At 34.4% G+C, this 206,505-nt stretch overlaps 6 protein-coding genes and 2 long non-coding RNA genes across 46 annotated transcripts; 6 read left to right on the forward strand and 2 right to left on the reverse strand.

Moving 5' to 3' along the window:
• The first annotated feature begins 2,305 nt into the window (after positions 1-2,305).
• On the forward strand, positions 2,306-7,502 carry pimr172 (Pim proto-oncogene, serine/threonine kinase, related 172). Of its 4 annotated transcripts, XM_073947108.1 has the most exons (9): positions 2,770-3,173; positions 3,339-3,552; positions 4,322-4,384; positions 4,486-4,580; positions 4,671-4,721; positions 5,031-5,409; positions 5,501-5,677; positions 6,045-6,133; positions 7,226-7,502. In XM_073947108.1, exons 1-9 carry the CDS (start codon positions 2,907-2,909, stop codon positions 7,235-7,237), a joined length of 1,347 nt encoding a protein of 448 aa, XP_073803209.1. In that variant the 5' UTR covers positions 2,770-2,906; the 3' UTR covers positions 7,238-7,502. The 4 variants fall into 4 exon arrangements, 3 of the variants coding, with proteins under 3 accessions (XP_073803208.1, XP_021330851.3, XP_073803209.1); XR_012401973.1 differs by having other exon boundaries at positions 2,306-3,552; positions 5,059-5,409; positions 7,226-7,497; XM_073947107.1 differs by having other exon boundaries at positions 2,306-3,552; positions 7,226-7,501.
• Positions 7,503-9,091: 1,589 nt separating this feature from the next.
• Positions 9,092-15,612, forward strand: LOC137487254 (serine/threonine-protein kinase pim-2-like). Of its 3 annotated transcripts, XM_073947111.1 has the most exons (9): positions 9,478-11,170; positions 11,336-11,465; positions 12,225-12,287; positions 12,387-12,481; positions 12,572-12,622; positions 13,135-13,513; positions 13,606-13,782; positions 14,150-14,238; positions 15,336-15,607. In XM_073947111.1, exons 1-9 carry the CDS (start codon positions 10,820-10,822, stop codon positions 15,345-15,347), a joined length of 1,347 nt encoding a protein of 448 aa, XP_073803212.1. In that variant the 5' UTR covers positions 9,478-10,819; the 3' UTR covers positions 15,348-15,607. The 3 variants fall into 3 exon arrangements, with proteins under 3 accessions (XP_073803210.1, XP_068076679.2, XP_073803212.1); XM_073947109.1 differs by having other exon boundaries at positions 9,092-11,465; positions 15,336-15,612; XM_068220578.2 differs by lacking the exon at positions 15,336-15,607 and having other exon boundaries at positions 9,092-11,465; positions 14,150-14,244.
• Positions 15,613-18,465: 2,853 nt separating this feature from the next.
• On the forward strand, positions 18,466-24,647 carry pimr214 (Pim proto-oncogene, serine/threonine kinase, related 214). 2 transcript variants are annotated; one of them, XM_021475245.3, is made up of 8 exons: positions 18,969-20,713; positions 21,471-21,533; positions 21,632-21,726; positions 21,817-21,867; positions 22,177-22,555; positions 22,647-22,823; positions 23,191-23,279; positions 24,371-24,647. In XM_021475245.3, the coding sequence occupies exons 1-8, from the start codon at positions 20,233-20,235 to the stop codon at positions 24,380-24,382; spliced, it is 1,347 nt and encodes a 448-aa protein (XP_021330920.2). In that variant the 5' UTR covers positions 18,969-20,232; the 3' UTR covers positions 24,383-24,647. The 2 variants fall into 2 exon arrangements, with proteins under 2 accessions (XP_068076680.2, XP_021330920.2); XM_068220579.2 differs by lacking the exon at positions 24,371-24,647 and having other exon boundaries at positions 18,466-20,713; positions 23,191-23,285.
• A 334-nt stretch (positions 24,648-24,981) lies between these two features.
• On the forward strand, positions 24,982-32,525 carry pimr169 (Pim proto-oncogene, serine/threonine kinase, related 169). Of its 7 annotated transcripts, XM_073947104.1 has the most exons (9): positions 25,276-28,293; positions 28,459-28,672; positions 29,434-29,496; positions 29,600-29,694; positions 29,785-29,835; positions 30,145-30,523; positions 30,615-30,791; positions 31,065-31,153; positions 32,247-32,525. In XM_073947104.1, exons 1-9 carry the CDS (start codon positions 28,027-28,029, stop codon positions 32,256-32,258), a joined length of 1,347 nt encoding a protein of 448 aa, XP_073803205.1. In that variant the 5' UTR covers positions 25,276-28,026; the 3' UTR covers positions 32,259-32,525. The 7 variants fall into 7 exon arrangements, 5 of the variants coding, with proteins under 5 accessions (XP_073803204.1, XP_073803206.1, XP_068076681.2 ...); XR_012401970.1 differs by having other exon boundaries at positions 24,982-28,672; positions 30,173-30,523; positions 32,247-32,507; XM_073947103.1 differs by having other exon boundaries at positions 24,982-28,672.
• A 1,746-nt stretch (positions 32,526-34,271) lies between these two features.
• arhgef39 (Rho guanine nucleotide exchange factor (GEF) 39) lies at positions 34,272-140,162 on the reverse strand. Of its 27 annotated transcripts, none has more exons than XR_012401545.1 (15): positions 140,101-140,162; positions 132,216-132,389; positions 129,025-129,119; positions 117,198-117,318; positions 111,854-111,972; positions 95,885-95,955; positions 91,500-91,628; positions 87,799-88,028; positions 83,351-83,439; positions 80,117-80,243; positions 78,788-78,897; positions 76,714-76,788; positions 64,133-64,211; positions 36,897-36,972; positions 34,272-34,405 (listed from the first exon to the last, which is right to left on the reverse strand). XR_012401545.1 is itself a non-coding variant. In XM_073945963.1 (13 exons), exons 2-12 carry the CDS (start codon positions 132,363-132,365, stop codon positions 76,749-76,751), a joined length of 1,281 nt encoding a protein of 426 aa, XP_073802064.1. In that variant the 5' UTR covers positions 132,366-132,389; positions 140,101-140,162; the 3' UTR covers positions 61,772-64,211; positions 76,714-76,748. The 27 variants fall into 27 exon arrangements, 4 of the variants coding, with proteins under 4 accessions (XP_073802064.1, XP_073802063.1, NP_001315518.1 ...); XR_012401543.1 differs by having other exon boundaries at positions 36,897-37,012; XR_012401546.1 differs by having other exon boundaries at positions 34,272-34,514; positions 36,897-37,012.
• On the reverse strand, positions 45,128-51,440 carry rergla (RERG/RAS-like a). Its single transcript, NM_001002494.1, is given in 5 exon segments — positions 45,128-46,036; positions 47,673-47,821; positions 50,298-50,371; positions 50,730-50,786; positions 51,243-51,440. Coding segments are annotated over 5 exon segments (618 nt in total). The 5' UTR covers positions 51,295-51,440; the 3' UTR covers positions 45,128-45,750.
• Positions 83,288-117,922, forward strand: LOC141381603 (uncharacterized). Its single transcript, XR_012401994.1, has 4 exons — positions 83,288-83,484; positions 98,691-99,046; positions 116,428-116,617; positions 116,736-117,922. It is a non-coding gene; the product is annotated as an uncharacterized lncRNA (long non-coding RNA).
• A 5,291-nt stretch (positions 140,163-145,453) lies between the features above and the next one.
• LOC103910417 (uncharacterized) lies at positions 145,454-146,626 on the forward strand. The gene is made up of 4 exons (XR_002456990.3): positions 145,454-145,714; positions 145,880-146,071; positions 146,145-146,297; positions 146,492-146,626. It is a non-coding gene; the product is annotated as an uncharacterized lncRNA (long non-coding RNA).
• Positions 146,627-206,505: the final 59,879 nt, after the last annotated feature.

Raw genomic sequence — 206,505 nt, forward strand, 5'->3', positions numbered from 1 at the left:
GTCATTGTAAGGAAAATAATTAAACCATTATGATAAATAGAGTTAAACATTACCTTTTTAAATAAAAAGTTTAAAGTTTCATTGAGGTGGATTGTTGGTGATTGTATGAGTTTTGCACAGATTGTATAGCAATTCATGAACAAAGGAAAATTAAAACCTGTTTAAAAAGATTTAAGAGCAATAACACAGTATTACAGTAAATCTAGAACTTTTTAAGGCCTAAGATTTGGGTTTTGAGATTTAATACTTTTTAAGACCCCACAGAAACCCTCTACATAACAGTATTACATAAATTATTTGTCTTTCTGTGAATTCCCAAGGAAACATTTAAAATATATATATTTTGGCTTTCTTGACTTCCAGTCTCCAGATTTCTTACCATTATGCTACCAGACATATTTCGCATATCTGTTTAATCCAACACCAAACAAGTATATTGCTCTTTAAAAAACAAAACAAAACGGTTAAGATACAATATAAAATTGTCATTATTTTTTCCTGCATGAACAATAACTTCCTAAAAAAAAATCTTTAACACTCCTAAGTAGATTATAACACTTATAATCTCCAGATAAAGAAAAAGCTGTCGTGTGCGATATACCACATGACGAATGTTAGGAGGAGCTGATTTATAACGTAAAGCATAGATTATATATATATGAGTCTGTTTGATAGCACAGAAAGAGAAGAGCATGAACAGACAATGACCTAAATAAACATGCAGCAAGTCTAACAGACTACAGGTTATAACTACACTGTTTTTAACTTTTCTATTCAAACTTATATTAATCAAACTGACTAAAATATTAAGTTAAACTCTGAAAAACTAAAAAAATATGTAGTTGGAGCATGATTAACCTATTTAAATAAGTTAAAGTAACATAAAAAAGTTGTAGTCATGATTTTTGTCAAATAAGCTTTTAAAGTGCTCTTATTTCAGCATAAGGTTTTCAGGCAAACGTCATTTTGTTGTCTAATGTGATGACAATCAAATATTAAGTATATAAGTGCTTGTGTGTCCATAATATTTGTAATATTTTGATCTTTTGAGTCACAATATACAGCTCTAAAAATAAAATTACATAAAATTGCTGCTGATTTTGCTACCAAATGTGAGGTTGACGTAGCAGGAAGACTCGCACTGGGTTCTCAATGTATGGTAAAGCGAGAAAACCTTAGGAATTTATAAATTTATTTACAGTGTGCGAGAGTAAAAATCAAAACAACCTAAAAACCCAGCAAAGTGACAAAATAACCAAAAATAAAAGAACAAATACACAGCAAACAAACAAATGATATATGTACAACCTCACTAGTATACGCAGGTCACAAATTACTTACGCCACCACAGTTACTTGCTCACTCGCCAGGTTAATTGACAGTGAATTGGCGTTTGGGCTGCCTTTTAAAGGCGAAGCCCCGCCCCTTTGACATAAACCAACATACACTTATTAAAAGGTATAAGTATAAACATCTGTAGATGTTCATAAGTTCATTGTTTAAAACACATTAGACACCAAACAGTCATAATTAATCAAAGTAAACACTTATAAGTATAAACACATCCCTCCAGCCAAAAGACAGCTTAAGTAAAATGAGCTGAAGCAACACAATTCTTGAGATTTTTTTGGGCATAACTCAATTGTTTTATGTTCAATCTACTTAAATTAGTTTCATTAACTTAGTCTATTTGTGTTGGGATAGCCTGAATAAATTGTGTGGAACCCTGCATTTGGGAATTAGAGATTCTCCATTTCTCTGGGTTTGCTAGTTATGGGTTTGAGGAAGCTGTTATTATTAGTTTCATTCTATAAAGGACTGATACAATTTCTTCCAAATTTCAAATAAAAACATTCTCATTTAGAGCATTTTTAATTTTCATACAATAAAAGTTGGTCAAAACAAAAAAAATTTGATGAGCTTAATGTGCCCTAAGCTATTGATTTCTTAACTTTTAATAAACTAAACTTTTATAAACTTGTCTAAAACTTACTTCTACTTACATTTTAAAATGATTTATGCTAAAATGGCAATATATTTATAATAAATTGGGAATAAATTTGATCAGAATTGTGTAGAATGAAACAAAAACGTATGTTTTACTCAAACTGAGAATGTTTTTCCATGTCTGTACATCACAGAATTTATAAAATACACTTAGCAGTCAACGCAAGACAAAGCCATACACATTTTCTTGGATATTTCCTTACAAAATGTCATATTTTGCAAGAATATTACAGAGATTTGTAACAAAATTTGTGGTAAATCATAGAATTAAAGTATATCCACTGCTTCTTTGCTGAATTTAATTATTCATAATGTCATTAAAAATTGATAGCCAAGAAATAAGAGTATGAAAATAAAGACACTCTGTTGGTTCACCTTGATAATTTGGACCTCATTAAAAATGTATATACAAATTAAGGGACGTATACATTCATATTTATGTATATGTATAATTTTTATCCTTACAAGTCACAAAAAGTGAGTAATTTTCTTCTTTTAACATTAATAACAACACAGATAGCAGCATGTGTATGAGGCTGCCATCAAATATTGACCCAATACAATACAATTGGCACAATATAGACATCTGATGTACTCCTCCATGCAGGTTTCTTAATAATTTTAGCCTGTAAGCAACCCTGTGCTGCATTTACAAACCACTATAAACACAAAACAGCAAAGGATCCCATTGATTTTAAACTTGCACAAATTAAAATATTTGAAAAATAACAACAGCCCAAAGCCTTCCATATTAAAATTCTTAGAATGCGCCTGGATGACATCATCGCCTGACATTCTACTACTTGCTTTTGTCGGTTGTAGTTTTGGCATTTCGAGTTGCAGATTGATCGGTTTACTATTACAGTTTATCAGAAAGTTATCAGAAAACATTTTTCATCATGCAGTTTGATCACAGTCCCTGTGTACTACTCAAGTACACCCCCAACATGCCGGAGAACCATCTTCATCTTTCTGATGAGCCGCATGTTGAGGTTGGAAAGATAGGGAGAAAGGAGAAAAAGAGAAGCTTCTGGAAGTGGCCAGTTCTTCGTCGCAAAACTGGAAAATACGACCTTGTCCAGGCTGCGAAGAAATACCAGTATGAGGCTGAGGTATATCAGAAAGTTTCTTGTCAGCCCATTGAAACACCTGTTGGGCCTGAAGAGGTTCCAGAAGTAAGAAATGTAAAAAAAGGCTTCTGGAAGTGGCCAGTCTTCCGTCGCAAAACTGGAAAATTCAACCTGGTCCAGGCCACGAAGAACTACCATGAAGCCATGTTAGAGCAAAAAGTTTCTTGTCGGCCCATTGAAACACCCGTTGGGCCTGATGAGGTTGCTAAAGCGAGAAAGGAGAAAAAGGGCTTCTGGAAGTGGCCAGACTTCCTTTACAAAACTAGAACATACGACCTTGTCCAGGCCACGAAAGACTACCATGAAGCCATGTTAAATCAAAAAGTTTCTAGTCAGCCCATTGAAACACCCATTGGGCCTGATGAGGTTCCTGAAGCGAGTAAAGAAGAAAAGGACGTCTGGAAGTCTAGTAGAGGTAAAATCACACTCACAAGTGATTATGATACAAGTATTGTTTAATGGCCAAATCTCTAATCAAGTAATATTTTTATAACTGGTCTTGAATATACAATTTTAATGTATTAATATCATTGGCCCATAAACAATTTCTGCTTGATGTCAAACTATTTCGAAACCTTAATAAAAGGCAAATCCAATCATAATTTAATGTTAAAACAGCTATCATAGCAATATTTATCAATATGTGGAAATTTCTGTATTCTCGGAAGCTGTGGAAATGAAAAATGTAAAACAGGATATATGTTAGAACCACTGTTAATGTTTACATCCCTCAAATGTTCTATAGAAATGTGATATATGAAAATATATGCAAATTACAAATATGACATACAAGTTCATTTTTGGATTTTGCATGTAAAATGTGTCATATATGTTAAATGATTGCAAAAAATGGCCGTTTATATTTGTTTTTTCAACCATTTGCATTATAAATATGTACATATATGCAAAAATAAGTAGTAAAAAATAAGCAAATATGTAATATGTACAAATATATTAGCTATAATAATATATGTATATGTTTATTTGTGGCAACACACACACACACACACACACACACACAGTACATACAGTATATCAAATTGACATATATCAGATTTCTGTGTGGGATGAAATTAAAATAAGTCTAAATATGTGACTTTACATTCATAGACTAATTAAAAAACATGATAATCTGTATTATATAAAGTGCTATTTACACAACGGTGACTTGATTCGTATTACAGCTTCTGCTTCAGAAGACCATGTCCCTGCTGCTGAGCAGCTAGAGGAGGACGACACAGAAAATGGTAAGATAGGAATTGTTATTAGTATTACAAACGTGAATACAAAATATATATATATCTAAAATTGTACATCATACTGACTGCAGTTGTTTATTTTTTGACAGACACCATTTTAAGGCATTATGAAATGGGTGACAAGCTGGGCAAAGGTGGATTCGGCTCTGTCTACAAAGCCACACGCCGCAGGGATGGACTTGAGGTGCTTTCACTAACAAAACATTGCTTTATCATTGCTTTATTCAAAACTTCTACCACATGCTAACTGCTAATTCTTTGCTTTGTTGATCAGGTTGCTGTGAAATGTACTGTCAAGTCACCGAAGATGAAGGAAATGACAGTGGTGAGTAGTCCAGATACAATTCAATGTCATGATTTGATTTGATTCTAGATTTGATTTTCTTAGGATGGGACAAAATGGGATTGAAGACGTTATATAGTAAATGAAAACATGTCCTTTTAGTAAGTACGTAAGCAAGTAAAGTAAGGCTTTTGTTTTGCTTTGTGCTTTCCATTTAGATAAGTATTTAGATAAATCCACTTGATTAGATTGTTTCAGAGCCTTATATGTATGTTAATGTCCCATTACAATTGAGTTTTTATTAAGAGAGCTTCAGGAAACTGTCTAACTGTCATCATTTCTCTCCTTTAGCCTGGTTATGACAAACCCCTCCCTACAGAAATTGCCCTGACAATCATGGCCAACAATGGTCCCTACGTCCCCGAGATAATCCAACTCCTAGACTGGGAGGACAATGATGGCCACTACATTATAATCATGGAGCGACCCATACCTTGTATGGACTTGCTTGGCTTCTTACGCCACAAGGATGGACCTCTTGATGAGAAGACGGGACGCCATATAATGCGGCAGGCCATTTATGCTGTGAGCGTTTGCTTTGATCGCGGTGTCTTCCATCGGGACATAAAGCTTGAAAACCTCCTAGTTAATCCTGACACTTTGGAGGTAAAGCTAATAGACTTCGGCTGTGGTGCGATCGTAAAGAAATCAGGCTACAAAGTCTTCTGTGGTAAGTGTTATGAACTTTGTTGTCATAAAAACCACACACTGAAGATTCTGTTTAAACATATAAACCATTGGATGATATCTTTTTTTTCTAGGAACAAGAACATATTTCCCTCCGGAGTACGAATTGCATGGCAGGTACCATGCACAGCCGGCGACTGTTTGGTCTCTAGGGATCGTCCTGTTCGCAATGATGTGTGGGGCTTTACCCACTGTCTCCGACCACTCCTTGATCAGGGACTATCTTTGGTCTAGCCCTGGCCTGTCAATAGGTAAGAGCTTCATCAAAGTGTGAAGAGAGCAGGTCTTATAACTATTTTTGACGTACGAGCGTGTGCAACCATTGTAATCTTTTTGGTTCGAGACTTCCAATCTTATTCACTTCCATTGATTTTAAAATGTTAAAAACTGCTTGCTATGCTGGTTAATGTTGCACACCGACATTGTCTTATTATATCATTCTACTTTTTATGCACAGTCATGAACACACTTGTTTGTAGAGCGAGCAGTTTGACCGTTTATTATTCCAAGTAATTTGTCCCATAGGCAACTGAATCGGAAGTACTAACGCACTTCGGCATTGTAGAATAAGATCTATAAACTATTAAACTTAAACACCCCATTCTTCTTTCTGCACAGAATGCTGCCAGATGATCTGCGGTTGTCTACAGCCAAACCCAGATGAGAGACTCGCTCTGCAGGAGATGCATCTCCATAACTGGTTTAAGGTATGAAGCCTAAAGCTGAATGGCTTTCATTTTTGTTGATCATCTTAAGCAGAGGTGTCCAAACCAGAGTCTGCAGGCCAAAGTTAGCCTTTGATAACTTGATTTGCCCTTTGATTTGGCCCACCATCCCATCTAAATAGAGAGTGAGAATGACAACAAAAACACAAACTAAAAGTAAAAGTTTCGATTAAATGTTATATTAAATATAAATAGTCACTCAATAAATAGAGGAACACATCAGTGATGCACATCAAGGCAAAAAACAGGTGCAGCTTGACTAGTGTAACTCCACTGTTATAAATAGGATTGTTTTTACTGAACGAATAAATACAGCATTAGTTAATATAAATCAATGCTCTCTAGTTTTGTTTAAATGTTGAATAACTTAGGAAATCACCAATGGCAACTTTAATGTAATGAGTTTGGTATACTTTGGTCCAACACGCTCAGTCAAGATTGGTTTTCGGCCCTTCATAAAAAAAAGTTTGGACACAGCTGATCTTATGTCTTAAAGCATTACTTAACCCCCCAAAAAAGAAAATTCTGTTATTAATTACTCACCCTCATGTCGTTCCAACCCACTGAGACTTTCATCTTCAGAACACAAATTAAGATATCAGGAGTGCTCAACCCCGTTCCTGGAGATCCACCTTCCTGAAGATTTCAGTTGCAACTCATGTCAAACACACCTGCCTGTAATTATCAAGTGCTGTTCAGGCTAATTAATTGCTTCAGGTGTGCTTAATCAGAGTTGGAGCTGAACTCTGTAGGAAGGTAGATCTCCAGGAACAGGGTTGAGCACCTCTGTCTTAGATCAAATCCAGGAGTTCTCATCCTTCTTAGACAGGAACAGTCCTGAGGTGTTCAAAATCCAGAAAAGGTTAAAACATTGCATGTGACATTAACTGTAATCATACCAAGGTCCAGGAACATATTTGTGCACCTAAAAAAAAGCTACTGAAGATGAGCAAAAGTCTTAGGGGATTGGAATGAGTGATTAAAAACGGGATTTTCATTTATGTGTGAACTAATCCTTTAAACTCTGTCCAAAATGTAATGTATTTAGACGAATAACACTGATTTATGTTTCAGGTCATGGAGTAAGACAGGAAAAACAACTCAGCAACCCTAGCACATCTGAGGACTGCTGCATTGGATTGCTCTTTGTATTATATTGTTGCCTTGTCATCTTCTTTAATAGTGCAGGGCAACTTACATATGATTACCTTTGTTGATTAATTAATATGTCATGAATGTTTTGAATGTATTGTCATTATATTATTATTATACACATATGCAAATGCACTATATATGTCATGTGTGTTTCTTATATACTGGTGAATTATTAAAGCATCATAAAATCAACATCATGTCTTGTTTTTATTTATTATGTGACCAGTTACTGATTGTACACTGACTTCTTACTTTTTTCCTACAGGTTTCAACTTTTAAAGACATTTTAAGACCATTTTGAATTAAATATTAGACTCATAAAGCGCTAAAGACTAAGGATTTTTTTTAATTACCCAGATGAAAAAGAAATTTATTTGACCTATCAAAAAATATATATATATAATTTAATACTAATAATACATTAATAATAAACAATTCAAATATTTTAGATTTTATTCTTAGCTAAATGTTTTAAATATTGTGTAAAAACAAGAAAGATCTACTTGTATCCATACGGTTTTTTCTCAACATAAACTTCTTTAAAATAATAATAAAATGAACATGTTTTAAAAGATTTAAAAACTATAATAAACTAAATCTATGGACAACAATCTGTCCAGGTCAGTGTCCTCAGCAGTACATGGAGAAACAAATGTCATTGTAAGGAAAATAATTAAACCATTATGATAAATAGAGTTAAACATTACCTTTTTAAATAAAAAGTTTAAAGTTTCATTGAGGTGGATTGTTGGTGATTGTATGAGTTTTGCACAGATTGTATAGCAATTCATGAACAAAGGAAAATTAAAACCTGTTTAAAAAGATTTAAGAGCAATAACACAGTATTACAGTAAATCTAGAACTTTTTAAGGCCTAAGATTTGGGTTTTGAGATTTAATACTTTTTAAGACCCCACAGAAACCCTCTACATAACAGTATTACATAAATTATTTGTCTTTCTGTGAATTCCCAAGGAAACATTTAAAATATATATATTTTGGCTTTCTTGAGCCAAAACATTCCAGTCTCCAGATTTCTTACCATTATGCAACCAGACATATTTCGCATATCTGTTTAATCCAACACCAAACAAGTATATTGCTCTTTAAAAAACAAAACAAAACGGTTAAGATACAATATAAAATTGTCATTATTTTTTCCTGCATGAACAATAACTTCCTAAAAAAAAATCTTTAACACTCCTAAGTAGATTATAACACTTATAATCTCCAGATAAAGAAAAAGCTATCGTGTGCGATATACCACATGACGAATGTTAGGAGGAGCTGATTTATAACGTAAAGCATAGATTATATATATATGAGTCTGTTTGATAGCACAGAAAGAGAAGAGCATGAACAGACATTGACCTAAATAAACATGCAGCAAGTCTAACAGACTACAGGTTATAACTACACTGTTTTTAACTTTTCTATTCAAACTTATATTAATCAAACTGACTAAAATATTAAGTTAAACTTTGAAAAATGGAAAAAAATGTAGTTGGAGCATGATTAACTTATTTAAATAAGTTAAAGTAACATAAAAAAGTTGTAGTCATGATTTTTGTCAAATAAGCTTTTAAAGTGCTCTTATTTCAGCATAAGGTTTTCAGGCAAACGTCATTTTGTTGTCTAATGTGATGACAATCAAATATTAAGTATATAAGTGCTTGTGTGTCCATAATATTTGTAATATTTTGATCTTTTGAGTCACAATATACAGCTCTAAAAATAAAATTACTGGGTTCTCAATGTATGGTAAAGCGAGAAAACCTTAGGAATTTATAAATTTATTTACAGTTTGCGAGAGTGAAAATCAAAACAACCTAAAAACCCAGCAAAGTGACAAAATAACCAAAAATAAAAGAACAAATACACAGCAAACAAACAAATGATATATGTACAACCTCACTAGTATACGCAGGTCACAAATTGCTTACGCCACCACAGTTACTTGCTCACTCGCCAGGTTAATTGACAGTGAATTGGTGTTTGGGCTGCCTTTTAAAGGCGAAGCCCCGCCCCTTTGACATAAACCAACATACACTTATTAAAAGGTATAAGTATAAACATCTGTAGATGTTCATAAGTTCAATGTTTAAAACACATTAGACACCAAACAGTCATAATTGATCAAAGTAAACACTTATAAGTATAAACACATCCCCCCAGCCAAAAGACAGCTTAAGTAAAATGAGCTGAAGCAACACAATTCTTGAGATTTTTTTGGAGATAACTCAATTGTTTTATGTTCAATCTACTTAAATTAGTTTCATTAACTTAGTCTATTTGTGTTGGGATAGCCTGAATAAATTGTGTGGAACCCTGCATTTGGGAATTAGAGATTCTCCATTTCTCTGGGTTTGCTAGTTATGGGTTTGAGGAAGCTGCTATTATTAGTTTTATTCTATGAAGGACTGATACAATTTCTTCCAAACTTTAAATAAAAACATTGTCATTTAGAGCATTTTTAATTTTCATACAATAAAAGTTGGTCAAAACAACAAAAGTTTTTATTTGATGAGCTTAATGTGCCCTAAGCTATTGATTTCTTAACTTTTAATAAACTAAACTTTTATAAACTTGTCTAAAACTTACTTCTACTTACATTTTAAAATGATTTATGCTAAAATGGCAATATATTTATAAAAAATTGGGAATACATTTGATTAGAATTGTGTAGAATGAAACAAAAACGTATGTTTTAGTCAAACTGAGAATGTTTTTCCATGTCTGTACATCACAGAATTTATAAAATACACTTAGCAGTCAACGCAAGACAAAGCCATACACATTTTCTTGGATATTTCCTTACAAAATGTCATATTTTGCAAGAATATTTCAGAGATTTGTAACAAAATTTGTGGTAAATCATAGAATTAAAGTATATCCACTGCTTCTTTGCTGAATTTAATTATTCATAATGTCATTAAAAATTGATAGCCAAGAAATAAGAGTATGAAAATAAAGACACTCTGTTGGTTCACCTTGATAATTTGGACCTCATTAAAAATGTATATACAAATTAAGGGACGTATACATTCATATTTATGTATATGTATAATTTTTATCCTTACAAGTCACAAAAAGTGAGTCATTTTCCTCTTTTAACATTAATAACAACACAGATAGCAGCATGTGTATGAGGCTGCCATCAAATATTGACCCAATACAATACAATTGGCACAATACAGACATCTGATGTACTCCTCCATGCGGGTTTCTTAATAATTTTAGCCTGTAAGCAACCCTGTGCTGCATTTACAAACCACTATAAACACAAAACAGCAAAGGATCCCATTCATTTCAAACTTGCACAAATTAAAACATTTGAAAAATAACAACAGCCCAAAGCCTTCCATATTAAAATTCTTAGAATGCGCCTGGATGACATCATCGCCTGACATTCTACTACTTGCTTTTGTTGGTTGTAGTTTTGGCATTTCGAGTTGCAGATTGATCGGTTTACTATTACAGTTTATCAGAAAGTTATCAGAAAACATTTTTCATCATGCAGTTTGATCACAGTCCCTGTGTACTACTCAAGTACACCCCCAACATGCCGGAGAACCATCTTCATCTTTCTGATGAGCCGCATGTTGAGGTTGGAGAGATAGGGAGAAAGGAGAAAAAGAGAAGCTTCTGGAAGTGGCCAGTTCTTCGTCGCAAAACTGGAAAATACGACCTTGTCCAGGCTGCGAAGAAATACCAGTATGAGGCTGAGGTATATCAGAAAGTTTCTTGTCAGCCCATTGAAACACCTGTTGGGCCTGAAGAGGTTCCAGAAGTAAGAAAGGTAAAAAAAGGCTTCTGGAAGTGGCCAGTCTTCCGTCGCAAAACTGGAAAATTCAACCTGGTCCAGGCCACGAAGAACTACCATGAAGCCATGTTAGAGCAAAAAGTTTCTTGTCAGCCCATTGAAACACCTGTTGGGCCTGATGAGGTTGCTAAAGAGAGAAAGGAGAAAAAGGGCTTCTGGAAGTGGCCAGACTTCCTTTACAAAACTAGAACATACGACCTTGTCCAGGCCACGAAAGACTACCATGAAGCCATGTTAGAGCAAAAAGTTTCTAGTCAGCCCATTGAAACACCCATTGGGCCTGATGAGGTTCCTGAAGCGAGTAAAGAAGAAAAGGACGTCTGGAAGTCTAGTAGAGGTAAAATCACACTCACAAGTGATTATGATACAAGTATTGTTTAATGGCCAAATCTCTAATCAAGTAATATTTTTATAACTGGTCTTGTATATACAATTTTAATGTATTAATATCATTGGCCCATAAACAAATCCTGCTTGATGTCAAACTATTTCGAAACCTTAATAAAAGGCAAATCCAATCATAATTTAACGTTAAAACAGCTATCATAGCAATATTTATCAATATGTGGAAATTTCTGTATTCTCGGAAGCTGTGGAAATGAAAAATGTAAAACAGGATATATGTTAGAACCACTGTTAATGTTTACATCCCTCAAATGTTCTATAGAAATGTGATATATGAAAATATATGCAAATTACAAATATGACATACAAGTTCATTTTTGGATTTTGCATGTAAAATGTGTCATATATGTTAAATGATTGCAAAAAATGGCCGTTTATATTTGTTTTTTCAACCATTTGCATTATAAATACGTACATATATACAAAAATAAGTAGTAAAAAATAAGCAAATATGTAATATGTACAAATATAATAGCTATAATAATATATGTATATGTTTATTTGTGGCTACACACACACACACACACAGTACATACAGTATATCAAATTGACATATATCAGATTTCTGTGTGGGATGAAATTAAAATAAGTCTAAATATGTGACTTTACATTCATAGACTAATTAAAAAACATGATAATCTGTATTATATAAAGTGCTATTTACACAACGGTGACTTGATTCGTATTACAGCTTCTGCTTCAGAAGACCATGTCCCTGCTGCTGAGCAGCTAGAGGAGGACGACACAGAAAATGGTAAGATAGGAATTGTTATTAGTATTACAAACGTGAATACAAAATATATATATCTAAAATTGTACATCATACTGACTGCAGTTGTTTATTTTTTGACAGACACCATTTTAAGGCATTATGAAATGGGTGACAAGCTGGGCAAAGGTGGATTCGGCTCTGTCTACAAAGCCACACGCCGCAGGGATGGACTTGAGGTGCTTTCACTAACAAAACATTGCTTTATCATTGCTTTATTCAAAACTTCTACCACATGCTAACTGCTAATTCTTTGCTTTGTTGATCAGGTTGCTGTGAAATGTACTGTCAAGTCACCGAAGATGAAGGAAATGACAGTGGTGAGTAGTCCAGATACAGTTCAATGTCATGATTTGATTTGATTCTAGATTTGATTTTCTTAGGATGGGACAAAATGGGATTGAAGACGTTATATAGTAAATGAAAACATGTCCTTTTAGTAAGTACGTAAGCAAGTAAAGTAAGGCTTTTGTTTTGCTTTGTGCTTTCCATTTAAAATTAGAGGTAACCACTGTAATTGAATCATGATCTAAACAAAGATGACAGCACACATGAAGAACGAGCAGCTTACATCTAAACTAGACTTTATCATGTAGAAATTAAAACAGAATTGAAAACAAAATGGTTTTGTGAAACTATTGGCCTACTACATAAAACATCTGAAGAAAAATAAGTAGATAAGCTAAAGACTCCATTTACAACAGTATTTAGATAAATCCACTTGATTAGATTGTTTCAGAGCCTTATATGTATGTTAATGTCCGATTACAATTGAGTTTTTAATAAGAGAGCTTCAGGAAACTGTCTAACTGTCATCATTTCTCTCCTTTAGCCTGGTTATGACAAACCCCTCCCTACAGAAATTGCCCTGACAATCATGGCCAACAATGGTCCCTACGTCCCCGAGATAATCCAACTCCTAGACTGGGAGGACAACGATGCCCACTACATTATAATCATGGAGCGACCCATACCTTGTATGGACTTGCTTCACTTCTTACGCCACAAGGATGGACCTCTTGATGAGAAGACGGGACGCCATATAATGCGGCAGGCCATTCATGCTGTGAGCGTTTGCTTTGATCGCGGTGTCTTCCATCGGGACATAAAACTTGAAAACCTCCTGGTGAATCCAGACACTTTGGAGGTAAAGCTAATAGACTTCGGCTGTGGTGCGATCGTAAAGGATTCCGGCTACAAAGTCTTCTGTGGTAAGTGTTATGAACTTTGTTTTCATAAAAACCACACACTGAAGATTCTGTTTAAACATATAAACCATTGGATGATATCTTTTTTTTTCTAGGCACAAGAAAATATTTCCCTCCGGAGTACGAATTGCATGGCAGGTACCATGCACAGCCGGCGACTGTTTGGTCTCTAGGGATCGTCCTGTTCGCAATGATGTGTGGGGCTTTACCCACTGTCTCCGACCACTCCTTGATCAGGGACTATCTTTGGTCTAGCCCTGGCCTGTCAATAGGTGAGAGCTTCATCAAAGTGTGAAGAGAGCAGGTCTTTTAACTATTTTTGACGTACGAGCGTGTGCAACCATTGTAATCTTTTCGATTCGAGACTTCCAATCTTATTCACTTCCATTGATTTTAAGACGTTAAAAACTGCTTGCTATGCTGGTTAATGTTGCACACCAACATTGTCTTATTATATCATTCTACTTTTTATGTACAGTCATGAACACACTTGTGTGTAGAGCGAGCAGTTTGACCGTTTATTATTCCAAGTCATTTCTCCCATAGGCAACTGAATCGGAAGTACAAACGCACTTCAGCATTGTAGAATAAGATCTATAAACTATTAAACTTAAACACCCCATTCTTCTTTCTGCACAGAATGCTGCCAGATGATCTGCGGTTGTCTACAGCCAAACCCAGATGAGAGACTCGCTCTGCAGGAGATGCATCTCCATAACTGGTTTAAGGTATGAAGCCTAAAGCTAAATGGCTTTCATTTTTGTTGATCATCTTAAGCAGAGGTGTCCAAACCAGAGTCTGCAGGCCAAAGTTAGCCTTTAATAGCTTGATTTGCCCTTTGATTTGGCCCACCATCCCATCTAAAAAGAGAGTGAGAATGACAACAGAAACACGAACTGAAAGTAAAAGATTCGATTAAATGTTATATTAAATATAAATAGTCACTCAATAAATAGAGGAACACATCAGTGATGCACATCAAGGCAAAAAACAGGTGCAGCTTGACTAGTGTAACTCCACTGTTATAAATAGGATTGTTTTTACTGAACGAATAAATACTGCATTAGTTAATATAAATCAATGCTCTCTAGTTTTGTTTAAATGTTGAATAACTTAGGAAATCACCAATGGCAACTTCAATGTAATGAGTTTGGTATACTTTGGTCCAACACGCTCAGTCAAGATTGGTTTTTAGCCCTTCATAAAAAAAAGTTTGGACACAGCTGATCTTATGTCTTAAAGCATTACTTAACCCCCCAAAAAAGAAAATTCTGTTATTAATTACTCACCCTCATGTCGTTCCAACCCACTGAGACTTTCATCTTCAGAACACAAATTAAGATATCAGGAGTGCTCAACCCCGTTCCTGGAGATCCACCTTCCTGAAGATTTCAGTTGCAACTCATGTCAAACACACCTGCCTGTAATTATCAAGTGCTGTTCAGGTCCTAAATAATTGCTTCAGGTGTGCTTAATCAGAGTTGGAGCTGAACTCTGTAGGAAGGTAGATCTCCAGGAACAGGGTTGAGCACCTCTGTCTTAGGTCAAATCCAGGAGTTCTCTCATCCTTCTTAGACAGGAACAGTCCTGAGGTGTTCAAAGTCTAGAAAAGGTTAAAACATTGCATGTGACATTAACTGTAATCATACCAAGGTCCAAGAACTTATTTGTGCACCTAAAAAAAAAAGCTAGCGAAGATGAGCAGAAGTCTTAGGGAATTGGAATGAGTGATTAAAACGTAATTTTCAGTTGTGGGTGAACTAATCCTTTAAATTCTGTCCAAAATGTAATGTATTTAGACGAATAACACTGATTTATGTTTCAGGTCATGGAGTAAGACAGGAGAAACAACTCAGCAACCCTAGCACACCTGAGGACTGCTGCATTGGATTGCTCTTTGTATTATATTGTTGCCTTGTCATCTTCTTTAATAGTGCAGGGCAACTTACATATGAGTGCTTTTGTTGATTAATTAATATGTCATGAATGTTTTGAATGTATTGTTATTATATTATTATTATACACATATGCAAATGCACTATATATGTCATGTGTGTTTCTTATATACTGGTGAATTAATAAAGCATCATAAAATCAACATCATGTCTTGTTTTTATTTATTATGTGACCAGTTACTGATTGTACACTGACTTCTTACTTTTTTCTTACAGATTTCACCTTTTTAAGACATTTTAAGACCATTTTGAATGAAATTTTAGACTCATAAAGCGCTAAAGACTAAGGATTTTTCAAATTACCCAGATGAAAAAGAAATTTATTTGACCTATCAAAATTTTTTTATAATAATAATAATTTAATGCTTATAATACATTATTAATAAACAATTAAATTATTTTAGAATTTTTTTCTTAACTAAATGTTTTAAATATTGTGTAAAAACAAGCAAGCTCTGCTCATATCCATACAGTTTTCCCCAACCTAAACTTCTTTAAAATAATACTAAAGTGAACAAATGTTTTAAAAGATTTAAAAACTATAATAAACTAAATCTATGGACAACAATCTGTCCAGGTCAGTGTCCTCAGCAGTACATGGAGAAACAAATGTCATTGTAAGGAAAATAATTAAACCATTATGATAAATAGAGTAAAACTTTACCTTTTTAAATAAAAAAGTTTACAGTTTGATTGAGATGGACTGTTGGTGATTGTATGGGGTTTTGGTCAGATTGGACAGCAATGCATGAACAAAGGAAAATTAAAACCTGTTTAAAAATATTTAAGACCAAGCACTGGGGTTACCCTAGCCTGCTTAAATGAAGTGGGGAATAAACCAGAGTCAAGAGATGTGTTAATTATGTGAGTCAGTGTTGGTATGACTGCAGGAGAGATGGCTTGCAAGAGATGAGAGGGAATGGGATCGAGTGGACAGGTGGTTGCATGGCTAGATAGCACGAGTTTGGACACCTCAGACTCAGAGAGCTGAGAAAAAGAGGTGAGTGTGTGTGGTGTTGGTGGTGTATCTTGCGTGTTTGTTGTAGGTGCAGCAAATTGAGCACTGATTTTTGCAGTTTTGGTGCAAAAGAATGTAGCAAAGTCATCAGTAGTAAGTGTGGAGGATGCGAGTGGAGGAGGAGGATAGAGGAGGGAGGAAAATGTTTTAAAAAGTAGGCGAGGATTAGTGGCATTGTTGATTTTCTGACGGAAATATGTCTGCTTTGCAGAAGTAACTTCAGCCGAGAAAGAAGACAGGAGAGTTTGGTATGTTAAGAGCTGTGCAGGATTTTTAGTTTTCCGCCAAATTCTCTCTGCAACCCGAAGTTTTGAGCGATGCTCACGGAGAGCATCCGAGAGCCAGGGTGCAGGAGGACTGGCACGGGCTGGCCTGGATGCAAGAGGACATAATCGGTCTAGACATGATGCTAGTGTGGAGCAGAGTGTATCAGTGGCACTGTTCATATCAAGTGCAGAGAGTTTGCAAGATGGAGGAAGAGAGTCTGAAACAATGGTGGATAGTCTATTGGGTGAGAGAGATCGGAGGTTTCTGCGAAAGGTAACCAGTGTTGGAGTGTGTGGCGGCGCAAGAGTAATGTGGACGTTGAGAGACAGAAGGAAATGATCCGATATTTGTAGTGGAGTTACTATTGTTTGATCAGCGAAGCATTGTTGTGTGTAAATAAGGTCTAGCTGATTTCCTGATTTGTGGGTAGCAGAAGTAGGTGCTCTTTTTAGGTCAAAAGAGGCAAGCAGAGTCTGAAAGTCAGCAGCTTGCGGTTTCTCAATGTAAATGTTGAAGTCACCTAGCACCAACAAGGGAGTGTCAAAATTAGAAAAAGATGAGAGAAGAACATCCAGTTCATCTAAGAAGTGACGTAATTTACCCGGTGGGCGGTAGATGACAACCACATTTATGTAGAAGAGGTGGATAATGGTGACTGCATCGAATTCAAAGGAGCTGATTGTTGGCAGGGACGGACTCAGAGTAAATTTCCATTCTTTGGAAATCAGTAATCCAGTCCCACCCCCTCTCCCTGTCTGACGAGGAGTGTGGGAAAAAGAGAAATTAGCAGAAAGAGTAGCATGTGTTGCAGTGTCCTCCGGCCTCAACCAGGTCTCAGTTAGAGCCATAAGATTATAGTCAAAATATGTAGCTATGTAGGTAATAAAATCTGCCTTGTTAACAGCTGATTGACAATTCCAGAGGCCCACGGAGAGAGAGAGTTGTGAAATAGCAGATACATGTACTGAACGAAGGTTGTGAGGATTACGCCTGCAGCGTACCTCCCGTGTTTTGCGAGTGTTAGTAACAACAGAAATTAGAAAACACATAACAAAAGTGCAATGACAACAAAAAATAAGTGTAAACATAAAGTAAAACAAGAAAGTAAAGTACTCAAGTGCTTTGTCATTGTCTTTGCTCGGTGGAGTCGCGCAGGTAGAGTCGATGGCGAAGGTAGAGTCGATGGTCTTTACACTCGTCGGTCTTCACACGAGGCTGCCGCGGTGAAACTAGTTGCTTATATAACCCCAAAGCACTAGCTGATTGAATTCAGCTGGACATGCCTCGAGAGTCAAAACAAGGGCCGAAACTGCGGCGGACGACGCGAAACCGTCTGCGTTCGCCACACAAGCTCTTATAGTAACCAAGGAAACAGTGGCTAAACACTTCTAGTATTATACACAACTGAAAGCAAGTTTAAATGTCCTACAACCTTACACAAACAGCTGAAAACAAGACCTCAAACCATACACAACAACTGAAACAAGTCTTAAATGTACTTACAGGCTGCTGGTCTCGTTGGTAAAGTGCTTCTCCTGTCAACTAAAGCTAGCGTGCTAATGAGATGACAATAAAATATTAAGTATATAAGTGCTTGTGTGTCCTAAACATTTGTAATATTTTGATCTTTTGAGTCACAATATACAGCTATAAAAATAAAATTACATAAAATTGCTGCTGATCTTGCTACCAAATGTGAGGTTGACGTAGCAGGAAGACTCGCACTGGGTTCTCAATGTATGGTAAAGCGAGAAAACCTTAGGAATTTATAAATTTATTTACAGTGTGCAAGAGTGAAAATCAAAATAACCTAAAAACCCAGCAAAGTGACAAAATAACCAAAAATAAAAGAACAAATACACAGCAAACAAACAAATGATATATGTACAACCTCACTAGTATACGCAGGTCACAAATTGCTTACGCCACCACAGTTACTTGCTCACTCGCCAGGTTAATTGACAGTGAATTGGCGTTTGGGCTGCCTTTTAAAGGCGAAGCCCCGCCCCTTTGACATAAACCAACATACACTTATTAAAAGGTATAAGTATAAACATCTGTAGATGTTCATAAGTTCATTGTTTAAAACACATTAGACACCAAACAGTCATAATTAATCAAAGTAAACACTTATAAGTATAATCACATCCCCCCAGCCAAAAGACAACTTAAGTAAAATGAGCTGAAGCAACACAATTCTTGATATTTTTTTGGAGATAACTCAATTGTTTTATGTTCAATCCACTTAAATTAGTTTCATTAACTTAGTCTATTTGTGTTGGGATAGCCTGAATAAATTGTGTGGAACCCTGCATTTGGGAATTAGAGATTCTCCATTTCTCTGGGTTTGCTAGTTATGGGTTTGAGGAAGCTGCTATTATTAGTTTTATTCTATAAAGGACTGATACAATTTCTTCCAAACTTTAAATAAAAACATTGTCATTTAGAGCATTTTTAATTTTCATACAATAAAAGTTGGTCAAAACAACAAAAGTTTTTATTTGATGAGCTTAATGTGCCCTAAGCTATTGATTTCTTAACTTTTAATAAACTAAACTTTTATAAACTTGTCTAAAACTTACTTCTACTTACATTTTAATATGATTTATGCTAAAATGGCAATATATTTATAATAAATTGGGAATAAATTTGTAAAATGAAACAAAAACGTATGTTTTAGTCAAACTGAGAATGTTTTTCCATGTCTGTACATCACAGAATTTATAAAATACACTTAGCAGTCAACGCAAGACAAAGCCATACACATTTTCTTGGATATTTCTTTACAAAATGTCATATTTTGCAAGAATATTTCAGAGATTTGTAACAAAATTTGTGGTAAATTATAGAATTAAAGTATATCCACTGCTTCTTTGCTGAATTTAATTATTCTTAATGTCATTAAAAATGGATAGCCAAGAAATAAGAGTATGAAAATAAAGACACTCTGTTGGTTCACCTTGATAATTTGGACCTCATTAAAAATGTATATACAAATTAAGGGACGTATACATTCATATTTATGTATATGTATAATTTTTATCCTTACAAGTCACAAAAAGTGAGTCATTTTCTTCTTTTAACATTAATAACAACACAGATAGCAGCATGTGTATGAGGCTGCCATCAAATATTGACCCAATACAATACAATTGGCACAATATAGACATCTGATGTACTCCTCCATAAAGTTTCGTAATAATTTTAGCCTGTAAGCAACCCTGTGCTGCATTTACAAACCACTATAAACACAAAACAGCAAAGGATCCCATTCATTTCAAACTTGCACAAATTAAAACATTTGAAAAATAACAACAGCCCAAAGCCTTCCATATTAAAATTCTTAGAATGCGCCTGGATGACATCATCGCCTGACATTCTACTACTTGCTTTTGTCGGTTGTAGTTTTGGCATTTCGAGTTGCAGATTGATCGGTTTACTATTACAGTTTATCAGAAAGTTATCAGAAAACATTTGTCATCATGCAGTTTGATCACAGTCCCTGTGTACTACTCAAGTACACCCCCAACATGCCGGAGAACCATCTTCATCTTTCTGATGAGCCGCATGTTGAGGTTGGAGAGATAGGGAGAAAGGAGAAAAAGAGAAGCTTCTGGAAGTGGCCAGTTCTTCGTCGCAAAACTGGAAAATACGACCTTGTCCAGGCTGCGAAGAAATACCAGTATGAGGCTGAGGTATATCAGAAAGTTTCTTGTCAGCCCATTGAAACACCTGTTGGGCCTGAAGAGGTTCCAGAAGTGAGAAAGGTAAAGAAAGGCTTCTGGAAGTGGCCAGTCTTCCGTCGCAAAACTAGAACATCCGACCCCGTCCAGGGCACGAAGGACTACCATGAAGCCATGTTAGAGCAAAAAGTTTCTAGTCAGCCCATTGTAACACCCGTTGGGCCTGATGAGGTTCCTGAAGCCAGTAAAGAAGAAAAGGACGTCTGGAAGTCTAGTAGAGGTAAAATCACACTCACAAGTGATTATGATACAAGTATTGTTTAATGGCCAAATCTCTAATCAAGTAATATTTTTATAACTGGTCTTGTATATACCGTTTTAATGTATTAATATCATTGGCCCGTGAACAATTCCTGCTTGATGTCAAACTATTTCATAACCTTAATAAAAGGCAAATCCAATCATAATTTAACGTTAAAACAGTTATCATAGCAATATTTATCAATATGTGGAAATTTCTGTATTCTCGGAAGCTGTGGAAATGAAAAATGTAAAACAGGATATATGTTAGAACCACTGTTAATGTTTACATCCCTCAAATGTTCTATAGAAATGTGATATATGAAAATATATGCAAATTACAAATATGACATACAAGTTCATTTTTGGATTTTGCATGTAAAATGTGTCATATATGTTAAATGATTGCAAAAAATGGCCGTTTATATTTGTTTTTTCAACCACTTGCATTATGAATATGTACATATATACAAAAATAAGAAGTAAAAAATAAGCAAATATGTAATATGTACAAATATAATAGCTATAATAATATATGTATATGTTTATTTGTGGCTACACACACACACACACACAGTACATACAGTATATCAAATTGACATATCAGATTTCTGTGTGGGATGAAATTAAAATAAGTCTAAATATGTGACTTTACATTCATAGACTAATTAAAAAACATGATAATCTGTATTATATAAAGTGCTATTTACACAACGGTGACTTGATTCGTATTACAGCTTCTGCTTCAGAAGACCATGTCCCTGCTGCTGAGCAGCTAGAGGAGGACGACACAGAAAATGGTAAGATAGGAATTGTTATTAGCATTACAAACGTGAATAAAAAAATTTATATCTAAAATTGTACATCATACTGACTGCAGTTGTTTATTTTTTGACAGAAACCATTTTAAGGTATTACGAAATGGGTGACAAGCTGGGCAAAGGTGGATTCGGCTCTGTCTACAAAGCCACACGCCGCAGGGATAGACTTGAGGTGCTTTCACTAACAAAACATTGCTTTATCATTGCTTTATTCAAAACTTCTACCACATGCTAACTGCTAATTCTTTGCTTTGTTAATCAGGTTGCTGTGAAATGTACTGTCAAGTCACCGAAGATGAAGGAACTCACAGTGGTGAGTAGTCCAGATACAATTCAATGTCATGATTTGATTTGATTCTAGATTTGATTTTCTTAGGATGGGACAAAATGGGATTGAAGACGTTATATAGTAAATGAAAACATGTCCTTTTAGTAAGTACGTAAGCAAGTAAAGTAAGGCTTTTGTTTTGCTTTGTGCTTTCCATTTAGATAAGTATTTAGATAAATCCACTTGATTAGATTGTTTCAGAGCCTTATATGTATGTTAATGTCTGATTACAATTGAGTTTTGATTAAGAGAGCTTCAGGAAACTGTCTAACTGTCATCATTTCTCTCCTTTAGCCTGGTTATGACAAACCCCTCCCTACAGAAATTGCCCTGACAATCATGGCCAACAATGGTCCCTACGTCCCCGAGATAATCCAACTCCTAGACTGGGAGGACAATGATGGCCACTACATTATAATCATGGAGCGACCCATACCTTGTATGGACTTGCTTGGCTTCTTACGCCACAAGAATGGACCTCTTGATGAGAAGACGGGACGCCATATAATGCGGCAGGCCATTCATGCTGTGAGCGTTTGCTTTGATCGCGGTGTCTTCCATCGGGACATAAAGCTTGAAAACCTCCTGGTGAATCCAGACACTTTGGAGGTAAAGCTAATAGACTTCGGCTGTGGTGCGATCGTAAAGAAATCAGGCTACAAAGTCTTCTGTGGTAAGTGTTATGAACTTTGTTGTCATAAAAACCACACACTGAAGATTCTGTTTAAACATATAAACCATTGGATGATATCTTTTTTTTCTAGGAACAAGAACATATTTCCCTCCGGAGTACGAATTGCATGGCAGGTACCATGCACAGCCGGCGACTGTTTGGTCTCTAGGGATCGTCCTGTTCGCAATGATGTGTGGGGCTTTACCCACTGTCTCCGACCACTCCTTGATCAGGGACTATCTTTGGTCTAGCCCTGGCCTGTCAATAGGTAAGAGCTTCATCAAAGTGTGAAGAGAGCAGGTCTTATAACTATTTTTGACGTACGAGCGTGTGCAACCATTGTAATCTTTTTGGTTCGAGACTTCCAATCTTATTCACTTCCATTGATTTTAAAATGTTAAAAACTGCTTGCTATGCTGGTTAATGTTGCACACCGACATTGTCTTATTATATCATTCTACTTTTTATGTACAGTCATGAACACACTTGTTTGTAGAGCGAGCAGTTTGACCGTTTATTATTCCAAGTAATTTGTCCCATAGGCAACTGAATCGGAAGTACTAACGCACTTCGGCATTGTAGAATAAGATCTATAAACTATTAAACTTAAACACCCCATTCTTCTTTCTGCACAGAATGCTGCCAGATGATCTGCGGTTGTCTACAGCCAAACCCAGATGAGAGACTCGCTCTGCAGGAGATGCATCTCCATAACTGGTTTAAGGTATGAAGCCTAAAGCTGAATGGCTTTCATTTTTGTTGATCATCTTAAGCAGAGGTGTCCAAACCAGAGTCTGCAGGCCAAAGTTAGCCTTTGATAACTTGATTTGCCCTTTGATTTGGCCCACCATCCCATCTAAATAGAGAGTGAGAATGACAACAAAAACACAAACTAAAAGTAAAAGTTTCGATTAAATGTTATATTAAATATAAATAGTCACTCAATAAATAGAGGAACACATCAGTGATGCACATCAAGGCAAAAAACAGGTGCAGCTTGACTAGTGTAACTCCACTGTTATAAATAGGATTGTTTTTACTGAATGAATAAATACAGCATTAGTTAATATAAATCAATGCTCTCTAGTTTTGTTTAAATGTTGAATAACTTAGGAAATCACCAATGGCAACTTTAATGTAATGAGTTTGGTATACTTTGGTCCAACACGCTCAGTCAAGATTGGTTTTCGGCCCTTCATAAAAAAAGTTTGGACACAGCTGATCTTATGTCTTAAAGCATTACTTAACCCCCCAAAAAAGAAAATTCTGTTATTAATTACTCACCCTCATGTCGTTCCAACCCACTGAGACTTTCATCTTCAGAACACAAATTAAGATATCAGGAGTGCTCAACCCCGTTCCTGGAGATCCACCTTCCTGAAGATTTCAGTTGCAACTCATGTCAAACACACCTGCCTGTAATTATCAAGTGCTGTTCAGGCTAATTAATTGCTTCAGGTGTGCTTAATCAGAGTTGGAGCTGAACTCTGTAGGAAGGTAGATCTCCAGGAACAGGGTTGAGCACCTCTGTCTTAGATCAAATCCAGGAGTTCTCATCCTTCTTAGACAGGAACAGTCCTGAGGTGTTCAAAGTCCAGAAAAGGTTAAAACATTGCATGTGACATTAACTGTAATCATACCAAGGTCCAGGAACATATTTGTGCACCTAAAAAAAAGCTACTGAAGATGAGCAAAAGTCTTAGGGGATTGGAATGAGTGATTAAAAACGGGATTTTCATTTATGGGTGAACTAATCCTTTAAACTCTGTCCAAAATGTAATGTATTTAGACGAATAACACTGATTTATGTTTCAGGTCATGGAGTAAGACAGGAAAAACAACTCAGCAACCCTAGCACACCTGAGGACTGCTGCATTGGATTGCTCTTTGTATTATATTGTTGCCTTGTCATCTTCTTTAATAGTGCAGGGCAACTTACATATGATTACCTTTGTTGATTAATTAATTTGTCATGAATGTTTTGAATGTATTGTCATTATATTATTATTATTCACATATGCAAATGCACTATATATGTCATGTGTGTTTCTTATATACTGGTGAATTATTAAAGCATCATAAAATCAACATCATGTCTTGTTTTTATTTATTATGTGATCAGTTACTGATTGTACACTGACTTCTTACTTTTTTCCTACAGGTTTCAACTTTTAAAGACATTTTAAGACCATTTTGAATTAAATATTAGACTCATAAAGCGCTAAAGACTAAGGATTTTTTTTAATTACCCAGATGAAAAAGAAATTTATTTGACCTATCAAAAAAAAATATATATATAATTTAATACTAATAATACATTAATAATAAACAATTCAAATATTTTAGATTTTATTCTTAGCTAAATGTTTTAAATATTGTGTAAAAACAAGAAAGATCTACTTGTATCCATACGGTTTTTTCTCAACATAAACTTCTTTAAAATAATAATAAAATGAACATGTTTTAAAAGATTTAAAAACTATAATAAACTAAATCTATGGACAACAATCTGTCCAGGTCAGTGTCCTCAGCAGTACATGGAGAAACAAATGTCATTGTAAGGAAAATAATTAAACCATTATAATAAATAGAGTTAAACATTACCTTTTTAAATAAAAAGTTTAAAGTTTCATTGAGGTGGATTGTTGGTGATTGTATGAGTTTTGCACAGATTGTATAGCAATTCATGAACAAAGGAAAATTAAAACCTGTTTAAAAAGATTTAAGAGCAATAACACAGTATTACAGTAAATCTAGAACTTTTTAAGGCCTAAGATTTGGGTTTTGAGATTTAATACTTTTTAAGACCCCACAGAAACCCTCTACATAACAGTATTACATAAATTATTTGTCTTTCTGTGAATTCCCAAGGAAACATTTAAAATATATATATTTTGGCTTTCTTGAGCCAAAACATTCCAGTCTCCAGATTTCTTACCATTATGCAACCAGACATATTTCGCATATCTGTTTAATCCAACACCAAACAAGTATATTGCTCTTTAAAAAACAAAACAAAACGGTTAAGATACAATATAAAATTGTCATTATTTTTTCCTGCATGAACAATAACTTCCTAAAAAAAAATCTTTAACACTCCTAAGTAGATTATAACACTTATAATCTCCAGATAAAGAAAAAGCTATCGTGTGCGATATACCACATGACGAATGCTAGGAGGAGCTGATTTATAACGTAAAGCATAGATTATATATATATGAGTCTGTTTGATAGCACAGAAAGAGAAGAGCATGAACAGACATTGACCTAAATAAACATGCAGCAAGTCTAACAGACTACAGGTTATAACTACACTGTTTTTAACTTTTCTATTCAAACTTATATTAATCAAACTGACTAAAATATTAAGTTAAACTTTGAAAAACTGAAAAAATATGTAGTTGGAGCATGATTACCCTATTTAAATAAGTTAAAGTAACATAAAAAAGTTGTAGTCATGATTTTTGTCAAATAAGCTTTTAAAGTGCTCTTATTTCAGCATAAGGTTTTCAGGCAAACGTCATTTTGTTGTCTAATGTGATGACAATCAAATATTAAGTATATAAGTGCTTGTGTGTCCATAATATTTGTAATATTTTGATCTTTTGAGTCACAATATACAGCTATAAAAATAAAATTACATAAAATTGCTGCTGATTTTGCTACCAAATGTGAGGTTGACGTAGCAGGAAGACTCGCACTGGGTTCTCAATGTATGGTAAAGCGAGAAAACCTTAGGAATTTATACATTTATTTACAGTGTGCGAGAGTAAAAATCAAAACAACCTAAAAACCCAGCAAAGTGACAAAATAACCAAAAATAAAAGAACAAATACACAGCAAACAAACAAATGATATATGTACAACCTCACTAGTATACGCAGGTCACAAATTGCTTACGCCACCACAGTTACTTGCTCACTCGCCAGGTTAATTGACAGTGAATTGGCGTTTGGGCTGCCTTTTAAAGGCGAAGCCCCGCCCCTTTGACATAAACCAACATACACTTATTAAAAGGTATAAGTATAAACATCTGTAGATGTTCATAAGTTCATTGTTTAAAACACATTAGACACCAAACAGTCATAATTAATCAAAGTAAACACTTATAAGTATAAACACATCCCCCCAGCCAAAAGACAGCTTAAGTAAAATGAGCTGAAGCAACACAATTCTTGAGATTTTTTTGGAGATAACTCAATTGTTTTATGTTCAATCTACTTAAATTTATTTTATTAACTTAGTCTATTTGTGTTGGGATAGCCTGAATAAATTGTGTGGAACCCTGCATTTGGGAATTAGAGATTCTCCATTTCTCTGGGTTTGCTAGTTATGGGTTTGAGGAAGCTGTTATTATTAGTTTTATTCTATAAAGGACTGATACAATTTCTTCCAAACTTTAAATAAAAACATTGTCATTTAGAGCATTTTTAATTTTCATACAATAAAAGTTGGTCAAAGTAACAAAAGTTTTTATTTGATGAGCTTAATGTGCCCTAAGCTATTGATTTCTTAACTTTTAATAAACTAAACTTTTATAAACTTGTCTAAAACTTACTTCTACTTACATTTTAAAATGATTTATGCTAAAATGGCAATATATTTATAATAAATTGGGAATACATTTGATTAGAATTGTGTAGAATGAAACAAAAACTTATGTTTTAGTCAAACTGAGAATGTTTTTCCATGTCTGTACATCACAGAATTTATAAAATACACTTAGCAGTCAACGCAAGACAAAGCCTTACACATTTTCTTGGATATTTCCTTACAAAATGTCATATTTTGCAAGAATATTTCAGAGATTTGTAACAAAATTTGTGGTAAATCATAGAATTAAAGTATATCCACTGCTTCTTTGCTGAATTTAATTATTCATAATGTCATTAAAAATTGATAGCCAAGAAATAAGAGTATGAAAATAAAGACACTCTGTTGGTTCACCTTGATAACTTGGACCTCATTAAAAATGTATATACAAATTAAGGGACGTATACATTCATATTTATGTATATGTATAATTTTTATCCTTACAAGTCACAAAAAGTGAGTCATTTTCTTCTTTTAACATTAATAACAACACAGATAGCAGCATGTGTATGAGGCTGCCATCAAATATTGACCCAATACAATACAATTGGCACAATATAGACATCTGATGTACTCCTCCATGCAGGTTTCTTAATAATTTTAGCCTGTAAGCAACCCTGTGCTGCATTTACAAACCACTATAAACACAAAACAGCAAAGGATCCCATTGATTTTAAACTTGCACAAATTAAAATATTTGAAAAATAACAACAGCCCAAAGCCTTCCATATTAAAATTCTTAGAATGCGCCTGGATGACATCATCGCCTGACATTCTACTACTTGCTTTTGTCGGTTGTAGTTTTGGCATTTCGAGTTGCAGATTGATCGGTTTACTATTACAGTTTATCAGAAAGTTATCAGAAAACATTTGTCATCATGCAGTTTGATCACAGTCCCTGTGTACTACTCAAGTACACCCCCAACATGCCGGAGAACCATCTTCATCTTTCTGATGAGCCGCATGTTGAGGTTGGAAAGATAGGGAGAAAGGAGAAAAAGAGAAGCTTCTGGAAGTGGCCAGTTCTTCGTCGCAAAACTGGAAAATACGACCTTGTCCAGGCTGCGAAGAAATACCAGTATGAGGCTGAGGTATATCAGAAAGTTTCTTGTCAGCCCATTGAAACACCTGTTGGGCCTGAAGAGGTTCCAGAAGTAAGAAATGTAAAAAAAGGCTTCTGGAAGTGGCCAGTCTTCCGTCGCAAAACTGGAAAATTCAACCTGGTCCAGGCCACGAAGAACTACCATGAAGCCATGTTAGAGCAAAAAGTTTCTAGTCGGCCCATTGAAACACCCGTTGGGCCTGATGAGGTTGCTAAAGCGAGAAAGGAGAAAAAGGGCTTCTGGAAGTGGCCAGACTTCCTTTACAAAACTAGAACATACGACCTTGTCCAGGCCACGAAAGACTACCATGAAGCCATGTTAAATCAAAAAGTTTCTAGTCAGCCCATTGAAACACCCATTGGGCCTGATGAGGTTCCTGAAGCGAGTAAAGAAGAAAAGGACGTCTGGAAGTCTAGTAGAGGTAAAATCACACTCACAAGTGATTATGATACAAGTATTGTTTCATGGCCAAATCTCTAATCAAGTAATATTTTTATAACTGGTCTTGTATATACAATTTTAATGTATTAATATCATTGGCCCATAAACAATTTCTGCTTGATGTCAAACTATTTCGAAACCTTAATAAAAGGCAAATCCAATCATAATTTAACGTTAAAAAAGCTATCATAGCAATATTTATCAATATGTGGAAATTTCTGTATTCTCGGAAGCTGTGGAAATGAAAAATGTAAAACAGGATATATGTTAGAACCACTGTTAATGTTTACATCCCTCAAATGTTCTATAGAAATGTGATATATGAAAATATATGCAAATTACAAATATGACATACAAGTTCATATTTGGATTTTGCATGTAAAATGTGTCATATATGTTAAATGATTGCAAAAAATGGCCGTTTATATTTGTTTTTTCAACCATTTGCATTATAAATATGTACATATATGCAAAAATAAGTAGTAAAAAATAAGCAAATATGTAATATGTACAAATATATTAGCTATAATAATATATGTATATGTTTATTTGTGGCTACACACACACACACACACACAGTACATACAGTATATCAAATTGACATATATCAGATTTCTGTGTGGGATGAAATTAAAATAAGTCTAAATATGTGACTTTACATTCATAGACTAATTAAAAAACATGATAATCTGTATTATATAAAGTGCTATTTACACAACGGTGACTTGATTCGTATTACAGCTTCTGCTTCAGAAGACCATGTCCCTGCTGCTGAGCAGCTAGAGGAGGACGACACAGAAAATGGTAAGATAGGAATTGTTATTAGTATTACAAACGTGAATACAAAATATATATATATATCTAAAATTGTACATCATACTGACTGCAGTTGTTTATTTTTTGACAGACACCATTTTAAGGCATTATGAAATGGGTGACAAGCTGGGCAAAGGTGGATTCGGCTCTGTCTACAAAGCCACACGCCGCAGGGATGGACTTGAGGTGCTTTCACTAACAAAACATTGCTTTATCATTGCTTTATTCAAAACTTCTACCACATGCTAACTGCTAATTCTTTGCTTTGTTGATCAGGTTGCTGTGAAATGTACTGTCAAGTCACCGAAGATGAAGGAAATGACAGTGGTGAGTAGTCCAGATACAATTCAATGTCATGATTTGATTTGATTCTAGATTTGATTTTCTTAGGATGGGACAAAATGGGATTGAAGACATTATATAGTAAATGAAAACATGTCCTTTTAGTAAGTACGTAAGCAAGTAAAGTAAGGCTTTTGTTTTGCTTTGTGCTTTCCATTTACAACAGTATTTAGATAAATCCACTTGATTAGATTGTTTCAGAGCCTTATATGTATGTTAATGTCCGATTACAATTGAGTTTTTAGTAAGAGAGCTTCAGGAAACTGTCTAACTGTCATCATTTCTCTCCTTTAGCCTGGTTATGACAAACCCCTCCCTACAGAAATTGCCCTGACAATCATGGCCAACAATGGTCCCTACGTCCCCGAGATAATCCAACTCCTAGACTGGGAGGACAACGATGCCCACTACATTATAATCATGGAGCGACCCATACCTTGTATGGACTTGCTTCACTTCTTACGCCACAAGGATGGACCTCTTGATGAGAAGACGGGACGCCATATAATGCGGCAGGCCATTCATGCTGTGAGCGTTTGCTTTGATCGCGGTGTCTTCCATCGGGACATAAAGCTTGAAAACCTCCTGGTGAATCCAGACACTTTGGAGGTAAAGCTAATAGACTTCGGCTGTGGTGCGATCGTAAAGAAATCTGGCTACAAAGTCTTCTGTGGTAAGTGTTATGAACTTTGTTGTCATAAAAACCACACGCTGAAGATTCTGTTTAAACATATAAACCATTGGATGATATCTTTTTTTTCTAGGAACAAGAACATATTTCCCTCCGGAGTACGAATTGCATGGCAGGTACCATGCACAGCCAGCGACTGTTTGGTCTCTAGGGATCGTCCTGTTCGCATTGATGTGTGGGGCTTTACCCACTGTCTCCGACCACTCCTTGATCAGGGACTATCTTTGGTCTAGCCCTGGCCTGTCAATAGGTGAGAGCTTCATCAAAGTGTGAAGAGAGCAGGTCTTATAACTATTTTTGACGTACGAGCGTGTGCAACCATTGTAATCTTTTTGGTTCGAGACTTCCAATCTTATTCACACAAGTGAACACACTTGTTTGTAGAGCGAGCAGTTTGACTGTTTATTATTCCTAGTCATTTCTCCCATAGGCAACTGAATCGGAAGTACTAACGCACTTCGGCATTGTAAAATAAGATCTATAAACTATTAAACTTAAACACCCCATTCTTCTTTCTGCACAGAATGCTGCCAGATGATCTGCGGTTGTCTACAGCCAAACCCAGATGAGAGACTCGCTCTGCAGGAGATGCATCTCCATAACTGGTTTAAGGTATGAAGCCTAAAGCTAAATGGCTTTCATTTTTGTTGATCATCTTAAGCAGAGGTGTCCAAACCAGAGTCTGAAGGCCAAAGTTAGCCTTTGATAACTTGATTTGCCCTTTGATTTGGCCCACCATCCCATCTAAATAGAGAGTGAGAATGACAACAAAAACACAAACTGAAAGTAAAAGATTCGATTAAATGTTATATTAAATATAAATAGTCACTCAATAAATAGAGGAACACATCAGTGATGCACATCAAGGCAAAAAACAGGTGCAGCTTGACTAGTGTAACTCCACTGTTATAAATAGGATTGTTTTTACTGAACGAATAAATACTGCATTAGTTAATATAAATCAATGCTCTCTAGTTTTGTTTAAATGTTGAATAACTTAGGAAATCACCAATGGCAACTTTAATGTAATGAGTTTGGTATACTTTGGTCCAACACGCTCAGTCAAGACTGGTTTTTAGCCCTTCATAAAAAAAGTTTGGACACAGCTGATCTTAAGTCTTGAAGCATTACTTAACCCCCCAAAAAAGAAAATTCTGTTATTAATTACTCACCCTCATGTCGTTCCAACCCACTGAGACTTTCATCTTCAGAACACAAATTAAGATATCAGGAGAGCTCAACCCCGTTCCTGGAGATCCACCTTCCTGAAGATTTCAGTTGCAACTCATGTCAAACACACCTGCCTGTAATTATCAAGTGCTGTTCAGGTCCTAAATAATTGCTTCAGGTGTGCTTAATCAGAGTTGGAGCTGAACTCTGTAGGAAGGTAGATCTCCAGGAACAGGGTTGAGCACCTCTGTCTTAGGTCAAATCCAGGAGTTCTCATCCTTCTTAGACAGGAACAGTCCTGAGGTGTTCAAAGTCCAGAAAAGGTTAAAACATTGCATGTGACATTAACTGTAATCAAACCAAGGTCCAGGAACATATTTGTGCACCTAAAAAAAAGCTACTGAAGATGAGCAGAAGTCTTAGGGGATTGGAATGAGTGATTAAAAACGGGATTTTCATTTATGGGTGAACTAATCCTTTAAACTCTGTGCAAAATGTAATGTATTTAGACGAATAACACTGATTTATGTTTCAGGTCATGGAGTAAGACAGGACTAACAACTCAGCAACCCTAGCACATCTGAGGACTGCTGCATTGGATTGCTCTTTGTATTATATTGTTGCCTTGTCATCTTCTTTAATAGTGCAGGGCAACTTACATATGAGTGCTTTTGTTGATTAATTAATATGTCATGAATGTTTTGAATGTATTGTCATTATATTATTATTATACACATATGCAAATGCACTATATATGTCATGTGTGTGTTTCTTATATACTGGTGAATTATTAAAGGATTATAAAATCAACATCATGTCTTGTTTTTCTTTATTATGTGACCAGTTACTGATTGTACACTGACTTCTTACTTTTTTCTTACAGGTTTCACCTTTTAAAGACATTTTAAGACCATTTTGAATTAAATATTAGACTCATAAAGCGCTAAAGACTAAGGATTTTTTTTAATTACCCAGATGAAAAAGAAATTTATTTGACCTATCAAAAAAATATATATATAATTTAATACTAATAATACATTAATAATAAACAATTCAAATATTTTAGATTTTATTCTTAGCTAAATGTTTTAAATATTGTGTAAAAACAAGAAAGATCTACTTGTATCCATATGTTTTTTTCTCAACATAAACTTCTTTAAAATAATAATAAAATGAACAAATGTTTTAAAGATTTAAAAACTATAATAAACTAAATCTATGGACAACAATCTGTCCAGGTCAGTGTCCTCAGCAGTACATGGAGAAACAAATGTCATTGTAAGGAAAATAATTAAACCATTATGATAAATAGAGTTAAACATTACCTTTTTAAATAAAAAGTTTAAAGTTTCATTGAGGTGGATTGTTGGTGATTGTATGAGTCTTGCACAGATTGTATAGCAATGCATGAACAAAGGAAAATTAAAACCTGTTTAAAAAGATTTAAGAGCAATAACACAGTATTACAGTAAATATAGAACTTTTTAAGGTCTAAGATTTGGATTTTGAGATTTAAGACTTTTTAAGACCCCACAGAAACCCTCTACATAACAGTATTACATAAATTATTTGTCTTTCTGTGAATTCCCAAGGAAACATTTAAAATATATATATTTAGGCTTTCTTGAGCCAAAACATTCCAGTCTCCAGATTTCTTACCATTATGCAACCAGACATATTTCGCATATCTGTTTAATCCAACACCAAACAAGTATATTGCTCTTTAAAAAACAAAACAAAACGGTTAAGATACAATATAAAATTGTCATTATTTTTTCCTGCATGAACAATAACTTCCTAAAAAAAATCTTTAACACTCCCAGGTGGATTATAACACTTATAATCTTCATCCTTCCTAATTTTTGCCAAAAAAAGATGGCTGTCTCTATAATTTCTGTACTGTTGCCTCTTCCCGCTGAGCCCTTTCACAGGCCTGGAGGAGTGCCTCAAGATCTCCTGAAAATAAACTTTGTGTCCTGAAGGAGTCTTGGCAGGGACAGTTGAACTGGATTGCAGCTCATACTTTAAATCCCATAACTTTTCTTTCACTCTTCAACAGATATCCATAACACAACTTTAATGATTACTTTATCTATATAGTACCATCCGCAGACACTGGCACACTTGGTAAATACAGGCAAAACAGGTAAACATCTATTCTGCTCTCTTCGAGGACAAGCAATTGCAAAAACAAGCCAAAATTTGATCAAATAAACAAATGAGCAATATCACATGAGTAATGCAATATTACTAAACATCACACTTGAGGGGCGATCATCAGATCTAAGAGTGTGATTTTAATAAAGTAAATATAAAAAACCCCAAAGTGTAACAACCAGGCCAGGTTCTCCTCACTTACATTCACCACAGTCACTCCGATCACCCTCACTTGTATTCTGATATTCTGATTAGCCCCGCACTAAATCACATCAGCCCCAGCACATCACTCCACTCAGTGTACAGCCTTGTCGATAAACAGAGGGACAAACTCTCCCACGGTCAGTGTTATCTACAGTAGCTATTTCTAATAGTATCCTTACCTGTCTTTTGCTTTGTCTTGTTTTCTTGTTATTCCTCATCTCTCCTTCCTAGTTTGATTCTCTCATGGTCTTGTCCGGTTGTCTGCTTCCCGATCCCTCCGTGCTCCATCTCATCTTCCGGTCCCTCCAAATCATATGGTCCACATCTACATCTCTGCAGCAAATAGATTCTCGTTGGTCATACTATTCATCTGCCATCAGACATTTCACAAACCAATTGCGAGAGGACCATGTGATATGATTGATCGCATCTGGTCTCTCATCTGTAATCATTAGTAAGCCAATCAGATCATTCCAAACCCACTATAAATAGCCCGACTAGCACTACTCCCTCATTTTTGTTTTTTGAAGAATCCCCCCATCCACCCCATTTCCTCATCACAACTTCTTGATCTCGCACCCCCTCACATGCTAATTGACCAGGCGGGAGCCCTGGGCTCAATTATATCCGAGCTCAGGTCTGTCTCTCGGGACAGCATGCCAAACCTGCTATTATTATCAAGCAATACATAAAGATAAAATAACACTCTCTGTGTTAGAAGCTGATTTGTCATACAGAGTTACATGTATTTAACACTAATACAGTGTTGACTACTACATCCGGGAATTTATGCAGCAATATCCCTGTAGGATTTTTCCAGATGCCATTTTCTTTTGCCACAAGGAGCAATGAGAAGAAGCAACTAGTGAGTAAAAGTACTTAAAATGTTTGTATATAGACATTTGACATCCAAATCATATATATACGTTAAATATCTCACAAAAAAGCATAAATTTTCATTTTTATTTTGTTCTGTACTAGCTAAGTTACATTAAGAATAAAGGAGAAAAAGCTGTTTTAAAACTGCTCTTTTTGGTTCCAATACGAGAATATACGGTTGTGACGGTGTACGGTTGTTGTTTTCTTTAAACATTTATCAAATAGTTTATAAAGTGTTGCTGATATTAAACAAGTTCTATTTTTGTTTTTGTACGGTGTTGAAAATTTGACCGACGAGTGTTAACACATAACACTTGTTGTTTATGATCCTTTATGGTGTTTATATTTTACAATATAGGAGTGTTGATAATGTTAACTTTTTTTAAAAGTTTTTTTTTTTAAACACTTTTATAGTGGTTCCCATATAAACTCAGAGGGAGTGTTAATTTTAACATCTACTATCAAAAATGTGCAGTGTAAGTGTGAACTCTTGAAATTGTCTTTATACTTACAGCTCTGGTCTCTGTCCTCCTTCTGTGACAGAGTGTCGTAAAAACCATTCTGTCTTTAATGTTTAATGTAGTAAAAGCTAAAGATGAGACTAATAATTCACACTAATAACTACTGGCTTATTATCTGCCTTTTTCTACATCTCTCATTCTACCCAATACCAATACTACTACCTACAACTACTAACTAGTTTATTGAGCTAAAGTTTTAGTTAATGCTTTCATGATAGCGATTGTACCGCAAAATACTAAATGCTAAAGTACAGCGTTTATTAGTTCATAATAGTTGATACTATAGTATTCAGTATCATTCATTAACAAAGAATATAATAAACTTTTTGTTTCCCTTTATTATAAATTATTAAATACATTTTTTGTGTAAAACAACTGGTTATATTATTGTGTATTAGATTGTTAGTATTAGTGGCAACACTTTACAATACGATTGTATTAGTTAATGTAATGTAATGTATAATTTAATGCAGTGCATTTATTACAATATTTTATTCATTTATGTTAACGTTAATTTAAAAAAGTTCACGGTTAATGGTGCAATAACTATGTTAAGAAGCATAAATTTGGATTTTAATAATTAGTAAATGCTGAACTATAATTAATAAATGCTGTGGAAGATTTTCATTGTCAGTATATGTTATTAAATACAATATCTAACATCAACTAATAGGACCTCATTGTAAAGTGTGACTGCTTTTGTTGTCATATTTGGTATAATTTATTTCTACTGTTTGGAATGGCTGTTAAATACATTAAGCTACAATTATACCTCCTGTTACGATAGAAGTGACTTAGATTAAAGTTAGTTTAATTCAATTATATATATATATATATATATATATATATATATATATATATATATATATATATATATATATATATATATATATATATATATATATATATATATAAAAAGCTTAGATATAGCGAAGCAACTTTAGCCACGTAGCTCTTATCTTAGCTTGCTACATTTCCCAGTGGGCAGTTTCATTGTAGTTAAGCTACATTTTAGGTAGAGCAACTGATAGCTTAGCTCATTCAATTTTGGAGCTTGTGCAAAAAACAAACAAACAAGACCATCAGCAGTCTCCAAAACTACAATTACACATCACCTGCATCACCACAGATTACTGGAAGGGTTTTAAGTGAGCAAAGTCTCTACTCAACCTTAAATCTTCAGTCATTTGGTAAATATTCTGAGCAAAAAATATTGAAAGGTTAAACAACAAAGACATTTTCCCAGGTTTCTTTGCTCATATCAAATATTGGATAAGAATGGAGGGCACTGTAAATCCAAAATGTACCCCAAGAAAGCCCACCAGTGGCATTCAGCTCAGATCTACAGTTTCTCTGCATTCCCATCATACCTGAGCAGTGTTAAACAGCCCGGATAGAGACATTGCTTCTTATCTAACACATACCTGCGGTCTGAATGTGTGGCGGTGCTGGTTGGCTGATCTGCGCGGTATCTGTGCCATCTCAGCTCTCACTTCCCGTCTGTGTGGTACAGTATATGCAGATGGTGCTGAAGCCTTATCTTTAAATACGAGTGGCATCAAATGTAAGAGTTTCATGGTTTCTGTAAATAGAATCAGGTTTGTTAGTCTTTCAATGGACTGCTGTGAAAACGAGTCAAAATGAAGATGTTTTGTAGAGCTATGTTGGAACAAATCTATTTAGAAACAACAACAAGGTATGCTCTACAGATATACACACTAGGCATGGGCCGGTATACATTTCTGACAGTAAAATAACCTTGGATAAAAATATTACGTTTTCATGGTATCACGATATTGTGATTACTGCTCTAAAATAAGATCTTTTTAAACGCCTGAGTAAAAAAAAAAACAATGAAACCCAGCATCTGGCGATGTCTTTGCATTCCAGACTGCTGTAATTGACTGCAAATGATTTGCAACCAAGTATTAAAAAGTGAAAGTTTGATTTATGATTATTATTCTGTCCTGTTACTTTTGGTCCCTTAACAAGTAGGAGGCACATATGCAAACTGTTGTAATTCCTACAGCATTCAACTGATTTGGATGTAAATACCCTCTAATTAAAGCTGACAGTCTGCAGTTAATCTTGTTCATTTCATTTCAAATCCACCAAAAATGTTAGAATTGTGTCTATTCCCAAATTCATGGACCTAACTGTACCTTAGCAACAGCATAAAAGAAAAGTTTTTGCAGTTTTAAAACCGGTTATCGTCCCATGCCTAATACAAACACATGCATACTCTTCATATATACCTATTAGGCCTACATGATGTGATAGTAACATAGGTAAAATTGATTCATAATTGTTTTTTAGTTCATCATTTTATGGAACAAATTACATAAATCATGTTATGAAATTTATTAAAAATGTATTTTAGAAATGTAAACGATGCAAATCTTAAATTAATTAAAAATTAAATAGTGTATTAAATTTTTTTTTTCTTCCGCTCCTGAATGGACTGCACAAATCTATAGTCTTTTGTGTGTACTGTAATGAAAATACAGTAACAAATACATCAGAATACACTGCTAATTTACTAGTTTGTTCAAACTATTTCTTTAAAATGAGCTGAAACAACACAATTGTTTTGTTTTTGGGACAACCTAATTGTTTTATGTTATACTTAAATGTGTACAAACTAATAAGTTAACGTAATTCCTTCATGTTGTTCCAACACAAATTGATTGTGTGGAACCAAGCATTTTTTTTACAGTGCAAGTAGGCCTAGTGACTAGCCAAGCCTTGACCTCCTGGGTCTAACAACCCAATTTTCAGGTAGTTCAAATCCTAAATGATCATTTACAAGCAACTATAATCTCTGTAAAGCCAGAAAAGCCCTAAAAAACATGTAAAGCCTTTGAAGTATATTAGCGTTAACATGTTACCGCTATAAATTCACCAGCACTACACAGCTACAGTATCTGTAATCTCCCACCATGCTCTCCATCTTCCTATTGTCATCCGAGCGTGCAGGAAACGCATATTTGTGTCTCCACTTCACGTTCCATACATGTGCGCTAATGTGATAATGTGTCAAAAACAAATCAGCCTCCCACTATCCAAACATATATCAGCTTCCACTCCGCAAATACAACATATATGAATGCGGCCCATGTGTATAAATGCATTAAACGTGGGTCAATAAAAGTTTACGGTCTTTTTGATGTGGAGGCCAAAATCTGTTGCCCCATTTATCCACACTTAGGTGATAGACAGAATGAGACGCATTCAAAAACACGAACACCATAACATCAGTATCGCAAAACGGCAAACTTGAGCCTACAGAAATGAATCAAAGAATCATTTTCGCCTGTGCTAATCATGTCCATATGCTGCATACGGGCCTCATCAAAGAGATTCCAGCACGACAATCTTTTGGCCTGGCTATGAATTAGCTTTCAGCTATTATGGTTTATGGTGTGCATGGCACTTTCTTTCCATCTCCTTCGCAGGCAACGTGTTATTTTTGTAAGAACACACGCAAGAGGTGGAAATGAAAACAGTTTCACGTCTCTCTTCACATTAGCAATAAGGCAGTGTACAAACTCCCACTGTCGGCTAGCAAAACCAGTGGATATGCTAATTGTAGCTAATTATGGCTAATTAATCTTAGCTTTTATTTATACACGTATGAAAACCGAACACAGAAAGTATTTAACATCATACAGTATGACAACATATTTTTAATTAGCATTAGCATAATTATATCTAGCATAATTTGCTAGATGGAAATAAAACAGTAAAGTAAATCTGTTGAAAAAAACAGCATATGTTGGTAAGGTACGTTTGGTAGGCAGGTCCTGCTAGTTTCAATGCTGGTTTTACTAGTCTCGATGCTGGTCTTGCTGGTTTCAGTGCTGGTCTTGCTAGTCTGAGTGGTCCTGACCAGCAATGAGACCAGCATTAAGACTAGCAAGACCAGCATCGAGACCTGCAAAACCAGCAATGAGACCAGCAAGACCAGAATTAAAACCAGCAAGACTAGCATCGAGCCCTGCAAAACCAGCATCGAGAATTGCAAAACTAGCAATGAAACCAGCAAGATCAGCATTAAAACCAGCAAGACCAGCACCAAGACCTGAAAAACCAGCATCAAGACCAGGAAAACCAGCACTGAAACCAGCAAGAACAGCAATAAAACTAGCAAGACCAGCATCGAGACCTGCAAAACCAGCATTGAGACCAGAATTAAAACCAGCAAGACCAACATTGAGACCTGCAAAACCAGCATCGAGACCTGCAAAACTAGCATTGAAACCAGCAAAATCAGCATTAACCAGCAAGAAAAGCAGAGACCTGCAAAACCAGCATCAAGACCTGGAAAACCAGCATTGAAACCAGCAAGAACAGCAATAAAACTAGCAAGACCACCATCGAGACCAGAAAAAAAAAACAGCAAGACCAACATTGAGACCTGCAAAACCAGCATTGAAACCAGCAAGACTAGCATTGAAACCAGCAAGACTAGCATTAAAACCAGCAAGAACCACAATAAAACAAGCAAGACCAGCATTGAGACCTGCAAAACCAGCACTGAAACCAGCAAGACCAGCATTAAAACCAGTAAGTTCAGCATCGAGACCTGCAAGACCAGTATTAAAACCAGCAAGACCAGCATCGAGACCTGCAAGACCAGCATTAAAACCAGCAAGACCCGTTTTATAACCAGCAAGAAAAGCATTGAGACCTGCAAAACCAGCATTAAAACCAGTAAGATCATCACTGAGACCAGCAAAACCAGCATTAAAACCAGCAAGACTAACATTAAAACATACCTTAGTTTTTTCAGCAGGGAAACTTTAGAAAGTACTGTTTATACCCCTCTCTTTACATTAGTTTCACGTCTCGCTTCACTTTAAACTATTAAAAATGTTCATAAAAGTCATTTTTTCGAACTTTTCAAGGTTAAAATTTGTCGGAGGAAAGATCAAGGTCACATAATGTAATCCAAAAGCAGAAATAAATGGGGAAAAATTTAAACATGAATCACAAAGTATGGAAAACAGCTAAATTACATATATTTTACAGTGTAGGTATATAAACAGGCACTTTTTTAAGAGGTGAAAATATAAGTTTTGTAGGACATAACAGCAGTAAAGTTTATTGCACTTGAATAAACCCCATCCTGAAGAATCTGATAGAGATTTAACACTGTACTCTGATGATTCATTTAGACGCATGCAGTGAGAGGGAAATGTGAGAATCGCTCTCATATCAGCACACCTGCTCTGCCAGAGACTCGTCCTCTGTGGAGGTCAAAGACAGTGCTTCCATCTGTGATGATACACGCTCTGTTGCGGTTAGCTAATTTTGCGTGCCGTCCCGGCCTGTGCTTTGCTTTGGTCAGGTGTTAAAATCGCTAAAAATGCAGCGTTTGCCAAGAACACCTGAAGAGGGGTCACGCGCTAGTTCACATCTGTGGTTTGGACAGCAAATGTCTCATAACCGATTGCTTGCTTTCCAGAAACACCTCTCTCCTTTGATTTTTATTATTTTTTTTTTTGTGCTGCTTGTCCTTCCACGTGTTTGCACATGTAAACACACACCTCCCATACTGCACACGCACTAAAACCATATGCTTTCAATGCCTCTTTACTGGTTGAATGATGATACAAGAACATTGCACGGTAAACAACATGTATGTCATTCTTTACTGTATTTAAAACGACCTGTTAAACACTGAGCATTATTATTATTTACTGAGTAAATAACTGTAAAGCTAAATTTAATCCTTATAGCTAGGACTGCCTGGCATGAAAGAAACAAAGAAAACAAAGAAACATGTCAGTAGATGCCACTATTATTAAACAGTGATGCTTGCCAAACATAGTCCTGTTCCTCAATTCGAAGATTAAATAAGTCGTTTTTTCTGCTAAACCCCCCCCCCCCCACAACTAAAACCAGCTCAAGCCAGTTGGCAGGTATTAACTGATTTAAACTGGAAGCAACTTGTTTTACCTGTTCTCTTAGCCTGATCAAGCTAGTTTTAAATGATCTGAGCAGCCAAAGAAGTGGCCAAAACCTCTTTAAAACCAGCCATACAGCTTAGACTGGTTTAAGCTGTTGTTGTTGTTTTTTTTCCAATCAGAATTTATGATAACAACAATTAAATAATCAAAATTGCAGCTAAGTTGTGGAGCAGATAAATTAAAAATAAGTTATTTATCAACCACAGTTGGTGAAACAGAGGCCAAAGTTTTGTAATTTTTCATCAACACTTGCTTGGACAGTTACCTTCAATGCGGGAGACATGTATTTAAATACCATTTGAACTGTTGCAAGCTGAACCAGATGGGTAATATTGGTGCCCTGATCAGGAAATGAAACGTTTAGTGCAGGGAAAACAAATGCATTAACACTCATGTAAAAGTGTTCCTAATACACCGGTTGAGGAGTCGAAATTAAATATTCAGTCTCTTTCTTCTCTCTTCTAATTGCTGTAATTAAGCTCTCTATATTATCCCCAACTACACCATCTGCATCTGAGAAAGAATGTGAAATTGATCTTCTCAAACAAACAGGCTGCAGTTTTATTTAGTACCACCAGAGGTGCTAAAATGACACTTGAACAATGAACAATCAGTCATTCATCTGGCTTCAGTATATTTTTACTGTAATCACTGTATAAATTGCAAATCACCTATCCGGGTCACGGCACCAATATTGCCCTTTTGGTTTAGCTCATCACAATGCCAAAAATAAATAGTTCTTGTATTGGAACACTACAGTAGTTACAATGTGCCCAAGATGACAGGAAACTAGTATTGAGGAGTGCTTTTGTAAAGGGATTAAACTATTTTATACAAATTTAAAAGCACGGATACTGGCACACATGCCTGAGTTTTGTCTTGGTAATATAAATCCCACATTGTTCCACTCTCAATGAAATGCAGACGGAAGTGAATTAGTGGTGCTTAATACTTTATATTAGGTGTCGCTTATACCTATGAACTTACATGGTAACTAGATGTGTAAGTAGTATGTAACTACAGTGTTTGTACACACTGGTACACAGTATTTACTCGTGTAATACTGGTGTAAATAGACACATGTAACAACACACTGAATAATATGTGTAAGTTCAAATGTGTAACAGGACTTTGGTAACAACAACACTCAAAATGTACACATCTGTAACAAGAGTTACATATTGTGTAACAACAATATGTGCAGGTGTTTTCCCACTTCCACACCTGTTTGCATACCATGTACTTCTGTACACTGTATTAGAATAAGTTTGGCAGAATTAACGCTGCATTAGTGTCACTTTGTGATACCAGTGTAATTACAAGGTAAATCCTAAGGAACTGTCCACTCAATATAAAGTGTACACACACACACACATATATATATATATATACACACACACACACACACACACATACATATATATATATATATATATATATATATATATATATATATATATATATATATATATATATATATATATATATATATATATATATATATATATATATATATAAATAACCTAAGCCTTTGTGCAACTGTTTAACAACAGCAAACTTCAGCCAAAAAAGTATAAGTGTATAAAGAAATATACAAGAAAGAAATATACAAATGGCTTATGTTTATGTACTGTAAGGTTAATTGTAGAATCACATCAGTAATTCACATTAAAGGGGCAGTTTACCATAGCTTGTGTTATTAATGTCCTGTTACACATTTAAACTTACACATACAATTAAGTGTTTTTACATGTATGTAGTTGCACCAGTATTACACAAGTAAATACTATGTGCCAGTGTGGACACACGCTGTGGTTACATACTACTAACACATCTAGTTATCGTGTTCACAGGTATAAGCGACACTTAAAATAAAGTGGGACCGAATTAGTTGATGCCCAACAAATATCCACTTTTTGAAAACTTTAGTTGTTTTTGCAGAAAGTATCATGTTTCTTCTCCCCGGACAGAGAATTCACAAAGCATTACTTAAAAGTGAATTTCCCAACAGGTTTAGCTGTTTTGAGAGTGTTTATCCAGCAATCAATACGTGATGACAGGACCCTTATAAGCAAAAGCCCCGTGTTTCATATCTCTTACAGAATCAGTGCTGTACAAACAGCCATCTGCTCCTCTCCCCTATGTTGATGGAGGGGGTTCCCACCTTCACTTAAGCTTCTGCAGGCATGAGAACTAGAGGGACTCAATCCCTGGCTCTCAAATTGTATGCAGTGTAACTTGCTGTTGTTGGAAACGGTCATGCCAGACATCCAAAGGATCAATTTACTCAACAAGGGTCAATATCTTGTTTTAAGTCTTGCCGTTCACTAAAATGATGAGAGGACAACATATCTGATGTTTTGTCTCTACTGTGCATAAGCCAAGCAGGCTTCTATATTACAAAGACAAAACACAGGCATGTGTGCCAGTATCCTTGCTTTTAAAATTGTATGAAATATTTTAATCCCTTCACAAAAGCACTCCTAGATAATATTTTCTTGTCAACTTTAGTAACTGTGCACATGGTAGCTACTAGTGTTACAAAACAAGAACTATTTATTTTTGGCATTGTGGTGAGCCGAACCAGAAGGGGCAATATTGGTGCCGTGACCCTGATAGGCGATTTGCTATTTATACAGCAGTTACTATGAATTTATTAATTGTAATAACAATATACTGGGCTGCATGGTGGCACAGTAGGTAGCACGCTCTCTCCATGTTGGTGCGGGTTTCCTCTGGGTGCTCCGGTTTCCCCCACAAGTCCAAACACATGTGGTAAAGTTAACCTGTATAAGCTTAATTGTCCGTAGTATTTGTGTGAATGAGTGTGTATGAATGTTTCCCAGTGACGGGTTGCAGCAGGAAGGACATCCGCTGCATAAAACATATGCTGGATAAGTTGGCGGTTCATTCCGCTGTGGCTACCCCAGCTTAATAAAAGGACTAAGCCAAAAAGAAAATGAATGAATGAATGAATGAATGAAAAATATACTGCAGCCAGATGAATGACTGAATGTTCATTGACTCCTGATGCCTTTCCAAAATGTCATTGAATGAAATACATCAGCTTCCTACCTGAGGAAGTCATGCTGATCAGGAAGATAAATCATTCAATACTGCATTCTTACCATTGTGTTCTGGACATAGGTCAGGCTTTTCCCAAATCTGTGAGGAAATGTTGATGTGAATTCCTAAAAAAGATGGAAAGATGCTTGGTCCATATTATCGCATTTTAATGCAGATGTTTTTGCTTTACATGAATTTTCAGAATCCATAAACTACCTTAATCATTCATCACTTGCAACTTACATGTAGAAAGTGATTAAATTACATCAAACAGTGAAGAAACAGTATCTTATACTGCACAATCCATTTTAAGTGAACGATAAGACATTTCATCTGTGGCTACATAGTAAGCCTACCAATATTTTACAGCTACTGAGTTGACCTTGAGTTTGGCGGTCTCTCCTTTAAATGTGTTGTTTAAAACATCCTAAGTGAGCAAACAGACATTTAAGGCAAAGAGTGGAGATGTGAGGCTGTGCACAGATAAAAACATAAAAAAATTGTTCACCCATAAATGAAAATGGTGTCATCATTTGCTCTCCTTTCGTTAATTTTCTAAATTTTTTTGAGGTTATTTATTTTGTAAATATTTAAAAAGAATTCTGAGAACCAGAAGCTTTTTTTTTTTTTTTTTGTAAACCATTCTTCACAATACCTTCTTTTGTGTCCAATAGATGAAAGAAACTCCTGAAGATTTTTAACTACTTGAGAGTGGGTACATTTTCATTATAGGGTGAACTATCTAATTACATGTCATTACATTAAAAATATTATATTTTTTATAAATAAAAAGAAGCCCATTTGAATTGTGTTGCATTGTTACACTATTATTAACAACAACAACAGACAGCATGTTCCTATTGCAATGCAAAAAACAGAACACACAAAACAAAACAAGACTCTAGATATTTGAATTGAGTCAATTCTACATCATCATACTATGATGAAACATTAAACAAAATATAATATGTATATAATTTTTTTTTATCACAGTATCAAGCTTTTATGAGGTAAATGTACTTAACTGTAAATAAAATATTGTTGCAATGCAAAATATCCTAAAAACAGGCTTCATTTTATTTAGTCGATGCACATTTTGTTGGACTTTTGGGTGAAATATGTCCAAATATGTGAGTTTCACCCAGTAGTGACCAAGACATTAACAAGCAGTGAGGAAACATAAACAAATGTGACACATCTCATACGTCAGTCCAACAACAATTGTCCAAGTATTCTTTCCTCAAACAGATTTCCGTCGTTTTCCGAAGACGTTGTTGATGAGTTTGGCCATGGATTTTGAGCCGCTGGGTCGACGGCGGCGCTCCTTGGCTTTGCTTCCCAGACTGGCATTGCGCACAATCTTTGAGAACATGAGCAGCACTTCCTGGTAATGTTCGGCAGCGGAGAGCTCGTAAAACTGACAGCGGCCCTCAGATGCCAGCTTCTGGCCCTCTTCCCTGTCCACCTCACGCATGTGGCACAAGTCTTGCTTATTGCCCACCAGGAAAATCACAGAGTCTGAATCCCTGCAGTCAGAACAGAAAAAAAACAGGCTGAAGCTTTGATCCAAAGCTTGCATTTAAGGCAAACGTGATCAGGAAAATTGACCTAAACAATCTACTACAGTATTAATTTAGGATACATTATTTGATGATCACTAAAGTAAATGTTTTGGCATTGCTATCACTGCATGCTACAGTTTTAGCTACAGGAAAGCTATCTTAAGATGCTTTACTATTTTCTAGCTTAAATTCAATGTTAAAATTGCTATCCCTATGTGCTACAGTTTGAGCTACAGGAAGGCTAACTTAAGATGCTTTACTATTTTCTAGCTTAAATTCAATGTTAAAATTGCTATCCCTATGTGCTACAGTTTGAGCTACAGGAAGCTAACTTAAGATGCTTAACTATTTGCTTGTCGCTTAAGTTTTAATGTTAATGTTATCAGCATGTGCTAGAGTTAGAGCTACAGGATGGCTAATTTGAGATGTTTTGTTATTTTCTAGCTTAAATAAAAAATGTTTTATTATTTGTTGGTATAGCTTAAGTTTAAATCTTAGCATTGTTAGCAGAAGATGCTACAGTTTGAGCTTAGGCTACATTAAGATGTTTTATTATTTGCTAGAAGTTTACGTTTGGATGTTAGCATTGCTATCAGCATGTGCTACAGTTTGAGCTACAGGAAATCTAACTTAAGTTGTTTTATTATTTGTTAGTAGCATGTGTTTGAATGGTAGCATGTGCTACAGTTTGAGCTACAGGAAAGCTAACTTAAGATGTTTTATTATTTGTTAGTAGCTTAGGTTTGAATGTTAGCATTGTTAACAGCATGTGCTACAGTTTGAACAACAGGAATGGTAACTTAAGATATTTTAATATTTGCTAGTATAGCTTTAATTTGAATGTTAGTGTTGCTAGCAGCATGTGACGCAGTTCTAGCTGCAGGAATGCAAACTAAAAATGTTTTATTATTTGCTAGTATAGCTTTAGTTTAAATTTTATTGTTGTTAGCAGCATGAGCTACAGTTTAAGCTACAGGAAGCCTACTGTAATTTAGGATGGACATTATTTACTACTTGCTACAAAATAACATTATGAACTTTTAAGCACTAGCTTAAGTGATTTCTACATTTCCCTAAAATTTTTTTAGAATTTATCAAACTAACTTGTTTGAGTTGGGTCTTTTTGCTTTTGACGTTTGTTTTCTATTTAATTTAATTTAATGGTAATGTTTTAGTAATTTAGTTGTAGTTTTAAAAATGAAACTTTTAAGTGATCTAGATAAAATTAAATTATTTTATATGAAATAAATATAACATAACAAATATAACATTAATAAATAAATCATGAATTAATAACAGAAGCGCGTGCAATATTTGACAGATTTCTCCAATAAGCTGAATTGATCTCCAGTTCACCTACAGAATACACATTTCTCAATAGCCAAGGCTAAACTAAAAATAGCTGTTTTTTCCATTGAAATTTGAAGTCCCTGAGTCACCAGCTCATCCGCATCACCCACATACTCAATTCAGCAGTCTTCAATGCGGAGGAAAACCAGTGAATAGTGGACTCCCACATATAACAGCACTCTTATAAATGGTATATACAGAAACAGGCCATGTCCTGCTGCCTGAGGGTGTTGTTGTGAACAGCATGTACCTTTTAGTGGCTCCCAGGTGAAGCTCACGGATCAGGTGAACGATAGCTTTGGCCGTGAGGAAGGAGGAACGATCGCTGATGTCATAAACAACCACAAAGCCATCGGCCCAGTGGATCTGCTCATTAAGAGTCGACTTTCCATCGCATGGCTGCAGAAATAATATAATCACAGAGAAAACAAATTGAATAATATATGGATTAACACGATTCATGTAACTGTCTGTCAATCATTCAATCAATCAATCAATCATGATCACCAGAGATCTAACTCTCATCGATCGCTGGGAAACCTTCCCTTTCCCGTAGACTACAGTTCTGCCACTATAAAGAACTACAAATCCCGTCAAGCACTACACACGCACACCTGTTCCTGTGTTCTGTTGATTACACACACACGACTGGGAGCTGCTCACGAACTGATTAGATAGACTATTTATACAGCACACAAACCCATAGACTTTGCTGAGTCTTGTTTACTGTATTTGTGAGATTACAAAGCGTTTTCTTTTGTTTTGCCTTTTTGAATTAGTCCCTTGCTTTGTTTTAGTGTTTATTCCTGTCTGCTGCATGCCTTCCGACCACTCTCCAGTTATTTGAATACGACTATAGATTCTTTGTTTGTACATAATTTACCGTGTTGACCGTAGCTTGACTGACCATCCTATTAATAAACCTGCATTTGGATCCGCACCTCCGTTGTCAGCATCCCATTCACATTACACAATCAATCAACCAATCAGACAACCAATATATCTGTCAATCAATCAACATAATCAATCTTTCTTCAATTAATAAATATATCCTTCAATCAATTTATCTGTCAATGTATCCATTATTTAATCAATCAATAAAAAAAAACAATCAATCTATTTATCCCTCTGTTTAAAGTGTTATTTTTATATGCCTCAGTGCATTTGGTATGTTTTATGATTGATTAATAATAATAATACGATGCGTAAACAGAACAAATATTAAAAGTCACTGTTTCATAAACAAATCTGTTAACATAATCTTAGCATCCCTTTAAGTAAAATGGATTCCTTTTGTGGAAAAATGTTCTAATAAATAATAAAATGCAAGAGCTTTTTAAAACTTGCATAAATCCGGCATAAATGGGCACTACTACTCTTTATTTTAAGGTGCTTTACTGTCGTTAAAGTAGATTTTTTACTCTATAGATTTAGGCACTTGAAATTTCAGATAAAAAACTGTTTAGTATTCATCACTGTACTATTATATAAACCCATAGTCTGCTTAGTTGGGAAAACTTCATTAAGTTTAAAAATGGTTGTGTAGTTTACTATATTATCCCCTTCTATGTGACTTTTTCCAGTTTAAATCTGTAGAAAACATAGTGACTAGAGCTGATTGTATTATTCCACTTAGAAAAACTTCTTTAGGTTAAGTTTATTTTTTTAAAGCATCACATCAGTGGAATCTGATACCACAATCTGTTAGAGAATGTGAATCTTTTAAGTCATTTAAGTATAATTTTAAGAAATGGCTTCTTATTAATAAACATTGTGAACACTAGGCTTTTTGATAGTGTTGTTGTGGTGGTTATTTATTCGAGTATTGTTTTCAGCTTGAATTTGTATTTTTATTGGCATGGCCTTTTACATCTGGGGACTATCAATGAAAACTAGTCTAATTTGAGTACATTTGTATTCTTAGCTCCAACCACCTCCAACTCATACCTGCTTAATAGTCTCTAGTAGACTTGAACAACTTGATTAGTTAGATCAGCTGTGTTTTATTGGGATTGGAGGAATACTGTACGGCCCACCAGGAATCCAGTTTAAGACCTATGCTCTTGGTAAATGTTGATTACACTGTCCTTTGTTGTGAATAATAAATAAACTTAAACTTATAGATAATCAGGAACCAATCTAAATTAATTTTACCACTAATAATCCACATTTATAAATAAAAATACTTCAGATTGAGCTTTAACTTCTTATAATGAACCACAGAGATTCCTTTAACTGGCTAAACATCCCCGATTACACAAGATGGGATTGAGGGGAAAATCAGGATAATCAACTGGACCCCCAAGAGGCACAGATGGTCCCCAATCACATAATGACCAACAGATTGATTAAATAACTGGATTTTATCCAAGAGGAAAGCATGGTGATCCTCCTTAGACTGTATTTTGCACCATGTTATTAATATAAATAAAGCTTAGGCAGGAGAAAGCATTTTAATATACTAATTTACTGTGTGGTTACATTTCCAAAAAACATAATAGGCTGAATATAGTCTGATCTGTGAATTATATGCCGGCTTATGGAAAGATTATAGAAGGAAAGCTCTGCAATACTCATTAATGCCAGGAAAGACAGATGATACTTGCTTTCTACTGGATATGCACTAATAGTTAGGGTAACTGTTTTTGCTTTTTATGCCAGGGAGTCTGGAAAATGTCTAGCCAACGGTGAAACACACATGCAATACATTTCATTCAGTGCTTGCAGTATACCTGTACAAACAAGCAAAGGGTATGCAATTAAAAAAAAAAAAAAGTGATCTGTTATGCCACTGGAATATAGTTAAGCTTAAGTTAAACCATAAGGTGGTTGTGCTATGCTTATGGCATATAATTACAGTTGCATATGGACATACCTGAGAACAGGGGTCATGCAGTTCTAGATTAAGCTGTCTTGCATCAATGGACATGCGCTTTCTGTAAATGCACTCTGCGGAGGAAAGAACAGATCGCATTAGGCACAAAAGATTCCTGTATGTGATTCATTGGCACTGTTTTTAGCCTATTTGGCACTGCATCTAATAGTGGCATCGCTACAGTACAGCAAGTCGGTCATTCAGATATAGAAACTGGGATTATTTACATTTACAAAACAGAAGGCGTGTATGTTATAGAGTTTTATAGTTACTGATTTTGTTATGTATATTGTATGCATTAGGTGTTTCATACACTTTTACGGTGTTTCGTTTTAGCAAGCAATTTAAATGCAACCCTGAAATGACAGTAAAAAGCAATGAAATAAATGTAAAATGAAATGCGATGCAATGAAAATTTATGGTCATAAATACCTGATGATGATGCATATTCACCAATGAAGCGCCTGGTTAGAAATCTCACAATAAGTGCTGTGGATTCAAGGAAGAACACAATAGAAGACATTTTATTCAGGCTGCGTTACATAAAAATAAATGTATACTCATAATAATAAAACAAATATGTTGTTTTTTTTGGCATTATTGATTATATTGACATTACTAGTCACTTATTTGCATTGAAAATAACATAAGCAGGCCATTTTAGTAGATATGCATATTTTTGGGCACAGTGTAAAATCGTTTTCTAAAAATATCCACATTACAAATATGCTGCCATGACAACATGACATCTACAACACTAAAACGACAGGCTAAACATCAATAGAAAAACAATAAAATATTGTTAAAAAACAAAAGCCAAAGCAAATATTGTTTTTAAACGTATTTCACATTTCTTTTGGAACCATTTTAAATATATATAATGCTATAGAAATTTGAAAGTGAAACAAAAACAAACTAAATATACAGTTTGTAGACTATACATACCTGATTTTCCGACACCCTCGGATCCCAGAACTGCAACTTTAATGTCATTCATTGCGATCTTGAAGCGTTACCCCGAATGATAAAGGAATGAAACTGAAACGCGTCTCTTCAGTTTAGCGCAAGCTCCACATTTTATTTACTGTGTGTTCTGCACGGACTGTCAGTGAATCCTCATCCTCTGCTCTCTCAGAGCCGTGTGTTGATCTCCACAGACTCGCGCTGAGACTCCACTGCTCGGCTATTCACAGCATCCTGACGTCACGCTGACGCAAAGCTCACACAGCTGGAGCCAAAACAACGCAGGACCGGAGAGTGTGAAACCGGTTGATCTTTACTTGTGCCAATCTGCACTAATATTTCATGCTTTGTATTTGATCAAACACTCACCGATATTTAGAACAAAAAGGTTCTTGTTTTGAATCCAGGACACTCTTGCAAAAGAGAACAAATTTAAGAGGTTTTATGGTTCACTGAAAAATATGAATAATTGGATTTACTTATGTTTTTTTTAGGTAAGTGGTTGCAAACAATTTGTCTGGGCTGAATATAAACAAACAAATTAAGTTTCAATTTTATGAAATATATATATATATATATATATATATATATATATATATATATATATATATATATATATATATATTTAACTTTTACCAAAGTGGTCATTCTGAATATTCATACAAAATTAAGATTTGTTATTTCATATTTATATTCAAAGTTTCTATTGAGATATAAGAGTTAAGCTTTGCGCGCATGCTTTTAAAAATATTTTTTGTTATTGTAATTGCCCTCAATACACAATATTTCTAGTGATATAGCCTTTAATTGTACACAAGTTATTAGACAACCCCAGAAGGTGCTTATACTGTAGCAAACAGGAAAGCAACGTATTTTTTCATCACAGTTAAAATGTCTATTTTTAAGGTATGAAATACCAATGCAATCTCACAGCAATTCGTACCTTTTTGATTTAGTGGCTAATTCGAATGAATTTGTTAGATTTAATTCATACTATTTAGTACAATTTGCTCATCAACCATTGACGGTTGGGGTTAGGGGTTAGGTTGGGTTCAACGCCTCCTTTTTAAAATCTTACATTTTTGTACGACTGAGTCAAATTAGAGACTAAACTGACTAAACGTGAAATACTTTCTTATGAGATCTGGCTGGAAGTACATATCTGAAGTAAATTATTTTATTGCTTTTAGAAAGTTATGTTTTTGTTGTCAAATTCATGGTTAAGTCTAAATATGATACAGCTGTGGATACGCAAATCAATATAGCATTATTTTTTTATGACACTGTATAATAATAATTCTTATTTTTACAGTACTGTGACAGTTTGGGTTAGGGGTAGACGTTAAAAATACAATTTATTGGGTAATTTAATAAATAACATAAATAATACTTGGTAGAACTACTGTTTTCACGATAATGTGACAGTTTGGGTTAGGGGTAGATGTTAAAAATGACAATTTATTTAGTAATGTAATAAATAACATTCTAATACTTGATACAACTACTGTTTTCACAATACTGTGACAGTTGGTTTAGGGCTGGGGTAGGGGTAAAACACAATTAAAGGGAAATTTAATAAATAATATAAATCCTTTTCGTTTACTTTCGGCTGCAACCGTATCTGATCAAGCAACAACCCAAATTCATAGGCACAGGAAAAATAGCGGACACTGAAGTGTATGTTGTCAACTCTTTTGTAATTTTTTTGTCATTATTTTTTAGAGGTTTTCACCTTTATTTGGATAGGAAAGTGGAGATTTTACAGACAGGAAATGTGGGGAGCAGAGATAGGGGAAGGATCAGCAAAGGACCTCAAGCCAGGACTCGAACTCGGGTCGCCGTGAGCACCTTGGTGTCGACGCACTAACCACTAGACTATTGGCGCCGACAACTCTTTTGTAATTTTATTTAAATCTCAGTGTTAGAATGAAATATACACACATTTAGGAAAGGTCACAGTTCTACCGTTATATAGATTTTATTTAAAGTAGGCTAAATAATATACAAAATTTAAAAACAAACAAAATTTCCGCCTGCAGTGATGTAAGCAAAACGCTATTGGCTATTTTGGAAAAGAGGAGGTACTGGTATCCCCCACCTTGTCTTCAGCAGAAATGACCTCACATATTAAACAAGGAACTTCAGTAAACCTTTAGAATACCTTTTTTTTTGACTCTCTGTTTGCAGACCTTGATCACATCTAAATGTCTAAATGCATTGAGTCACTGCCGCATGATAATATAAAAAGCTAAATGTTGTTCTGAAGCAAACAGCTTGTCTAATAATAAGGTGGGTTCAGTCTGTGGGTGTTGTTTGGCCCTTCACTGATGGATCTGTTACATAAGCCGATCCTCCACACAATGACTCACACTCATAATAAACAACATTTACCAGCTCAATGGCGTTTCAAGACACATGAGCTCATACAGAAGTTTGCTTATCAACAAGTCTGCATATTAATAGTGTTTGAGATTTGATGTTGGCACAGCAGTCCGAAAGAGAGTCGATCACTTATCAAGAGTCATTATAATCAGAGATAGCAGAGGCTGAATGTGATTAGAGGCGGTCATGATGGAACTGCAGATAAATCTCAAATGCTTCTTGTGTTTGATGGATCAGGAAACGAGATGTTGAACTCATTGTAGTACATGTGGCTGAAATGTGCCCATGAGGTCCCATTCATTATTGAGGAATAAACAGAAAATTGGGGATTTAAATCAAATCAAGCTTGAACCTCAATAAACCCATAAAAATGTAAACAAATATGTAATTACACGTGATGGAAAAATGAACATAATACAAGAAAGCTTAAAAATTGAGCTCAATGTAAATAGTTTGAAATAAAAATGGGTAACAGCTTACATGAAGATCTAATTTATAACATTACTAAATGCTAGATCAGATTATTCATTCATTCATTTTCTTTTCGGCTTAGTCCCTTTATTAATCTGGGATCGCCACAGCAGAATGAACCGCCAACTTATCCAGCATATGTTTTACGCAGCGGATGCCCTTCCAGCTGCAACCCATCTCTGGGAAACATCCATGCATTCTCATTCACACTCGTACACTACAAACAATTTAGCTTACACAATTCACCTGTACTGCATGTCTTTGGACTTGGGAAAACGGAGCACCCGGAGGAAACCCAAGCGAACGCGGGGAGAACATGCTAGATCAGATTATGCAAGTTAAAAAAATATTTTATATTCATTGTTAGAAATATTGGCAACAAAAATAAAGAGATGTATCTATAATATATACATTAACAAATGAAATCAATTGTTTTGTTTATTTTTGTGATCCATAAATCTTTGTTCTTTGTTTGAACAGAACTTCTTTTTGATGCTGTTTTCATAGATGAGCTGTGAAATACAGCAGATATTGAGCTAACTTATTAAAAATTATATTATATTAAACACTTGATTAATATTTCATTAACATTACCTGTATAATCTATTGAGTTGAGCTTAAGAATGCTCACAGATCAAGATAAAGGTAATGCACTAGAACAGGGGTTGTCAAACTTTTCAGCCCGTGACCGCTGAAATGACAACACCAGTGACTCGCGACCCCCTCTATGCTCGAAGGTGGTTATAAGCATACAAATATTGCATACATTGGTGCATATACACTAATAGGAACTGTATAAACAAAATTTGTGACAGCACAAAAAAGTGCAAAAGTATATATTTTTTATAATCATTATTCACTTGTTTATTTAATATTAATCTCACTTAATGAGAATATTGAGCACAATGTTTAAAGCACAAGACTATTCTTGGTTTAATTTTGGAGACTTGGAGCCACTTGAAGATCCTCTTCCTTGCTCAGTCATGGCCTTTTATTTTTTGAGTATTAAAGTTTAACATCGTACCGTAATATCAATCAGCTGCAACTGACTCTATTGCTGTGGGTCTATCCCAGGGGTCGCAATCCAGTGGGGAAAAAAAAAAAATTAAAGGCTGATGACTTTTTATTGGCATGTTTTTTTTTTTTTTTTTTAAATGTAACTATTAAAAATTAAGTACATATTGAGTATATTATAAGCTAAAATAATTAGCCCTAGTGCAGGTTATGGATAAAATATGATAACTTAATAAAAAATATGAGAATTTTGGAAATCACCAAGTGACCCCCCCTCATTGTCTTGTGACCCCCACTTTGAAAACCACTGCTCTAGAAAATTGTGCATATTCATGCAATGATTTTATTATTACCTTAATTCAAAGTCTATAAGTATCTCTTATGTATGGTACATAGTTACGATATTTAAAAAAAATCAAGTTGAGGTCACTGAATAAATTTTCTCTATAGTTTAAAGCATAATTAGCAAATGTAACGTCATTGTGTATATTGCATACATATAATTTTGCACCATGGCATACTTGAAAAATTAGCATACAACTGCAGCATGCTAATTACACCTTGTTTTTTATTTTAACGATTATATATATATATATATATATATATATATATATATATATATATATAACATCATTATTTTTAGGGGATGCTAAACAAACAGTTTGAAAATTAATATCATAGTGGTTTTCAAATTGCTTAAAATGTTGCTGTAAATTACAAAGATGTTAATTTGTGTAAACACTGACAACATGTAAACTCAGTCTAACGACAAACAACAACAACAGGGTATATGCACAAGGACTTTTTTCAGTAACTTAAAAGTAAATTACAAATCAGTAACCCAGCTCAAGCGCTTCCAGTAAACTATCACGGCGTTACAAAATCGGCACGTTTAAAGTCTGTTTTCTTCAAAAACGAATGACTCAATGATTGCTATCTGATATAAAGTGGATCTCAGGTGGTACAAAAAGCACTGCATTAAATTCCTCCCGCTTCATTTCTTTAAAATATGAAAATGAATTTACCACAGAATTGGAGTTTCTGTGATTGCCTGCTGCTCCTGACGGTGCTTGCGTTTAGACGGCTTTTCATCTTGTTTTATGCTTGAACAACTAAATGAATGCTTAAGTCTATTTAACTGTCTATTTAGACTTTAATTACATTAAAACATCATGGCTGTAAAAAAAACATATGAAACTGAAAATAGTCACATTAACCTTTCACCGGAAGTGTATCTGTGGGTGAAAAAACACTAGGTGTGCATATACCCTATAGTACAGGGTAGGCCATTTATATGGATACACCCTAATAAAATGGAAATGGCTGGTGATATTAACATCTGTTTGTGGCACATTAGTATATGTGAGGGGGCTTCAAACTATTTCATAAAGTTACGTTTAAAACCAAGCATTGTTTTTCTTGTGAAATTCCCAATACGTTTATTAAGGTGTATCCATTTAAATGGCCCACCCTGTAGACTACAGGGCAGTATTTGCACACACATAGTATTTATTTATTTATTTATTTACAAAATAACATTGGCCTGGCATGCAGAATACAGCATGTTTAGTGGTTTTCATATGCGTGATTTAGTATCATCTTGACATTGTCTTCCGTGCACAAAACTATACATCCACAGACCCAAACAGAAAATCTGCAGTATTTCTCCATGAGGAAACTCTCTGAGAGCGTCTGAGGCTTTCGCTTGCTTTGGCCAGAACTTGAAAGCACATCTAAATTGAAAATATCTGCGAGGAAAAAAAGAAGAAGAGGACAATTCATAGTAGCAGAAGCATTTTAAGTCTGCAGACATTTATCAAACTAATCCAAGTAGACAGGGAAGCTCAGGAAGCCAGAAATACTGCGTGAAAGTGAAGGAAAGCGAATTTCTAGTCCTCATCGAAACCCTCCGACTGATCTATGGCTTCATTTTCATCTAGCCGGCCGCTTCAATTATTATTCCCTCTGAAAATCAATATTTCAACTAGTTTTCCACGTTTTTGCTTCCCATTGTGTCTTATGGTGATATATGAGCGGGGTTTGATTCTGACTAGATCCTGCACATTTCTAATGGACTGAGATTGGATAGCAAATGGTGGATTGTGATCATCAAAATAAGCAAAATGATCTGAGAGGGAGAGAATGAGGGAAATTCTTGAACAGCAAAACCGACGACAATCAACTATGAACATTATATGTCAATTAAAAAAAAGCAATTCACCATTACAAATGAAATGCAAATGCTAAGTGGGAGGTTAAAAGGTTGTGTTTTTCGGAACAAGTTAAGTGCTTATTCCATGTTAATGTTGTTTAAGAATGCAGATGATTAATTTGCACACATTTCTAGCTCAACATTGAATGAATGAGTTTAAAATTATTTCTTTTTTTTGGACATATTAGAGTCAAAGGCGTTCACAGGGGGTTTTGGAAATCTCCAATTCAGATAAAATGATATTAAAATGTATAGTTTGGCAAATAATGTATTAATATATCACTCTGTAAAGATCTTAAGAATACAGATATGAAAAAACAACATGTTTGCTGTATGTAAGTGATGCTGAAGTGGAATTTTTGTTGTTTTTTTCATGTGAATGTTGTTTAAATAGGCAGATGGTTAATTTGCATATACAGCTGAAGTCAGATTTATTAGCCCCTCTGAATTATTAGCCCAGTGATTATTTTCCCCCAATTTCTGTTTAACGGAGAGAAGATTTTTTTCAACACATTTCTAAACATAATAGTTTTAAGAACTCATTTCTAATAACTGATTTATTTCATCTTTGCCAGGATGACAGTAAATTATATTTTACTAAATATTTACAAGATATTTCTATACAGCTTAAATTGACATTTAAAGGCTTAACTATGTTAATTAGGGTAATTAGGCAGGTTAGGGTAATTAGGCAAGTTATTGTATAATGATGGTTTGTTCTGTAGACTATTGAAAACAAAAATAGCTAAAAGGGGCTAATAATTTTGTCCTTAAAATGGTGTTTAAAAAATTAAAAACTGCTTTTATTCTAGACAAAATAAAAAAATAAGACTTTCTCCAGAAGAAAAAAATATTTTCAGACATATTTAAAATTTAAAATATTAAAAAAAAATATATAATAATTCTGACTTCAACTGTGCATTTCTAGCTAAACATTGAATTAATGAGTTTAAAAATATTATTATTATTTTTTGACATATTAAGAGTCAAAAGCTTTCACAGGGGGTGTTGGGAATCTCCAATTCAGATAAAATGTATAATTAGGTAAATTATGTATGAATATATTATGGTGTAAAAATCTTTAGAGTACAGATATGGAAAAAAAAACATGTAAGTGCAGTGAAGTGGAAATTTTTGGTTCAGTGCTGAAAAACAAAACTAATTTTGAGAAAACTGCCTTTAAAAATATAAAATTTCAAAGAAAGAAACTGATTAAGTGTGACTAAAACACAAAGTGTATTTTGGACATTTTTGTAAACTAAAAAATGAAAAACAATAAAAATAAAATTGTGGAAATGTAATTATCATAATTCAAAAATGATCATCAAAAATGATTTTAGAGGGAGAGAATGAGTGAAATGTCCAAACCACCAAACCAACGGCAATCAACTATGAACATTATATGCCAATTAAAAAGCAATTAACCATTAGAAATGAAAGGCAAATGCAAGTGCTTTCGGAACAACTGTGTTTTTATTTGCAAATGTTGTTTAAACATGCAATTTATTAAATATGTGTTAATTTGCATACACTACTTGCACAAAAATCTAACCATTGAATGGAGTCGGGTATAAAAGCACAAAATTAACAGGTGCAAAAAAAAAAAAAAAAAAAAAAAAAAAAAAAAAAGATACAACTTTTGGTCTGCAAATTCTCCACACAGAAAAAACATGCTTTGAATCTCCACTGATACTGGCTTATTTTCCATAGAAGGAATCACTCTGGCCCAAAGAGAAGCAATATCTGTGACATTTTCCAGTCCCAACAGCTCAATTTCATATCTCCACTGGCTACTGTCAAGGGCATAAATATTTAGGCTCAGCAGATCCATCTTATTTCTGTTTTATTTCGTTAGCAATTGTGAATCATCTAAAGAGAGTCTGCATTTAAACTGTTATCAGTGACCAGTGATATCTTAATATACTGCAGAATACAGAAGGAAAATATTATTTATAGCAAAGCTTGGATTTTAAAGGTCAGAAAATTGACAGTGAAAGCATTGATGCAATAGAACAAGATTACAATAAAACTGATAATAAAAGATGCACACTTAAAATGAAGCATGGTCATACTACAGATTACAGAGTTACGATGTTGCGTATGACACATTTTAACGGCAAAATTAACTACACTTTTACATACAGTATCATGAAATTATAGGTCATTTCTGCCAGATAATTCTTGCAATTATTTTAACAAATGCTGTGTTTTTTAACTGCAAAAGTCATTTTTTTTGCAGAATGTGAAGAAAAAGTTGACTAAGTACTAATATTTTTAATGTTTTTACTTGTTTCCCACAAACTGTAGTCATATAAAATATAATTAAGTGAAAAACTATAATTAAAATAGATTGCTTTATCCTATTAATCATCTTTCAATTCCTTTAACATACCATTTGACCTTTAAGATATAGTTTGTGGATTACTTTTAGATATAGATTACTAAATGTGCATACCTTGGATTACTTTTAGATATAGTTTATAGATTACATTTAGACTTGGATTACTAAATGTGCATACTTAAGATTACTTTTCAGTTTAGTTAATGGATTACTTTTAGACTTAGATTACTAAACGTGCATGTCTTAGATTACTTTTAGATATAGTTTGTGGATTACTTTTAGATATAGATTAGTAAATGTGCATACCTTAAATTACTTTTAGATTTAGACTACATTTAGATATAGTTTATAGATTAAATTTAGACTTGGATTACTAAATGTGCATCCTTAAGATTACTTTTCAATTTAGTTTATGGATTACTTTTAGATTTAGATTATTATTAGAGCATATCTTAGATTACTTTTAGATATAGTTTGTAGATTACTTTTAGATATAGATTACTAAATGTGCAAACCTTAGATTACTTTTAGATTTAGATTACTTTTAGATATAGTTTAGAGATTACATTTAGACTTGGATTACTAAATGTGCATACTTAAGATTACTTTTCAATTTAGTTTATGGATTACTTTTGTTATAGTTTGTGGATTACTTTTAGATTTAGATTATTATTTGTGCATACCCTAAATTACTTTTCAATTATTTTATGGATTACTTTTAGATTTAGATTACTAAATGTGCATACCTTAGATTACTTTTACATTTAGTTTGTGGATTACGTTTAGATAGTTTGTGGATTACTTTTAGATTTAATTATTATATGTGCATACATTTGATTACTTTTAGATATAGCTTGTGGATTACTTTTATATTTAGATTACTAAATGTGCATACTTTAGATTACTTTTAGATATAGTTTGTGGATTGCTTTAGAATTTAGATTACTTTTTTAATGCCTTTAGTATACCATTTTGACCTTTTTATTGTCTAACAAGCTGCATGATAAAACATAGGCTACAGTATAAATGCTATTATTTTGCAATTTATGTGTGCGAATATATGCATATTGTTGCTGTAATTATTATTAGCTGGTTGCTTAAGAATACATTATCCAACACATAACACTAATGTACCCACTTTGTGTACATTAGTGTACCCACAAACTAAATCAACAAATGCCACTTCATGACACAGATAGCAAGGCATCTGAATTTTTTTGTTACACACAGTTCCATTCTGACCAAATGTTAAATCTCTTTTCCACTCTCAGCATAAGGAATCACAAATGTTACTGCCTCAAAAAGACAAAACATTATACTGACTGAGGTAAATTAGTCTCATAATGGCTTCATAGCGGCTTAAACAGTTTTATAACGGCTTTTATCTCATTTAAATCATTACAGAACAATTTTTCTAAGACAAAAACAAAACCAACTGCCATTTGTTATTCGCTCCTTTCTGTCACGCCCAAATAATGACATGAGCCATCTTTGCAAAATCCCTCAATGAAGCCTGTATTTGTACAGAAGCCACAAAAACCAACTCGTACCCAAACAATACACCCAGCCGGCCTACACAAACAAACCAGGAGCGTAATCTTGCTCGCTTAATCGGGGGAAAAACAGACCGAGCGCCATCACAAACATTTGTAAAAATAGCATGAGGGGTTACGACTGAAAGTGAGACGTCTGTTTATGCTTGTTGATTTCGATGTTATATAACCGTTTTTCTCACAGAACACTTCAATGGTTGGTCAAAGAAACATTAGAGAGGGATTTTTGGATGAAAAGAAGCGCTTTTGATGAAATTATTAAATCTAAGAAATGGGTTAGCATCCTAATAATTCATAATACCTGACAGTAAACAAGAATAAAATGCTAGAAATATCCATTTTGTTTAGTCCAGGCATTTGTTCAGAACTTATTTATAGTCTTTCCACACTATGTCCTGTAAAAAAGACATCATACTAATAATGCAAAGCACTAGACTGTCATTACCACAAAATTACCACACTCAAGACAAAAATACAAGGGAGTTTAACCAGTCAACACAGCTTTACAAACCACACATGACTCATTTCATGTTGTTTTAGAAATCCAATAACAAATAGGGGAGCGACAGGTCCTGTGGCTTGGATGAGATTTATTTGGCATTCTACAGATTCTATTATGTTTGAAATCTTGGTGTATGTTTTGCAAATTGGGTTCAATAAAATTCACCAAAATACACTATGAAAAAAGAATACAGTAACAAGTAAATCAGTAAACCTTTAACATAACAACAAAAATTTAAGACTGCATTTATTTATTAGTTTTATTTATATTTAAGCTTTTTGTTTTTTCTTTTTCAAAAAAAAATAATAAAAAAAATGTATTTTGTGCAAATTTCTAATTAAAAATCATAGTTTTGTCACTGAGGCAAATTACCACATCAGTTAAAATGTGGCAAAAAAACAAAACAAAAAAAACTGTTTCATCAAAATGCTAAATAAAAAAACAAATACTTATATAAAAATGGCTACAAAAACAATATTAAATAAAAAAAGTTTACTTAAGATGTATTGTTCAGCTTTTTAAAATGTTTTCAGTGCGTAAAAATATAATTATTGTTAGCTAGAATACTACTTTTAGGTAACACATTTGAACTACCTTTGGATTACTTTTATATTGAGATTACTTGGATTACATGTATTACTTTTTGTTTGTGGATTACTTTCTGATTTATATTGGTTTTATTTAGTTAGTGGATTACTTTAAGATTACTAAATGTGAAAACCTTAGATTACTTTTTGATATAGTTTGGAGATTAATTTTATATTTAGATTACAAAATGTGCGTACCTTAGATTACTTTTCGATTTACTTTGTGGATTACTTTTAGACTACTAAATGTGCATACCTTAGATTACTTTTCGATTTACTTTGTGGACTACTTTTAGATTTATATTACTAAATGTGCATACACTAGATTACATTTAGATTTATTTTGTGGATTGTTTAGATTTACTTTGATGCGTAGATGCAGAGGCACTGGTTCAAAACTATTATTTCTATAAAAGAAGTAGTTCACATAGTGTCTTTTTTTCCTTCAATCACAAACAACACTGAAAGCCAAGCCATGATCGTAGCAATTCCGGTAGAATAGAACTGTAGAATTTCTACTTTTTTTTTTTTTTGCTTAAACAAGAGCAATACAGTAAATGTCCAACACATAGACACCAAATCTAACTAAAGTAAACCTGAACAACACAGCGTGCATTGTGCTCTCAGTGAGAACTAAAGTAAGAAAAGAGCTTGCCTCTGAGGAAAAAAAGAGAAAATTATCTGACAACTTAATTCTCTTTCCGTTCAAATTTACAAATCGTACAAAAAAAGACAAGGCCAGAATTACTCTTCATTGGCTCCATTTCAAAAGATTCCCAGCCTTCAGCATCAGTAGCATTGCAGCAGCCCAAATTATCCGCAGTATCACAAGATCATTCAAAAAAGCAGGACATGTTGCCATCATAACCTATTTTTGAAAGCTATTCATCAAAACTGTCTGCAAACTGAACTCCCTACAGACTGAAGCTGAGAACAATCCTCCCTCGCTGATGATATGTGGCACACTGGATGAAGGCAATGGCCTTTTCAATGGGAAAAGATACTTTAGGAAGTCTTTGTTAAAGTTTTGCTGCACACATTGTTCGTTCTCCGAGCATTAAAGTGATAAAAAGTACATTAAATATTTTGTTTTTTTGTAAATAAAGAGCTAAAAAGGTTACTTTATGATATTGATAAATTTAGCATTTGGCAAAATGCTTCGGTTAAAAATGCAAAAAGTTAATAAATGTGACTGTTGCATTTGTTAAAGTAACTCCTGCCATTAAATTCAATCCAAAACATACATTTTATTATCCCACTGTATGAATTTGCATTGAATTTAATGGCAGGAGTTACTTCAAAAAATACAACAGTCAAATGTATTAACTTTTTTTTTTATAAAATGTATTAAATTAACATCACAAAAGTATTTTAAGTTTATTGTGTAACTGTTTATAAGGAGGAACGGTGATATTCAGAGCAAAAGAGCTCAAGATACTGATAGAAACGTTTCTGTACACATTCGGCAGAGCAATGACGCAAAATGTAGGCCATATTAAACTACAAGTTTAGACTTGGAAACATAAATGTTACTATTACAGAAATAAATATTAGTTTTAGATATCAAATGGGTCAAGGCCTACATATACAGTGCTCATATTCCCTGCTCATGCTTAAACGAAGTATTTCCAGCAATCATAACCACGTATTGAAAGTCTAACGTCAAGATTATGCAAGTTTTGGCATTATGAATAGACTGGAGTTGAACGTTCAAGATAAAAATGCACAAGAGCATTCGGGTGAACAAAACTTTGAAGAGATGACCTCAATAAACTCACAGTTGCATTGATCAAACCTTGTCTTGACCTACTTATTGAGGCTTTGATGTTCCAGCGACGCATTGTGGGATATCTATATCTCTGTGTGTACGCACTTCTGTCGCTGGGTTTCTGTAAAGGTCAAACAATATAAAGGTCAGTCATCTGCAATATGGCTAGACACTGTTCAAGCATGATTATAAAACTGCAAGATTAATAGAGACAAAAACAGTGAATATGCATTTAATGTGAAAGTTACCAAAAAAAAAAAAAATTTGCTCAATAAATATAAACATTTAAAGAGACAGTACTCTTTAAAATAAAAAAAATTGCTCACCCTTAAATTTATTCACTCTCAGAGTATCCAAGATGCAAGTGACTTTTTTTCTTTGTTGAAATAGCAAAGATGATTTGATTTGAAATCAAGTCAATTACTTTCTCCACTTTGACAGTCAAAAAGCACTTACTGTATACTTTATAAGTATACTTTACTTCAAGTGTTTCTCAGTTATCTTTATGTGTGGCCATTATGGATATAGGCAGATGTAAAATTTTGCATGGAGTAATTTACTACTGAATATGTCATTGTGCTTATTTATGCTGCCTAAACCACAGAATAAATGTGCATAAGCTGATCAATTAGATGGAGAAAGTCTCTAGTAAGCTGGTAAGGTATAATATTATTAAACTGAATTTAGGCTCTATTCATCTGATTTCACGATCATCCATTGTTTTGGTGTAGGAATGCAAACTTGTTGCCATTTATTCATATAGCTCATAAATATATTCTTATAAAATCACATGTCGGTCTAAATAGCCCATCAGAGGTTATTATCTGCGTATTATGCCTCAAAACACTGAAAACCAATGAGATATAATTGCATTTGGTTCATTGAAGCATGCATTACACAAACTACTGAATAAAAAACAACAACTAGTCAATGAGTCCATTCTACTTGATTTTTTTTTACTTTTAGCACTTTTTGTAATGTAAATGTTGTTGTTTCTATCATTCTAATTAGTACAGGTAAAACATGACAATAATTGACCATTTGAACAGCTGTAATCTGCGATATATGCAAGTTCTACCGACTGATGAGGTGTTGTGAAAACATACGAGGAAAAAAAATTATGAACAATTTTTTTTTTTTAGCAATGATAGAATTTTCATTGTTCAAAATTTGGAGGCTATGTTATGCTAGAACAGGGCGATGCAGTGGCGCAGTAGGTAGTGCTGTCGCCTTACAGCAAGAAGGTTGCTGGGCCGCTGGTGTGAGCCTAAGCTCAGTTGGCATTTCTTTGAGGAGTTTGCATTTTCTCCCTGCGTTCGCGTGGGTTTCCCCCGGGTGCTCCGGTTTCCCCCACAGTCCAAAGACATGCAGTACAGGTGAATTAGGTAGGCTAAATTGTCCATAGTGTATGAGTGTGCGTGTATGTGTGTGTGTGTGTGTGTGTGAATGTGTGTGGATGTTTCTCAGAGATGGGTTGCGGCTGGAAGGGGATCCGTAGTGTAAAAACTTGCTGGATAAGTTGGCGGTTCATTCCGCTGTGGCGACCCCAAATTAATAAAGGGACTAAGCCGACAAGAAAATGAATGAATGAATTATGCTAGAACAACAGTGTTTTGCAAAATAACTAGTGCACTTTCACAAAGACCCTTATGGTTTCCACAAGGAAGGGATCAAAATTAGAGAAGCAGCACTTATTGCAGCATGATAAAAATAAAAAGATTGTAATAAAAACTCTGAATGTTACGTATGTAGCATAATCAAGCTGCAGAGTTGAAGTGATTGGCTTGTTTTCTTCTGCATTTGTCTTTAGTGGACGACTGGCCTTTTGGGAGACTTGAATGAGACATGTGACATTATGAAGCTGCAATATTCTAAAATCAGTGCTTTTTTTTTTTTTTACAAATGACTCACAATATATGTAAATAATTATAATTGGACTAAAACCACCTCAGAAATTAGGAAATAATGGGTTGTTTTGTAATAGTGATCACTTCAGTAACAAAACAACATTAATACTTGCTGTCTGTTGATGTTATGAAGCTTAATGATAGATAAACCGCACATGCTCTTGTTTTGAAGCATAAAAGAATCATCTTTATGCATTGTCATGCATACAGTAACTTTGGACCAAAGGGGCACTTGGGTCAAATCTCAAATCACGAACACGAGCATACATAAAGTCAATTAACTTTGCTGTTGCTATGACAACATAGCACTCCCAAAAAGGGTCAGTATGAGGGTATAAGACAAATGGCATTGCTGTTGGCTGCAGATCTGATAGGATTGATGGTTGCTTTGCTTAAGACAAAGTTATTAAAAGAGATTTAAAAAATTGTGATGGAGACACAATGTTCCTTTGACATGAATAAAAAAAAGCTGGTAGCGAGTAAGGAAGTGGCCTGTCCAAGTAGATTACATAAGACGGTAGATTTACAGCATGATAGTGTCAAATAAAATAAAAATACAGCCAGTATTATATGACACTTCTGGATTAGAGGAGTTATTGTACTCTGAAAAAATTAGGACAAACATACAAAGACAGTGGTCATTGCATAATGTGAAGATGTGCTCTGAGCTTTTAGTCTTCATAAAAACATAGCATGGGATGAGGGTGTAGGCGGGACCGCTTTTATTAAATGGCAAAAAGATATAAAATATGGTAACAGAAAATGCACTTATTATTCATGTTTTCTACATGCCATGCAGAACAAAATGAAAACAAATCAAAACATTTTTTGTGCAAAGAAAACAAAATACAAAAATGCAGAGCAAAAAAGAAACAAAGAAATAAAACCAAAACAAAATTCCAAATAAATGCAAACAAAATACACAAATAAGCAAAACCTAGTACCAACTAAACAAAAGCAAAAAAAGAAAAAAGAACAAAACCCACAACAAAACATGGTAAAACAGACAAAAGTTCAAAAGTGCAAAAAAATAAAAAAATAAATACAAAACAAACAAAACTAAATACAGAACTAAAAAACAAAACAAAACAAGCACAAACAAATGACAACTAAACAAAACCAAAAGCAGATTCCAAATAAAAAAGGAAATAAAGAGAAAAGAACAAAACATCCCAAATCAATGCAAAAAAAATAAAATAAAAATACACAACTAAACAAAACCAAAGCACATCAAAACACAAATACAAACAAAACAAAAACAGAACAAAAACTAAAACGAAACTAGGAAAAACTAAACAAATTTGAAAAGTGCAAAGAAAAAAAATACAGAACTACAGTACAGACAAAACATGCTCAAACAAACTATAAACTAACTAAACAAAAAAAAAATAAAAACAAAAGGAAATAAAAGAGAAAAAAATAAAAAAAATAAATATAAACTAACAAAACATCCCAATTCAATGCAAACAAAATACATAACTAAACAAAAATCAAATGTTAAAAAACATACAAAGAAAATCAAATCCAAGCAAACAAAACAGGAAAACACATAAAAATAAAGGAATGTAAGAAATTAAACCAGAACAAAACAAAATAAAATAAAGTGTTAAAACAAAACAATAAAAAACTAAACAAAATCGATTAATTCAAACGAAAACAGAACAAAAACAAAATAAACAGAAAACAAAAACAAACAAAAGCAAAGCAAGGCTAATCAAAACCGGCAAAGCAATAATAACACTTACAATACAAACTGGATTAATAAAAACAGCATGAACAAAATAAAGACTGTTTTCGAACAGATAAAACATATGGCTTTCACGTCAAGACAAATACAACTTTCCTTGTACGCAACAGGTAAACAGCGCCAGAAAGTCTGTCACTTGTTTCTTCAAGTGTTTCTCCAACACTGTAATGCAAGATCGGTCTGAAAAGCCAAACATCTCCCAAAGACGATACTAAATAGTCTTAAAATCACCAGCGGGCTCCTCAGACACATTTCACAGGAAAAGAATGGTAAGAACGTCAGTGTTTAATGCATCAGTCCTCGCGCATGAAATGCTCCAAAAGCAGAGGGATTGTCAGGGTCAACAGCGCACGTTGTTCTGCCAAGGCCTCGAGTTTTAGTCCGTTAATGCACCATTTCCAAAACAGAAACAAGAGGCCAATGGCAGCACTCGAAAAAAGATGTACACCATAATGAAACCGCAAATCATTCAGCCGCCCTTTCAGATGGTGTTGATTTAAGGTACATCGTAAATTAAAACCAAATAACTTCTATCGGGTGGTCATGCAGTGTACAAACAGCATGAACAGGACAAATGATTCACCGGTGGCAAGATTGAAGGCAGCTTTCAAGTGGAGGCACGTGTAAATACAGACTGAATTTGTGAGTGTACGTGCAAAGGAAACATTCTGTGGATATTTTGTGCGATATTGTGAGCCAAAAAGGTAAATGTGTAACAACAAAATCTCAACTAACTAAACGGATAACTAAACAAAACAGAGTAGAATAAAAAAAATCAAAGCAAATCAAAACAAACAAAGCACAAAAACACAGAACTAAACAAAAACAGAGCAGCATAAAATAAAAAAAAATAAAATAAAAACTAAGTTCAAGTAGAAGTGTATTTAGATAAAGCTCTAATTTGTTAAGTTACACACACACAAGGCAAACGTTTATTATATTTTGTGCAATATTGCAATAAAACTAAATATAAGACAGAAACTCAGAACTAAAAATAATATTCAGAAAGAAACAAGGCAAAAGAACACAAAAATGAACCAAGCACATTAAATCATTACAATAAGCACAAATACAAAACACATTTCAAGTGGAAGCGCATTTAAATGAAGCCATAACTTGTAGTAAAACAAAGTAAACAAATTTTGTGCATTAAATAAAAAAATGCATTACAAAGTCAAATGTAATTGATTTTTTAAGGTGTTCTCGTTCAATGTTACGACTAACGTTTATTTATTTATCTTTGTTTAGCATTGCATGTGTTTTTTTTTCCTTTTCCTTTGTCCCACCTTCTTGTGTTGTTTTTTCTTATCCCATAGCCTCCCATGTGAATGTGGTCCAGATTTTGATTAGCTGCTGTTCCTCAGAGAGCTATAAAAATTAAACTTCCGGCAGAGTTCGAGGAGTACCAACCAAAACAAAACATAACACAACTCAGAAATAAACAAACACAGAGTAGAACAATACAATATAAAACAAAAACAGAACAAAAGAAATTAAAAAAATTGGAAAAACACTGCAAAGCAAATCAAGCACATAAACAAAAACAAAACAAACTAAGCAAAAAACAGAATAGAATAAATAAATAAACATTTCAAGTGAAAATGCATTTTAAATAAGCTCTAATTTGTAAAGCAAGATACACACAAGTAAAAAATTTTTTTGATTTTTTTGTGCAATATTATTACCAAAACCAAATACAGCACAACAACTTAGAAATAAACAAAAACAGAGTGAAAAAAACAATATAAAAACACAAAAAGAACAAAAGAAAAGAAAGTAAAAACTGAAATGAAACTGACATTGCAAAACAAATAACGCAAACAAACTATGCAAAAACAGAATAGAATAAAAGAACAACAGTAAAAGGCAAAACAGATTTCAAGTGGAAGTGTTTTTAAGCTCTAATTTGTAAAGTTACACACCAAGGAAATATTTTGAACAGATTCTCAGCCGCTGAAACTTTTCCAAACACATTTGTCTTCCTGCATTTCTCAAAGGCTTCATGGAAACTCTGGAGTGCTCGGGTTTTAAACATTTATGCTTAAATTTGCTTAAGTGCAGTGTACATGAGCCAGAGCAACATCACAAGCTAAAACAAGATCTTTATTATAAGAATCACTCAAATTGTGGAACACTTTGTCACATTTGTTTCAGAAACAGACAGACAGACCGACCTCGTTCTCCATTAAAAACATGGTTCACATCAGGCCAGTAAAATTACACGCCTGAACTAAGATGACCCGGCCTGCTTTTCAAAACAATTAACACTAAAGTAAATAACAACTAATAGATTTTCAGAGTTCTTTAAAAAGGGGATGTTTTCTCACTGATCTGATTTAAAACATAACATTAAAATGGGTAACACTTTAGTTTAGGTCATGATTCACAGTATTAACCTTTAACTAACACTACTAGCTTAACAATCTACTAATCAGCTGTTTGTTAATAGTCAGTAATGTAGAAGTTAGCTTTAGGTTTTGGGTAGGATTAGGGAAGCAGGATAAGATCATACTATATAACCACTAATGAACAGTTAATATCTTGATGGGTAATGAGAGAATTATAGCATGAATTGTGAGAACGTGTTACCTTAAAATGTAGTTTATGACACATTTGAGTGTTAAGATATAGTAAACAGACGTCTGTTTGTTATTTACCAACAAATGAATGCCAAAGATTAATAGAAAATAGCCATTTGTGAAGATTAAAAAACACAATATGCATCCCATTTGAAATGTTCGGGTAAGTCGTGCTACTATTGCAGGACACCTGGCTATAGAAATGAATTTTGATAACATTTACATCAATGTTTCCAAAAACTTGTTGAGTATTGTATCAGTTTTTTTTAATCATTATTTGTACGGGGTTTTTACTTTTATTAGATAGGACAGTAGTGAGAATTGACAGGAAAGTATAGGGAGGAGAGAGAGGGGAAGGATCGGCATAGGACCGCGAGGCGGAATCGAACTCGGGTCGCCGTGAACCCCAGAGTGCATGTGAAGATGCACTAAACACTACACCACTGGCACCGACGTAGCATTTTATTAGTTAATTAAACTCTAAATTTAATACATAAGAACTAACCCAAATAGAAATCTGATAATATATGCAAATTAAATAATTGACATGCAATTTCACATAGATGTTTATAGTAATGTAAACCGAGGCTAAATTTGGGCTGTCTATTGAAAACCTACTAGATGTCTAAAAACAGCCCAAAACTAGACAAAAATCAAAATACATAGATTAGACAGAATTCACTTTATTTCTGGCTAAGTAATGACTATAATTTAGTTTTGGGCTGTTAGATTTTCATTAACAGCTCAAATCTAGCCTTGTTTTAGCAAAGACATCTTTTAGACATCTATTAGATGTCATTCAAACCAGCCTGATCTCACGAGGAAACCTATTTTACATTTTGTCAGTTTAGTGGTTAATTCATACAAATTCAGACGAGTTCAGTAGTACGAAAATGTACGATTTTAAAAAGGAAGGCGTGGCACCTAAACCCACACCTAAACCCAACTGTCATTGGGTGATTAGCAAATCGCACTAAATATACGAATTAGATCTTACGAATTCATATGAATTAGCCACTAAATCAAAAAGCGTTGTTTTTGTGTTGTTGTTCAAACACAAAAAAAAATGTTTGCTAAATATGCACATATGTTCAAATATATTATTAGTTTCTATATGTATTTATATGTGGTCATAAAACATGCTCGTTCCAATCGATTTGATGAAGGAATTAAGTTAACTTATTACACTCAAAAAAAAAAGAGAAAAAAAAAGAAAAGAAAAGTTCAAACGACTTATTTAAAAGGAGTTGAAACAACACAATTCTTGAGATTTTTTTGGGAACTTAATTCTTTTATGTGTTATATTCTTTTAATCAATAAACTTGAATGAATAATGTGAAACCATGCATTTAATTACAGTGAATTTAAGTGGATTGGACAATAAACGATTAAGTTGCCCCCCCAAAAAAACCTCAAGAATAGTGTTGTTTCAGCTTAATTCAAATAAGTAGCTTGATCTAACAGCAAAGGTAATTCTCTGAGTGTACATGAACTTGTAAATCACATGTAATTTACTATTTTTAGATATTTTGAAAAGTGCATCTATAATCTGAGCAGGCACAGACATGCAGTGACAAACTCCAAATTGTGTTACTGATAGTAATTGAGGACAGCGAGCACCCACTGGCCTCATAATCCTCCTTGTCTCCTTTCAACTGCAGTTAGGAAGCAATTAACCAAGTCAGGCGTCCAGCATGAGAACACCAAAAACTGATTTACAGCCCAGGAGTTAAAAAGTAAGCCAGGGAACCAAAAACTAATATTGCATTATTTTGTACTGCTTCTGTTTTGCTTGGGAAATGTAATACATGGTGTTTTTTCTGGAAATGTTTTTGCTGTGACCATAAACAATTCATCATCATCAACCCAATAAAGTCAAATGGCTGCAGAGTAACATAATGTATTGTCACTCACAAAAATATCCTTCTTAAAAATGCAGGAAAGAATAGAAGCATAACTGATAACATCTCGGACAAACTACAGCAAGTCAAAGTCTGTGAACTCTAGTGGAGAGACAGCAAATATGGATTGTATATATACTGTACACAGAACCGGTCAAAAGTTTGTGGTCAGTACATTTTTTAAATGTTTTAAAATAAGCTTCTCTTGCTCACCAAAGCTGCATTTATTTCATCAAAAATACAGGTTAAACTGCAAAATTGTGAAATGTTGTTGCTCTATAAAATAACTGTTCAAAAGTAGATTATAATCTAATTTATTCCAGTGATTTTAATGATGAATTTTCAGCTTCATTACTCCAGACTTCAGAGTCACATGATCCTTTAGAAATCCCTATAATATTAATAATCATTATATATTATCAATATTATTATTTATTATTATTAGTATCATTATCATTATAATGGTAATAGTAATAAAAGCAATAATGACTGAAGTAATAATTTCATTTGAAACTACATACAATTAGTAATAAATAAATATTTATTAAATATGTATTGAACAATTTAACATTTTTTTTTACATTTAATAAATGCCACCTTGATGAATAGAATAACTTTATTTAAATTATTATATAAAATTAATAATAAAATAAATAAATAAATAAATAACTGACCCCAAACTTTTGACCGATAGCGTATATATGGATACCTAGATTGAAAGATTAAATATCTACCACAAAGTTACATTACAAAGCAACAATTAGTAGTTTCAGTATATACTGTAAAAAACAAAATTATTAGCCCTGCTGCGATTATTATTTTTTGTATTTCCCCAATTAATATGAGTTTCAAAACATTTTGAAAAAATAGTTAAAATTATTTTGATCTTTCCAATAGTGACAGTACTCAACATTTAACTAGTTATTTTGCATAAACTATTCAGCTTATAAAGTGCAATTTAAAGATTTTACTATATTTATTTGGCTAACTATTCAAGTTTATTTAATTTAACTACAGAACAAACCACTGTTGTCTAATGACGTCCCTATTGAAAAAAAAAACGTATCTTAACAGGGCTAATAATATTAACCTTAGCAGTTTTGACTTCTTTTTTAATTCCAGTCAAACTGAAATAAATGAGACTTTATGCAGAAAATATAATGAATAATATAACAGGAACTACTGGGCAAGATGTCCTTGTTCTGTTAAATATCACTTGGGAAATATTTTAAAACGAATGGAAACTTCACAGAAGGGCTAATAGTTTTATTAAAAAAAATAATAATAATTTAAACAATTATATATATATATATATATATATATATATATATATATATATATATATATATATATATATATATATAATTTGAGAAAAGGGTGATTTCCTCAATAACTTTAAAAAGTACTTCACAAATTTTTCTCATTTAATTAATTACCAAGAAATCAGCACAGATTTCTTTTTAAAAATATCTGAAATTTGAAGCATTTAAAATATTTTTATGCATTTATCAATATTTAAAAAGTTTAATTCGCATTTAACTTTTATTTAATAAACAAATTATTATATTAGATCAGATTTAAATAAGATTTTGAATTTCCAGATTATAACTGTGGTCTCAATCTTTTTGCAATCTGCCACATTCTGTTGGAGCCCCTCAGAAACGCACTGACCATGAATGGTATTTGAATCCAACACAATGTAAGGCAGGAGAGAGAGAGAACAATCAGCCGAGAGTCTGGCATCAGCATTGAGCAAACGTGAAAAGATGAGGTGCAAATTGCTAAAACGGAGCCAAGCATGCAAGCGGGTAATTGCTGGCAGTTTCAGAAATTAGATGTTGTTGCATCAGCCTCGACTGAGTGATCCAAATGTCTGTTTCCAAACCGTAAATGGACTCCAACTCGCAACCTGTTCGGTGTGCAGTGATGATTAAGGCCAAAATGAGGGAGAAAACAATAATAGATGAATTTGTTTTCCAATACGAGTAATATCATAGGAGCCTGAACACAGAAAGGGTCACAGTACTTCTCATTTATCATCCGCATTCGGTGGCCTAGTTTATAAAAAGACAAAAGAAGTCTGCTGCCATCATGTGGCCATCTGAACATTCATTTCATTATGAAAACTGAGCAAAACAAAAACAAAGCAAAAACAAAAACAAGGAAAGGTGAGAAGCAACATGCAATATAGAAAAACAATAAATAAATACGCAAATATATAAATAAAAAAGTAAATAAATCCATAAATAAAATAATAAATAAATATGTAAATAAATGAATGAATAAATAAAAAAAGTACTTTTCCTCAGCTCAACATACTAATAAACATACTAAAAAAGGGTGTCTTTTAATCATCAGAAGGTGGTCAATATGCCATCATTGGTTGATCGCTAGAAAAATATTGCATTCGATTTTTTTGACTGGCTTCTGATGATTGATAGACACTTGATGCAACTTCATTTAGGAATAAATAAAAGTTTGAAAAGGGGGAGAAAATAAACTTTCAGTTCAGCATGTTCTTATTCTCCCAACATCCGTGTAATTTATTTCATTATTGACCTGCCCGCACTTAATTATCATTACCTATTATTATTAATTAATTATTTATATATTTATTTATGCAATATTGTTTGATATTTTATTATATACATTTATTTATTTGCATATTTATTTATTTATTGTTTTATTTATGCATGAATTTAAGGATTTATTTACTCATTTATTTATTTAAAGCAGACCGCAACAAAAACAAAACAAAGCAAAACAAAAGAGAGAGCAAAAAGCAAACAAAGCAAATCGGTGAACTGTAGCAAAGCAAATTAAAAGCAAAGCAGAACAACAACAACAAAGTTGTCCTCAAAAGAAAAACTAAGCAAATCATATCACCGCAAATCACAAGCAAAGTAAATCAAAGCAAAAACAAACAATAAAAATACAGCAAAAAGGCAAGCATCTAAACAAAGCATTAGCAAATAAAAGCAAACAATAAAAAAGCCTAAAAGGAAAAAAAAGGAAGGAAAAGAAGGAAATAAATAAATAAAGCAAATGCAGAGCAAAGCAAAAAACAAAAACAAAAAAGTAAATGATAACAAAGCAAATCAAACCAAATCTAAAAATAGCAACTAAAAACTGCAACTAAAAAAGATTACAGAACAGCAATATTAACTATAGTAAAAATATATCTATATAAATAAAGATAAAAGCAAATAAATGAAAAAAATAAAATAAAAAAACAACAAAAATAAAAATAAATAAAGCACATCAACTAAAAAAGCATATAAATAATGATAAAAATTAATAAAAATAAACTGATTAAAATGTAAGCATATCAAAAGAAGTATATAATTCATAGCATATAATATAGCATAAGGATATTAAGTATAAGACACACTAATAACCCTCTTTTAATGTTACACTTGAATAGGTTTGAACTCAACTTAGCATGAATAAACAATTAACCTTTTAGGTTTTTTGACCAGCGTTGTTGATTAACTTGTGTCCCTGACACCATCTGAAGCAAATTTTGAGTCTTTTGTTTTAATGACAAACTATGGACAAAACGTCAATGATGGCAATGATGGTTTGCTGTGACTTGTAGAGCTGTGCATCGATGGATTTGCTCTTCAGTGTTTGGACTTTCAGCAGTGAAAATTAAACCACAATGAACTGAACTTCAACACTGAAAACTGGACTGACACAGTTTAAATTTCAATTTACAAGAATGTCTCTGTTAAACTGCTTTGACACAATCTACATTGTAAAACTACTATTGAAATAAAGATGAAATGAATTGAATTCCTCTCAAAGGGTTAAATGCATGCTGGAATCAGCAGTTCTCCAGTAGAGGGCAGTGCTGGCCAGCTAAAATTGCTGCAGTTTTTGGTTCATTAAATCGCTTGTCAACACGTAGAGCAAATCACTGAGCTTTTATTGTTCATTCACAAGCAAAATATAATAATGACCAGTGTAACAGAGTTCAGTAAGAAATTAAACAGATCCGACAGTAAATGCTTGATTAAGACAAGCCAACACAAGCAAATGTATACGTTTTGCATTAGAGTATGATCAAAATTAATGCGATATTCAACACACACCGCTTAAAAGCAGCTTCTCCCTTTTTCTCCAGTGTGTAAGCGATTAAAATCACATGCATATCAAATAGTCTTATTGCACCACATTATTTCATATTAAAAATGGGATAATAAACATTAATGGCATAAAATATACTCATAAAAATATGTAAGAGTAGTGACTGGATACATATTCAGTTACTATAGCCTACATGATGCATTCTTGTTAGGTTTTTGCTATTGTGCATCAGACTACGCTTAAAATAAAGACATCTCAGTATACAGGTTTTTAAAACGTCAACAGTAAATATGCTTAAAAGCAATAACCCTGCATTGTGGAATCTTTTTTTTTGGCATACAGAGCACAACTCAGCAGTGTGTAGGTAGATGTGCATTGCTTTACATTCAGCCTAAATCACCTTCAATCCTCCGTCTTCAGCAGATCTTCAGCTCTTCACAGTATCACACAGCTCGATCCTGATGACTCCTGCGATCTGCTGAAACAACATTATTAGTTTTATTATTAATTCAATTCAATTTAATTTAATTCACTTTTATTTGTATAGCGCTTTTACAATGTAGATTGTATCAAAGCAGCTTCACATAAAAGATCATAGTAAATTGAAACAGTGTAGTTCAGTATTTAGAGTTTAAGTTCAGTTCAGCTCAGTTCAGTGTGGTTTATTATTCACTATTGAGGGCCTAAACACTGACAGCAAATCCATTGATGCGTAGCTCTATTATTATTATTATTATTATTATATATTCTCATTTTAGCCTTCATACAATACCTTCATTCATTTTGGGATACATTTTTTAAACGTCTTGTTCTGTTCACCAAGGTTGCATTTATTTGATAAAAAATACAGTAAAAACTGTAAAATTTTGTATTATTGAAACTTAAAATAATTTGAGTTTTTTTAAATTGAATGAAGTTTAAAATGTTAATTTGCTCCTGGGATTTACAGCTGAATTTTCAGCATCACTACTTCAGTCTTAAGAGTCACACGATCCTTCAGAAATCATTGTAATACTGTATGATGATCTGCTATCTGAGATGCATTTATTATTATTATTATTATTATTATCAGTGTTGAAAACTGTTGGCCTGCTTCCTATATTTGTCAAAACTGTAATAGAGTTCGTTTCAAAAATGCCATTAATTTTTAGATGAAACAAAAATAATATTAAAAAAATTGTAATAAAGAAACTATATAAACATATTTATAATGTAAACTAAAGAAACTGATTTCAAATAAATCCTATGACCGAAAATACATCAGTTTAAACAAAACTATGAAGCAAAAATAATATTCATAAGAATTGATATGGGCGATGCGGTGGCGCAGTAGGTAGTGCTGTCGCCTTACAGCAAGAAGGTCACTGGTTCGAGTCTCAGCTGGGGCAGTTAGCGTTTCTGTTTCTGTATGTGGAGTTTGCATGTTCTCCCCTCGTTTGCTTGGGTTTCCTCCGGGTGCTCCAGTTTCTCCTACAGTCCAAAGACATGCGGTACATGGAAAATTGGGTAGGCTAAATTGGTGTATGAATGTGAATGAGTGTGTATGGATGTTTCCCAGAGTTGGGTTGCAGCAGGAAGGGCATCCACTGCTTAAAAGATGGACTGGATAAGTTGGCAGTTCATTCCGTTATGGCGACCCCGGATTAATAAAGGGACTAAGCCGAAAAGAAAATTAATGAATGAAGAATTGATATTTATAAGAATTTTTATTAATATATAGTCCTGATAATAATTGATCAAATAGTTTGTTTTATTATGCTTTAAAAGACATACAAAATGCCAACTAACAATAGTAAGAAAAATCCATTCCAAATTTCCAAAAAGTCCAATTAATAACAACAACAAAAGATATAAGCAACAAACCTTGATTAATAAATAAGAATTTTAAATACAGAACAAATCATAATATTAATTAAACAAATAATTATATTATTACAAAGTCCAAAGCAAAATACAAAAAGATCACTCTTCAAAAAACCTTCAAAACATTATATAGTATTTTTTTATGATACCTAATCTTTAGAAATTTCAGAAAGACCATCAACATTTTTTTAAATCAAAAAGTAAGATAGTGTTTGTTTTTTTATCAGCAATATTAGACCATTTCTGAAGAATCATGTCACACTGAAGACTGGAGTAATGATGCATAAATAAACTACGATTAAAAAGAAATAAGCTGCTTTGGCACAATCTACATTGTAAAAGCACAATAGAAATAAAGATGAACTGAACTGAATAAAAAAATGGGAAGGAAAACCAGTTATCTGAAACTAATAATATTGAATAATTTGAGTTTTTACCGTATTTGTAATCAAATTAATGGAGCTTTGTTGAGCAGAACATTTGAAAAACCTTACTGATCCCAAACTTTTGTCCGCTAGTGTTTATAAAGACACAAAATGAAATGTCTTGAAGGTGACAGATGTAGGACAGGACGATGCTGGTTATAATGTGAAATGATGCAGTAAATGTACCCGTCAGCAGGAGTTTGATCAGGTTTTCTCCTCTTGGTGGCGCTGCGGCTGCTCTCCTCTGTTGAAGACAGTGATCTGCTGCTCTCCTCCCTCACTTCATCATCCAACATCTGCAGGAGGAAAAATAACTCCCATCTTTCACTCAGTCTGATGCAGGATTGAAGTCAAACTAACTAAAGTGCAAAGAATAAGGAATTATCTAAACAGCATCATTTGAAATGTTTACAGAAATATAAGAAACAGATTTGACAGTTTGTTTATTTGATCAAGGGCACAGAAAGAATACATATTTTAACATTAAAATAAGGACACTATATATGAATATATGAACTGTAGGGTAAATGGCTAAGTACAACTAAAATAATAATAATAATATTTTTATATTGATATTACTAACTTTCAAATGTTTGCTTATTAGAAGTGAATTAGAATTATTATTAATGTTGTTGTTGTTATAATAATTATTATTATTATTATACCATTTCTGTTTTAAAAAAACTGTTGTTGACTCTTTGATTCTTATTCTAGTCCATTGGTTCTAATTATTTATTGGTTTATTATAATTTACTGTTATTATTGATACTTTTTCTAGTGCAAGAATATTAATGCCTTTTCATTTCAAATTATAAACAGAATAGATTAAAAGATCATTAATCACAAAGGATGTGATCACCTTAAATAGATTTATTTCCATTTTTAATTAACACTAATTTAAATGTGGTGGGAAAAAGTCTGACTACTAGGGTGAATAGCAATTAAAATAAAATGAATACACAATTTAAACACATAAAATCTTTTGAAAAAAAAATGTGAAAATCATTCAAAATAATAATTGAGAAATTATTTTAGGAAAGCATTTAATATATTTGCTTATTTGATTATGCCAAATAAATTATTTATAACAGTGATAATAATGATATAAACAATATTAATAATAACAATAATAATTGAATTATATAGAATTAACAACAATAACAATTTAATTTGTTATTATTATTATTAATTCAACAATTATACAACTTATTGTTTCCTATTTCTTTTAACCTAAACATTTATTTTTCCTTCTTTCCTCAAGCATTTTTTGTCTATAATTTAGTTTATGAAACAGTAAGGAAATCTGAAAACTAGTTCTATATTTTGAAATCAAAATCGTATAAAAGCTCCCTCACATGCTCAACTCTTCTTCCACATATTCAATTCTTCATCAGGGGTATTAAACTACATTAGCTAAATAAATAAACAAATAAAAGTCTCAAACTTTAGGACACACTAACATAGTTACTAATATGACACTTTATGAGTTCAGACGTTAATTGTGAAAGAGCTGACCATGGCTCTTTTAGTTCCTCGTGTGTTCTGGCTCTCTGTTGAGCTCTGGTCATCTGCGTCTGATCTGATGGGTGTCCTGCACAGCTCATCTCTCCTGTGAACCACTGTATTCCTGGACTTCAACTGCCTGAAAGACAAAAGCAGAGCCCCTGTCATCAACTCAACCAGCAAACATCATCTATATCCCTTCTCCCTTTAAAATACACATGAGGCTGGCTAAATTTTCACATGCATATTCTTTACATTAATGCCACTTCCATTTATATAATTTTAAATATTAATTTTTATCATTGAAAAACTTAGTAAAGTATGTGAAAAGCAGAATAAGAAAAACAAAACCAAAAGCAAGAGAATGAGAATAAAATGTAGGCATGTTACAGTTAAATTCAATGCAGTAGATAGATAATATTTGCTCATGGATAGATTGAATGAATGAACAATGTCATGTAAGGGAATTCTTTGCTATGTACGGGAATGAGTCTATGTGAGGATGAGAGACGCTCAGTTTTGTCATACGGCTCCAGCCTCCTTCACCTCATGTCATCCAAAACCATCGATCGGCCAACTGATATACTCATATTTTATCAATAATCAATAGTCTCCCACACTATTACAATTAAAACCACCCCTAAAGAAGATGCATCAAACTCTGACTTATTTTTATGAACAAGCAATGTTGATTTCTGCGATTACTGCCAATGAAATGATGCGATCTTAACTTTCAGATGGTTTTAGGGGCCAGGATACTTTATGTTTGTGGTCTTGCTGCGAGTCGATAATCAGTGGCATTAACATTACTGGTATGCAACAGCTGAAAATAAGCTCAAGGATTGTATTACTCAACCACAAGCAATAACAATAACATACTGCCGTATCGATAGCTGGAATCTGATAGCCTTTTGTGAAAGGAAACGATTATATTTGCGTTACAGATAATCATGGAGGGGAACGAAAACAGAATCAGAAAGGCAATTGGAAGTCACGTGATGGGGATCGGTGACATGGCTTGTGTCGAATATGAGTAAATTAAGTAGGAGTTACATGATTTAAAGCAGTCAAATGCTTTTACGTTTGATTCGATTTCCTCAGTTACTCAGTTCTCTAATCGATGTAGTATCACAACTCAAACAGATTTAAACTTTCAAGAGTCAAAAATAAAATTGATAGACACTAAACTGCAATAAAAATATTTTTTTTGTTCTGTTTTTGGCCTTGTATACTACCTTACTCTATAGACCCTGAATAAATTAGATTTTTTTTTCTTAATCAGCAAATTCAAATCAATCAAATATAATATTTCCATGCTTTTCAGACAAGCTTTTGAATGACTAAAATTTAAATGAATATAATGAAAACAATAATCATAAAATAATTAAATCCAGGCAAATATCAACTAAAATTAATACAATCCATCAATCATAACGAAAAAAGGGTATTTACATCTAATGTATAGTCTATTTCTGTCCGTTCGCATCCCATCTCTTTGTGCCACCTGGCGGCATAGTCGCAAACTGCGGTCATACCTAAAACAACACGTTCTTTTTCGTTTAAAGCGGCGGCGGTAATGGTCACATTGAACTTTCACCAACTGTATATAAACTGGATTCCACAGGCCACTGTACAATACATGATGCTCAGTTTATCCATTTATTCAGAACTGTATAAAAATGCTATTCGTGCCTGAAATTACTTGAATTTGTCTTGTCAGATAAAAAAAAGCACAACCTAAATAAATCAATTAATTAATTAACAAAATGAATAATGTGAATAATATAGGGGAAAATGTTATGGTGTACAAGACAAATTTTACATTCTCATTTAGAAATCATGTCAAGTTGGCTACCAGTATCGCTTAATAAAGCAAAAATCTTTAAAAGCATTATATAAATATACAGTTGAAGTCAGAATTATTACCAATTTATTTTATTTTTTAAAAATGTTTCATAATTATGTTGAACAGAGCAAGAAAATTTCCACAGTATGTCTAATATTATTTTTTCTTCTGGAGAAAGTCTTATTTGTTTTATTTCAGCTAGAAAAAAGGCAGTTTTACATTTTTAAAAACCATTTTAAGGTCAAAATTATTATCCCCTTTAAGCTATATTTTTTTCGATAGTCTACAGAACAAACCATCATTATACAATAACTTGCCTAATTGCCCGAACCTGCCTAGTTAACCTTTATTAATCTAGTTAAGCCTTTTAATGTCACTCTAAGCTGTATAGAAGTGTCTTGAAAAGTATCTAGTCAAATATTATTTACTGTCATCATGGCACAGATAAAATAATTCAGTTATTAGAGATGAGTTATTAAAACTATTATGTTTAGAAAGGTGTTGAATAAAATCTCTGTTAAACAAAAATTGGGGGGGGGGGTAATTGGGGGGGTAAACGGTGGGCTAATAATTCAGGGGGGCTATATTTCTGATTTCAACTATATATTAGTTCGCCTCACTCCACAACAACTGCCTTATATTTGATATGCAAAAACAGATTTTTTTTTTTTTTTAAGCTGGGAAATATATGTTGGACGGTAAAAAAATGAAACGTTCCAGAAAATATGGCAAACCATTTAATTAAAATTTTAGAATGTTTTCACATTTTTAAACCTAATATTAATTGCAATAAGTTAAATTCAACGTTAGTTTTTTGGCACAAATATATGTAAACATCAGAACACTGATGCAAGATGATGTTATAAAAACAGCATTTTCAAGACCCACATTGGTTGCACAAGCAGGACAGTGGCTGCACGGTGTCTCTCCTTTTCTAACAAACAAACAAAAAGCGTCCCACTCATACCGCTGACCTTTGACCTGAGCCAACACAACCTGTCCAGCTCGGTCTCTAATTGTGCTCCCTTGGGTTTGTATGTTGTGCAGAGAGAAAGCCACATATGAGTCTCTCCCCACTATAAAGAAAGCACAAGGTGACAGTTCCTCCCTCCCAATCACTCGGACAAGAGTGCTAAGCTAATTACTCCAGATTTGGGCTAGTCCCGTGTGAGAAGTTGGGCCTATGTCAACCCTTATGCCCCTGCGAGAGTAAAGGCAACTGATGTGATGCTAGCATTAACAGCAATGTCTAAATGGCTTGATTATGAGATGTTTTCAAGCTTTAACTTTTATACCCGCAAGGAGTCGACAAAAACAAAAAGACATGAGATTTTAGCATAGGGAGTGTTGGTTGTTAGGAGTTTTGGGCACACTGGTGGGGAGAGACGTACTGTACTCACCCAATCGTCAAGCAGAGACTACGATACCAATCGTTAATGTCCACTTGATCGTCAGACATTAAGAGCAGCTTGGCCCTGGCGAAGGTCAACTAGAAGAGAGAAAACAAGGGAAACGTTGAAGGAAGTTTACAAAAGTAAGAAACATTTTATGATATATCAGAAATTAGTTTAATGTACTGAAAAATGCATAATGAATGTGTTCATACCAGGCATAGGATGTTTTAAAACCACCAGAACTTTCTGTTTATACCGTTCCTCTGGTAGATATAAAGTTTTTTTTGTATGACTATTTTATTTGGGTTTTTTTTAGGACAGCAGTATCTCCAGCAAAAAAAGGACCCTCCACATCAAAAGCTACTGTTCTAAAAATGTTTAAATGTTTCTTAAAATAAAATATATAGTGATGCATCGGGGGAAAATGTGTTTATTTAACCCAGACTTTTAAAATTTCATATTTTAGAGCAGTAATCTCAATTTTGTGATGCTGTGATTTTTTTTATGCAAGGTTATTATACTGTTACAATCTTATACCGGCCCATGCCTAGTTCACACAGATGCCTCTTCTATGACGAACATGTTAACAAAAAATAAATAAATAAAATAATATTACTAATAATGCATTAAAATTACTTTGGAATTTAATATAGTATTATTATTAGTGAAATATTTTGTGCATACAACATATTTCTTGGGGTCTGATGCAGAGTAAAAAGCCTCCTCAAAAGAAAATTTGCTCAATGGATGGATAGTCAGACAGAAAGACAGACTAAATTAATATGCAACAAGGTTGATAACCACACAATGACTCACAATGACATACAAATGCATTTTTGCTTTTTTGAATTTATTTGTTCATCAGTTATTACATTTTCCTTTAAAATAATGATTTAATTATACACTCACAAAAATTTTAAGTGCAAGAAAAATACCTTATAATCTTTTTACTGAATAGAGACTCTTCTTAATCTTTAACATGATATGCTGTTATGCACATAATTCCAAGGGATCACTAGAGGGCGTCCATGAACTAGTATGTTGTGGTTTTCACCTGTGTTAATTGTGTCCGCAGTCTCAAAATCTCAAACATTTGTACTCTTATGATTCACAGTAACAAACTTTATAGTTTCAGACACGTAACCTACAAAAAAAAATCAGAAGAAACGGCCATACTATTGGCATTTTGGCACTAACTGCATTTTAAGGCCATGATTGCCCTGATGAAGACATTATGAGGAAGTCAAAATGCAAAGCATTAAGGATGATTTCATTTAATCCACCACAACAACATTGCCAATAACATTCAAGTAGATAATTTGTGATCAATCTAATGTAAAATAGGTCATCCACTCAACATAGAGACTCGGTAAGGAGATTCAGAGCAAGCAAGCCGCTCTCCACTCCAACCCAAAGATGCACAGATGTGCCAGTTGATGCTCTCAGCTGCTAATTTGGCAATGATCTGCACTTCGAGGACAAGTTTTTCGAGCTCTGCCCACGTTCTCCACCTCCCGTCAGATGGCTCATCCTTGAGTCAACAGCAATTACCATCACTCATCCGCACTGAGGAGACTTTACTGCTAGATTACACATGTCAAACAAGACAACGGGAACCGTCCAACTCCAAACAAAGGCTGAGGCTTTATCCTCGGAATAATTACAACGGGGACCCATTAGAGTGGATTATAATTGGGGCCTTGGAAATATTAAATGACCTTTCGCATTTACCTGAGGCCGCCGGAGTGGAGGAAACGGCAGCAGTTACCGACAGCATATCAATAATCAGGCCTAATCTTTATTACGGCTGGGGACGCAATCATAATGATGAGCGGGAGCCGGGTCTTTAATGGACACCTGGTAAAAAGTAATGACGCTCCAGTTGTTTTTTAGGGGTGGGGGGGTGGGGGTTCTTGTGCTTGTTTCTCATTAGGTATTAAATAGATTAAGATTTCAAATGTACCATCATCAAAAGTATTATCTAATTACCGAGTTCAGTGAGCAAGGCAAAGCGGAGCGCGATATTAGGGGTCCGCCGCATGGGGCGGGGGGGAGACGGGTGGCCTGATTTATGCACAAATAGATTCCACTTCTATTGCGATGCGGTAATTAGGGATTTGTCAGGAAATCTGACCCTCTTAGGTAGAAATTACTTTGTATAATATGAACGGCGGAGCACGGAGGCTCTTCGACGCACATAATTTCACTTGATTATTTATACATCAAAGGGAATCGGTCATGGATGCAGAATAATATTCAAGGAGGTGGAGGAAGAAAGACGGGGAGCCGGGAGAGGAAGACGGAGAGAGGCGAAAAGGGAGGGGGACGCGAAGATGGGAAAAGAGAAAAGGAGGGAAGAAATTATCCGTATACAAACACTCTCTCATCTAGACAAATGGATAGGGGAGCGGGAGCCAAAAATTTTCATAGCACATTTTCCTCTACTACTACTACTACTTTCAAACTTTGCATATAGATTGCCATGGCATTTCCAGCTGTCAAATTTAATTTTGCTTTAATTCTTCACGGCCCCGCTGGGGAGGGGCTAGAGAGTGCTGACAGCCTCTTTCCCCTTCGGTCCAGGTGGGAGGCGGGTGGAACTGGGATCAATAATGTGTCCTTATGAGAAATTACACCTAATGCTATTGAGTATGCATTCGAGGCCTCAGTGGGATAACAGGCTAATGAAATGCCATTTCTAGCCATTAGATAATATGGAGCCGTGGCCCCGGCGAAGGAGAAGAGAGAAGCGCGGAGCAATGACAGGGTTTCAGCAAGATGCATTCAGCGGCCGAGCGGAAGAGATGGATCTGTGATCTAATCTGATGGAGTGATGCGAGCGCCTTCCCACAGTTCCTCCGAGCGGGTGGCTCAGACAATCCTTTTTATGTCTATTCCGGGTGCGAAAACAGCACCTGTGACATGATAGCGTAGTAGATCTGGAACCACTAGTGCCATCGCCCTCAAGTCTTACAAAATGTCAAAATACCCTGTTGTAATGCATCTTGGTGTTGTATTGCTTCTGATTACTTCAGGCACTTAAACTACACCGTGTTAAATAAATGCCTTGGTGGAGTGCGATACATTCGTCTGAATGTTTCATGGGAGTGCGGAGTTCGTTTAGACATAATTTGTCACACAGCGGCAGCACAGAGACCTGGAAAGAGATCAAGCCATGTGGAGACATTAAAACTTGAAGCCTTATGAGGAACCCGAGTAATTAGTGCAAGAAGAGGAATGATAAATTGATAATTTGTGCTAACTTGCAGATCAAGATATTTCTCAGAACAATAATAGTGGAATAAATACAACCAAATGTTAAGATTTCCCAATAAAGAAAGAGCAGGGGTTGCAAAAATGATTCATCAATTGATGAAAATGAAAACTGAATCCATCGATTAAAGAAAATCTATAGAATTTAACAACACCCTGCAGGCACAGGATTGACATATTGACGTCGTACCTCAACATACCCCAACGTCGTGGGACATCGGATTTTGTTTGAAAATAAAAAAATTGGGTTGACATTAGAACCCAACGTCAGGCTGACGTCAACGTCCAATGTTCAACCTAAAATCAACGTTAAATCATGTTACACCTTGGCGTTGTGTGGACGCTACCACCCACTATGACATCTATCAGATGATGGATTTTGGCCACTTTCGAACACAACCTAAAATCAACCAAATATCAACGTAAATCTACGTCATTATTGGACATCAAGGGCGAAGCAGTGGCGCAGGTAGTGCTGTCGCCTCACAGCAAGAAGGTCGCTGGCCTCGGCTCAGTTGGCGTTTCTGTGTGGAGTTTGCATGTTCTCCCTGCGTTCGTGTGGGTTTCCTCCGGGTGCTCCGGTTTCCCCCACAGTCCAAACACATGTGGTACAGGTGAACTGGGTAGGCTAAATTGTCCGTAGTGTATGAGTGTGTGTGTGTGAATGTGTGTATGGATGCTTCCCAGAGATGGGTTGCGGCTGGAAGGGCATCCGCTGCGTAAAAACTTGCTGGATAAGTTGGCGGTTCATTCCGCTGTGGTGACCCCGGATTAATAAAAGAACTAAGACGACAAGAAAATGAATGAATTAATATTGGACATCAAAATAACGATGGCATCAAATTAGACGCTGGCTAGACATTGAATTTTGGTCACCTGATGTCATGAACTTAATCTAACCTTATATTAACGTCTTATGATGTTGTGTGCCTGCTGGGCAACAACAACAACAATAATAATAATAATAATAATAATAGTAATAATAATAATAGGGAAACTATTAGAATTACCATAGTGTGGTGCCTTTATTTTCAGTTCACCTTCAGTTGTTGTGGACCAAATTAATAAGTAAGCGTGTACTTTTTTGTATGCTTTAAGACTTTTCCCATCCCTCAATATGCAAAAACAATCCAAACTGATCGTAAACGAACACAAAAAATCCAAATAAACTTTTAACTTACACTAATAAGGCCTCCCTGGCTCTTGGTGTGTCCAAAAACTTTGTCCACTGTGCACTCCTTCAAAGGGTAGACTCGCTGGCAGGTAAACTTATCCCCATTGGTAGGATGCATAGGACTGCATGGTTTGGCCTGAAGCAGGATGTCAGAGAAGAGGTAAAACATCTTGGGCTTTGCCTCCGTGCCTTTAGGGGGCACTGTCTTAAGCCAGCCTTCCCGAATGTACCACCTCCCTGCGACGAGAAGAGATAACAGAGAAATTGATGAAGGACTTACCTATTGTCTACCTAAAAAGTCAATTTCAAGCGGAGAATAAGAAAGCAGAGAGCTTACATGACTTGAGACGGAAAAGAGACCACCAATCTCCCTTCTCAGTGATTGGCAGTTGCATGATGGAAACTAAATTAGATGCTGACATTTGGATAGATAAGATGAAATTTCATTCCTGCTACTGATTCCTTAATTGCCCCAGTGAACCTTGTGATTGCCGCTCGGGCGATAGTAAGCGGGGAAGCTCAAAATGGATGCTCTGAGCGACAGACAAGCACTCTATGATTAGCAGAGGGGTCAAGTAGGGGTCAGACCGCTTTTTAAAAATGCCACAGGTTTAATACGAGGCAACAACGAGGACACATCCTGTGATACTGCAGGGCGACATGTGCAGATTGGATTTAATAGTTTCTTTGGCTTCTTTAAAATTGGTTACATGCATTTACATGGTCAGGCTCTGTGTGGATCACATAGGATAGTCATGCCTGATGATTTCCCTGCCGCATACACAATGCTTACAAGTGTACTGCGCAGAAGCATGAAGTTTTGAACCCCGACTTCTGTTTAATGTGAATTTGTACAGCTCACATTCCCGGCCCTGGTTTGGACTGACATATCCAAGGAAGGCTTCATCGGCTCAGTTCAAAGAGCAGGAACTTGGAGATCCCCCTCTTCATGTTGAACGCTTTCAACTTTCCCTGTCAAAGAGCACCTCTGCCCGGCTACAAAGGACCTAGTGGTTTGCAGGGTGCTAAAGGTTGCACTACAAAGCAGCTGGGGTCCTCCTGATGTGACCAAGTCAAAGACCAGGAGACACATAAAAGCACGTCTCGATTTGAAAGTGATGAAATGGCAAGTCAGATCATTGTTAATTTTGAGAAGGCTTTGTTCGATAGGTTACTCTTTCATGTCTGTTAAAAAGGAAATTCAGGTGTTCATCTACAGTATACAAAGCCCTGGAGCCCTCTTCAAAGTTTTTTTCGGATTTAGATTGCTCAACTGTACAAAGAATTGTGACTTTAAGGGTTGAAATAAAACTTGTAGGTACCTGAATGCAGACACTTCTACCAATGCAAGCTCGATAATCACGCTTTCCAGGATTGATTGTCGCAAGCGGGTGCATTCGTGTCATGCTAGAATGTCATGCAAGCTTGAGACAACAAGTTGTAATTTTCTAATAGGATGCGATCCCCCTTATGGAGTTGAAATATCAGATGGATTGCAACAACAATGCATTAGACTAACTATATTGCTGCCTTGAGTAGGTTTATCACTTTCAGAGTTCAGCATGCAAAGCTGGACAATGCACTTCACAACTTTGTTTATTAGAATAAAATAATTGAACTTGACAAAAATGAGGGTAGGTGAGGATCTGCAACATCAAGTGGGCATGGAATGGTCTCATCTATGACTCTTCGTCTATCTATTTCACTCGGTAGGCCAGACAGTTTCGGCTTGGGCTTTGGAAAGCTGTTTTCAGGCTTGAAATAAAACTCGCAGGTACACGAATGCAGATACTTCTACCAATGCAAGCTCAGTAATCACCCTTTCCAGGATTCATTGTCGCAAGCAGGTGCATTCATGTCATGCGAGCTTAAGACCACAAGTTGTAATTTTAAATTCTAATAGGATGTGATCCCCCTTTTGGAGTTGAAATATAATAATTCTGGTTATTTTAAATTCTAATAGGATGTGATCCCCCTTTTGGAGTTGAAATATAATAATTCTGGTTATTTAGAAATGGCTGGAATGCAACAACAATGCATTAGATGAATCACTCTATTGCTCCCTTGAGTAGGTTTTTCACTTCCAGAGCTCAGCATGCAAAGCTGGACAATGCACTTTACAGATTTGTTTATTAGAAAAAAAGATTTGCACTGGACAAAAATGAGGGAAGGTGAGGATCTTCAACATCAAGTGGGCATGGAATGGTCTCATCTTTCACTCTTCATCTATCCATTTCACTCGGTGGGCCAGAAAGTTTCGGCTTGGGCCTTGGAAAGCTGTTTTCAGGCTTGAAATAAAACTCGTAGGTACACGAATGCAGACACTTCTACCAATGCAAGCTCAGTAATCACCCTTTCCAGGATTCATTGTCGCAAGCGAGTGCATTCATGCCATGCCAGAATCTCATGTGAGCTTGAGACCACAAGTTGTAATTTTGAGTTCTATTAGGATGTGATCCACCTTTTGGAGTTGAAATATAATAATTCTGGTTATTTAGAAATGGCTGGAATGCAACAACAATGCATTAGATGAATCACTCTATTGCTCCCTTGAGTAGGTTTTTCACTTCCAGAGTTCGGCATGCAAAGCTGGACAATGCACTTTACAGATTTGTTTAATAGAAAAAAGACCAAGTGGGTATGAATTGGTCTCATCTTTCACTCTTCGTCTTTCTATTTCACTCTGTAGGCTAGAGAGTTTCAGCTTGGGCCTTGGAAAGCTGTGGTGGCGGCAACGTCCTACTGAGGACTCCAAGGAAACAGACAGACTGTCTGCCGTATCAATGTCCCATTGATTCAAGCTTTGCGTCTGAGAATTACACTGCCCTTATCTCCAAGCCGGCCACTTAATATTGTTCAGGGGCTCCGAAGCCTCTCATCTGTCAAGCATCACTTTCGTTAGGGCACATCTGAGGAAACGGAGGGGTTTGGGTGAGATAAGCTGGGATGGCCTGGTTCGGTTCGGCCTTCTGAAGTCTAAAAAAAGTGAGAGTGGAAAAAAAGAAGCCTTATTGGACAAGAGAAAGGACCTCGGTAGAATTCTAGAGTCCTGGAAAAACAGGATGAGAGGGGTTTTTTACACTCTTCCTACATCCGGCTCTGTGTGAAATGAGCCCAGTGCTCGTTGGGTATTCATCGCCAGCCTCCCAACCACCTTTGTGCACACACACACACACACACGCGCTCACTCCCTTTCTCCCAGCTTCCTTTTTATCTGCCGGCCCACAAGATGAGGAGAGGCGCTAATTGGTCCTGGGGGAGATTGGCAGGCCAAGGCATTCACGACAAGGCCCTCTCTGTCTTTTTCTATCTCTCTCCTTTCCTTCTCCATCTCCTTCTCTTTTGTTTCACACGTGGGCATTTTCCCTTGGGATAAATAAGAAGGAAGAAAGGACCTCCACTCCACAAGTAGCACAAGAGAAGAAAGATGGAAAAAACTGACTTAAGGCACACTTCCCCTCCATTACCAATTAGCGGCAAGAACCTGTCGATAGATTCAGTTAATTCTCTCGTCAGAGACTCCGATTGTGCCTGGCAAAAACAAAACCGCCTGCTATCGCCTCTATTGATTATGGGCAAACAGCTGGGTCTCTTTTAAACAAGACTACTTTTCCACACTCTTCCACCTGACCTCCTTCATCCGCTTAACTCTCAGGCTCTCCACGGTGCTCTGGGAGATGAAAAGAATGGAAGATCACAGACACTAACCTGGAGTCAGGATTCTGGTCTTTCGGCCCTTCAGCTGTTTCTGGACTCTGCGCAGCTGCAGGTGGTTCTCATGGCTGCGAGCGTTGTCCTGGATCCGCTGGGCGACCTCTGAGATGGCCTTCACTGCCTCTGCAGCAAGAGGTTATGCAGAATTAAGCAGCAGAGGGGACTGAATGGACACACAACCAAACTTCGACAACACAACAAACTTCGACAACCCACTACAAGACTGACGCTTGCTGGACTGCACATCTTTAAAGATACAGTTTCACATTTTCCGCTGTGATACATTGTAATGTACTGTACAAGTTCAATACATAAATTCACCACCAAAATCACATTTAAATAATGCTAATTTTATGATTTATATTTGCAATAATTTGTTGTAGTAATCTAATTAATCAATGTAACTATTCCATCATTTGAAATACTCCCCTAAAATAATTCTAAAACACAGTAGCATGAACACAAGTGTGACCTATTTATGCAATTTCTAACTTATTATGAGTGTCAACCAAGCAATACAACAGCATGACGCACTAATAAGTGCACACCCATAGGCGTTCATGCATTATGCAGCCTGCATTATTGCATATGATAATAACAAGTTTGTTTTTGGCCTCCACACAATGTTTGATTTCACCATCAACCCCCTGGAGAAACTTGAGGGTGCATTTACACATCCAAACACCACTGATTGGATGAAGACCTTGCCATAGGATGTTATGCCAGCCATCAAAAGCACAAGGCCTGCAAACTACATCTAAAACTTTTGTATTCTTGTCTGTCTGGGCTCTCTACAAAACAGATTTCAGTGGTTCATTGGTTTATTGGAAGCAAGCTGTGCAACATAAAAGCATCAAAACGTGATGTAAATAATGTAGAGCGAACTCGTTTTCAGAGTTGCAGATTGTACTTTCGGAGTCTGCAACGAAAACATTTCGCCAATTAGCGTGCCTTGAATTCATTAACTAATGTAGACATCATCAACTCATTAAAGAGGAAAAAAAAAGAAACACAAACAAGCAGATGGATACTAATTTTAAACCCAGCTTTGGTCTTATTGACTCGAACAATTCAGACAATGAACGCAGTGCTCGGGGCGTTTGCCTCATAGTCAAATAATCACAGCCTAATTGAGTCGCTTATCTTTAGAACAATTACAAGCAAAACCAAACAAAGTGACTGTTTAGAGATGACTGGGCCGCTCTCTGTACATCTCTCAGTCCTTCCCTTTTAAGAAAACCCTCTCTATAATTGTGTGTTCAACAGAGCTACGGCTGATGCATTATTAATACGATCTCATTCCACATTCTACGAACACTTTCTCTCTGTCTTTTTATTTTAGACATTCAGTATGTTTAAACAGAACTCGGTCCGAGGAGTTCTCGAGTGTTAACTTTTTTAATTAACCTTTGACAGTCTTCAAGAGGGAGTCTGGGAGATACTTGGCTGTAAAGATATAAATCTAAAAATGCATGCATGCATGTCGCAATTGCTACAATGTGTGCCTTGTATTCTTATTTTCTCATTTTATCAGGCTTAACTAAATTGCTATTGGTCTATGCGCCCTTCCATTAACATGTTAAGTGAATGCAAGTAATTCCTTATGGTTAACAGTTTAAGCAGTGTCATCTTGCGTTTGATGTATTTGCATTGTTTTTATTTTCTAATGACAATCTCTCTATTTCCAGGGGGATAGAGAGGGGATGGTTAGATGGGGTTTGATTGCACAACATACATACACTTTGTTGTTTAAATGAAATTAGCAAGAAGTTAGCTATTTGACAATTTTTTTTTTTACATAATTCGGCATGCATTTTGACTGTTTGGACTTGCTAAACAGAGTTTTAAATGGAGTGAATTGTCAAACACATGCTGTCTGATGCTCTTTTAGCATTTCAGGTGTGTGTCAATCAGCATAAGATTTCTAAGGGTACCATGGTTAATAACTCGCTTGAATTTCATGGACATCCAGCTGATTATTTTATACTCATGTTATATACTATAGTTTTTTTGTGCGTCTATACCGTTTATTTATTTTATTTTATTAGTTTATTTGATATAGACAATTACACTGGACAACCAAATGCATTTGTTTAAGTGTTTTAGCAAACTTGCTAATTCTCAACATCTTTCCAGAGGAGGCTTGAGAAAATTGACAAAATGGAAATAATTAAAAAAAAAAAAACATATACACAACATTACAATTCTTTACATAAAATTACTGAAGCAAAAGCAAAGGCGACATAATCCAAAACTAACAGTAGACTATTTGTGCAAACACTGTTTTGCTTTTAACCACTTTTTAAGAACACTACTAAAAATATTTAGATTACTTTCTGATTTTAGGCTAACAGGTAAATCATTCCACAGTTTGGCTCCCTTTACAGAGAAGACAGATTGACCATAAGAGGTCTTACACTTTGCACTAGACAGTCACCATTAGCAGTTGCTCGTGTGACTCTGAGAGGTTTGATGCCTACTGATTAGATCAGATAACAGGATTGTAACATGATTATTTAAACATTTAAAAATCAATTTAAGATAATCAAATTGAATACAACTATCAAAACTAAAAAGGTTATGTTTACATAAAACTTCACAAAGATCCCATCGCAGGTTTTAAGACCATAATTTGAACTGCTTGTTTTTATATTGAGTCTTCAATGCAGTTAAAGAGGCTTGTGACCAAGATGTAATGCAATACGTCAAGTAAGAGAATATCATTGTGTGCATGTATAATTTTGCAGTATGATATGTTAAAAACCTAATAAAACGAAAACAGTTTAGATTTGGCTTAACTTTCTTACTCATATTTTTAACATGACTATGAAATTTTAAATTAATGTCTAGACTTCTGCCAAGATACTTAATACTTATCGTGTTAGTATTTAAAAGCAGTCGTGTGCTGCATGGATATATGTGCACAACAACTTAGCAAACAGTTTTCTTATTAAATTGCAGTGACTTTACTAATAATAGAAGTTATACAAATAAAACAAGTTATAGCATGATATTTTATAATATTGCAATACTTTTGTAATATCAGTATATATTGTGAGACACTCCCTTATAAAACAAATGCCATCATTTGTCATGTTTTCAGTTGGCACTTTGTCTATTGTCATCATCACACTAAAAATCAGTCCCAATCTCAGGGTTACATTGGCCAAAATCGCAAGTTCTATCATTTCGTATCCCGGACGAGCCCCCAATTAATGGTTATGACTTCAAAATGCACATGCTAAAAAATTCATTGGAATGACGAAAGCTGCAATTACGATAATTAAAACAGCATTTCACAGCATATGTGGAGAAAAAAATCCAGAGAAAAAAAAAATCAACACACAAAAAGTGAAGTGGAAAACAACAACAACAATGCCTCTTGCGAGTTTCACTGCTAGTTTGCTTAATCAGATACAATATAATTTGTCTGGGTTGTTTTTAAATAATTCCCTTTACAATATGCCCAGGCCAATGGAGAAAACTTTTCCATCTACCGCCCTCCCTCCACCAAAAAAAAAAAAAATAGTAAGCTTAAAAAGCAGCTCTAATGAGAAGAGGAAGAGGCAATGGAGGGGCAAATCTAGATATGTACCTTCATCTTAGAATCAGGGGCTGTTTTAATTTGTAAGCAAAAGCAGCAAGCAACCAATGAGATTTTAATTGATACACATAAATAATTCCTTGTGTACACTGGCTCTTAAGTCGGATATGCTGTTTATTTGACGATAGAAATGAGTCATTATCGGGGCTTCTGTTGATGCCGGAGAGTTTTATTTATTTATATTTCGCATGCTTGATATCCTCTGATCTGGTCCCTATTAATTATGTCAAAATCCACATCGAGAGTTTAGACTCACGTTAAGCTTTGCCGTACTTTCATCCTCGGCGAGCAAAGCCACCCGGTGACAATAACAACACGCGAGCGCTACAACAGGGGCCCCAGAGTTGTTCTTTGTCACCCTAACAAAGACAACGGAGGCTGTCTTATCGGCTGCCAGCTTAAAAAACTTTCTTCCCTTTAAGACGCGGGTTTGTTTTGGCACCTTCTTCAACAGGCCATGGTCTCCTCCGCAATGCTTATCTCCGCAAAGCACCTCATCATCACAAATACATTGAGTGATCTCTTTTTAGGTTGCTCTGTAAGTGACAAACTAGAGTGGAAAGCAAATTTGACAAGCATAACAAGTGTGACTTTGGGTGAATGCGATTCCGCAGCTTGATACAGATCCTGACAATAAACAGATAATAAGAGAGAAAGAAGAAGAAGAAGAAAAAAAAACATCTAGACAGGCTAAACCCATCAACATTTTTGTCACAGAGAGCGCTAACAGGATAAGAGAGTGTTTGTCGATTTGCGAGACGGCGGTGCCGCTTACTTGAAAGCTGCTGAAACTCCGGGTTGTCTGGACCGGTGTTCTCTGTCAAGTCCCTCAAGAAATGCTTGTACCTAAAAAAGCAACAAATAAACAGGCTTATTGTGAGGTTTCTATAAATACAACAAGAAAAGGCCCATCTCAAGGTAACGAGGTCGGACAAGAGCTGTCATCGCAACACCCGCATTAAGAATGCTTTTTGAGAAGGAATAAAGAGCCATTCAGCATGCAAAATTACACTAATGTGCCATATTTCTGGGTTGTTTCTTTTAAGATAATGCAACAGAATGGATTTTGAGCTATTTCTGTGCTATGGTGTAAAAATGTACAGTAAAAAAAAATCTGAATGTATTTCCTTCACATAAACAAGCACAAAAGGTCAAACTTTACACTCTGAAAAAATTCAATATTGATTATTGCGCTATTGTTCCCTAATGACACAAAAATGGCTGGGTGAATTAAGGAAATGACCCCTCGATTGCAATGAAAGGGCCAAATTGAGAAAGGAAGAAAATTTAGTGGTAATTAATTTCAGGGGATGGAGATAAAGATAGAGCGAGTCTTAATGCTAGAGATTACAGTTCACTTAAGCAGAACTCCAGCGACTGGAGACATCAAAGGCCTCTTTCAAATGAGAAGCTCTCAGAAAAAAAAAAAAAAAAAAGTTCGACTCTGCGGTATCGTCACAATTGGGAATACGATTCTCTACAGTTTTCTGTGCTTTGATTGTGGTGGAACTTGAAAAAGTTTCGGAGGGAGCGCATTAGCATTACACAGGTGTGTGCAGGCAATTAATGTAGCAATTAAATATGCATTACGGCAAATACCATGAAATGAAAAATCATACGCATTCGTTAACCTGAATGAGAGAGACTGGCTCTTTACATTTTAGGAGCTTGATCAGCAATTTTTAAATAAAACATACAATGTGTGACATTTTACTTCTATAAAGTGATTAAAATGTAATAAACTGAATTAAAATATGGTTAACATAAACTCGCAGTTGCCTTCATGTTATGGACTGATATTAAAATTATATTTGATAAATAACATGCATTTTCCCAGTGTTGGGTATTGGCTGGAAGGGCATGCGTGGCATAAAACATATGCTGCAAAAGTTGACAGTTCATTCTGCTGTGGCGACCCCTGATTAATAAAGGGACTAAGCCCAAAAGTAAATGAATGAATGAATGAATGTATAACATGCATAAACAAAGAAACAAAACTGTTATTTGTAAAATATATTTTAAAAATAGGAAATTGAAAAGCAGGAAATACTGAAAAAAAGAGGATTAATATAAATATTAATCTGAATATAATATACAATATACAGTATACTTTATATTATATACAGATTGAAATACTAAAATATTGATAATATAAAAAGGTATATTATGGAAATACTGTGAAAAGACAAACATATATAAAAACTTTTATGATACATAACAGTATGGAAACATTAATTATGAAATGAAGAAAAATAAGAGCATATTATATAACATTTGGAAAACAACATTTTAAATGATTTACTGAATTTAGGAATATTATGTACCTTATTCTGCTTGTACGAACAGATGCAGCTATTTGAAACATTTTGGCTCCATTCATATTTACAGCTTAAAACAATTGTTACACTACTTGATGTTGCAAACTGATACTTTCTTATTATATTATTCTACTTTGTCTGTATAATCATGCAAACACGTCTTAGTAGAGCTAGTAGTTTGACCGTTTTCTGCCGTTTATTAGTCATTTCTCTCATAGGGAGCTGAATGTGAAATTTTAAAACAATCGCAAAAACAAGCGCACTTCTGCATTGAAAAATAAGGTCAATAAAAGGCAAAATTATGAGTAAAATTTAATTAATTCTGATACTTCAATTCAATTCAATAGTGCTTTTTTACAATGTAGATCGTGTCAATGCAGCTCAACACTGAAGTTCTAGTAAATTGCAACTGTGTCCAGTTTAGTTCAGTTCAGTCTTTAATTTTCACTGCTGAAAGTCCAAACACTGAAAAGCAAATCCATCAATGCACAACTCCACAAGTCCCAAACCAAGCAAGCCAGTGGTGTCTGGCAAGGAACAAACCTCACCAATTGACAAAAGTGAAGGAAAACACCAAAAACAACCAGGCTCAGTTGGGCACGACCATTTCTTCTCTAGCCAAACTTCTTGTGTAGAGCTGCAGTCTTGGCACCGGAGGCCAGAGAACGCTGGATATCCGTCGTGGAGACGCTGCAGGTGTATGTATGTCACCGGCAGATGTTCAGGCTGACTTACAGCATCAATGCAGAGACTCGTCTTTCACTGGGGTCTAATGCTAATTTCATTATTGTCGTAAAAATTGTGCTTTTAAATATTCCATTGAAAAACAAAATAAGTATGCATTAATAATGAAAATTATTAATAAGGGGGATGATACATAAATAAAAAGAAATAACCCGCAATACATGTCATGAATCCCTGTATTGATCCCAGATAAGCATCATAAAACGTGTGTACCGGTTAATATCATCCAGTAGCACTAGGCCTAGGTGATGTCATCCCCAAAGTAAAGTCGTTCTAGTGGACGAGTAAACCTTCACAAGTAAATTCAACAACACATCAACCGAAAAACGCTGGCGACAAAAGTGATGCAGACTCGACTTCACCTGCTCACGAACAACCCTCAACATTTCTGCCACCAAAAATCAGCTTCCCGTCCACCATTTCCAGCAGTTGTCAAATAAACTGGGGCATCTTTAGTCAGTCTTAAACGGGGTCTTTTCTTTAGTGACTCAGCCTGTCGAATATTCTCCTTCCCCCTAGAGTCTCGGCGGAGCAGGGGCCTTTCTAATTGGAGGAGTGTGAAGTGAAGATCGTCTCTTTTTCCCTGCGGCCATGTGGAAATTATGTAAACAGTGGTGGCAGAGGCGCCAAGACGGCAATGTCACCCATCAGCCCTGACAAGCACAGAGGGGGAGAAGAGCTCAGCCTTTAAACTACTGCTTTTAAGAGACTACAAGGCCAAAATGACGGATGCGGGGCCCTTATTCGGCCCTCCCTTCCTCTCTGGAGCTTCCAGGTGATTTGATAAGCAGTTTCAGGCTACACAGAAAGGTTGTGTGTTTATTCTCAGCGGGGCTTGTGGGATCTCCAGCAAAGCTTCTCGTATTTGAGAAAAGGTAAAGTGGAAATAAATGCATGCTCATTTGTTTAATTATTTTCCTAGGATAAAGTTTTTGTATGCGAGCATTAAATGTGCTTAAGTGATTGCCTTTTAGATTGGTCTCCTCTTTAAATATTTGAACAATTTATTGGCAGATAGGAAAGGAGAATGTGGTTAAGGTTGCATCTGGTTTATGTAATACATTTGAAAAAATAAATAAACAAAAAATAAATGTAATAAATAAATACATTAAATAAATAAAAATAGATATGTAATAATTAAATACAAATTTAATAATCATAATTAATATATAAGAATATATATAATTTAATTTAATATATTCTTATTAAAATTTATAGAAGGATGAATTGATATAAAAGTTCAGATACCAAAGAATATAATATAATATAACATAATATAATATAATATAATATAATATAATATAATATAATATAATATAATATAATATAATATAATATAATAATTATTATTTTAAATAATAAATAAAATAATAATGTATAATATAATAATTTATAATATAATATATTATAATAAAATATAATTATTATATAATATAAAATAATAATTATATAATATAATAATATATAATATAATAATATAATTAAATTTTTAATAAATAAATGAACATATACACAAATACAAGTGGAAAACACAATAAAAATAATTATAAAATAAATAAATTAATAATTAAATTAAAACAAATAAACACAAAAATTGGGTCTAAAATGGGTATTATCATTTATTTAAATATTACAATTCTAATTTAGATATGGTATGGTTTTTTTACTATGTAAAAAAAAGAAAATTATTTTTCAATACAAAAAAACTTAATGACATTGAACTGGGAACTATTGAAAACCTACAGTAGTATTGATGCATTAGTGTTAAAACTGATACCAAGAACTGACAAACAGACACTATTAAAATACTATACTGATCTGGGGAAATCAATTCAAGTAAATAAAAGACTAAAAACTACAAACAATAATAAAAAAATTGATAACTTCAGATTACAAACCAAAGCTATTACCTGGCCAGTGACTTTCAGTTTTAAAAAAGAATACAAGAGGCCTGAAATAACTTCTAAAAATCTCTACAGCACTTCTGCGTATGTGCATTTCTGTCATCCACTGGTTCAGGGGCTCCGTGACCTTGGGCTTCATTGACAACTGCCATTGATTTAGTCTGTGAAATAATGTTCGCTCTGCCTGCTCCTGCTCCTCTATCAGGTCAAGACTGGAACACTCCAGCTAAACAGACATACAGGTGCCAGAACAGCCATCAGAATGCTGCAAATGACACTGATTCTTGTTTGAGGAGATTATAAATTGTTATAACGTTCTGCAAGCAGATTTCATCCGGTACAGACAAAAGGATAACTAGCAAAAAAAAAGAAAATGAAAAATATGAATATAAAATCTACAAAATATGTATGTAACTTATTTATCTATTTTTAGTATGGAGAGCTCTGCTGTGACATGTGAATTTCCCTCCGGGGATTAATAAAGTCAAACTAACTAACTAACTAAAAAGAAAATTATAATTGAAAATGATCAGAAATTTATAAAAAAAAAAAAAAAAATTAAAAATACTTATAAATTGATAGTTGGCTGCTAACTTTACTTTACTTTTATTGCTATTAATAATAATAATTATTATTATTATATAATATATGGATATATGCAATAGTTATGTCTGGATCTCGAATCTGATTGGCTGATAGCCCTGCAATATTCTGCAATATCAGAACTCGTACTGTTTCAGACAAAATCTCAAAGTGTTTTATACTCAACTTAAATCAGTTGTGGCGCCGTGCAAACTGTTCGCTCGAGTTAAAAAAAAAAAGCATGTGCTCCGCCAGCCGAAATCATGTCGCGCGCACCTAAAGCGAACCTCCGCAAACACACCGATGACGTCACATTTGCCGCATGCACTCAAACGAACACGTCGAGTATAAACCAGGCTTAAGGCACGCCTCCTACCAGTGCCGATATACAGCCACATCGCACTGCTAAACATAACTGCTACTTTATTTTTATTCATATTTTAAATTTTATTATACCAATAATAATTATCTATATTATAAATAATAATAAAACATAAACCAAACAAATTTAGGATATATAAAAAATATAAAAATTAAACAAAAAAGGTTGCTAAGCACTTAAATGTATGTATGTAATAATGTAGTAATACCTATGTAATATTAATATTATTATTAATATTAATAATAATAATAATTATGGTTTAAAAAATAAACTATTATTGTAGCTGTTGTTTAAAAAAGTAGATAAACAAATGATTCAATAAATTTCTTAATTAATATATAAAATATTTAATATACTTCAAAGGAAAAAACTGCTCTGCTTTAAGTTAGCACAAAAAAAAAAAAAAAAAAAAACTTGCACCCTACAAACAGCCTAAATGAAGCCTAACTAAAACAGGCCTTTTCTGAACATGAGGAAAACTAGAGCGGCAGCCTATTACTCATTAGAAATGAAAGGGAAGAAGAAACCAAACAAGCCCCAATTAAGCCTCCTTCTATTAAAAGGCACTTAAAACGAGAAATAATCTCACTTCTTTTTCTTCTTGTCTCATCTTGTAGTAACAAATACATTACAGGCATTATCAGCCGCGAATGCCCTTATTAGGGGCGTAGGGGGGGCAAGAAATCTAATTAAAGCGGCAGCGCAACAAAAAAGGGAACAGCCTAATGAGCATTATTAAAGCACATTCCAAATAATGTAAACGCAACGCGCTCGTTTAGCTGCCCTGTCCCACTCATTAGTGCGCAAAGCAAAGAGAAGATAACGAGACAATAACGTAATCTGCACCGTATTTATAACAGTTCAGATATTCTAATGAAGAGTGTGTGCTAGAAAGCAACGCTGGCCTAGTTACCGCTAATTCCTTTGTAATATGCGGATGAAACAAGCATGGCGCCTTTTATTATTATTTTATTTTCGTCTTCGTGCCGCAGCAGAAATGTCGGGTCAGTTACGCGTGCATGTCAGTGCTGGAGACGAAGAGGAGGAAATATCTGTCTAATTATTTGTCTTTAAATACGTGCATTAAGGATTCAAATTCCTAATTAAGAGACAACAGGCGCTGTCAGGCTCCTGCATGGGTTATTGAACACGGCGGCGGCTGTTGCATAATTACTGCTCTTTAATAGAGGGAGACGTATGAGCGCGTCGGCTTTGAAGCCACCAAAACTTCGGCAATTAAATTATAACACAAATGATAACAGAACGCAGATTGTTTTTCTAATAATACACTGGGAGACTTTTGAGATACGAGTCATGTACGAGTAGAAGATCCTTACCGCCATTACATTAAAGTTTGATTATTTTCTGTGAAGGGATAGTTTTTCTTTAAAAAGCAAGCACCTAACAAACGCATGATTACGTTATTTAAAAAAAAAATCATCAAATAATTAGTGGTGGACAGTAAATAAAGTATTTTACTACTTTATTTAAGGCAGTGCTTCATTTGTTAATTTCGAGGTCCTGGAACAAATCGTGTTAACTGATCCGGTATGTTACCCAAGGAGGTATGTAGAGGTGTCATGCATGAAAGTGGAGGCATTAGTGAAGTATTGTTTACTTCACTACATTCTAAAATATTGCACGTTTTACTATACTATATTTGCTAAACATATCAAAGTAAATAAAAAAAAAACTATTTTGAAGAAGAGGTATTAGAGTGGACAGACAAGATGGTGTTGTATAATTCGTGAACGAGCTGAATTTTTTCAGTTAACCTGTTAAACTGGTTCGCAAACTGTGCAGAACTATTTGTTTGTGAATCGGACTGACATCTGTTTACAAGTCAACAACTTACTGATTCAAATGATTTGTTCAAAGTGAGTCTTCAAGTAAGCGACTCACTGAATAAAGTGACTCGTTCAGAGTGCAGTCTCCATTAAACAACTTAGTGACTGAAGTGATCTGTTCAGAGTGAGCCTTCAGCAAACAACTCAGTGAATGAAGTGACTCGTTCAGAGTGAGTCTCCAGCAAACAACTCGCTTATTCAAATGATCCATTCAGAGTGAGTCTTCAGCAAAAAAAACTCACTGATTTAAATAATTCATTTGAAGGGAGATTCCAGTAAACAACTCGCTGATTTAAGTGACTCGTTCAGAGTGAGCCTGTAAAAAAACAACTCACTGAATGAAGTGAACTGTTCAGAAGGAGTCTTCAGTAAACAACTCTGTGATTAAAGTGACTCGTTCAGAGTGAGTATTCAGTAAACAGCTCATTGAATAAAGTGATATGTTCAGAGTGAGTGTTCAGTAAACAACTCACTGATTTAAGTGATTTGAAAAGAATGAGTCTTCAGTAAACAACTCACTGACTGAAGTGATCCATTCAGAGTGGGTCTTCAGTAAACAACTTACTGACTGAAGTGTTTCATTCAGAGTGAGTCTTCAGTAAACAACTCACTGATTGAAGGGACTCATTCAGAGTGAGTCTTCAATAAACAACTCACTGATTAAAGTGATCCATTCAGAGTGAGTATTAAGTAAACAAACCACTAATTAAAGTGAGTCGCTCAGAGTGAGTCTTTAGTAAACAACTCACTGATTGAAGTGATCTGTTTAGAGTGAGTTTTCAGTAAACAGCTTGCTGAATGAAGTGACTCGTTCAGAGTGAGTCTTAAGTAAGCAACTCACTGACTAAAGTGATCTGTTCATAGTGAGTTTTCAGTAAACTCACGGATTGAAGTGACTCGTTCAGAGTGAGTCTTCAGAAAACAAACCATTGATTAAAGTGAGTCGATCAGAGTGAATCTTCAGTAAACAGCTCACTGACTGAAGTGATCTGTTCAGAGTGAGTCTTAAGTAAACTCACTGATTGAACAGACTCATTCAGAGTGAGTCTTCAGTAAACAACTCACTGAATGAAGTGATCTGCTCAGAGTGAGTGTTCAGTAAACAGCTCACTGACTGAAGTGACTTATTCAAAGTGAGTCCTAAGTAAACAACCCACAGATTGAAGTGACTAGTTCAGTAAACAGCTAACTGAATGAAGTGCAACCTAGCATTTTACAGTGCAACATTAACGTTTCTCTCACATAAATACAAAAATAAACCCTGAGTAGTTCCAGCATTCCAGCACACAAACAAAACAAGCCATCTCAATTGGATCTAAAGCAAACCTAATACTTTCCAGCATATTAAACCTACTAATTGGACACCGATTGGCTAATTAGATACTTAAAAACCTCCTTTTGAACTGATGCTCACTCGAAAACTTGCCAAGCATGCAAACAACAAAGTTAATGAACAAAACAATAAGCTTAGATACATATAACGCCACAGACAAACACGACAAGCACACCGAGAAGAGTTTTCCAAGTTTTTCGCTGCACTTTGACTGTTCCCAAGTGCCTGAACCTAATTAACAAAAACCAAGACGTAAAGCAGATTGTCTGATAGCCTCCAAGAATTTCAATAAGGCTTCTGAGCTTGAGAGCCCAGCATTGTGTTAGGCAATCACTACTTGAGGTCAACATATCAAGGACGACGAGACGAGGGTAATGTTATATTTAGGGGATCAATACCAGTTCGGAGAGTAAATATATTAAATAAAAAGCACTTTTAAAAAGACTTAAGAATCTTGTAGTGCTCGTCCTAGTCCTTCAAGTCTCCGGCTGAATCGAAACAAGTGAGCTTTAGTATTACCCATTTGAGCGGATCAAAAGAAGAGAGGAGCCGAGTTTGCCCGAGGTCTCATCTTAAGACTAAACCGTAGATATGGAGGATGCGACCTCTCGACTTCCATGTAAAAGCGACATCTCAATAGCAAAGAAACCACGATTGGGAGGACGGCACTACAAAGCTGCTTTTAAATGAGTTCAATCAACACCTTTGCAAACAAACACAAGCGGCGCGGAAACCTCCTGAACTCCTCATTATGTTGCGTTTGAAGCACCGATTGAATTGAACCCATCTGCTGTGTAAGCACAGTCCCATATAACAGCCCTGACACTATCGGCTACATAATGGCTCGGCTCCATTAACACGAGTCCTCCTCCGCTTTTTGAGGCTCTCTGCATGTAAAAGAGACGCGGCCGTGACCTGCTGACCCGCTCCGAGTGAAGCCACAAAACCAAGGATTAACCTCTTATATGGCACTTCGCTACGTCAATGTTGAGGATGTTCAAATCCATTATGGAGCTGTGAAAGTGTGCTAAAAACACGCCTGTTTTTATTACTGTACGCTCTAAACCAGCCAGAACTAATGCTAGACACAATCAATATCATGGTCATTTCACTCCATCTGAATGCAAACTGGGACTCGCTTTTAATTTGAGGTGTAAATCGCGGTGGTATTTTACAGGATGATACGTTATAAAGCAACTCGCGAATAGGTTACTGGCGCTTTATTTAAAGATTTGGGATGAAATTGAATAGAGGATCCAAACTGGAAAAAAGCTGAAGAAATAGAACTGAATAAAAAGAAATGAGACAAGTTTATAGAGACAAAATTTAAAAGCTACAAGTTTTGGAAACCAATGAATAAAGCTTAAAAAGGTAGATAGATAGATGGACTTTATGACATATAGATGGATGGATAGATAGACTATGAGATGGATGAACAGATGAACATTATGATATATAGATAGACAAATGAACATGATGATATATAGATAGATGGATAGATAGATCCAGAAAGACATTATGATATATAGATAGATAAATTAACATGATATATGATTTGTAGATAGATGGATAGACAGATATTATGACAGATTAGATAGATGGACATTATGATATAGAGATAGAAAGACAGATAGATATTTTCATATATACTGTGGATGGATGGATGGATGGATGGATGGATGGATGGATGGATAGATGGATGGATAGATGGATGGATAGATGGATGGATGGATGGATGGATGGATGGACAATATGATATATGGATGGATGGATGGACGGACAGACAGACGGACATTGTGAAAGATAGTAGGATAGATAGACATAATTGACATTGATAGGCGGATCGATAGAAATTCTGATATATAGATAGATGGATAGATAAACTACAGTAAGACATAGATGGACAAATATATAGACATTATGACATAGATCGACGGATGGATAGATAGACATTACGATTTATATACATAGAAAGACGGAGAGACATTTTCATATATAGATGGATGGATGGATGGAGGGATGAATAGACAGTATAATATATAGATGGAACAATGGATAGGCATGATATATAGATGGACAGACGGTGGATAGACATTATTAAAGATAGTTGGATAGATAAATATTATAAAGGACAGATAGAGATTATGATGGATGAAAGGATGTATGGAAGGGCAATAGGATGTATGAAGGGATATTTTATGGGCTGAAGGAAGGATGGATGGATGGATTGATGGATGGATGGATGGATTTGATGGATGGGCAATAAGATGGATGGGCAGGTGGATGGATAGATGGATGGATGGATGGACGGATTTGTGGATGGATGGATAGTCATTATACGGACAGAAGGATGGATAGATGTTATGATGAATGGATGGATAAGTATTTTATGTAGAGAAGAATGGATAGATTTTAAGATGAATAGATGAATGGCTAATAAATTGACGGAAAGATGGATAGATGTTATGATGGATGGATGGATGGGCAGATGGATGGACGTTATGATAGATGGGAAGAAAGACATTATTATGGATGGATGGATAGGCAAATTGAGAGACATGATGAAAGATGGGTGGCTGGATGGAAATACAGTATAATATGGTGGATGGATGAATGGATGGATGGATAGAAATAATGGATGGATATTTTGATGGACGGATGGACGGACAAATGGATGGACGGATGGATGGACGGACAGACAGATAAAATGACAGCCAATGAGAGAACGATTGATTACCAAGAGACAAAAAGTAACATGGACAGATTAGTGAATATCTAATTGTATAAATACATTTTTTTCATTCAACTATCCAATTAAAATTACTTCAAAAATAATTTCACATCTTAAGAGACAAAGAACTTTGCAGAATAAAAAAACTAAATCATCTATCGGCTCATCGATAATCACCTAGAATCTCAATATCGAAGCTTTATTCATCTCTGCAGCACTCGACTTAACATCCATCATCAGTCAGGAGGACCGCAAAGAGGACGAGTGCAGGAGCAGAAAGAGAGAGACAGAGAGAGAGAGAGAGAGAGAGACAAGAAATGCAGCTGCGGTAAATGCCATTTAATAACAGGCCTGATTTTCTCCTCCCTCCCTGAAGTCCTGCTCCACGTCTTCAGCAGCCACCATGATGATCCTCGCCATCCATCATCCTCCAGCCCAATAAGTGACAACAATTTCCCCCGTTAGAGGCGCTGCTCCTGATTATCTGCACTCTCCCAGAATGCAGCTCTTCTGCCGCGCCACTTAAGATCATCATACAATTATTCGGATCCTGTGTGTCCTCGCCTTCCCAGAGCGCGGAGCCAGGAATCGATGGCGGGACAATGGCGAAACACGGTGATCAGGGCCTGAGAGGATGAGTTTAGATCAAGGGCGTCTTTGAACATGCTGATTGAGACGTGTGAGCTTCGACATTTCCCGGGGAAATTAGAGGAGGATGAAGATAACTGGGTAGAGGAACGTCTGGGGGAGGCAATGAAGTCTTGCTGTTTGCTGTGTGACTAAAACAGATTGGAAAGTATATGTTGCGTGCTTTCTGAAGGACGGCTTCTTGGGAGTTTGTGGGCACATAGTGGTTTGGGGCAATTGGTCAGTGCTCAATGGTGGACTGCGAAATGTCAAGTGATGCAGTTGTACGAATCGCAACTTGAACATGTATGTGATCTTACTGCTTTAGTTGAAATAGCATGAATAATCTGTAGAAGTGCCTACTTTCTTGTAAACCACCATCTCTTTTAAAGCATGATTGGAATGTTAAAAATATCAAAGTCCAAAAATATGCTAAACATTCATCAGTTTAATCATTTTGTAGTGTTTTTAAAAGCCTTTTCTCGAGGCTACTTTTATTTGATTGGTGAAGTGGTAACAATGTTAAATGTTTACAACTTGCTATAATTAATTTTTGTTTTTACATATATTTTAACTTCAGTGTTGACTGTCGCATGATCCTTTGATGAGAAGATTGCTTTGATACTCAAATAATTAGCATTATTCCTATACTATTATCATCATCACTAACAGTTCCTATAGTATACTACTAGTATTGCTAACAATAATAACAATGTTTAAACCAGCTGTGATTATTACTTTTATTTATTTATTTGTTTGTTTTATCTAAAAGGGACAATGATCATTAATCAACAGTGAAACTAAAAATAAGCCAGAGTTAGCCACAAGTTCAAATTTTTATCTGCTCCCCAATTTATATTATTAATATTTACTATATGACACATACTTTGAAGAATCAAAAAGCCAAAAAAATAGCATGTATTAGCTTTTTTGGTAATGTTACAAATGCCTTTGTCCCGTTTGATCAGTTCAATTTATTGTTACTGGATAAATAATTATTCAAAACATGTGAAAAAATGTCAATCAATCAATCAATCAATCAATCAATCAATCAATCAATCAATCAATCAATCAATCAATCAATCAATCAATCAATCAATCAATCAAATCAAATCAAATCAATCAATCAATCAGTCAATCAATCACTTTATAAGCAAAATCAGCAATTTAACCAAAATATATATAACATTTAACATTCATTCAATAGTCTTAGGAAAGACTTTAATTTTTTTTTTCTTTGAAAAATGTTTTCAAAGACAATCAATTAATCCATACATCGACATACCCACCCATTCATCCATCCATCCATCCATCCACACACTCACCCATCCATCCATGCATCCAAGGACGGCTTCTTGGGAGTTTGTGGGCACATAGTGGTTTGGGACAATTAGTCAGTGCTCAGTGGTGGACTGCAAAATGTGATGTGACGTGGTCGTACGACTCGCAGCTTGAAAATGTAAATGCTTTGCTTTAGCTTTACATTATTATTGTTATTGCATTCTGTAGTTTCTTGTCAATCGCTAGAGGCACGTTTGAAATGTTAAAACTTCCATTTAGTCCAGGAATATGCTACCGTTCAAAAGTTCAAATTGTTCAACATGCTTTTGAAAATCTATTCGCGAACCAAGGCTGCATTTATTTGATCTGTAAAGTGAGAAAACCGTTAAACACTTATACAACTTGAAATAAGTTAAAATTTTTTAATTTATTTTAACTTCAGTGTTGTTGACTGTCATGATTCTTTAATGCAAAGATCTTTACCATTATCATTATCATCATTATCATCATCATCATCATCATCATCATTATCATCATCAACATCACCACCAACTATTCCTATTTATACTACTAGTACTGCTAACAACAACATTTAAACCAGCTGTGCTCCGTCCGTCCGTCTACCTATCTACCTATCCATCCATCTATTTATCATTCTATCAATCCATCTATTCATCTATCTATCCAATCATCCATCCATTTTGTTATTCTACCTATATATCTATAATTTTATTGTTCTATATTTATTTATTTGAAGTACAACACCCAACATAATATTACCTTATATGGGCATGTAATCTGGTTTTCTTACACATTTTCCTTTATTTTTATGCTACATCAACATGTAGCAACATGCTGGCATGGTGAGTGATGAGTAGTTTTGAATCAGGACAACCTTTCCCTGACAAAAATCAAATTCTAAGCCTGGAAAAAAAAAAAAAAAAAAAAAAAAACCCTCTAACAATCAAATCACCAAAACCACACAAAGAAGGCCTATACATAAAACAAGACTTGATGAAAACCACAACATGTGGGCGAAAAACAGAGCCACGTTCTTATAAAGAATAAATATAAAGACATAATTATCATCACAGCAAAAAAATGAAATGACATTGTGTTTGTCTTCTTTCATGCCGGAAACTGCATTTAATAAGTAGGAGTGACATAAAAGCCTAATTAAGATGGACTCGAGCAGCTTGATAAAGGAATGCCATGTAATTTTTGCTGGTTCTTAAGCATGTTCTAGTTCATTTCGCACCCTGTTACACTAATTAACGGCTGAGACCACGACCGCATGAAATTACAGCCAACAAATTCGCCGGCTTAACAAAAGGGATTTTGACAGTTCTTGGACAGTCTGAAGGCAGGTGTGAGCACGACATCAAACAATAATTACGTCTGTCATTGAGAGGCTCCAAAGCATGGGGAAAAACGGATGGAGAATTCAAGCATGAAAAGTGTAACCCGGCGGTGACAGCTTTCTGTTATCATGCCATCAAATGAATCCCCAAAATCCTTCTTTTAAAAGTAAAACGCGCATAGTATGATCAACAAAATGTGAAGTTTGCGGAGTGATTTGACAGACTGTGAAGCAGACTGGCCCGTGTCAGAAAATACTGATGCAGAACCAAAACACTTTACATTGCAATAAACAGCTGACTGCATTTCAGCGCTGTCGATCCAATAATCTCCTCACCGGCGCAGATGGTTTAAACTTTAAACACACACACACACACACAAAAACATCCGCTGACCAATCCATCTCGTTTACTTGAATTCAATGCTTGAGGACATTTAATGAGATTAAAGAAAAGTTTGCATGTCAATTGCAGAAAGTGGTTGAGGAATCCATTAAATGGTATGAAATCAAAACACTTTTAGCTGAAGTCTGTCATTTCTGCATCGATACCATAACCAAATGGAGTATGAATTAATAATTAAGATAAATAAAGTTTCATATGAACACTCATGTAAAAAAAAAGTTTAGTTTAGTTTAGCCCCTTGTTGGTCTTTTCAGAGGGACAAAGAAATCCCATTGAAATCTTTTTTATTATATCAATGATTTAATTTTCTTTTTTCATTATTATATTTCATTATCATGTAATATTAGCATTAATTTGGAAGAATGTAAAACAACAAAAACTAAATATCAACAAAAAAACTTATTTAATATTATTTTTTTTTCTTTCCAGCTTGGGATGCACCAGAAGCTGATTATTATTGTCATGCCAATCCAGATAACTGATCAGATTTACATTATATTTCATATACATTTTAAACGTTCTTACAACTAAAATATATATATATGTTTTATGTAGACAGAGTATATAAAAAAACATTGGGGAAACAAGCATGTACAAGTTAAGAACATGTAAAAAAATTAGAGGAGAAATGGATAGCCCAAAGAGACATTAATATATTGGATATATTCCTTAGAACGTATCTTTCTTAGCAATAACTTTGTCTTTAACGAGTTTCCAGAGATTTTCAATCAGGTTTAGGTTAGGACTCTGGGCTGCCTATTCATTATTTTAATGATTTCAGCATCTTCTTTGCATTATACTGGTTCCAATACTGGTTAATGTACATTTAAAAAATTAAAAAACACACTAATTACAACTGAAAACTCCACCAAAAAGTAACACTGGCCAAAATGATCATAAATACAGATAAATGGTCAATAAAAATAGTACAAAAAACAGGAATTACAAAATAACCTACAATCTGAAAAAATATACTAAACTTTAAGGTTTGCTAAAGCATTTTAAAATTAGTTAATATTGCTTTTTTAAACAGAACTAAGCTATAAGAGATGGCAAAAGTGATCTAAATTTAAATGTTGCAAATCCCAATGAACAATTTAATATTGAATATTGTCAAATTACCAATAAATTAATAAAAAAAACACTTAAGTATACTTATATCCAATCCGGATATCCAATCAACATCACTTGTAAAATAAATTATGATCAAACATGTACACTAGACGACTTACTGCTGTATGCGCTGAAGAGGAAGCTCAAGCAGATCCTCCAGCTTCTGCTGACTGAACTCAGGCCTCGACTCCTGGAGCTTCTTAAAGCGTCTGAAGGCTTTGCTTTTCTTCACCTGAACCTGCCAAGCAAATGAACCGCGAATTAAAGATCTGCTTTCATGAAAACAAAAAGATACAACTGCAGAGCTTATCTGATAATGCTAGTGATAACACGCTTTATACTCAACCAACATTTTGATGTCTATTGAATTGTGTATTGAGATTGAATCTCATTCATGCACAACCAGACATCTTCGTTGTCGATTATCATAAACTGTCTTCTGAAAGCCTGGTTTCCATTATTTAAAACATTCACACACCATGTCAGGCTAATGACAGAGAGACATTACCACAAAATATCACTTCTTTATGTAAAATTGTTGAGCTTCCGTCTGGGGAAAGCATAGTTTTCTTTTGCCATGCTTGTAGTGTGAGTAAATAATAGATAAACATATCAAGAGCATGAAACAATTCATCATGTTGAAACGGTGCACACCGTGTTCGACACCTGCTCGGGTAACATTTACAGCCGGAGCAGCTGGAGTCTCCCTCTGAGAAACACACTGCCATTAAATCACCACATGCTAGACACACTGTGAGAGGAATCTGTTATTAAGGGCAGCAAAAATACATACAGTAAATCCATTTTAGATTAAAACCTGTCCTTTTTAGGAAAGATTGTGAGAAAGATATTAAAGGCAAGAAAAGCAACATTAAATAATGTTAAACAGACTAAATGGACAATTGGGTCTACCTAAATGAACAACAGAAAATAATAATAAATAGATCAGTATCAGTATCGGAGATCAGTATCGGCCGATAATCATGTTTCATGAATCAATCGGTACTTGTGGATGTGGCTGATCTAAACCGATTACAAGTGTTTGTTAAAAAGTTTACTAGCAGAAAAAGATGTATCCGGGTTATGGCTGGGTTATGCAAACCGCAAAATCCTCTGAATAAAATTAACTCAGATTAGATAGAATTTGGTCCCTCTCTAAATTGAGTTAAAGTTACTCAAGTTAACGAGACAATGAAAGGTTAAATTAGGTGATGATTGATTAAAAAAAACTAAAAAGAAACACAGAACTATAACCAACTTCAGTCAAAGTCCAGATGAAATCAGCTGAAACATAATACATTGAATCTCTCAAAATCTCAGCAGAGGATCATTAAGCAACTCCACAAACAGCAGCTTTACTTATTACCAACCTGTTTGCCCTTATTTAAATAGGGACCAAAAACTCTCTAAACTGAGTACATTTTACCCTGAGGATTTTGGACATTTTACACATGAGCAATGTTTCCAAATTGCATTATTAGTCATTTTTCTAACCATTTGTTTCTGTTTTCTTTTTGTAAAGCTACTTCTGACCATTACTGTACATATGCAACATCCTAAATTCATTATCTTAGGTAAGGTCAGATCTCATACTTATAGGATAATTATGTTTATGCAATGGTATAGTTATGTAAAGCTTGAATAATCAGAATCAATACTCAGTATCAGCCGATCACCATGACAAGGAATCGGTACTCGGTTGTAAAACTCATAAATGAAGCATCCCTAATATATATATATATTTTATTATTATTATTATTATAGATTCAACAAATAATACTGAAGCAAACATTGATATTTCATTAAATCAAAGATGCTAAAAATTATATCTTGCCCTAATAAATGCTTCAAAAAACTTAAAAGTAAAAATAAAGTTTCAAAATATAAATTAAATAATGTATACTTTAATACTTATAAACAATTCTGACTTGAATAAAAATTCATTAAATAATCAGTTTTCATACCAAATGTTGTGCTGGATAAAACCTATTAGTTTGAAGGGGAATGGCAAATAAAAAAGATTTCAAGATTTAAATAGTTTCTTGTGTCAAATATGCTTGACTATGTATTATTAAAATGACAATTAATGATTGCAATCTGTAAAACATGATATACATGCATGTCAGTGTTTGTTTTACACCGGCATAAAAATAACTAAACAGTATATGATCATAAATGGCAAATAAACTAGTTTAGATTTCCATTTTGTCAGCCAGCTTCATGTGACAATCTATTCTGAAAGACAGACCAGCCATGTTTGAATCATGTGAACAAGCAAACACATCTGCCCATGTTCCAGCAATTACCGCCATGTAGGTCTAGTGGAGGAATCAATGCTAACTTAAACAGCTCAGTCTGCAATCAATAAGAATCGGTCAATCGTCCACAGACATATTCCTGCTCTTAATTAACACATTAATATCTGCATGGCTCCAGGCTCTACCCGGATAAACACAGCCAGATGCGGCCAGACGAGGCATGGAGGGGCTTTGCTTCCAGGATAACACTTGAACACACAGTGGAGATCAAAATTAGAGAAAAACTTAGAAACACTTGATTTTTTTTAAAGAAATAAATGTAATCTTAATCATTAAATATTTAAAGGAACTTAAGTTGTGACTATAACATGCTTGTAAAACTGTGCTTGACAAAATAACCGAGGCACTTCAACAAAACTCTTTATTGACTGGAAAATAAAGTGATTAAAATTAGGGAAAAATAAATGTAGCCCAAAGAGACAGTACAACCAAAATGTATGTTATTATTAATAAGTCTAAAGTGTACAGGCTGTATCTACAGCTGACAATATGTTTCTTAGCAATAGCTTTGCCTTCAATGACTTTTCAGAGATTTTCAATTAGGTTTAGGTTAGGACTCTGGGCTGCCAATTCATTATTTCAATGATTTCCGCATCTTCTTTGCATCATCCTGTCCTTTCATGCATTTGTCTTTCATGGAAAACCATAAAACAACAGAACTTGAACGAGATTGGGCTATTATAAAAAATATGCAATATTCTAGAAATCACAGCTTTGGAACGACCAACTTCTCTTGCTATGACTAAAAAGCTCATTCTTTCGGCCTTTATTTGGAGAACCTGACAGTTTCAGTCACTTTATAAAATGGTACACACTAGAGAAAGTTTCTCATCTTAAGGCCTGGTGTAAATTAAAATAAATCTAAGATTGAACTAAAATTACATAATTTCGAACTAAATTTTGAGTTCGTTTTAGCAATTTACAATAACTCATCAATATAAAACTGAACTTATGAGTTAGTCTAATCCGTTTTCGTATGAAGGGCAAAAAATTAAATATCATTAAGAGCCGTGGGCCGAAGGTAAATAGACTAAACTACATCAGATTAAAGTTATCATAGTTAATTTCCTAATTATTAATAATATTTCAAAATAAATTGAAACCCTTACTTTAAATCATATTACTAATGCAGTATAACTTTTTAAATGATAAATTGTTGCAAACAAAACATTAAAAATCACATTTATAACACAGCGGAGCTTAATGCCGAATACGTGGTCAGGCAGAATCTGCTTAGTCTGCATTGTCAGGTCACAGTATGTACATTTAAACAAAATCTTAATTTAGACCATTTAATCGAAACATTTTATTCCAGATTTCAACAAACAAAAGTTTACATTTAATTTGAACTGATATCTTGAAATCATCCCCATCATTCTCCATCTGTTCTCAGATAGGATGGCAGGCCAAATCATAGGTTACCATGGGCCATTTTTGGCTCACAAGCCTTAGCATGGGCATCTCTGGTCTAAACAAAATAGACGAAAAGTATGTAATACTCCATAATGCGTTGTAATGCTGCTTGCAGTTTCTGTGTTAACTGTAATATATTGCATGGAGTCTTCAGGATCTTCGCACCTTCAAGATTCTCTAAGAGTCTTTCTACCATTAAACATCTTTGGTCTTCCTTTTCAATCATCAGTAACTGCAATGTCAAATGTTTTCAATAGCTTTCATATGTTAAAGCTAGGATAGCTGTCTGGCATTTGCCCTAAAGTTAAGTGTTTTTAATATTTTTTTGTCAGGTTATGATGTTTCTGTAATACATCTTTCCTATCTGTAGTCAAAATAGGAAAAACGCACAGAAAATGGTAGTATACGTATAATAGCTTTTGTCCAAAATGTGATCCTAACTGAAATTAACCAAACAAATAGGATGATTTAAATGTTAGGATGTTTCTGTAATACACCACCACTGCTCACTTTCTTGCAAAGTCAGTGAAAACTGGAAAGTTCAGCTGATAGTTCAATAGGCTTTGTCAGATAAACAGAAAACAACACCACTAACTGTGAGATATCTGAAAGTGTTTGCTCATTTCGATCAGTGTTGTTTCTTAAATATCTCACTTCTCGTTTCTCAGAAATGATGTAACTCACGAAAAACTGAATTTAGGCTCATTTCAAATAGAACCAAGCAGTCACCTTGCAATTTAGAAAATGATAGGTTGTTCTCTAATTATGACCCCCACTGTATATTCAGCATCAGACACAATTACTGGGATAGTACGTCTACGAAACATTTTAAAAACGCCCCCTCAGTTCACCGTAAATGAACAGAACGCAGACTTTAGCATTAGCCTGCCGCACCGATGATTCTTTAACCGCTAACTGATTCGGTCTAACAAGGAATCAGTCATCCGTACACTTGGGTACAGGTGCCTTGCCGAGGGAGGAGCTAATTAGCAAAGAGAGAGATTCCCCATCGCACTTTTTTCCGGCCGACTGATGGAGGCTGCCCACTTAAGTCAGGCGTAATGAGATGGTAGTGTTGGACCTAATGGTACCGCTGGGCTTTGCCTAGGAGAGATCTGTTTGCACAGAGTGTCATCCATAAGCCTTAATCAGGTAGGTGACTCCATTTTTTTCACCATTCCAGACGTCAATCATTTTGAATGGCGATCTTTGAGTTACTGACCCGACATTGTGTCTTCTTTTCTATTTTTTTTCTCATTCTTCCCACAAGGTTGAGCTGAACAATATGGTACAGCAGTAGGGGGAAAAAAGGTGCCATGGATGAGGAGTTGTACAATGACTTAATCGGTTTGGACTAATTAGAAGTGGAGCATGACATACTGTCAATCCGGTGCATTACCATAGATCTATAATGAATACATATTCATGAATTCATATTGATAGACACAGCCACCAGCTTTATTCCAGATGACCTCTATGCAGGTAAAAGAATGGATTTTCTCTGGAAAGGCCAGGATAGGGGACCTATGTGCTACTTTAATAGCAAATGATTAGACTACTTTCAAAGAGGAATGCATGCTCATAATAACTAATTTATAGCCATGTTCACACTGTCATTACTCAAGGCTGTGCAACACAAAGAGTCCAATGTGAATGTATGGTGGTCAATGCCAAATGCTGTTAACGGAGGTGAAAAAAGGGGTCAGGTCTAACATATAAAGACTGAACTCACCATGAGGACCTTCTTAGCCGTTTGGATGTTGTCAATGTATGTGTTGTACAACTGCAGATGAGTGCAGAACTCCTCGAAACCAATGCCAAACCTCCCCATTTCTAGATGAGCAAGTAGTGTCCTGTTAAGACAAAACAGAAGAGTGAAAATATGATTTGATTTAGGGGGCTTAATTTAATCAGTCACATGTACACACATATATACAGTGGGGCAAGTAAGTATTAAACACATCATTTTTCCTTATTTTTAATGGTGCTGCTGACCTGAAATTTTCACCAGATGTTGATAACGTTTAAAGAAATCCATATATGAAAAGAAAACAAATCTAATTAATTTACAAATTAAGTTATGTGTAATAAAATGAAACGAAACAGAAAAAACGAATTGAACACATGAAGAAAGGGAGGTGTAGAAAGCAGTGAACGCCCAGACAGCAACTGAAATCTCTCAGGAGTTATTCAGAGACCCTTTGCCTCTCGTCTGTGTAAATTAAAATTACCTGCTTCAGTCCAACATCTACATTACCAGGATGATGAATATGAAACCAGGGTGGACATTTCAGCAAGACACTGACAACGTTTCCATCCAAAGATACAAATTAAATTTATGCGAAAAAAACAGGAATATCGCATAAAAGATGTGCAGCACTTCCATCCAACGAATCAAAGAGAATAAAATTGTCACTTTCTGATTATCTGGCGCCATATATTAAAAGCAAAATGTGCAACAACAAAAAAAATCTGGAATTTTCTGCTGTTGGAGAAGCTGCATGAATTTTTTCTTTATAAATAACTTGCACCTCAGAAATGCCGACATGCAATGAACATGTGGTGGCGTGTAAAAGCGTGAGACACGAAGCTCAGACGCTTTTGATTCTAGAGGTACATAACTATATAATAACACTAATACTGAGATGGTTAAGGCGTTTTAGAATGACAAAAACAACATTTCAGATGTTTCACAGCATGCTCAGCCTGCTGGTTTGTCCATTCACACACATTTTTATCATCACATGATCTCTTATAACAAAAATCACATGACTTTTTTTAATGCACATACTAGAATTTGTTTGGTAAAAGTGTTTCCATCGTAGTTTATGTGCATCTTTTCTTATCGAATAAAAAGTTTAACCTACTCAGTTATGCACATACGGTTTTAATGCACATTTTAAAAAAACTTAGGCGCAGCTTGGCGTTTCTGTCAACTGTTTTTTTTATATATATATAACAAATAGGTGGATAAAAACATGGCTGATGAGTTAAAATACATCCAAGGAAACTCTCAAATGGTTTCTGAAAAAGAAAATCAAGCTGTAGAATGGCCCAGCCAATCACCTGACTTAAATCCAATAGAGAATGAAAAATAAAGATCAGATTTGACAGACGAAACCTACAGAACCTTCAAGATTTGTACACTCTGTTGAAGTATGTGAAAAACTCACACCTGAGCAATGCATCTCCCACCACAGCTGCATTACAGCTTCTTAATTAAAACATTCTGTCGGTTTTTATTGAGTTAAAATCACACCAAAACATATTAAAAGGTAAGTGAATTATAACAGCGCTAACTTTTCTGTAACTGTAGTAGTGCTGTGAGTTATTTGTTTAACCCTTTAAAGTGACAAGCTGACAGACAGGTGTGTGATGCGTGAGGCCAGCAAACACAACGTAGCTTTCAGTTAGGATGAACACAGTTTCCATAATTATACGTTATTTATAGATAGAAGTTTATAGTTCTGCATACAACAAACAAAGACTTTATCCTGCTGGAGCCATTTCACTTTACTTTAGGATACATTAATGCAGCTCTGTAGGTCTATTGGAGACATTCATAAATATTCCTAGCCAATCTAATAAATGTTGGAGACATATTTACTACATAAACGCGCTAAATTGCGCTTCAGCAGTGTTTATTTGAGAGCACACAAGAAAATCTACACTTTAGCAGTGTATATTTGAGGACGTGCAAGATGTTTTGTGCACAAACAGAGGAAATTGGCATGCGAGCAAAGAGATTTGCATGCTCGTATTACATAAATGCGATTTCGACTTGTAAAGCCTGGTTTAAACTTCTGCGTTAAGTGACCAGTGTAACCAACGGCGCATGCAACGCACGTAGCTGTGCATTTATACTTCTGCGCGCTGTCTCTGTTGGTCTGCAATACCACTTCCAAAACGCTAGTTGGCAGTGAGGTGTAAATGCGTCTCTGTGTCGAGTTTCTTCGCTGCTGTTTTGTTCTTTCTGAACGCTTCCTGAATGTAAAACTGGCTCAAACTTGCTCATTTTGAGGCAGGAACCGGCGGACGTGCAACAACTTTAACTATGAGGTAAACACAAAACGAAACTTTCCATCCGGAGCTCCTTCACGGGACTCTGAACTTGTAAACAATCGCTCCATTGGGCTCAGGTTACTTGCCCCGCTCTCAGTCCCGCCCAGACTTGTCAGCGCTACCAAGCCAACCAATCACAGAGCTTGCGTTAAGCGTCGTTGCGACATGTAGTTACATTTTTTTTGAGAGGTGCACGTCAGCGATGCTGATGGCCACGGCGTAGGGCTATGCGTCAACGCCGTAGCATACGCGTGCGCTTGATGCAGAAGTATAAATCAGCCTTAATACTACGCACATGACATTTGTCAGTAAAATAACACCATGGGTAGTTGATAGATCTGTGCAAAAGGCCTGCTGCCACAGCTGGAAAAAATCCTAGAGCAAACACTGTAACCTATATTCAAGAATACAGATATTTGTTTTTCATGACTTTTCCAAAACTTTGTGGGTTTTTCGGTTTTTCCAAAACTTTTCCAGGCCAGGAAAATGCCAAAACTCCATGACTTTTCCAGGTTTTTCATGAGTGTATGAACCCTGATATTGTCATTATCACACACAATTACATATTAACGCACGCTGCAGCATTTCCAAATCATCCATAATTAAGTTTTGCCAACTCACCAAATAAATAACAAGCCCCTTATCCACATTTCTACCCCGCAGCCTTGCCAATGCACTCCAAACGCAACGATAACCCTGATACCATTTCGCAAATCAAGGAGCGTCTTGTCACAAATAATGAGGGGGGTTAGTTCAGAGGTAGACGTATTTGCGAAAGGAAGCGTTTTTAGTCAGATTTGTGTGGTGTCATCCAAGGGCCCCCCTCCCCATGGGTGACATACTTATTTGAGACAAGGGTGCCGGGGCCTAGTGCCCAAGGGCAAGCGTGTGGCGCTTTGTAGAGCGAACGCACTCATCGCGAAACCAGGAACAAAACAAGGCGTTCAAGAGGAAAGCAAGAGATGGTGCTCCAGCTGTCAGGCACATTAGGGTGACATGGGTATAATTCAAGGGTGAGGGTGTTGACACTTGTGAGGGAGCTTATTATCCAAACTAGCGCACATACATACCGCTTAGACCAAACAGAAAACACAGGTACGGATAACGCGCGCGCTCACACTCTCCCTAATGATGTTCCCTGAGACTTTACGTTCTTTACATGCTGGAGGAAGAAGCGTTTTGCGGTTGAAGTTGATTTAAATAGATTTTAATGAAGTTGCAAGCCTAGGTAGCCTCTGTTCATAATCAGGAGATGCCGGAGCAGCCGAGAGACTTCTAACGAGGGCAAAGGGCGGGACAAACAGTGTTTCCTTTTTCCTCCTCACAGCCAGAGGCTATTATGATAAATATGAAATTATGACTTACATTTTTTATGCTCTTTTTTTAAGGCAATTAAATGATATGGCCGTCAGGAAGATGACAAAAATAGCATTAGCATTCCTCCTGTGTCACGTTCATCAACATTAAAGACGACATTTCAGGAAAATCAGACTTTTTTCCTCCATGTTTAAGTGTTATAATTAGGTTCCCAGTGCATCTAACCCACAACTCAGTAAGTTTGTTTTGTAAGTCTTTCTTTTCAAGCAATAAAAGTGTGACATTTAGATTTTGATTTCATACTTATGTAGGAAGGGGATATTATTTGAATATGATTTCCCTTAAAGGGGACCCATTATGCCCCTTTTGACAAAATGTAAGGTAAATCTCTGATGTCCCACTCGAGCGCGTATGTAAAGTTTAGCTCAAAATACTACACAAATTATGTTTTATAACTCGCTTTGACCCTAATTGTGCCATTTTGGTGCCTGTCACTTTAAATTCAAGTGAGATTGTGCTCCCAGCCCTCTATTCAAAAGAAGGTGGAGCTACAAATGCCTGTGTCAGCATAGTGGCAGATTCGAAAACAAGACTAAGGTCCTATGCTAATGAGGGAGAGATCGTCACTAATGGCTGGTACCTTCCCCTTCTGATGACAAAAAGAGTTTCTGCAGACTACTTTTATGAAGTGTTATTATAAAAAAGAAAATTTATATTTTTTACCATTAAAAGCTTGTTATATTCAGAGACCGCTGCTAAACAACTGCCATAATCACTTCACGATTATTCTTTTAAAGATCGGGATCTCAACACCCACGCAACATAAATTATAAATGATGGTGATTTGCATACGTTTATTAATTCTAAAAGATTCAGTGCTTAAAGTTAGTTATGAACTTACAGTCAAATAACACAGAAGTACAGGAAAAAACAGTTTACAGTTTCTATAAAACTATATGCATTATAGTTCTATATGCATTTACCTTCACGCTCAAAATGAAAGTCGTAGGCAGCTATAACATTATTTAATCAATAGGTGGCAACAACCAGCACAGAAAAATAAGCCACTGAATAATTATTCAAAAATGACACATCTAGAAAGTTTTATGAGTGAAAAACTGAGACTAAAAATAAATATGCATTGTATAAATTATAATGTTAGATTTATACATTTAGCATCATGAGCAACATTAGAGGTAACAGTGAATTTTTCACAGCGCTGAATATTTTACAGTTTATTTTAATTTAATTATTTTAATTTAATCTATTTAGTTGACTATTTCTATTTTTTATTGTTAATAAATTTACAGTTTCTAAATTCTGTTTGTCAAACGTTGCTTGTGGTACTGTTTATGTAATAAATGGAAAGCAAATTACATTTCCCGATCTGTGACTAAAACCATAATGTGATCTGAATTATGAGATTTGTGATCTGTTACACCACTACACAGCACCACTACAGTATCTGCATGTCGATGTATTTGCTACAGCAGCTGCACTGTAAAAAATATATATTATTTAACTTTATTTTTAAAAAGTGGGTAAATTTCTTCAATTTTGAAACGATTAATTAACTTTAACTTTTAAAAAAATTAATTAAGTATTACACCTTGTGTTGCTGTTCATTCTTACTCTTTGGCTATGTTAGATTGACTTGTTTTGTTGTTTCTGGTGTGTCAGAACAGCTGTAATGGCTCCGCCCTCCTACAGAAAGCAGCGGTTCATTTATTTGCATTTAAAGGAACACACACAAAAACACCTTTTCTTTTTCTCACACCCGAAGATATATCCAAATATCTGAGAGCTATTTTAAACACAAACTTCACAGACACATTCTGGGGACACCAGAGGTTTAGTTATCATTCATCATATGAACATGTCTCTTTTATTCTTAGTGTTTGCAATATCCTGAGCATAAACTCAACCAACGTGGCACCATTTGTGGTAGAACTGAGGAAAGCTAATTATCATCAATAAACAGTTAGCAGCAAAGCCATAGCAGAGTTGTTGGTTTTGTATAAAGACCTCCTCCTCCCCTCAAAAGTGACAAATCAGATACTATTTGATCTCCCACACCACGTTTACTGTCATTAAGATGCACTTACTCACAATATTTATCTCTCAAATGTCTTTTTGATTCTGTGCTGCTTAGTGATCGCTAACTTAAAAGGGTTGTCACTTGTTACGATGTATACTGGGATAATTGGGTTGCTCCCACTTTTGCCTTATACTCCTCTCGTCATAATTCTGATCAATGAATGGCAGCAGAGGAGCAATATATTCAAGTTTTGTTTGTTTGTTTGTTTAGAAGCGCTTAATGAATCCTGGATGTGTTTACCCACCCAAGAGAAACATATGACGTGCAAACATTGAACTTCAAAACAACTGCATCTGATTGTTTTACACTTAAATATAGCTGACGGACATATTTGATATCTTAAAATGTCACTGCATTAAACATTTGAGGCTGCCATAATGTTTAAGGTTTTGACTTTAATCGTTTAATTTGTTTCTGTTTTTAATAAAATGGGTTGCACCTTAATGACACAAAGACTGTAAAAACTACAATACATTCAAATCGAATAATCAATGATAAAAATTATTTTAAGTAGGTATTTTAAGTAATTGTTATATAATAAATTAAATGTATAAATTAAATTAATTCTAAAATACATAAAATTGTTTTGCATTTGCTCATAAATCATTAGAGCTTATAAAAAGTTGCTAAAAGTAGGAATGTCTAAACACTATAGAAGTTTGAAAGTCGCAAAATGTATCAAATATATTACATGTATACGTAATTAATTTATCCTTAGCTCATGTAATTTGGTGGGAAATAAAAGTAGAAATCCACAAAAATGTTCAGGTTACTCTTTTTCCCACACAACGCAAGTTAACTAGCTGCAATTAGGCTCAACAAATATTAATACAGCAATATAAACGGAGACTTTCTGAAGCTTTTTAATAAGTTTAAGACAAATAATCCAAAAATGTATTAAGTTAAATGGGTTCTTTAAGGCTAAAATTGATAACAATTTCTAAAATTCTGACTATGAAGTACAACCTAGCATTCACCTTCTGCCCTGGTGCTCTGTTTTCCCATGTCACACAACTAGTCCAAGATAAAAAGTGATGATTTTCGCTAAGGATTGAAATAACCTTCGGCAGGCAGTGCGGATATCAACATGCATCTGAAGAAGCTTCCTGATAACGATGTGCTTTTGGAGTACGCGAGCACTTTATTCGTTTTAATCAGTCAGCCAGCGCTGTCTGTTCACAGATCTAAATTGAGAGACTGCCATTACGCTTCACCCGGCACTTCAATAACCGATTCTAATGATGATATATGGTAACCGAGCGCCGATTTATCCAATACATCGGCCTCTGAAATTCAGCCCTCCATCTTCATTCAGCCACTGTTTGTAGAGAGGCCCGTCAATCAGCCATTGATGGGAGCCCCGGGGACCAACGGTGATTCATTATTCACACAATTTTATGATTCTCCATCAAGCGAGGCTGGATGAAGCCTTCAAAGACAGTCAGTTTGGCGATTCAAAATATGTACACATGGGTAGTTGACAAACAGGCAGTAAAAAAAAAATTAAAACATCATTTTTAAAGACATTTTTGAAATATGAGGGGTCAGTAACTTTATTATTATTTTTTTTTCAGTTTTATTATTTACTTTGTACTGCACTGTAAAAATGGCCTATGGTAGATAACAAAGCTTAAGAAAAAACACTCTTAATAATATACAAAAAGCTTGATATAGTGCTATTTATTTTATATGAAAATATGAATTATATATTTTTCTCCATGACTTGTTGGGTACTTTAACTGAATAGGGGTGTCACACCAAGCACAATGGTGCCACTATATTAAGTGGCTTTAACTTATATGTACTTGAATTGAAATAAATAATTTGTTACAATGTACTTGCTGTGTAAATTCATGTTTTTATATAGTACTTAAGCTTGATTAAATACTTACATGTAAATATATCTGTAATAAGTTTTTGCAATTACGTTTAAAATTACACTGTTGACCATCCATAATATCTTAACCCACCCTTAAACCTTTCGATATCACCAAACTTTTCTCTAACCCTACCCGTATCCCACCACAAGAGCACCAGAAATATTCTGCAGTACATTATGAACACAATATCTATACTGTATTTATATTTTGATGCAAGTATATATTAGTTAATGACACTTAATATGAAGTGGGACTAAACTTTTATAGTTGTTGCAAAAAAGATAAATATGCTCAGAGTGTGCATTTCATGGGCTTCAGTCAGATGATCTTGGTGTCCTTCAACTTGGGGCTGGGCGATATGGCAGAAATGCAATCTCGATAATTATTTTCCATCTTGAACGATAACTATCTATTTTTATTTTTATGAGTTGTTAATGCTTCCAGATTTAAAAGAGCATCCCAGCAATGACTGAAGTCACAAATATTAGAGGGTCCTTTAAACGGCATAACATTTTCGGTCGATAAATGTTCGGTTTCTCTAGAGTTAACACACTTTTGGATTCCCATTGTTGCAAATTTCTGAGGTGTGATTGGCACTTAGATCAATATAGAGTAAAAAGTCAAGAGCTTATCATTGTTATTAACATAAATTTGATAGCGATTCAATATAATATTGTTTATCAGCCCAGCCCTACTTCAGTTAATTAAAGTTTTCCGTGGGATTGCAGATTTAATAAATGTCACACCAGAGGACATGGTTTTCAGTCACAAAATGTATCAAGTTTCTTTGTTTATATACAGTAAAATCCAAATTATTAGCCCTATAGTAGTATCATCAGTTAATATATCTTGTATTATAAAATATTATTTACTGTCATCATGACAAAGATAAAAGAAATCAGTTTTGAGCTATTAAAACTATTATATTTAGAAATGTGTTCTTTCCGTTAAAACAGAAACTCTGGAAAATCTTCTTTCCATTAAACAGAAAGTAGGGAAACAAATATACAAGGGGCATATAATTTAGGAGGGCTAATAATTCTGACTTCAACTGTAGATGGATACAAAATATTGATGGAAATAAAATTTCCTAAAATAGCCACTAGTAAAATTAAACCTGGCTTTTTATTAATGAATTTACAATTTTCATTTAATTTATATTTAATTTAGCTCAAAAAAAAAAAAAAAATATTTAATTAAGAAGCATCTCTATGAAAGACGAAGAAACGATTAACCCTTTCCTGCATTTTAAATGATGACAAATCGAATTCGATTTCATTTGGTCAATTTTGTAAATTCGTCAACAACCCATATACACAACAAAATCCGCATCTAAAGCCCTGCAATGTAAGATTTAAAAGACAAATTTGGGAAATCCTAAAAGATTCCTGACATCCTAGGCTAAAATCTGTGATCTTTGATTGTTGCGATCAGATTTTTCCTCCAATGAATTTCTGACAGTGTTAGAAGATAAGACACTTTCCTGCAGTGTGACAACAGCTGGTTCAGTCCAAGAAGCAATGAGAGCATCGAATTTGATGACGCAATCCATATGACAATTCAAATGACCGCAGGGAAATGTCAAAACTGTTTTTTCCTTCCTGCTATTATTATTAAGACACGCTGTGTGCAAAATTGCCGCTACAGATTGTTTATGTTTGTTGCGTTGAATTATTTCAGAACGCGGGATAGTAAAAGTTCCACAGGTGGATGACGTCAAACTCTTCGTTGTCTTCATTGTCATGCAGTCTGACATTATGATAGCTGAGATCTTAAGAGTCTGACATGGGAGCCATGTTCATGCAGTCTGACATGCTACAATCATTCAGGATTATTAAAAAAAACAGAGTGTGAGCCGGCCTTTACGCAAACTTCAGCCAGTTCACCACACTCCAAAAATGACTTTTGTTTCTTGTTCAAAATACTGAAATAAAATGAGCTGAATCAACACAATTCTTGAGGTTTTCTACCTACACTCATGAGCGATGATCCCTCGAATGCATCGTTGAAGGTCTGTAGAAAAGCTAAAAGTGATTTCGCTGGGTCTGTTGGACACTTCGAGAGGGATTCTGCTTTTCTACGTTTGCTTGCTGCTTTCAGATGTGCTACATCAAAACACAAAACGCTTCACGAGAGCTTTTTGCGCTTCAGATAAAAATTAACCAGAACAGGCTTCTTGACACCTGTGAGTTAATTTGTTGTTAGTCTGCCCCGGCTCGGCATTGGGCAGATCAATGCCGACTGCTCTTCAGGCCAGTTTTTCTGATGTATTATTTCATCTTCCAGCGACTTCAGCTTTTCATTTGCTCAAGCTGTCATAAAGGGCCCTCAAGCAGAGTGTCTAATCGTCTGTGCGCAGAAGAAGAGCTGCAGCTGGGCTTCTCGACTTAGCATGAGCGATTTATCACTGGTTTAAATAAATAAATAAAGACGCATCATGAAATTAAAGTAGACTCAATTTTGTTTAATGGTTAGCAACACTTTGAGGGTGTTGTATGTGACTAATCATCTTGCTTTATATGATCTCAATGTATAGTTTGGAGGAGTTCTGTGTATTAATTCTGTTTTGCCTGTATGTATGTTTTTTTTTACTTTCTAGGTGTCTGTAGAAAAAAAAGTAATCTAAAAATCTTGGATGATCTGAGGGTGAGTAAATTAAGAACAAAAATTCTATTTAATTTATTCTTATTTCAGTTTTAGCTATTTTAACTTATTTCAATGAGTATGATTATCTGAAGTATAACATTTATTTTTTTTATTTTTCATATATATTTTTTCCAGTAATTTTAGCCATATTGAAGAAAAAGATTTGAAGTGTTAGTTTACAATAAAAACATTGCACCGTAGTAAAATCTATTTCTTGGTGTATTGATGTTGCTTTCCTTAAGATAATATAAACAGAATATAAATATTAATCCATGTTAATTTGTGTTTAATTGCTTAAGTAAAAAAAAACTTTAATTATTATTATATTATTGTTATATATATTATATATTATATTATTGTTATATATATTATATGTGATATAATAAATAAATAAATAAATAAAGGTTTATTTGCCACCATGCAAAAAATGTAAGATAAATAAAATAAATTTTATTTAAATACATTAAAAGTAATTTGAAAATAAATAAATATTTTTTTTATTAAAATAACTTGGTAATAAATTAATTAAAATATATAAAATAAAATATTTTTTTTTATTTGATTAAAAATAAGCTTAATTTTATAAAAAAATAAATACATACATAAAATTTGTGTAAATTAAATTAATTAAAATGTAATTAAATTGAAAATAAATTAAATAATAAAAGTTAAATAAAAATATTAATTAAAATAAAATGTATTGAAATTATATATAAATTAATAAAAATATTTTTACATTTTATAAAAAAATTTTATAAAATCACAAAATAAAAATAAATAAATAAAAACATCAATATTAAATGAATAAAATAAAGTTAAAATAAATTAAAATATATTTATATATAAAATAATCTATAATATATATAAAAAGTATAAAAAATGCAAAACAATATTATGATAGTCTCAACAAGGTTGCATTAATATGATCAAAATACAGTAAAAACTGAAAGTCAGCATATTAGAAGACTAATATAATGATGCAGAAAATGAAACCTATCACAGGAATTAATTGTATTTTAAAATATATATTAAAATAAAAAACTTTTGATCAAAACCACAGGATCTGCAAGAGATGTTTCATGTTGTCTTTAAATTAAGCTATAATCAAGTATATAACTGCTGAATTTGCTACAGTATAGTGTTGAAGTCAGGTGATAACACTGTAATGAACACAATGATAATGAACGCTTTCATTAAAAATGCATTGTTAAAACCTCAGCGATTCTGAATGCTTATTTTTATCAACCCATAAGGCTCTGAAGATGCAAACGGTGGCATTATGAACACCGATGAAGCAGGATAATGTGAAAAAAAAAAAAAAAAAGTGCAACTGTAAGCCCAAACCCAGCAATCGGCATTGATTGGCAATCCAATTAAAAAGGAAAAACATGAGATAAGACAATCTCCAAGTTCTCCAAGTTGATTCTCCTGTTAGACCCCAATTAATACCATCTCGTCTTTTTTTTTTTTTTTTAAACGGTATCAAAGTCCGCCACCCTCAGCTGTCTCTTTCCCCTGAGCGTAAAGATTCACTTAATTATTTAAAGGATACTTACTGGTTTATTAAATGAATGGATTTAATTGAACTGAAGATGCTTTCTCTAATGTCCTGCCTGAGGGTTCCTTTGGCCTTCAAGATCTCCACAAAGTACTGGTGAAGAGAAAGATAGAGGAAAATTAAATTCGCAGACGCCACTCGTTCATGACTCTTCATCTTGGCACCTTCTCGTCTTTTTCGTACCCTTGAGACAAAGCCAGAGCAAAATCTGTGGAGATCCCAGTGTTTCACAGCAATGACATCTCAATTACCTTCATATGAGAGGAATTTTTTTATACATCTTCACCACAGGAAGGAGAATGTGTGTGTGTGTTTTTTTTATTGAAAAACATTTGGTTTTTGAATGCTTAATTAGAAACGGGCATTTGAAAACAATGAGACGTGTGGTTTGGTAGACTTGCTTTTCAAGTTCAAACGTATAGTTATTATGATGTACATAATTTGTAGAGGTGAGGCGAGCGTATTTCGGTGTATATAATAGACAGCAAAGGCTTCCAGGATCTTGAAAGGTAAAACTAATTAGCCGACACATAAAGCTTTAAACGGAGTGTAAACCTTGGACTTTCAAAAAAAAAAAAAAAATAAGAAAAAGTAATGGAAAAAAAAAAAGAAAAGAAAAAAAGCTATAATTGTGTAATAACCTATATTAATTCATTATTAAATGTAATTATTTCAGAATTTTTCCAGGATTTAGGATATAACATAATAAATGATTATATTTATTAATGCAATCTTCTTGGTTTCAATGATTAATAATGAAGCATTTAACATAATGTATACTAAAATTAATACAATAAAATGTAATAATATTTGTATTTTTTTTTTTATATTTGAGTATATATCTATATAACCAATAATAAACAAAAAATTCTATGTAACATTTAATTTATTTTAACTAAATAAATGAAACTTATAAAGTAATATTGTTTAGTATTTATATAGTAATAATAATAATAATTAGTATATTTATAAAAGTAAATAAATATATAAACATACACAATATATAAAAGCTATTAATTATAATAATCTATATAGAATTATTACATTTAATTACTTCTGAATTATTTCAGATTTAAGATAACATATTAAATGATTATATGTATTAAATTAGCGCAATGTTTTATATTTCAATGATTAATGATGAAGCTTTTATGAACATAACTCATACTAAAATTAACACAATAAAATGTAATCATGTTTGCACTCTTTTTTTATATTTCATTATATATCTATACACTTTTAAATATAAAAATTTAATGTATCACTTAAATTAGTTTAACTAAAATTAAACCAATAAATTAGAATTATATTCAGTATTTAGTCCAGGAGTATTAATAACCACTATAATATTAATAATAAAAATAATTAAAAAAACAATTGTAATCATATATTTGATATTTATAAATAAAACTAAATAAATATATAAATAAACATACACAATAAACATAAAAGCTATTATTTGTAATAATTTATATAAGAAATATTCAATCACTTTTATTATTTTTTTAGTATTATTTTTATAACATATTTTATATTTGTTTAACACTTAATAATCTAAAAATTAAATGTAAAATTTTAATTATTTTAACTAAATAAATTAAGCTAATAAAGTCATATTATATTTAGTATTTAGTGCAGAAAAAGTTAAAATGATTATAACAACAACAATAATAATAATAAAAATAATAATACAAATTTGTATATTTATAAATAAAAAAGGTAAATAAATATATAAATAAACATACACAATAAGAGCTACAATTTATAATCTACATAAAAATATTACATTTGATTATTTCAGAGTTATTAGATCAGATTTAAGATACAAATTATCAAATGTTTATATTTATTACATTTGTGCCGCCTTTTACATGTAATTGATCAATAATGAAGCTTTTAAATAACTCATACTAATATGAATACAATCAAATAAATTATTTTTTTTATTTTAATAAAAACAAAACATACTAATCTAAAAATAAAATGTACATTTTCAATAATTCAAAATTAAATAATTATACTTTTAATATTACCATAGCCATATTTTTTCATTAATATTTATGCTCAATATTTATTAAAAATAAGCCATTAGTAAACAATTCTTATTAGCTATATTGTGTTTTTAAATGCAAGCACTGCTTATGAGGAAATACAAGACCAGTACAGAAGTAACATGAGTGCATATTTATGGTTACTCACAATAAACTAAATAATATGCACAGCTTGAAAACATTGAGGTCTTAAAGGTAAAACTAATTAGCCCTAAAATAAAAGCCTTGAACAGGTTATAAAGCTTGAATTTCAAAAGAAAAGCCATGTGATGGTGTCAAGGACCACTCAATAACCAGAAAACCTTGTACCACTCAAACAGCTCTCCAAGATAATTAGAATTTCAGATTTGTATTAATTAGCAAACTCTAATGATTAACATGACTGCGTTTCTGCTCTCCAGGATGAATGAATAAATGCAGTGTAGACTAGTGTTGTCATCATACTGGCATTTGTAACTTATATAAGATATTGATAGTCCATACCATGTTTGATCCCACAGGGGAAATATTGCCACATCGTTAGTTACATTTACAATATTTATGCATGTCTAAATCTTTTTACACCCATGTTATATCTTCAAGCATGGCTAAGAATTAGAATAGTTAAATTAAGAATAGTTACGATTGGTCCAGTCAGGGCAGTTGTTAAAATTTTCACTTGCCCCGCCAAATCTTTTGACTAGCCCAGCTTAAAAATAATCAATATATTTCATTGTAAATGTTGAAAAAAGACATGGACTTTTCAATTAAGTGCTTTTTGATTACAAAAAAATACGTTAACTCAGTAATTCATAATAAACATAAAATTAATAAAATATTTAGTATTTAGTGGAGGAATTTTAATAAAATAATAATAATAATAATAATAATAATTATTATTATTATTATTATTATTATTATTATTATTATTATTATTATACATTATAATAATACATTATAAATAAATAAAAATAAATATGTAAATAATTTGTAAATAAAAGTTAATAAATAAGTCAATAAATATTTAATTTATGATAGATAGATAGATAGACAGACAGACAGACAGACAGACAGACAGACAGACAGAGTATAGTTTCAAATGACAATATGTGTATGTGTGTGTGTGTGTGTGTGTGTGTGTGTAGAGAGAGAGACGAACCGTGACCACCAGTTCCAGCTGTTGACAGTATCTCTGCTCACTCTGGATCATCTCTCGGGCCGTGCGACTCCTCTTCCTCTCCCAGCGCTCTCTCTGCTCCTGAATACTGCGGCCGCTCATCGGGCTCAGTGGACTCGGAGAGAAACTCATGACTCCAGATCAGTATGTTACTACCTACAAAACAGAACAAAAAGCCATACAGATGACTGCTTGATCAATACAGCGAATTAATAAACAGCAAATGAGGTGCATAAACAGCACTTTTATTGAGTTTGAATAATTTTGAACATAAAATAATAGAATAATACTCATCCATACATTATTGAGAAGTTTTTAAAATTATTTATTACTTTATTAAAGTTTATTGCATGTTGTTTCTGAAACTCTTCCATTTTTGGATTTTATTTTATGATAATTAGATATTCATACTAATTAGATATTAGTGGTGGGCAAAGATTAATTGCATCCAAAATAAAAGCTTATATTGGGATACAAGATATACTGTATGTGTGTATGGTGTATATATTTAATATGTATAAATACTTACATTCTTATTTATACTTAGTTATCAATACATATGTATTAGATACAAATTATATATATACACATTTAAATATCTATGCAAAAAAAGTTTGGTTTTTAGGTTTATGTGTGTATTACATGTAGATAATAAATAAATAAATAAATAAATAATACATATGTAATAAACCCACATATAATGCACACATATAATAATAAATAAATAATAAACACACATATATTATATCAAAACTTTTATTTTGAATGCAAATAATTGCGCGATCAATCTTTGTCCAGCTTTGCCCAATTTTTATTTTATTTTAAATTATTATAAAATTTAGTTTGATAGATTTTTTAGATTACTTCAACTGAATTTCATTCATTAATCAGTGATCAATTCATTTTAAAATATATTTATTAGAAATTAATATTAATAAATAATGAATAATAAAATAAATATTGAAAGCCTTATATCTCCAGAAGCCTTATAAATAAATTGTATTGTTTAGCATATTCCCCAACTTTAACACCACACACCCAGAAAAAAAAAATCTATATTTTGACATTTGCAAATTACAATCGATACGTTAAAATAACCAAGCAAATGCCATTGGCTGATTATGAAGGACGAGCAGTGACTCAGTCCCTACTGAATTCCTAATGACAAACAAACAACATATGCAGAGGGTAAGCCACCAATTAAGAGAAGCCGAGCCTACACACACTCCCAACAACACACACTCTTGATCTATGACTTAGTATGTGCTTTCTGTCTCTCTAAAGTCTCGGGATCGCGTCTCGTTCCCCCTAGCCGACGGTGCCGTCCCTGGACTCCAGGGTGTCCTCTGTGCACTGCCTCATTAGTGTCAACTCTAATGGAGCGTCAGGGCCAGAAAGAGGAACGAGACCAACACTTTAACAGCAATTAACCCTTGTTCCCTCCCGAGGGACGCCGGCATCAGCCCTTCTATAACACACTGTAAACAAGGCAAGACGATCAACCCGGAAAGACTAAGAGGGCACGCCAGCCGCTCTGCATATAGTTCTGTTTTAGTGATTCTATAATACACATATTTTCTGTCACTTTTTTAAAATACAAATCGTATTACAGCTGGATTGTTTGATCTAATCGTTTTAAAAACATATATGGACTAAGATGGAAAATTGATAGGAAAAATGGATAGGATTGTGAATGCTGAAAGGTACAGACAAATTGTAATGCACATCCCTTATGGGAAAAGAAAGGTAATAAAAGGCATAGGGTTGTCGTGATCCCATTAATTCATCTTACTACTCTATACCAGCTTAAGTATCATGATACCAAGTAGTATTGAATTACTATAACTCATAACTCAAATTATAAAATAAAATTGTCAGAAATACTTTATTTTACATGTTATATTAGGTCTTGAATTTAATTCATAATTCCCTTAGTATTAAAAAAAAAGAATGATTTGCATGTCACTTCACCTAAAATTTATTAATTCTTTTTATTTTGTAGATAACTGGCCAACCAAAAAAAAAAAAAAAAAACATTAAAATAAAGATACAAATAATACCAAATGAAATTTGTACAAAAATAGCATTTTTAGAACAAAATTAGGCTACATAAGATTTAAAAATACCTAAAAACTGTTTCATTGTTTTCCTGTAGCTATTTTGGAATTTTAATCTATTGTTTTTTTTTTTTTTTTTCAGTCTTATCAGGTAATATTCATTCATTCATTTTCTTTTCGGCTTAGTCCCTTTATTAATCCGGGGTCGCTACAGTGGAACGAACCGCCAACTTATCCAGCACATTTTTACGCAGCGGATGCCCTTCCAGCCGCAACCCATCACTGGGAAATTGTCAGGTAACAATCCAAAGTAATTCAGAACTTTACTTTGTAAGTCGTTCTTTTTAAGAGATTGTCGCGATTGTTGTAGCTACAGAATCATATTGAGAGAAACAGAAATGAACCGATTCAGATGTGCGTTTGAAACGTCAGAAAACGTGCAACCTTAAAGTGCTTCACAGACTATTGAAATAAAATTGTCTATTGTTGCACAAATGTGTGAGCATTTTAATGACTTTTCCATATCCAACCTTATCTATTGTAGATAGACCGTTATTGATGATGCTACCGTTTACATACGACAGTGATGCCGCCAGTATTTTGAAGCCATAGTATCGCGATACTACCATAGTACTGGTAAACCATGCAACCCTAAAAAGCCATATGAACAGAGTCTACACATAAATATTATTAATTTATAAATTTAATAAGTTTAAATGCCATAAAAATAGTTTGTTTTAATGCGCGTTGCCTATGTATTCATCATTATTATTATTATTATTATTATTACTATGATTATTATATCATTATGTATGTGTAAATTTGTGTATTTGTGTAAATCTATATTGTCACAATAATCAATATATCAACTTATCCTGCAATACTTAAACATGAACTCAATTTTTAGTGTTGCAAAATTTATTTACAAATTCAAAAATAATGGTTGAAGCCATTTTACAAGCACATTTACATTTGACTTCACTTCAAAATGACATTTTAGGGTTTAACTAGGTTAATTAGGTTAAGTAGGCAAGATAGGGTAATAATTAGGCAAGGTATTGTATAACAATGGTTTGTTCTGAAGACTATTGAAAAATGTATAGCTTAAAGGAGCTAATAATTGTGACCTTAAAATATTTTATCATGACAGGCCTGGACAGCAGGTAACTTCTAAGATAAAAAAAAAAAAAAAACAGCAGATGAAATACAAACAGTCATGAAATGGTCTTCACAGAGTCCAAACCTAAATATTATAGAGGCAAAATGGGATCACCTGGGCAGAAATAAAAATTTCCCATTTTTCAGCTTGTACACCATAAAAAAAGGCTGGGTTCCACACAAACGATTTGTGTTAGGACAACATGAAGGAATGAAGTTAACTGTTTTATGTTCAATCAACTTAAATTTGTGAAAACGAATAAGTTGTCCCTTCAAAAAAACTCAATTTTCAAAATTAAAATTTTTTTTTGAGTGTATCTTCATATAGAGACTTGAAATTAAATATGGACATATTTATGGACAAATATACTGTATATAAACAGTACTGTGTAAAACTGATTATTTTGTTTTTCTACAACATATAACTCGATATGCATACAATGTCTTCAGATGATTTGAAAAGCTATAATGGGAAAGATTTTTTAATATTAGATCGATTGGGATGATTTTGTAGGGGGGTGATTTTGCATAAAATGAAAAAAAAAATGACAAGCATAGACAAATAGAATATTATAAATGGAATTTAACTAAGCAACTTTTTAGTTTTCAGGGCAGTCAAACAGTATTCAGATCCAGTGAGTCTTTGTTGTATAAATAATTAAACAATTCATCTTCATTAAATCTAAAAACATTAGAATTTATAGTGCCCGAATGCTTTGAAAATAATGTGAAATGCTCAGTCATAGGCCCTAAAAATACATGCAAATGAAAAAATATTACTCTACTATGGTTCAATTTTGTAATGGCTAAACAAATCATATGTTATATAATCCTGACTCATCATCACTCGACATTGCACATCCAGCTATGTGACTATAGCGAATATGCATGCACATTGCAATGTTGATGCTGAAACAACATATTGTGCAGCCCTTGTACAAAGCCTCCATAAACACGTGAAATGCATTCCCTGAAGTTACGATTCGAACCCCGTGCAGCCTCTGCGTTAGAAGCCCCAGTCCATTTTTTACCAGCAACCTACTGTAAATTGCATCACTCCCGACACTCAAATAGGCAGTCAATTTGGAGAAGTATTGCAGCATTTTAGGCCCAGTGAAGCCAATTAAAAGGCAGCTGAGGAGGACTGGGGTCAGGAGTATCTAGTTAAGAAGACTAAATATGGAGCAACCGGCAGGGTTTGTTTGCATAACTCAGCGCTTATATTAAAAAAGGCCACTTTCTGTTCTTCACAATAAGGTTTGCGCTCACATGTACAAGTATGAGCAGATAACTGTGGTTTGGTTTCTTTACAAACACACTTTCATTCAAATATAAAGGTGATGAGGCACTGACAAAACAAAATATACCAACATTTTAGGATATATATATATTATAAAAGTTTTGCACTAGGCATGGGACAATAACCATTTTCAAGGTATATCACGGTTTGGAAAAGTCAAGGTTTTGAAAACAGTATTAAAACCTATCTCCACCAGGATCTCCAGATGAAAAGATATCCAAAGATACCATTTTAAATTCTAAAGAAATCTTTTTGAAACTAATGAAGACAGCAGAAGTCAATGATTGATTTGAATTATTTAGCCTGACATGTTTACTGTTCTTAAATATTTAATTGTTTCTAAAAACAAAATATACTGTGATTAAAGGGGGAAAAGTTGTTGTTTTCAACCTAGACATTTAAAAGAACTTATTTTAGAGTGGTAATAACAAATGCAGTAAAACCGTGATATTTTTATCCCAGGTTATCATATTGTCAGAATCTTATACCGGCCCATGCCTTTTTTGGACACAGCAATGCATTTATGAATAGTTTGATCAGTTTGTTTAAAAACAGATTAATTCAAGAACACAGTGTTGCAAAATTATTTCCATTGACAAAACCAAACTGATATTTATTATGACTTAATTATAATTGACTAATTATAAAAACTTGTATAAAATAAATACAACATTTGTTCACTTGTGATATCCAAAAAACCACATTCTTGCTTGTAAGATTTCTTCACTATATATTTTAAACAAAAAAAAAATCTAAAACTTTTACAGGGATATTATAATGATGCTGTGAACCTTTTAAACTCAAGATTATACTTTTTTTTTTTTTTTTTTTGCAAAGTGTGTGACATAATAATGTCAGTTCCAGCCTCAATTAAACTAAAATGACCATTTTATTTATCACAATAAATTGCACATTGTTGAAGAAGCAGCAATTTTTGGCACTTCCATGGGCTAAAGACCAATGACGTGACATTTGCAGTAAAATCTCAAAACATGAATTCAAAGAGAAAGTATATAATGTTATATTGAAATATCTGTTTATATTTTCCAAAACTACTAATCACAGAGTTATGAGAGCAGAAAAATATTAATCTGTAAACATTTTTATATATTAAATGAGGAAAATAAATATGCGTTATGGATGTGACCAAAAAAGTCAGAGAGTTTACAATCTATACACAACTTTGTAGAAATTCTGTGAATTAAACTGCACAACCCAAAAGAAACGATGATAATCAGAAGGATAAGAGCCGGCTCTCTATAGAGCATAAACATTTGATTTGATTTTATTTGAGATTTTTTGTAATTATGAGGAAAAAGCTTTGTTATAGATGTGACATCTCTCCATTATGGATGTGACGGATATGAAATTGGCACTGGTCTTATTTGTGTAAATTAAATATAATAGTTTAAAAACATTGACAGATACATTTCAGAGTAATTTTAAAGCACAGCAAAATACTTGCTTACACAAAAAAAACAAAAAAACGTTTCCATTTTTTGGAGAAAACTTTTTTTTTTATGGCAAGGTTAATGTTTGAATTGAATTGCTCATATATGGTAAAACTAATGACATCATTAATCTATATTAATGTAATCATACACGCACTCCAAGGAACAGACCAGTCACAACAAAAAAATCTGACATATCAGAGCAGAATATTTCTCAGAAAGGAGAATTTTAAATTAAAGAAACCAGATTCTACAACAAACCATTTCAGACACTCTAAAGTAAACAAACTGTTTTTTTTTTTGTGCCAAACTTCTTAATTGATAAAAAAATTAAGTAACAATATATAATTATAATAAATAATTAAATAATAATATAATTCCAATAAGATACTCATCAAGCAAACGGATGTTATGATGCTGGATTGCAGCAAGTTTTACTCCACAAACAACAACAACTAGTTCATTTAACATTTCAAAAACATTCAGATTCCCTATAGAGATTGCATGAGTTTTGCGTGACTTTTTAAGATTTTTCCTCATTTCCATGCTCGTTGCAGGCATATTTGGAGTTGTTTTTTAGGTATTCCATCATAATTGTGGAAAAACTAATTGGATTTGCTTTGACCCTAGGCATTGATTGAAAATATAATAGAACGAATCTAAATAATTAGAATTAGCAAGTCAGGTTTATTTTTATATTTTTATATTTTCTTCAGAGTGTCTGAAATGAGTTCCTTGAGTTGTGGACACATGAGTGTATTTTTAGTCAGGTGTAATTAATTGTATTGTATACAGTGAGACTACAAATGCAATTAATGTATAATATTTCCTTCAAAACTGTTAAATCAAATTAAAATCGTTACTTATAATCAGTTCTCAAAATATTATTCAAGTATGAAGGAATACTCTTTAGTATTAAGAATTTAAAAAGTCAAATATATTTAACATAAACCCTCTGAGATTATTCAGTATACAGTTGAAGTCAGAATTATTCGCCCCCCTGTTTATTTTTTCCCCAATTTCTGTTTAATGAAGAGCAGGTTTTTTTCAACACATTTCTAACCATAATAGTTTTAATAACTCATTTATAATAACTGATTTATTTTATCTTTGCCGTGATGACAGTAAATAACATTTTACTAGATATTTATTAAGACACTACTATACAGCTTAAAGTGACATTTACAGTTTTAACTAGGTTAATTAAGTTAACTAGGCAGGTTAGGGTAATTAGACAAAGTATAGTATAACGATGGTTTGTTCTGTAGACTATCTGAAAAAATATAGCTTAAAGGAGCTAATAATTCTGACCTTAAAATGGCTTTTAAAAAATTAAAAACTGCTTTTATTTTAGCAGAATTAAAACAAATAAGACATTCTCCAAAAGAAAAATACTATCAGACATACTGTGAAAATGTTCTTGCTCTGTTAAACATCATTTGGGAAATATTTAGAATACTTAGGATTAAATAAATAAGCAGGTTTACTTGTTTATAGTTGATAAACAATGCTGACAATATAAATATCAAACTCTACATGTCTTGTTTATTTGATGTGCTTTTCAAAACGAAACACTCAAACTTAAGTCTAGCATTTGGTTGCTATTTTCAAGATCAAATATCTTCTACATGTTCCCATGTAACGTTAAATAGAAACATACGAGTCCAGCACTTCATTTCTAAATTATACACTGGTATATTATTGAGAATGAAATATTTAAATGACTTATATTAAGATTGCTTCGCATGGCAGAACTGTTGAACATTTTCGTTGTCATGTGGTTTTAAATATTAACACCGCTCTCAAAAATGACAGACGTCGTAATAAATGTATCGTTTTAAGTGTATTTGCAATGTTTTCGAAACGATAATAGATTTGCTAAGCATAAAAACACTTCATACCTGATGTTTTCCTTCTTTTCAAATTGAATACAGGCGCTCTTTCTTGCGCCTTCAGAAGTTCCGGGTTTTTCTGCGCTGTGATTGGTTGTCACAAACGTACCGTCACATCTGATGTCATCGAGGAATTTCGAAAGATACAACGATAAGGGTCGTTTTACGAAAAGAGTACCACCCCATGTGTCAAATTACATATGTATAAAAGTGATTAGATTACTTATTGGTTTTTATAAATTTATATATGCGGAAAAGTTCACACCAACAAGGTGAATAATAAATTATTATTATTAAAACTGACAAAAACATCAATTAAAAATATTTTACATTATCTTTAAGAACATTTACTAATACAAATGCACACATTTTTAATAATAATTGTTTTTTAATATATATTTCATGTATTTTGTGTTCATTATATTTGTTAAGATTCTTCTGTCATATTATTTTATATGATGTTTTTTTGTTTTTACTTGATTTTAAAAATGTTTTATTTGATTAATTTATTTATATATATTTTTATTTAAAGAGACAAAACAAACGTTTTTATGATTTAACATGTTTGTCAATACCATTTGCTAATACAGTTATTTAATTATTGCATTAAATTCATTTTATGCTTTCATAATTTTTCTTTAGATTCTTCCGTTATATATTATTTTCTGTGATATTATTTAGTTTTTTTACTTTATTTTATAAATGTTTTAATATAATAAATTTTTATTATTTATTTTTTAATATTTAAATTGACATTTTTTTTAATAATATTTGCTAACATAGAGGCACATGTTTAGATTTCTTATTGTTTTAAAATGCATTTTATTTATAAATCATTTCCATAATATTTATTTATATTATTCTGTTATATTATTTTCTGTGACATTATTCTATATATTTACATTACTTTATTTTAGAAATGTTTTCTTTTTATCTATTTTTATTATATTTAAATGTTATTTTACTTTTTAAATGTTTAAACAAACAAAAAATATTTTTTTTATTTTTTAATGTTATCTTTTATTTTTTATATTTGCTAACACAAAGGTACATATATAGATTATTTTCTTTTTTCACATATTTTCTTATTCTTTTTAAAATGCATTTCATTCATATTGTTTTCAAAATATTTCTTTTTATTCTTCTGTCATATTATTTTCTGTAATATCATTTTATGTGTGTTTTATTTTATTTTATATATTTTTTTATTTACCTTTATTTTATTACTTATTTTATTGCTTATTGTTTATTATTTATACAGACAAAAACAGATTTCTTTATTATTTGAAATTATTGTTAATAACATTTGCTAACACAGAGGCACATATTTAGATTCCTTATTGTTATTTCAGTCATATTATTATTTTCAGTCATATATTTCATGCATCTTATTCAAACTCCAGCACCATTCGATCACCTGTTTTGGAGTCTAAAATGCTTAATTATTGGATTTTGGTTTTTCAATTAATACAAGAAGTGGTGAGAAAACAAATATATCCCCAAGCCTATTTTAGCTATATTCAGTAATTCATTCAGTAATGATGCAGAATATCTAAAAATCAACAAACAGCGATTACATTTCTAACCCTTTTGGCATATAGATTTATTAGATTTATTAGATAGATTTATTTTACTGAATTAGAAATGAAAAGATCCTCTCCTTTGCTTCACATTGATAAAAAAATGTCAGTTCTTGCCTGCAACTTGAGAAGCTAAGACGTTCCCTCAAAAATAAAATGAAGAATTTCCATGTAATATGGAATCCATTTATTGAATACTTTAACAAGAGAGCAGTGATTGAACCCCAGTAAAAATCTCTCGAAGTCCCCCCTTATTTGGTTCTTTTATTTTTTTCTTTCAGTTTTTTCCACTTCCCCCCAATTTTCTCTGTATTTTTGTTCTCTTATTGATAAAATAGTAACACATTTTGAATAGTATAGTATAGTAACATGATTTTAGAACATGAATAGTACACTGTAAAAAATCCAACTTGACAAATGTTGAAATTGCTTGATTTTTTTTGTTGGTTCAGCAAAAATCTGTAAAAAAGTCTGTACAACTACATTTAACACATTCAATCAACTTAAACAAAGATTTTATTCATTAAGTTAAAAAGATGAGTTTTGTGAGCAACACTTTGCTAGTTCATTCAAAAAAGCATCTGCCAACTTGTTTTTTTGTGTTAAGTCAATCTCTGACTTTTTAATGCAATGAATATACAAGTAGCATAACCTTTTGTTGATTGAAAAGGTTTCAAACATGTTAAATATTCTAAAAAAATTATCAATGGCAGTATAGAACCTTTTCCCAGAGATGGGTTGGGGCTGGAAGGGCATCCGCTGCGTAAAAACCTGCTGGATAAGTTGGCGGTTCATTCCGCTGTGGCGACCCCCGATTAATAAAGGGACTAAGCCAACAAGAAAATGAATGAATGAGTATAGAACCTTTCATGGTTTGTATTAAAAAGTAAATGCTGAGTGAAAATGCTATTATTATTATTATTGTTATTATTATTATTATTAATACAATAATAAATATCGTTATTCTTCACATTGTTATTAAAAACAACAAAAAACACTACAATACTTATAGTAACTTTATTTGAAACTTTTCATTTGCAATTTAACTTTATTTGGTGCACATTTGCAGAAATAAGCTTGCACGCACATTATCATCTCGTGTTTATTCATTACCCTTTAAAAAAAGAAAGGCATACTTTGATATTCCAATATTTAAAAATAAACCACTCACTCAAAAATATGTTTCTCAAAGGACGATATAGCATTTCCAATTTAAACAGTTCACTATTCAAGATAGGGAAAAGGGAAACAGAATGCTGCAGACATTGTGGACAGATCGAAACCATAGAACATGTATTAATCAAGTGCACAAAATATAGAAGAGAGAGGGATCAGTTTAAAATAAAACTAAGAGATTTGGACATGACAGACATTACAATCACTAACATTTTTAAAAAGGCTCAGAAAGAAACTAAAGTATATGATTATCTGCTAAAATTCTTGAGGAGTACAGGTTTGTTTTACAGGATTTAATCGGAAAGAATTATATTTTGGTTGTTTAGTTAGTTTTATTTAGATTTTTATTATGAATATTGTTTATTATTATTAATTTACCATGAAAGGGTTTAAAAAATGTGTTTTTTTTTTATTTTATTTTTATTTATTTAAATTTTTTATTTTTATTATTATTTTTTTTTTTAGAGAATAAGTAGTAAACCTTCCACTCATTGAAGTCTCACACTCCAACACAGTAGGTGGCGGTAATGCACCTCAAGCTGGTTTGCCACCCGCCATTAAACGAAAAAGAAGAAGAAGAAGAAGAAGACGATATAGCATCATTCTGTCCTGAGCTAAACCACGCCCTCGTTACGATGGTTGCGCTTACGTAACGTCAACGTCTCAGGCGGGAGAAACTAGAAGCATTGTACTTCGGTGGGGAAAGAGGCAAGCCGTGGAAGAGCAATCTTAATAGTAAGTGTGCAAAGATTGTAGTTCTTTGTTTAAGACACTTCATCTAAATTTGTCCTCCTAAATGTTCATCATATACGCGCAAAAATGTGTGCAGATGCGGCGCTTAGTGATTATTCACATAATCTCTCTTTGTTATGTGATAAGAGTGAATGAATATTTGTGTTGCCGTAAATCATATCCATGCCCCGGGTAGCAGGAAGTAATCGGCCCGAGCTCGGCTGCCCTTCGGCGCCTCCGGCTCCGACTCGGCATCAACGAGTGTTATACGGGCGGAGTGTGGCCCGCAGCTCGCTCGCGCACATGCGTTTGTGATGCAGCTGTAAACACTGGCCAGATTCCTGTTAACCCTATCTGGCCCGAGTCTGTCTCGGCTCGTATAAGGACTCGGCTTGTGTAACTGATGACAACCGATTAAATTCTTATTTTATCTAGTAATTTGTTAGCTCCACGTTTAATGATAATTTGAGAAAATATATATGGTACAACAACAACAAAATAATAAAAACATTTAGTGTGGATGGTCGCAATGTTTAGATGCAAACAAAACAATATTATTTATAAATGGATTATATATATCATCTAGGGAAAACAGTGTAAAATGCGCTTATTTTCGGGATAGCACGCTTCCATGCAGACTGTTTTTTTAAGCAGAAGTATGGTTTCATAAGAAACACATGCGTGAGTCAACTCTTGGTCCAAACTCCAATCCAGACGGTGGCGGTAATGTTCCAAAAGCTGGTTGCCAACCGCTATGATGATCACAAGAAGAAAAAGAAGTTTGGCGTTTCAAAACAGTGGATTCCGGTCAGAAAGGTAAGGTTTTTGCTGCTTGTATACTGTATACTTTGCGAATTTAATGCTTAAAACATTTTCACAGTGTTAGGTTATTGTTAAGTTATTGTTTAACTTGTTTATGCAGTGCATCAGTGATCGTTTACTGTTCTCTTTAAATTATCATTCTATTATTAAGAGAAATATATTAGTATGTGCTTTAATTTATATGTGTTAGCCTATGTGAATCAATTATATCTTATGTTCAAGTTGTAATTTGCACATGTAAAACTAAATTTCTTAAAGCAGATTTTGATGGGTTTTATTTTTTGGTTATTGACAGTTATACTTTCTGATTTAAATGAATGGGTATAAATGAATATTTTTTCGGTTAAGTCTTACTGTTCTTGTTTAACAAAGGTTAGTGAGGTCATTTTGTAGCACATCACAGAGACCAATAGCACATTCTTATGAACATGTGAATAGGCATGTTATAGTTGGGTGATTTAAGTCCACTATAACCTGTAAACTGCTGATACATTTTCAACATAGATTGAGATTTTCAGACTTTACATTACTAATTGCTTCACAAACAGCTGAAATGGTTTATTGTTATTGGCTATCATCATCATCAAACATTTTCCACAATGGTAGGTTAATCTTCATGGGTACAGAATAATGCATGTGCTTGGCCATCTTACAAATCTATGTCTAAGATTCATAAGGCTGTCACTCTGCATGAATCTCTGAATAAATCCTGTGCAACCTTCAGTGTGCTGATTATTTACACCATAGGTATTATAGCCATTAATTAACTTTGATAGTATTTCAGGATTTTAACTTTTTCGGGGGAGGTTAACAACAATGTGATGTTTTATTATAGACACACATGAGGAAGCTCGACTCAGCTTGGCTTGCAGACAGATGAGGACGATGATCGCCCGTCATACACCTAAAGAAAGAACAGGTTTGTTTGCAATTATTTTAAACACATACTGTCAACATTATGTCATTGATCTATTACACTGCCATTGTCATTGATCTAGTGCCCTGCACTATACTAAAATAATGTTTTGTTTTGTAAATGTATCTGATCAAGGGGCATTAAAGACACAACTATAGTGAACGTGATGAAGAAAAATTATTTGGAACAAAGAGGCTGGAGAAAAAACTGATTTGAAGATTTCAGAAATTGATGCAGCACCGCAAGTACCATCACCACCAATGACTATGGCAGGATCCTTAAGAACACCATCAAGATACACAGATGCTGTACATTCCAGTACACCTATGAACATTTACAGTCCTTGTTCAAGTGCAGTCGGAGATCAAGACAACTTATTGCAACTCGTCATGTCTTTGTAAGAATTCAAGACGTCACTAAATTTGTAATGGCTTAATGCAGCTAGAAAGTAAAGATCAACTAGAGAATATCAGCAGTGTCTAACCCACTGTTGTATTTACACAAGTTGCATGAGAATAAGCAACAGGTTGATTTATACTAATTTGTTATTTTTCTTTTTTAGCACGACTGAAAAAAAGTTAAAATCATGTGACGTCATAAAGCAGCAACTGTGCCTGATTCTCACAAATCAGCAAAACCAAAACAGACGTGATGAAATTCCTGATGTAAACACATTTGACCTTTCTTTGTCCAATTTGATTTGTAAAAACTTGAAAATCAACTAAACGAGCAGCCCGAACAAATGAAGAAACTGGTAAGTTTCTTGCTTATTTCTAAGTGTTTTATGTTTATTTATTTATTTATTTATGTGTTTTTTTGCTTCGTAGGTAGCCTACTTTGGATTGATTGGTGTTTTCCACTAAGCAGTTTGGTGTGTCCCGGGAAAGCTTTTGGCTCACTTTTTGGCTGAACAAATTAACTGGAGCAGGGCAAACCAAAATGTGGCCTTTCATGCACTCTCCCTTAGGACTGTCTATTCAGTAAGTTGGTTTTAAATATACATTTCAGTACAATTAGGGGCAGTTCCATCTGTGTATTTCTTTGAATCATTAATCAAAGGAACAAAACATCTATATATAGTCCCATTTAGGTTGTACTTATATGAGAGCAAGCATCTTTCTTTTTTCATTTGTACTTTTTCACTACTAATTGTTTGTTTATCTTTTAATCACAGATGTAGTGAGGAGAAATGTCCATACCACATCACTGATAAAGAAGTGGAAAAATGCATTACAAGGTGGCTACAACGTGCTCCTGACAGGGGTGGAGGAAGGAGGGAAGAAGAGAAAGCTAATGTGTCAAATGTCTACATCAAAAATTTATTTTTTAAACAACATTTTAAGTGTATTAAGATGTTCCCTGATACTTGGGTAATTTGTTTCTTTTATTTGCAATTTTATATATATATATATATATATATATATATATATATATATATATATATATATATATATATATATATATATATATATATATAAAATGACAATATGCTAAATTCTGAAAAAGCATCTTAATACATTTTTAATTAACATAATATAATAAAAATATTAATAAAAAATTGCACAAGACATATAAAGATATACAAGTCAAATTATATATATATATATATATATATATATATATATATATATATATATATATATATATATATATATATATATAATCATCTCACTCATTTAAATGTATTATTATGTTTTATTTATTACATTTATTAAAAATGTTTCTTAAGAATTCTGCAGTTCTTTTTACAATTTTGACTTGTATATTTTACATATTGTCATGGGTATTTGTAAGATGTTTCTTGCTATATCTTAAATTGGTTTCTATATTCAGGTTTATATAAAATTAAGCTGTTTTAAGATGTGTCTTGTACAATTTTTTAATTCAAGTCTATTGGGAAAACAGGGTTGTTTTAAAAACTTCTGTGTATGTGTGCAATTTCAGATTTTGTCTTTAAATCTTCCTGTGTCTCTTTATTGTGTAGTTTTATTATTACTTGTGCACTACAAAATATTTTATTCAAGTTTAGTATTATTTGTTTATTGCAATCAATAAATGTTTATTATTATTATTTATTTTGTCCTTTGTTTGATAATTTTTGTTATTAGATATGTATGCTGTTTGCATTTTATTCAAAGGTTGAACGCAGTGCCTACACTTTGCCTTTACATTATAGCCTGCGTTTGCTGGTATATAAATTCAAATGGTTGTAATACCATGTATCAAGTACCAATATAATACCAAAAGGTTTTATATCAAGGTATATTGAGTTGCGCCAGCTCCGGGCTGCAGCGCACATTACTCGCGGGCCGATTCTGGCTCGGATGCGGCAGCGAATCTAGCTGGAACTAGTCCAAGTGTATTTTACTATCTAGGGTGGCTCTTAAAGTGACAGCGCGTATATTCCAACTGCTTATTATTATATTAAGCAAACAAAATCAAATCAAAACCAAAATAATAGTAATAAATCGTTCATTTTGAACTGAAGGTGTATACAGTGGAACACTTATTACTAAAGTAAGATCCTTTACTGGCAGTTTTAATATCATATTTATCCATGACCAGCCAAGGTACCAGCACAAAACGTAATTATGCAAGTATAGATTTTGAAATGAATTACAACAAATACTAAGATTTATATCTCAAGGCAACTAGTAATTCAGATTGATTGCTCTAATTGCCCTGCTGAAAAAAAACAAAAAAAAAACAGCATATGCTGGGAAGGTATATGTTTTGATGCTGGTATGCTGGTCTTGCTTGTTTTAATGCTGGTTTTGCTGGTCTTAATGCTGGTTTTGCTGGTCTCAATGCTGGTCCTAATGCTGGTTTCAATGTTGGTCTTGCTGGTCTCAATGCTGGTCAGGAGCAGCACTTAGACCAGCAAAACCAGCACTGAAACCAGCAAGACCAGCATTGAGACAAGCAAAACCAGCATTGAGACCAGCATCAAAACATACCTTACCAGCTTACGCTGTTTTTTCAGCAGGGTGTTGTGAATAATTTATGGGATATTCTAAGGTTATTAAAATTGATAGTGTGAGGTAGTCTCAGAGATGTGCTGTAATTGTTATATATTTAATATAATTGTGTTTCCTTTTCATGTGATTAATTTGACTTAGTGTTTGTTTTTTTGTTTTTTTACAGATACACTACCTTGTTTTTGTACTTTAGTGAAGAACCGCAAGAAAATGAATGTTTTGGTAAAATGTATGCCTTTTTTTGCCATGTGTGTTTACTCCGATAACATTTTATTTATTAGTACTAATTTCCAATTGTATTTTTTTGGTTCATTCAACTTCTGTAGTTTCAGACCATTCAGACAAGAAATGTTCAGTCAGCAGAACTTAAAAAAACAGAGCCATGTGTGTTTGCTCGGATAACATATAATTTCTTAGTACTAATTTCCTTTTGTATTTTCTTGTTCTCTCAACTTCTGTCATTTTTGGCCATCCAGACAAGAAATGTTCAGTTAACACAACTTTTGCTCTGGTAACATATAATTTCTTAGTACTAATTTCCTTTTGTATTTTCTTGTTCACTCAACTTCTGTCATTTCAGTCCTGCAGACAAGAAATGTTCAGTTTGCACAACTTAAAAATATTTGTTGTGCTGCAGTTGCAGGTTTCCAGAAAACTACTAATGTTAAGTTGACTCAACTAGACATTTTTTGTTTCACTGACAAATTATTTTCAGTCAGTGTAGCTGATGTTTTCAAAAGTTGAGTAAACAAGAAAAAACAGAAGGAAATTAGTACTAAGATTTTTTTTGTTGAACTGGCTTAAAATTTTTTACAGTGTAACATGAACTTTTTGTTTAAAAGGAAAAAAGTATACATGTGTAAAAATTATAATTTGTACAGATGTAAAAAATACAATACAGAGAAAATCAAAAAATATATATTTACATTTTTATAATACTTCTTTAGATTGTTTTAATATATTTCATTTTACAATATTTTTTTTTATATTTAAACAGAAAAAAAACGGCATTTTTTATTATGTAATTTTATCATTAACCAATTGCCAATGTCGAGGCAAATATTTAAATTCCTTATAGTATCATTCCTTAACATGCATATAATTTATATTACTTTCATAATACATCTTTATATTCTTCTGTTATATTATTTTCTGTGGTATTTTTATATGCTTTTAATTTTCTTTTAGAAATGTTTTATGTGTATTTATTTATTCATTCATTTGCTTATTTATTTACTTATTAACTCTTGTGAGTAAACTGATTATTCATGACAGAATTATTAAACTTTTTTATGATCATGAGCATGGCAGCACATATGAGGAAAGATCTCTGTGAAACTTCAGTTGTGTGCCTTCAGAAGCATCTAAGGCACGTTAGGTGAATCCAAAAGCTTCAAAGCGCAAAGTAGAAAAGAGAAGCACACACACAAACACACATTAAATGAATCTCCTAAATAAGACCAAGCATTAATTTTACATTTAACTTCTGCATCCTAGGAGTTAAGAAAGGGAGTTTAGTCTATACTCCTGATGATTCATCTAAGGAAATGAAGGGAGGAGAAAACACATCTCAGCAAATTTCTGCTAATTATACAAGAGAGTTGGCAAGATGAAAGTGATGCCCCGTGATCAGACTTGGCACAGTAATAGCCTTTAACTCCTTGTAGACAGTCCCTCTAATATTAGGAAATCCAGCAGGAGCCTCAAGTTTTAAAGTTGCAAGCTTCAACTTCTCAAACTATTTGCTTCTGCTTGTCTTTTCCCACAAACAAAACGCTTGCAGGACCGAGATCAGATCAGCGAAAACACTGACATCTAGTGTTGCCTGCCTGTGTGCTCTGAAAGCAGAAGGTGTCAGACTCTGACCAACATCACAGACTTGTGCACAGAAATATGCTTCTATAGTCATCTTGTATTGGGAATTCAGCAAAATCATCACTATGGATTTAAAACTAGTAGTTTTTTTATTACATCCTTTTCAGATCCTGATAAAATAACTCTCCTAAATTACACTCATTGGTATAGCTTAATGCATGCTGAAACAAGCACATCTATAAAATGAAACCTATAGAATTTTACCAAATGGTAGCACACTTGTAGTACAACCTTTGTATGGTGTCTATCTCCAGCTTTAAATTTAGGTGGGATTCTAAGATATTTTAACTAAATATAACATCTCTGCTTATAGTTTACCCAAAATTAAAAAGCATTTGCTCATGCTCATTTTATCAATTTGTATGGTTTACTTTTAATTTGTTTTCACTCTGCAATGAAAGTCAATGGGGTCCAAACAACACTGGATTATCCCTGTTGACTTTTGTCTTTCTTTTTAAATCTACTTTTGTTTCTGTGATATGATAGTATTGTTGCGATAGAAAAGAGATACTAGATACTCATTATTTTATGATGCAAAAAGTATAGGATTTTTAAATAATTTTTTATATACAAAAAAAAAAAAAACTTTTGATAACCCTGCAACAAAGGATAAACTTTATTTGTCCCAGAGAGGAAATTTATCTTGGGGAAAAAGGTGCTGCAACGTTGCTCTAAGCAGACGATAAAATAAAATAAATAAACAAAACAATTAAGAACATATTGTTTACAAATTAAGACCACATATAAATATATAAATAATAAACATTTAAAGCACAGAACACAGTTGGGTGCTAATGTACAGGTGAATTGTTCATGGTAGAGTTCAACAGTTTTATCGAGGTAGGAACAAACAAAAGCTTTAATCTTTTGCTTTTACACGTTGGCATTCAGGTCTTTTTCCTGATGGCAACCTCTGATATTTACTAAAAGGAGGATGTTTGGAATCAGCACTAATATTTATTGCTCTTCTCATGACCGCCTGTTTTCATGGCTCAATCAAACGTTAAATGTAAATGATCAGCTAATAATATGACAAAATTAAAAGCTAACATTCATTATATTATTATTATTTATTTTCCTTCGGCTTAGTCCCTTTATTATTCTGGGGTCGCCACAGCGGAATGAACCACCAACTTATCCAGCATGTTTTACACAGCTGATGCTCTTCCAGCTGCAACCGGGCACTGGGAAACATCCATACGCACTCATTCACACACTACAGCCAATTTAGCTTATTCGATTCACCTATACTGCATGTGTTTAGACTGTAGGGGAAACCGGAGCACCAGGAGGAAACTCACGCAAACACAGGGAGAACATGCAAACTCCACACAGAAATGCCAACTGTCCCAGACAGGACTTGAACTAGTAACCTTCTTGCTTTAAGGTGACAGTGCTAACCACTCAGCCATTGTGTCGCACCTCATATTATTTTATGATGCAAAAAGTATTTGCTTTTTATGAATATTTTTATATACAAAAGATTTTTGATCACCCTGCAACATATATATTGTTTTTCATGTTAAAGTTTGTAAATTTTAAAGTGTTTGTTGAGTTTTGTACTTCTAAAGTTGTATATGTTAAATAAATGAATAAATAAATGAATGAATATAATAAATTAATTACTGAATTCTGCATTTTTGCTCATACAATAAAAGAGAATTTGGTCCAAATAACAAATATTTAAATATTAATTAAATATTAAATTATTACTTTTAGGTACTAAAAAAGTGTTATATTTGTAGTTTTTATTTTTAAAAAAAATTGTTTGTTATACTTTTATTCAGTATTTTTATTATTTGTTGTAATTTTTCTTCATATTTTATGGCATATGCAGCCAGAAATCCCCCCCCAAACCCCCCCGCCCCCGCCCCCAAAAAAATATTTTTCCCCAATTACTGTTTAATGGTGAGAAGAATGTTCAAACTATTTCTGAACATAATAGTTTTAATAACTCATTTCTAATAACTGATTTATCTTTGGCATGATGACAGTAAATAGTATAATACTAGATTTTTTTTATTTTACATTTAAAGACTTAACTAGGTTATTTAGGCACGTTAGGGTAATTAGGCAAGTCATTGCACAACGATGGTTTGTTCTGTAGACAATCAAAAAATGAAAATAGCTTAAGGGGGCTAATAATATTGACCCTAAAATGGTTTCAAAAAATTAAAAACTGCTTTTATTCTAGCTAAAATAAAACAAATAAGACTTTCTCCAGAAGAAAAAATATTATAGGAAATACTGTGAAAAATTCCTTGCTCTGTTAAACATTATTTTGGAAATATTTAAAAAAAGAACAAAAAAATCATGGAAGGGCTAATAATTTAGACTTCAACTGTGTGTATATTTCAAGACACATATTTTCTTTCCAAATAAATATATATTTTTCATTTTTTTCATCCGATTCTCAAATAACATATATTTGGTCAAAATGCCACTTGTTTCTCGGTTTTAGATTGAACTAAAATAACCCTGGCTCCAAAGAGTAAATAAATGTCCTACAGATCTGAGCGTGACACATTTATTATTTGCTATTTTCTTGCATGAATTCTCCTATTAATGCCACACAGGACAGAGCGTTACATATATTGTATAAGTCAGCATATGCTCATTAATACAACAATGCCACATATAGAGTGTGCAGCGCTGCTTCTGGAGCGCCAGATGAGCCTGTGCCCTTGAGTTATGATTCCTCGCTCAACCCAAACCTCTCTGTGAACATACTGTACCTGAGACCTCAATGTCAGAAGCAATAACATCTTCACTTACAACCAAAACCATATAGATAAACGCGATTCCGGCACATTTCCAGTTTTTCAGAATATAACCTTTAAAAATTACGATTTTTATTCATTCTCAGTGAATATGGACACATGGACACATCCTCAGTAAATATATATATATATATATATATATATATTCATTAACATGAGAGTGTGGTCAACTCATATCTTCTAGATAAGACTGAAAAATTCCATAGTTTGTATAACTTCATGATTTTTCGAGTTTATTATAATTTTATAATTTTTCTCTTGACATATTCATTGAGGCCTATTCATTTTTGCACCCTGATCTTTAATTATTTGTTAGTGTAGTTCCATTTGTTCCTTTGGTACTTACTAATTTAATGCTATATATTTATAATTTATGTATAATATGTAGAGTATTTATACGGTTTATATTAAAAGAAGCACTGCATCTGTAATGTGAGATTCATCAAAATATACAACATATGACAATTTTAACAGCTAGACTGTTTACTGTTTTAAATTTTAATGTTTTTCTTGTATATTACACATTTAAAAAATGAAGTTTGCTTTTTGTTCAAACTACTTATTTAAAACAAGCCAAAACAACCCAAATCTTGGCATTTTTTGGGGGGGAAACTTTGTTTTGTGTTCAATTTACTTAAATTTGTAAAAACTAATAAGTTATACTAAAAACATCTAAGACCTCTTATATTTTCACAAACATCAGACTTCAAACAACATAAAAATATACTTTTCTTTCCTTTAAAAATGGCATTTTTCAAAAAAATTAATAAATAAAAAATTCTGCCTTTGTCAACTACATATATGAATGACAAAAACAGTGTGGAAATTACAGTGCAAAACAATTATATTCAGAAAAAACGACTCTCTATATATTTATGGAGAGTAAAAAGGTACACCTAAAGTACACCTTACTAGTACCAGGTTGGACTCTTTTGTCTTCAGAACTGCCTTAATACTTCGTAGCATAGATTTAACAAGGTACTGGAAATATTCCTCAGAGATTTTGATCCATATTAACATGATAGCATCATGCAGTTGCGGCATATATGTTGGCTGCACATCCATGATGCGAATCTTCCATTCCACCACATCCCAAACATGCTCAGAGGCCATTTGAGTACAATGAACTCATTTTCATGTTCAAGAAACCAGTCTGAGATGATTCGCGCTTTGACATGGTGCTTTATCCTGCTGGAAGTAGCCATCAGAAAATGGGTACACTGTGGTCATAAAGCGATGGACATGGACAGCAACAATAAAAGGTAGGCTGTGGCCTTGAAACAACACTTAATTGGTACTAATGGGCTCAAAGTGTGGCCAAAAATATATCCCCTACATACTTAGATCCACCACCACCAGCCTGAACCGTTCATACAAGGCAGGATGAATCCATGCTTTCCTGTTGCTGACGCCAAATTCTGACCCTATCATCTGAATGTCACAGCAGAAATCGAGACTCATCAGACAAGCAACGTTTTTTTCAGTCTCCTATTGTCCAATTTTGGTGAGTCTGTGTGAATTGTAGCCTCAGTTTAATGTTCTTAGCTGACAAGAGTGGCACCCGGTGTGGTCTTCTGCTGCTGTAGTCCATCAGCCTCAAGGTTGGATGTATTGTGCGTTCAGAGATGCTCTTCTGCATACCTCAGTTTTAATGAGTGGTTATTTGAGTTTCTTTCTAGCTCGAACCAATCTGGCCATTCTCCTCTGACCATTCTCTAAATCTTAGAGATAGTTGTGCGTGAAAATCCCAGTAGATCAGCAGTTTCTGAAATACTCAGACCAGCCTGTCTGTCACCAACAACCATGGTCAAAGTCACTTAAATCACCTTTCTTCCCCATTCTGATGCTCGGTTTGAACTGCAGCAGATCGTCTTGAGTATGTCTGCTTGCCTAAATGCTTTGAGTTGCTGCCATGTGATTGGCCGATTACAAATTTGCGTTAACAAGCAGTCGGACAGGTGTACCTAATAAAGTGGCCGGTGAGTGTGTGTCTATTGTTTTTTCTTCCATATACTTTCTCTTTACATTAAGTAAATTAACTAGTTGATGTTATTCATTCCGACACTGACAAGAAATAAAGGTAATTATTTCTCGTCAACGTCAGATTAAATAACATCACCGGTTACAACTAAAACCATATAGATGAACACAACTCAGCCATGTTTCCACACATCACGCATATTATTCGCAAGGAAAAGAGAGAAGCCCTGCGAGTCGCCCGAATACATCTTTAATGAGAGATTCATTAAAATGTAAAACGTATGACAATATTGGCGGCTCGGCTCTTTATTGTTTTCAATTTTATTGTGTTTCCAGAACATTTGGTATTATAATAATTGGCCCCAAAACAGACCTGTGCAAATTAGGCCCATTTTGCCTGCAGGCTATTGAGGCATGAACAGTCAGAGACACCGCAGACAAAGGGTCCTTTTTCACCTGAGGAGAGAGAAGGGGAAAAAGAAGAAGAAGAAGAAGAAGAAAAAGCGTCAGGAGCGTCAATAATCTACACAAGTAAAAGCAAGTCTCCCAAGGTTTTTCAGCCCTGTGGTGCATTATTCATACTCACCGTAGCCAGAGGACTCTTAATTGACCCTTGCTCCTCGCAAAACTTCATGAGATGAAAGAATGCGATGTTTTGTAATTCAACTTTTCTTTATTTATTTTATTTTTATTTTTTTCTTCCAGTCCCTCTCACTCCAGCTCAATAGTATTGGATTTCTGCTCATGAATTATTCAGGAGGCAAAGAGAGAGGTAACCCTAAGCTTAGAGATGTCATAAGAAACTATGCTGCAACATATCGAATCACTTACAGGAAGAAAAAAAAAAAAACTAACAAACACAACATAACAAATAGTGTTCGGGGCCTTGTTGTGCTCAAGTCTTTTGAGGAATTTACAGGTCAATATTGTTATTTAATGGCGGTGATGAGAGCGAGGAAAACTGTGGTGGGGAAAGCCGATGTAAAGAGGCTTTATGAACGGATTCAATCAGATTATTGTTCTCGTTAGGGCTCGTTATATGGATTTGAGATACACTGAAAGGCATTAGAGGGGAAAAGGGTTTCAAATGGCTATTACTTTAAAGCAGTGGTCTCAAACTCAATTGCTGGAGGGCCGCAGCTATGCATAGTTTAGCTTCAACCACCTACAACTCACACCTGTTTAGTTGTCTCTTGTAGTCTTGAACAGCTTGATTAGTTGGATCAGCTGTGTTTGATTAGGGTTGGAGCAAAACTGTGCAGAGCTGCGGCCCTCCAGGAGAGTTTGAGACTTCAAGGATGTGTCACGATCATTTGTTTACCTGTAATCAGTGTTCCATGCGCTTTCTGTTAGGTCATGGGATTCGTTTGTTCACTTTTCCCGGCATTCGTTAGTTTTAGTAGTTTCACCTGTGTCAGACACCTGTTTATAATCTGTTCAATCATGTCTTGTGTGTTTGTACCTTTGAGTTCGATCTTTACTGCAAAAGTACAACCGTGACAGGATGTTAAACGTTGGAATTGTATTTAAAATGTTTAAAATAAAGTAAAAAATAAATTGCAAAAATGACAAAAGCACATTACTCAGGCAGTTTAACTAAAGCAAAATGAAAACTGATGAATACGCCGATTAAGGACAATATTTTATACAGAAAAAAAAAAAAAATCATCTTTGTTAAACTTTGTGTTATCTTCAAAAAATTAAGTGTGTTCAGTACTTTTTTGTCTATTGAATGAAAAGAAAAAGAAAAGCTTAAATTAAAAGTTAAACAGGAAAAAACATACGATACAAAATAAATAGAATAATAAAAAGATCAACAAAAATATTTCAATTAAAAGATTACTAGAAATTAAAAGCAAAGAAAATTGCAAAAATTGAAATGTAAACAACATTAAATAAAACAAATCAAATGTTAAATAAAAAGCGTAACTAAAAAACGAACAGCTAATAAAATGGCAAAAATTAAAAGCTAAATACTAATAAAAATAAGATACAATACGAATTAATCATGAATGACCTTTTTCAGCACTCATTTCATTGCTGTGATTATGGTTAACAAAAGTGTCAAATGAGGGGACGCGTTGACGCAGTGGGTTGCACGTTTGCTTCACAGCAAGAAGGTCGTTGGATTGGGCCTTGGCTGGGTCAGTTGGCGTTTTTGTGTGGCGTCTGCATGTTTTCCCTTTGTTCGCTCGGGTTTCTTCCGGGTGCTCCGGTTTTCCTCACAAGTCCAAAGACATGGGGTACAGGTGAATTGTAAACGCTAAATTGTCCATAGTGTATGGGTGTTAATGAGTGTGTGTGGATGTTTCTCAGTGATGGGTTGTGGCTAGGAGGGCATCCGCTGCGTAAAAACGTGCTGGATAAGTTGTCAGTTCATTCTACTGTGGCGACCCCAGATTAATAAAGAAACTAAGCTGAACAAAATGAAGGAAAATTGTCAAATGTGCCCAAAATAGTCTCTAATCATTTATTCATTTGTTGTGTTTAGAGTCACTTAAGTATATAATAGTGTAAATATAGATTTTCCTGAGTCAAAAACTGAAATTCATCAGTATATCATCAGTAAAATATGAATATCATCAGTAAAAGTTTTACTTAATTAACCTACAGTGCACAAACATATACACAAGTGTCACTGTCACCTAACGATAGAAAAATAAACATTACAGGAGATTTCTGGGAGAAATAACAAAACGGGAGGGTGGCGGGAGATGGGTCTGAAATACGGGAGACTCCTGGGAAAAATGGGAGTGTTGGTAGGTACACAGACAAAGCAGAATACCATAATAAGAAAATATCAGGCAGCGCAACAAGATGTTTTTAACATCTAAGAATTTATGGAAGTGAATGAGACCAGAAGTTTCAAACCAAAGACATTCAAATAGCGGCGCCTACTCACACATGAAGAATAAGGTCAATAACGTTTGTGGGACAAACTGGAGCACCCAGAGGAAACCCGGGTGAACACTGGAAGAACATGCAAACTTTAAATAGAGATGCTAACTGGCTCAGCCGGGACTCAAACCAGGGACCTTTTTGCTGTCGGGCGACAGTGCTAACCACTGAGCCACCATAAGACCTTAAGTGGTGTCTTAATGTATAGGCCCCGAAGTTCATTTAAGACCCAAGTACGTAATAGTGATTGACGAAGCATTAGTGCATTTAATGGTTAAGTGCTGATTGAGTGCAAATTAAAACCGAGCAAACAAAAGCAATTAGTTTAATTGCCTATCGGTCGCCTTGATTAAAGTTCTCAATCGGCCTCCTCAAAACCAGACTCTCCACATACACTTGTGCCCTGTTTCGGCATGTTTGAAAACGGTGAGCTCATTAAAGTAAAATGACTGTTTGGCCCTGGGTAAAAAAAAATAATAATAATCACATGGAAACAAATAGACACGACAAAAAAAAGTGGAGTGACTCTCCAGTTGAGGAGGACCATTGAAAAAATAAATAAATAAAAAATAAGAATACGTGGCGCTTGCAAAACCCAGTGGTTTTCATGGATAATGATAAACTGTCATGCCTGCAATTACCGCAAGCACAGGATGGCAGGGTTTTATGCGTGTCAATGAGGTTTGCTCCTAATTGACGATGGGGGACAGTAAAAGTCTCTTGAAAGCTGTCATTCAAGCATCAAGCGCTCAAACCTATTGAATTTTGCCGTGCGTTTTTGTACCAGGTAACGCGGGGGAGCTGCGTTTGTCATTTGTGAACGTCCATCACCGATACATTTGTTCCACTTTTGGGAATGGAAATTAGAGCGTTAAAAAAGTGCCTCTGTCACGGCTTCGCTGGAGACGCGTCTAAAGTGAAACTCGTGTGACACTAAATGTCCACGCCGCGCTTTACCTGAGGGACAGAGCGAATGTTTGGAGTTATGCTTGGGTTGTCACTGCATGTGTTTAACCAGTACTCAGACCTCTGGGATCCCATTTGAGTCAAAGCTGCTCCAGCAGTGCAAGTCATAGCGAACAAACAAGAGGCAGCGCACTCTTTTCAACGCCACCATATTTTTAGCCGCCTTTTTATCTCCGCATAATTGGTTTATACTCTGGAGATGTTTTGTCTTTTATTTCAAAGTGATTAACCGGCGAAGAGGGTTTGGCTGAGCTCTTGTTGCCTGTTTCATTTGAACATATTATTAGCGCTCCGCTGTTCCTAATATGTCTGTTTTAATTATTAGGTTTCATCCACCTTTGAGTGTGACTCGAACAATGCAAACCCATCGTTGGAAATGTCAAAAACAAGCTATTAGAGACTTCTCCAGACAAACTTTTAAAAAGCTGACATACATCTCGGGTTATAGGCATTCAATAAGCCAATATATAGATTTAATTGTTTTTAAGAAACTCATTTGTGAAGGTTTATAGCTGTTTTTTTTTCACTGCACAGTATGGCATGGCTTGATTTGGAATGCTTCGGTTTGCATTTCCACTGCAGTGAGATTCAGCCGATTTGAATATTATCACTCCATTAAATGGGCGTTATCAGTGGTTATCAGCTGATTGATATGGGCCAGTAGGGGCCTTTTACACCTACTAGTAGGTTCAGAAGGCTGTTATCATTCATCCACATGGTTAATCAGGTATAGATAACATACGGCTGCTGCTAGAAGTTAAAGATAATTATTTATATTACTTATTGAATTTCCCATTAATTGTATTTTATTAACGTCTACCCCTACCCCAACCGTAACAGTAAAGTAAAAACAGATTTGGATCTGTAGTCTTCTCTATTAGTATAGCTGATTTACCAACCAGTAGGCGCAAAAGGGCCCTACTTGCCCATATCTATCAGCTGATAACGCACATTCAATCGAGTGACAACATTCAAAGCGGGTAAAAGTTTACCACCTTTGACATTTCTTGTATTGTTTTTGCATTGTTTGCTTTCTAGTTGTGTAGTATAATTAATTTTTACTGGTGTAAAGCACTTTAGTCAAACTTAATAAATAAAATGAATAAAGCATGATTGATTGATTGATTGATTGATTGATTGATTGATTGATTGATTGATTGAAAAAGGGTGGCGTTATAGCTTAAATATTGAGAGCATGCAGTCTTATGTCACAAATCTAATGCTGGTAGTGGCAATTTTCTCTGACCAATCAGTGATCAGCAGTGTGTATACCAATATATAGCCATTGGCTCACTCTGAAAACATAGCACTATATACATTTCTGGACATCAGAACATCTGGACTCAACATTTAGCCTAAAAAATGAACGCTACGCTTTTTGCTCTTAGCTGTGTTAAAACACTGAGCATATTTAAATTGTTTACATGCACTTATTTAATGAGTACACATGCGCCTGCGTCCTCCAGCTTCCCCCAAGCGCCGCATGTTTTCCTACCGAACAGCAAACTTTGCTCTGACATCAAAATTGTATCGTATTTAATGGTGCTCAAATACGTTGCCTTAATATTTGGCAAGATTTGCCAGCAGCATCTCAGCTGTTTACCAGAAATCCAGTAGCTCATGATTGGCAGTACAGCTCAGTCGGCATCTAAAGTCCGCTCAACTCCCATTATTGTTTACTGTATTATAACTTCCTCTATGTACGACCAAAAACAAGGTGCATCGTTCACCTAATGATTCGCCTTCCCGAATCCTAATTCCCCCAGCAAGCGCCATGCGTTTAAACTCAGCAGAAAGCCTGTTTATCTGTAAATTAAAGCAGAGAATCAGTGTGGCACCACATCCGGTGCATTCGGGAAAAACAGGGCAATTACTTGGAAAGAGCGCACCTTGGGAATTGCGCAGGAGAGTGGGTGCGAGTCTCAAACCGAATATGCAGAAAAACTTTCACAAAAAAGAGGCATATCCAAAAAAGAGAGAAGCAGTAAAGGGGAAAACCTTGCTGGTTCATTACATCATGGGCGTGGAGAGTATAGATGTGCTTCTGAGGATGGACCGGATCCAGTGGGGATTCCTTTGTTGTCTTTGTTTTTTGGGGGGTGTGGATTGACAGGCTCTTGGGGAAAAGGACGGGAAAAGGGAATACGGCAGAAGAGGATTGGGAAATATCAGCCTTCTTGAGCTTCTGCGCACTCACCCTCCATCTCTCATCCGTGGAAGATGCAAAGTATCCTCGCAAAAAAGGAAGAAATGCACAAAACTTGCCTTCCTTCTTGTGGTCCCGTTGGGACGGTCTGCCTTGGGGAGCGACAAACTCTAAAACGAAGCCGTAGACAGGGACACCAGTCACTGAGGGAATGGCAGGAATGTAGAGAAAGTTTTAAATAAAAAAATGTAAAAATGAAAAGCAATTCCAACTATCATATCATTTGCAATATTTTCACATACATATTTATAGAGTCACATATATGCATGACCACAAAACCAGAAATTACTGTAATTTTTTTAATCAAAAAGCAGAATTTACATGCTTTCCATTAATTTGTGGTTTGTTATGATAAGACAATAATTGGAAGAGATACAACTTTATGGAAATCTGTAATCCCTAAGGTGCATCTTACTAGTACCAGGTTGGACCCCCTTTGCCTTCAGAACTTCCCTAATCCTTCATGGCACTGGAAATATTCCTCAGAGATTTTGCTCCATATTGACATGATAGCATCATGCAGTTGCTTCAGATTTGTTGGCTGCACATACATGATGCGAATCTCCCATTCCACCACATCCCAAAGGTGCTCTATTGGATTCAAATCTGGTGACTGTGGAGGCCATTTGAGTAAAGTGAACACATTCTCATGTTCAAGAAACCAGTCTGAGATGATTTGCACTTTATGACATGGTGCTTTATCCTGCTGGAAGTAGCCATCAGAAGATGGGTACACTGTGGTCATAAAGTAATGGACAAGGTCAGCAACAGTACTCAGGTAGGCTGTGGCATTGACATGATGGTCAATTGGTACAAATTAGCCTAAGCGTGCCAAGAAAATATCCCCCACACTATTACACCACCAGCAGCAGCCTGAACCGTTTATAAGTCTGGATGGATCCATGCTTTCATGTTGTTGACGCCAAGTTCTGACCCTGTGAATGTCACAGCAGAAATCGAGACTCATCATCAGTCAAGCAACGTTTTTCCAATCTTCTATTGTTCAATTTTGGTGAGCCTGTGTGAATTGTAGCCTCAGTGTCCTGTTCTTAGCTGACAGGAGTGGTACTTGGTGTGGTCTTCTGTTGTTGTAGCCCATCCACCTCAAGGTTGGACGTGTTGTGCGTTCAGAGATGCTCTTCTGCATACCTCGGTTGTAACGAGTGGTCATTTGAGTTACTGTTGCCAGGCACGTGCACACATAGGGCTCAACCTGTGCAGTGCACATGCCCTTTTTAGTCTTGGATAGAAAGTGCCCTTCCAAAATGATCAAAAGTGCCCTCGCGACGCAACACACCCTCGGTCCCGCCCTTCAGTAGGCGCGCGACAACACAGCTGATCAGAACGCGCGCGACAACACAGCTGATCAGAACGTGCATGACAACAGGTGTAACTAATAAAGTGGCCAGTAAGTGTATATCGTACATACAGTGGGAAATTATGAATCTTTATGAATGTATTTTTTGGCGATTGCTAAAAATGTAACCTTGCAACTTAAGACTTTATGATCCAGGGTCACAAATGAACATGAATAAAAAAACGTTTAAACATATATATATATATATATATATATATATATATATATATATATATATATATATATATATATATATATATATATATATATATATATATATATATATATATATATATATAATTATCACAATTATTATAAATGTTTTAATAAAAGTAATAATATATTAAAATACTGTACATTTAAAAATAATTTAAATAAATCATACACTGTAAAAAAAAACTGGGTTCATTTTTATAACTTTAAGTGGATTAAACATTTTATAACAATTCAGTTATTCAAAGAAACTAAAGAATGTTGTTGTTTCAACTCATTTTAATTAAGTACTTTAAACAAACAGCAAAAGTAGAAAGCTACATACTGAACTTTCTTGAAAATATAATTTCTTATACTCATTTTTACACTCAAAATATATGATTTTCTAAAATTAAGACACTACGAACATACTTATATAGTTCAAATTTTATGTAGGATGTATACTTTACCAAACTTCCCTTTTTGTGTACAGTTTGTGCCCGCGTGCTCGAGCTTCCCCCAAACCCTGAACAAGGCAACACATTTTGCTTCTGAATAACAAACTTTGACTTCAACTCTGACTTCAAACTGTTATAACATTGAATGGTGCAAAGTATCCTCGCATAAGGAAGAAATGCACAAAACTTGCTTCCCTTCTTGTGGTTCCTTTGGGACGGTCGGCCTTGGGGAGACAATCTCCAAAATGGAGGCGCAGGCAGGGATAGCAGTCACTGAGGGAATGGTAGAGCGTTTTTTGATCACTAGCGGTTGAAGTTCTCCATGTGCTATTTATCCCAAATCAGTCTTATGTCTATCATAGATTGTGCTTTCTCGGCCACGAGGGATGTTTTACCTCTTGTTACCAACGGTGAAACTCGCTAGCAAGAACTTTTAGTAACAGTCTTCTTGTGCCTTGGTATCATTAGAAATCTACTGATGCAATTCAAGTAATTTAAAAGTTTTTCAGAAAGAAAAAAACTTTTGGATCAAAGAAATATTCAGTTGGATTGATGATAGATTGATATCTTGAGAACTTAACTTGCCTAATATTTTCAATATAATTCACAGATCACAGGTTGGCCATATGCCATTTTTTTATTGTTAAATAAAATAACATATTCAATATTTTTAAGAAAATCTAAATAGAGTAAGCTATACTAATCACTGTGGACAGTAAATTCAATCCGCTTGAGTTAATGTCAGAATTATTAGCCCAACTGTTTATTTTTTTACCCATTTTCTTTTCAACGGAGAGAAGATTTTTTCAACAATCATTTTTTCTAATCATAATAGTTTTAATAACTTAATTCTAATAACTGATTTATTTTACCTTTGCCATGATGACAGTACATAATATTTGACGATATTTTTTTCAAAACACTTCTATACAGCTTAAAGTGACATTTAAAAGCTTAACTAGGTTTATTAGGTTAACTAGGCAGGTTAGGGTAATTAGGCAAGTTATTGTATAATGATGGTTTATTCTGTAGACAATCCAGAGGAAAAAATAGTTTAAAGGGGCTAATAATTTTGACCTTAAAATGGTTTAAAAATTAAAAACTGCTTTCATTCTAGTCGAAATAAAACACATAAGACTTTCTCCAGAAAAAAAAATATTATCAGACATACTGTGAACATTTCCTTGCTCTGTTAAACCTCATTTTGGAAATATTTAAAAAAGAAAACAAAATAAAAGGGGGGCTAATAATTCTGACATCAACTGTATATATCCATTTCTAATATCCGATAGGTTATTATGGGTTATACAGAATGACCATAAAGTGGTCATATTCACGAGTAGTGGCTTGCAGGCGAAACAGGATTCCACATGACACAACGTGTGTGTGTGTGTGTGTGTGTGTGTGTGTGTGTGTGTGTGTGTGTGTGTGTGTGTGTGTGTGTGTGTATATATATATATATATATATATATATATATATATATATATATATATCAGAGTGTCTTTTTTAATATTTGAGTAACAAAAATCATTTACAATAGTTAGCCTATAAGAATCGACGTTAAGAATTTAAATACGGTTAACATTATTATATTTAATTATAAGTTAGTAACCAGTAGGGGCTTTATAGTTAACTAAAACATTAAATATAAACATAAAAACATTTAATAAATCTATAATAACATTTAAATTATAATAAAATAGCACTATTACATGGCAGCTTTTGTCATTTTTCTTTAAAATTAAAGTACTGAAACCAAAATAACTTAATTCAACAACAGTCAGACATACTTAAAAACTATTTTTGTTGCTTGCTCAAACTACTTACATAATATGAGTTGAAAAAACACAATTCTTAAGTTTTTTGAGGGGCAACTTAATTGTTTTGTGTTCGAACCACTTAAATGTGTAAAAAAAAAGACATTAAGTTAACTTAATTGATTTGCAATGGGACAACATTAAGGAATTGTGTGGAACCCCACATTTTTACAGTGCATACAGTTTTACGACAAAAACTAATGAAAAAGATATTAAATAATTAATTTAATTAATAATTTAATTAAATCAAAATACTGTATCAGCGGTCTCAAACTCAATTCATGGAGGGCCACAGCTCTGCAGAGTTTAGCTCCAACCAGCTCCAACTCACACCTGCAATAGTTCCTAGTGGTCTTAACCACCTTGGGTAGTGGGATCAGGTGTGTTTGTTTGGGGTTGGAGCAAAACTGTGCAGAGCTGCAGCCCTCCAGGTTATTGAGTTACCTATGCACTATATAAAAATCAATATAAAACAATGAAATTGGATCAGTTTTGTTGTGTTGGTATGATACATGCATCCTTTAATACATTCAAAAAAACAAAATGTACTAAGATTTGTCACTTTTTTTACTTTTCTGTAAATCAGTGACTTAATCGTGCACTACAGTATTAATCGCTGATCATTTGCAGGATTTTTTTCCCCACAAGTCTTTTATTAAGTAAACTTTGTGCAAATGAAAAGGTAAAAATAAAATGAAGAGCGGATGCCTTTGGGTTTGCATCACTGGCCTTCCAGTCTCTTTACACCGTGTGCCTTTGCCTCAAATTATATATCTGGTAACCCCGCTGGCCTCTGTTCAGATAGCTTTTGACTGTAATAAATTGCCTTCTGAGTTTTCGCCTCATAAATGGCTCCTAAATCGAGATGTGGAGTGGTCTGATGATGTTTTAATTGTAACTTGCAAAATGTATTTGCCGTGACCTACAGACTTTTCGTGGCAGCTTCTATTCAATATGTATGTGTGTTCCGACACCTTGGGGTTTAAAAAGGTTAATTAACCTCTGGTGGTAGACCTTTCCTTTGCACTTAACTTGGTCTATGTCCTGATAGTACCATTAACCCGTGCCCTAGCCTCTTAACCTCCTCTATCATTACCCACATAAAATCCATTAAAACTTCCTATTGATCTTTCCTGTTCAGCCACGACATGTTTTTAACAGCTGGTTTGCAATTTGTATATTCCTTCAAAGCAAGCGCTTCACAAAATGGCCATAAGCGGAGACACAAACAAAGCTTTAAATGTGCAAAAATTCACCGCAGCTAAAAGAAATAAAATAATTGGTCATAATTACCCTGATTATACGCAATGTGTGCTATTAATGGCAAGCCACTTCAATAGTTAATCATTAAAATGTATGTGCCACTCTTCCAAGTATCTACTTTAGCTAAAATGTTGGTCATTTGTTAGATAATAGTAGTAACTTGAACAGTCACTCAATTAAAATCCTTACTATTAACAAAGTAAACACATAAAAACAAATATTGATAGTAACATTTGAGATAAATGGTGGTTACTAAGTGTAAGTAAATACTATTATCTGTTTAAAAGGTAAAAGCATTTAATGGATAGGTATTAGTCTATAATAAGTACTAATATCTACACTATAATAAAAGCAGGGTTATTTAAACCTAAATTGGGTACAATATGGACTAACCCATAATTGGGTTAAATTTAGTCCTATTAATTAAATTCCACAGCATTTTTTTAGAGAGTATTAATTAAGAAATAGTGTCTAATAGCATCTCATAAATGTGAATAGGCGTCTATTAAATGAGTACTAGTATCTAGTAAATAAGTAATAGTACTTGTATCTATATTTTGAGGTTCTAATAAGTACTTTTTGTACTTAGTAATTAGCAATTTTTTGATTTGGGGTTGTAGATTTTAATAAATAAGTACAGGTATTTAAGAAATGTTGTACTACTATCTAGTAAATGAGTAAATGTAATCAATAAATACACTGTAAACACTATCTGTTAGTTGACAGCTTCCATATTTCATGATTCACAAGATTTTTCCAGATAATTTACAGTTATGAATTGCATTGTTGGAGCTTGATCTCTGCTCTGTCGACTTTGGTGTTGAAAATTCAGCTGTGCAGTTTAACAAAGAAACTTTTATTGACATTTTAGGAATTTGAAACAATATATTGTTTAAGAAATTATAGAGAGAATTAAGTTTGTGAAATAATCAAAAAAAACTACGGACAGTTTATCACCAGGTTTTCATACCGTAATTTACAAGACCAACCCAGACAATATATAACTATAAATGTCACTTTTTCAAACTTTTGAATAAAAGATCACCAGTGATCTAACCCTCATAGATGGCTGGAGAACATTCACTTTCACTACAATTCTGCGACCATATGAACTACAACTCCCTTCAGGCACAACACACACATACCTGTCCCCGTTCTCCATTGAATACACATACACACAGCTGGGGGCTACTTAAGACTGATTGCATGGACCATATAAACAACACTGTTAGATTGCTGGTGATCGCGACAGAAACTGGTGTGTGCAAGGTGCATCCTGGGAGTTGCAGTTCTTTAATGTGGTGTGTGTGTGTAGTTCTCTAGTTATCTGCAAGGATTAGACTGCTGGAGATTGAGACAGGATGAAAGCTCAAGGTCCAAACACGCAATTCAAAAGCATAAAAAAAACAGAAAGCTTTAAACTATTTACAGTGTGCGACTATCAATTTAAATATGTGCATGTAATTAATTAGTACTTACTAATAAATTAGCATTTATTTAACATACTAAATAAGTATTAGTATCTACTCAAGAATAACAAATACATATTTAAGTAGAAAATAATACTAACACTGCATAAAACAGCTTGCCACATGCTATGCAAATACATGCACAATAAATGGCCCAATTCTCACAATCTAACATGGGACAAGCAGCTTAAAGAGGGAGCCGTAGATGTGCAATGTGTCCCTATATGAGCCCTGAGTGAGTCAGAGCATAATTGATTAAAACATTCTCCGGTGCCGAGGTGTTACTAGTGGTTAATGGAAACAACGGCCGACTAAGTTTGATGGAGAGACATCGGGCTAAAATGAGAACATTGTCTTTACGAGCAGACGTCAAACTGAAGCCCCCTTTCGCTCTGCCTGCTCTGTCTGAAACAATAAAGCACAATTAGCGGGGGATTCAGGACTCGCTGTTTGTTCTGTTCCTATGGCAGCGGCATTGATTAACACTTCAGCAGTCTCCAAATTAATGATGTAAAAGCTCCTATAAACAGCCACTCAGTGCATCGGTGCATCAATGCCTCTGCGCAGGTGTTACAGTGTGAGCGTTAGCAAACCAGGGATTGTGGGATGGAGGTGTTGCAGGTGGAGGGTGGCGTCTAATATCTCGAAATGTAAACGTTAATTTGAAAGCCTCTTGAAGCCACTTATCTCAAGTCGTGGGGACTCAATCTGCGAAAGAGAATTGTGATGCAGGATCGTTTTGCATCTCGTCAACAGCTCTGTTTTCTGTATTGATCAAGTCTATTTTTTGCTTTTTGCTTGTTTAATCAACGGGTCGTACGCCAGTGTTAACATTTAGTCACTCTGCGCATATGGCTGTGCTGTTTAAATACATCGATTTCCAGAGGAAAAGTAACACGTCACCTCATTTGGTCTGAGAATAATTGCAAGAAAGCAACCAATTTGTAGCCTGTCAAGATGGAAACTTCTCATTATGTTAATTTCAGTCCAGCTAATTTATATAGAAATACTTGAATGGTAATATTAATATGGTTTTATATTCTATAAAATAATAGAATATGAGTTATTTTACAGATAATTTAAGATTTATAGCTTGCGCTGAATTATTTTTCAGGATTTAAATAGTCTCACTGACTTCCATGAGGGATTTTTTAAAACATGATTATCATTTACAATGCTCCGCTTTAAAGTTTCCATGATGACGCGTCAAGTTTATCACAATGTAAACATATATATATATATATATATATATATATATATATATATATATATATATATATATATATATATATATACTTAATTAAAACAAAAATTCTTCAAATATTGACAAATATTCTAATTATATTGTGAAATATCTGGCATTCTGATTCCCAAATATGTGTAAGAACATGTACACTGCTTTAATGGAACATTAAACATTGTTTAAATGCTTTAATAATTATGTCGGGGATTTACATTTTAATTTATCAACATCTCCAAAAATACATGAAATTAAGACACTGTTTAATTGGAGGAAGATTAGAGTAAAGGTAGTAACCTAAACAGTGTTTGTCTGATGTAAATAAAGCAGATTATCTGATGTATATGTTTAAAAAATAATTATTTTTGTAATTTCCTTAGATATTAGTGTATTTCGCAAAGCATACATGTTATGTATTGCTAGTACTTATGTGTATTTAAGTATCTGAAACCAAAAATAAACATAATTTGTTTGAAATCGATGGTACATTCTGAATTTAGCAGCTGATCACAAACTTTCCGATCACACCGATGTGTTCATACAAGCAGAAACCGGCTGATCACACTGGTGTGATTGTATTCGTCAACTTGTTTATAAGTGATCAGTTGTTTATGAAGCACTTATATTTCTATTAAAATTACAAATTTATTAATGGATGGATGAATATCTACAGACACAGTAGATGCAACATGTTAAAAAAAATTACTTGCCACAGGAAAAGCTACTCAATTGTGAAAATTTCAGAAACGCAAACACACAACTGAAAAATGTAGTTATGTTAACTGCACCAAAAGATTGACTTTAAGCAGTTGCACAGTACCCTAAGCAGCACAATCACATTTTCAAAGCGAACCAGAGCAACTAAAAAGATAGCATACTGTTAGCTATAGCCAGCTGTATGCAGTGATGTTGTAAAGCACACCTCCACAAACGCACTTGTAATCAGCATTGATGTGGGCTTAACGCAGCACTCTGTGGGTAGAGCGGCCCAGAGAAACATTAACTCCCATTAACTACAGCCTCTCGCCAGGAGTAAGGCAGCTGATCAAAGGTGGAACACTGGGGAATCAGAAAACGTGGGCTTTGTTCAGATATCTTAAAAGTAGCGGGGATTTAATTATGCCACGGATTAGCGATAGCACAGGAAAGAATAGGCTTGCTGTGAGCCAAAGGTCTGAGATGCGCTTGAAAACACAGATCTCATAGACTATATGTAAACTTGCGAGACCAGAGGTAAAGATTCATCATAGCAGCATTTTAGCATAATAGGAAAAGTGTTTTAAAAGGCTTTGGGGGAATTAACTTGCTAATAGCATATTAGCACAGAATTTGCTAAACAATTTTTTTAATGATCATTTAGTTTTATTTATTGCAGCTCACAACAGCTGTTTATACACAAAGTCTGAATGTTTATGTACAGTAGATATAAGAACAGAATGCAAAATATCTTACTGTGTACTTAGAGTAGGATCACTATTTAAGTAAGCATGTATGGGTCATATTTCTGCAAAGTGACAAATGACTTGGTCTTATACACTCACAAATAAAATACCTTTTCAAAAGGTACAAGTTTGTAATTAAAGGGTCCTTATTAATACCACAAGGGTACATAATAGTACCTCTTGAAAAATGTAGGTACTAATGTACACCTTTGAGGTACCAATATGGACCATTTAAGGTACAAAAATTTACAAATGTATACCTTTTGAAAAGGTACCACCCTAGTGACAGCTCTCAGACCTTTATTTCTGAGTGTAGATTGTAAAAATGCACATCACATTAAACATTTTAACACCTGCAGGGCAAAAAGTCTAGTGTACATTTCAGGGCGTACTCACACTATGTATGGTTTCCTTGAACCGGGCCAAAGCACGCTTGTTCCCCTTCCCGTCTCCCCCAACGGCCCGCACTCACATTACATTTGGACCTGAGCATGCTTACTCCATCGATGATGCGCTGTTCAGTAAGAAGCGCTCTCGCTCAGCACAGTGAACATTTCTTTAGTTATATTGTTTTAGTTGTGTGGGATGTCGTGACACACAGTCAAATATTTTGCCGAATAGATCAACCACTTTTGACGCTCATAAACAGTCAAAACAAGTCCTCGGCTGCAGGAATTAGGAGGTTTGCTGAAGGTGCAGCTGTCGTGCAATGAGGGGTTTGCATCTTTAATAATCTACAACAGTTTGTGTTCATTGAACAGTAAGAATGATCAATAAATATGAAACAGTCCTGTAAAAGTCATGTCTCGTCTTCAGTTTTGGGCTCAGGCACATTTTGCACTCACCCTACAAGCGTACCACGCCAAAGCCCAAGTGAACCGCACTCTGGCCCATCTCTTCTATCTGCGCCAGGGGTGGCAAAGTGAACCGTGCCTGAGCGCGATTTAGAGCATTCACACTTCTCAAACGATCCAGGAAACGGGCCTGGGCACGGTCTGGATAGCAAAGTGCGAGTACGCCCTAACTCCAGATGTGTAGTCCCACCTTTTAGGCACAATTCAGACCCTTTAAGTACTAATATATAACTTACCAATATGCCAATATGGATCCTTAAGGTACTAACAGTTACCCTTTAAACACAAAAGTATAGCTTTTGAAAGGATACCGTTTCAGCGACAGCTTTTCTGTCTTTATTTCTGAGAGTGTAGGTGGACAAAAGTACATTTTTAGTTAATAGTGTTGCTATTCATTAGATCTGCAATGATCTGGAAACATGGTAGCAAGTTAAACGGACATTATAAACTGCAAATTACATACCATCAAAGATAAAATAACTTACTTTCTTCTTTTATTTTAAGTCAAAGAAATGCAAAAATACCTAAATAAATTAATTTGAATAAACGTCCACCACTGCCCTCCTTGGTTATGCATGATATTGTCGTTTATGTATAAAATGTAGTTTATGCACTCAAAAAAAAAAAAGGATGTTTGCTGCTTGTTCAAACTACGCATTTAAAATGAGCTAAACAACTCAATTCTTGACATTTTTTGGGAGGTAACTTAGTTGTTTTATGTTCAATCTACCTAAATTTGTAAAAACTAATAAGCTTACAGAATTCCTTGATGTTGTCCCAACACAAATCTACTGTGTGAAACCCAGAATTTTTTACAGTGTAGTAGTGCAAATGGTTCATGAATTTGTGTCTTGCGCTTAAACAAGCTACACTGTTTATTTGTATTGTAGCAGCTTTTTGGCTTAGGATCAACCCTGGGCACCCCGTCTTCAGATTTAAGCCTCAGCATGAGGCAATGACAGCCTCCTTTTCCCACTCATTTACCCCGCTAAATTCAAGGCACACGCCGGCTGTAACAAAGTGACAGGTGGGACGCACGGCAAGACAGCAAGTTCGCAAAGGTTGACTCTCATTAGGTTTCCAAAGCCCCACCGACAGGCCCTCGCAGCTGCCTCCCGATGCACGTTCATCTGCACCTGCATCTGTTAACTGCCCCGAGACAGCCAACCGGATCGGCTCGGGAGGTGGGAGCGGGTTAAAGGAAGTGTTTTTAAATCCCGCAGTCCACAGCGGGTGAACTTCCTGCCCTCAGCCATCTTGCTGGCCTAACTCCTGTCATGCATAACCCTGACACGCTGCACACTCCAGACTACGCGTTTTTACGATCCCTAATCCCAATTAATGTCCGGGAGAAGTAATGGAGAGAGAATCAAAAGAGAAGCTGTCCCAGAGATGGGGCATGATGGGAAAGGGGGAGCGTGCGGTGGTGAAGCAGGAGGGGGGGTGGTTGGCTGAACCAATTATTTTGAAGGGTATTAAGTCATCAGATTTACTTTTATCTTGATTGCATTGTGGAAGTCGTGCATAATTAATGGAGGGAGCTTATTAGGAAAAGATGATTAGGCAAATTACACAGGTGTCGGATGCATTTTTCATGATGAATTTTGCTGGGACAATCCTGTATTTCCATCTGTTCTGCTCCTATCAGAATGTCACTGCGGGGGAAATTAACGCGACGGCATCAATACCAAACAAATGAGGAGCCGACAGAACACACAACAAAAGTAAATAAGTCTTTAGAGGCAAACTTGCCTTCTTTTTTTTACACAATAGATGGCTGTAGAAAGACGTCATCAATAAAGCAGCTTTCTAATGGCCATTTGGAGCTCTTATTTTATGACTACATGGTGCATGACCCAACAAGCGGTACAAGTTCTTCTGTCGATAGTCTGAGGTCATTTATGCTTTTAAGGTTAAGACATTTTTGACGCTGATAATGAAGACTTTCTTCCATTTAATCCACTAAAAGGAAAGAACAAGCTCAATATTATGACCCTTTTACTTCCTCTGGACATTAATTCGGGTTTATGGTTCATTCTGTAATACGTCCTTTATAGTAGCAGGCTGCTAATGTAAATCAGAAGCTATGAACAAGCATTGCGGTCAAAGTAAAATGGTGCTCACAGCCATTCAACTTCTCCTAAACTATTAAACCAAAAATAAATTGGAAGATATTGATTTTATCCACCTTATCAATGGAAATGTCTTTGATTTACATTTAATTAAATCTAGTTTTTTTTCTTAGAATAATGTACTGTTTATTTAATCGTGCAAAACAGCACTGGGATTTGATTCATTTGAAAAGAAGTGTGTTTGTGCCAAGAATAAGGATTATTAATGACTATATGATGACCATTACAATAATGGAACCATTTCACCTTATTTTAGGCATTTTTCAAAATGTTCCTTTGAACATGGATTTGTCTAAATATAATAATGACTAAAATGTCATTTTATGCATGTCAGACCAGTAGTTTGTTATGAGGATATATATAGACAAAGTGTTGTTAGTGAATAATGCTGCCTTCACTTGCAATAAGAACTATCATGAACACAATTTTTCCTATTGGACCTACTTTGAGTAACTCAAACAGGAATTTTGGTACCTGTACTTATAAGGAAATAACCTTTTGATGAATATTGTATGTGTCTTACTTGAAAATTGAATCTATCAACTGGACATCCGGAATTGTAAGCAAGCGGCTGTTGCACTTATACGACACTGTATTTGATTTTTATGTTGTGATCAACAAAGGCGACGCTAGATTTGAATTAAACATTCATTGGACTAAGTATCTCAATATTATACACACATTTTAGCTTTAATTTCCCAAGAAATAGGCCAGAATGAATTGGAAATATTACTGTTATTTGCAAAAATATCTTATATGGGTTTATGATTAAAATACAGCATGGTGAAACTGTATAGTGGATTCACCATAAAAAAGCTTAACAAATAAAGGAACAAAGGTGAATTTTGCTTTGATGTCAACTTTAGCTTTCTATCTTGCTTCCCATGATCAACTGAAATTGTAACTTAAATTTGAACAAATTCCACTCATTTTGTCTTTACAATCTACCATCAGAAAATTCACAGATTCAAAGAGAAGCTATAGCCTGAATGGTATTTGCATACCAACTAAGGCATCGCTTATGGGTGTCTTTCAATACCTTGTCTTTCAGGTAACCTCTCACAAAGATCTAACCATACCGTCGTTACTGTATCTCCCCCCCAATCTTACCAAGATTTCTTTCATTACATGAATCTTCTTCCATGTGTATTAGGGCTCCCCAAGGACCACTTCAAGGACCCCTTCCTGATCATTAGACGCAGTACGGTTCCTATTCTCACCTCATGCACCTGTGCCACTAGTGACTCCTCATCAGGAATTCTTACTCCTTCTGTTCTCCTTCTTCTGCAGGCCAGTCATTAAAGCCCTGTGTTCTCTTTCCCCTCACACTCCTCTGTTAGTCTGCCATTCCTTTGTTTTGTCTGGGTGGCGTGCGGTTGCTGTAAATCAGCCAAATCGCAGACATTGTTCTTTGGTCTGCTTAGGCATTTTTTTTTTAGCTTCCCAGACAAACATTCTCGCTTGTTGTGACTAATATGTAAGTGTGAGGCTTCAACCATCTGTCTATGCGTGTGTTTAATCGAAGGTGAAGGAGTTTTTCTGCACTATATGTGCAGTAGAACGTAAGAACGTGCATTGGATATCTGATTCAGATGGTATTGGGTTATAGAATTAACTATCATGATTGTGGGCGCTAGTGACTATAGTGTCCCTGTTAGTGTGCCCACTTCCCATGCCAGAATTTCTGCTCAGAATGGGTTTAATTGGTGCCGTGACCCGGGTGGAAGTGAGGTTCAGGAGGAAGTGTATTAGAGCATAGATAGTGTATTTCTGCAATAATCCTCATTCCACTAATCTCAAGAACTGCACTATCCAAAATCTTTAGTAGATGCAGTTATTAGCATCCTTGCTGTGCACTGGAATTTCCAATGCAAATAAGAGAAACACAGGCTCATTGTGAAAACATACCCTGGTATACATTTCTGGAGATCGCAAATTATGTGGCTATGTATGGCTGCATTTCTTTAAAATGTATGCTATGGGGTGGTATGATGCCGCAGAAGACTTTTTTTTTACATTTTTTATTCGAGCTACCAGCTGACCGCTTAACTCCATGTGGACGTTTTTTTTCTGTGTTACCAGTTTGCCTATTATCTCACCGTGTACGTCAGTGGACTTGACGCACAGAGAGAAGTTGACCACAACCATGAGATTCAGAAAGGAGTCCAGTGAAGAACCGTTCAAGAAGGCAGGTAAAACATTAACAGAAAAATTACAGGGTGAGAATGTGGTAGAATCTGAAAACATGATTAAAAACCAGGCAGCGAGGGCTTTTCTTTTTCTGGATTGCTTTTGAAAACACTGTCGGTTGGATTTAGGAAAGGAGGTGGGTGGGGGCTTTTGGTCGGTTAGTCAGTTAGTCAGTCAATCGACATCGGCCTCTGGTCAATTTACGCAAAAAAAGCAGGTGAGAATGGCACTCGCAAGACAAATTGGAGATCTAAAAAAGCTAATTGAGAAAGTACATTCACAAAAACAAAAAACTAAACAAAAAAACATACCTCCTGGGACATATTTGTGCTGTCCAAAAATGTATATAGGGGTACGTATCAATCATGAACCTGGCTCGGATAAATGTGGGTCATGTAGACATGAAGAAGTCACACTGGTGCCTGGAAATGTATGGGAGTGAAACAAGTGAGGTGACATGAACACCAATTCTGAAACCTAAAAGACAAAAGGGAACATCCCAATTTTATTTCATTCTGAAGAAATCAAATATAAAAGGTGTCCTTTAAATACGAGAACTTTGAAGGATGGTAGGGAACCAAAAAAAAATTTGCTCCATGAAATGCACATCTGCATCATCGAGTGCTTCACAAGATAAACAGGTGGAAAGAAAATGGTGGAAGAGGTCAGAATGGTCATTCTAAAGCCTTTTTTTTATACATTTATTTATACCCTACGGCACATACCTTCCAAGTAGCCAATGTCATTATGAGTATTTATACCTCTGAATTATACTGCTTCATGTAAAAAAAATTATATTTGTTTTTCCAACCCAGGCTCATTCCGAAAACGTACCTCTATATACTTTTCTGGAGACCGCCAAATACGTCCCAGGAGCTGCATTTTTTTATGCAGTTTTTGTTTTCGCGAATCCACCAGAGGTCGCTGTGTACACTTTTTCAGATCTTTAATTTCTCTCGCGAGTGCAATTCGTGCCTGCTGTTCTCCACCAGAGGCCGCTGTCGTCTGACTGTCGACTGACTGACTGACTGACTGACCCACCCTCCTCCTTCCCTAAACCCAACCAATAGTACTTTAAAAAGCACATATTGACTCTCCCACCCACTTTCCTAAACTCAACCTACAAATTTAAAAAGCAATCGAGAAAAACCGAAGGTCTCGTCTGATTTTTACCACATTCTACCCTGTTATTTACTTGTCTGTAAATTTCTGGTCAGCTTATAATCGTTAAAAGGAACGCAGTGATATCAACGCTTAGGAATTGTTTTAAAAACCAAATGCAGCTTTACTTACTTCTGGCCGCATAATTCGCGATATCCATAAATTTATATTGGGCTATGTTTTAAGAATGAGCCTATGTTGTCTTTTTTAGACCAGAGCACAATCTTGTAGACATGTCATTTCGAAAAAACAAACAAACAAACAAACAAACAAACAAACAAACAAACAAACAAACAAACAAACAAACAAACAAACAAAAAAAACACACTAGCTAAAAAATTTCCTTAAAACGAACAGACTGAAACTAACATCTAAATTGTTTAATATTAAACACGGGGTGCTTAACGAAAATAGATATATGGCTGAATAAAATGTGCTGCCTGTGGAGAGGGCTCTGAGCTCGGAAAGAGATCTTAACTCGTGTTACTCCCCTTGTCACGATAAAGAGAGATAGGATCCGAGCACAGTGTCTAGCCTAGCTCCAGAACTCTTCCCCCCTCAGATTTAAGTAGGTATCAGGTTTAATAGTGTGGAGTTGGGGTGGTGGAGGGGCGCTGAAGTCAAGAGAAAATGAAGGGATGATGTGTTTGACTGTTTATAGGGGTTTGGTCTTGAGCTGATTGGATAACAAAATGATTGTCTGTGATGAATTAACATCTTCAAAGACTGATCGTGCTCCTCCCAAATTTTGTTTATGAAACATCACTTCAAATACTTGTTTTCGTTTAACCTTGTCTAGTACCAACTAGAAAGGCCTGGGAAACCCTAAAGGTGGTGATCCATTGAAAATGTGTGTGAGAAAGTGAGTGTGAAGGGTTTGATGGATGAATGGACAGACATGAGACTGTAGAAGAGAAATTGGATCCGGCTTCTGTCTCTTGGCACTAACTGAAGGTGGCGCAAAGCTCTGTAAACACCCCAGTGCCATTTCCAATGATTTTTTTTCTTTTTTTGCAAAGCATGAAATTAAAGCTATTTATAACCTGAGTGATAATTACATTATACTTATTCCATCATGATTAGATTCCTGCTTTTTATGATACAATGTCACAGTTTTAATTAAAATGTCTCTCAGGCAGCGTGACTGGCCAACTGGGCTGTTTGTTCATTTGCTCCAGTTTTCAAGAGGGTCTTTCTCGACTTTGCATGCTGTCAGTGTTTAAAGCTGCAGATTGACTTGACCTAGAACACACAAACTTAAATTATAATGTTAATTTGGGCAATTTGTCTTCTGTGTGTACATACCTTATTTGAAATTAATGGCACGAGGCTGTATTGAGTAGACCTTGACCATCTGTCAAGCTTTCATTTGCCAATTTAATAGCTAATTGTAATGAAAATCACATTTAATTTGACGGATTTGGCACAGGGCCTTCCTCTTAGATTTGTTGGATTTTTAGACAGTTTTTTTTTTAAATAAAATAAAATAAAATGAAATAAAATAAACTTACATGTAATTAAATTAAGTTAAATTAACACATATGAAATATAAAATAGATAAGAAATAACAATAATAATAACACATATGACTAAAAAAGTAAAATATTAAATATAAATATAAACATTTCAATAACATAAAAATAAAAATATTAAATTGATCAAAACAAAAGAAACAAATAACATCTTAAAAAACAATTAATGATGGAAACAACAACTTATCAATAAATTATAATTATTTTACATATCTTTTAAAACAAAATAAAATAAAAAATGTAATAATTATGAGCAGAACTTAATTTTCTTAAAATTATATTAATAAAACAAGCATCATCCAAAAAGTCATTCATCATTTTTAACTATTTATTATTGATGATTTAAAACTAAATAAAAAACACCAAAGACTGAAAAAGTTAAGTATTAAATATTAAAATCATCAAAATAATAAAATGAATAAATTGATCAAAACAAAATAAACAAATAAACAAAAATGTATGACTGCTTCACATTTTAAAGCAAAAGAAAACAATTAAAATTAAATCCAACCTTTTTATATTTTTATCAAAATAAAACAATGTTAATTGACACTACAAACAAATTATCAAAAAATATGATTATTTTGCATATTTTATAAAATAAAACATTAAAGCAAAATCAATTGAAAAGGCTACTTTTAAAAAAAATTATTTTATTAAATTTTATTAATATCACAAGCATCATAAAAAGGATTTGACTATTTTTTGATATTTAAAATAAAAAAAAATGTAAAAAAAAAAAAATAATAAAAGCGGAAACAAATAAAAAGACTAATTTAAACATAATTAATAATAATTAATAAACTTTAATTAATATTATTATCACAATTATCATCGAAATTAAACGTTTTAAAGCACAACAAAACAATTAAAATCAAATCCAAATCAACTTTTTAATATTTAAAAAAACATTTTCATTGAAATCATAAAGAAATTATAGATAAATTATGATTATTTTACATGTTTAATAATAAAAAAAATTACAATAAATAAATAAAAAATAATTAAATTAAAAGCACAACTGAATGAAAACTTTAAATAAAAAAAATATATATATACATTTTATAAAACATTATATATCACAAGCATCTTCGAAAAAGTATTTGACTATTTTTGGTATTGAAATGAAATGAAATTGAATTAAATAAAAAAAAATAATAATAAATAAAAAAAAATTCTACTGAATGAAATGAAATAAATTCTACTAAAAATTGAAAATTTTAGAACGTTTCCCTTTGCACTCTTAAAGAAAACACTTCTAGATAATTTCTGAATTTCGCTTTGCTCACTTTTCATCTCCCCCCCAGCACACTGAGTGACCCAGAATTTTTTAATATTATTTTTTTAACATCATGAAGGCCTTGGTATTATGGAATTACAGAGAAGATAAACTCCAGAGGTAGTTTAGAAAAAAGTTTTGACTTAATGTTAGCAGCGATACTTGTACTAAAAAAAAGGAAAGAAAAAAAAGAATATGAGAAAAGCCCGTAGGTATTGTGCAGTGAGACCTAACTTAGGGGCGAAGAAAAGAAGTAGGCAATACTCTGTAAATTTTTCATGGGCGATATATACTCAATAATAAATAGCTAATAAATAAAAGATGCTTACTTGTCTTGATTAAGGTGAGTGTATTCCCTTCCCCTGATGCCTGTGTGTCTTTGATTCACATTTCTGTGGTTGTTCAGTCCTCCTTCCTCTCTCTATTCAACATTTCCACTTTGTGTTGCACACTTGAAAAGCGAACGGCTCTTGGCTGGAGGCTTGTTGTACAGAAATGAACCGTAGAAACGTTTCGCCGAAGGCATTGGCTCGGGGTATTGTTGGAAACGGAGGCCACCCCGGATATTCATTCATGTTTCATGGAGAAGAGACTTCGCTTTATTTAAACGGGTCCCACTTGTGTGAGTTTTGATGGAGTCGAGTGCTAATTAATACCTTGCGGATCTTGCACATGTGTGATGATCGATTATGCTTAGCCATCGAGGTTGTTTCATACGTATCATTTAATGTACATTTATTTGATCAAATAAAATGACGGCAGATGGTTTGGTCAAAAACAAATCAGAAGTATCTTACTTTGAATTGATTTAAAAAGTCAAGATAATGAAGTAGTGTAATGTTATTTTAGATATTGCGTTCAAATGAAAAAGAGATCAGGAAAAAGTATCTGACTTTAAATAAAGTAACAAAGAAACAAAAGTGCTTTTTTAAAACTATTTAATATACCAAAATAAAAACATCAATAGTTCATTATTAAAACAATTACATGTTAAATAAAATGAAACAAATATTAATACTCCCCAATAAAATAAAATAAAAAAGCAATTTTATATGAATAAATTAAATTAAATATTTTAAATAAAATAAAATAACACAAGAATGAAATATAAAATACATATAAAATAAGACATAATAAACACATATTACTGAAAAAAGTTAAGTTATAAAATATTAAATATAAACAAAGACCATATTTTTAAAACAAAACAATTAAAATCAAATCTATAAAATAAAATAATCAAAAATAAAATAAAAAAATCAATTTTAAAAATTAAAATTAAAAAAAAAAATTTTTCATTTTATTTTATTGAACATTTATTAATCAAATCTTTAAAAAATGTAAAAAATATAATATATTTTAAATTAAAATATATTTAATAATTTTTTTATTAAAATATATTAGTCACCAAAAACATTACTATTTAATAATATTCTATTTTAAATATTTAAATATACAAAAATAAAAATATTAAATCAATAAACAATAAAATACCATAGAAAATATATAAAAGCAAAATATATTGTAATAAATGTAATAAAGTGGTACAACAAGAGTTTTATTATTTTAGATGTATTATGTTTATTTAATCTAAGTATTATTACAATTATGTGTTAAATAAAATTAAATGAAAAAAAATAACAATGGCCACAAACATTTACCAAAAAATGTTGGACTGTATTAAATTAAATTAAATTAAATTAAATTAAATTAAATTAAATTAAATTAAATTAAATTAAATTAAATTAAATTAAATTAAATTAAAGTATTAACCACATCTTTGAAAAAATATTATGAAGAAAATATTAAATATATATAAACATGAATGAATGTCATTAAAATACATGGGTATTTTTCTAAATAAATATTTGTACTATTTATAAATATAGCAAAAAACAAAACAATTATATAATAATAAAATAATTTTTATATAAAAATTATTATAAAAAACACATAAGTACACAAACAAATTATCAAAACAAGTGTATGCTTTTTTTTGTGTGAGCAGCTCATTTAGGAGCGTCCCAAAAACCAACTCATCCAACATCCTAGTTCAATCCCTAAATTTTCCATTCAAAACTCAAACTCCTCCATTTCATCTAATCTTCAGCAGTTGGCAGTTGAATGAGCCTATAGATATTCAAGTCAGAGATCTGCTCTTTAAACCCTGCGAGGAACGACTAAAGGAAACAGCGCTGTAAACACACTATATGGCCTTTAAGGTGATGTTTGGGACACTAAAGGTTGCGCTCCTCGCTCTTTTGACAGTCCCTCACGAAACCCCCGTCCCTCCGGCCAAAAGCAGAAACCTGCAGTAAAGCTGACCTTTTCTCTGGGAGAGCTTTGAGGGCCTGAATCCTGCTTTTCTGGAGTCAGGATGAAAGTAAAGATGATGACAGGTTTTGCTGAATGACCGCTGGATGCTTAATTACTTAAACAACCGCTTGACCTTCTCAGTGAGTGCTGGATTGACTGCTCATGACACCATGGAGGAGTTTTGTGGATGGAAGTGAAATGTTTTTTAAACCCTTGAATGTCCTTGTTGGAGGAGAAGTTTTTAACATGCCGGTTTTTGGGTGAGAGACACTGTTTAATGGAGGCTAGCTGGATGTGCAAGTGTTTATGTGATATGTTACTGTCCAACACATGGTCACAATTAGATTTTACTTGATTTTAATGTTTGTTGAGTGCTGATTTTAGGTCCGGTACAAACACAGAATAAAATATTAAGTTTTTTTGTTTAACTTATTAATGCTTATTAGTCAGAGAGATATGATATTAAATATAAATCTGTGAAACATCAATTTTTTAAAAAGATTATATTTAAAAACAAAACAGAACATATATTTATTTACTTCTACTATTGTATGTATAATATATATTTAATAAAAAATTATTTATTTAATTTGTTATTATCTTATTATCATCATTATATATATATATATATATATATATATATATATATATATATATATATATATATATATATATATATTTTTTTTTTTTTTTTATTAATGTATTTATTTATTTATTCAGTTCACAATTAAAATTCATACATTAATTTTCTTTTTGGCTTTGCAGCATATGTTTGCAGCAGATGCCCTTCCAGCTGCAACCCAGTACTGGCAAACTATTCCTACATTTAATATAGGGAAAATAATACCAACTGTTGAATAAATTATTAATTAATAACTTTTATTGACTGAAAAAATCATTAATAATATAATATAATATAATATAATATAATATAATATAATATAATATAATATAATATAATATAATATATAATATAATAATTTACTAATATAATAATTTACTAATATAATATACAAGTGAATATATAAATTAATTTGAATAAAAAGTATATTTATTTATTTATTTATGGAATACAAGTAAAATTATAATTGAATTAAAATGTGTTATTAGAATTTATTTCTATAATTGTCAAAGTCACCAGCAATCTAGCCAATGCAGATCGCTGTAGAACTACAAATCTGCCAGCAAAAGAACTACAAGATTCAGTCATGCACCACTCACACACCTGGTCTAGGTCTAGATCCGTTCTGAATGCAAACACTCACAGCTGAAGCCGCTCATGAACTGATTAAACAGACTATGAAGAGAGCACTCACACACACATCAGTGCTGAGTCACTGTGTGTGACATTACAACGAGTTTTCCTTGCCTTGTCTAGCTGTGTTTTAGACCCTTGCTTTGTTTTGTTTGTTTATTTCTGTCTGCTGCCTGCCTTTTGACCACCTGTCTGTGTATTCGACTTTAAGGATTTGCCTACATACATTTGTTTGCTCCTAATTGTGACGGTTGCCTGCCTGACCATCTTTGTTAATAAAACCTGCATTCGGATCTGCACCCTGTTGTCAGCGTACCGTTCACATTACAATTATAAAGTTGGAAAATGTTACACAATTTTAATGAAATATTCCTTCAATCATTTGTTTAGTCATGTAATAACAAAGAAATAGTTTTTTTAACATAACTAAGAAATATAAAACATACAAAAGTTAATAAAAAAAATAACAATAATCTGTGTTGTTTCTTAGATTAGATTTACCAGATTGCCAAACAATTATCAATTAACTAGACAATTATTTTAAGCCTTCAGGTCAGGAACCTGAAGCTATCCTAAGCTATTGTCCATTAGTGTATTATTTGGCTCACACTTGTGTAGTTCTGTCATATATTATCTATATTATTCACTCTCTGCCATTAAACTCCATGAACCCAATAACCAGCAGACAATTTAACCTTAATATTATTCAAACTAGTTTTAAAGCAACAGAACAAATTCCTATTGTAAATACGCTAAAAGTCTCCTCAACATGTGTTCATTAAATGGTGAAAAGTCTTCAATAAACAAAGAGCTTTTCCCCTTTACTCAAGGCACTGCATTAGAAACCCTGGCGTTAATGAACACCTTTAAGAAGTTGCATGTTGAACGTCTCATTATTTCGCACTTAAACTCACTGACCTTTCATTTCTGAGGACACACACTTCCCGGATAATTCACACTCAACCTGTGTGTGTTCAATACAGGTTGCCAGTTTAAGCAACATTATTAACACCAGCTTGTTATCGGGTTTAGTTCTTATGTACTGTAAATCTGGGAGCTATAATTTATGCTAAAGGTCTTCATGAGGGATGTCTGGGGGTATTGATTTAATCTCAAAATACATAATTAATGTAACTAATTGCAATAATGCAATTAACAAACGTTAAATTGTGCTTATTATATCAATTTATTATAGTTTTGGCATTAAAGGTCACCTATTATGCCCCTTTTTACATGATGTAACAACTCTATGATGTTCCTAGAGTGTGTATGTGAAGTTTCAGCTCGAAATACCACACAATAAAGCTTTATAACTATTTGAATTTGCCCCTTTTTAGGCTTGTGCCATTTTGTGGACTGTCGCTTTAAATTCGAATGAGTTGAAAGACGGTGGAGCTATAAATGTGTCAGTGTAGTGGCAGATTCAAAACTAATGGCGGATGGCTGCTTCTCACTCAGGGCTGTTTATGCTAATGTAGAAGAGATTGTCACAAATGGGTGGGGCTTTTCACCTCCTTTGACATGTACATAGAGAAAATGTCAATCAAAGTGTTTCTACAGACTATTTTTATGAAGTGCAATGTCGATTTAATCTCAAAACACATAATTAATTGCAATCATTCAATAAACCATTCATAAATTGTGCTTATTATGGCAATTTATCACAGTTTTGGTATTAAAGGTGACATATTATGTCCCTTTTTACAAGATGTAACATAACACTATGAGAAATACACACAAATAATTTTTATACCTCTTTGAAACTGCCCCTTTTTAGGCTTGTGCTGTTTCAGTGACTGTTGCTTTAAATTCAAATGAGTTTGTGCTCTTTTCAAAAGAGGGTGGAGCTATAAAAGCCTATGAGTCAGCATAGTGGCAGATTCAAAACTCTAATGGCAGATGGCTGCTTCTCACTCAGGGCTATTTATGCTAATTAGGGAGAGATCGTCACAAATGGGCGGGGCTTTCTCGTGGGAAATGTCAATCAAAGTGTTTCTACTGACTGTTTTTATGAAGTTTGTTTATAAAAAAAATAATTAATTAATGTTTAACATCTTTAAAGGAAAAGTTAATGAAAAAATTTACTTACCTTTGGGTCATCCAAGATGTCCAGTAGATGACTTTTTTTCATCCGTAGAGTATTGAAACAGATTTTTTTTGCTGAGTCTCAGTCCTTGTTGATTTATAATATAGCAGGTTAATGGCTGCCAGCACGTCAAGAGTAAAAAAAAACACATACAGGCAAAACTAAATTAATACACCGAGGTCTTGTGAAGCGAAACAATCAGTATGTAAAATAAACAGTACATTATTTACAACATAATTACCTATAATCAACATCCACAAAATGTATTTTTAGCACATTGCTGTCATGCAAACGCAATATCTGCACACGTCGAATTCTTCACGCTCGCAAATGCTCTCATTAAAGGCGACACAATTTAGAAACAATGTGAATCAGATATTCAGTGCAGTGTATCCAGTTTCACTAATTATAACAGGAACTAAATGACTGACAGTGCTATTAATTATAGCAGTCGATTTTGTGATGCATTAACAGCAACCAAAAAAAACCCCTGCAAACCAGCTTATTTTGGATGTGTAATCTACATGGAAACTACAGACATTTATTAAAGTTATGTTTCAACTGCTATTCTTTATGGTCAAGAAGGCAGAATCAAATTATCGACTGCTTTATTAATTAGAAGATAACATTTCTGATGCATAAACACCAGCAAAATTGTTTCTTTTAGAAGTAATATGTGACTATGAACATACACAAATGTTTAAAGAAGATTAAAGAAGAAAACACCCTGTATATATATATATATATATATATATATATATATATATATATATATATATATATATATATAGAGAGAGAGAGAGAGAGAGAGAGAGAGAGAGAGAGAGAGAGAGAGAGAGAGAGGACCTCCAGTGAAATTTTAAGTGCTGTTTAACTGTTTAACGGAGAGATTTCTTTAATTTTTTAAAACACAATAGTTTTAATAGCTAACTTCTGTTACCTAATTTCTTAATTTTTGCTATGATAAAAGACATATTATTTGCTAGTTATTTTGCAAGCTATTAGTGTTTAGCTTAAAGGGCCATGAAAAGCAGCATTTACAGCGGATCTTTCAGTCCATAATATTGTAGTGATATTAGCGTACTGTACACTTAGTAACCAAATCATTTTGATGACGGTATGTCTTTAAAAACTGAAAAAGTACTGCTGACCACACAAACTAACTTTGCCATCTGAATAAATAAACAAAGACACTGATCAAGCTCTCGAGTAAAAATGTTCCTTAAAACATATTTTTGTCGCATGTTAGCAGACCACTGTAATCCACACATGAGTCCAGCTGCGCTCTCATAGCGGGGAATTGAAAACAAAACCTTCGTTGCAGCACATTTATAATCGCAACACTGTCTCCAAACAATTCTTCTTGTTTTAATTACAGTTGGCAACACAAAGTGCCGTCTCTCTGCCGTCTGAACATTATAACAGGTAAAAACAGTCTTTGAAGCTAACATGCATATTAATGAAGTTGCACTTCATACACAATAGAGCGCACTGATTGGCGGTCTGGTAAGACTTGGAAGTCTTTCTCATGAATTAATGCTGAAAGCTCAGAGATGTCACGTTGTACTGGCTGGTACAGACATCCAATCTACACGCCGGAATTTACAAGGATCTAATCCCTGTGCGGTAGCTTCAAAAATTTATTTTCAAACCGGAAGAAAGAATTTGCTCAGAATAACGCAAAAGTAACCAATTTAAAAATTTTTTTGTGAAATAAATGTGTCCTAACAGTGTTTTTAGAAACATATATGACTGTCAACATCTCAAAAAATCTGTTTTGGTGTTTCGGGATCCTTTAAAGTACAACGTAAAGGCTTAATATGTAAATATACAGTTGAAGTCATAATTATTAGCCCGCCTGCTTGTTCGGTAGACAATCAAAAAATGTTGCTAAAGGGGGCTAATAATATTGACCTTAATATGATTTTTATTAGTCAATATTAAACAACTTGTTGATCTAAAGTTGATATAAACATCCAGTAAACTTTATAAGTTTAAGCGGAAAAAATGCATTAAACAAAAACACATTAGGATAACTTGAGAAATGTATTTTGTACAGACAAGTGGGCTATTAAGTATGTTAAACCATTCTAATTTCACAGTATAATAGAAGCCATTTGCTCCTCATCAACTCTAAAACAGACACACACACAAAAAAGTCCCTCATCTGGGTTACCTCGCAGGTGGCCTGCAGTGCAGTTTTCTCAGTTTTCCTGCTGGTAAGTGTTTGAGGGTACATTCGAGGATGGGTGGGGGGCTTTATATACAATCACAAGTCCCTAATAGCTCAATCTGAGGCCAACCAGTACTTCTATTTTTAAAGGCAGTCGCGGCACTTTCATTAATGAGCACACGGCCACCTCTCGCCACGCCAGCCGTCTCCATTGTGAAGTCTGCCACTCCGCTTTCATTAAGCTCCCACACTCCGACGGAGACAATAGAGCAATTCCAAACCGCGCTCAAGGTAATCTTTATGGAAAGGCGGAAAACAATGGGGCGCCAAGGGGGAGTTCACATGGTAATAAGTGGACAAACCCAGAAGCGATTAACTCGGTTGTAATCCCATTGAGTTCAATCAAAGAGAGCATGCGGGGACTTTTTTCCACAAATCAAGAGAAGAGTGTCGAGCCAAAGGAAATGGACGACTTTGAGTGAGGCACCTGTAAAAGAAATCCGGGAAAAACGCCACTTTGGTTTCTTAGTTAGGAGGCTGGTGAACTTTCTGAAATTGGGATTTAATGCATCCTTTTTGGAGGCAAACAAAAAAAAAAGTGTGGTGTATGGTGGCACAAAACGTTAGTAGTTGCATTTGTACACTGTTATCTGCAATTTTGTATCGATTTATACAGTTTTAGTAAATCTCTGTGCAACTTTAATGACTTAAAAGTGTCTATTTAGCTCCTCAAAACTCCAATAAATACACCGATTACTTTTTTCATTGCTAGATTAGTGAGCTTTCTAAACATTTGATCTAAAGGGACAGTTCACCTAGAAATGAAAGTTCTGTCATCATTTACTCCTCCTTTACTTGTTTTAAACCTTCTGTTAAACACCAGATGCGGATGAAGCGTCAAGCGTGAGTGATTTACATGTTAAGTCAAGACTTTAACTGAACTGTCAATCTGAACTTTAGAGGACATTTGCTCTCGTAGGGGCGTGATTATGATATATCGCCTGTTTTTGGTGTGTCCAGGGGAAACCATCTTTCCGACACCAGCTCATCAAACTGGGCTTGGTTCAGTCAGAAGCACCGCTGAAAGCCTCTATAATCCAGGTATAGTTTCTGGAGGAGTTGATAAACTTACTTGGGTGCCCCTCTGAAATGATCTAGTGGACACGGCGCCGAACGAATCTATGCTGTTTTTCAGAATTCCTAAAGCACATAAAGCACAGCTATTCTCTCAACAAAATCCATATTAGCCATTTAGCAATGAAGATAGAGTCACCGTGCAGACAAAAGCCCTGCTAATCACGCGAATCCGTGTCTATTGTGAAGTAAATTTGACATGCGAATGAGGCCAATTTGACGCGCGAATGAAGCAAAAAAAATGTTCGCACATCTATTTAATCGCGAATAATAATATTATATAATATTATAACATAATATTTTTTTTTCTACTATAGAAGTCGATAGTTATTTTTTAGCTTTTTTTTTAAATAATAGATTTTTTGTTCAACAGAAGAAGTTTAGAACCAGTCGAGGGAGAGTAAATAGTGAGTAAATAGAAAATTTTAGGTGAACTATCCCTTTTTATGCATCGAGGCAAACAAAAAAAGTGTGGTGTATGGTGACATAAAATGTAAATACTTGCTTTGTACATGTGTTATATGCAATTTTTCATTGACATATACAGTTTTAGCTTTTGGTACATTGAATTGGTATATTGGTGAGCTTTCCAAATTTAAAGGGACAGCTTGCCAAAAAATGAAAATTCGGTCATCATTTGCTCATCTTTTACTTGTTTCAAACCATCTGTCAAGCAATGTTATTTTGTGAAAAATTTAGGAAATTTTTGTGAAACATTTTGTGAAACCTGTATCCATTGACTTCCCTAATGCTGTGTTCACACCAGACGCAAATGAAGCATCAAGCATGAGTGATTTACATGTTTAGTCAATGCACAAACACGAATAGACATCCTGTGGCGCAAGATTGAGGTGTTGTGAATGAGGCAGATGTATTGCAAGTTTTGTGCGAATCGCTCGAGTTGAAAAATCAGAACTTCAGCAGACATTCAGGCCATGTTAACCATGTTCGGCTCTCGTAGGGCTGTAATCATGACGTAGTGTCTATTGTTAGTGTCTCAAGGGGAAATCCTCTTGCAGACACTGACAACAGCTCATCAAACTGGGCTTGGTTCAGTCAGAAGCACAGTTGAAAGCCTTCATCAGTTTCTGGAGGGGTTAATGAACTCACAGAGTTGGGTGCACTTCTGAAAGGATCTAGTAGACTCAGACACAGCGCAGAACAAATATACACCGTTTTTCAGCATTCCTAAAGCACATAAAGTGCAGCTAATCTCTCAATAAATCCATGTTAGCTATTTAGTAACGAAGCTAGAGTCAACAGGAAGACAGAAGCCTTGCCCATGACTCAAATCTGCATCGCTTGGGAAGTGAATTTGACGCGCAAATGAATGAAATTTGATGAGCAAATGAAACAAGTAAACTCAAAATGTTCACTCTTCTATTTACTCCTGTAGTAAATAGGGTCTAGTCTAGTGTGAACACTGCATGATATTTGTTTTTTTCTAGAAGTCAGTGTTTACAGGCTTTCAGCTTTCTTCAAAATAATAGATTTTTTGTTCAACAGAAGAAAGAAAGGAAGGTTTGGAACCAGTTGAGGGAGAGTAAATAGTGAGTAAATTTACATTTTGGGGTGAACTATCCCTTTTATGCACCGTTTGTAGAGGCAAACAAAAATGAAGTCACATAAGTGAGATATATAGTGACACTAAACTCAAGTAGTTTCACATTTCTGTGTTATCTATAATTTCTGATTGGTATATGCAATTTCAGCCAAACATTGTTCATCTTTAATGACTCTAAACATCTCTATATAACTCCTTACAACTCTGTAGGCCAATGGTATCAACCTCAATTCCTGGAGAGCCACAGCTCTGCACAGTTTAGCTCCAGCCACCTCCAACTCACACCTGCTTAATAGTCCCTAGCAGTCTTGAACACCTTGATTAGTTGCGTCAGCTGTGTTTGATTAGGGTTGGAGCAAAACTGTTCAGAGCTGCGGCCCTCCAGGAATCCAGTTTGAGACCTATGCTCTAGGCCAGCGTCCAGAACAAACTAGTGAATCCTGGAAATAAAACACTTTGCTTTCTTGGTTTGTAGATTGGTGGAAGTCTGAACTTTCTGAAATTATTCACTGTAGGCATTATGCATGATCTTAGAATCGATGCAATACTGAGTTTCGATTGCTTTGGTAACAGTAGTGGATCTGTTGTAAATTGATACAGTTGTATTATAGAACACCATTTCTTCTCTCTCTCCATCTCCACAGGACATGGGGAATTTTACTCCTGTAATAGATTTGGTGTTTACTGAAATCATGTGATATTTGAATATGTGACCAGTCTCTCTGTCACATAAAACATTCCCATAAGAGGGAAGATCAATTCCTCATCATCACAATAGCAATTCATCGAGACCCCGAGCTATTGATCTGTGGGAGTGTCCGCAGACCATTGGAGACCATTGGAGACATGGACTTAATGAGAAATCATAGAGCACTGCAACATTTGTTTTGTTTTTGACACAAGGGAAAGTATGACCCTCGGATCGATGAGGGACAAAGATGATTGATTGAGGAATCCGATTTTTGTCATAACTTACACAGCACTTTTCCAGTTTACCGTAACTGATACACGCTGAATATTGCAATCTTTATGTACTTAATATCCGACGGCCTTAGCTTGTCCTCCTCTATTTATTTTCCCACACGAGATGAATTTGGGAAAATAAACGAGCCCCTGCACTTCAATATTTTTTACTTTAATATGTTGGCTGACGCTTGCCTAAGGTGGTAAACGCTACTGACAACAAATCTGTCACATCACTGGAAGAGAGTTAGAACTGGTCCTCTTGTGAGCAGAACTAATTTCTGAAGCCTTACAACTTTTGAGGCAAATACATTTTATTAGGATTTTAAAAAGAAGTGCTATTAAAGAGACATTTCGCTAAATAAAATGTAACTTCTGGCATTATTTAATCACCCTTGTGTCTTTGAAAACCTCTTTTTTTGTTATGTTACTACATGAAAGTCAAAAGCACCAGAAACTTTCATAACTCCAACAAATGTTGTGCAAATGTCCCCTCCAGATATCATTTTTGGCCTCTATTGTACATCAAATGTGACAATACAAACTGTACTGTACATTAACATGACAATAGTGCACCAGAAATGGGGAAAACTATGCATTTTGAAAAGTTTTTTGAGATGTCACATAGACACAAAAAGTATGTATTATGGGGATGTCACCTTGCAAAGAAAGATTACACATTTGCACATATGTGGTCTTGTATTAATCTATCATTGTTTGGTGGTCAACCACATAAAAAAAAAAACAAAAAAAAAAAACTTTAAAATCTGTTTCAGGCCCGTAGCCAGCCTGGTGAAAGGGGTGGTTCTTTTTCTCAAAAAGTAGACCTTTATGCAGTTTTTTGCCTCATTTTCTATTTAATTATGAGATTTTAATACTATTTTTTAGTGACATTTTACAGTAAGCACTATTTTAGCTGGATTAGCTTGTGGGATTGTCATCATAACCACACTTGTTTATGTGCCAAAAATATCAACTAAAGAAATAAAGAAATCTGAAAAAAATTATTTTTAAGATACAAACTTATTACATTATATATCATTAGAAAAAAATGAATTTGTTAAAGTTTTAAATTAAAATCTGTAGCCTATTGTCATTTACTAGGCAGATAACAAACTGACCTGCACATTCAACTTTCTTTAGTCAGAATTTGTTTTTTTGAATAATTAAAACATAACAATAATATAAATAATAATAATAATAATAATAATCATGTTTTTCTAGCCTCTTTTGTAAAAAAAAAAAAAGTATATTTGAAAATTGATGGATAACAACAATAGCCAAAATAGTAAGAATAAGCTTCAAGATTTAGTGTAAAAGTTAATTGTAAAAGGTTTGCTTTATTTAAAAACTGTACAGTAGAGAAAGATGACTTCTCTTACAACAGATTGAACAGTATGTTTCCTTGCACAGCTGGATGTTTGACTCATGAAAAATATTTGTAAGCAAAACTGATTGGCTAAAGTTACACAGAAGCAACTGCCAACAGAGGATTCCGCTTGGTTTTAATTGCTTTTTATTTTTACTATTTATGATGGCATAGCAGTCAAAATAGGACAAATGAGCTCATGTATGGGACAAACTCTAGGTCTTTGTCAGTAACAGGTGGGTCTTTGGAACCACCCGAACCACCCCTGGCCATGGGCCTGTGGTTAAAAACGCTTTCAGGTCATCGAAATGTCACTGACATGTAAATAAATGCATACAAAAGCCCCTATCAAACATCCCATCGAAAGTCATGATGTTTGGTCACATGATGTGCAAGAACTAATAAAGTCTGATGGAAATTGAGCTTTAAGAATCATGTCACTATGTTTGATGTGATTAATAGTGTTAATTTTGTCTATAAAATGACTTGACAAGTGGAAACTTCATAGGTTTAGATATGTAACTGAATGTGCATGCTTTAATCTAATGAATGAACAGCAAAATGCAGCCGATTATAGCTATAAATATTATTGGTTAGTTTTTATCTTTTTGACTAGTTTTTAGTTTGTCTTTTTTCGTCAACAATAATTCGCTTTTCATTAGGTGAGTGGAAACATTAGATTAGTTTTCATTCACACTTACTAGCACAAAGCACATGTTAAGTTTCTGTTTGTGGCAAGCAATAGGCAATGAACATTGTACCACCCTCATTGATTCATTCATTCATTCATTTTTCTTCAGCTTAGAGACTTATTTATCAGGGGTTTCCACAGTAGAATGAACCACACTGTAAAAAATAAATCCATAAAATTTACGGTAAAAAAACGGCAGCTGTGGTTGCCAGTACTTTACCGTTAAAAACACGGAACCAACCGTAAAAGTAATTTTTCATTTTTACGGTAAATTACCGTATTTTAATTATTTATCGAGGTAATATGTCTGTATTTTGAATGATCAACATCTACACATCTTTTGTTACACAGTTAGACACGTTAGCACACCCACATGCAGGTGGTGATGAGGAAGTTACATAATGAGCCAATGCTCATCACAATCAACTTTACCCACAAGCAGAAAAGAGTATCAGCACATAGAAGGTGCTCACTGATCAGTGTCATTCACAGAGCTACTAAACACCAGTATGGTAACACGCATAAAATTAAAGTCATGAAATAAACATTGTCTATCAACATTAGATGTAACATAAATCTCTTATGTACATAACTGATGGGGAAACAACTAAAAAGATCCATATTAATGTCAACCAAATGCATAAAAAGTCATGTGCCATGCAGGGAATTCTGGGAAAGTCAATTTACGTTTTTTCACCGTATATATTAAGGAAACATACCGTTAACCAGGTTACGGATTTGTACTGTAGCATGTTTACAGTTTTTAACCGTTGAAATCACGGCCATTTTTACAGTGTAGTATATTTATTACGGCTTATGTTTTAGGCAGTGAATGCCAGTGAATGTCCAGTAACATTCCAGTACTGGGAAACACCCATCCACTCTTGCATTCACACACCCACTCATACACTACTGCCAATTTGGCTTATTCAATTCACCTGTACTGCATGTGTTTGGGCTGTGGGGGAAACCAGAGCACCCAGAGGAAACCAATGCAAACATAGGGAGAACATGCAAACTCTACACAGAAATGCCAACTTAACAAGTCAGAACTCAAACCAGTGACCTTCCAGCTGTTAAGTGACAGTGCTAACCACCGAGCCACTGTGCCAAAATTTACCATCCTTATTTTCATAAATAAAAAATGAACACTGCGGACTATGTTCCATTTTCTCTACACTTTCGTCAAAAGATATTTCATCAAAACATCTCCTTTTGTGTTTGTCTGGTAAAAAATAAAACAAGTGAAAAAGTGAAAAAATAATTGCAGTTTTGGGTCAAAAAAAAACAACCTTAAGATCAGTGTTATTGCAAAAGAGCAACTTTCATTTGTTCACAGACAATAGTGCTAATTAAGGTTACGCCCTGTACCACAAGGTTATAAAAGCACTAGAGGAGGCAGAGATCGAGGGAAGACAGTATTGATAGGATTGGAAACACGATCACCCACAAATCTGTCCCAGCATTCAGAAAGCTAGAGAGAGGCAGACATTAAAAGAGAGACAGAGACAGGTACAGATCAAGAGTCTCCTTGCCGCTTTCTATCCCTCTGCTCTGTTCTAATCAGCATACAAGCGACAGGCGTCCTGTGTTACAGCAGCTTGGCTGCCATTCCAGAGGCTATTGATGAGACTTCAGGACAGTGGGAGGGGGGTGACCCAGCCCAACACTTTCTCATCTAGTGCTGGAGTCAGGCCGTCTGTCCGCCGCCCATCCAAAATGAGACACCCTGAATTTAATCTGAAACGGAGAGGGGGTGGCAGGCAGGACTTGGTGTATCATATCAACTCCTCTGATAGTGCCTTCCCTGCTTTCAGTGAGGGACTGGAAAGTGGCACCACTTTTTAAGCCAGACTGATCAATGGCGCTTATGTATTGGGTCGAGCGGCATAGAGCAGATGTATGGTTCCACTTGTCTGCTCGCAATTAAAGGAGGAAATAGATTGCCAAAGCATTGCACGGTAAGACGAACCCGTACGGGTCCCTGGTCCCACTGGAGCCATTTGTTTTCAAAGTTTGAGTGCGAAAAAGCAGCCTCCCTCTGAGGTGAACGTGAAGACATGCACTCAAGCTATTAACGTTATTAATTCAGCGTTGGGTACAAAATTGTGATTTAAAGCATTGTTTTTAGAGGGGCTCAAAACAGTCTAACCCTAATATATTCTATCTAAGGGGTTTTTCACAAGTGTGGTATATAGAGGCTCATAGTTTAAGCAGTTTTATTTCTCCATGGTAGTGTGTAATTTCTGATTGATATACACAATTGGAGAAAAGCTTCTTGCATCTTGAATGACTCTAAACATAATGTAATGTGTATTTATTTATTTATTATTTTATTTAGTATTATTTTATAGATATTTTTATCTTTATGTAATTCCTCAACCCTGTGGGTCAGGATCCAGAATAAATTATTAATGGTCACAATGACTTATTTAGGCATGTGTGGTTGATTAGGGTTAGCACTAAACTCTACATGACTCTCAGGTCATTTAGGACCAGACCTTAAGGGGGGGGGGTGATCATGTCATAAACCCTTGAGGTAACGTGCATACACCCCATGCAGTGATGGGGCATGACTAGAGGCGCTGTAATGTTAGAGCAGAGAAAGTTAAAATGCTGTCCAAATGCTGCTATTTTCGCAGATTTTCTGTTTCTGTATTCCAAAGGACACGACACAAAGAGATAAGTGCTTACAGTTTAATTTTAATTATGTTCCAGAGAAATATAAAAAAGCTAGCATTTGAGAAAGGTCATTTACAGTTACACTGACTGACACAGGAGGCAAAGCGTTCGCTAGTAGAGGCGTGATGCTGCCATTATGTTAGCTGACCAATCAGAGCCTCTTGAGGGCAGGTTTTCGGAGGAACCAGGAAATATGACAGTCGTTTTCATGTTAGCTGAGTAGCTGTACATAACTGAAGTAAAAAAGTGATTTTTTTTACAAATGAAGCATGAGCACACATTGCTTTGCACACCATAAACACAACCAAGCCTTAAAATATACTCTGGCCCACCCCTTTAAAAGGATAGATCACCTAAAAATAAATATTCTGCCCATCATTTACTCACCCTTCCCTTGTTCAAAACCTATTTGTGTTTCTTTCTTGTTGAAAATGGCTGATGGCAAACATTGATTTCTGTAGGATAAGTTCTGTTTGGATAAGTAAGTTGGTGGGTAAGTATCCTATTTTGTGTTTATCAGAAGACAAGAACTCATAAAAGTTTAAAATCACATAAGGAAAAGTAAATCATGAAGTACTTTTCATTTTTGGGGGGAATTATCCCTTTTTTTTCTCCCCCTTTTTTGTTCACATTTACTTCAGTTTTCCTTTAGAACTACATGTACAGTATGTTCAAAAGCATTTTACTGAGGTGGACCACACTTTGGATTGGAACATTTGTTTATGGATTGGACTGACAAGCTAACAAGCTAGGCAAAATGTATTTTTAGACCAATCCCTGAAGGATACCATTTTGATTTAGTGGTATTATTATGCTTGCCTTTATTCAAAGGTGTCACTTGGCTTGAAAAGTTTGTAAACCACACTACATGGTTAACTTCTTACAAAAAGACAAACTCGCTCTTGTTACTAGACCGGAATGTAACACTTTATTTTGATGATCCATTTGAGTATTAGTAGACTGTCTGCTTAATATCTGTTGATAATGCGCCTTTAACAGACATTTAACTGACTATAAAACTTTGCAAATACATGTCAAGCCTATAGCCCTAAAGCCAACCAAACATTATACTTATAATCTAAAGAAAATTAGTTTGCATGTAGATGCAATGTAACTTTAATTCAACAACAGACCATTAAAATAAAGTGTGACCGACCTGTATAGCCAGACTACTGTTCTAATATCGAGCCACAATTACCAGTGTTTGTTTTGACAGAGACGGCATGCGGGTTGATGGCCATCCTATTTACACACCCTTAGGCCACGTCTTGGGTAATTAGAGGTCACACAAGAGAGGGGTTAACAGACCTCACTTGGCGTGGAGGAGCGCACTACTGCACCTCTCTTTTGATGTCTCTGCACTTGGCCCTCCCCTCTATCCACCTGAATGTCAACCAATTGGGACGGCACAAGGGCTTGACATTATGTCTGCGGGTTATCATTATGTGTATTTTTTTGCGCTCCAACTGATCGATCGGCTCCCATCCGCAGTGGTGCTTCTGGGGGGAACTGTCATCGCTAGTTAGGGATTGACCAGTGGGGATCATTAAGAGAGAGTCCAGGCTTGGGGGAGGCTTTGTTGGGAGGTGGAGGGGATGAGGGAGGGGAGCTTTCTGAAGAAGCCAAGCCTTTCTCTTTTAGCCTCCTGGACTTGCTTGACCTTTCACTTAGGGAGCAGCTGGAGCCGAGAGATATTTAATTGAATGGAGTCTTCAGATGTATTTTGGAGAGAGCAATGCAAGTGAGAGAGAGCGTTGGAGATAGTGCCAGCTCAAGATGAGCAAGTCCAGCCAGGGGAGGGCAAGAAAGAGAGAGAGAGAGAGAGAAAAAGACAGAACTGCAGAAGGAGTTTGCTTGACCTTCAAAGCCTAATTGATAGGCTTTTCATAGACCTTGTTTGAGATGTGCGTGGTCCCTGTTGTTCGGCAGCCCCTTACAACTCTTGGAGAAGTACAAAGTCAACTGCAGGTAGGGAGCCCCTAGTGGCTCGGCACAATCAATAGCGAGCAGGCAGCGCTAACGAGGGCTACAGTCACTCTCGGGCTCTCACAGACGGCATTAACGGGCAGAGGCAAGCCTAATTCCACAGCCGGTGCTCATTAACACAGCCAAATGCGGCGAGATTAAGGAGCCGTTTGTGGACGAGCAGATGCAGGGATTCGGCTGTGAAAGACCTGGAAGTGGTGTCGAACCGGACCTCAAAGACGTAGCAAACAACTCAACTTTGTCGTAATCTACTCGGGAGCCTCTAACTTTCCCTAACATATTCAGCACACCAGTTCCCTGGCATCTGCATTACGCTGAGGCTAGCGGATGTGAATGACAATTCAATTTTTGCGAAATCCCTCCAAGCAGCTTGGTAAAAGACTGGGGCTTAAGGTCTGCCTGAAGCCCCTGGAAGTGACAGGGGAGGCATAAGAGGTGGAAGCCTGGTCCTCATTGTCTTTGAGAGCAATTTAATTAGGCTTAGTTTCCCCTCTGTGGGCCAGGGAAGCGAAAGAGAGCAAGAGAGCAAGGGCGAGCGCAAGCGAAACAGAGACCGAGGAGGTTCCTATAGGCTCTTGTGAAGGCTGCAGCCTTGGACACACAGAAAGGATTTCATAGGGATCATGTACGGAGATCAACAGATAAGCAGCTAATTTTGTGTACTTAGGGGAGCAAACGATTGAGCGCAGCCCCCTCCGGAATTCCACCAGCAGAGAGGATGAAAGGCAAAAGCCGAGCCGAGATCTTAGGCTGTTTCGGCCATTAATGCTGATCTCGAAAATTAAAGATTTATACCACTTGATAGAGCTCACTAACGGCACATACCGGATGGAAAAGGAGGAAGAGAGGAGCTCTCATTAAAAGCTATCTTGAAAAGTATTTCAATGAAAGGCATACAGTAATAAAGATCTAGTTCGGGCTAATTGGATAGGTTAGGGTTGATATTCTTCATCTCCTGCATAGGCTTCCACCTGTTTGACAATTAAACTTCAGAGATACAAGTCAAAATAAATCACCACATTTCATCATATTTGATTTGAAAGCTGCAGTGGATGAGTTATTTTAGTCTGTTCATTAAGCAGCTATGAAATGGCTGAAGAGAAGTTGGAATATAGTGCACAAGTCACCTTTATAGAGTGTTTTTGTAGGGGTTTGAAGCTGAAATCATGTGAAAATTCAAACCTACTGTACCTCTTTAATGACTTTTCCCCCAACAAATGTCAACCAGCTGTGTTAACGGCAAGAATTAGTCACCCACAGTTGATTAAAAATGCTGACTTTTCTTAATCCAGCCATCAATAAATTAGATAATTCAGATAAATTCTAAGTTTACAGTCCAGTTACATTTGGAAATGCTTCCAAATAGTAAATCTCAAACCAACTACAACTCTAACAGTTGTAAACCAACTACAAACTAAGACTCTTTAAAACCAAAGATCTAAAAAGAGCTTGTATTTTTGCTACACTTGATCTTTAACCTGTTTTTTTATTCAACCAAACTGAAATTTTCACATTAGCAATTTTAAAAAGATTCACAGTCTAGGCTCATTTTTAGATGTGGGAATAATAGACTGAGATGACTCCATCAGTAAAAGTAGAGCCAGCTTTCTCAAAAACTCCAGTTAGAAACATCTCATTTTGAGATCTACTTTGACCATTTTATGTTTCATGTAAAACTTTTATCACACGCATGTGGGTAAGCTCCTAAAAGTGACGTTCTAATGCCTTAAAAGCAAATAAAAAAGAAAATACGACTAAATAACCCATGAAGATGAGCGTCTGGCAACCAAACCCCTCATTTATATATTCATTCTGTTCTTGTGCTTCTTATCAAAATGGGACACGGTTTACGCTGGGACCCCATCCCTCTAGACTTAACAGATCTATGACAAACATGAATCAGCATGTTCTTATTAATTCCATCCTTGATGTTTAGCATATGCTGCCAATCAAATTCCCCTCTAAACCCATTTCAAAGTTTCCCTTTTGTGGCGTGTTTTCTTTCTCGGTACAAATCTGAAGTTGGAGTATGATAAGTTTCCTCTAATGTAATTTTTTTGGTAAACTTTTAATGAGACAGTGTCTATATATATATATATATATATATATATATATATATATATATATATATATATATATATATATATATATATATATATGAATAATAATAAATGTATAATGTACAACTAAAATACCATTCAGTGTAAAATTATATACCAGATGTCTTGGCAGGCATATTTAAAACTCAAATTATCTGATGATATATTAAAAGATTTAATTACAGATGACAGTGCAAATGAAAGCAATAATTAATTGTCATTTTAAATATTTATTCTTTTCCAATGTGCTTCAAATCACTAGATTTCATTAATAAAATGGGATTTTCTTTGAAATATTTAAGTAAGTGCAGTTCACAATAAGTATGCTTGTTTCAATTTTACATAATTAGCTGAATTATGATGGAACATATAAACATTTGATAACACTTTTGTTTAAATACCATATCCTATTATTAACTTCTTGCTTATTACCTGCCTATTATTAAGATATTGGCTGTTTATTAATGCTTATAATGTTTGATCTTGTCCTAAGTACATAATTCTGCTAAATACCTAAACCCAACTACTACTTTTCTAGCTTACTAATAGTTTATTGGGCTAAATGTTTAAGTTAATTGTTTATTGATGGATTACCTTAGCTTAAAATAAAGTGTGACCTAACACTTTTTTTTTTACAAAAGCTTTTTGAACCAAAGTATATCTTTGCATTTGTTTTGTGTGTTAATTTAATATCACTTTTGTAAATTTGAATTCATGTGGACAACCGAATAAATCATCTTGTCTTTCATGTGATAATGAAGTGTTGTGATCACCAGCAATCTAACGAAGCACGCAAAAATCCGCCATCATATGGACTACATATCCTGTCATACACCGCTCACACACACCTGTTCCGGGTTTCAATTGATTACACATTCACACAGCTGGGAGCTGATTACAAGGACTATTTATACAGCACACACAAACTACGCATCAGTGCTGAGTCTTGTTACACTGTTAGCATTACGACGTGCCTTGCCATGTTTGACTCTCGCTTTGTTTGTTTGTTCGTTCATTTACGTTGCTTGCTGCTGGGACTGACTATTCACCTGTTTATGACTACACCTTTTGGTTGATCTGCATTTACCCGTTTGCCCTCTTGTTGACTGTTGTCTACCTGACAAACCTTGAATAAACTACACTTGGATCCGCAAGTCGGTTCTCAGTGTCGACTTCATTACATAAAGATTAGACGAATGACAGCTGAAATTTCAGCTTTGTTATCTTACATTTAAGTAATAGTAATAGTTCACGTTATCGCTGTCTTTTATCTTGATTTTTAAGCCTTCATGATGTTTAAAAACAATTAATTGATAACAAAACTTTATTTAAAAATGAAATGTACAAACTTTCACTGTTCTGACTTGACTAGTAGGACTTAATGGAAAGTGTGCTGAGGAAACCATGACTCTCTTCTCTGCAAGAAGCCAATGCTCAATGTTTAATCAAAGCCAGGATCTGGCATGTTGTTGGTGTTTTTTTTTTTTTGTTTGTTTGTTTTTTTCACAGAGCCCCACCTTCATTCTGAACACGGTTGTGCTTCAGAAAGATCAAAACGTCCAGATAATATGATCTGTTGCCAAGATTGATAATGAGCATCTAAATGAGTTTGGCCCATTAAACGTACCTCTGGATAATGAATAAATAATTCACCTAACAACCCTGATGTGGTCCCTAATTGGGTTCTGAAAAAGAAGTACAGTTTTTTTTTTCTCAGATAATCTCCAAGCAGCCCTCAATTAGCGCGATCTATAACATGCATTTTACAGTAGATCAATCCCAGATGTTGTCACAACATTGTGAAGCATAGCTCAAAAATAGTTGCTTATGAAATGAACTTACAGTACGCTTTTCTTCAATAATTACAGGCTTTATTGGGCACAGACGTGCACATCTCGGTTAATTAAGTCATGCGATGAAACCTCTAAACTTCCAGAGCCTTTAAGCGATGAGAGCGAGCAAAAAGAGAGCGAGGGTTCAGAGCAAAAGAACCAAAGGGAACCAAGAGGAAGGCTTTGCTAAACAAAGCAAACGGAGCGAGGCTTTATTGCGAGCTAATCGTGGGAGTCGTTTTAGAGTTGTGTAATTCATTTCAATTGCTTCGTGACATTTGGCGAACCACTGCCTTAATCACCCTACCTTGACTCTTTGTCCAATAATTATTCAATTATAAAAGCTAATTGACAACTGACATTGTCTTTTATTGGTTGATTTATTGGGTAATTGCACTGCGGCTCTGAAATGCCCTTCACCGGGGGACCATGAATAGTTTTGGAAGCCAAACTCTTGTCAAGCTAGAGAACAAAAAAGCGAAAAACCAAGAGGATCCTTCAACTGTCAAACAGAAGCTCTCCTGATGTGTTTATGTCCTTGTTTGTAATTATGGCGCATCAAAAAAGTATCTTTTGTCTGTGACGTTAATTACAACATCTGCAGTGAATTAAAAAAAGCCGAAAACGCGTCCAAATGTAGAGCCCTTGTGTTTAAACCCTAGCCGGTGCATGTCAAAGGTCTGTTTGGTGTTGTCCCCGAGTGGACCACTTAAACGTTCCCTTGTCCTTTGCCTACAAATGAAGCTTTTCGCTCCCCGCAGCGGGTGAGAGACACTCGCGTGTGCTCTTCCCACACACATATCTCATCTTTCATTTCCTTTGATGACTAGTGGGAGAAGTTTCCCTCTGCAAAAGTACTCTTGAAAATAATAAATCATGAGAGTTTCTTCCTGCACTAATTGACATTTGACAACATCATTTGCATAATGATTCAAAACACCCTCGAGGGAGATGCTTAAAAGGAGGGAAACATTATGGATTTGCTAATTAGCTATCGTCAATTCTTTTTTTTTTTCCCCCGCAGTTGTCGTCGTTAGTCGGAACGCAGTAACTTGATCAGACAAGCGTAGCCTTTATGACAGTCATCATCACTATTCAATCAGGATTATTGGTGATGTTGTCAAGTGGATGCTGCATTTTCCTTGCAGTGGCATTAATCTAGATTCCAAGTTTTAAAGTTGGGAATCTTGTTTTAAACGCATTTGCTTTACTGAAAATCCGAATACTAAGAGGTCCAAAACTTTTATTAAGAGTTCACTTTCATTTTTTTAGTGTGAATTAGTATTTTAAACTCAAGTAATGTTTTTATTTTGATAGTGTGCTTTAGACATCGTGTTGTCTGTCAGTTTCTTTGTAACACATCAATCTTAAACCTACAGTCAAAGGTGCTGTTCATACAGTAATAGTGCATTTTAGTTACATCTGATTTCCATAGTTTTCCGTGGTTTTGCATAGTTTTCCAGTATTGACCTTATTCTTCAATGCAGAAGTGCGCTCATTTTTGCGATTGTTTTAGAAATTCAGATTCAGTTGCCTATGGGAGAAACGACTAGTAATATTAAACAGCAGAAAACGATCAAACTACTTGCTCTACAAACAAGTGTCAACATCAAGCAGCAAAACGAGTTGTTTTTAACGTCTAAAAATGAATGGAAGTGAATAAGACCAAAAGTCTCGAGCCAAAAAGATTCAAATAGGTGGAAATTCAACAATGAAAATGTTAAGACACTCTTTTAGATTTGGAAATGCTTGTGTTCTGTTTCAGTATAGATGGACTGAAGCGCAAACTTTGGAAAATAAAGGCATGGCTATCCACACTCACTATCTGACTGCTTTTCTAGACTATTGCATAACGTTCCCTGATTTGTCAAGCTCCCGTCATCACATAAGCAGACAGTAAGTATGGATTTCAGCAAATGTAGGGCTACTAAAGCTGCGGTCACACTAAAGTTTATGTGTGTGAAATTCTGTCGTACGATGCTGCGAAAAGGGGCGGGATTAACCAAGATAATCAGACAATAAAAAAGCGAGCGAATGCTCAATGTTTTAAATTTTTGTCCAGAGATGTTATGTTTTGATCCTCAATTGGTCTCATGCAGTCATGTGATGTGATTTCGCAGGTCAGAGTTCACCAAGCTTGACCAAGTTTAACTTTGCACCACAGCAACCTGCGAAACTTGATGTTTGATCTTGCGTTTCCAGTCTGACGCATTCGCGTGCGTATGAATGGAAGTCTATGGGGAGACAAGTCCAGTGTGACCGCAGCTTAACCAGGAAAATTGGTTAAATAGTGATGTGACTTGAAACAGGTGATGTCAAAAGGTGATTGTTATTATGATTTGGTAAAAAAAAGCAGCATCCCAAGAAAGCTCTAGTCCTTTAGGAGCAAAGATGGGCCGAGGATCTACAGTTTGGGGAAAATACATGGGAACATTATTGAAACATTTGAAAACAATGTTTCTCAAAGGAAGACATTTGGATATTTTACCTTTAATAGTGCTAAACATAATTAAAAACATTTAATTAATTCATGCCCTGTAAGTATATATGCTCACATATCATGCATTTTAGGATGTATAGTATTGCCAGAGAATGTTTTTCTGAAATGGTCTGGATGGAAAGCAATTGCATAATAAAACACCATTTAAGAATGAAAACGCACTAGTGTAAACAACCTGAAGAGAGTGAATTGTACAGTTATCACTCTACAATGAAATGCCTAATCAGCAAGCCACATGCCAGTAATTCAATTAATTTAGCCATGTATATATATGGTCAGGAGAATCAACTGGAGTTCAGAATGAAGAAGACAGTGATTAAAGTTACTTTAAACATGCAGTGGCTGTTGGTGCCAGATGGGCTGGTCTGAGTATTTCAGAAACTGTAGATCTATAACAAGAATTAATTCAAGTGTTCTATTACTCTTGATGCCAGAGGTCAGAGAAAAATGTACCTCAAATAACTATTCGTTACAACTGAGGTCTACAGAAGAGGATCTCCGAATGCACAACACATACAAACTAAGATGAGCACTGTTTTAAGACAACAGCTTCCAGAGTCATGTTTTTGAGTCTATCCATGTGGTCCCTTTATAACTACAGTGCACCTACAGTAATTTGTGATGGGTGTTTTAAGCAGGATAACATACAATGTCAAAAACCTCCAATCAGAAAATGATAATGAGTTATATGTCAACTCAAATGACATCCAAAGTCATACATCAATCCAACAAAGCACTTTGGAGGACTGACGGAATGGCAGATTTGCATCATGGATGTTCATCCAACAAATCTGCAACATGATGCTGTCATGTTCATAAGAAACATAATACAGAACTTTGTAGAATCAGATAGAATTAAAGTAGTTCAGATTGCAAAATGGAGTCTAAGCTGGAGCATACCTAATAAAGCGGCCTGCAAGTGTGACTACAGTCAACAGAAAATCGCAAAAGAGCTGTTAAAATAAAGTGTAACCTCAAATTATGTTGCATAAAACTGAATGAAGGTTGAATTCAGCTTGTAATTAAATAAAAATACCAAACTTTGTTAACTTTGTCCCCCTTGTTGCTGTCTTGAAAGCAGCACTATAGTGCGAGAAGTCCACATTCAACTTTTTAGTCCAATCCAGATCCATTTGCGCCTAATTTACCACCATTTGTCGCTTTTACGGCTCATTTTAAACAGCACACGCTACAGTCAGAACTGAGAGAGGGTCAGCTGCAAACAGGGCCCTGCGTTTGGAGTACCATTGTGTTTTTGTTTACTTGTATCTGCGGTTGAGAGGTGCTCGATAAACTGTGGTGCCATCGCTCTCGAAAGAGGTTGCGCCAATATCCGCTGCAAAATTGAATGTATGAGCTGTGAAAGCATTAACTTGTTTGATGGAGCACGTTGTTTGCTTAAAATGCCTCCTGCTAAAGTGTGAGGTGCTAATAGATGCTGCCTCTTTAAGTGAAATTTGATGAAACCTCGATTCCCAGGTGTGACTCATTTATTAATTTTGCACTATGAACATTTGACAGAAAGACATTATGCCTGTGCCTTCCATAACAAGTCAGAATTTGTATGCGTTCACCATTTAAAGGTACAACGCTGCAATATCACAAGAAAAGAACGGCACACATTGCATTACCTGTGTTTGAATGCGAATACTTCTGCGTTATATAATAGGCAAATTGCATGAGGTCATGAGAGAGTAATTTTGAAGGGCACATGAAATCTGTAAGTCTGAATATAACTCATAAGACAAGCATTCATGTTATAGATATTAATAATAATAACAAAAGAATCCTAATTGGGTTTTTCAAGATGATAAAGTAACCTTAAGGAATTAAAAATGAATACTATACATATACAGATGATCAATTAGTCCTGATAGCATATGTTTTTAGGTCACTGTAACTTATTAACCTAAGTTAATCATGTTTTAAGCTAATTTAATAAGTTGTGCAAACTTTTTCAAGTCAGCTTAACATAATATAAGTTAAATTGACTAATAGGGTTAATTGGATTCAGCTAACAAAATTAGGGCAACCAGGATTTTCTTACAGTGTATCCATGTATACATTAACATACACACACAAGTGAAGTTTATTCATAAACTAATTTCGAGAGGATCACGTGCTTATGATTTATCACGGCTGGTCTCGAATTTGCTAATCAGTATCTTCCAATCATTCGAGACCTAAGCTACTATAAATAACCACAGTTTTCAGTTCACTTTATCTTCGTTTGGAAGAAACCCCCCTCCTCCCCTTTTCCTCCACCTTTACCTCTGACTGGACGACACGGCGGCCCAGTGGTTAGCACTGCGAGCCCCAAAGCAAAAACACCGCCGGCCCTGGCCCCCTAGGACCGGTGGATGTTTCTGTGAGGAGTTTGTATGTTCTCCCCGTGTCCGCGTGGGTTTTCCCCGGGTGCTCCGGTTTTCTCCCACCATCCAAAGACATTCAATATACATAAAAAACCA

This window comes from Danio rerio, chromosome 4, assembly GCF_049306965.1.
Source record: "Danio rerio strain Tuebingen ecotype United States chromosome 4, GRCz12tu, whole genome shotgun sequence".
In the NCBI taxonomy this organism is placed as follows: Eukaryota; Metazoa; Chordata; class Actinopteri; order Cypriniformes; family Danionidae; genus Danio; species Danio rerio.

What these genes read in the sequence shown, in the direction of transcription:
- pimr172 (XM_073947107.1), top strand. Translation starts at nt 2,907, where the DNA reads ATGCAGTTTGATCACAGTCCCTGTGTACTACTCAAGTACACCCCCAAC. An exon ending in GCCGCAGGGATGGACTTGAG is followed by an intron (nt 4,581 to 4,670) that starts GTGCTTTCACTA and finishes TTTGTTGATCAG; the next exon opens with GTTGCTGTGAAATGTACTGT. An exon ending in TAGCCCTGGCCTGTCAATAG is followed by an intron (nt 5,678 to 6,044) that starts GTAAGAGCTTCA and finishes CTTTCTGCACAG; the next exon opens with AATGCTGCCAGATGATCTGC.
- LOC137487254 (XM_073947109.1), top strand. Translation starts at nt 10,820, where the DNA reads ATGCAGTTTGATCACAGTCCCTGTGTACTACTCAAGTACACCCCCAAC. An exon ending in CGTCTGGAAGTCTAGTAGAG is followed by an intron (nt 11,466 to 12,224) that starts GTAAAATCACAC and finishes TTCGTATTACAG; the next exon opens with CTTCTGCTTCAGAAGACCAT. An exon ending in TAGCCCTGGCCTGTCAATAG is followed by an intron (nt 13,783 to 14,149) that starts GTGAGAGCTTCA and finishes CTTTCTGCACAG; the next exon opens with AATGCTGCCAGATGATCTGC.
- pimr214 (XM_021475245.3), top strand. Translation starts at nt 20,233, where the DNA reads ATGCAGTTTGATCACAGTCCCTGTGTACTACTCAAGTACACCCCCAAC. An exon ending in GCCGCAGGGATAGACTTGAG is followed by an intron (nt 21,727 to 21,816) that starts GTGCTTTCACTA and finishes TTTGTTAATCAG; the next exon opens with GTTGCTGTGAAATGTACTGT. An exon ending in AGGCTACAAAGTCTTCTGTG is followed by an intron (nt 22,556 to 22,646) that starts GTAAGTGTTATG and finishes TTTTTTTTCTAG; the next exon opens with GAACAAGAACATATTTCCCT.
- pimr169 (XM_073947103.1), top strand. Translation starts at nt 28,027, where the DNA reads ATGCAGTTTGATCACAGTCCCTGTGTACTACTCAAGTACACCCCCAAC. An exon ending in TGGCTACAAAGTCTTCTGTG is followed by an intron (nt 30,524 to 30,614) that starts GTAAGTGTTATG and finishes TTTTTTTTCTAG; the next exon opens with GAACAAGAACATATTTCCCT. An exon ending in TAGCCCTGGCCTGTCAATAG is followed by an intron (nt 30,792 to 31,064) that starts GTGAGAGCTTCA and finishes CTTTCTGCACAG; the next exon opens with AATGCTGCCAGATGATCTGC.
- arhgef39 (XM_073945962.1), bottom strand. Translation starts at nt 132,365, where the DNA reads ATGAGTTTCTCTCCGAGTCCACTGAGCCCGATGAGCGGCCGCAGTATT. An exon ending in CGGCTAAGAAGGTCCTCATG is followed by an intron (nt 111,973 to 117,197) that starts GTGAGTTCAGTC and finishes TTTGCTTGGCAG; the next exon opens with GTTCAGGTGAAGAAAAGCAA. An exon ending in GATCAAACTCCTGCTGACGG is followed by an intron (nt 76,792 to 78,787) that starts GTACATTTACTG and finishes ATGTTGTTTCAG; the next exon opens with CAGATCGCAGGAGTCATCAG.